Below are 284,326 nucleotides of genomic sequence, written 5' to 3' on the forward strand. Positions count from 1 at the left end.
ATGTTAAAAAGGGGGACAAGTTTCCCTACATGGTCTGATTCTCACATGTGGTTAATTTGTCCTTCTAAAATCTGAGAGCCATTACCCCCAGCCCAGATTCCACATTCTTGGGGAGACAGTCACCAAAAGTAAAGTACTATCCGAATGCTTAGCCACTAGAGGGAGAGAGTGTGCCTCTGGTGATTAGGAAGCCAAGGAAAGTAACTCATGAAAAGGATAGTCTTTCAAAACAGCTAAATTAAGCTCTAGTCAGTCGGGGGAGGAGGATTTTACCCACTGGGGTAGTTTTGAGGAACTTTAGGATGATTCCTTAAGACTTCACAATGATTCTTCTTCTATCAAAGCATTAAACTGCTTACACTATACAGACATTTCATCTTAAATTTCAACTTAATTTCTTTTCTAAGGACCTCCATAACTGTAGAGACTTAAACACTTAGGCTTAGTTTTTAGGAGGGATTTATAACAATTTCGAGAAGTGATGTTACCCTTTATATACTAGGAATCAACATTCCATTTTTCTAATTTAAGATTAAAATATTTGCTATCTATTGGGATGATTAATGTGATTTCTGTAATTCTATGTTGCCTTTCCCAAATATGACTTTTATTTAGCTAATTGACAGCTTAAAGAAAAGTGTTACCAACATGACTCACAAAAAGTGCAATTTTTCTTAAAATTGAGGTGAAGTCATTGCCAGCCTGAGCCCAAATGATCTGCTTTCCAATGAATAATGGATTACCTTGTTTGCAGTATGGCACCAACTATCATTTTTTCATAACTTGATAACAACCTATTGGTTACAATTGTCTAATGAATACGATGTACAAAGTAAACTTAAAAAGTAATTCATTATAAAATGTAAATACAGTATTATACAAGTTACAAGTGCATTAACGTGAATGAATTCCTATCCCATCCCAACATCTAAAGGAAAGACATTATCCAAAATTTCCCAGACATAGAGTGGTACTTGGGATATAGTTGATGATTTTATTGTCAATGATCATTTTCTATCCTCAGCATGGGAAAAAAGAAAAAGAAAAGAAAAAAACCTCAGTAACTATTTCTGGGATTCTTGAAAGGAGGTGTTCAGTGCCTACTTCCAGCATTGATTTTCTCCACAATCTGTGACATGGTTTCTCAGAAATGCTTTTTGTCAGTCCTAATAATTTTTTATGTTTCTTCGTACTTAAGCCACACAGACTCCACAGTTCAGTATTTTCAGTTCCTTTCATTTTCCTTTTCCCTTTAATTACCGAAGTCTCTATTCCCTCTTTTTGTAAACGTGGGGGGGAAAAAGGCTAAATGCTATTTGTAGCAAGAGCACCCATTTAGCTGACGATCTATTTAAGTTCTTCCCAAATAAAAATGCTGCGCGATAACTAATCGATGATATTGATGGGCAACACTTTACTCCAAACAACTTTGGACCCACGCGCGTTCCTTCGACTTTGATGGATGTGGCAGTTGCCTGGGGGGAAAAAAACGCAAACAAATACTCTAATTGCAAACTCGCACTGGAAAGCACTTCCAAAACAGTAAGAGTTGAGCTTCATCTCAGTCGTGAATTTCCTTCTCAATCCATTCCCAGGGATCCTCGTGTGCTGATTCGCGTCCTGGTCTATAGGGTGCCATTCACTGGATTTGCATCGCACAGTTTATTGCGAAGCCTGAGTGGGTGGGTCCACGCGCACACCCCGACTCGGGCCAGGACGCCCAGCCCGGAGCTCCAAGTCGGGCGCTCGGATCGCCGTCAGCTCCCGTCACCGGGCCTCGCCACAAATCCCAGTTGGAAAGAAAACTTCGAGTCCGAAATGAGCCTCCCCTCACCGCTGCAACCCTTCTTTCCCGGCCGGCAGAAAACGTGAGATTTATTATGACTCGCGGGGAGCGGGTTGGGGTGGCGGCGACACTCTCGCAAGCGGGTTACCTGGGCCCCCTCTGGGGGCGGGATTCGGTGTCCGGGGTCTGCCGGGCAGGGGGCGATGCAGCCGGGCGCGCGGGTGGGCGCCAGGGAGTGCGCGCTCGCCACCCGGGCAGCACTTGTCCTGTAATCGATTGCCGAGCGCGCCGAGCGGCCCAGCGCGCTGACACGCGCACACGCTCCCTTGCCCGCCCGCGCGCGCGTGCACCCTCACACACTCACACACGCACAGGCTCCTAGGCCCCGCACACGCGCGCGCGCATGCCCGCCCGAGTCCGGGGCCCCGCCGCCTGCCTCCCGCCACCGCCGCCGCCTTCGCCAGCCCGCCCTCCGCCCGCGGGCTTCTGCGCGAGCCCGGCCGGCGGGGGAGATGTGCTCCGGCTGCGGCGGATCGGTTTCTCGGGGTTTGACCAGCTGTCCCGGGCTAACCCTGCTCCTCGCTGAAGATGGAGGAAGTAAAAACAGGATTACCCTTAGCTACAGATCCACTGCCTTAGTTTCCACCACCAACTGCAGTGCACAAACACACGTTAGGCACAGAAAAGAAAGAAAGAGAGAGGACACACTAACAGTAAACACAAACAAAAGGGTGATGGGATTATTTTACTGCATGCCCTGCTGAGGTAAATCTCCGTTTGGCTTTTGCGTGGTGAAGAACAGCTCTTGTTTTGTCTTCTTATTCATAGATTATATATAAATATATGTGTCTGATTTGCAAAGGGGGGGGAGTGTTTTCAAAGTTAAGTGTAATTATATAGCATCTCGTTTTGCACTGTGATGTGATCAAATGACTTGTTGCTGTTAACCAGTAATAACAATAATGTAGATATTTTTCTCCGGGAGGGATGGCTTGTGGTTATGATTAGGGTAATAATTTCTGTAAAGGACGCTCAGGGAATCGGGATGAGGATGATGTCCTCTGCCTTAATTTATCACCCCCCCCTCGCCCTGTAATCTGTTTCTGGGATGTTAATCGATTAATCAGTTCTCATGTCTATAGCTGTCATGGATTTGGACTTGTTTTGCTTTGTTTTAACTTGAATTCCAAGAAAGATTGGGTAGCTTGGCATGGATTGTAGCTGTCCAGATAGAAGGTAATATCCAGATCATGTTGGAATTAAAAAAGAAAAACACAGGTATGACACATGTGAAAAGGCAGCAGTTAAATCACTTTGACAGATTCTAGTATGGGCGAAAGAGATGGAATTGAGGTTTCTTTCTTTCTTTCTTTCTTTCTTTATTTTGCCAAGGGCGAAAAACAGTCTTATGAAGTTGGCCTATGTTCCTTGCTGGGTTCTGCCTGACTGTGTCTCCCCTCTAACCGCCCCCCCCTTTTCTTTCAGTTTTCTTGTCTTAGCTTTTGGTCGATTCTTAAAGAACCGGTGGATCAAGTTTTTTCTCTTCTTGTTAATCGCATTGCTGTAGCACTGACTGACCTCTCTCTCTCTCTCTCTTTTTTTCCTCTTTCCTGAAAGTACGTGGTGCCATTCCTGAGTGACTTTTCCTACTAGACCATCCCAAAGGGACGAGGGGGAGGGGTGGAAGGAGGAGGAGGAGGTGGAGGAGGAGGAGAAGGGGGGGTGTTCCTTCTCTCTCATTTCTTGGTTTTGTTTATCAGCGGATCTGTTTGCTGGATTTGGGCTCGGAATGACCCACCTGTAAAGTGCTTTTCCTTCCTCCTAGCCTTGAACTCTGCAGGGGGCTTGGCTTGGAGGGGGCAAGGGAGGGAAGGAGAGAAGGGGGAAACACAAAAAACTTCTTTCTTTCTCTCTCCGTTTATCTTCAGCCCGACATTGTCACCTCTTCTTTGAGGGGTTAGAAGAAGCTGAGATCTCCCGACAGAGCTGGAAATGGTGATGAATCTTTTTTAATCAAAGGACAATTTCTTTTGTATGTACATTTCGTTTCTCTTTCTCCTTTTCTTTTCCTTTCTTTCCTTCTCTGAGGGTTAATAACCATTTCATTGATGGGGCAGACTTCTTTCGCTTCTTCCTGACGTTTTTCTTTTTAATATGTGTGTGTTAAATGTGTACATTTTTAAAGAGATAAACTCATTTGTAAAATATCCGAAGAAACTGTGCCCCTTTTAAACTTTACGGATGCCTTTCTTTAAAGCCTTATGTAATCATAATTTGAAAGAATTTGATAACAGTACAGCAGGTTGAAATTTAAGTGCTATGTAGTGGCCGAGTTGGGAATTTGATCTGATTATTCCATAAAGAAAGAAAGAAAAGTTTTTTGGGGGGTAGGGAGGGTGGTGGTGAAGAAGGGGAGGGGAGGGAGAAGGGAAGTGGTTTTGGAGACAAGAAGTGAAGCTGCCTGTTTTCCAGTAAGTAATGGAGAAATTCCAGGAGCCAGGGCTAAATATACTTGGCGATCAATACAGAAATGGCTCATTGTGAATAATTTAGCTGCTGGTGCAGTGAGAGTTTTGAAACTGAAGGCAAAAAGGACCTGGGCCAAAGGAAAAAAAATAAGTAAAAATCTCCTCAGGACATGTCAATTCTTTAAACTTTTTCCTTCAAAGAATACAGTTAGCTTATCGATCTTTTCATTATGTAAAATCAAAGCTAGGGGGTGTCATCTCATACAATTTACTTTTGTTTCTGAGAATTAAGTTCTTGTTTTGCGTCATTCGTACATGAGAATAATTCCCCAAACTTTGAAAAAGTGATTCCCCTCCCAACAGCAAAAAGTTTATGAAATTTTCAAAATCAGAATGTATTAAGTAAACTTGGCGTTTGTATCCAACCATATTCTGGCAGGAAATTGAGGTTACATTGAACAGGTGCTTACACAGAACTTGGGGAAGGCTAAAATGTCAATACAGTTCGGGAGCTGGGCAACTACTGCAGAAATCTTGTAGACACGCTTGGGCACTAAGTTTTTTGTTTTTGTTTTTTTTTTTGTTTGCTTATGTTTGTTTGTTCTCCCCCCTCCCTTTTAGAACATGATGAACCAACTTGCAACAATTGTGAATAGAGCTATCTGTATACTAGGGAAGTCCTCAAACTGCAGTGTGATTGTGGGAAGTAACGATGGTAAAATACTTAAATCCCATTTCAATTGGCACGTGTGAGATGGGACCCCCTCCTATTTTTTTTTGAATCAAGTATATTCTGATGAACAGAGTCATTCCTTTCTTGCTACAGCCCATCTCACAGCACACTTATCTTTCCTATCCTATCTCCAGCAGGAATCAGATCATTTGCAGAAAGAGTTCAGTGACTTGCAAATGAGCACATACAGTACACTGTAGTATGTTTCTTGGGCACAGGTTGCAGCAGCAGCAACATGGGCTAACTGCTTGGAGCTTCAAATAAGTTAAGCATTTAATGGCAGAACTGAAAGGAATCATTGTGTTAAGGGTATAATCTTCTGTGTTTCAGCACTGCACTTTGACTATGGAAACAGAGGCTATCGATGGCTATATAACGTGTAAGTATTCATTTTTGTGAATTTTTCATTGGTAATAAAATTATGCTTTTGTATTACCTGTATTTTATAACTTGTCAGTTATAAGTTTTTATCACAGATTCTATACTCTTATTTTCTATCTGTTCACAATTTCAACTTTTAATGAGTTTGAGAAAATAATAGCAGTCAGTGAAATAGAAGAAAATTTAGAAATATACTTACTATATTAAGGATAGCATGTAAATCAGTGGTATGTTAGAATTTCCACACTTTCCAACTTGATTACTAAGTTTAGAATAGGTCAGGTTAAATATATGTCTGCTAATCTGGAGGGTACTAAATATTTATTACTCAGTAGCCTAATTTTTCAGACACATACTAGGAGAGAGAGTTAGTTTCCTTAAGTTGACATGTTTTTTGCCAGCTCTCCTTTCAAACATCCAACTCTCAGCCAGCATTTTGGAAAATGCTCATTATAAATACTGTATGTTCAATGATTAAATTGGATGTTAAAAGAAACTTATGTTTTCCAACTACAGGATACTTTGGAAATCAGCTACTCCTAATTCCTCTAATTTTACAGTTAAGATGATCGTGATAATGAAATTTTGTATTTTTTTATTGTGGGCTGGCTGTGGTTTTTCTTCATTTCATTCATTCACTGTATATTTCTAAATGATATTTCTTTATAGTTTCTTTTACGGAAAAATGTATTACATTAAAATTTTAAGGCTACTCCTGCCACTGCATGCATGAAACCGAGTTGGTAATTAGATGTTATATGACCATGAACAGAGACTAAACATTTTATTTTGTGAAAGCAGGTGACAATGAGCTTTCCCCTGAAAGGGAGCACTCCAATATGGCAATTGACCTCACCTCAAGCACACCCAATGGACAGCATGCCTCACCGAGTCACATGACAAGCAGTAAGTCTTCTTTTTATGATTTTTTTTCTGTTTCTCTGGCGACAGACTTGAATTTGTTAGGTCTGTGGGGTCCTCTCACATTGTTGTAGCTGCTGCTATAGGTTTTGCTAAAGAAAGAACAACAGAGATTTATTCCTGTTCCTTCTAGTATCATAAAACATGAGTCTGCTTACTAGTCTGAACTATCCCAAGGTGGCATTTGGGAGCTGGTGCTTACCTGTCTCAGGTAAGAAATGTTAGGCTTTGCTGGTTATTGTTTTGACTTGCCAGGTTTATGACTAGATTTATTATTGTTGTTGGATTTTTTTAAAAAGGATGGAAACGTCACTTCCAAAAGACTCTTCACACTAAAAAAATAAAATAATTTTATATTGCATTGGTACAAAGCTAATCCGTTAGTGGCAGAATTGCAGTGTTACTTGCTTTTTTTTTTAAACGTGTGAAAGTTTTTCCTCCAAAGTGTCGGAAGTTAAGTGTAATTGAAAATTCATAGAAGTCACTTACATACATTTCTCTAACAAAGTGAATGCATCTTGTTTAGAACTGTCCAGAAAAGAACTGAGAAAATTTGGAAGGATGTTTTGAACTTTCAGGAGTAGACAGTTTTGGCTACTATTTTTGATCAAGAGTCATTCATTGGTGTAGTAAACTTTTTTGTGTAATAAAAGAGCAGCTTACATGTTGTCAGTGACAGAAGACAACATAATTTAACCCCTAGTTTCTCTTCTCTTGTAATGTTTTCATTAGTTTAGTTATCAAGTACAAATGCTCTATTCCTATTCAAACGAAATTTGAAATCTTGTGTTTCCCTTATAGTTTTAGTATATGTTATATACTTGTATAGAGAGGATGTCTGACTTATATTAACTTAGAAGTTTTCTGTTTGAGTGATATATATAAGAAAGGCATTTTCTTTCCTTTTTTAAATGAAGATTTAATAATTAAAGGAAACTGAATCATCTACTGAATTACAAGCATATCCCTAATTTTCATTTTCTAGAGAGAAAAAATTTTCCTTTCCAATTCCCTTTTATAGTTCTCAAAACTTAAGTTTATTTAAAAGCTACTGGCTTTTTGTAAGTAATAAAGATTACTGAAGGATAAGCAAAAGTATATAGAGTACTATTGAATATATTTTGAAATTTATTAACTTTAAATGATTCTGTCTATTGACTTGAAATTTGATTGAACTATGTGAATTTACTTATTTAATAGTTTTCTTTCTTTTTAATAATGGGAAACACTTTCTAGGAAGATTTCATTCTAGAAGCAGTCATTGAAATTCTTTTATCACATAGAAGGAAAAATTAATAGTGAGTGAATGAATGTATATTAAATTATAGTACTAGTCACTTGTAGTGGATTTTGTAGCATTAACTCATTTTTTGCTAGTTGGTTGTAGATTTGGTAAAAGTTATATTATTACTATAATATAGGTAGTACAAGTTTTACATTTTAACGTTTCAACAATGTCACTAGTTCTTTGGTAGAATAGATTTTTATTTCTCAGATAATTTTTGCATAATTTCCTAAGAGGAAAGATAGCTGAATATGCAATTTCTGTTAGCCAACTGTTTAACTATTGGCTTTAGAAACATGGACTATACAGGGTAGATATTAATGTTGATCATAGACTTTTTGACTGTTACCCCCTAGCCACTCCTAGAATATCAGCAGGAAAATGCTTTCTAATTGGTTAATTGCCTCCTTTATATGCGAATTTGATTCTGGTTTAGCAAGTACCGGCTTCAGAAAGGTAGTTCACCCATTTACTTTAAATATGTAGTGTAGATATAGGCTTGATCCGTTTGGACAAATAAGAGCTGTGCTTCTGACATTTGGGCTTTTCACACCCAATAACGTTAGCATTGTGTTTGGTAAAGAGGTTTTCGTTTTGTTTTTTTCTTTCTTCTTTTTAAACTTACTAGCCTGTGGCAGTTTCATGTTAGTATGGTTTTTGGCTGAGCTGCACACATTTTCATGTTCTCCAAAGAGTTGCAGGTTAAATATTTTGGCTCTTACTTCAGAGCTGTCTTGCATCCTTTATGTAGCCTCTATTTACAGTATCTAGGTTACCCACTTAGGTGTTAGATGCAGAAGATACCCATTTTTCCTTTCTGTTAGATCTAGGAGAATATCAGCATTTGATATTGCCAAAGCAAAAAAGTAGTAGCAGGAGACTCTTGTCTGTTAATTTGAACAGGACACCGAGAATCTGTCACTTGCATTTTCCTGAAACTTGAAATAATTTTTGTGTGTGTGTGACCTGTCAAATCACCTGTGTCTGAGATCACTGGTTTTTGTAAATCCCTTTGCATGCATTCTTGACTTCACTAAAAGCAAAGACCTTAATCTATTTTCTGCATTTTTTATAATATCATATATACTTCCCAAAAGGCCATTGCTTCCAAAAACAGAATTGCAGTTTTGATTGAAAGTATTAAAGCCAAAAGTAACCGTGAAAATCTTTCTGATAGATGGCTTCCAGTAGCAGCTAGGAGAGGACAGGAGTCTCTGTGTAAGAGGGAAAAAGTTATTTTAAAACAATTTAGGAAGAAAATAAAAGAATTACAACCTTTGATTTTTATAAAATAACTAACATTCTGGCAGGAAAGTATTGATAAGATGTGATAGCCCACTTATTTTGGCTTTCAGAAAGTGGTCAGTTTTACTCTACAATCTTAGTCATTTGTTTAGGTTATTTGATGGCTATTCTAAGATGAAGAGTATCTGTACGATGTGCTGCCAGCGATTGTATAATAAATAATGACAGCAGCTATCACTGTTTGACAAGGCTAGAAGAGAGCATCGGCAACAGGGGAGAGAACTAAAAATGTTATCATGCCTGACAGTTTTTGGTTTCAAAATTCAGCATGTAAGATAACCTTAAAAAGAAGTAAGAGGTATTCGTGATCTTAACCTTTTATAATGACTACTTCCTATGTTTTAGAATGAATTTTCTTAGAGGACTTTAGACTTTTTCTTCTGAGATAAAGATGCCTTTGATAAGAAGATGAGCATTGTTGCCTGAGATCATTAGTGCTCACATTGAGTCTGCTGACAGTCTTCGGTGTCAGGGATGGCAGTACACGCCTTGATGGCTACTGGAAATACACAGTGTTAAGTTATTTTAAAAATAGCTCCTGGAAGTTAAGAATCTGAAACAGACAACTCAGACAGAACAATATAAAAATAATCCATATTGTATTTCGGCCCATCAGATGAGGCTTGCTTTGTGATTCCTTCTGTCTCTGGGCTAGTTCATTTCCAATTCTTGCAGTGGCATCAGTATTGGGATCAAACTGGTCTATTCCTGCTGCTGACTATTGTGAAAAGAATTTTAAGGTTCAAAAACTTTTAATTAATTTCATTTTTCTTATCTACCTTTATAATGCCAATGAGTGAATTTTGTCTGGAGATAGTTAAATAGTATGAGAGTACATCCTGAGACAAACTTTGTTTCTGTTACTTTAAAATCTTTACATGGCTCAAGTTCGCAGTCAACACTGTTTGTCAGTTTGATGGCCAGATGGCATGTATAGAATTGAAAGAAGTAGTAATTCTAGTTTCACAAGACTCTGACCAATAATCAGGTCAGGGAATCTAGTTTATCCTTTTCAGAGTGCTTCACATTAATTTTTTTAGCTTAGTTTCCATTTTTAGAACCTAGCGAAGCAGAAATATGTTCTGATTTCCATTTTTCATATGTGGAAATGGAAGTTTAAAAGAAATCAGTTGGCCTTTTAGGTCCCTTAGCGGAAGGAAGAAGTTGTCAGGATTGGGACATAAAGCTGTGATATTACCTTGTGAGTTAGTTGGATTACTTAACTGATATTTCTTTGTAATGTCATTATGTCAGGATGCCCACCATGTCCACTACTGACCCATGTTTTAGTGACAAAAGCAGCATTACAGAAGTAGAAGAGGGTTATTATGAGGGTGCAGTGATATCAGCTAATCTTGCTCCAGTGCACTTATAAAAATAACATATAATGGCACTCACCAGCTCTCTGAGTTGTCTTCTGTAGCTCAGTTTGGCCGTCACCCTTGGTTGGATTTCCAGAGGATACACCCTCATCTAACGTCAGGTGGGCTTGATGTAAAAGCTCACTGTTTTGAATTGTAGTATTGAGGTTTGTGTAGATACTCGACATAGCTTAGTTTTTGCTTGTTAGGAAGTTGTTTTTTTAAAGTTTGATTTGATTTCTTATGCTTTATCAGATGTAAGTGTCATGGCTATGCACCAAAAGAAAAAAAAGAAAGAAGAGGGAATCAAAGGAAGTATGAATGTGCAGAAAATTAACAGCAAAAATGCTGTATTTTTTCTTGTATTTTATTTCTCCCTCTTCCTATTTTTAGGCTTATTCAGAGTAAGAATAAATGTCAGTCTTCAAAAAACAAAACAAATTTATTATAGAAGTGTTATTCTTATTGGCTCTATCTTTTTCCAAATCTGTCTTCCCCACTGGAAATACATTGAAAACAAATGTAACCAGGTTAATTTGGTTCTATAGGGAGTCTTACTTCCTAGTGGATTGAGATCTATGGGTTTCATGGTCTTCTCCCCTAGCTTTGAATATTGATCTATTTTGATCTCCTGATATTTTAAAAGATCAATAGCAAGGTCACAATCCTGAAATGAATAGAATATGTTGTTTTTTGCTTTTATCTGTTGATATCAAATATACTTATTGATCTGGTAGTCTTTTCCTTTTGTGGATTAATCAATAGTGAAAATATTTGTGCTTTGAAGTAGGTAAGGAGTATTTAGGAACTATTTTCTTTATTATAAATGTTTAATCACTACTTGAATGAGAGATGGGAAGGGGGCGTAATTTCTGAGTGTCCATAGGATGCCCCTAGCACTATGCTCTATGTATCCATATTATTCCACTTAGTTTCCACAATAGCTCTGTGAGGTTAGTAGTTACTCTGTTTTATAATAGAGAAAGCTGATGCTCAGTGGTTAAAGTATGGGATTTGGAGTTCTACAGGCCTCTATTAGAATTCTTAATTGGCCACTAACATACTATGTGACCTTAGGCATGTTACTTCATATGTCTCAGTTTATCTGTAGAGCGGGGATAAGCAGTCCCTACCTCAGTGGACTTTTGTGAGGTTGGAATGAGGCAATGTATTCAAAATGCTTAGCACAGTTTCTGGCTCATCCAATAAACAATCACTGCTGCTGTCAGAGCAGCCAGATGACTTTTTCGTGGTCCCATGACTCATAAGGAAAAGAGTTTATTGTCAAATCCAGATGTCTGAAATGCAGGTCTTTTTTTTTCCTTTCTTTTTTACTACATAGGTCTATGGAATAGAGGCAGGCAATGCCAATGATTTAGGGTAAAAGTTGAAGAAAACCCCTCTATTATTTAAAGCATCTATGAAGATTTGGGTTAAGAAAGGAGTAGAGTTTGTCTATACATTAGAAATTCTTTCTATTAGTTTCAGTGTTCCTGAATTTTACATTTTTGGTTATATGTAAAGAAAAATCATTACTTACTATTGGTGTTCCAAAGATACCTGTCATTAAGAATGGAAAATGAAAGAGTCCTCTTAACAGAGTAACCTATCCATATCTAGAACCAATTGTTTCTTAAAACGTCTATATCTAAAACTTGACTTTGCTGAAGCTGCTGATAGTACCATAAATTCTCGATTTGATGCTGCAAATCAGATTATGGGCCTGCTTGTTGCTAATAGTTTAGGTGCTTTGAATTTAAAGTAAGCTTAATTTTCACTTATAGGCATTTCACATACTGCTGAATTGTTCCAGTTGATTGATTCAACAAATACCAATAGACTACCTTTCATGTGTCGGGCATGGTAAGGTGAATCCAAAGGTGAATAGTACACGAGCCTTGTCCTCAGGAGCCTACACACTCTAGTTTGAAAGACAGACCTCTAAACAGGGCATGATGCTGTGGTAAGCTCAGTGTTCTAATTATCGTGAGGAATGGGGCAGGGTGGGTACTAGTTCTGAAAATGTCCTAGAGCTGAGACTTATTAAATAAATAGGACTTAGCAGAGAAGTAGGAGACTTTTTCAGTGAACTCACCTACTGTGGTAGCTGAGAAGTAACAGGTATGTTCTTGGAAATCCACGCAGATTGGGATTTCTAGATTTGAAAAGTTTGAGTCTAGGAACCTAAGGCCAATGACTCTAAAGAATTAATCAGAACAAGATGATGGCATATCTTGTATAAGAGGAATCTTAGATTTCATTTTTAAGGGAGCCAAAGCAGGTGACTTGTCTTTTGATCGACATGGATTACACTGGCTGCAATGTGGGAACAAAGATTTGGATAGGGACCGGTCTAGAGGCAGGGGCTTCTTTAATAGGCTGTTGAAATGATTGAGTGAGAAGTCATGAAAGCTAGTGGTAATGGGGATAATAAGCAAGAGAAGGACTTGGGAAATACGTAATAGCTTCAAGTGGACAGGACTTGAACAGTAGGATAAAGGAGAGTAGTTCACGATGACCCCTAAGTTATTGGATAGATGGCAATAGGTTCCATCAGGGAGACAGGAAATACTGGAGCAGGTTTCGAGGAAAATATTTAGTTTAGTTTTATTCTGGATACAGAGGGCTTGCAGTACCTGTAGAATTTGGGAAAGAATAGCAGTCAGGCAGGTGGATAGGTTAGACTCAACTGTGAATTTTCCAAATTAAGAGAAATCTAATATGTATCTTGTGGTTTGGTTTCTTTCCCTCCTGTATTGCCTTAACAATAGTTTAGTATTTCTAAAAAACTTCCCAAGTAATTCTCAGTATTTGACCAGTGACCTTACTTTTCATGACTTCCTTATTAAATCAAAATTCTATATTGAAATGTATGAGCATAGGTTTTAATGAACTCTCTTTGCTTAATGGAGTCCTTTTATGCTAGTCTCAGAAGTTGGATTAGTTGATGTGATTGACTCACTAAGTTTTAAGCAAAATATGCCAGCCCTTCTTAAAATTGTGTGATATACTTAATATCACCACTTCTGCGGTTCCATGTTTTAAAAAGTCATAAGACTAATGTGTGCCATGTGCTCCAGTGTCTCTACTGTAATGATCAGTCTTTATTCTATAACCTATAGAGATAAGTAAATACATAATTTCACATATACATATAATTTGTTAATTAAATACCGACCAGTTCTGCCGCATTAATATCAAGGGATTTAATAATTTTGTCTAGAACTTTTTTGAAAACTTTAAGATAAATATACATATGTGATATGTATTATTTGAAAACGATGTGGTATATACTTAAATTTTTTAAAAGTTTATAATATCATGCTACCTGGGGTAAAATTACCTAGAGGAAAAAAAGTAATATAAAGAAACATCTTCACTAACATATATATTGCCTCAAAAATATCTATCATGGAACTTCATCTTAAAAACATAAGTTCATAGAAATGTAATTTCCATGATGTACCCAAGGCATCATGGAATTCCAAATGCATGTTAATGATGGAAATACTTCATCTGTGAGTTCCTGTATGTGGAGATGGGGAATTCTCTAGAGCGGTATCTTTCATCTTTTCAGCATTGACCCAGCCAACATTTATTAAGCACTTACTTTGTGTGCTGCACTGCTAATACTGGGGCCTGAGAGATCTGTGTGTTTTGGATGAAGAAGGAAGTTACCTTTCAGGGTTCAAATGAATTCATGTTTTATTTGAGATTTTTTCAGCTGTTTTTTGAAAGACTTATTTGAGGCAATCCTGTTGCAGTTAGAAGCAAGTAAGTGTGACATGCTCATCATGATTTACATCCATTATAGACGAATGGAGTGCTTCTCACCTTTTACCATCGAGAGTTCTTCAAAATTGTATAAATTTGAAAATGTGCAGTGAAACAGACGAAAATAAAACCAGCTTTTAAGATAGGTTTCCACAGGATAACACATCCCTAAGAAATTTTTTATAATGCAAGATTTGGCTCTCTGCCTTGCAAGTTCCAAACTTGACGGGCGTCACATTTAAGTAGACCCACGTCTCAGGGTTGGCTCACATTAAAAAACTCTGAAATTGATCTTTAAAATCATAATGCCAATGTGTGCCTATACTTCGACTAAAAAATAAAACAAAAGAAAACCCTGCAACCACTAACATAGGATCTGGATCATTCCAGTTGGCTTGACCAGATCATGTTGTTACTGTGAGTAGTCAGTGAACATCACTTGGTTAGGAAGGAATCATTACAAAGGAAGTTAGTTATGTAATTCACATATTTAATGGCATCAGACTAAGAGAGCCTAACGTGTTGTGTTCACCATCGCATTAGAGATACTTTGCCATTTGGATCATTATGGTTGAAGTCCTTGGTTGTATTCCTTCTTCCCTAGAGGGATATGGATTTAGATTCCCTAGATATAGATACTCAGCCAAAATTCTTCTTCTTTTTCTTTTTTTTTTCAGCTTCCTTGGCAAATCCCCAAGATTCAGTCTTTAACTTATATTACTATATATAATCAGGTTATAACCAATTCTTGTTCTGGCCTAAGATTCATTTATTTTCTTTAATGTAATTTTACATTTATTAAATGTTGATTTTATAGCTTAATTCTATGAATACAATCTTCTAATGCCTATAAAGAATACCCCAACTATCACCATAACTTCAAACTTCCATTCACAGAAGTGTTGATGGGTGATGTGGTTTAAGAGGTATTAATATCGATTGTAGAAGAAGATAGAAAATAGCACTGCCACTTGAGAAAGGCACCTTCACTTAGCTGGGGATTTAGAAGGGCTTCTAGTTTATAGGTCAGCAGGAGCAAACATCACACCAGTTTCAGGAAACCAAGTACTCTGACTACAGCAAAGAGATTTTATAGAAAATTACAGTATTTTATTTTAGTAAATAAGGAAGGCTATCTTAAATTACTGAGGTGAATTTAAGAATATTTTTCAAAGCATACAGCTTTATTTTGGGGTCACACATTGATTACAAAGAAGTGCATTGGAGATTTTGCGTACGTGAATCTTTGAGGAAAGTTACCATGTCTCATCTCTTTCTTCACCCCTGGTAAATGGTGCCATACTGGGGCATTGTAGAAACCCAAGCATTAGTTATTAAATTAATGCTACTTATGATTAGCATATTGTGCACTTGTGTTTAAATAATGGACTTCTGGCCTATTTGAGGAACTTTGGAAACTTCTTAGATGTTGAAATAACTCTTAAATCCTAATTTACTTATTTTCTCTGTTTGGGTCTGCGTATTTTAATCATGTCTCATTCTAAAAAGGATTTTGTGATCTTCTGATCGGCACCTTCATACACAGCACACAAGAATAAATTCAAAATGGATCAAAAACTTAAATGTTAGACCCGAAGCCATAATAATTCTAGAAGAAAACACAGGCAGCAAAATCTTGGATATTGCTCATAGAATTTTTTATCAGCTATACTCTCCAGGCAAGGGAAACAAAAGGAAAAATAAGCAAATGGGACTACATCAAACCAAAAAGGTTTTATACAGCAAAGGAAAACATCAACAAAATAAAAGGAAGGACAACACACAGAATGGGAGAACATATTCATTGATACACCTGATAAGGAGTTAATATCCAAAATTTATAAAGCACTTATAAAACTCAATGCCAAAAAAACCCCCAAACCAAACAACTCAATTCAAAAATGGGCAAAGGACCTGGATAGACACTTCACCAAAGAGGACATACAGATGGCCAACTGATACACAAAAAGATGCTCAATGTCACTAATTATCAGAGAAATACAAATTTCAGCCACAATGAGACACCATCTCACACCTGTCAGAATGGCTGTCATCAATTAAGCAACAAACAACAAGTGTGCTGGTGAGGATGTGGACAAGGGGGAACCCTTTCGCACCATTGCAGGGAATGCCTGCTGGTGCAGCCACTGTAGAAAGCAGTGTGGAGATGCATCAAAAAATTAAAAATGGGTCTGCCTTTTGACCCAGTGATGCCACTGCTAGGAGTATATCCGAAGGAACCCAAAACACTAATTCAAAAGAACATAAAGCATTTCTAGGTTCATTGCAGCATTATTTACAGTTGCCAAGATATGGAAGCAGCCCAAGTGTCCATCAGTAGATGAGTAAATAAAACAACTATGGGACATTACAAAATGGAATTCTACTCAGCCATAAAAAAGAAGAAATTTTTACCCTTTGCAACAGTATGGGTGGACCTGGAGAACATTATGCTAAGTGAAATAAGCCATTCAGAGAAAGACAAATACCATATGATTTCATTCATATATGGAATCTAATGAACAAAATGACAAGGAAAATGGAGACAGACTCACAGATGCATAGCAGGACGACAGCTAGTGGGGGGTGTTGGAGATTAGGAAGTGGAGGAATTGAGCAAAAAGAAAAAAGGACTCATGGACATGGACCACAATGTGGTGATTCCTGGGGATAGGAGGGTATAAGGGGACTAACTGGAAAGGGGTAAAATGCAATGAAGATTAAACTTTTAAAAAGCTTATGTGAATGAAAATAGAATGTATTCTTTTCTTTCTAGCTTCTTTGACTGAGCATTATGTTTTTGAAATTTGAAGCTGTAGTTTCTTTATTTTACTGATTGAATAATATTTTATTATGTGTTTCTTTCCCAGTTAATTTAGTATGCTGTTCAGGGACATTGTTTCCAATTTGGGGTTATTATACATAGTGCTTTTATGCACATTCTTGTGCATATTTTTGTCACACTCGTATTTGTATTTCATAACTTATATATGTAACAGTAGGTTGGCTGGGCATAGGTTATGTGTTTGTTCAGCTTTGGAAATTACTACCAAACAGATTTAAGATTTCCAAATTATTATAACCACTTACGTTCTCACAAAGAATGTATGATTTATAGGTTTTTTTGGTAATGACAGTCTGCTAATTTTAGCCATTATGAAGTGTGTGGTATCTCATTGTGATTTTTTCATTTTTGAAGTCCCCATTCAAGTCTTTAGGCCACTTTTCTGTTAGGTCACCTGGTTTTTTTTTTAAATGTTGGAATTTCCAAAATATTCTGGATGTGAGTCATTTTCACAATATATGTATTTCAGTTTCTTAAGGAAAGCTTAGAGCAGCTTTCTTTTTGCTTTAAGATTTAATTAATTTATTTTTAGAAAGAGGAGAAGGGAAGGAGAAAGAAAGGGAGAGAAACATCAATGTGCAGTTAGTTGCCTCTCACACGCCCCCTACTGGGGACCTGGCCTGCAACCTAGGCTATGCCCTGACTGCGAATCTAGCCTGCCATCATTTGCTTCCCAGTCCTGCACTCAATCCACTTACCCACACCAGCCAGGGCTGTATTTCCGTTTTTTACAGTGTGTATTGTCAGTCCCTTAAATAGTGTTTTTGATCAACAGAAGTTTTCAATTTAAAATAGAATAACAAAGAATTAACATTTTTGTGTGGTTTGTTTAAGAAATATGTGCCTACCTCAAGGTCACAAGGACTGTCTTGCATGTTAATGTATAGAAACTGTATTTTTTACCTTTCATATTCAGATTTACTAGTTACCTAGGCTTGAGGCTCTTTGTTTTCTGTTTTTGCAATCAGTAAGAATCAAATTATTTTTTCAATATGGATGTTCAGTTATTATTTGTTGAAAAAACTATTTATACTTTATGATCTCTTAGCTTTTTCATGAATCAAGACACTATAATAAATGTGTGGGTCTGTTTGTGGGCTCTTTATTTTTTAAAAAAGGATCTCTAAGATTCTAAACAGCTCTTTAGTTTTCCAATTATATACAATCATGTGCAGTAGAACACAAGTTAATGTAAATGCTGCCGTGAATATTTTATGGTTATCATCATCATCTAAATTACTAATATCTTTATATAGCAGATTTAGAGTATATAGTCCACATGCTTATAATTTTAAAATCAGTTCTCTATCACGTATTTTAAACTTCTTTTAGTAGCATGTACAAAATGTGATGCTTCAATTAACTTACTCAGTGTAGATATTTTGAGGAGCACATAATTAATCAGTATAAAGTCACGTTCTAATAAATTAACATTCTGGGTGTCTGCACCTTTGACATTTTTGTCACTGCTCTCATATAATCATGGAAGCTGTAACTCTTCTTACACCCGATTATGTCAATTCTACCTGCTTCTAAGAAATCAGTATGCAGGGCTTGGTCATATTTTGAAGAGCCAGGCTACCATATTGCTTTGTTTCCTTGAATTAACTTTTTACGAGTTTCTGGTTTAGTTCTAAGGAGGCATCTTTTCTCTACAGCTCTATAAAGCATTTTCTGTTATGGTCATTTTCATGAAGATCATTATTGACTTGTTTTTGTTGTCTAAAACAAACATTAATGAGTACTATTTACATATGAAATTTATTTCTTTCATAAGATATTTTACAAGTCTTTTAATCAGACAGGTTAGTATCTTTATGATCTACATAGACATAGATTACCTTATTTTCAATATATGTTATCTTTTGACTAAAAAAAGGATCATTTTTATCTATCACTTTTAGGCCTGAACATATATGTTTAATTATTGATTAAAATATGTCCATTATTTCTATTAGAAATAATTAGATCATTAGAAATTGTAAGTATTTTTAGGTATTAAAAGTAGGAAATAGTATATAAACATTTTAGGCACTGCTTGAAAATTATAAACATGTTAACACTAATGCTAATATAATATGTTGGAATATAAATTTAATTATGTTTGCACAATATTTGAATGGAGTAATAGATTTTGTTTGGAAATAACAGAGAGCTAGAAAAAGAAATACGAGATATTTTTGTGAGTCTGCTGTTTTTAAACTCTCAAAATATGAATTACGCATTGCCATCTGTCTGAACTATGACAGATTAATGACCTAATGGCAGTTTTGGGATTCAGTTTCTTGAAAACAAAAACAAGCAAAAAGGAAACACAACCCTGTACCCCAACAAACACAATTTAAAACAACTTATTATACATAAAGTGTTATTACAGTAAGGCTGTTTGCATAAAGAGTTTTTGATGAAGTTGAGTAGTCTTAGTTGGTCTCATCCTTTGAGCCCAATATGTGGTAACAAATTAGAAGAGATGTTATTTCTCTAGCAAATCAAAGAAACTATAGTGAGCTAAGTAAGTGCTTTGTTATAACTGGATGTATAGAGAAAGTGCCATTTATGTTTCAAAAGCATTTGTGTGTGTGTGTGTGTGTGTGTACATGTGTAAATGCAAAGAATAAATAGGTATAAGGAGGAAACACTGAACTTTTGATAGAGTTCAGTTTGGGGTATATGAAGGTAAACGGGGTGTTTAATTGTTTATTCTAAAAAGATCTGCATTGTTTGGATTATTTTCAAAAGATCTTTTATTTGTGTAATTGAAAAAAACTAAAACAGTCAACCATCTTCTCAAAGCAATAAAGTATGGAGTTATTCAGTAAGAGAGATAATGACATCTCTGATAATATAGGTCTAACCTTGAAATTTCAGTGATATTACAGACTCACAGAATGGACTGCTGCCATTGGTGATCACTTCCGGTCAGGAGTACTGTCATGTATATACCATTACTGTCTACAGACTTACTAAATATTATTTCAGATTTAGTCTGAATGTAAGGTATTTTCATTACAGAGATAATACAGTGGAATGTGCAAATAAAGTTATATACTCTGTATTTTTTTAGTGATTCATAGCATGAGGTGTAAGTGATGTGCATGTACGTGTACTTCTGCAATGGTAAGGAGGCACTACAAAGTTAGGATGCCAGAAGAGACCTGAGTAAAGCAAGTTAGAACTTATACTTACTTTGTTCCACGTTGTATATTATAATCATGTTTACTTTTTAAAAAGAGATACAGTTGCCTTTTCATGGTTATCAACTTAAAACTTTCTTGAGTATTGCTAATTTTTTACATTGAGACTTGTAAAGATGCATTGTTTTTAGCGAGACAACTGTGATATGTTGCTAGTGGGAATAGGACCGGTGAAAATAACTTAATGAAAGAAAAGTGTAGAGGTGTGAAGTATAGAGAACATAGAGGAGACCTAGCTCAAAAAGAAAAAAAGAGTAAAAAGGATGAATCCAAAAGTGAGGGACAAGTCATAGAATCCACTAGAGTTAGGAGGTGTGCAGGGGCATCCAACTTTTTGGTGTCTCTGGGCCACACTGGAAGAAGAAGTGTTGTCTTGGGCCACACATTAAATATACTATGACATGTAATCACAGAACAAATCACATAAGGTTTTAAGTAAACTTATGATTTTTGTATTGGACCGCATTCATGGCCATCCTGTGGCCATTGGGCTGCAGGTTGGACACCCTTGGACTGTTGGGGGAGGGCAAATGAAATACAAGATCTTTCCCTCCTCCTTTTTCTTCTTCTAGAAAGCATAAATTAAAAAAAAAACTCTGAACTTATAAGTTAATTAAAGAAGTTACCTGCTTGAATGATGAGGGGTGTGGCTGGAGGATAAGAACGGTTTCTGGTAGAAGATGTGATACATACTGGGAGAGAGTCTATAGAAAGAAGTGAATTTCTTCAGGATCTGAAGGCCAGGGAGTGGAAGATGCTGGTGGGTGGTGAGGAAAACTGGAGTCCAGAGATTTCCAGAGTGGGGAGCCTGGAAGATTGAAGCCATGTAAAAAGGTGGTTGTACCAAAACAAACAAGTGAGCAAAATCAAACCAGAGCCGTAGAATAGAGAACAAACTGACAGAGACCAGAGGGAAGGGGAGTGGGGGTTAAGGGAGAAAAAGAGGAAGAGTCAAGTCAAGGACCATGTATAAAGGACCCGAGGACAAAGACAATGGAGGTGGGGGCAGGTAGGGCAAGGGAGAGCAATGGGGAAAATGGGGACAAGTGTAATTGAACAACAATAAAAAAAATTGAAAAAACTTGTTGCACCAAGTGTGCATTGTTTTCTGTTATAAAACAGTGGTGTTAACTGACTGCCTCATTGGACTAATCTATTGCTGTTACATTTTGTGAAGGTGACTGCATAATATATACACTCTGTGAGAGATATCCTAACTGGTTGTGTTCGTAAATTATCACTGATGCAGTAGACTTTGGTCTTGTCTTCATCTGCCTTTTTACTTCAGGTCAGTGGGAAAGAGTGTTGGGGAGTTTGGGAGACCATAAGCCTGCCAAAAACAGTAAGAACTTTCTCTCCTTTCTTTTTTCTTTTTTTTCCTCTTGGGAGGTGGCAGTGAAGAAGGAACTTGATATCGAGCAGATGAGATGGGGTTTTGCACCCAGTTTTTGTTCTCTGATCTGTTGTTTTCCATTTTCCTTCCGAAGTATCTAAGGCAGGAGCCCTGAGTGTTTCAAAAGGCTTTCTTGAGATCCTACTCTATCAGAGATTTAGAATTCCCAGGTTGGCTTTTCCTCACCAGAACACTCTTCAAAATTAACCTCGTGATAATACTGCAGTAAAAATGTATCGTGTAAAACTTACACATGTATTATTTGTTAAAGGAGAGGTTTGCTAAGCCCATAAGTAATAAAAACAAGATCACAGTATGTGTTTAACTTGCTTAAGAAAACACACTTTTTATAAGCCTATTAAAAGTAACAGTTTACTTGTAAGATACTTTATATTATTTGAAATACTTTCACATCTAACATACAATGTGCTCATTAAAACTTAACCTTAACATTTATTTAAATGGCCTCACAGGAATCTACTTTTTTGGCATGACATAGCATTTTATTTGTTACTAGAAAATAATAAACATTTAAAAAAAACAAACAGAATTGAATGAATTTCCTCTTCTTTCTGTGGTATAAAAAAGTGAGCCTTGGTAAATATTAAAAGTGTGACACTTACATACTTTTCTTGGAGTCTCAGTTTGTAAAACAGAGACATTAATATCTGCCTTTTCAGAAGAATGGCAAACATTACAAATAATATACGTAAAGTCTCCAGAATGGTGACAGGTACATGGTGAGTTGATCAGAATGGTAGCTATTATTATTATTATTATTATTATTACTCATTGTTATTTTAGTAGATAAAAAGAATATAAGAAAAACCTTGAATGACATAACTAAGAATCATCCACCAACATGTTATATTAAATAGTCTTTCTTCTCGGAAGGGCATGCTTTTAGCCTGCTTTTTATCAACGAGAATAGAAAAGGGCCAAAGCATTGCCGATAAAACACAAGATATCTACATCACTGCCTGGATATTTCTGCTCCCCCTCTGCCTGTGTGCTGTCAGATAGCTTTGTTTGAAAAGAAATGTGTGTGCAGGGAGGAGACAGTTATTAATTCTGTTGTGTTCAAATCAATTACTAAAGAAACAAAACCAAGATTACCTAATTAAAGCTAATCACGAATAAATCTGCTCTGTGATAGATATAGTTGAAACAGTAGTCCTGTAGTAGTAATGCATTTCACTTCAATATGGCAGTTCCGAAGGTGTGTTTGGTGGCAGGACTAGACTGTGAGTCATGCCCTCCTCCTGACCTGGCCCAGAGTGACCTTCGAGCAGGGGCTTGTTCACTAGATGTGTTGGTGAGGGAATTCCTACTAAGGTTCTGAAATGTCATGAATCTCCATACTCGTGGTGCTGTGTGTCCTACATCATAACGTGTCCCTGTGCTCAATTGTCTGGAATTCTGAGGACTATGTATCATACCCAAGTAATACCCATTATTTTCCCTCTTGTCCCATGAACAATCAAGGAGAAACGTGGATATTTATTTTAAAAGATTTTCCTAGCAGCCTAGCTATAAACAGACTACCCATAGGTCATTGGGTTCAAAGGGGCAAAAATCTTTGTAAATCTCAATGAGATCATCTAGAGATACACATTTCGCTTTACACATGGGAAATTTAACTTTTCTTGGGTCAGGGTTACTATTAGCCTAGAGACAGGGCAGTGAGTCTTTAAAAGTCAATGATCCCTTTTATGTATTACTGGTTTCTTCTGTACAATCTAGGAAACTTTGATCTCTTTCTATACTGTTTTACCTTTGCTTCTTGACTTATCTCCCCTGCGTGACTGGAATTGCCTTGAGGGCAGGGAAATCGACTGTAGTCTGCAGCCTGGGGGTAGCAGACTGGAGAATTGAACAGATTCTGATTTGTATCTTGTCTGTGCTGAGTATGAGTCTGCTTTTCTTCATTTGTAAAGTAGGGGAAGTTGGTGTTGTCTCTTAGGGTTGTTGTGAGGATTAATGAAATAACTTCAGTAAAGTTTCTATCATAGTGCCTAATACATTTCAAGAAATAGTTTAAGAAATGTTGGCTCCTCTCTTCCACATAAGCTAGCTAGAAGTATGCCTTAAACACACTTTTCTTGCAGTTAAGAAGGTTGTCTATTATTCTTAAATATACTCTGAGTTACCGTGCGTTGGTTATCTGACTGGGCACAAGAGAGCTACATCTCATGATTCTATGGATAGTATGTTATTAGTCAGATTAACCCCACAGATTTGATTATCTCAGCACTCTGCGTGCTGAGGACACCAGGGTCCAAATCAGCAGCCAGTCTTTTTACCCACAAAGCAGTTACAAAATAAATGCTCTGAAGTTAGCTCTAGCTTCGACTCTTAACTGTTCATGACATTCATTCACGCAGAATACTTTGTTGGACCAAAAGCTTCAAGTACTTAGAAACTTCACATGGCTTCATAAAATTGGACCTTTTCAGGCCAATGTTACTCTAGAATAGAGAGATTTTACAAAAAAAAAAAGCTTCAAAAGATTGTAGAGAATCTTGACTATATGTGTACATTTAATTAAAATGCACTTTGATCATTTTGGTTATTTGTTGGTAAGAAGTATGAGGTAAAAGGCATTGTCAAGCATATTTAAAGTTTTAAAGTCATTACCACTGGTGTCATTATTATTGAATAGTGAAGGTTTCTAATATCCATGATTGAAGATCTCTCAGGTCATACCCTGGCCAGTCGGCAGACACCCGTGAAAATAGGGCATAACACGGCTGTCGTGTTAGTCGTCTCCTCGAGTTGCTCGCCACCCCAAAGGTCATCCGAAAACCTGTGAATCACATGGCTGCTCCTCGAAACTGCACACATTTCTGTTTATGCTACATTTGGAGACCGCACCTCAATTTTCTTAGAGCGATTGTGATAATTATCACATTTGTTCATGATATGACTATTGTAACATTACCGGGGATCAGATACACAACCCTTACAAAAGGTTTTTTTTTTTCCAATTTTTATCTGAGTCCTTTCCTGAAATAGTGTTTAAATGGGTCCAAGCAGTTTTTGATCAGCAGTCATTATCTAGTTTACAAGTATTTTTTGCAGTCATTCCTTTGGCTGCAGGAAATAAGGCAGTGTACTTAATAGCATTGAGAAGACCAAATCTTCTCATCGTTTATGTTGTGACAGATCATCTTCTGAAGAAGTAGTCCTTTCATTGCTTCTTCACATTGTTTTTCCTTTGTTTTTTAAACGTTACAACAAAATTGTGTGTTATTTAGAAGGTTATGAAATCTAGTTCGCTTAGTGTAAGTTTCTATAAATTAAACTCGTAGTATTTAACTGGCGTGTATAGGAAAGCAGTGTACTTCAATGTTAACTGAACTGAAAGTGCATGTATCTGTAGAGTAGCAATTGAATGATAAAAGATCATCTGCGTTTTTAAGCAGAAAAGAACCCTTTGTGGTAATCTGTAATTTTCTGCTTTCCATTTTTTTCACTATTGTGTGAGTGGTTGGTACTGAATTCCTGTAAAACACTTTTAGCTAATAATAAGGTGTTTTTAATCAATTAAAGTGCATCGTTCCCTATTCTGCTGGTTCATTGTGTTCGTAGGGGTCTTCCACACTCCCCCTGAGGCTGCATTTCAAGTGTAGAGTTCATGGGTATTTTGGATATGACTGCAACTTCAGGATCATGTGTCTGGATGATATAGCTCTGCTGATTGAAGCCTATTAATCATACTTATCACTTTATAATAAAGTATTTTATTGCTTTAAGATTTTCTCATGCTTTGAATTTGTTGTTTTTACTTCTTTGTTGCCTATGAGAGACCCTGGGCTTGGTAATTATTATTTATTTTACGTGTCTCTCTTTACCACGTTTTGAATTTCTAGATTGCTCGCTATTGAGATGAAGGAAATCACGATGTATAGGTTCTTTCCCTCTCTTACTCAGTTTATTTCTTTAGATACTCTGTGAAATCTGTTTAGATACTGTTTTAAATCTGTTTGAAAGTACTCTTTGGTGTCTTTCCTCAAACTCCACATCCAGTCCATAAGATACCCTTGGCTCCACTTCCAATATACCTCTCAAATGTACAACATTTTCACCATGTTCATTTCTACAGCTTTAGTCAGAGCGACTATGGTTTTCTTGTCTCCTAAGCCTAAACTACCATACAGACTTACACCTGGTCTCTCTGCCTTTATTCTTCTTCCTCCATTCCCTATAATCTACCCACTAGACAGAGCTAGACGTTTCTAAAATCCATGTCAGATTGTGACAATCCATTGCCTTAAACACAAAAGGTTAGTATTAAAACTAGAATAAATTTAAGATTCTTTTTAAAGTCTGTAAGATTCTAGAGAATGTGACTACTGCCTCCATGTCTGACCTCTTCCAACATTCTTCGTGTTCACTAAACTCTAAAAGTAGCTTCTATCTCTCTTCTCCTTGGATATGGCAAGTTCATTTCCATTTGATGGTTCTTGTACTTTCTGTTCCTTCCAATAGGAGCACCCTTCCTTCAGAAAATTGCATGAAAGCCTCCTTTTCTTAAACTCAATTGTAGCCCCTCAGATAGGTTTATCCTAAGCACTCCATGGAACTAAGCCCCTCTTAGGCATTCTATTAAATTACCCTACTTTATTTTCTTTGTTATGCTTAACAGTATCTGAAATTCTCACATATTTATTCCTCTCTTCTCCCAATGCACACTTGAAGAACATTTGTCTTGGTCACTGATATAGCCCCAACACCCAGAATAGGGCCAGGAACATAGTAGATAATGAATGCGGACTCAAGGACCTACTAAATCCCTATCCTTTCCCTTCTACTAATAGAATTCTGTGTGTGTATGTCCCTGTATAGTAAACACAATAGTTTATGCTGTAATATCCATTCGAAAGCCTGTACTTTAGAAATCTGTATATTGAGTTTCAAGGACACCTAGAATGTAGTAGAACAATGAATTAAAACCTTGTCTTCTGGCTCTTGGCCTGGTGTAACTTTCCTTACATAATATGCTCATTCCTGCTTTTAATTCATTTGTTTATTTACTTCACTTAACAAAAAATATTGGGTATCTTTGTCTGTACTGGGGCATACCTGTGAGTACAGTTGCTCTCATATTCTGGGGTGAGGTCCAATAAAAGTGGTGAGGAGTACTGACTTCCAAGTTACGTAGACCTGGGGGTACAGTCCTGGGTCTGTTCTTTTACTTTAAGGTTAAATTTTAGGGAATTATTTTTCAACTATGTGTCCTTGGGAATGTAAAAAATCCAAAGTTCCTTCAGCTATAAGTAATAACGCCTATGATAATGTTTTAAGAAATAAATGCAGTAACTGACAAAATACTGAGCTCATTGTCTGGCACAATTAAATGTTATTGTTTGTACATTGTAAATATTCACGTGTATTTTTTATAACTATTAGATATGGTTCCCACTTCAAATATAAATAAAGTCAACTCAGTCTAAAGTCATCTCTTGCCTTCTAGAGAATGTTTCTCTTTCTGTGAGTGCCATACATTTAGAATATTCTTTTCCATTAAACAGACAAACAAAAAAAGTTTGCCATCTGCAAATTTTACTGTTTTTTACAAAATCATTACAGTGTTTCACAACTCTATTTTATTTTATAATTGTAACTTTCTTTTGGCTTTCTATTTAACTTTATAGTATACTTAATAGTATAGTAATGATTATGATTAATTTAATAGTCTTTTAGTACTTAGGAAAGGGAATGCTCTCTAAAAGCCATCAAATCTCATTTCTTTAGTTCCTAGGGTGTTTTGGAAATACGTATTTTTAAGTTAGTTAATTGTGTGGAAAAGTTGTAATTTACAACTTTTTAGAAAAGAAAACTGATGTGTCTAACCCAAAATTCTGACGATAGAATTGAATCTACAGAGAAAAGGGAAAGAAGTATGCTATCGTTTCCAAATTATCTTTATTTGGGTGGACTAACTGTCTTCATTCCATGACTGTGTGGGCATAATGTAAACCTATAAGATGTTCAGAATGGGGTTAACTGTCTGGAAGGAAATGGTATCATCTAAACCCTACAGCTGGAAAGTATAAGAATTAGAAAGTGAATTGGTTAATATTGGATCACATTATTATCCAGTGATTAAAGATTGCTCAGTGGAACTGATATCGCACGATTTTCATTTTTGGAAAATAATATCTTAATTGTAATTATGTTCCACGTGGCTTTTAGTAAAACTGCATTTCACTGAGAACATACATGGGGTTTAAAAAGAGACCTAACCTCTGTAGCTTAGTGGTTTGGCACTTCTGATGCACATTTGGGGAGTGGTTTGAAATTAGACTATAAAGTCAAAACAGCATGACTTCAGGGAATGTGCTGTTTGTCCTTGACCCCTTCTCCACAACCTGCCAGTAAGGATGCATCTCTGACCAGTGTAACTGCCTTATGCCCATTTTATTTACAGTTTCCATAGCTAATGAATAATAAGAAAAAGGTCCACCAGGACATGATTGTTTACCTCTCTAACAGCAATTTACAGATGGTGCATGCTGTGGCTGTTACAAACCATGGCCTATAATAGCATTTGATGTAAGTAGCTGCACACCATTCTGTATTGTGGTTGGAGCTGGAGGAATAGAAAATTGGTCATTTCCCGGCAGATAGCAGTAAGTTTCAATTCAGTCAGAATGCTGTATGTACTGTGATAGGTTTATAATTATTACCCAAAGATTGATGGTTTCTTGGTGAGTGTAAATTTGTGCAGCAGTAATCCATTAAGAAATCAATAATCATTCCATTCTGATGTGTAGTTCCTATTCACTGTTATAAATGTGTACCCAGAGCTGAAACCAATGCCTTTTAAAAAAAATTGCAGTTGACACTATTGGAAATGAAGGGATTTATAACATTTTTTCTTCAATCAGATTCTTTTTCTTTGCCTGTGTTCTGCTCCATATGGCATAGCTGATAAAAGGCTGTGTATTTTCTTAATAATTAAAAAAATTATTTAGACCCCTTTTAATGTCTTCATCTCCTCTTCTTTCTGTTAATTAGTTGTTTAATGGCAAATTACTTATAAGTTTAAAGTACGTCTATCTTTTTTCCTGTAATAGGGAGGTGATTTTCCCCCCTAAATCTACACGATCAGATTAGAGTGCTAGGTTCTTCCTTTTAAAATAAAATTTTAACCTTAAGCCATAATCTCCTCATAAAAAACAAATCTACCATTTATTTATTCCTGGAACCTACTAAGCACTGTGCTAGATGCCATTGGTGGAAGCAGAGATTACGGCAATATTAACCCAGCTCTCAGATGAGCGTACATGTTAGAGGCAGAGAGGCAGAAAAGACAGAAATTAGCACAAGTAACACAAGGATGTGAAGAAAGAAGAAAAGTGGTGGGGGAACCGTCGGCTCCGAAACCGTCCCTTATGTAAGTTCCGAGCTGGAACTTGGGTGTTGCATCCTGGTAGTGCTGGAGGTGATGGGCTGTGGGCAGTGAGCTTCGTCCCACAGGGGATGTGGCTGGTGTTACAAAACTCTGCCATGGTTTGGGGCTGAAGGGCACTCTACGTGAAGATGAGAAATAAAAATGGCGTAGGAGCGCAGTTAAAGTTAAAGCACTAGAGAAAATATAAAATGGATGTTGAATGCACCACTGCCCAAGTAATCCCAGTTCTCAACTTCGCCTGTTACGAATTTCTGAATTACCTTCCCATACTCAGTGTTCACAAGCAGGTTCAGTATAGTGCTAGCCCAGCTGGCATATCGATTACCGTATCTATATACATATTTTTTCTTTTAATACAAGTAGGATTACACTGTGCGCACGGACTTATGGCTTGATTTTTCCATTGGTATTTCTTTTTTCATGTCAGTACTTATAATTCCATTATATATTGAGGATATATCATGCTTTACTTAGCTAGTGCCTCACCGATAAGCATTTACTTTCTAGGTTTCTGCTATTACATAAACAGTGTTTAGCGTGAATGTTCTTGTCCATCCATTTATTTTAGCATATATCCGCAAGATAACCCGGCTGTAGGTTTACTATGTCAATAAATCTGTGCAGTGACCATTCTGGTGGGTAAAGTATTGCTCTTTGAAAAGCTGATTCTACTGATTTCTACTACCAGTAGTTTGGAAGTTCCTGTTCTCTAGCTTTTGACAACACTGACTTGTATCAATTTTGATTAATCTGAGAAAGGAAAACTAGGATCTAGGAATATTTGACATTTTCTTAATTATGGTTACTTCAACATTATTTCATACGTTTATTGGCAGAAATGTCTGTGTTTAATTTCTGTTCCTGAAGCACATTTTTGCTTCATAATTCAGAAGAAATTATCATTAAAAACTGTACTAATAGCTAGGAAAAGGAAGAAAAAAGTTTTACTTGGTGCCTGTCTTTTGAGAATATTAAATGGGAGGATACTGATCATTTGATGTTAAGTAAAAACTTCCAAATGTTACACACTGGACAGCACAAGATGTAGCTTTTATGCCTGTCTCTGCTGTTATTTTCCTGATTCATTTTGATAAATCCCCTAACAAACCTCCCAAGGTATTCAGCATAGCACTTCAATAAAGTTCAAAGGTCAATGGAATCTTAATTTATTTTTATATTATGAAACCCTGCTACCCATGTACCAGCGATCCTTTTAGGAAGGAGAAAAGAATGTATTGAAAGAGTAGAGGTAACAAGCAAAGGATACAGAAATAAAAATAAGGCTTTACTTTAAGCAATTACTTGATGACATTTAAGTTCCAGATGTGAGATACAAGGGATAACTTTTCTCAGGTATAAGGAGCTGCCTGTGTCGGACCCAAGGTCTCTGTCTTTCCTATTTCAAGATCTCTGAGCCTGTCAATCAATAAGCAAGTTGAATTACCTGGAAACTCCCAGGCCAAGCCTGCTCGTTCCTGAGAGAAGCTGACGTCTCGTACTCATTTTGTTTGTTTTCTTGTATACTTTTTCAGGAAAGTACTAGGTACAGACTTGCCCTGTGTTTTACTTACATGGGAAACTGAAAATGGCTTGAGAGCAGAGGAGGTTCTTTGTATGACAAACATGTTTTCCAGGAGAAATTATGCATCTAGATACGTTCTATAGCTTCACAGCTTCCAGTCTGTCCCAAGATCTAGACTGTTGGCCCCTGTTAAAGAGAACACTTGCTGTCACCGAGGACCTGGGATTGTTCTTCCACTCGAAAAGAATTCTGGGGTGGAACGAAAGTGCATCTCTTTTTCTTTCTGGCTCCTCTAAAATGTCAGTTTGAGTAGGTAGCTGATCCATCCTTTGCATTTTGCCTATAAAATCGTACTTAAAGTTTTTCAAGCTTCCAATCTCTCTTTGGGGCTACAAGTGTGTGTGTGTGTGTGTGTGTGTGTGTGTGTGTGTGTGTGTGTGTGTGTTCATGTCAATCATTTCACCACTGAGGGTAACACTGATGAATCAAAACACTGCCTTGGAAGTGACCCCAGGGGTCACTTAGAACGACTTCCTAAACAAAGGCAGCGTGTTTCTGACAGCATGTGTGACAGGTGGTCTCTGGGATTTTCCTTGACCACTTCAGTGCTACAGGAAGGTAGCTCATTGGTGCATTGTTGATCAGCTCTAATTCTTATGCTGAGAGTGTTCTTTATGCTGAGCCCTCATCTGCCCCTCTGGAATGTCACTGCTTTTTGCTGAGACACAAACTAAATGTCTAAGGGGAGCTTTACATTCTTTGTTCTATATTAGTGCTTAGAGTTTAGGATTTCATGTAGGTTTCTAGAGTTTTGTGTTGGCCCTTGTGTTTAAAAGATTATCATCGTTTCTTTTCTTTTCCCTTAAGAATAGTTTTATCCTTTTCTAAATTTTTTTCCATCTTTTTAAAAAAATTGTTGTTCAAGTACAATGTTGTCTTAAGTAAAATTTTGCCTACATTTGTACCACATCACTCCCCCTACCCCAGACATCCCCACCTCCCACCCTCCATCCTGCCCGCCTTTCGCTTTGTCCATGTGTCATTTGTACATGTTTCTGACAACCCCAACAGGGGATAAAATATTATCATGATTCTTTCCCAGAATAATACCCAGGTGTTATGCTGCTTAGCATACATATCCCATCTCTTTACATCTTCACCCAAACAGCAACAAGTAAACCATCTAAGTATGGCTACATAACAAACAAAAACAAACCATAACAAAACATTCTGACTTTTCTCCAGTAATTTACATCTCATTAAGGTTATTTTTAGTTATTTTACCCTCAAATAACTTTACCTTTTCTTTAACAGTTCAGGTTTATTAATTATAGCTAAAATACTAATTGGCCTGGAAACTATGCATGTTTTAAAGGCAGAAATCCATTGATTAAGTTCCATTTCAAACGCAATGCAAACTTTTGGCATTGTGCATAGAATTTTGAGCAGTTACTATGTTACTCCAAAACTTGAGATAAAAGTGGGATTTATAAGTGAGAGGTGTTGAAATTTAAATGAAGGAAATGGAATCATCTTTCAGGGATTCATTTAGCTTAGGATGTGGAAATTTACCACAATTTTCCAGCTGATATTTCTTATGAAAGATTCATAGGTGAAAAAGATAATAAGAAGTCCCCAGGCAAGGGTTCTAGACATCCACATTTGTTCCTCTGAGAAAATTTGACTTGGCTTATGACTTTGTGTTTCTCCCTTGCCTGAGTGGTAGTTTAACTGTGCCTTTATTGGATTTAGTATTGTAATTGGATATGGAATTGTGCCGGGAAGCATACATTTCAATATGTGCACCTAAGCAATCTAAATCATTAGGACGGTGACTCACTCACATTTAACAGGGAAATTAGCAGACTTTTTCTTTGTGTGAACATTTGGGGAGGAGCTGACACATGCTAGCTGCAGAGATATGCCAGTAGTGTTCCAGATCACCTGTGGCAAAACCTAGCCGTGTGGAGGGTGGGGATTTCTCTGGATTTAGCCAGGCTAGGTTTTATCAGACAGGTCTGTGCTCCGTGTTGGAGGACTGTCTGATAAGGGGATTTGCTGGCTAGTAAATGGTTGGATATGTCTGTTAGCCCATTCATTTACGTCACTGCAGACTTGTGAGGGTGCTTCAGCAAGTGCACGTACCATCGTGGCAAGGGACATTATAAAATTCTTAGAAAAGAATCATCTTTACAACCTAAGTATTTAAAAAAATAGTTGTGTCATAGAGCCTTGTTTCCCGAACTTGCTTGTTTATAGGAATTATTCTGGGATGATTATAAAAACAGAGTCCCACCCCTCACCCAAGCTGTGCAGAATCGAAGTCTACAAGGAAGTCTCTGATCTTGACTGAAATACAGGCATAGCTCGTTTTATTGGGTTTCGTTTTAGTGCGCTTCACAGATGTGGCATTTTTTACAAATTGAAGGGAAGCACTCCACCAGCGAAAAGACTGTGACTGTCCCTAATAGGAGACTCACTTTACTGCTGTGGTCTGGACCCAAACCCCCAACATCTCTGACGTGTGCCTGTGGTATATATGCAGGGAATTGGAAAGGACTGCACTGGGAGAGAAGGTGGTGGCTGCTCCCAGGTGCTAGGGCATTACACCACGTCCCATCAAACAGTGAAATGCCCCTTTCTTCTCAGTGATGGCATGTGCAAATGACCGAACTGTGTCTGACGAGTTTGCAGGGGATGGAGGGAAAGTGGGTGTTTCTCTTAAAAGACAAAGCAAAACAAAACCAAAAAAGCCTAAACCAAAACAACTACTCTGTAAACGTATGTTATGTTTTTTTAATTGCACTAGTCAATTGGTCTTTACTCTTCTTCTTTCTTCTTATTTTCCTCTACCCATATCTGGTCATTTTTCTTTTTCTGGGCCTTCCAGGTTATTCCTTTGGGATATTTTAGAAAACCATGTGCAGCATTTTCACACTGCGTTTAATGGGACTGAATATTTTCTCTCCACGTCTTCCTCAGTTGTGTTCCTCAGTCTGTGTACAAAAAATAGACACGCGTTCCTGTTTCAGCCAGGGAGCTCGTGCATCTGTGACACTTCAGAAATAATCAGTTTAGATTTCAGCAGCTGATTAGTGCTCCATTCTAACCAAACTGAGAAGGAACTCTTAAGAATGATAACATATTATTCAACTTAGCTGTCTGTAGAAAAATGTAATAATGGTCATAGTTCAGCAGCCTTGTGGTTATAAAAGGCTTTTGCTATAGTTATGTTTTTCCTTATTGTACTTTATTAAAAAACATTTAGTGACCAGTCTACCAAAAGTAGTTATTCCAAGAGTAATCACAAAAAATTCATTGGGCTCCTTTCACTTATAGCAGGGGTGTCAAACTCATTTTCCCCAGGGGGCCACATCAGCCTCACGGTTGCCTTCAGAGGGTTGAATGTAGAGCTCCTTGCCCCTGGTTAAGGAGTAGTTTACATTTACACAGTCCTAAAATTATGTTCGGCCCTTTGAAGGCAACTGAGAGGCTGATGTGGCCCCTGGGGAAAATGAGTTTGACATCACTGACTTAAAGCAACCTTGAATGTTAGGGAAAAAGTATTGGTGGAATTCTAGGACTATTCTATGTGATCTGCTAAACAATTTTACAGGGACTCTAACTTCCACATTGAATTACTACTGAATGTAAGAAATATAGCTAATGGTGTCAGTGTGGCACCCAAGTACTGATTTGCCTATAAGATAGGAAGCCGTATCCCCATGAGCTGGAGCCAAAAGGAAAGAAGAGATGCACGTTTTAAATGTGCTTGTGCAAACATTTACCTGGTTGACCTTCTATTTCTCCAATAGTCTGTGGAAATAGACTAGAAATAGAATTAGAGAACACAATAGGATCGATAGAAAAAACAGAATAGGTAGAAATAGAATCAGAAAGCATAAATCTGATTTATGGACTAGACACTATAGGATAGTTATCTAAGTCAATTAGTGTATATTTATTGAATACTTTATGGGAAATACTGTGTGTAGGATGAAGAAGAATGTTCTTCCTGTGAAGAGAATGAAGTTTACCATAAAGAAGTCAAATAAATTAAAAATCAAATGGCAGTTGGATATTTTAAATGTGAGGTTGATACATTTAGGCAAATATAACAGAGTTTTCCAGTTATATCCATGTGATGAAGGCAGAGGGTACCCTGATTTCTTAGGAAGAACTGGAGGTCACCTACCTTCTACTTATATTCATAGAATTAATCATTTCTTTTCTGTAATTGGGCCGTGTGTTTCTATAATGTGGCTCTGTCACTCCTCTTCCTGAAAACCTTCGTGACTCCCCTTCCCTCGGGGGAGCGACAAAGAGTTGTATTCGTTAGTTCTATAAAGAACTAACATGCTCTTTAACATTTTATGCTACACCCTTTATTAAACCACACAGTCTATCTTTTTATTTTCATCTCCTGAAATTGCCTTTCACATATATCATGTTTCAACCACAGTCACTTGTCATGTCTTGAACATACATTCTTTGATGCTGCTTTATCTTTGCATAACCCTTTTCCTTGAATTCCTATCCCTTTTTCTTGACCAGGCAAGCTCCCTTCCTTCTCAAAGACCAAATATGACTGCTTCTTTAAAACTGTAGCTGCTCCTCTGTTTTCTAGGAGCACTGGTTGTATACATAACTCTATTATAGTCCTTACCACATTTCTGTCTTGACTGTTCTATGTCTGTCTCCCTTATTATACTTCAAAATCCTCCAGGGTGGAGACTGTCTTGTTCATCTCTGTACCTGTAATCTTGCCACCGTACCTGTCGCAGAGTAGGTATACCCCTCCCCCGTGTTTTATGACCAAATGAACAAGGGAGAGTAAATGGGCTTGGGTGAAGTGGGTAGGAGTAGGGGGCTGCCTGGGAAGAAAGGGAAGTGGAGGTCTCTTTTAATGGGGGTGGGGGCGGGGGAGAGATAGAGAGAGAGAGAGAGAGAGAGAGATCAAGCAGTAAAGGTCAGTTTTGATCTGATTTCACTTGCCCTTATGTGAACAGAATACAGTGGAGCTCCATATAGGATGGCGTCCTGTGAATCCAGATCTGTAGAGATAGTCCTACACCCAGTTCTCAGGCCTTTTCAGGTCTCACTTCGTGGTTATTCTTGTGATTTGGAATCAGCCAAGATAGAATGTCTCTAGCTGGGCCCCATAGTAGGCTAGACTATTAATAAGCAAAATTCCTATGGACTTCCTTATATGTGTCATCTGGAACAGAATAATAACAGTGGTACACCCTTTCTCCTTTGTCCTTCTCATATTTCTTCTCTCCCACACTGTCTTCATTCCTGTTCGTGCTGGCTCATGGATTTAGACTTCTAATGAAACTTCCTCTGGCCAAACCTAGGGAGATTTGTTTCAGCTCAGTCATTTGCCTTTGTCAAGTTGACCTATTTCATTAAAAAAAATGAGGTTGTGGTGGGAAGAGTACTTAGAACGCAGGAAGGGGCATGCCACCGGTGCCCCGGCAAAGGTTATGTAGATAAGGCTAGCTTTAGTGGAGTACATGAATTGTCTTGGGGCCCCTCTTGCTATTCTTCCTTCTTTCTTAACACTCCCCTTTAGAAACCCACTTCCTTTGTGGTAGGTTTTTTTGCTGCTTCGCTGTCCCGCTCAGTCCTGGCTTCCTTTCAGGGTTCTGATATGTCTCCACAATCCCTCTTCATCCAAAGCAATACCTGTCTATGGCTCTAGGACCTTTTTTACATTCTGTCCCATCATAGAACAATTCGAGTAAACTCATTTAAAGCTGAGAATTTAAAGAGTGATGTAGTTTAATAGATTACTGTTGTCTTACAGTAGCATAGATCACATATATGCTTTAGTAGAGGTTTGTCTAGAAATGGAAAAGTCTCAAGTCCTTTTGATAATTGTCTAATAATGAGATTTTCAGGCACCACATCACACTGGAGGGTATGGAGGGGAAATTTGGGACCGTGAACCCTTCATTTTCTATCAGATTAATAACACTGAAGTAACTTCTCTCAGCCCACAGGTGGTACCAAATTGGAGCTGAGACATTTTGTTTCATGAGTACAGAGTATCGGCACTGCCTTTGTGATTAGAAAAGTGTTAGAGAATTTTAGGACCGGGAAATGACTTGCTGGACATTCTTTGACCCTGGGCCACATTTTTCTTTTTGAGGAGGGAGCCTCAGGTGGCATCTATAGTGTGTACAAAGCTTGAGCTAATAAGATTTGAAACCTTTTTTAGTTTGTTGGAGTTCGTATTGTTTATTTTTGTTTTATTTTAATATGAGGAACTTCTGGTTTAGCTGTATAAACACAGGACACATTTCCCGATGTTTTTGAATACCGTATAAATACGGACTTGAAACCCTCGCCCGGAGCCCTCCAGCCAGCCCACGCGTGTGCTCACGGTGCCTGGGCAGTGGGGTGTGGGAAAGGTGTCTCATGTCAGAATGTCCACACTTGTGGAAACCCTGCCACGGAAAGAATTGCAACTGCTTTGATAAAGCCCCTATTAAACCTCAGCTTCTAAATATCTCTAAAGTATAAAATGCCACAGCTATAAAAATATGTTTTGTAAAAATATACCAAGCCTTCCTATTTTGGTATTCAATGCATTTGTCCTAAGAAGGAGGGAAAACCTGATCAGTTGGAAGACACAGAGCAAGAACTATTTATACCAGGGCTTGCCTTCGTTTTTAAGCCTCTTCTCTTTTTTTTTTCTTAAGAGTATATTTTTGTTCTGTATCCTGATTGTGGTGATGGTTATATGAATCCATGTGTGTTGTGGAACTGGACATAAAGGGTGGGTAAAACTCAAATTTTTTGTGTGACAATATTAAAGATAAAGTGGTACAATAAATGGATGCACTTTTTATTAGAAACCATGGTAAAATGGTGGTGAAATTTCCAGAATAACCAGTGAAAAGGCTCAGTAAATATAACACTTACCTGATCGATAGTATTAACAGTGTTATGCACACTAACCTTTAATGAGGAAATACATTTTTTATTTATTTGTTTGTTTATTTATTTATCTTTGAGGAAATACATTTTTAAATCACAAGTGAGAATGTGAAGAAGGCATTTTTCTCTGTACAGTCAGGAGTGGGAGCAGAGCTTTGGCAGTTAGAGTCCTGGTGGTGGTTGTGGTAAGTTTAGTTGCAGCAACTGTGGTTCTCGAGGGAGGGGCTCAGATTGAAAGTTGGAAGAGGATTGACCGGGAGTGGTTGCTGAGAGACCCTGGCCTTCGCACAGTGGGGGTCTTCACTGTAGAGCAGTCATCAGTTCCTTGATGTACGTAGTAGCATTTTGCCGGTAGTGGACGCTCAATGACTGGTGCCTGGAAGCTGGGGCCAAGAATTTGCCTAGGTTCAAATCCTGGCTCCACTCACCAGCTCTGTGACCTTGGATAACTTACTTACCCTCTCTGTTTCATCTCCCTCCGCCTTGAAGATTGGGAAGAACACCTCTCTTATAGGCTGTTGGGAAGATTAAATGAGATGAAGCATGAAGCTCTTAGCAGAGTTTGAGGCACCTAGTAAGTGACCTTCTAAATGTGAAATACTATTATTAAGTAACTGCTTTGTGAACGGCAGTGACTCCTGCTGCTTTCAGGATTAGGGAGACAGTGCAAATAATGATGGCATGTTTGCACACTGGTTTCTTTGTTGGGGTCAGGAGCCCTTGTGAAATTATTTTTTTCTCATAAAAAAAACCCAGAAAACTCAAATGTCTAAACTTTTAATGTTTCTCTCCATTCCTATATACCTTTAATTCTCAGCTTTTCGCATAATCAATTTTACCTTAAGTGCCATAGAGTAAAAATTATTTGGTATACCAGTTATTCGAAACACTTATACTAACATGAGTTAATTTTCCTGAACTGTGATGATTGGATATAAAAATAATGATTTTAATAAAATATATTTTAATTATATATATTTTATTTTAAGTGTTTTTAATGGAATGAATGCAGGTTAATTAAGCCGAAAATAAAAAATGCGTAAGTAAAAAGGAGTACTCAATCTCACAATTAGAGCCAATTACGGTGCAAAGAAATAATAGCAGAAATTCTTCTATAGCATTTACTGTGTATTAGGCATTATTCTAAGTGATTTGCATGTACTGTAATTTATTTAACAGCTCAAAGGATTTCTATACCCAAGTAAACACGAGAACAACTAGGATCTTATTATAAAAATTGTTTTTATGTGATTATTTTGTCACAATAGTTTACATTCTATACACTATTTAATGTCACTAAGTGCATACATAGGTACATGTTATGTTTTTAGCAGCTGCAGAATATTGCTTTCTCTGCTAATGAACCTACTGGCACATCTTTTTGTGCTCCTGTAACCGAGGGAAAGTTTGGCTCTTAAGATGTTGGTAACATGCCTTTGTTTTTCCTACAAATAGTGCTTTTAAAACCAGAAAGTCAACAAAGTATCATCTATGATTATTTCTTATTGGGAGAGGTTCGGGCAGCACTTTGCTCTAATTCTAGAGTTCTACCCTGCTTCTGTGTACTTGCTCTACCAAGTCAGAAAGTTCTGATGTTACACAGCTGTGTTTTCATCATAGACCCAAACAACATGATTCTGAGATAGCTCTTTCTGCTGGAAAATGTTTTAAAGTAAAATAAGATCTAAGTATTTATTATGCTGTGTAAATGATCAGACACTCTTGGTTTACTGACAGTTGGCATGTAAAGAAAATTCTCTTTTAGTTTTGATGGGAAAAACTCGGTCTAATGCCAATTATGAGTATTTCCTGATAGTAATTGGGACATATTTGTTGAGATCTACATGGTTTGAGTCATGCAGTGCCTTCACCTATCCCTTTAATTTATTTTTAAGGCAGGAGATGAGAGTGATGGATTGGTTTCAGGGTGTGAACACAGTCTCTGATTGTAATTCGGGAGATATGTGGATCTGAAGTTGACGGGCAGGCTGCCTGGTTAGCCAGGTGAGCTTCCATTATCTCAAGAACCTGTACCGATTAGTCTGCTATCATTGAGAGACCTCACTATGAGCACAGATATTTTCCCAGGGCGGCTGAGACATAAAAGATAATATTCCATCTGCGGCTTACCATCGTTTCACGCCTATAGAATTTTATTTACCAGCATCTAACAGGGACAGCATGTTTATTCAGGAGGAAAGGGGAAGTCTTATTTTCCTCTCCAGCCACCATTTATTTCCCTTCCTCCTACCTCAAATTGGGGCCAGTTCAGAATGGAGGCATAAAAATAAGTAATTTAATTTTTCTAGTGAGTGTCTTGCAAAAACTAAAAGTCCAGTACACTTATTGAATATTGAGTGGACAAAATTAGATTAAGAACTAATATAAACAACAACATGAAATATGATTTATCATCATGTGTATGATTGTATATATGTATTGTACAGCCTTTTCACAGCTGCTGAGTACAGTATTGTCTAATTTGGCTGTGCTTTTTTGCCTTCTTAGATCATGATTGAAACAGATTTTTTACAGTTTTTAAGAGTTAATAGGAAGCCCTGGCTGGTGTAGCTCAGTGAATTGAGCACGGGCCTATGAAGCAGCCAATCGCGGTTCGATTCCCAGTCAGGGCACATGCCCGGGTTGCAGGCCGGTTCCCTGCAGGCCAGTTCCCAGCAGGGGATGCATGAAAGGCAACCAAACATTGATGTTTCTCTCCCTCTCTCCTTCCCTTCCCCTCTAAAGATAAATAAATAAAATCTTTAAAAAAAAGAATTAAAAAAAAAGAGTTAATAGGCATTGGCTTTAATTCTAGAAAGCTTTCCTTGAATAGGTTTATGTTTCTATTTCTTAACAGGCTTATGCTTTGATCAGAGTCACTAAATTAGATGCCTTGGAGGATCAGATTTTCACACTTTGGGAGGACTTTATGAAGGATTTTTTATTTTTATGAGGAATTTTTTACCTGATTTTCACACACTCTTCCATATAGTTTATATACTGAGTCCATTCAGTTTGTACAATGATGTATATCACATAGTCAAATAATCTGACCATTGATAATTATATTTCTCAGTTCCACCCAGCAATGAATCAATCAGTGGGTAGAACATGAAAGAAAAAAACTTAGCCTTTCTCACTTATATTTTATTTTATGAAAATACTCTTTTAGATTTTTCCATAGCAATTATATTTCGGATCTATCAAAGTAAAACTGTCAGAGAACTTGGTCAGAGTAAAAAACACCTTTGTCCCTGCTTCACACATGGAGACACACACTCATCCCTTATTGTTTTAGAGGAAGATCAGATTTTAGATTTCTCTGAAGAAGCTATTGATAGCGTATTTTTGCAGGAAACCTTATTGTCATCATTAGCAACAACAGGCACTGAAAATATATTTAAAAATTCCAGTCAGCTGTTACTTGAACCTAAACTTTCGACTCGGTTATCAGTGTCAAAGGAATTCAGGAAGTCATTTAAGGGCAGAGAACAAGGCCCCATTAATGCATTAAGGAGAACTGATTGCTCTGGGGTGTGAGGAAGAGGGTGGTGGTGTAGTTTCTGGGAGACAGGTGTTCTGTTAGCCTGCTATCACCTGCCATCCATGTGATTAGCATAAAATTATCCATTTAGCTTTATTTCTATCAAACTTGTGTACCCTGCTCCTCCTTGCTGAATAAGATGCCAAATTTAAGAGTATAGTCCTAATCAGATTTAGGAACATGCAAAAACTAAACAAAACACATGCCTTTCTCCATCTCTCCACTATAATTAGGAAAAAATGTGCCACATGTCAATAGGTGAAATTGGACAGAGAGAGAGAGAAAAAGTAAAATATTGTATATAATAGTAAACAAACTTTCAATCATGACTTTTTTTTTTGAGAAACAGACTCTTGTATCTTCCCGGGGTTTCTTGAGATTATACTTAAAAATTGTTGTAGTATGTTTACTAGAGGGAGCCAAAGTGTTAATGTCATTCGATACGCATAGTGGATAGATTCCAAAAGTTGATGGAACGGTGAAATTAATGTCTGATAAATACTTGTTCTTTATTAGCTCCAAAGTTGGAGAGGCCCAAGCTGGGATACTGGGAGTTAAGGAGGAATGACATTACTCTTTCCTCTAGGGTGGGTTTAAGATGATATATCTAAGTATCATAAAGATGAGGTGCTCTCTGTCCACCGTTTCAGACACATTTAGAGTAGTGCCATCATCTGTCTCCTGGACTGTCCCTTGCTACAGCTGCGTCAGGAGCCAGCGTGGGTGTAGATTAGTCTTGGTGGATAAAATAGACTCAGTTCTTATTGTTGTGGGAATGATCACTGGAAACCAATACCCTTTTGTATGAAAGATTTGTATGAATCTTTATCACATGCCTATCTCCACTTCATTTTAAATGCCCTAAGAATTTGCATATAAAATAAACAAAAGAAATAGAAGCAGACTGAAGATACAGTGAACAGACTGATGGTTGCCAGAGGGGATTAAGAACTACAAATTGGCAGTTACGAACTACTCCCGGCATGTAAAGTACAGCAGAGGGAAAATAATCAGTAATATTGTGATAATTACATATGATGTCAGGGAGGTACTGGAAATATCAGGGGGACCATATGTAAAGTATATGATTGTCTCACCACTATGGTGCACACCTGAAGCTAATACAAAATAATATTGAATGTAAACTGTACTTGAAAAAGAAAATAAAATGAAGAATTTGCACATAGATCTGAAGAAGGAAAGCTCTCTCTATTCCTTAGGAGGATGTTTGTTCACACCAGGTCTCTCCATGTCTCTAGCTTCTCCAGTAATTGTGGGTAGAAGACATTGAACCCCTGGATTCCAGAATGTGGTCACTGAGTTCGTAATGACAAACCTGTAGTTATGGTTGGTGAACTGTTACCTCTTGCACTAGTCAGTCAGAAGCAATAAGAGTAGAGGGCAGGCAATAAGACAGAAAGTTTCACAATTATCTTTAAGAAAGGTGATATGAACATACTTCTTATCCAATTTACAGATTTGAAAATCTGGAGCATAAGACTACATCTGCCAGAGCTATTTTCATGTTACTGTGGAGTAGTTCAAAAGTGTGTAACTCAGAGTCATACACATGGTGACTTCTTTTAATATACTGGTAAATCACAATTTTGTAACATGCTTATTGGTTTCATAAAGTCCTTAAAAGTACTTACTTGCATCATTTCCTTATATAAAGGAAAAATAAAACAGAGGCTTTGATGCATATTTATTGATTATCTCCAAGGCCTTGGAAGGAAACACATGGTCCAGATCAGATGTTTAGATCATATTGGAGTGTTCATAATTATTTCTAATATATGATAGAAAGTTTATATTTTTAATGCTTTTTTCTCTGTTCCTATATTTTAGGGATGCTGGTTTTCTTTTGGCAGCTTTAGGGTCAAGGAAATACTGTATTAAAGCAGTGAAATTTATTATTGAAACATGCATTTACAAGTATTGACTCATTTAATCTTCATAAAACCTATGAGGTGGATACTGTTGCCCTCATCTTATAGATCAGTCATGGATGTACAATTAAAAGCCATTAAGAGGTACAGCTGTGATTGAAACCTAGGTTCTATTGGCTCCAGAACCCTTGTTCTTAGCTAGGATGACAATATTTCTCAGACTACAGATTATAATTTATTATGAGCTGGAAATCAATATGGTGTGCTTCAACTGGCATTTTAGTAAAAATAAATCATTGTGTGTATATATTATGTGTAATAAGTATTGTTTTATGAAACCATCTTTTCTAATCACATGCCTCTATATTTAGACCATATAGATGTAGCTGTATATTGAGTTGCAGTAGAAAATGTGTTCTGATTGTGTACTTAGGTCAAAAAACATTTGCAAGCCCCTGAGCAACACTATAGAGCCATTCAGTGCCTTGAAAATAGGTGTTCAGTAAGTATTAAGTTGAATAAATGTATTATTAAATTAAAAAAAAAAACCTCACATAGTGTTAGGCTAAAAGGCTTCTGCTGACCATATACTTTCCCTGTGGAATAGGACTGAAAATGTTAGTCCCAAGTTCTTAACCAATAGAACGATAACACTCTGATATAATCAATTAGTTTATATCCAGTTCCCAAGCTTAATTCAAGTTGTCTTCCCAAAACTTTCTGGTTGGTAATTTTTTATTACTTTAAGACCATCAAATAATAATCATAGTCCAAAAGAAGACGCAATTCCTAAAAAATTAGTTAATCTGAATTCCATTGAAGTAATGATACATTATCAACAAGTGATGTTTATTTCAGCAATGCAAAGATGGTTCAGTGGTAGGAAATGTGCAAATATTTATCATATTAAGTTAAATATAAAAATCATAGTATTATTTCTATGGACACTGAAAAGACATAGGATAAAAACTAACCATCTTTCACATTTAATAGGATTTAAAGAAGACTTCTTCAATGGGATAAATATATATTTACATCATCCCACAAAGCTCTTATGATTGATGGGAAAACACATGAAGTATACTCACTAGCATCAGGAAGAAAAAGAAATTTGGCTCAGTTCCTTCACTGTTATTTACAATTGTGCTGGAGGAAATTGCCAATGTTATTAGATGAAAGGAAGAAAGTAGGGTATTCAAAGGAGAAAGGAAGCAGTGAGATAATTGTTATTCACAGAAGATAAGATTTTATATCTACAACCCTCAGAGAATCAGTTGAAAGGTGATTGCAAACAACATATTAATTCAATAATAGGAAATTTCAAAATTAATGTATGTTTTTATATAATTGTATAATAGTCATATTAAAGAATATACAGAAGAACACTTAAAATGGGAAGAGATAATGTATTCTTCGATAGGTAGACTCATCATTCATGTCTGATACTGAACATCAGGAATTAGAACAAAGATTTAAATGGGAAAGATGAAGCCATAAAAGTAGTAGAGTTACACCCTGGCTAGATAGCTCAGTTGGTTAGAGCCTCATCCCCATATGCCAGGGTTTCGGGTTTGATCTCTGGTCAGGGCACATGCAAGTAGCAACCAATGAATGCGTAAATAGGTAGAACTTATTTGCACAAATACCTTTCTCTGTCTCTCTCTCTCCTCTCTAAAAATCAATAAATAAAAGTTTTTAAAAGTAGTAGGAGAAAATATGAATTTCTTCTGATCTGAGAATGGAGAAGGCCATTTTAATAAAATTCAAAATTTAGTTTAAAAAGATTAATGTAGTTAGGTTTATAAAACTTTAAAACTTCTACATGGCAAACAAATATGAGCAAAAGCAAAAGATAAATAAGTTGGAAATAAAAATTACAACTCATTACGAGTAAGATCTTATCTCCCTAGTACATAACAACTAGTATTAATTGACTAGACCTAAGGCAAATCTGGTTATATTAACACATAGCTCTCAGAAAAATACCACTGGCTTTTACACATATGAAGAGTTTCTCAACTTCTTTCAAAATAAAAGAAATCTATGACTACACTGACAGCATTTTTAACAAAATGCAGTACATTAGCAAAAATCCAAATGTATAACAGCACACTCTGTTGGCAAGGCTACAAGGAAAACTAGGATCTTCATACATTGTTGACTAGAGGATCAGTTGATATAAATGTAAATTGGAACAAATGCATATGAGCTTTGATTTAGTATTCCTGTTTCTACAAATTTATCTTACAGTGTATTTGTAAAATGTTAAGTGTACAGATTTATCCGTGGCTGCTTTGTTTTTAATAACAAAAGACGTGAAACATTTTACAGTTAATGTCCATCAGTGGAGGGCTGACGAAATAAACTAGGTACATCAATAATGGAATATATGTAGGTATACAAAATAATGAGAAATCTTATGAATATGGATGGATTTCCAAAATATATTGCTAAATTAAAAAATCAAGGGCAGAATAAAATAAGTTACATTTGTGCAAAGAAGAGAAATTACTGGTAGTTATATTAAAAATATGAGAAAACATACAAGAAAGCAATAAGCTGGTTATTTATTTGGGGGGTACATAGAGGATCCATAGCTGAGCAGATAGGGGATTAGGAGAGAGTCAGGACTTTTCACTATATACTTAAACATTTAACCATTCAAATACATGGATATATCTATTCAACAGTAACAACAAAAAAAGAGAAAAGATAAACACTAAAAATAATAAATGAACCATACCACTCAATAAACAATTGAACAAAAATTAGGACTGGATTCATCTGAAAAATTACTGGACGTCATTATGCAACATGCAACTCTGAAAATTACATTTATTAAAATGTCTGTATTATGATTTGCTTATGCTTATCTCCTTGAGACATAAGACTGTCAAATTGCCATGCTATAACATGATGGGAATAATGATAGTGTTAGGAGTTTGTTCTTGTTGCTGTTAAAATTCACTTAATACACATAAATATATAGTACATAAATATAAATGAGAGCATTGAACATCTGTTTGATATAGGATTCAAGAGCTACATCTTAAGTTTTGGTGGGATTGATTTATTCTGTGAATTATTTAATAACCTTTCAGAAAGTTAATTTGTAAGAAAGACAGCAGTACTTACCTTTTAGAATTGAGGCCAAGATTAGAGTGAATGTCTTTATAAAACAACCTAATAAATACTGAATGCAATTATTTATTATGCCTGTGATCATGTTAATTATGATATGCAGCCTTAAAATTCTAAGGTGAATGTTAACAAGGAAAAATGCACAGTTTGCCCTACTTATAATATTTGATTTATTTGAATAGAATAAAGTGGGAGTTTGTTATGGAATGAGTTTGTGTCTACTTACATTTTTTTATTTACTAAGAATCTGATAGGATGAACTGTTCAAATCTATTTTAAAATAATCTCAAGTTGAATATTTGATATGGAAAATTAACTGTTATATTGAAATTGTTTGAAATAGTTTAGATTACAGTTGATTGTTTAAAAATGTTATGCCACTGGATGGAATAAGATATAGTTATTAAAAATTAGATGCATAATGATTATAATGGCATAGGAATTTTTCAAAATAAAGTAATTTAAAGTGCTGCAAAAGTTTATTTACTAGGATTTCAAATTGGTAAATAAAAACCCACTCATGTATTTGAATTTCATAGAAAAAATAGGAGGAATATATGTCAAATTTTATTAGTGTTCATCTTTGAGTGTTGGAATTAGATTTGCTTCTTCTGTATTATTTTCTAGATTTGCAAGTTTTCTGTTGATTGCAATAAAATAATGTTATTACTTTTGTGTAACCGTATGTGAAGAAGCAGTGTGTTTATACTTTGAAAATGGGTAACAGAATCTAAATATATGTACCGATTCAAGAAAAGCAGTTCCAAGCTGCACTGACTTTGTTAGTGGAATCTTATTCTAGAAGAGTAGCAGTTGGCACCTAGAGGGACTCCTGGCCCTTCTGCGCATTGAGGAGGGGTTTATTTTGGTAAAGTAACACTACCACCACGGCCTGGTGTCCACTGCAGTGGGATCAGATCTCAGGTCACGTCAGTTCATTAGCTCAGCATGTGGCTCCGCTCTCTGAAATTGTGGGCCACACTCAGGGCTTTAAAAAGTTTTTTTTTAATTAATTGGGCTGACATTGGTTAATAAAATTATGTAGGTTTTACGTGAACAGTTCTATAATACATCATCTGTAAGTTGAACTGCGCATTCACCACCCCAAGTCAAAACACTCATGGTTTTTAGAAGGTGATCCCTGTGTCTTTGACCATGCATGTACTTGTGCTTATCGAGAACAAATACAGATCACAGATCATCAGGGCTGGTCAAGTAGCTAATATAAGGAAGTAAATGTAAAAGAAATGTGTAAATTTCTTCTGCCCTTCTGTTCACTATTTAGAAATCCTCTAGTTTCCAGTGAAAGAAGTAAGCGTACATCCTAGAATCTTCATGATTCCATTTCTGAGCAGCTGGTGTTATTCTGGTTGACATTAGACATAACACCCATTTCGAATACTTTGGAGAATAGTCCGTGAACTAAACACTGAAAACGATGTCTTGTAGGTTTCTTGTATGCAGTGGTTTCAGTCATTTCTCCTTGATTTGTAGTGACTCCATCATCCTGAAAAGTCAGTGCCCCTATTGTCTTTATGTTACCTTTTGTCTAATTTAGGATCAAGCCCCTCATTTTTTCCATTTGATTTTACCAGAGCTTTTGAGGGATTTTTCAACCCCTTTCGTTTTAGAGGTGTGAAACAGACACAGAAAAGTTAGGGAATTGTCCAAGGCTACACAGGTAGTAAATACATAAAATTCAAGTCTTTTCACTTTCAATTCAGTGTGCATTATGCTTTACTATGTTCCAGTTATTATTTTTGTAATTTTCTAAAATGTTGAGAAAGGGCCAGGATATATCTGTTCTCTCCCATATTGGGACTTGACAGGTGCAATAATAGATACTTTGAATAAAAATGTAAAAAAATCTTTTGGTGAGATGATTTTAGTACCATTGTCCCAATATTAATTACATCTTAAATATATGCATTATTTAATGTTATATATGAACAAGAAACATGAAAGTGAGATTTGAGATATTTTTAGATCTTTCTAAGTGGCAGGGGCTGTTACATATTTGGTATCAGAATGTAAAACCTATAAAAAAATTTATTTTCTTAAAAGTAGTTAGACCATCTTTTCATCTACAATGACAGGGATGGCCTAAGTTAAACAGGAAGAATTTGGTCCCCTCTTTTGTAACTTACTTGTTTAGAAGCCACAAAAAAAACTTAAAAAAAAATAGCATTGATGTCAAAAATATTTAAATACTAAGAATTTGATTTATTATTTTTGGTTATTAGAATAATGTCTTTTTCCCCAGAGGAGTAGCCAATTCTGAAGTTTGACAATTTAAATAAAGTTTAGGAACTTCATATCTTAAAAACTGGAATAATTTTATCACTGGTTATAAAAATACATGGACTGAAAAAATATTATCAAAAAGATCACAAATATATATTTTGCCCCAGAGGTGTTTTATTATCTAAAGAAGGACAAAATTAAATAATGTAAAAGGAGTTTCAAAACTCTTAAATCTTAGTGCAAACATTGCAGTGAAATAGAGTTTGGTTTCATTGAGAGCTTGGCATTCTCACAACAGAGGTTTTGAGCGTGGTGCCATTTGATCAACAGTTTGGCCAAAGTTTCCCCCCACCCAGAATTTCCAGTGTTTGGGGGGGGAAAGGATCTTTACACTCCAGTCTTTTGACTTTGGTTACAATTTTATAAGTTGGTAAGCTTTCTGTAAGTTATGTTGTTTTGCTTTAGATAAAATTATTTCATCAAGGCATTTGGGAAACTTTGAGTCTCTCTGCAGTGATATGATGTAATGTGTATAAAAAACTTTTCAGATAACACAAAAAAAACCAATTCAGAAGTTAAATACCATTCCTTCATCAGGAATTAAATATCATTCCTTCATCATGTGTGTGTGTGCGTGCATGCATGTGTTCCTTTGCTACAGTGGTTTTTGCTCCCCTCCTTCCCAAACCTCGTGTCTGTTCACTAATAGTGATGTCAGGTTCTTTTGGGAACAGCTGGAAAGGAAAACAGCAGGAGAGAAGAGGGTTGGATCTTCAGGGAATGATTGGGAGGGAAGGCAGTGGGGGAATTGGTTTCTATGGGTGGCTCATGGGAGAGAGCGCTGCCATAGGAGAGGAGTCAAACCTTTTGGGAGGTTTAGGGGAATAAAGGGTCAAGAATTGGACATTTCAGGGAGTCATTAGAATTGAAAGAGAAAGAGTAATGAAGGAATTCACTTGGACACTCCTTAAAGGAGACTAGAAAGCACCGAGCTTCTCCCAGAGAATTCTGGTTTTGAAGCAGGGATCTTGGAGGGATGGGCTCGCGCCGCTACTTTTGTTGTTGGATCCACTTAGGTCCCTGGTGTAAGGAAGGGTCCAGAAAGCTGTAGTTACAAATGAGTTGGCTGTGCATCTCTGTTTGTGTGTGTAAGTGCTGTTCTGACTTCCTCTCTTTTGCACTGCCTTATCTGAGTATGGGAATGGCTGAAGGCTTTATTGCTATCTGTGTGCTTTATGCTCTGTGGATCTTTTTGAGGCGTGGCCTTATCAAAGTTGGCATCTAAATGCAAAGGAAAATGCAGGGCAAGCTCGTTCTAGTTGGGGTTCCTGTCACCAGACCATGGCAATGTGGAACAATGGATACATTACCCGAATTCACTGGATGCAAGCAGAGTCCCAGCTTTCACGCTTGCCTTTATCAGCGTTTAAAATAGTGCCCAGTACTAAGAGTACTATCTATAAAGAGAACATCTCCTTCTCCTTCTCTTCTTTTCTCTATCCTTTATGAATATTTTAGGGGGAAGGCTTTTGTTTGAGCAGTTAGAAATGTGGAAAAACAAGATTACAAGGTCGGGGTGAAAGTAGTACAAGATTGGAAGAAAGAAACTATTTTTCTTCACTCAGAGTAAAATGATACTTTTGGCTTGAGGCCAGAGAAGCATAGGAGTTAGGATGGTGCAGACAGGACTGGCAACAAGTTTGTTAAGGAATGGGCTGAGAGCGAATGGGCTCGTCTCTGCTCTGTGGTTTACTGTTGTATTTGAGTTTTAACTCTTTGGGGTTTTTGTCCGTTGGAAGCAGTGGTAAGAGAGATTACACTAAGCTTTAAAACCACAGCAAAACAAAACTTCTTAAAACACTTGTGTGGTAGCCTAAGAGACTAACAGGTTCTGTGTTCACTGTACTAATAATATCTTTCTGACAGTTTGCAGTACCTATGGAATAGTTAACTCTTTTTTCTTTCCATTCTATTTTATAAATAGAATCCAAGGTGTGTGAGCATTAAAGGAAACAATAGATTTTATGCAGAAAATACATACGTCTTCTGAAAGTGCCATTTATATGACATGATAAGCATTTCTTCTATTTAGTACATTTCAAAAATACTGTATTCCTTTCAGAAAATTCAAAGAAAGTTTAACTTTTCTTTATAAAACTATTTGTGATTAATAAATAATTTTATAGTATTTTCAATCTGAATGTATTTCTATAATAATTGTTATACTATAACAATTAAATCTGTAGCAAATATATAGACCTTAAAATATTGTTTTATATATTTATTTTCCCTAATTATCCAAAGTTTACAAAACAAACCTTTATTGAAGATTGAGATGTAATTTTAATGTTAGAACACATTTCCTTTCACAGAATGGAGACATGAATAATAAAGGTTAAAGAGATTTCCCATTCTTTCCTTAAAAAAAAGCCAATATATCCTGTATTACCTTGTATTCAGTCATTCATTCATTCATTTTTTAAACTCAATTATAGTACAGATAGTAAGTGCCCATTAAACTTATAGTGTTTACTTTTTAGTCTGTCGATTCGATAAATGGTAAGATTATCTTTTGTAATCATTAATAAAATACTTTTTGATTAGCCTTTAATACTTTGGAAAAATTATTATTCCAGACTTTGGAGACAGATGTAGATTAAAATCTGACTGCTTGGCTAGCTATGATAAACACGTATATAACTCTAGCTATCATCATTTATTACAATCTACTGTTACCTCCCCCCAAAAATAACTAGATACTGACTGAGTGACCTTGTGTGAATAAATTAACATCTCTGAACCTCAGTTGTCATAATATACAAAAAGGAGGGACAATTCTCATATTTGTTAAGATTGTTATAAATAGATGTATATTTAAGCCCCCTATCTATTTGGAATGTATAGGTGTTTAGTTTTTAAATATTAGAAGTGCTCAGTTACTTAGTATTTATATTCTCGCTCTTGTGACCACTGTATGGATGAAAGCCTTCGACTATTCCTGGCCTCCCTGCCGTTTTCCCTCTCTGTGTTTCCACTACTGCCTACCGTGCTGTGTCCTGGAGTTAAAAAGTGTCAGCTTCCCCACTTGTCACACGTGATTCCTTCCTGAAGCCTCATGCACACTCTGCACAGGGCAGAGCGATGCTAAGGAAGCACTGCCTTTTCCCCCCCTTCCTGTGTAGTTGGGAATGTGGCAGAAAGAGTGAAATATTTCATTAGTAGTTAAGCAACAGTGTATTTTTCTATATATTTAATATAACTGGGACCCCTCCCATTAAATATTATATATAGTCTTATTAAAATCATTTTGTAGTTTGCTGTGGGTTCTTATACATTCTCGTTAATGAATTTCGGATGATGAGTTATTGAAATCTTAAGAGACTGACATCTTGTTTCTTTTTAAAATTCCGTATGGTTTCCATGTTGGAAACAAAGAGAAGGTGCAAAAACAGCTTCAAAACTTGTGTTGGTGAATTGCAAACTGCTCTGGTTTATTTGACTATATTTAATGTTCAAGTACTGTACTACACTTTACATTTTAATTCACCATATAAAATTCAGTCTTGAATTTTTGTCCTATCCCACTTTCTTTTTATGCTTCAAGAGCTTAATACCTTTGCTCCAGCTGGATAAAAGTTGAGCAAACAGATACTTTGACAACTGCTAACAGTACCACACTTTGGCTTTCCTGGGGACAGAGAGTAGTCACTTATTTCCATGGTTAAACAGCTGTCCTGTTTGAAAGATGCCAGTCACAAATTCCAATAAAATAATATCTCATAACTGAAAAAATGAAGCTGTCAGAACTTTAAAAATAGATACGTATTGTATATGCTTCTTTCCCAGTTGTATACCAAAAAAAAGTAAAACAAAAAATGTGCGTGGTAGATTGAGGTCTACAGCTTGGAAATCACTTCCTGTTGGCTTGTGTGGTGGCCTGTTCTTCTCGGTGCCAGTTTTAATACTAGTAACTGGTCATGGATCAGTTATATGAAATGGCAGGTTTATTTGTTAAAGGAGGAAAGACATTATTTCCTGTCCTTTACACAAAGCTAAAGTGAGAATAAAGTGGTAAGAATGTTCCTCTGCACTTTAGGTGTGAATGTACTATCATTTGTGCTACAGATTCGATGGCAACAGCTACCGTCATTAGCATCTTGGACCAAACATGGGACAAGCTGTACTGTATGTATTTCGTGTGTGATGGAATACAGAGACTGTTTAAAGGCACTGGGAAAGGCACTGGATTATTCATTTGATAGCTGGTTGTGTGCCTTATACTTAGGGGGCTTAACGTTATTTTTATTTGTGGCCATTTAACACTTTTAATTGTTGCTTTTTGAAGTGAAATACAAATTTAATTTGGGCCTAGGAAGGGCTTTTCTTCATTTGACACAGATTTGTCATCTCAGAATCATCTCCACAGCAGATAGTGTCAGTAACCAGAAAAACCTCAATGTGAGGAGACCCTGTCTTTTATATCAGGGCCCCTTTTCCTAGTTTCTTTCCTGGGCTACCTTGGGTAAGGATACTTGTAGTTTGACATCTGAAAGAAGAAAAACTCTTTTGGATTGGAGAAATAATGAGTAATGCTGTGTTAGAGACTATCTTTTATCTTCCTCTCCAATTCAGTCACTATATGGTATTATAAATAAGCAACAAAAACATTTCATGGTTTCTGAGATTTCTTTTAAGGCAGGCTTGAAAGGTATGAAGTGATTTACTGATAAACCAAACTTTATCATTATAGGCAGAAGAATGTTTTCGCTCCATCTCGCTTTATTTTATTGTATTCCACTCTTCTTAGGGATGGGGATGTAGGAGATTTGTTTCACCAGTAAGAAGATTATATACATCTTCCTAATAAATTTCAACCGTGTAGGTAGCATCTGTAATGTTTAATAATTTGCATTAATGCCAAAACTGATAAGAGGCTGTGTTGAAACCATAAAAGAAAATACATAATAAGCATTTTTATTCTATAATGAAATCAAACTTATTAATACATTATTTGCTTTGTTGACTTTATACTATTGGTATTTCTCTTTAATAACTCTACGTAGGTACACAGAACCTTTTTCTTCAGTACTACCCAAAGTAGAAAATAGTTTTGTTAAAGTTGCCAAGTGTTCCAAAATAAATTGTTTATTAGTGTGAGGAATTTCGTTGATAATTTAAATGTAAACCTGTGAGGTTACACTTACTGTCTGTTTTACATAGTTTACTTAGGGACTATTCTACAGTATAGAAGTTATTCTACATTGTTCTATACTAAATCAGTTTTAAGTTGAAATCCAATTCAGTAACCTTTTAAGATAGTGTATGAAATATGTGGTTTTTATGAGAGTCAACAGGCTATACTGACTATTTTTCTGTGTATTTTTTAATTAACATGTAAATTGTGCTGAAATCAATGTAAGAGGAACATTATTAGTAAGAGAAGGATTTCTAGTTTTCAAGTTCAGTGTAGCTCATTACACAGAACGCTCTGTTGTCTTCCTAACAGTCTGAAAAACGCATGGAGTCTGGGCAGTGCTTCATTCCCTGCCTGCCTTCAGACAAGTATAGAAATCGAATCAAGTATTTAAAACTCATAACAACGGGACAGCAATAAAATCGGGATCTTGTACTTTCTATTTTTCAAATGTCACTTGTATCATACAAAAAAAGTATTTATCACAAATTGGAAGTTAAATAAATATATTTTTCACAGATTGTTTGACAAGCACTGCATTAGAAGACCTAAGGAGAGTCATCTGTGTCCATTAATTCCCTTAAAGGCTAAACATTATGATATAAACATTTCCTAAAGCAACTTATATTACTAACCTGTTTATATAGATAACCATATAATTTTATACAGGAAACTAAAGTGAAAATGAAAGCCAACTCTTTATTGCCTCTAAAGCAGTGGACTTTTCCTTATATGCCTAATAAGCATCATTTATGAAGTGCTTACAGTGTGCCAGGTACAGTGGGTTTGTTTTATCTCACTGCTATAAAAGTGCATGGGGGGTTCCATCTTAGCTTCATCTTATTTATTTATTTATTTTTCTTTTACTGAATCTAGAGAGAGGAGATGGGAGAGAGGGAGGGAAACATTTATGTGAAAGAGAAACATTGATTGGTTGTCTCTTGCATGTGCTTGCACAGGGGGACTGTACTTCAACCCAGGTGTGTGTCCTGATTGGGGATCAATCTGCAACCTTTGGTTTGCAGGACCAATGCCTGACCAACTGAGCTATACTAGCCAGGGTGCTATTAGCCTCATTTTAAAAATGAGGATGGAGAGGGGTTGTTACATGTGTACATTTTTTAATGTTAGGATAGGAGATGATGTTTTCTAATTTCCATTCTAGACTTTTTAGGACTTCCTTTTTTAGTAGTAGGAGGGAAAGTTTACATTGTATTTTAGTAGATTTTAATAGTTTTATATGTGTGTGTTCTAAAATCAGGAGCTACTTGGGGGAAGAAGAGGAAAAATCAGGTCTTCTCAGATTTTCCTTCAGTGGTGAGTTGGTACATATGTTCAAGATGAGGCTTCATTGCACATGTTGGTTTTGACCACAGAGTCTGTTACTACCGGTTATTGACAAATGCAAACTTTATAGTAGATTCTGTTTGTAAGGTGGAATCCTTCTTTTCAAAAAGATGGTGAGATGGGATATTTTAATGACATCCGGTCTCTTTATGTCATCATAGTTACTTGACTCTCAAGAAACATATATGTAATATTTGTATCTATTTTCCACTTACCTTTGCAAGTGAGAAAATGGAAAAAAGGAAGGAAGGGAGTGAGGAAGTGGAAGGGAGGGAGGAAGAAGGGAGGGAGGGATGGGAGGGAGATGAAGGAAGGGTGACTTTCCGCATGTGGGGTCCACAACCAAATAAGCCTTCAGATCTTCACTGGTTATTGGACAAAGGTGGTTGGTTTGCTAGTTTATTTTTTCTTCTCTAAAATTCTATAATTCAACTAGCTAATACTTCGTCAGATTTGTATTTTGTTTGTCTTCATTTGGTCAGTTCTACCACTTGTCTTTGATGTGTTCATCTGCCTGATAGCCTTTAGACAGTGTTTAAAGATGAAGGATAAAAACTATCCAGGGGAAAACTAGACGAGGTGACTGTGATTCTCTGCTGCCCTTGGAGGCACTGGATAATGGAGAAACAAGTGCCTGCATGTGTTGGATTTTGTTAATTGGATCCAGCTCCAGCAAAGAGACAACTGAGGTCATGTCAACACCTTGGAAGGCTGGGAAGCTGGAACTGGAGCAGCTGAGCCAATCCCCAGACAAACAGGTTTTAACCAGGACAGAGTAACAGAGAAAGCGAGAGGGAGAGGGAGGGAGAGGGGGAGAGAGAGAGAAGGAGAGAGAGAGAGCTCTGCTTTGGAGACTTCGCACATCACCTGAGGCAGTGGTTCTGTTCACACCATTTCCTGTTTCTGTTCATTTATGTATCTAATAGATCTTTTATAAAGACTTATTTGTCTTTATGTAGCAAAAGTAACTACTCATTTTTATGTTAGACTTTGAGGTCTTTTTATTTTCTTCAGAGCGAGAAGCAAAGGAGAGCCTGATTCTGTAATTAGGTGTTATGATGGAAAGACTGCTTGTGGCAATGGCAGGGGCGACCTTTTGTTGATTATCAGCATTCGGCGTAAGGTTCATTGCAGATTAAATGTACTTTTTGCCTCAATATTGTGTTTAAATATTTCCTGGTCATGTACTATCATACACTCAAACCTCTTTTGACTCTGGAGTGAGAGTTTCTTATACTTTCTAAATATGGAGACTTGGATTGTAGTCTCAGCCTTGTCACTGGCTTCTGCCGCAGACCAATTTAATCACAATCTTCAGGGGTGGAGCTCAAGCATCTATAATGATTCTTTAATTCCCCCAGATAATTTTGCTACAGTGGAATCTAGAACACAGTGAAGGTCTAGAACTACGTTCATAGAATGATATATAACTGACCTAACTTCTGGGATTTTCTGAAGTTAATTAATACATACTAAGTGTACTCTTGCAAAAAGTACTATGTGATTTATAGTGTCTTTTATTTTTCAATATTGAATTGGAAAATGGTCCTCTGATATGAACTTGTACTTGGACAGATTACATTTAACCTTAAACAAGGTGTAAAGGTGTTTGGTGATGTATATCATAAATGTATAATTATATCATATTTTATCATATGCTTAATTACCATTAAATACTTGATTTGCCAATAACTATGTACTGATGGGCAGAAGGGTGGGAATGCAATGCGTGAAGAGAGAGGGAACAGCATTTATTGAGCATCTCTGTGTGCTCTTGCCAGGTTCTATAATACAATAACCTCTGATACAGGAATCACTGTTCCCCCTTATACATAAAGAAATCAGGGCTTATGAGGTTGATGATTAAATTTCATTGTATTTCATTAAGTCATAGAATCTCATGGATATGATTGATCTTAAAAGTCATCTAAGTAGGTTATCTACTGCACGTAAGGCTGAAGGTATAGGTTTTGGGGTACTTTAAACATTAAATTAGGAATGAACCTTGGGATTTAAAGTATTGTCTGTCAGCAAAAGTAAACATAGTTAAAAAAAAAAAGTCCTGAGAAAGAGAATCGGTACTATACAGATTATACAGTGCGACTATTTGCTTAACTGTGTAAAGTTATTTTAAAATCTATTTGGTAGTTAGAGCAGAGATGAAATTTTACTTTAATTCCTTAGATATGAATATTCATTATAAGGATGGTTTAAAATATTGTGTATCAATTTATAAATCTGACTATTTAGAACTACAACATATTTTTAGAACCTCCATAGTTAACTTGAATATCTGAAATAATTCCATAGTTGTATACCAATTTTATTTAACAAGAACTTATTCTTGATAATCAGAGAAAAACTATTAAGGTTTACATATAATTTTCAGATGTTTTATTGGGGACAGGGCAAGCTTGATTTGTTATTGTTAGACCTTTCTAGAGTCGATCTTTTAACTATTGTTTGTGAAATTTGTGTCAAGATTAGAATCTGATGCTCTCTTAACCAAGCAACTTACCTTCAGAGAATGGGTTATGGGTTTTGTTTTAGTTTTTATTTTTGAGATTTCAGCTATATATTCTTCTTCAGTACTTCTTCTAGGCTCTTCTGGGACTATTTTCCAGGTTATCGTCTCCACAGAATGTCTGGTATTTAGTAGTCATTGCACCCCAGAGATGAGTTCCTTATGAATATCAACTAGTGCTATGAAAACTGTAAATAGGATTCTTTTAACCCATCATAATATTTACATTTTATGTTAAATATCTACTATTCTCTATTTAGTTAATGGAAACAATATCCTTAGATGAGCTAGACATACCAAATTAAGGATTTTTCCTGAATTTTGCTTCTACTGAAATACATGCAATAGCTTATTATTCTTTAGATTTAGTGAAATAGCAAAATATACTTCTTAGCATAACTTGAAATGTCAGTTTGTTCTTCACCTTTTCATAAACAGGTATTTTCATTATAAGACACTTTGGTGAAACTAGATAGAGAGCAATTTCAATGTTGTATTACTTTTTATAAAAATATTTTAAAGATATAATATTTGAAATATTTACTTACACCTAACAATTAAACATTCATTGTATAATTAAAATAAATAATATATGCATGGTTTAACCTTCTGACTTTTTAATGTTTAAAGTATTTTTACTATCTAGATAAATCTTCATTGAAGAATATGTTTTTTATTTTCTCATCTTGTTATATTTGATTTTATATGTTCTCTGTCAAGATTTTACTCAGTTTCTCACTCGTTCATGTTTGTTCACACATCAAACATTTATAGGGTGTTTTCTGTGTGAGGGACACTTTTCTCCCCAGGTCACAAATCTTCCTAGTAGAATATTTCATTTAAATTAGTTGGGTGACAGAACTGGATATAGTTATTTTTGCAATCTTAGTATATGTTTTGGGCCACTGGTTCTCATTTAATTGCCCAAACCTCCGTATATTAGTCTGTTCAGTCTCCATAACAACATACCTTAGCCTGGGTCACTTTAACAACAGACATTTATTTCCTCAAAACTCTGGAGATGGGAAGTCTGGGTGCCAGCATGGCGAGGTCTGGTGAGCGGTCTTCAGGCTGCACACAGCCACCTTCTCACTGTGTCCTCACAATGGGGGGATGGAGGGAGGGGGAACGAACCTGGGCACAGACACCTGCTGGCGGTGTGTGCAAGCTCTCCTCCGATGCACCTGCTGCAACGGGTCCTTATTCCTCTTATGAGGACCCTGCTTCATGATCTCATCTAATCATAATGATCTTCCACTACAGGCGCCTTCTCCAAAGGCCGTCATGTCGGGAGTTGGGGCTTCAACAAAATAATTTGGGGGGACACAATTTCTGTATTTTATAAAGAAATACCTAAATGAATCTGCTATGCATCTTGGATTGAGGATCACTATTTTAAGTGAATCTTGGGTTTATTGAATAATTTGTACATTACAATATTCTATAACATCCTACTTTGTTTTTTAATTGAATGGTATATTTTGGTCCATTGTAATTTACTTGATCTTAAAAGCTCACTCTACCAATCATTCATTATAATGTTCACTTACTTAAAGAGCTTATTATAGTAATCATATTTATTCTGATTTTTTCCAAAGTCTGCAACTTTGAGTTCTGTTCTGAATTTAAGATTTATGTTTGTAGCTGCCTTTAGAATGTTTGGAAATAACTATAAATACACATTTTAAGCTCAACAGATAGAATTCTCACATGACACTTCACTCAAACTTATTTTCTTTCCAAAATATCTTTGTTATTAATATAACTCTCTACCCCTATGGCTCTTCAGGCTGGAAATCTTGACATCGTTGATTACTTAATATTTTTTTGTTTCTCACATGTGGTCAGTTCTCTGGTTTCTTATTTGCCCCCTCAACATTTCTCTCGGTAGGACCCTGTCCTCTTTCATCCTCAGGCTCCTTGTCTAGGCTTCCTTCACCTGGGGTTGATTTTCAGCACTCAGAGGTATAGCTGTACTGGTTGCTAAATATTTAAAATGCTTTTTTGCTTGGTACAGCTTTGAGAAATAGCCTTTTCCCCAAGTCCCTTGAGTAACTCTTCCTCCCCAGCATATGCCGAGGACCCAGGTGGGCTTCTGAAGCCGTGGGCTTCCCTTGCCACCTCTCGCCTGCTGTTGCTCGTGGGAGCTGGAGCCTCTCTGTAGCTTGTTAACCACATTGAATGTCTCCTGTCTGTACTTCAGGGTTCATAATTATTATGGTAGCTTAGTGTAGTCATCCCTTACTGACCCTTTACCTCTAGCTACTTTTTCCTCTAACGTAACCATCATATCTAGATGACTCTTCCTAATGTCATTTATCCTCTGACCAAGAGATGGGCGTCCGTGCAGACCCTTTATCTACTGACCTTACCTTTGCTGCTTAACTGTTGCTATTCCATGCCTCCCTCAGATGAAGTCAGACTGATCTCACACGAGATGTTCTCTTCCTGCTCTATCTCGTGCCATTCCAAGTCAAACATTTAAGTTCTACGTCAGTTCTATCTCAAATAGTTCCTCATGAAGTGTTTACTAACTTCACAGACTAGAATGATCTTCCCTTCTTAGAATCCAAATAGCAGCCTATCTCTTATAAAGTATTAGTTCTAGAAAGAGAAAGTTAGAGTTTAGGTAGTTGATGTTTCTAATTCAGGAATCCTTTCTGCAAAACCTCAGGCATGCAGTGAAGACTTTATCCAATCCTGTAAAGCTGGTGGTTCTGTTGTCGTGCACTTCTAATTATTATCCAATTATTTAATGAAATATTTCTTGATGTTTACTGTGTGGCAGGCACTGAACTTACTTTCCAATAATAATCAAAGCAGATGCTGACTATGAGCTCTGTAAGTAGCTAACAGTCCTTGTAGAGCTTATAGTCCAGTGTGGGGAAGACATTTAAAATGTAAGCACACACAGGAGTGTATAATGATGATTTATGGTAGGTGCTATGAAGGAAAGGAATAGGGGGCAGTGAAAAAGAACAGTAAGGGCTTTAGTTTATATTGAATATGTAGAAAAGGTAAAGAGTAAGGAAGGAAGGGAAACTCGCAGAGCCATGGTGTATGATTGACTATTGTATGTATGTGTGCAAAGGCCCTAAGGTGGAAGAAAGCTGTCTTTGTTCAATATAGAAATAAAAGGAGGCAGGTGGGCCTAGTATTTAGGAAAAGATGAACATTGGGACATGTGGCTGGAGAGGTAGGAAAGAGCCATGTGATGTATACTTTCTTATAGATCAGAGAATGAAGTTTGAATTTTCATTCTAATGCATTGAGCAGCTATTGGGAAATTTTGAACACTGACTTGACCAGGTTTTTTTTTTGCGGTGGCGGGGAGTGTAGGGTTTTAAATTCAGAAAGGCTGATTTTCTGTATTTCTGAAATGACTTCCTTAGTTACAGAAATGTTGAGCAAGTCCACAGCCATTGTCTTGCAGTAGAAAGTTTTCTGCCTTCATTAATAAAAGGCTGCCACTCCCTGAGAATGCAGGTGTGTTCTGTTCTTTGCAAAGCTGGTTCCTGGGGAGGAGAAGGCCACTTTACATAAGATGCTCAGGGCCTTCTGGGAGAGAAAGAGCTAATATAATAACTGGTCTTTTGGAGGATGGAGCTGTGTGGCCCTGTCCCAAAAAACAAGAAACAAACAAAAAACCCAGTCTTGGGGAAAAATGAGAGTAGTAAAATAAATAAAATTACCTTAAGGAAAGATTTACTTGAGGGCAGAAAAGGGGAACTCAGGGCCAGCAGAACCACCACTCAGAAGAGCTTTGAGCTCATGGGGCTGATGCTGCAAAGTTATACAGATGTCATCAGGGTAGTTTGTACTCGGAGGAAGAGCAGCTGGTAAGGGTAAGTGCAAACAGTAGAATCACAGCACCCAGGACTGAGGTAGGCACCAAGTGAAACCGGATCATCAAGGTTGTATGGCTTAGCAGGGAGCCAGATGGGACAGCATTGGTGGGTGGTAAAAGGCCAGCAGCCTTGGGAGTGGGGAGCAAATTAGTGCTTCCCACTCCTCCTTAAAGTATGGTATACAGAGTGCTCTTCTAGGCCACATAGAGCCCCAAACAATTATATTTAAAGTAAACATCTAGATATGACCATAGTTGCACCTCAAAATGATGGAGCATGTCATTAGGGTTATAGTTTATAAAACATGGCTCAACTTGTTTTTTTTTTCAGATAATAGATTGGGAAATGCACGGGGAAGAATGGGGAAGCTAGTGGACATAAGGAAATCAGTGGTAGTTAAATAAAATATATTGATTAAAGCTGGAGTGATAGTGGTAGAAATAAGGGAAATATAGTTTCATTTATCAAGATCTCAGATTTTCCTGCAAGAACTTTGTTGATTCTATACCTTCCACAGATCTTGCCTTGAGCTTCCATACCTGCTTTCCCTGTTCTTTTTCTCCTGGTTAAACATTTCTGACTCCAGTGATTCCTCAGATGATTTGTGGAATCCAGACTCAGCCATGTAGAGGATCAGGTTCCCTTATCAGCTGTGTGTCATCTGCAGATTTGATGAACATGCCCTGCGTGTTTTTTTCCAATCTGGTTTAAGGAGCCCTGTGGCGTCCAACTTGAGCCCTCTCTTTAAGTTAACATCTTTCATGAATCAACACTTTGGGGAGTGGTTGTTCAACTTGTTATGAATGTACCTAACTCATATTATTTCCTGCATATTTTGCCATTTAGAGCTCAGGAATATCATGAGACATTTCTTCAAATGTGTAATTAGGTTCAGGATGAACAAAGTCCACATTTTCTTTATTACCCCAATCTAACAGTTGAATCAATAATAAACATATTCTCAGCGAACTCATATTTAGGACCTTTTTAAAAGTTGTCACACAAACATTTGCCTACTAATTTAATTGAGTTCATTTTAAGCTTACTTATCTGACATTTGCAGAATTCACATTCTTTATCTTTAAGAATAGTAAAATTAGCCCACGTGTAGTGCTCTGGCACCTTTCCTAGTCTCAGAAGTATTTTGAAAGTTTTAGCAGTAGTTTTTTGATCACCTCTGCATGTCCTCTGAGATCCATGGAATATATGTCACTTGAGATTGAACCATAAAAGTTTATTTCCTCACAGGTCTGGAGGCTGGAAGTCTAAGACCACAGCTCAGCAGGGGTGGGTTCTTCTGAGGGTTGTGCAGGGGGATCTTCCATGCATCTTTGCTACCTGCTGGTGGTTTGCCTGTCATCTTTGGCATTCATTGACTTGTAGATTCACCACCCTGATTCTTTGCCTTCGTATTCACGTGTCTTTCTCCCTGATGCATAACTGTGCTCAAATTTCCCATCTTTGTAAGGATACCAGTCATGCCTTAACTAATTATATCTGTAATTAAGAAAATTACCTTTAATTTTTTAATTAGTTTATTTCTTGGTGTAAATGAAGTATGATACAAAACCATTTTTATTTTATGATTCTCATTATGTATGGCCAAGGCATCAAATAAAAGTGTGACTGCCAAAGTAAATGAGCCTGCAGCTGGTGACACAAAAGATCATGTTTGTTTAGCCTCCATTAGGAAGCTTAGAATGAAAGAAAAATAATCGGACTTCACCTGTAGGCAGAACCTAAATGACTCTATGCGAATCCATGTGCGTTAGTCCTCACCAGCCTGGGACTTCCGCCTAAAGGCACATGCATTCTGAGGTGTGAGCAGCTCCCCGATAGCAGCCCTACTAGCCTGGCATATGGAAATTATCCCTCTTCACAGCTTCCCACTTCCTAGCTGCCTCTGGAAGTCTGCTCTTACTTCATGCATGTCTTGACTTCATTCTCTCAGCTACCACTATCACAGACTGCCTGCCATTCCTTCTCCCTCTTCCAAATTCCCACATCTACAGCTCACGAAGTTCATTGACAAAGACCCTCTGTTGTCATTACCTATAAGGAGGAAGCCAACGCTCATATCAAGGATGCCATGTGGGGCTTCTGAGTTTTTTTGTGGGAGCCTCCCTGCAGCTCTGTGCCATGCCATGTCATCTCTGTCTTAATCAGACCCTGATATTGCCAGAACAATAGGAAGTGCCTCTTGATCAGTTCCTGGCCATAATCTCTTTTCCAGAATTTCATTTCTTATGAAACACAGTTTCATGATATTTTGGCCCTTGTTCCTCTGTTATAAGCATTTAATCTCAGGCAAGGAGTCCCATGGGGAACAGACACTAGGTTGTCCTTCCACCTCCGTACTTACCTGTTACTTTAGTTCAATTTCCTACTTCTCCCCTTTCCAGAATAAAGGTTCTCATGCCCATGAATAGTTACAAACAGATTTAGGGTAGGGAGTGGAAGTTACTTTTTGGGCCCCAGATCGGTTAGCCATAAAAAGCCTGCTATAATAAAGTACTAGATTTACTAAATGAAGGTGGATTAGGATCATTCTTGAGAATTGTACAACTTTGCGTATCCGTTGTATTTGAGGAACAGCAAGACCAGTCTGGTTATAGTGATGTGAATGAGAAGAATAGTGGAGGGAGAGTTATAATCCAGAGAATCCACTCTGAATACTCCAGAGGGTACTGAAGGGAGCAGTAGGGTGATCGCAGTGAGGTTAAGGAGGTGTGTGCAGAAGTGATCTACATGAAAGGTGTTCGTGGATCCAAGCAAAAGCAGGAGCAGTGGAGTTGGCAAGAAGTCCTCAAATGTATTGCGTAGGTAGAACCTGTTGGATTCGCCAATGGATTGGAAGTGGCACGTGAGGGAAAAAGAGATGTCAGGAATGAATGCTGCTTTTTGACCTAAGCAACACAATGAGTAGTCATGTCATTTACTCCCGTGGGGAGGCTTATGGGGAAGATGGACTTGAGGATAGAAGTTGAGAGTTCCATTTTGAACAGGTGAAGTTTGAGATTGTTTTTGACAACATCCAAATAGATACCTTGACTCTTAAAAGGATTGGAGAGCCAGAATGCCCTTAAAAGTGGTGCAGTTTTGAAACTCCTTACAGTATAATCAAGGTCCAAACTGCCAAATATTTGAACACCATGTATGAGCTTCCCTCCTGACATGCATGGCCGATCTTTCATGTGTGCTACACCCTTTCCCCCATCTTCATGTTTTTCTTCTCCCCAAATCTGTCCTCTGCAAGAGTTTGCTACTTAATAATTGTGAGATTGGCTAAGTTACTTAAGACTTGGTGTCTTTCTCTATCAATGGCAATAATGTTACTTATTTCACTGCATTGTTTGCTGATTACATTAGATAATATTTGGGAAACTCCTAGAACAGCATCTGGCATGTAGTTATAACCTATTAAATATCTTCAGTTATTGTTATTATTTTTGTGAAATGAATACTATTCTTAAAGCCAATTTTAAATATTTTGGAATGAAATAAGGTATAAATGAACAAATATTAATGGATCAACATCTTACACACACATACATATTCAATATATAGTGATTTTTCCTTATCTAAATGAGTTGTATTTTTTCACCTCAGAGAACTACAAAATATTAAAATCAGTATCTTGAATTTTATAAGCACATATGGGGATTTCCTGAATTGTAAATATGATTAGTGATGTAAATTAGTATTTGGTACCTCATAAGATCTGCCATAATCTTATGCAAATCAAAATTCACACAGAAATAATGAATCAGAAATGCAGCAACAGGCAGTATTTTGATCACATTTTCTCTCTGCTCTATTGAGCTTAATCTCACCATGTGTTGTGTTCCAAGACTTTTTATTTGCTCAGGTTTTCTGTTGATTTTACTTACCCTACCCTTTCTTTTAAAACCCAAGATTACTACTTTAAGTGTACAGGTATTATGAAAAAATTGTTTTTAGAACGGAGTAAATGTATGCCAGGGAATGTTATGTCGAGAATCTTCCTATTTCATTAATAGACTCATCTTTAAGGAGCAAAGGCCTGATCACTTAATAAAACGAGTCTCTTTCGCCGATCGCGTTGAACCTGGAAGAAAGCCAGACGTGGCCAGTATAAGGTTAAGATTCCATTCCATCAGCATAATAGTTAATAATAGTTGACTGACAGGGATATGAAGGGTGCCCTCTTTTCCTCCCCCCTCCAGCCCCATTCCAGCCTAACCTCTCTAGGGAATATGCCATTCCTTTCCCCATTCCTAAAATTCCTTGCTCGAGCACAGCCATGGGCTGCTGGACTGGGGCCTTATTGTATAAGAGGTGGGGGTGTCTCTCCCAAAGTCGTCAGTCTCTGGTTTCTGCTGAGGGAGTCCAGAAATCTCCGAACATCTGTAGGGATATGGACGAAAGGTGAGCCGCCCCTGCTGTGGCTAGTGTTTATGTGTGAAAAATAACTGGACGCCTGTCAGTCACCTGGTCTAACTTAATACCACATCAAGATCATTTCTGCTTCCCTGCAGTCACAGGTGCCATTTTTGTCTATGGAAATTTAGAGCTATTTCCATCTGTTTTTTTGTGAATCACACTCATGTCACATATTCTGTTGCATTGTTAAAACTATATATATTTGAGGAGCACAGTAGTGGTAAGTTAGTAACATTTGCAGCTTTCTTCCAGCCTTTTTCTTTTTTTTTTTCTGGATGCAGGTATTTGCAGGATAGGAACTATTCAAACAGTTACAGCATTCCAGAGATTCTTTCCCTGGATTCAACATGCTTACGTTTCAGAGTTATATTTAAGCACTGAGAAGTATTTCTGAATACTGAAGCACATACAATTCATTAGAGTAGTGTTTAAGTAAAAATTCAAAAGTTTTTTTAAGTCCAGATAATTCTGTTCTTAGCGGGGTGATGATTCCTGCACAAAGCAGCCTCGAGTTCTGTAATTCGGTGAAGTTAGTATCTGGTGTTCCCTGCAGTTTGGGTTAGCAATTATTCTGTACTTCACATATCACCACTACAGAACCTCTTGCTAACTTTTAATCACCACCTTCTCAAGTTTAAGAACTTGGCCAGCGAGATCCCGGAAAGTCTCAACATTTTCCAGTGAGTGAAGTCCATCTCTTCTGGAGATCTTGATACCGATCATTAACAAGACTGCACCCTCCTTAAGGATATCAAGAATAGAGACCTGCTCTTCTGTATATTTAGCCAAACATAAAGTTCTACATCAGGGTAATTCTTAAATAGGGCACATCGTATTGACTGGCACGTTGACCCAACATCATGTCACCTCCTTCATTCTACAGGTTGTGGTGAGGGTTTCAGATGTTTTTCTCAGGTCAGTTTCCCTATCATTAATGCTGCAACACCTTTGCCGAGTAGATATCCACTCTCTCATTCTTTTATTACACCACAGTGAAACCAGCACGCTGACTCCCATGGGTTGATGAATAAACTCCAGTTCTACAGGCTTTTGTAAATAAGTTTTAAAAAGAGTTTCTGGAATCAACAAATGAAAAAAATTCCTAAACCAGACTTAAAAAAAAAAACCAAAACACAAAGCCCCATTTAAATGATATTCCATTGAAATGTGTTAATGTGCTCCTATGCATGCCATTCATCCTCTAAGGTGTCACCAACCTTACTGGCAAATTGGGCTGGTAACATGAGCATGCGTGCAAAAGCCTCGCTTTTTGATAACACATAATATGGAAACTATTTAGTTGCTCTTCAGTGCCTTTTAATAAAGGAGGAGCTCATATTTTTATTTTTTAAGTGTTTACTAAACATTGCTTTTAATATCACTGCTTCTAAATATTTTATAACAAACTTGAAAGGTGATGTTGGAAAGCATGCCATGTGACTCAGTGGACATTTTCTGAGTATTACTATATGCCCGTGACTGTGTGCCATGTTTGGGATGCAGACATGAGAGAGAATTGTCAGGTCACAGCGCACAGTTTAATAGAAGAGGCAGGGTGTAGATTTACTAATCTGATAGCAGCTGATTTTGCCAAAACTGGTCAGAAAGGGGTATTCTTTCAGGATGTAATGATAGGTTTGGACCTGGAATGATGAAGGCAACGAAATGAGGACAAACATGGATATTCAAGGAAAAGCAGTACTGCATGAGCAGAGTGGGATACCACTGCTTGGCGGGGAGACTGGGAAGAGCTGCAAAGGCTGCAGAATACGGCTGAGCAAAGCTTAACATTGTTTTAAATTAGAGAAGTCATAACGATATTTTTCAGGAATGAAATGCCTTCTAATAATGCTCATCTCAGTGTGATCTTGGGAGTTTGTAGCACCTTAGAAAATAAAGAGTTGTTTGAGGGAGCCTGTTTACTTTAAAATAGTTAAATGGCCAAGGTTGCGAATGAATAACAAAGAGGATGTCCTGAGACTGAAGCCCCTTAATTGTTGATGGGAAACTGAATTATAATGTCAAATGCACATTCACTTCATAATTTCTTTGTTCAAAAGACAGTATTAATGGACCATCTTCTACAAGCCTAACAAGCTGTTAGGAAGACATCAGGTGACTGAGAGAGAAAAACATATTGCCTGCCCTCCTTGAACTTTGAAGTTCGGGAAAAATCATGATTTTTCTCTGTCCAAGTATATTCCTGTTTTAGAGTGACTGAAATGATTTTTTATTCATATATTTTATCATTTTATGATTGTTTCAGAAAATATTTTCCACATATTTTGTTACTTCTGTAAGATCTCATATATGTTCATTTCCTCTTCCCAAGCATAATAATATTAATTACTAAGCACTTTTCTAACACTGACTGTAGGAACTAATGTAATATTGTGTAAGCAGACTGTAGTTCAGGAGAAACCTTTGGAGGGAGAGTGAGGGGTGGAATTAACATTTTTTGAGTACCACTGTGTACTAGACCCTATGTGAGAAAATTTCATAAAGTTTGTATCATTTAATGCTTAAAGTTCCTCTGAGAAACAGCTGTTAGTATCTTGATTTTTTAAACCAAGAAAACATTCTAGAAGAGGGAAACTGAGGCCAACTAATTTGTTCTATGATACATAACAGATAAGTGGCATTTGGATTTGCAGTCAAGATGGTTGGGTTCCAAAGCTTTTTCTCACTTTATTATGGCTTAGACAGGGGTGCCTGAATAAGGGGTACTAGCAAATAATAAATGTCAGTTTGTATATTCAAACCAAGACCTGATAAGCTTCAAAATTTATTTTAGTGTTTCCACTAGACTTTATGCAAGTTATTTAAACTTCAAATATTATAAAAGCAGAATGTTTTTATTACTTAATTTACTATTTTTTTTGCCTTCCATGTTATAGTGTTTAATAGTTTTTACCTATATGGTTCATTTTAACTGAAGTAGAAAATTTCTTTTCTTGTATCAAAGGCATAAAATTACTATTATATAAGCAGACACATGAAGAAAAACATAAAATGCTTTTCTGGGACTTAAATGAATTACTAAAAACCTTGCAAAAACAAAACTAATCTATCCTTTCAAATTGTATTTTGCAATCGTATTTTAGAATGAAGATGGAAAACTTGAATAATCAAAGGTAATGGAAATGTCCCCAGCTTTTACGGATATATTAACTTAATCTGCCTAAAATTCCATTCAAAACAATTTTCACTAAAATTTGTGAGTCCTTTCAGTATTTGTGCAGAGTTTACAGCAGATGTTTTTTATTCACATACTCATCCAACTTTGACGGACATTTTTAACTCTTCATAGTAGGTATATTCAGCTGATCTGAATATTTCTTCACTTCTCATATACTGAGAGCTTTGAGTCATTTGAGTGACACTGGGATATTGATTGTTTATATAAGATCTAGCTCTAAAGTCTTAGAGTTTTAGAATTGACTGGCCAGAGAATTTGCTTCATTGCTATCATGAACAGTGATTCTAGGGCTTTTACTCCTTTTCTCAGCATTCTTTTTTATATATATTTAAATATTTTATTTATTCATTTTTAGAGAGACGTGAAGAGGAGAATGAAAGGGAGAGAATCATCAATGTGTGGTTGCCTCTTGTGTGCCCTACACCAGGGATCTGGCCTGCAACCCAGGCATGTGCCCTGACTAGGAATCGAACCTGCGACCCTTTAGTTCTCAGCCCGTGCTCAGTCCACGGAGCTGCACCAGCCAGGGCTCTCAGCATTATTCTTGTCACAAACCTTAAGACTTGTGGCATGAATACAACATGACAGGATAAGCTAGTGAAAAAGTCCACTGGTGAATGAAAGTCAGTGCTTATCTCACGCTTGTCCTGCATATATATGTATTCATATATTCAGGCAGCTGTTTTAGTTCTTTAATTGGGCCGTAAATTTCTTGAGTGTAAGGATCATTCTTCATCATTTCTTTTATTCTCCAAACTTGGCACATTAATTTTTATACAGCAAGCCTTCAGTCTGTAGTTATTGCTGCTGGAGCTCATGGTAAATCGTTTCAACACACAGTGCACAACAATAGAATACAACTAGGGAAAATTAGTTTTCCCATTTGGCATGTTGCCAGAAAATCCTAGTTTTGTCATAATTACTGGGTAACTTGTAGTCAGCTTTATTTACCTTTATCCTGATCATGTATTGAATCACTGGTTCTTTATAAACCTTTATTACATCTATAGTTTAGTTTCACTCTAGTTCTTTTTACAATGTATTTACCAATCTGCCTGACTCTGTAGCCTGACCTCTACCTCAACAAGCTGAATACCCTTCAGGGACTCAGATTCTGGATCCTCAGCTGAGAGAATTCAGGAGCTGTGTGGTCAGGGCCTGAGTCTGTGGTCTGCTCCGAGGGTTTTGAGCTTGTTGCCCTTGAATCCCACTTTCCCTATGACTAGTTTCTGACCACCACTGCTTGCACTTCCCTTTTTCATACTCGACTGCATTTGTAGGTATTATTCCCTCTGGTTAGATGTCCTCCCACCCAGTTTGACTGGCAAACTCCTTCTGTTGCAGGATGGAGTTCAGTCATCTGCTTTGAGAAGCTTCCTTACACCACTCAAATGTCTTTGGTAATTCCCTCCTTTATACCTCTTTCTCTGTAAAAGTCCATACCTCTATTAATGCACACATCACACCCAAGCCCCAGTATTTGTTGACTTTCTGTCTCTACTGGACTTTGTAGTTTTTACGAATATTTGAAAAGAATGAATGAGTTCTGCTATTTCATTTTGAATCTTTGCAGGTTACCTGTCTTGCATCTGCTTTGAGGGTAGTGTGGATACTAGTTGAATTGAATCTGGTAATGACATACTCATTACCTGTACATTTTCTCTTCTATTCTGGATAATACTATGAACCTTTGGGCCATGCTCCAAGTTGTTGATTGCTTGGATAATCACTGGACAGCTAGCTCCCTGTGTTGGGAGTCTTCCTGAATATGTTTCCTCTTGAGTTTCATGGGCAGTGGTTCCACTTTATTCATTTTTCTAACTTATGGGCTTATGACTCTGTCTAACTTCATGAATGTTGGACAAATCCACAAAAACTCTTAATTGCTTCTTATTAGCTTTAATAGATTTATACTGAAAAATATTCCAGCCTAATACTAAAAGCAAGCTTTATAAAAAAGATTTTTAATGATTGGAACTAATTTAAGAAAGATTCCAGACTGTGCTAACATTCCGTCTCCTCTTTAAATGCATTCTGGAGAGAACTTAGTGAGTGGCCTTTTTCCCCATGTGTGTTGAAGTTATTAAGGCTGTTGTTAAAGTTGTTAGGTTTTGAGTCACTGATATGCTGGCTGTCATGTAGTTTCAGACAATTTCTTTCCATGGCTAGTGCATACATTTCATCTTAAATGTGTCACTGTTTTGAAAATTAATGCTTTTAAAAAAAGTGTTCATTGGATCTATGAAAACTTACTAGATTTAAGAAATTCTTTGAAGGCATTTTATAAACATTTAGTTCTCCTAGATTTTACATATAGTTTTAATCCCTTGAGTTTTACCCCATAAGATTTTTTTTTGCTTCTTAATCACTCATTTCCTATTTCAACAATTTTAAAGGTTTTTTCCAAATTGTACTTGCTGCATTTTTGTAACTTGTCCCTGTGCTGATTAATCAATTGATTGAGTTTCTCTTCCCTTTTCCTTAACTTTCAATACAAAACAATTTAAATATATAGAGAAGTAGATGTTTAAAGAACTCTCATATATTCATCACTCAGATTTAATAGTTATTAATTCTTGCTAGTCTTCTTTTAACTATATACCCCAAGCCACTTTCCCTCACAGATTATTTTAAAGCAGAGCTCCATCTTTTTTAGAATTCACTAACACAATGTTTGTCAGTTACTACATGAGCAAAAGACTTTCTACTCCACATCAGAACTGAACATAACATACATACATACATATATATATATATATATATGTATATATACACACATGTGCTCACACACACATTGAGCATATATACTGGCTTAAGCTTGGTGTTTATTACTCTTTCTCTGAAGAGTATTTTTATGCCCTGACCAGTGTGGCTCAGTTGTCCTGCAAAGCAAAAGGTCACCCTTTCAATTCCTAGACAAGGCACATGCCTGGGTAGCGGGTTTAGACCCCAGTGGAAGTGCATGTGAGAGGCAATCACTCAGTGTTTTTCTCTCACAATGATGTTTCTCTATCCCTTTTTCTCCCTTTTTCCCCCTCTCTCTAAAATAAATCTATAAAGACAATTTTTTAAAGAATATGTTTATCTCTTTTTGTTTCTCTGAACTTTTTATTTGTAAGTATAGGATGTAGAATTGGGGTACACATGATTTTGAGGTGTTAATCGAGTTTTATGCTAGAAATAGCTCATCAGTTTTTCAAAGTAGGTAATTGGTTTCCTAAGAGCTTTTGGAGGGGTTCCAAAGATGAGGGAAAATGATAGGTGAATTTGCAGGTGATAGGGAAACATATGCAGTGTTCCTTTACGAAATGCCGTGGAAGACACAGGTTAGAGAGTGGAAAACAAATGGGTAGTGGTTGGGTGCCTTAAGGGTGTTAGCACTTTGGGTAAAATGGAAGTGGCTGCAAAAGATAAAAATGAAGGAAATGACATACTTTGCCTGTTGTATTCACACTTTATACGGTTTTACTTGGACTGGCAAACATATCCTGCCCAACAGTGGTGAGGCTGTATAAGCTTCCTCTGTGGGTTATGTGCAAGAAATTTATGATGGTGGTTTATGGATGAAGCCTAGTGGTGATAAACACTTTCACTTCAATCCTAAAACTAAGGAAAATCAAAGCAAAAAAACAACCAATAGCAAATGCAGTATTTGCAGTTTTTCAGTAGAGTTAACCTCATGATGATGAGCTAGTCCTTTCATATCATCCTGATTTTTCAGAAGTCAGTACCCATCATGCAGCTGTTGTCTTTCATAGATCTGGAAACAGAAAACTCTTAGGGAAGATTGTTTGGCTCTGAGGTTGACATATGAGTAAGAGAGAAGAATGAACTAGGTGTGTCAGGAAACGACAACAGATTCCACTCTGTTTGGTGCATCATTCATCTGTCCCATGCTAATGAGGCAGGTAATTGAGAATTTAATGGTCAAAATTAGGTAGCCACTCAACTTTATTTCACGGAATTGTAAAATTCCTTTTCTGGCCTTACATTTCAAAGAGAAGAACAAGTACAGCATTTGGATTAAAAACAAAAACAAGCCAATAAAATCAAAGCCCGGCTCTTCAACCAACTTGTTATGATTTTACTCAGGTCAGTTGAGTGCTTTAGTCACTGAAACTTAGTTTTAAGAAAACAAGCTGCGTTGGGTGATCAGTACTCAGTGCCTGTCACTCTGGACTGAGTAAATTAGGCTTAAATTTAGTGAACCTTTAAATACATTTGTCATAATAATTTTCCGTGTCACTGTAGTAAAAAGTTCAAACTTTTGATGAGTAAAATTTTTACAAACTGTATAATGGGATTTTTTTCTAATTGGAATAGTTCCACAAAATTTGTTCTATTTGCCTAGCCAAACTTAATAGATATTGAAATATAGAACATAAGCTAGTTTCCAAATGAAATGTAACGTTAGCTTCTATGCCGTGATTAATGCTACAACAGTCTTTTTAAAAAAAACACAAGTTTTTTTTGTGCTTTTGTCAATTCTAAATAATGTTTAGTCTTGAGTTTTAATCTTTTACATAAATAGTTGTTTATACTTACAAACATGTCAGGATAAATGTATTTCTTTCTATTCAGTTTTATATTGGGTCACGTGAAGAAGCATGAAGAACAAATACTACTGTATTCCCATTTTCAGTTGGAGGTGGATCTGTCTCATTGAAATTCTTTTTTCCCTACTTTTTGCTATTTTATTATACCTTTATTGGTCTGATCAATGCTCTGGACATTTGCAGCACAGTAATAAAAATTATTACTGTATTAAGTTTGAGAGGATGTTAAAATACATACATTGAAGGGGCTGGAGGAATATGGTTACAGAAATTGGGTTGAATACGTGTAAATTTCAGAACCCCAGAGATTAATAAGTGAAACAGAAATTCGCTTTTTCTCAGCCTCTAGGTTTTGTTTGTTTTAGATATAGTTCTTGTCATTCTGAATTTCCTTAATTTACCTTATTTGTAAGTTTTTACAGACCTCTGGTTCTTTAGAAGCTCATGTGGTTTTCACTTCCCTGATTTGAATTTTATATATTTAATATGAGCTTTGCATTTTGGAAAGATAAAAGTGTACATTGATTTTCTGCTGCTTTTATTGTGGTATAAAAAGGTACATTCTTCAAGGGTGTAACATGCTCTCTATCAGTTGCCCATCAAGCGTTGAATAATTTTGTGTCATAACTAAAAAGCACTCTTACGATTATAAGGAAACATTTGTATAATACTTCCCTAGAAGTGTTTTCTGCGTGACTTGTGTGAAGTTCTTCTATGGTAAATATGGAGTTAGTTTATTTCCATTTACTCATTGGAAAACTAAGATACATAATGTTTACCTTCATTTTTACTCATTGAAATCCATTACTAACCAGCAGTAAAATCTAGACATCTTACTTCTATTTCTGTGGTTGGTTTATTGTATATCATTTCCTAGTATTACATAACTACATTCATTTCCTTTATTAACCTTCATGATGTTACTCAAGGAATGGAAAAAATAGGTTACATTTCTCTCTTTCCTCCAATCATGAAGAGTATGGACTTATGACATATTATCATTTAAGGAGGTTTTAAGCTTTTTAAGGAAATTATGTAAATGCAACTCTTTAAACCTTTTGCCTTCTTATAATATTTGAAGAGACCACCTGTGGTAATAGGGAAAAAAAGCAAAGGAAAGGAATCTAAAACTAATCTTTTTTGACCGATTAATGACAGAAGTTTCTGAGTTACCCCTTCTTTCCTTTATTTTTCATCATTAGTTGATTTGATTAGAAAAAGAGGTTTTAATTTTATCTTTGTCATACCTAGCAGGAATTCATTGTTTCAAAATGGAACTGACAAATGAATTTCACTAAGACTAATAATATGGCAGCACAGTGAGAGCTTGCTACTATTATCAGCAGGTAGAAATTTTAAACAAGCTATTACTTTTTGACCAAATATTCCATTATTTGTCAGAGTGATCTTATATGCAATGGTGGCGAAGAGAATGGGTTGAAGAGCTTTCATTTTAGGTTTTCTTTAAAATTGTGTGTGTGTGTGTGTGTGTGTGTGTGTGTGTGTGTGTGTGTGTTTTATTTTAGTTTGGAAGAGTTCGCTCACTTTGTGGGGCTTAATACCTTCATGGTGAAAAAAAGGCAATTAGATAATTTTATCTATGATGGAGACAATGTAGGCATTAGTAAAAAAAATGCCAGCTGATACTTACATGTATATTTTCAACAGTAAGTACTGCTTTGTTTACTTTTTTACATACTAAAACAAAAATTCACATCACTAAAACAGTAATGAAACAAAGTTATGACTGATAAAGAGATTTATGGCAGAGCTACCAGTCCTTAGTTCCAGGAATTTTAGTGAATTGGCTCTGAGCCTTTCTTGTTCCAGATTCCTCCTCCCTCCACAGAGACTCTTGCAGGATTGCTGTCTCCCCATATATATATTCACCTACATGAGCAAGATATGAAAGCAAAGACTATATGATTTGAATGCCACCATAGCTTAGGTACTTAGCAGAGTATGTGATACAGAAAGGGTACCCCATGTGTATTTGCAGTATTAATAAGCACTCACACTTTTTACCTTTTAAAAGTAGGCAGAAAATTTCAGTTTTGGGACCCATTTATTTTATTCAGTTCCTTTTCTCTGCAAATTTTTGGCATTCTTATGTTTATTATGTTGCATTTCATTTTTTTGCATATTACTCAGTAAATTAGCTTATGTTTTGCTTAATGTAGCATATCTGTATTCTGTATTATTCTGAGGTCAGTTACTGATAAAATTTTTTGGTGCCTCATAAAATATGAATGTCATGAGATGGTGCCATCAAAGGAAGATGGACACTGAATTCCCCTGTTTGTGGGAGCTGGGTCCTTGCCTCCATTTGGTGGCCTTTGTATTCAATGATACACATTATGAGGGTCTTCGGCTGGTTCAGAAACACAGTATTACTCAGCATTACAATGAAGAAAAGACTTGGTTTGAAATTAAATGGCTCGTATTGAAGGACATTCCACAAAATGAGCCTTCACTAAATGTTAGTACTTCTCTGTCTTTTTACCTACTCCCTCCATTGCTAGACATTTTAAACCAGCCCATATAATGAATGAAACGCTATGGCCCCATTGGTGCTGGATTTAACCTTTAAGATCCTTAACAACCTTTTCTTTTCAGTGTTACTATCTTGAGAGACCTGGACACAATCATTGGCTCTCCTGTCTTTTTCTTCCTCTCAAACTCTGTATATTTTGTCATTGAGACCTGTGTTCCCCTGCCATTATATTCCTAAGAACTACTAACATTACTGGGATCCTCTCCATCTCAGAACAGACTATAAGCCAGGCTGGTCTTGTTACCCTCTGTATCACCACCACTCAGCACTGTCCAGTGTATAGACTTGTACACTACAAACCCGTATCGAATCAGCAAATAGACTTGCTTACTTATCTACCTGTATTTATGGGAAAGGACGGTGTGAAGGTGGCATCCTGAAAGCCACTGAAGTCCCTGATCTTGGAGTGCAGCCCAGTGTGATCCTGAGCGCACACTGTAGGACATAAGCAGTGACAAGAACGTTAATATCTGATTAAAGAAGCTAAGTTTCCTGTCTTTAAAATGTACTCATTGGAATCCTATACCCTGATTTGTTTTGCTTTGTATGGTTGAAGATACGCAGTTTAAACCTTACTTGATCTGTATACATCTCTTTTTTAAACAATGTATCTCTTTGCCAGAATTGGGGGTAGTTAGAATTGTCAGTCATATGCTCTCTATATTGTCTGAAAAACTGTATGAAGATTTTATTGTATTCTTATTAGCCTTATAAATCTGTAATTGCAGTGTCAGCTAGGACCTTACAACTTAATGAGTTTAAGGTACTGACAACTTTATGAGTTTAAGGTAGTTAAGATTTTGGAGAGGTATTTTATTTTTCCTTCAGAATGTAAAATTTGAACCACACATTTGAAAATAATTTTAATCCTGAAATGCACAAAAAGAATAGAAGTACTGGGCATATAATTTTTAAAATGTTATTGCCCAATTAAAGGAAGGCTTTCTGGCTGTTAGGTGTATTAATCACACAACAGGTTTAAACTACCTGCAAATAGCACTACGAGGAAGAAAATAAAATTAATCTAAATGAGAGTTTCAGATAAAAAGAAATATATGTATGTATATGGCTAACTGTTGCCAGGCACATATTGTTCAGTGTTTTCAAGTGGCAGCCTTTGTGGCCGGTTTTAGTTCCAGCTCGTCCCAGACGGCACCGCTGCCTGTGAAGGTGTTAGGCAGGGCACTGATGGAACCGGAGATTAAATGGAAGGCTCATGAAAATGTCTTATCACTCGGGCCTTCCTGGAGAAACCTCACTTGAATTTCCAAGTGGTCAGCTTGACATTTTTAAAAGGGAGAAGTTGTGTCATTATTTCTAGAGTAGCACAGTGGTTAGAGAAGAGAGATTTGAAGTTCATTGCAGTAATTGCTGACAGCTTCCACAGAATGAGGTGCCTTGAGGAAGCACGTGGTGTCTTGAAGAAAGGCAGCCTCTTAGGAATGTGGACGACCACAGTGAGCTTCAAAAAGATGAACGTGACAAAAATGTAGATTTGGGCATCTTGTGTCCTTAAAGTAATTAAATTAATTTTGAAAGTAGAAAAGAAGTACAACGACTTTTATCAGTTCATGTGTTCACTGTCCTCAAGCAAAGGAAGATTCTAGGCCTCCAAAACTTATAACTCATATAATTTCAGTAACTTAAAGCACACAACTGGGCAGCCAGTTGTCACAGCAGCAAGGTAGCTGGTATCCCTGGGCCTGGAACAGTCCATGTGAAGGGCTGAAGCCATTCCTACTATAGCAGCATCACGGCATCCTCCCTCCCTGGAAACCTGCAATTTGCCTCTTTGTCCAAGATGAGGAGGACACTGGCAAGCAGCCACAAACCATCCATAATGGCAGGGTTCACATGCTCTCAGGGACAAAGCAGAAAAAAGGAAAAATTCAGGAGTCTTCATAACATTGTTTGAGTTAAGGACCTTATGCTTTTGTGATGGTCGTTGTAGCACTTGTTTTGTTCATTTGTTTAAGTCTTGAGGATGTTGTGTTTGCTTTGCCTTGTTTCCCCCTCCTGGATACTGACCAATATTTACTGAACAAAGCACATGGGGACAGCATATTAATCATATGGTACTATCTTCTGCTTAATAAAGAATATTATATGCACATACCACCCAGGTTACTGTGTATGTACAGTGTATAAATGTACATTCATTAAACATGCTTTTATTTATAACCTTCAGAAATACATTGAGACGTAGATTTAGGAATGCTTAGTTAAGTAGCACATCCATCACCTCCCATGTAGTATTATTTCTTCTTCTCTTTCCTCTCCTCCTTCTCCTCCACTTCCTCTTCTTCATCTTCATCTTCATCTTCATCTTTTCTGGTGGGACCATTTAAGTTCTACACTCTCAGCAAAATTTAATTATTCAATACACCATTACCAACTGTAACCACCATATTATACATTAGATCCTCAGTCTTCATGCATTTTATGGCTGAAAGTTTTACCCTTCTACCCTCCTCTCTCTATGTTTCCCATCCTCCAGCCTTTGACAACATATTTTTCTACTCTCTGAAATCGTAAAACCCCTAGAATAAAACGTGGGGGTTGGGGTGGAGGAAGCTCCTTGACATCAGCCATGCCAATGATTTTTTTATTTAAAGAAATTGATATTGTGACACTGAGTAGCTAGTAATTATTACCTGTTACACAAAATATATTTTACATAAAATCTCAAGCATAGCAAGTTACATCTCAGAATGAGATATACTACAAACTAAAGGGACCTCAAGAATCTTGGCTTCAGGCAGGTGGGCTTTTCATTATTTTGCCTGCATAAATAAGTAAAATGATCTCCATTTCACAGATAAGGAAGCTAAGTCTCTTAGAAGTAACTTGCCCCTTTATAGGTGAAAAAATGCAATAATCAGCACAAAACATTAAGTTAATAGAAGGAGAAATAAAACTCAGTTTGTATACATTTAGTCTACTCATGTTACAACCAGCAAGCATCAAGTATTTTTTTAAAGTGTGTTTAAAATGACTAAGGAATTCTCTCACATCTGATAAATATAATCATTTACCTTTACAAGCTTTTTTTAAAAAGCTCTTTGTGTGCCCTTAAACTATATTGGACATGTTTGTTTAATATGCTTTCTATAATATGTAGAACTATGCCATCATTTAAGATTATATTGTCTACTTTAGTTATGAGCTTTAGAAAACATGCCTTCTCCTCACTTCATGCTTTCCCCAATCTTAAGTGCCATCTATCTTCCCTATTACATAAAGCACATCCAACCTGTAAGTGCTGTCTCAGATGCCATTGTCTTTGGGAAGCCTTCTGGATCATCCTGGTACTTCTCTGTAGTGAACGTGCACCCACACTGGTATTCTACACCTCACGATATGCTTCACATAGCAGATCTATAAGAAGTAAAAGAGCTCTAAGAGAGTTATATATTCCATTATACTCAATACTCAGAACAGCCCTGGGATGGAAGTATGATCATTATCTTGATATTCATAGATGAGAAAAATGAGACTAAGAGAGGTTTTTATAAGGTCATGTGACTTATAAATAAAAGAAGCTGGTCTAGAACATCAGGGCATGAATCCAGATCGCTTACTCTTAACCGTGAGCTGTACTCCCTGTTTTATGTGACTTCATGCTTTCTCAGTCTTAGGATTTTTATATAAAGGCTATTACCCTCACTCTACGTAGTGAGAGACAGGGAGATATTAAGTGACTTCTTAATATTCACACTCGTAAAGAATTTAAACACAGGTATTGTAATCCACCATTTCCATTATTTACCTAGTTGCTCTATAATTATTTTTTACCTTTTAACATGTATTTTATATGGCTATCTAAAGTGTCTTATTCATTCCATGTAGGAAAATAGGTATGAGCATTGAAAAAAACAGCTGTTACATTGTTGGCAATAAAAAGTATGCAACCGATCTTTAAAATTTGCTGAGTGGTTGTCCAGATTTATTTTCCTTAATCATCGCTACAGTTTTTTTCTTCTTTGTTACTACTTCATACATTTTACCGGTTTTACACTTTTAACTGACCAGTCCTGCAGCCTGGGGCCAGGTGTTGACTGTTTATTTTGCACAATTGGTGACATGTTCATGGAGAACAGCAGGGAAAGAAAGTCTGTATGTAGCCTTGGTTTTCAGAGAGCATGTTCCACATGTTGGCAACCAGCATTGACATTCTCGAACCCACCATGGTATGGAAGCTATTGAGTTCCCCTGCCACTTCAGCTCAGAGGCTCTGCAAAGCTGCCGAAATGCTTCTCAGGGCTTCAGTTCTTCTCTCGGTTGCTGCCACCCCGTAACAGAAACCCTGCTCCATTCTTATCTCTGTCTCTTTACCACGCCAGCAGCACTGCCTTCTGACCTGGTTTAAGCGTCCTTAGTGACCTCTGGCGATACAATGTGTGGGTCCCTTCGGGAATATGCCTGCTTAGCTGAATTGTATAGCAATGATTTTACTTTTCAGAAGGTTGGTTAAAATGTTTATACTCCCCTTAGTAAACAGATAATTTCACAGTGTAATTTGCATCACAAACCCCCCACAGTTATATTAAGGAGATGGTTGCTGAACGTCAGTTCAAGTAGATTGCTCTTATATGAAATAAAATCCGTACTCGGGAAAACCTGGCAGTATAAGCTGGTCTTCTTCCAAAGCAGACTCTCAGACAGATTTCTCTTTACTCGAAGCTGGCAAACTACTGCACCTGTATTAGACACGTGGGAAAGACATGTCAGATGACACACGCTGGCTCTAAGTTATTTTTCTTTAGCATGCTGACATTTTTTCTTTATCAGTAACTAGTAACTGCTTTGTTTTTGTTGACAAAGGGAGAGTAGCAGGGATTTGTCCGTCAGTTAGTTCTGGGTTCCATCTCAGATCTGGTTCCCAATAGGTGTGTGACATGGACATATAAGTGATGTCACTCATTCTGAGCGTTAGTGTTCTCATCTGTAAAATGAAGATAATATTTGCCTTACACAGTGGCTGTCATGATTATGTCAGGAAGAACATACAATTTGCCTGGTCTTTCTGTCATACAGTAGTCCTGTACTTAATGTTGTGTTGATGACATTTTGTGTTTGAAACCTAACTCTTTATTGCTGTATTCATTTATTACCTGTGGTTAATTTATTCATGATCTCTGTAACTTAAAAAAAGAGAAGGATAATAGAAAATCAGCCCTGGCCACGTGGCTCAGTTGGTTGGGGCATTGTCCCATACACCAGAAAGGTTGTGGGTTTGATCCCTGGTCGGGGCACACAGGGGAGGCAACCTGTTGGTCTTCCTCTTCCACGTTGATGTTTCTCTCCTTGATGTTTCTCTCTGTCTTTCCCTCTCTTCCTTCCTTTTTCTCTAAAATCAATGACTCTATGCCCAGGTGAGGGTTTAAAAAAAGCAGCAACAGCAGCTCAACAAACACAGATTGAGCACCTGGAGTATGTAAAGATGAGATGGCTTTAAAACTGTGAATAAAGACGCTCCCTTTCAAGGATCGTACACTCTAGGGAGGGAGGACCTTCTACTGTCGGGAGTCTAGAGTTAAGGCAAATACTCTGCTAACGTGTCTGTAATGTGTCTGTGCTCGGGAAACTCTTCATGAAACAAGGTAGCAGGTAAGTGAACCTTGAATAGGGGCTAATGGTGATAGAATGGAGGAAGGGTTCCAGTAAATAATACCAGGAGCCAGGGGAGAACATAAGTAGAGCCGTAAGGGATGAATTCCAGGAAGAATGGCTGGAAAGTGGCTGGGAAAGGCATGAATAACTGAGGGACTGATAGGACAGATGGCCGGGGGATTTGAGGGAGCTGTGCTGGGCATGACCTGAAATTCTACACCAAGACCTTTGTGTTTAATTTGTAGATAATGGGCGGTCACTTAAGATATTTTTAAAAAGTAATAGGAGCTTTTCTTTAGAAAGATTAATCTAACAACTTTTCAGGATGAGTTGGGGGAGTAGTGTGGCAAAAGACCAAAGGACCGGTGAGAAAGCTGTTGCAGTTGTTCCAGGTAAAAGGTCACGGGGAATCTTAATGGTCTGTGTTGCTTGTGAAGGTGCGGGAAAGGAATTGGACATGCAAGACATGGCAGATACTGAATCTTTAGGACTTGGCAAATAAAAGCATTCATTTAAAGGATGGAAAAGGGGATAGACTATTGTTTGTCTGTGGCACTTCTATTTAAACCAGGCTTATTTTCTCCACATTGTACATTTCTCAGGAAATAGTAGTCTGCCAAAAAAAATAGAAGCTTCATCCTTGGTCTACAGTGGTGCCACTGTGAAGGCCAGTAAACCTGTGCCATTTTGCTGATGAGCGTGGTATATAAGGTTTCATATTCTGTAGGAGACCATCAGAGAGTCAGGTGTCTTTCCCTCCTTTGTTTTACTTTTATTCAAGGTGGTAGAAAGGACAATTTTTTTTTGTATTTATTTTGTTGTGAAGATCTCTTTCAGTGCAAATGAAATGCTTTATGAGCTGATCATAGGTATGATTTATTTTTATAAAAGTAATTGATACAAGAACATCAAATGACCACAGTGGAAGTCCTAAAATGCCTTCCTCTATAAACTGTTGGTTTAGAGATTAAAGTTGATAATACTGACTTATTTCTCAAAGAGCTGTCTTTACCTACCACTGGTAAGTCATAGTGTGACAAAGGAACATGGAAAAAGTGGGGACAGGTTGCCTATCAGATACAGATTCTTCAGGAACGAGTTGTACTATATGGACCTATCCCTAGACCAAAGCAAATTTTCAAATTAAGAGGTAGTTGTTTTGAGTGGGTATATGCATCCCAGACTTAATAGAAAGGGTTCATTAAGTGGGTGAGTTTATGGGAACTTAAAGAATCTTTATTCTATCTAACCAGTGTGGACTTGAATTTCTGGTATCCTCGTCAACTAATGGACATGGTTGTATAGCATCTGAGAGATCTGTGCACCCAGAAGTGGTATTTGTCCTTCCTTTAACACTAATATTAGTTACTTGTTTAATTGGAGAGCCAGTATCATGTCATAGAAAGATGGCTGGGCGAAGAGGCAGATCTTGAGTTGATACCAGCCTCACATGTACTTACTTTGTGTCCTTGGGAAAGTCTCTTCACAGCCATGGCTCTATTCGTTCATCTGTGCTGCCCTACCTCCAATTCACTGTTGTTTGAGTGTCGCATGAGACAGAAGCTGTCTTTTTAAAATTACAAAAATTGTAATAAGTTCCTTTTTTGAGTATTATTATAAGCATTATTACTATTACTATTATCATTACTAGGGCCCTAAATCCTTAGTCTAAAGAGACCGTTTTGTCCAACCTAACATTTTTAGGAATACTAAGTGTTACTTTGCATATTTCAGATAATGCAGTTGACTAAGTTGAAATGAATTTCCCAAGGTCCGACAATGAGTTAAGTCGTAGAAGGACAGGTAAACACCCTGGTTTCCTTCCTTTGGGTGCAGGGTAACTTTCTACCACACTATTCTCAGAATAACAGTATTACAGAAATCAGCACCATCTTCATCTAGTTTTCCTACTGGGTTTTTAAAATACGTAAGCTAACCATATTGGAAAGAGAAGAGAGTGGAGACGGAAAGAATGAGGGAGGTCACGTGGTGCACTGGTGTAGGAAGCTGTCCGCATGGCCCTGCTGTGTTCGGCAGTCGCCAGTGTCTGGGCTCGTCCGCCGCCCACTTACAGACGGACACTTTGAGGGTGTTCTGGGCAGACCCTTTTCATGATCTGCCCATTTACTTATTCACAGTTAAATAAAGTTTTATATTGTGTGAAATTTTGTTGAGGAAATTTGAAAAAACTGAACATACCTGAGATTATATTTGTTGGGATGCTTTTACTTGAATTATTTAGACTGTCTGGAAATTCTCAGTAAATAATCGTGCTTTACAAAAGTGTTTTGAAGGCAGTTTGTTTTTCTAACACATTATTTAAACAGCTGCTGGGCTGTTAACATGGATCTAATCATATTTATTGTTTCTGTTTCAAACTTCTAAGAGAGAGAAAGATATATGTGCTCGGAAGGAACTTCAGTCGGTAGACATATCGATTCAGTTAGTGTATATAACACCATTCCAGTATCATGGCATAGACAGGGAGAAATTGGTGCTGTGAGTAATAATGATCCTTAGTGTCCCCTTATATTCTTATACAACAGAAGCCAAGCATATAAAAACCCATTTAAACATCATACCCGAATGACTTTCCCCCCAATTTTTAAGTAAAGAATGATATTTTAGCTAGCTTTTATTCAGCAATATGAAACAAATATTTCATTGATTTCCTAGTATTTGCTTCCTTTAAAAATAAAAAAATGAAAAATATATTTTGGAAACTAAACAGAAATAAAACCCTAATTTGATAGTAATTAATCTAGAAAGCATTTTTACATTTCATAAACTCAATCAATATTACATTCTTTCAAATAGTGCAAATAAATCATAATACCTTTGCATTATTTTTCTGGCTAGGAAATGAAATAATTTGTTTAAGGGTTAATAGAATCAGGTTATACTAAACATCAAGTTTTAAATTGTAAAATGTTTAATTTAGATATTAAAATATTTTTTAAATGATATTTTAGGATCAGGTTACTATTATGATCTTTTCAAAACTTAACATTTAAAAATGATAGGGTTATCTGTGAAAACCAAATGCTATGGATGAGGCTAGAATTTATCCGTTCAATTTTGTAACTCAGAATCGATGATCAATTGACTATATTTCATTACGCATATAAAAAATGACCTTTCCTCCAAAATCTTAAAAATAAAGAATTTCATTATTTGAAGGCATCATTTGCTAGACATTGCAAATCTTTGCCATCTTACACAGGTGAGAACTTGGTGAAGGTATGGAGTAAGAGGGGTAAATGCCCAGTTCCTAAGGAAAAGCCTCTTCACATTTAGGTACTGTTCAGGTCAACAAATCTATTACATAACCAAATCATCTACATTAGCGAAATATTTCCTGGACTCTTCTTATTCATGAACTGTGGTAATGACCTGTATCTGTGTATATAATATCCTACTAATGTGAATTTCTTATTTAAGATAATATTTTTCAGCTTTTTGTTTTAAACCTTCATAATAATAGCAGAGTATTAGGCAAATACCATGTACTTTAAAAATCATTGAGTCAACCAATATTTATTAAGCAAATTCAGTTTTGGCGCTTTTTTCTTATCAGTTGAGTGGATGATTTTACAAGTGTGAGGCCTATGAGTATATGAAACACCATTGTACATTTTGTTTTTGAATGGTGTATATTAGGGTTTTTAATTATTTTTTAAATTTTCAAAATGTAATAGTGGCAAAGAAAATGTTCATTAAGATATAGACTAAATTAGGATAATTTATTATTAACAGCTTCACAAAAAAACGTTTTCTCCATTTGTTTTTCTACATTCCCCTCTTTTTTTTGCAGTGATCTATATATGTTTGCCTGTGTAAATGATGCCTATGTTACATTAGCCTTATAAGTGCATAATAGTTCTTTAGAGTGAGAGACAATTACTAAAGTTTACCATTTCTTCTATTTCAGTTCTAGCAAATATGTACTATTTTGAATATTCATTTCAAATGGGGCCAGAAAGCCTATATATCCCTTTTAAACCTCAGAGTCATTTACATCCTGTAAATTAATCAATTTGAATAAAAACCTTATGGAATAGAGCACTATCGGTCCAGAGAAAATAACAGCCAAGCCCGTTTTTTATATTTACTCATTGAATGCTCACAACTCTAGGAAGAGAGGACCACTATCATCCCCATTTGTAACATGCAGAAGGTGACACTGCTTGTACTAAGTGCCATTGCTAGTATTCAAATCCAGGTGACAGGACCCTCAATCTTAATAGCTAAACTATTCTGTTCAAACTTTATTCTGTAGTCTGAATTCATCTCCACTTTGCAAATGAAAGATCTAAGATTCAGAGGTTAAAGAATTAGTCTAAGAGCATATGGCTAGTAAATGTCAAAGCCAGTACTAGAGCCACGTTCTCCTGGCTAATCCTGGGATCTCCTCATTATACACACTGCCTCCAGTTGGTAGGGGCGGTCCAAGGAGGGGACAGAGGAAGCGCCATTTGGGTACCCATCATTAGTACCAATAACAAATCACGGAATGTGTGGTTTCTCTAAGAAAACAATGGCAATGAAAAGAACTTCCTTTTTGTGAAAATGTTTCCTTTAGTCAAGCAATATCAAATAATTTATTTTGCTCAGTAACTTTGATATGATTTCTTAAGAAGTGATCAGGATTACTGGATAAATAGCTGGTATTCATTTAAAACTTGCTTCTGCTTTGTGAAAAGACTTTGTCAGCAATCCAGAACGAGAGCCGTGCTAACCAAATTCCAACTTTTCTGTGGGATGATCCAAAAACAGCAAACAGAAGGTGTTACATTTCTTAACAGTCACAAGTGCATGCATGCATGCCACGCCATTCTTGTCATTCATTGCTTTTTGGTGTGCACATTTTGAAGTTGAAGTCCTTTGATTTGCAGGCTAATATGTTCCATGGAGAACTTTCTACATATAGGGTAAAAAAGCAGGGTAGTTTAAGAGCATGTGAGATTCATGTACTCTACCCTACATTTACACAGATCTTAACTGAATATATGTTTTTAGTATGATTTTAGGATATTTGCCTTGGTGGTGTGCTTTCATTTGTCTAAGACATTTGCTGGATTAAAATCCCAAGTTGTTTCTTTTGCTTCTTTCAGAGACAGGTTTACACATGTACTCTGATGTAAAACACAAACTAAGAAGTGTGTGTGTATATATGTGTAAAATGATTGTTATATTAAGATTAAGAAATATCTAATCTTCTCTATTCCACAGTCCTATCTCAGTCTCAGTAGCCTTAACAACAAACTCAAAAGCCAACACCAGAATTATTGGGTTGGCCAAAAAGTCCATCATGTTTTTTCCATAAAGTAAAAAACACATTTTTCATTTTCACCAGTAACTTTATTGATTTGGATATTTTGAGTATGTCAGCTATCTCCCACTATTGGCTTCTAGCGGGTAGAGGCCAGGGGTGTTGCTAAACATCTCCCAATGCATAAGACAGCCCCACGGGAAAAAATTACTTGGCCAAAATGTCAATAGTATCACAAAACTTTGTAAACCACTTTTGACACATTTGATAAGTCACAGCACTTTTTTTATAAACAGAAATCGATTTTTGTGTTTCAATTGCATTTTTACCTTTCTTGAAATAATAGAACATAATACACCAATAATGTTGCATATCATCTTCCAGCTTCAGTATTTAAATTAAATGGCTGATTTTTTTAATGCACACTGGTTTTCAATTCACCCATTTCGATGTTTCTTTTAAAATGCACACTGATATGACAGCTGTCACAGTAAATGCAACAAAATTGTTTCTAATGAACTTCAAGACAACTAAGCTCTGGTAGAGGCATCATATGGAAAAAAAACAACCAACTTTTCAGCCAACCCAATATTTGGAGACTTGCTTTAAAGTATATAACTGATTTCACTCATTTATGGGATTTAAAACCGAACCAAACAAATGAACAAATAATAAAAACAAACCAATGAAAACTCATAGACACAGACGACAGTATGGTGGCTGTGAGAGGGAAGGGGGCTGAGGCGTGGATAGTGAGGGCCAAGGGGGTCACATATGTCGTGACGGAAGAAGATTTGACTTGGGTGGTGAGCACACAGTGCAATATACATGATGCATCACAGAATCGTACACTTGAAACCTAGACAGTCTTACTTATCAGTGTCACCCCAATGCATTTAATGTAAAAATAAGGAAAAAGAAAGAGAAATGTGTGTAGAAATAAAGGTGGTTCTGTTCACACAGAGCTTTCCTAATCCATCTTCACCTTCAGGCCAACGCTTTTCTAAAATCTCAGAGTACAGTGTGTGTTAACATTGCATTGGTGATGGACCGTGTTTTACTTCATACAGCATTTCCAACCATGTTCATAGAACGGCAGCAGGTGGAAGAGAGGTGTAGGTGACAACATAGCATGCATTAACACGTCTCCTTGCTTCTTTTTAAATTACAGCAAATTCAGTAAAGCTAGAAATGCAGAGTGATGAAGAGTGTGACAGGAAGCCCCTGAGCCGCGAAGATGATATCAGGGGACATGATGAGGGCAGCAGCCTAGAAGAACCCCTAATTGAAAGCAGCGAGGTGGCCGACAACAGGAAAGTCCAGGAGCTTCAAGGCGAGGGAGGAATCCGGCTTCCGAATGGTAAACTGAAATGTGACGTCTGTGGCATGGTTTGCATTGGGCCCAATGTGCTTATGGTACATAAAAGGAGTCACACTGGTAAGCAGCTGAAAGAATAACCTGATGACTGCCTGTGACATCTGATGTTGATATTACCTGACATCTATTCTCTTTCCTTTTTATTCAGGGGTGGCAATGGTGAAATTACCTTTTCAGAATTCTGCTAGTGTTGGATTGCTGAAAAGCAGAGCGTGGCCTGGGTCTTGACTCCCAGCCTTCAAATCTGAATAGCATATCAGGAAAGAAGTTTAGGATTCAGTTTCCACAGTTCTTAATATAGCAATAATAGGATAAGGGTTCAAAAAGGTAGAGGAGAATTGCATTGTGCAACTTAATCTTTTCGTATTACTATACTTATTTTATCATACCCATGGGCAGGTCATACAGTTTTCAGGCTAAGAGTTTATACTCTGAAATGTTACTCATGCATTTATATAGGGGTGGATCATTTTCACCTTTTCTAGTTAATTTCCTGGAATACAATTTCCAATCAATCTTTGCTACCATGGGTCTCTGTACTAGGCAGATACTTATTTTCCCTAGTTGGAGGGTTTTTCCAACTTCCTGTATTTTTTATCATAAATCCTGCAAGGAGATAGGTAGGGCAGGTTCATCCAAGGGTGGTTGGTATGCAGGTAGAACCTGTAATCATGAAATAGGGGGAGGAAAAAGACCTCTGATTAATTTAATGCATACTAAAAGTATATGAAAAGTCTAAAAGACTTCAGACATGTGTGAAACCAGCCAAATAAGAAGGCCTTATTTAAGTCTGTATACATCCTTTGGCAAAAAATTTTAAAATTTTTAAAAAATCAGCAATTTGATTGTGTCAGACAGAGAACTCTCAAAATTTTTTTCTTTTTTTTTTTAATATTTTATTTATTTTCAGAGAGAGAGGAAGGGAAGGAGAAAGAGAAGGAGAGAAACATCAATGTATGGTTGCCTCCAGTGTCCCCCTGGGAACGGCCGCCCCAGGCACCCGCAGGCCCACGCTCAATCCACTGAGCTGCGCCAGCCAGGGCTCAAAAATTTTTTTCAAGTTCATATGAAAATTGCTTTAAAAATAATGCCAGTTTTAACTATAATACAAAGTAGTATTATTTAGCAAAATACTAATAACTAACATACTGAGAGCTTTAAAATTATAAGACTCTTCTGGAAGAGAAATAAACTATAATAAAGACATTGATTTAAAATATTGATTTGTAAATAATCGATTTGATAAGTAGGTACTTACAACATGAGAGATACAAGGCACATTGAAGTTTCCAGTCTAAACTTCCTCACATTTACTCTGGAAGAAACTGAAGCCCAAAAGGGTCAAGTGAGTCATCCATTGTCCCTTGTGGAGGGTGATGTGAGGCTGGAGCTGATTTCATGAGACCCAGCCTGGGTTTCTTCAAATATGCTGTGCTTGGTAACCCACATTTTATGATGAGGTAGTACTATAAGGCTAATAATACCTTAAAAATTATAGTGAGAAGTTACATGTTAAAATCAGTGTTATTTTAATCAAAATCATCAACTTTATAAGGATTAAAGATTATTCCAACCATATAAGCAGTAACATTTTTACTTTTTGTTTTGAATTTTTAAATATTTATATTAAAAATTTCATAGTAATAGTTATACTCTAGTAAAAAATGTTTGTTTAATTTTTTAAAATGTCTCATGGAAGAATGAAAAGATCAAAGATTAGTTACCATATTTGGTAAGATAAAAAAGGAAAGACTGTAAAATAATGTCTATGCCTGTGAAATCATTCTAACCACAGTTCTAAAAGAAGAATTGCACGAAGTTATAATGTATTCATTATCTCCGGCTGATTACACTGAGGAAGATGTTACCCATTCAGATGTCTAACTTCTCCCATCTAAAACACAGAAACTAAACAGAATCAATCTAATGACTTTCCAGTTGAGTTGTCTATAGTATTCATTTTGAGGCTGACAAGTATACTAAAAACAATTTTTGTAAAACTTTAATAAACCTTTTGTGGTCTAAGTTAAGAAAATTCAAAGAACTGGAGGATGCTCTTTTGAAAATTTAGGTTAATCAATGTTTCACTGTCTGCAGTGATTTTCATGAGGATTATTGGCTTGTAAACAGTAATAATTACCTACTCCGCTGTCATTTGGTATTTACTACTGTAGTAGAATTGAATTATTTTGATTCTGAAATCTTTTAATTAACATGGAAAATATTTCTAAATAGTTACCAAGATTTCCATAAGTCCTAGGAGATTCACTCAGCTAGTAAAAGCAAGGAGAATGGACTAAATATACCAAAGTACTCTTGCAACTGTATGAACTTTTTACTGTTAATGAATATTTACCAGAGTATTATAAAAATTCTTACACAATCCTCAAATACGCAAGGTTTTTGTTAAAGTTATAGTCATTCCTAGAGGGGCTTGGAATATCTACCTGTACATTGTTGACCTTGAAATTGTGACATATTTTTAAATTAGGTGTTTTTATACATATTTCTGCTGACCCTGTTTATGCACCTGAGTGGGTCATATTTTCTACTCCATTTTAGTACCAAGATAGAATATCTACTTATACTTCTTTAATTTAAACTAAATGGAAAATATGTAGTCAGAATCCCAGTCACCAGATGTTTTCTCCTTAATACCATGAACTACTGGGTTCACTTTAGAACTTCCACCTCTTACCAATGATTTAGAGCTGGTATAGAAGGCACTGTCTTAAATGTTTATCAAGCCTTTGGGGAACCCATATGTTTCTGTGTTTTTAGCTCAAAAACTATCTAATATAAAATTCATAGTGAAAAAAGATGGACAACCACGCAATTCATTTAATGACATGAAGTATCAGATCAAATTCACTTCTTCTTTTTCACTACACTAAAGTGCCAATTCCAGTACCTTATGAATGGGTTGGTGTTATTCTTTGGTGTTGTTACTTTAGTAGGTAATCAGGTAATATTGTCATCGGGTACTCCGGGCACTCTTTGCTGGGACTACAGGGAGAAGAAAGGAAGTAGGGGCAATAAATTAGCTCATGCATACCTAAACACAGACTGATGTAAACATGATAAATATGGAGTATTCTTAATTTTGTCCCTGTATGGGGAGAGTCCTCTCCTCTTCATAACTCAAGTTTTCAGCACTGTATTTTGTACATTTCAGCTTTGTGGAGCCATTCTCTTGCTCCCAGGCCCTCCCAGGTGCTCAGGATTTTTCACATTCGCAGGCTATTGTTCCCTTCCACACAGGGGCACCCTCTGTTGTGATTCAGCAGAGCAAATTGATGCATGTATGCCTGCATTCCAGTGTTTATGAAAGTACCTAAAATACTGAAATATAATTTATTTATTCCATTATAAGCATAATGGATAACTTCATCCAGTGAATAACTAAAAAGGGTCTTTGAGGATATTAATAGATAAATTTATTTAAAGAAACAGGATGAGAATGGATTCGGAGTGGTTAATCCAGACTTTTGTACCCACTTACAGGAGGATTAGTCACAGATGCAATAGCCTTCTTTGATTTTTTAAATTTAATTACTCCATAGTGTCAATAATGTGTTTCATAAATTTGTGAGATTTTCCTGAAATTGGCTTTTATTTTCATCTGAAGAACATTATTAGGTTTCTCAGACAATGTCTAAACTGACTTAAAAAGGACCCATTGACTCAGTCTGTTTACTAAAGAAAAACATATTATTAAAAAAGAAATCATTGAGGTGTGTTATTTCAAGTTACATAGACAATACGGATAGCTAACTGAACTTTGTACTTAATTTTCAAATAATTTTACATACATCTGTAATGCCTCGGACAGAGAAACTCCAAATCATTTAATAAATGGATTACTCACATTTTATAGGAATGGCTTTTTAGAAAAAAATTAGTCAATCTACTTATTTTTGATTTGCTATTGAACAGATTTGGATATGACTCCTGTATTTGGATTATTCCTAGAGTATAATGACATATACTAAAAAGAAATCTTATAAGTTAAACTCCACTTTCACCTTTGTCTCTGGTAGTAGTCTCACTGAGGGTTTTCAGTGTAACTCCAACTAGATTTAGTATGGAACAGATGCAAAAAATAGAGGATTGTGGGAAAAAATTGTCATTTACATAATCAAGAAATTAAGAGTAGTTAAGCATATTTCAGCCCAGAATGAGTAAAGCTATAGAATTATTATCCAAGTATTTTAAAAAATCTAGACAATTCACGTAAAGTGGGTCTGTATTCCTCAAAGATCCATCTGATTGAAATCAAAGTGCGTTATTAACATCGCCTCTCCCCTGTATCCCAAATGGGAGCACGCCTCTTCACCCTCAGCATGCTTCTTTCTGTCCTTCCAAGGCCAGGGGAGCATAGGAAATGCCTCCACACTAACTCTGTGCACTCAGTCAAGACTTCCTGACACACCTAGACCCCTTTTTGTTTCTCCCATTCCTTTCAGGATGGTTATATAAATTCAAAAGCAATTCTTATTTTAATAGTATTTGAAGGTATCTGGAATATTTTGCAAATGTAAAAAAGTAAATCACCCTGTCATTAGTCCCATAAATTCAATTAGACAAATTTAAAGATTATTTTAAAAGATCATTCTTATTCTTTTTTATTTTAGCATTATATTGAATAATAAAATCAGTTCTCTAACTCGGGGATCTTAAAATATTTCAGTTGTAGGAGTTGATAAAAGAAAATCTGATTATTGACATGCTAGGGGAGTGTTTTCCAAAAGCAAACATGATTTAAAATGTTTTTGTTCACTACCCTAATTTAATTCATTTTAAAGTTCTTGCACACTGATTTCTTACTTGTCTCGGAAATCCTGCATAGACAAATTTTAGAAGTAAAATAAAAGTAAAAAATAAAATATTTGGAGTGAAAATTCTAATTTAAATTTGCTATTTTTCTACTATTTAAAAAGTTAATTCCATGAAGAAAGTTCCTCCTTCTTCCTTTTTATTACTTTTTCTATGGCAAGTGTGGGTAGTGGAAAACCCAGATTTTAAAGTTGCAGAATGCTATTCCATTGGGGAAAAAGTCAAAGACTTAAGTTTATATGTGTGTCACATGTGTGTTCATGTGTGTGTGCATATGTATGTGTAAAATTTAAAAAGTTTACCAAATTAGATTTATTTTAAATTGTTGACTATTTTTAAGACTTTATGAGCGGTTTTAGGTCAAGTATCTTTTTAAAACTTACTTAGTGTTGATTTAATTTGTCAGTTTTTGTATTTTTTTAAACTTAGTGTTGATTTTTAATTTGTCAGTTTTAGCAAATGAATCAAAAAAGTTAATTAAGATTAAATATAAGGCAACTTTAACGTGACAAATAATTTTTTCAACCTAATACATCATTGTAGAACATTTTGTAAACTTAGTTCATGAGCTCTCCAGATTTCTTAAGAAAAAACCTTAACTTCTGCTACATGCAGAGAGATCACAATTTTTTGGTGTGTATCTTATTAAATTTCAAAATGAGCAAGTGTGGCAAAATTTGAGATACACCTGATTTATCAATTTTTAATTTCTTTAGCACTTATATCAAATCTGTATGATAGAATATGCAGTGGCAGCTGTTAGAAAGGGGCCAGTTTATTTTCTTTATGAATTTCAGATTTCTTTTTTTAAATGAGTTTGCATTCAAATGGGACAACTGTAATAGCATAATCAACAAACTATATTTTAAAAAGTCCCACCAAAATACAGTGGTTTTATTACTCACTATTATTGTGAATGTTTCAGTTAGATATATAAAACATGACAATTCAGTTAAAAAAATGTTTAAACTATTAAAAGTGTAATAATTATTTAACTTCAAGTACAAAAATAGTCCAGTTCAGTCAAAATTGAATTGTTCTTAAAATTTTATTTTGATTCTCAACTTTGAGCTTTAATATGATATATTTATACTATTTATTAATTTACAATATGTTGCATGTCTGTCTTTAGAAATAGACAAACTTAAGTAATAGCGTTTTCTTCATGGTTTGATTAGCTGAGTTGGGTCCACATGCCCATTTTACTGCTTCGTGAACATTATTGATAATTATGGCTAAACAGTTTTGAAGCAATATCAGTAATAGGAGGGGAAATGCCTATCAAGCAAATGATTTTCACAACCAAGAGAAATGCCTGAATGAATCATTTTCTTGGGTATGCCCTGCTTATATAAGGACGTTTTGCTGAAGCCCTCACTGAGACTAGGAGAACTGAGGCCTGAGCTGTATGGAGGTGTTGTGGTAACGGGCTTTGCAACCTGGTTCGTTCACTGAACCTCTTGTCCACCTGACAAGAAAATTATCAGCTAAAAGAGAGAATTAGATAAAAGGTGCCTTTCAACTCAAAATTTATATGATTATTAGGAGAGCATGATTCAGTTAAGGAGAGCAATATGTAGTCAATCTGACCAAGAATTAATTATTTGCTTGGGTACTTCTTAATTCCGTGACTACCATCAGATACTTTAATACTTGAACTTCAGTTCTTTCATTTATAAATTAAAACTATAGATACCTGATTAGATATATCATTATGAGGACTGAAATATTATATGTAAAGCAACTGATAACATCAATAAAGCGATGGCACCTAATTCAATCAATTGTCAATTCTATTACTGTTATTCTTTTGAGTCAGTGACAGGAATTCTGTAAAATTTATATAAAGGCAGAAAACAACACTTGACCTAAAGCTTGAGACTTTAGATTTGAAAAGCAAATTCTAGGAAGGTAAAAGTTTAGAAGACCTAGAAGGAAGGTGAATATTCTTAGCACCAAGGACTGGCTCTAGTTAGCAGTGAAGGGCGACTTGGTCCCTTGCGTATGACCTACTTGGCCTTTCTCATCTCTTTTCCTTTCCTCAGGTGAACGTCCCTTCCACTGTAACCAGTGTGGAGCTTCTTTTACTCAGAAGGGCAATCTTCTGCGACACATAAAATTACACTCTGGAGAGAAGCCGTTCAAATGTCCTTTCTGTAGCTATGCGTGTAGAAGAAGGGATGCCCTCACAGGACACCTCAGGACCCACTCTGGTAAGTGTCAGCAACGCTTCCAGAGGAAGGCTAAAATGTGAGAGTCTCGGAGAGTGATGTAGATAAGACAGAGTCACTTACAGCTTTGGTACATGGCTAGGCATGACCTGGACAGTGTTTTTATTTGTGTACTTTGAAAAACCGAAAAACGTTGTGAGGTGCATGTGGGCCTTATGGATTCGGCAGAAGGAGCACTGTCAACTGAAGTCTCTTATTTCAAGCCATTGAAGTAAGCAAACAGCCGTTATACAAGTTTTCTCTGATTTGTTAATTTTATAATTATTAACCCAATAATTGTGATTAATTCAGGATAATGGGAAATATCTTTACATACTGATGTTACCTTTCATTGAGATGAAAGCTATCATCATTTTTATTATTGTTTTTTGACTGATTACAGCACCCAGGCTGGGACTTCAGTGGGCAGTCAAATATTACTATTTTTAAACTTGAAAATATTATGCTCATTTGCAAATTGGCTATTGGAATATACTATTTTCCCCTTTACCTCTTGTTCTTTTTTTAACTCTCAAACAGTAGTCACTGGATGCTTTCTGCAGTTATTCTCCATATCATAAATCATCATTAAAAATCTGGAATAGGTCTGATTTTTTAAATGCCAGGATATAGTACCTAAAAGAGAAGGAATGATAAGAAATTTGAATGATTCTCATTTGACTTTTAGCATGAATTGCCATAACCAAGAACTTAAGGGGGGAAATTAATATAGAATGCTCTCAATCTAGTTTTATATGCTTCTTCTATTTCTAGTGACATTAACATTTAATTTTGTTATAAAGTTATGTGTTCACCTACACTGACAAATGTTTTAGAGAGTCCTGTGGAGGTGATGCTTGCATTATCTTTCTTTATATTTTTCTTATTAAATCTTAAAGTTTTACCTTGTCTTTTAACATGAATGTGAAATATGTAAAACTATTTAGATATTAACTCAAATTTGGGGCAGTTACAGAAAAATGAAATTAATGCTGGCATTAAAACAAAATACTTTATATATTTTACTTTCCTTTCTGGCTCAAAATAATTCACTTATTTCCAACTATGACATTTTATATTATATGTTGAAATTAGGCTATGAAAACTATATCTGAAAGTGGTGTTTTGTTATAAAATCATTATTTTAAGATTTTTAAGACATGACAATTTTTGGGGGGCTAGCCATGTACACTGGCTTATTAACATGTTGTCAAATTGCCCAAGAATTATACAAAACATAGCTTTTCATGAACATACCTATTACATGAAGTTGAGGCAAAAATAACTTTAAATATCTATTATATATTTTTTCAAAATTGTGCTGCTGTTAATAATATGGTCTAGTGTACACATGTTTCTTTACCTGGTCATCGCCATCTTCCTAGAAGGTTCGATGCCTGGTGACACCTCAGGAAGGCATTTGATATTCATCTTGATTTCTCTTTCCTTTCATTTCCTTTTTGTTCTCTTCACAGATTTTTCCCTGTGGGTGGTGTCTCACAAGTGAAGACACCTTGGTTTTTGTGTTAGATTGAGCTGGGCAGCTTCAATTAGCTTCTGTATGCAAATTAGGTGTGGCCCATTGGAGGCACCTGATTGGTGGGTGATAAAGTGAGGGGAGGGAAAGATGTCCCTCCAAAAGTAGGTCACTCTCATTAGCTTTGGCCAGGCCAGACCCTTAACACTGTTTACATGGTTCTGTGTAATTGTAATGTTTGTGTGTATAAATTGAAGCTGCTTCTGTGGAATGTTATATTTTATAAATAAATATATTGCTACTTTAAGGTTCCAAAAAGAATCATGGCCCCTCTAAATACAGTCATGCTGATTTTGCAATTTGGTATATCAGGGCATGATTTTTGCTAATATAAACAGCAAACTCAAACTGGCTAATTGAAGAGAGTTTAATGGAGTAAGAGGGAGAGAAGGTTGTCATTCTGCTACTGCATCATCAAGGGATGATATGAATTCAGTCATCCTTCCAACTGGAATCTAAAATATTAGCCATCACCAGTGCTTTTCATAATAGATGAAACATGAAACAAAACTGCTAAAGTCTGCACTTCTGTAATTGGTCAGGAAAGTCAAACTGATCGTCACAGCATTCTTCTTCCACTCCCCATCCTAGCTTGCCCTTAACCCCTTTTTCAGCACCTGGGCTGGACAGGTTTCTTTATCTGATGGGTAACCCAAACCTTAATTCCTACAAGTACTGTGGTCCTGCCTTTGTTTTACAATAACCAGGATTATTGAGCAAATTTATTTTAAATAAGTGCCCCAGTGAATCTCCCGAATTCTAAACACAGTTGTCCTTGCCCCTATTGTACAGAAACCACCCCAAATCCCGTAGTATCTGGAAAAAACAACCAATAGCCCACTTCTCTCCCTATAGTTTGGCAGCTCGAGATGCCCCAGACAGCTGGGAAGTAGTCTCTGCTTCCAAAACAACAGTACCTGAACTCTACTCCATGGTGAAAACATTCTTCCCATGGGCACTGAGGTCTCCAAAACCGCCAATCCTGAGATTTCAGCACAGGGAGAAAAATCCTGTAAATGAGTTACTGGATATATTTATGTCGTAGCCACTCCTACCTTAACCTCTTTGTCATCAGACTCCACTGTGGCTGTGGAGGAGACACCGTCAGGCATAGACCATATCCCATAGAACACACCCAAACTTCTCCCAGCAGGAAGCCATACATGGACTGCTCCACTGGCGGTCTTACCCCTCTGTTTAGCCAGGTGATTCTGGATCACAGAACATAAGGCGTGAACAGTGGAATATGTAGGTTTGAGCCCATTGCTGTATTTCCTTTCCCATAAAACCTGTTCCTGGTTGAAAGGAATATTCTAAGAAATACCACGGTACTTAATTAAGACATTCTGTGAAATCCAGGTGCAGGGGAGCTTGCAGAAGTATTAAAGGAAAAGAACATACATCTATATCTGGAATATCTGTTACATCCTACGAGGATAAATTTCTCCCTCCCTCATATTACAAGCTGCCCAATGTAACCTGCGTGCTACCAACTGATGGGTTAATCTTCCTGGGTTAGTTGGGGTCTCTACTTTAGAAAGCTGGAAGCCAGCACTGGTGGTAGTAAATGAGTCATAGAGCAGGGAAAACTCTGTGTTGTTGAATCCGTAACATAGCTTCCCCCTTCTCACTTTGTACGTGGGCCACTTCCTTGAGCAGGCACAATGGTAGCTAAGTGAAGGCTCTGACTGACATTTGTAAAATAGATGGTCTGATTGGTTTGGGTCACACCACAGATGCTCTTGTCCAGGCTACTGAGAGCCCTCTCCATGTGGATACCTTCTAGGGGGCGTTCACATGGGACATGTCATCACGCTCTGTCCCAATTCTGTGAGGCCCCTTCCATAACTCTCATTTAGACCTTCAGCACCAATTTTCTAGTCTTGTTCTTCCAAGTCCTTCACCATATGGCCATGCCATGTGTCATTACCTTAGATAGCTCTCCTTCCCTGTAGGGTGTAGAGTCTGGAATTCTGCTGGGGATGTCCTTTCACTGCTGTATTTCGGGGCCGGCGCCCCTCTGTGGGCCTGAAACACAGTGGTTACAGCTCATACCAAATACCATGCCCTCTGTTTGCAGCTAGGTCCACACAGCCTCATTCTCCATGTATTAGTCACTGAGAACACCCCATAGGGCCATGCACGTGGTTGGAGGAGGGATTGTAGAGCAGTGGTAGTAGGTATCAGGGACACCTGAGCTACTTGTTCATGAAGTTAGCGTGGGCTTCCAAAACCTGCACAGTCCCAGTTTCATTTACAATGAAATGCTCTTGTGCACATCTTACCCCATATTATACTGAGTCAGAAAACACCAACTTCATTTTGTGTCATTTGGGCCACATAGTCATGGGAGTTTAGTGGCAAAGTACTCTCAGTGTTAAACAGAGTCCAATATGAATTAGGACAGACTTTTAAAAGGGAGAATAGTTAGCCCTGGCCGATATGGTTCAGTCGGTTGAAGTGTTGTCCCGTAAACCGAAAGGTCATGGGGTGCAATTCCCAGTGAGGGCACGTACCTAGGTTGTGGATTTGGTCTCCAATCCGGGCCCATGCAAGAGGCAACTGATTGATGTTTCTCACATTGATGTTTCTCTTCTCCTCTCTCTCTTTCCCTCCCTTCTTCTCTCTCTAAAATAAATAAGCATGTCCTCGGGTGGGGATTGAAAAAGCGGGGGAGAATAGCTATTGGCACAAGATCTCATGTGTTTTCTTAAAAAAAAAAACAACAGTCCTGCACTCCGATGCCTCTGTTGACAGAGATGTTGTACAGCCACAAACATTTCCAAAGGTCACTGCATTGCTGGATCTTAGAGCCGAAGGCATAGGGCAGCTTTCATCATAGCAGAGGTATGTGCTGCAGATCCTTTCCTCTCCCCAGCCCTCTCTCAGCACTGACAGCCTGTGGAATACCTGGTACGTGCATCAGAGCAGCGTACCCAGGGTGCAGTGTCTTTTTCCAAAGTCCAAAGAATGCACCGCATCTGTGCCTTCTTCACGAGATGTGCAAAGGACAACAGCATGCCATTTGCTACAGAGGATCAATTTCAACATGCCCGGGCCACTGGGCCCATAACATTGCACCAGTGCTGCAAGTCTCTGAACTTTCCAGGGAGATTATCTCCTGTCCTCCAGCCCATATCTTCCTGAGGTATCTTAGGTATTTACCACTTCCTGCTCATCAAGTCCAATCAGTATACCATGTTCCAGCTAGATGTTCTGTGAGATGTCAAGATGAACAAGATTTCTTTGGGCTATATTATGACAAAGAGAGGAGAGTTGACCTAACCCTAAGGTAAGATAGTGAAAGTATGCTGTCCCTGCAATGTGAAAGCAAACTGCTTCTGATTATCTTTGTTGATAAGGCACTGTTTTAAAAAGAAATGGTTAATACCTTCATACCTGGTGTCAGGGGCTATTTTAATGTGATCCAGTGAAGATGCTGGAGTGAGACATGCATTTGCAGTTGGCATTATGAGGTTGTTAGGTCGGCACTCATCCACAGAACTGTCTAGGTCTTACATTAGCCCCCACCCAGCCAAATAAAACAGTTTAAACGGGTATGTTTTAGGAATCGTCACTTCAGCACCTTTCAGTTTTAGTTACTGTCTTGGGAGAGCTGATAGTCCGAGGGCTGTGCTCACCAGTGTGGCAGCCACTAGCCACGTATGGCTGTTAATCACCTAAATACGCTAGTGCACATGTTGCAATATTTTGGATGAAATAAAATACAGGGGGGCCAAAAGTAGGTTTACAGTTGGGAGTATGGGAAACAGCTAATTAAGCTGTTGTAATAACCAGAACCTGCATGCCTTTCTCCATATGAATAACTGTAAACCCACTGTTGCCCACCCCTGTCCATTTAAATCAGGGGGCCCGGATCTGTTTGCACGTCTATCATTGTTCTCTCCAGCCTAGCGAGGACAGTTACCATAAAGATCTTTCTAGCACTCTGGTCCTTTCCTCACCATGTAATTATTTGGTTAAGGGTGTATCCCACAGGCCCTTCCAGGGGTACAGTAAGGGATAGGTTGAACAGGATGATTCATAATATATACTTTCCAATATCCTTACTTACTTGAGCTTTTGGACTTACTACACTTCCATCTGCCAGGAAATTTTTGGCCTTTCAACTTCTCACTGAATCAAGGATGCAATTAATCAGTCACCCCCACTCACTCTAGGCAATATGCTAAATCTCAAATCCCAGATGAATGCACATATATTGATACATGTGGCCCGATCTAGCATTTTAGTTAATTTTTTAGTCTAAAAACCTTAGAAACAATCTATTATATTCCCCTACGTGCTAGCTAGACTCCTGCTGGTACAAACTGACAAAGTTTTGTAAATCTTTCAGTGACTAGGATATCATTTCCTAGATCAGGCCTTGGTTTTTGACTCCGTTAAGATGTAACTTATTATGAGCCTGAGGTCAATGAGAAGTAATAGGAGTAAGTCCTGAAAAGAACTGCCATGTCTGTGTGGTTTCTGCCTTAACTGAAACAATTGGGAGTCTTCTTATTACATGGAAATGATGTTGATTTCCTTAGATGGAAGAGGTCGGGGTGAGGATGACTGTGTCTTCTAGTAAGGATGGCTCAGGAAGGTTTGGGGATTCAAAATTCTGAGCCTTCCCAGTGTTTGATCAGATAGTACCGGCCCCTGTTTAACTCTTCCCTGGTCAGGACCCCATTACCAAGACCAGCAGTACGGGCACTGCCGTTTTATTTAGCACAGCAATGCTCTAAGTCTTCAAACCAGATTCAGGAGTTGTCTTTAGCCTTACCTGCCCTGAGGCTTAAGTAAATAAGGACTCTTTTAAAGCTGCCTGAGAAACCTGATCCCTTACCTCTGTTCTAATTTGGCCATTCAAAGCCTTCAATTTGTTTTTTCTCCTTGGTATTTGTCTTAAGGCCATCTTAGCTATCCCTCACCACCACCACTTTGGCTTTAGCAAGTAAAGGCCGCAGCACCTAAAACCTGGCTGTGCATGTGCACTTTACTCCATGCTACCTCCAGGGGTAATTTGAGTAATCATGTTGCCAACACATGCCTAGAATTACCAGTATTTTATTAACTCCCTGGTAAGGTGGCCACCCTGTTCTCTTTAAATATGAGCAACCCAATGGCAGAATGTCATTCTGATGGACTTTGGCCTTGGGCCACTACTGCTACTCATAACTATCAATCAGGGTCTTGACAGGAAGGCACTGAGACCCTGAAATGGGGAATATTTGGAGATGCCCTGTGAAAGGACTAATATTTGCAAAAGAATGATTAGGTATAAAGGAAACCAATGAAGGGTGGTTGAAACGCTCTGAATTAGCCCCAGGTCTAAGGGGCCAGAGGATGGAGAGGCCCCTGGAATTAAGAGAGGTAGGAGACTGACTTTCTGGAGAACGCACACCTGTTAGACATGTGACTGAAGAGTAAACACCTTGACTGCGCTCTTTCCACCCTCCAGTCTCTGGCTGATGCCTCACTTTAACTGACCCTCAGAGAAGCCTGTTGAGGACTCCAATAAGAATTAGCTTTTTTTAGGAAAAGAGTGAAAATGGCTATGGAGGCAAACAGAGAATGTGCCGCAGACTGACCAAAATTTAAGAACTAGTGCTTAAAATAACAGTATAAGGTATTAAATGTACTGTAATGATTTTAATTTTTATGATTATTAATATTATTATTAGAAAGTATTCTGCTCCCACGCCACTCTTTGGGTAATGTCTGTTCATTGTTTTGTTTTAGTTACTGTGTTCTATAGTAGTAGTATTGCATCTCTATGTCCTGTATTTTAGATTTAAAAAATTTTCCATCTAGTAGGTTGATAACAATGAGCCCAGAGCTGATGTGCACTGATGTTTCTGTGAGATTATACATATATGAAAGACACCATTTCAAATGGAATTATCTTTTGGAGGGTAGGCCGCTTGAAATACAGGCTTCTCCCACTAGGTGCAAGTTCTAGGAACCCATCTGTACCAGTGTACCAGCTGATGATACTTTGAGAAGCAGTGTTTGGCTTCAGTGAATTTCTTTTGAAGACTCTTTCAGCATGTCTGTCCATTGCATGATGGGTGATTTAGGAGCGCACCTGCCCACACTGCACTAAGTGTTCAGCAGTTTTTGACCAAAACCAGCATGGCCCCTGTGGCTCACCTGTTCTGCTTACCAGATCTTGCCCTGAGAAAACTTTTTTTCTGTTTCACTGCATGAAAAAAGTCCTCAAAGGGAAACATTTTGCCAATGTGGAAGAGGTGAAGCGAAAAAGAGCAAAAGCACTAAAAGGCATCACAATCAATGAGTTCAAAAACTGTTTTGAGCAGTGGGAAAAAGTCTTGGTAGGTATAGTGCGTCAAATGGAGAATACTTTGAAGGGGGCTCAAGTTTAAACATGTAAGACTAAATATACAATTTTTCATAAATAAATTCTGTTTTTGGGGTCCCCCTTCATATATATGTTTAAAAAATGAAAAAGACATTTAGGAAAATATACAGCATATAATATACATTCTTTGATTATCTTTGCCCACGTCCAATTCTGTCACATTTGTTTTTATCAGCCCACCTTTATCAAATCTTTCTAAAGTGATGAATTAGTTTTGATAGAAAGAACTTTCTTTCATACTTACTTTATTGGAAAATGGATGTTTTAATAATTTACATGATTACAATAACATACAGCTGGCATTAACAGATGTGGCTAGAATCATAACTGAATCTTAGTGAATACCCAGTTCAGCTGCTGGAATTATTGATATTTATGTGGGCATACCTAAGAGAGGCCTATGTGTGTCAGGAATTGAGCATTTCAGGTCACCCGTTGGTGTGTTTTTCAAAGGGAATGCAGAGACAGTCAAGAAAGATTCTTGCTATGACTCTGCCTTTTGCACAGGCAAGGATACAGAGACACAGAGGGGTCATATGGGCAGAACCTGGATTCACATTCCAAATTCTGTATTTTATGCTGCATATAAAGGATGACAGCTTATTCTACAAAACTTTAACCTGACGAAATCAACTCATGATAAAGAAAAGAGTATACTATCTGGAAGTTAAGATGTTAACGTTAAGGTTCTAGAATGGGCTCACTGCAAATTAGCTATGTAATAATGACAAGTCAATTTAATCTTCAAGTCTTCCGACCCTACTAATACTGTACGATGCTAACTACAGTGTTATCTTTCCTACCATTACTTTGCTGAGCAGTTTCTGTGACCAGACTTTAAAGAGTAGTCCCCACTCCCCAGTTATTTTTACTGTTTTAACTGTTAAAATAGATTTGCAGAACATGGAATAGATTTTAAGTTGGGGGTTTTCAAATGATCTTCACAGGGCCGATATTACTTCTCTGTTACTGGCTGCTAACTTAAGTCTAAGCAGTATCCTCAATATAGTTACTGGTTTTCCATTTGTGGTTCCAGTCATAGTTGGTTCACTCAAAATACATGCACTTTTAATAAATGTTTGGAAAAGCTCCCTTTGTCTTCTGAAAACCAGAAGTATAAAAAATGTTGAATTCCCCCTCCTTCCCACTGTAGTAGAAAATGGGATTCAGTGTACAAATTCTGACTAGTAGATTTGCTTGCATGTTTTAAATTTTCATTATAGTCATTGATAACATTTTTAAATTTTGAAAGGTTGTTTGGTTTTACCAAAAATAAATCAGATCCCTTTAAAGAGCAAAAATACTTCCGTAGTATTTACCAGTATTTGCCATGGAAAAGTTTGTTTTCCAGCAATAATATTTTTTATCCTCATCTGATGATATGCTTAGAGAGAAAGGGAGGGAGACAAAGAGGGGGAAGAATCATCATGTGAAAGAAACATCATTTGGTTGTCTCTCCCACACGCCCTGACTGGGACTCAACCTGCAACCCAGGCAAGTGCCCTGACCAATAATGAAACCCAGTCTTTCGGTTTATGGGGCAACGCTCCAACCAACTGAGCCACTCTGGCCAGGGCAGCAATAATTTTTTTGAGTATAATTTTATTATTTCTGGAAATATATCAAACCAAGAGCAGATGATTTTTTTTCAGTGGCAGATAATTTTCGTCAACAACTCCTGTACTTTATTCCCTACTTCATAGGATAATGACGAAAGAAATCATAACCTTTCCAACTTTGGTTACAAAGGTGCTGTACCTTAATTTTGGAATGTTTTCCATTTAGGAACTAAAAAAATGAAATGATACAATCTAAGTTTTATTTGTACAGTGATCACCAGTGTTTGCTTTTTTAAAAATTATTTTCACTTAATGGGTTATTTAGATTTATTCTATTTACAGTGATACTGGGCACATTATCAGAATTCCTTTATCTTAATGCATTATTTTGGCTAAATTTATGTATTACTAGAAAGTGCAGCCCTTTTTCTACTTTTGCTCCTTTGAAATAATCAGAACAAAATGAATGGCTGAAAAGGGGGTAATAAAGATCTTTTTACATGTGAAAATTAAATGATATTTTAAGAGAATGGAAAGAGAAGGAGAGAGAAATAAAAAATTGGAATGTGTCTTCAACAGTATATCAGCTGAAAATTCTTAGCCCAGTGAGAAAATAAAATACACTTTTATAAACAGATCCCAACCTTAGGCATGTAGTTGTGAGAAAGTAAAAGATACTGGCTTCTATTTCAAACTCTCTATTCTTTAATCATAAGATTTACCACACAAGTCATCTAATTTGCTTTACATAAATTTATAACATACCATAGTATTTTTGAGATTTTAATGACAAATCAGTGCGGATGCTAAAAAAGTCAAATGATTTTTAAATTAGTTTTGGTTCTTAGATTTTTTTAGTTTGACAAGTGATTATAGTTATTTCATTCCTAGAAATTTGATTAGTTTGCCTCATACATTACATGTATCACTCCTTTTGTCTTTATTATACCCGATACACTGGGGAAATTGTGTTTCAATGAAATCCTGGGCCCCCTGTTAATCAAAGTAATATTTAACATACTTGTTCTCTTTTAAGTCTAGGAGGAACTAGAATTGCATATTTTTTCTAATTAGCATTTCAGGTATATTTCTCACATACTCTAATGCTGTGCCCAAGTTAAATATTTAAAACAGGATAGAAGAGTATGTATTTTGATATATGGAAACATATTATACATGTGTTATAAATTCATTTGTATAAATTATAAAGAGAGACAGTAAGTATGCTTCTCACACAATCTGCAAAGTTTTCATTCCATATCCAAAATTCAGTTTTGGTAATTAGATTGTACTGGACTCAGATTATCATAAAAATTCTGTGTTGCATAAAAATGGAATTTTGGGGAAACATTTGAAAATGAAAACTCCTAATATTTCAAGGAAATTTACTCATCTCTTGTATTCCACAAAAGTCAAATGTTCCTTAACACTAGCATATTTTTAAGATACTTATTTTAACACTAACATATTGTGCCAAGATATGTAAATAAAATATCCTTGAATAAATGGATCAGTGCAGAAATTTTACAGATTTTTTACTCATCTCGTTACAAGAAAATGAGAATTACTTTGTTTTTTACATAAGACCTGTTATAAAGTTTTAAGTAAAACCTTTGCTTTCAATTAACCCAGTATTTAGTATATGATATAACATTTTATTTGAATATAGCCCCTGAAAATAAATACTTAGTAAAAATAGGTTACCTTATACAGTCTTGTGCCACTTAACAGTGGGGGATATATTCTGAGAAATGTGTCATGAGGCAATTCTGTTATTATGAGGACAGCATAGAGTATACTTTCATAAACCTAGAAGGTGTAGCCAACCTCCGTAATTTTTGGTGCAGTCCTTTTAAGGCACACATTCATTACCAGCATCATCACAGACACGTGAGAAATGCATTGCACTGAAAAATTCCGATGGCTACAACATCATATCCGATGGTACAAACTCTCCTAGTGGTAGGAGTTCTTCAGCTCCATGTAGTCGTACGGGACCACGTCGTACATCTTTGCTGAAGTGCCATCATGTGGTGTGTGGCCACGTAGCTGTATCAGGTGGCCCCGGAGTAATAGCTCTTTGAGGAAATTTCCAGTGCGAAAGTCCTCTTCTGACTTAGGATCAGTAAGTCTACATTTGTGAAAAAGTATTATTTCCAAATGCCACCAAGGAATGTTGAATTTTACAACAATACTTTATAACTTTTTCGATGGTTGACAGTTTTCAGCTTAAGAAGTTTGTTCTTTGTGTCTAATTGTCAGTTTAAAGCTATTTGGTCTTATAAAAAGGAGCTGGACCAAATGTACCACCTAAATATCTACCTGTTAAAACAGCAATAACTGCCTCCTCATTGCACATTTTTAGTTATTTTTTATAAGGACTCTTTTTATTTTGCATGACTCTGTTAATTCCAAGGAGTTTGTTTTATCCATTAAGTACCTCAGAACTGTGCTTGTATTCATTCCTAGTATTGATTTTTTAAACTGTATCACTTGAATAGTACTACATTGCTGCAAACTCACTTAAAAGTTTGCCTTTTATTTTAAACTCTAGTTTGTCATGTTCAGTTATGCCCTTAACTATAAAATAAAACATTATGATTCACCTGCTCTGGAATATATTTGGATGTTCACCTTTAGTAGAATGTTCAACCCACCAACAGTAATTTTAAAGGTGTAAACTACACAGCCTCAAGGAAGCCAGTAAGAAGAGATAGCTTTCTCCTCATATTCAAATCTCTTAAAAATAAAATACAAAAGTAGCATCTGGCTTGGATTGAGATAGGGGTAACCTTTGACCATATTGTTAAAGAAACAACTTAATGTCAAATGTTCTAGTGATATGTCTCATATGGGCGATCTGTTCATTCGTCATGAAAATGCTACGCCCTCAAATGTATTGTCACTTCCTACTAAAAGGTCCACCCCCTCAGCCACATCATTTCCTTAAACTGCTGACTGCTATTGGTCAGGAATTCTATTAGACTGAAAGGTATTCTCAAGTACTTGTAGCACTGCAGTCACTCACTCTCTTTTCCAGTACATTCTCTTTCCATCTTATTTTGTTTAAATTCTCTTCCTCTCTTGTCTCTGCTTTTGCCTTCTACTCTTTCTTTTGCTTTTCTCATAGATTTTCCCCCAATCCCTCAGTGTTTTCTTTAATATTACTTTACTTTGTTTGTTGAGGAGACTGCCAGGAAAAGTGCCTAAGTAAGTACCTTTAGTTTATATTACACCAAAATGATTTGTATAACATGGAGTTACTACAGGTTATAAACTTTCAGGTATTAATAATACTGATTATTTTGTGAAGTGACTGGAGAGTAGAAAATATCTAAAAATTAAGTACTTGGCCAAAAGATTATCATCATCAGTTATATTCATATTGATACTATTTTAAAACCTGATCACCATGACTTCTCTACCAGAATTGCCAAAGAGAACCACTTCAAAAATACCAGTCCATGGGCCAATATATAATAATAGACATACTGAATAAAACCATGCAGGTTCAGAAATGGAATCTAGTGCAACTTATTCATAATAATGATGGTGCATTAAGTGTAGTATAATTTGTCCTGCAGGTTTCCCATGAGAAGGATCTGTTCTCACCTGATTGTAGGTAGACTGGGCACCTGGCCCACTTTCTGGATGATCTCCCAAGTGTGAACTTTCCCCACCCTCCACCCCCTCCTTTGCTTCCTGGAGGTGGTTGGTAGAGGTGGATCGCACTGACAATTACACAAGCTGTGTCAGTTGCACACATAATCTACATAACTGTGCTGTACTGATTTTGTCCACCAAGTCCCATACTGATGCCCTTGGTGCCTTCTCTGTATACTTGGCAATAAATACAGAAAAGAAGGGATGGGATTAGTATCTTCATTCCTGAATCTTAAAACATACACTTAAGGCCTTGCCTATTGAAATTTGATCAGAAGGGAAAAGCCATTTTCACTTAGGTCAGTTTCAGAAATAATCCATGTGATTTTTACAAAGTAGAACACCTTTTTTATTATTTTTCCACCAAACAAATAATCCTTTTATAGTTTACCCTATGTTCCTTAATGAAAAAAAAAGTTTAAATAACATATGATAGTATATTTTAAGTGAAATTTTTTCAGGTGCTTAGCAGTAATCAATCTTCTTTAAATTTCAGTCACTTAGTTCACTAAAGAGTTAGTGAAGAGAAGAGAAGTCATTCTTCTGCAGCACATACTTGTCTGATGTTGCCCTCCACTTTGGCGCAAAAACAACAATTAGGTCAGTTTATTGCTAAAAACCTTCCTCCTTACCTTTTTCTATTGTCAGAAATTCTAAAGAAATAGGCAAAAATCAAGGTCCTATTTCTTATTCTTCTTACTCTTCTACAGACATAGTCCTCATTCCCAAGTATACCATCAGCGTTTTATGCCCTACATAGGTGTTGGTGTGGACAATCTGAACTTGGGGCCAGTACATACTTTCTCTTTGACGTCCCTGAGCCTGCAGGCCAGCATCTTTGGAACTCCAGGGCAGAAGTGGGAAAGCTGCATGCTAACTTCATTGCTCCCTCAGTGTCCAAAAGGGCGCATCATACTTTTTCTGGAGAGGAGGGGAGTGAGCTAACCTCCACCCTCTCCTTTTATTTTCCTACTTGATCCCTGTATGCGAGTCAAAGAAACCTGTTTATACACAGCCTGTACTATCTTGCCAGATCTTGTAAGTAAACTCCCAAATGGTAGAAAATCATGCAAATGAGGTAAATAAAAACCAATGTCATTCATCATAAGAATACAAAATATAAGTGAAAAAACTAAATTTGTATTTAAGGGATCACATGTCATCTGTCAGAGTGTTACCCCCTTACACTGTACAGAAATATGATGATGTAAGCCTGTGGATCAGAATGAAAGACCCGCACTTCAGCAACTTGAAACAAGAGATCTTGTCATATTCTGTTTCACATCTGCATCCCTTATACTGTATCGGATTGGATGAATGAATGAATCTATGGACGCTTTCAGTTCAACATTCTCACATTAAGTAGAAAGTTCATTTTTTAATACTAGTGGAGGTCTGTGGTGGTTATATCTATTTTTTAGTAGATGATAAATCTCAACTCATTATAAAAACAAAAGTTAATGGCTAATATTTAGTAGTCTCTTATATTGTGACAAGCACTATTTTAAAGCCCTTAATTTCCTTAATATAAGGAAAGTCAAATTTTAAGAGAGAGATGCTACCTAATATCCCCACAATGTATGGTCCCATATGTAAAGCTTTATTTTATTAAGGTTATTACAATTTTACCTTATTTTTGTTTATATTTTTCCAACAGTGTATTATTTGGATTAGATTTTACATACACACACACAAGTGCTGAGCATAATAAAACTAAAGATCATATCATGCTCAAATAAACAAAACATGCTCCATAATGCTTGATGACATAGAGAAATTTAGAATAAAATTAAAAATCTAAGAGTAGTATGGATTACCCTTGTGAGAGTAGTTTTTAAAAGTTATGCTATTCATAGCAGCACAATTTACAATAGCCAAGAGCTGGAAGCAACCTAGGTGCTCGTCAGTAAATGAATGGATCAAAAAATTGTGGTACATATACACAATGGAATTCTATGCAGCAGAGAAAGAAGGAGCTATTACCCTTTGCAACAACATGGATGGAACTGGAAAGCATTATGCTGAGTGAAATAGGCCAGGCATTGAAGACAAATACCATATGATCTCACCTTTAACAGGAAGCTAAACAACAAAACAAACAAACAAACAGAATAAAAACAAAGACACTGAAATAGAGAACAAGTGGGCAGTGACCAGAGGGGAGAGGGAAGGGAATTTAAGGGGGAAAAAGGGGAGGGATTTTGAGGAGCAAGTGTGAAAGACACAGGGATGAGGACTGGGGGGGAGGAAGTGGGAGGGAGGTGGGGAGACAGGGCAGGGGGGGCTGGGATGGGAGAAATAGACAAAAAACTGTACTTGAAAAATAACTAATAAAAATTTTTAAAAAGAAAAGAAAAAAATAAATGTAAATAATACTAAAAATAAATAAAAGTTATGCTATTCTATAGTAAAAATGTTTCTATCATTACCATATGTGCATATTGTATGCTACTTCCAATATACTCAGGGGAAAGTGTGATATAAACTCTTCTTTGCCTGATTCTGGAGCCCATGCTGCCAGTCACCACACTCTTACTGACCAACCTATTCTCCGTACAGCAGCCACAGTGTTGTTTTAAAACCCATTTTAAATCAGGTCATCCCTCTGCTTAAGATAATGACTTTCCATTGTTCTCAGGATAAAATCAGACTGCTTATCATGGCCCAGAGAAGCTCTGCCCACTCCACTCTCACTCTGCTTTTTTTGCCAACCCAGGTTCCTTTATTCTTTGCTACCTGTGGGATATTGCACTGGTGATCCTAGAAGTCTTTACCTTCAGCTCTTTCCTCAGTTCTTGGCATGATTGCCTCATCATGCTTTCAGACAGTTGGCTTCTATAAGCACCCTACCTAACGCATCCTCCTAGTTACTATCTTCCCAGCTCTATCTTAAAGTCCAGTAAAGCTTCTTCCATCAGGATCTTTGGTTATCTTGGCCTTTTATTCATGGGTCTGTTTCCTGTCTGTGCCCCTCCCCCTGCCATTCTAATGTAACCTCTGAGAGGTTATGGACCTCCTCTGCCTTACTGACGTATTACCCAACTCTTTGAATGGTGCTTGGCATACAATAGGTAATAAAAAAATTGTTGATTCGTTGAATAAGGAGAGTCTTATGGTATATACTTAATCTAAGAAGAAATTCCGTAAGGGAAAAGGAAGAAAAACACTAAGCTGTTCTAATTTCCAGAAGGTCAGCAAATGTAAGTTTGTGAATCACAAATATAAATCATACATTTAGATAATTTTGTCTTGTGAAATTAGATGTAACTCAAGAGTGCTCTTCTCACTCATTCCTGGATAATAGACACGCAGGGCATCCTCCAGTTGAAAATTCTTGGTACCAGGTGAAAAAGCCTAAGAAAGCTCCACTAATGAAATGATACTTATTTATTCAACACGTTTTCTTGAGTATCTTTATGTCAGACATTTTCCTAGGCACTTGAGATACGAAAGGGAAGGAAAAAAGATCTGACTGTGTGGAACTTACATTCTAATGAAAGGAGATGGGCATGAACAGTGAACACAATAAATGAGTTCATTGGATAGCATGTTAGAAGGTGATGAATGCTCAGGGGTGGGGAAGAGATGCCATTTATTGAACACTTACTGTGTGCCAAGGACCTCGTACGTTTTCCATATGCATATTTTTGTATTTTTCACAAAAGTGCTGTGAGTTAGGCACAATTTTTTACTCATTTAACTTAACCCAGGGTTCACACACAGCTAGTAAGTGTTAGGGCTACAAGTTGGAAACCAAGTAAATCCACATGATGGATATACATGCACCCACATTATTTAAATTAAATTAATTCATTAATTAAAACAAATTGTCCGCTTCAAAATTGATTGGACCTATTTAATATCCAAATTTCTTGCTTACTTGGGTTAGTATAATATTTGAAAGCCTTGCTACTTACCTGAATTACATGGGAAAATCAGATAATAAAAACTGTTTAGAGAAAGAACAGAAATCATATCTAAAAAATTTCATGTGATTTCGTTATTACTTTATTCTATATGCCTCAGAAGTTCTTACTTGGCTTTCTATTTACTTTCTATTCCTCATGATAGATGTTTTTTTACCTTTGTAATAACAAGACAGTTTCAAATATATCTGTCCTATGTCTTAGATTTCCATTTTATCATCTCTTTGCTGCATTATAACTCTTTATATGCTTACAATTTCTGTGGTTCCTTTTCTTACATTCACTAATCAATCAAACGAATTTGAGAATTAATGTTATTACATTATAAAATAAATGGACATATTTGAATGGTCAAGTAATGCATGACTGGACCTGGAGAGTATGCTAAGTGGAATAAGGCAATCTGAGAAAGACAACTACTACATGATTTCACCTATATGTGGAATCTAATGAACAGAGTAAAGTAACAAAATAGAAATAGACCAGATACAGAGAATAGACTGACAGCTGTTAGAGGGGAGGGCGATATGGGGTTAGGCAAAAAAGATGAAGGGATTAAGCAAAGAAAAAGGAAAACTCATAAACACAGACAATAGTATGGTTATTACCAGAGAGACAGGGGTAGCTGGCTACTTTTTCAATATTTTTTTAAAAGAAATGTGATGTAAGGTTGAAATTGTGAGCGAGCAGTCCACATGGTGTCTGAGGGGTGTTAAAAATGATTTCCTTCAAACATTTGAAATATCCTGTGCTTCTTTTACTTTAAAATATCTGTCCTAAGAGTTTGCTTCAGTGACCCCAAAGCACCTTGCTACAATTTGAGGATCGCTGGCTTAGCAAGGTAGTAGAGAATTTATTATTTTAATAACAATACTTGTTCACAGTATGGTGCAATGGCTCTCTCATACCCCAGCAGTGTGAATATGAATTGGCAAATCCTTTTCTGAGGCAGCAGTATAACAATAGTGATCAAGAACATTAGAATTTCTTGTATAGGCGGTTCATACAATAAAAGAGACCACTAATTCAGACAAAGTATAACTTATGGGTACTAAAAACAGGAAATAATTGTCATTTGTACATTTCAGGGTTCATCTTTCTTCAGATTAATTTATAACTCTGTAAGCAACCACCAAATAAAATCAGACATCAAGTTCCCACTTTTTTCATTATAAGTATATAAAGTGACTGCATTTAATTTGTTAAAGGAAAAAGAATGTGATATATGCATAATACTGTTGCTGATTTTACGTGATGACAAATGATCATTATATTTTCTGTACATAGATGTGTTTGCATGGTTCTCCATGTGTAAACATATACATCTCTATAAAGAATGATACATATACCATGTATGTTAGTTCTATTGTAATTTGTTCCATAGGTTTCACTAAGACAACTCTTGAAGTAACATATTCCAAGAAACTATAAGTGAACAAAACTTGGTTGTACTATTTGTCTTTATAACTCCCAATGAATTTATGGTGAACATCACTACTTTAACATTCTTTATGGTTATTTGATTGTCCTTTCGGGTACATATATGGGATTCTTAGGAGTGTAGAAAGGGACAGGCCTTTTTTATTTTTAACTCCTTGTAGTGATAGATGGAGATAATCTCAGTAAGTGCTATCAGTTTTTTTAATTGAATAGTTTTCAAGATTGTCAAATTTTCTTTACTGAATCTTCAAATACAATGAATTGCCCAGGTCAGTAATCTGTATCTATAGCTCTGACAGATTTATACTGAATGTCCTTTACTGTGAGGTACAAGGGTAGGATTTCTATGAGGTACCGTATGTCAAGGAAGAGACTGTACGTTAACTTTTGAGAGAGTTGGGCTCTGTCATGTTCTGTGTCTTAGAATCCTTAGATTATATATTCTTAGAATTATATTTTTAAGAAACTTTATTTCACTTACATGAATTGCATTGATATTTAAGCGTGTCAAGTTAGTGTTCAGTCCATTGAAAAATAAGCTTTTGCATCCAATCATGATGAAATATTTGGGATCAGATAACCTTGCTGCCTTGAACAACTAGAATATCAGACAATGTACGTTAAATGACATTTAGATGTTTAACAATAGCCACTGCAGGACTGTGACCCCTGAGAGAAGAAAACAAAGGCAGTGAGTTCTACCATTACCCTGGCTTACTTCTGGGAGGCAGTTTCCAGGCTGCCGCCGAGGACCAGCAAACCCAAACGGAGCAGACAGTCTTGGTGAACTGAGGAGTCCAGGGAGACCTACATGCCTAGAGGGTGAAAGGCAAAGGATCAGACAGGAAGAAGCTGTGCTGAAAAGGCTCTAGGGTTCTGGAGGGCGCCCCTTAAATCTTTCCCAAAATAGTTTGTACTTATGGTCTGAGGAAACTGTGGAAAGATTTTGGAACATGCAGGGCATTGAGTGAAGTCTTCAGAAGGTTATAGTGCTGGGCTAAATTAGCCTTTCTATCAAAGCATGATCTGTATCTACCTTAAAGCAGAAAAGCCATATCAAAAGGATAAATCGATTGCAAGAAATGTAACGGCAGAACCCAAAAATACATTTTAAAGAAATTTAGAACCCATTAATACAAAATTTACAATATCCAACATCCCACTAAAAAATTAATAAATATGCAAAGAAGATAGAAAATATTACCCATAATCAGTAGAAAAATCAATCTGTAGAAACAGACCCAGAAATAACCAAGTGATAGAAATAGGAGACATGAATGATAAAACAACTGTTTTAATATACTCCATATGTTTAAAACTATAGAGGAAAACATGAACATAAGAAGTTGTACTTGGATGGAAATGTGTAGCATTAAGTGCTTATATTAGAAAAATAAAATGGTCTCAGCCTAATTAACAAAGCTTCTTTCTTAAGAAATTACAAAAGGAGAGCAAATTAAGTCTAGAGCATGTAAAGGAAATAATATAATAAAGGCAGAGATCAATGAAAGAGAAGACAGAAAAATAATAGAGAAAACCCAATAAAATCAAAGGCTGATTCTGTGAAAGGATCAATAAAATGGATAAACTTCTAGCCAAGATCAATCAGTACTAAGAGAGAGTGCTCAATTTACCAACATCAGAGATGAAAACAGGACATCACTAAAACTATAACCGCTGCAAATACAACACAGAAATATTATGAACAAGTTTATGTCAATAGATTTAATCAGATAAAATTAATAAATTCACTAAAACATGGAAATCATTGAAGCTCACTAAAAAGAAATATTCTGAATAGCCTTATATTTATCAAAGGAATTGAAATGATAGTAAAAATACCTTCCCAGAAAGAAAGAATTTAAGGAAACATTTAAGTAGCAAGTTCTTCTAGAAAATGGAAGTGGGAAGAAATGTGTCCTAATGAACTATGAGTTCAGCATTACCATGACACTAGAACAAAAACATTATAATAAAACTACATAGCAATGTCCTTCATGAACATAGGTGCAAAAATTCTTAACAAAATTTTAGCAAGTAGAATCCAGAAATAATATGAAAAAAGAATAATGCATCATGGCCAAGAGGGTTATCTCAAGAATTCAGTTGATTAAATACTGGAAAAAATCAATCAGTGTAATTCTGTAGATTAACAGACTAAAATAGGAAAACCATATAATCCTTTTCATAAATGCTAAAAAAGCATTTGATATAATTTGGTATTTATTCATGATAAAAATTTGCAGCAATAAAAAAGAACTTCTATGACATGGTGATGGCCATCCTTGGAAAAGTAATACTAATAATAAATGAATGAAAGTGTACCCTTAAGAGCAGAAACAAGACAAGATGGCTTTCTCCACTTATATTCAGTGTCATACCAGGAGTCTTGTCAATGGAGCAAGGAAACAGAAAGAAATAAAAGACAAATTGGAAAAGTAAAAGTAAGATTGTATTTAATTTTAGTTCATATGGTTCTCTATTTAGAAAATACCAAGGAATCAGCCGAAAAAATAAAACTTAATGAGTGACTTTATTAAGATTGCAAGATTCAAGGTGAATATTAAGAAAGCAAGTGTATTTCTGTATGATAGCAATGGACAGTTGAAAACTGGAATTTAGAAGGCAATAGCATTAATATTACATACAAAAAGATATGAAATACATTGAGATGCATCCAATACTATATACATCACTTAGAGATAAATTGAAATTATTATGTTCAAGAAAAATTATAAAATATTACTGAGAGAAATTAAAGATCTAAATAAATGGTAGGACAATAACATGACCATGGTACAAACAATACTGTTAAGATGTCCTTGTAAATTTTATTTTTGGTTTACAGGCCAGCTCTCAGTCCATGGAGCCACACCAGCCAGGGCGTCCTTGTAAATTTTAGCCTATCAGTTCAATGCAATCCAGATCAAAATTCTAGCAGATTTTTTTTGTAGAAATTGATAAAGTGATTCCAGATTTTTTCTTTGGAAATACAAAAGACCTAAAATAGCAAAAATAATTTTGAAAACGAGAAAAGTTGGATAACTTACACTACTTACAAAGACTAACTCTATTAGTAAGACCTACTCTTTGGGTTTAAGGACACACATAGAGATTAATGGAATGGAATAGAGAGTCCAGAAATATATGCAAAAATACATGATCAATGCTTTTCAACAAAGATACTGAAATAATTGAGGAAACAAGAATACTTTCTATAAAAGGAGCTAAAACAATCCAATATCCACGTTTTTTTAAAAGAATGGTACAGGCTTTATCTTACACCACATACAAAAACTAAGTTGAAATTAATCAGAGACCTAAATATAAGAGCTAATACATACAACTTCTAGAAGAAAACAAAGGAGATAATGATTCTGACATTTGTTTAGTCAAAGATTTCTTGTATAGAAGACACACACATACACAAAACACAAAGCACAGATGAAACTATTGATAAATTGGAGTTATTCAAAATTGAAAACTTATTTCTTCAACAGAAATTCAAAAATAAAAAAGCAAGACACATCTATAGAAAATATTTGCAAACCATATACCTCATGAAAGACTTCATCCAGAATAACAAAAATTCTTTCATCTCAATAATAAAATTAGAGATAACACATTCAAAAAATAGCAAGAGGTTGAACAGCTAATTCACCAAAGAAAATAATGTGAATGGCAAAAGATTAGTCTCCTGACACATTAGAAAAACACAAGACACAGTGAAATACCACTGCATACCTACCTGAATGAGTAAACTGATAAAAGGACTGACAATACCATGTTCACACAGATGTGGAACAGCTGTTAACTTTAATATATTCAGTGCCGTGGAAATGCACAGTGATCCATTTTGGAAAACAGGAAGTTTCTTATAAAGCTATTCTCAGATCCCTACCACATGAACCAGCAATTCCACTTCTAGGTATTTACCTAAGAGAAATGAAAACAAAGGCTTGCTTGCAAATGTTTGTAGAAGCTGTGTTTCTAATAGCCATAACCTAGAAACATCCCAAATGAATGAACACATGGTGGTATATTCACGTAACGAAATGGAGCTGAGCAGTAAAATGCAATCAACTACCAATACATGTACCAACATGGATGAATATCAGAATCACTATGCTGAGTGAAAGAAGCTAGATGCAAAAGACTACACAGTGCATGATTCAGTGCATATAAAATCCTTAAAAAGGCAAAACTGTCATTACAGAAGCAGATCAGTGGTTGCCATGGAGTGACTGTGGGGAAGAGAGTTGTTGCAAAAGAGCAAGAGAGAATTTTTTAGGGGTGGAGATGTTCTATATTTTCGTTGTGGTGGTGGTTACAAACTAGACACTTTTAAACTCCTTGAAAATAAACTCAAAGTGGGTGGATTTTATTTTATGTAAATTATACCTCAATAAAGCCAATTTTGAAATGGTTATGTTGAATTTTAGATTTCGGAGGAATATGCATGAGGCAGTACTTAGAAAGTATTTGGAAGTATGAAATTCAAGTGCAGTCATTCAGCAACTATCTATCGAGCATCTCGTGTGTTTAATGACTTCTGTATGCACTGTCAATTCAAAACTGGGTAAAACGTGACCTCTGTCCCTAGCACAGGGCTCGTTGTTTGGATTAGGGCAATAAATTAACACCAAACGGATAACTACAATGCAGTTGTCATGTGTATCACGCATGTGGGCAGAGCACTGTGAAAGCACAGAGGAGAAAGCCCTGTGCTCACCAAGATCATTTATAAAAAGGTTTAAGTGACAAGTCAGAGCTTACACATATGGGCAATTTTCCAGGCATAATTTGGATGTTTCATAGAAACGAGGGCTTAATCTAGGGGGAAAAGAGAGACTACTGTACTGAGAACACAATCTGGATGTACCTGTGTATTCGCCACAAAGCGAGAGGTAGAGAAGACAGTGGGGAGGACATAGCACCTGATTCCAGACACTAAATCAGGGATTCAAGACCCATGAGAGCTTGGTAATAACCAAGAAATAAGGAAGATTCAGGATTGATTAAAGTCCACTGTGTACAGTGGTTCAGAGACTATAGATGACTTTTAAAATGTTTCAGTAATATCAGAATGAAGTTGTTTCAAATAGTGAGGAGGTATAATAATCAATAAAAAGTGAAATTAGCAAAATATGTGTCCTCTTTATGAATATATATGTGATACATTTTAACTTGTAAGTTTATAAGTATTATACAGATAAACTCATATAGAGAGAGTAAATGTAAACCACGTTTTTATGTACATGATTTTGAAGAAATGTCAAAGAAATGGCAGGAAATAGTCTTACGGAGACAGTAGAGCCACTAGATTTGGCAGAGGTTGTTAATGATGTGCAAAAATGATTTTCTACAGACTAGTAAGGGCATGATCTAGACTTTGAAGGAGCTAAGGACGTGAGAGCAAACAGACAGAGTTGATGGCAGTTCCCAGAACCTCTGACACACTGCCTCTCCTCCACTCCACCCCCCGAGTCCCAAGATCTGACTAACTTCTACTTTTCCTTCGGTTATCAGCCTAAACGTTCCTCCCTCAGAAAGACCTTCCTGTTCTTCAGCCTTCTCCAGCTAAATTAGGTTCCCCACATTATCCCAGCACAGCATTCATTGGCTTTGCAGAAGCTAACACACTTTGTGAAACAAATATTTGTTCATTGCCTGCCTTCCTCGGCCGACTGTCAGTTTCATGAGAATAGGCACCGTGAGATTTGTTCTCCATTTGACAATCCAGCTTCATCACAGTGTTGGTATGTAGTAGGCTCTTTATCAGTCTGTATTAAGTGAGAAGGAATAGGTGGAGCATTTCCAGAGCAAACTTCTTGGAGGTAGTTATGTGATGCCAAAGTCCAACATGTCACCAGTACGTGGATTGCTGAAGTGGGTGCAGATGAACAATTAGGAAACTTGGGGTTACACTTTTAGAAAATGCTACTCTAATTCCTTGGACTCACTGGGAACAAGGATGAGATGAAGAGGAAAGAGTGATGTTTTGAAGCAGATGACAAAGTGGGAGAAGGGGAAGTGAATGTAGCAAATGGGTAGATTTCAAAAATGAAGGGAGTAAAAACAATGAGTCTTGAAAGCAATAAAACATATACTGTCCTTTTCTCCTTGTCAAGTGAATTGAGAGTTTATAAAGGATTGTGAGCCAAGGGGAATAAAAGAGAACTACATTTAAATAAGTTGAGAAGGTATCAAGTTTGCTTATATAAATTAGGGGAAGAAAGTGTAGGAGGTTATGTTTACAGTAAAACAGGTTTCATAGGACACAATGTGACAGGAATAATAGAGGAAGATGATGAAACTAGTTTATAGTGGGCAATTAATGTCAGTGCATGTGCTTTATAAGTATTGATTGTTTAATAGACTTGTTCAGTGCAAATTCCTTACTTATTACTAGAGAACCAGCACTAAAGAACCCAAAATGGGGTGGTGGTTATAGGGAATACTGGCTTTTTCTTCTGTGTAGCCTCTTATCATGGCATATAACTATACGTAAATATATTGTTTGCACTAAACGTTTCTGACTAAAAGTATTTGCTTGTATTTTTCAATGCTCTTATAGAGTGATACACATTCTTCACAATATACACAGCTGCCTGGTTTTGACTTCTCAGAAATCCTTGGTTCTGAATAATAGAAGTAACTTTGCCTAGTATTTTTGGAAATGAGTAATCATGCCTTAGAAGCTTTTGTTTAAGATAATTTACCAAAAAAACTATAATAATGAAACAACTTATTTTAGTTCATGTGAACCTCAAACATAAACGCAAGGTTTTGTTTTAAAACAAAAACCAGCGTGGGAAATGTTTATGTAGCTGTGAAGACCTTGCCTTGTTACAGTATTTCAGTCCCATTTGTCCCCAGTGTCGTAGCATGGAAGGTGACTGGTCAGGAACGCCACGTTTAGCCGGGAAAAGGAGTCGGCCACTTGTCCTCTGGGCGAAGCACAGCGATGCCTCTGGGAGTGGAGTGAGAGCCACTCCCCGGGTTCGCTCTGTGCTTCACCACCGAGCGCTTTGGCCCAGACCCCCTGGTGTCCTGTGTTTCTCCTCCTCCCATTCAAAACCAGGAGTCAGAGCGCTCTTGTGAATAGTTGCACACTGAAACAGGCTTCTTTCCATAACTGTTTTTTCCTTCTTAATCAATTTTGTAAAGTTTTTTTTTCTTTTTAATGTGATCATGACAGTATTGTACCAGGTATACTTAGATATGTCTCTCTGGCTATTAGGAACGAATTTATTTTCTGAGTGTGAAATACGTTGGGAAATGCCATGATCATTGTATAACTAAATATACTAGGGCTTCAGTGGTTATTGTTAATAATCCTGACTCAAACCACCCAGGAGCTTAATTCTTGGTAATGTAAGAACAGGGCTCATGTGGGAGAACACACTTTGCTGCGAAGTTTTGCATGTGTGAATAGTTATTACCAAGGTGGAAAAAAAAGAGAAACTCTGCTTTTATCTGTACTTTTTCTCATCACTTGAATTCCTTTTAGTCTTCTTGGTACCCATGAATAATTTTTTCATTAAACAATGACATTTCAAGCTGTCGCATTTTGGTTTCCTTCAGTGTGATTCTCTGTCCTTACCACCACCACCCCCGAAAAAATAAGTAAAAAATAATTCTCGTCATGTATCTACTGAGAGAACCATGCTGAGAGTAACTGTTAGTGTTAAGAGTCAGATAATCTGAAGACTGATCATCTAGGATACAGTCAGAGCATGAATGGGATTCAGTGTTTCCCCTGTCACCAAAGGTACCGTCTGCCTTATCATTCTTTCTGTCTTTCAGCCTCGGTAGAGATTTATTGTCTAAATCGGAGTGTGGAGGAGGAAGAGATTTAAGTCTGAAAAGCATGTAAAAGCTTCCTCCAGACCATCAGAAGTTACTGTTAATTTTGCTCTGGGTGAGATTGGCCGCACACTAATCCTGAATTCTCTTCTCAGTGGGTAAACCTCACAAGTGCAACTACTGTGGACGAAGCTACAAGCAGCGCAGTTCCCTGGAGGAGCACAAGGAGCGCTGCCACAACTATCTCCAGAACGTCAGCATGGAGGCCGCGGGCCAGGTCATGAGTCACCACGGTGGGTAGAAACCGCCTTCACGGTCTTCCTCCTCCTCTCCACTGCTCTTGTCATTTTTAATGGGGGTAAATAGTTCTGTCTACCCTTCATCATGGAGATAGAGTCTTACTTTGTTTAAAGCAGTTTTAAGCCACATTAACTTCGCCTGGGATTACCTTGAGCATTTGAAATGAGTTGAGCTTTGGGACACTTTGCAAAAAAACTGTGCTGAGTTTTTGTGATAATCACAGATTATTTCTCCTAAGATGTAGTGGCATAAACATAATAGTAGCAGGCACCCTTGAGTACACCGAACAAAGGTACTGTGTATTCTTCTAACAATTAGAGGCAGTTCCACGTAAGCCTCCAGGTTTCCTAACAGATTTGACTGGTTATTTGTGCCTTTGCTTTTCTCTTAGGTAAGTGATCAGTGATGTAATTGGAATTTTCTCCAGTCTGTCTTGTGATTTATCTTGGAAATTACTCATTTTGCTTTCTATAAGGGTAGGACACAAACTAGGTCAAAATTAGGCACCACTTCCCTCCACAAAAATCAAAAACCAAGCAAAACATCCTGATCTCCACAACACACAGTAGCAGGTAGAAAGACAATCTGTAAGATTTATCAGTTAATAATTCTCTATTATTCTCTATCAGTTAATAATTCTCTATTCTCTATTAGTGATAAATTAATGTTAGTAATCAGCCTCACATGGAAAATTACTAATTTCAGTTATTTATGTTTGGAGCCATCTTCACTTGTCTTATCCTACAAATTATATGTTTTTTATTTTATTCATACAAATACATATAAAAATCTCAACTTATTGGTATTTTTATCTGTTACATAAAAAAGATTTGGCAATATTAAATAGTGTAATTGGAGAATTCTATACTGACTTTTAAAGTATAAATATCTATTGAGTGATTTATAGGCAGATCTAAGATTCTTTGTGGGGCTTTTATTTGTTTTATATAGTGTCCACTGTGGAACTGTGTTTATTAGCAGCTAATGATTATATGTTGTTGGAAATTCCTTTTAATTAAAATATTTTATTATTGTGAATAATTGAAGCATTTCTTTGTATTGAGGGTATACAATCAGATTTAATTCCATTTATCATTGCGAGTCTATTTGTTTATATTATTATGAACTAAAAAATGATACAAACCTTTCTGTTTTAAGTCTTAGTAAATTTGATATTGTAAGTTTGTATTACCTGGGCTTATGCGGGTAGCACAGGTTTCATAGCATAGAGGTCAAAGTGGTGAGCCTGGGAGTTCAGCAAACCTGGTCTAGCTGTGCAGCGTCTGAGTATGTTACTCATAGGCTTGGCATGATAATTAAATGTTATTAGGTGTGCAATAAACACCCAGTAAATGGTTCTTTGTAGTGTTACATTTCTGGGCATTAAATATTAAGAAGTTGTAAATGTTCCATCCCCTTTACAGTTGTATTACTTCCTGGCATTAATTTAGGCATTGGAGGTTTCATTTGCCTATGAGGCACACTATTTTTGTTTAAATAGTTGGTTTTAGAGGTGGCTTGAGGAGAGTAGGGACATAGAGGCCTAGGGACATGCCCAAGATTTCCAAACACAACTCATGGCACTGCTACTTTTTCCATATAATGATCTCTTATTGCAGTTTTACATTTGATTGGATTATTCTATGCATTCATTTTTCTATTCATATAGGGAAATAGGTGTACATAAATAATTATAGTCAATGTTTAACTATCTGTTGGCAGATTAACTAGTTATAGATGAAGTGCTGACAAGCAATTTAAACAGGTATATTTTGGGAGAGAAAAATACTTTCTTCTGAAGTGCTGCAGCCTCAGCATCAACCCCATTTTCAGCTTGCTTAGTTCTTCCCAGCAAAGGCCCTTTACAGGTGGCTATGAACTTGGACTAGTGAAGAGGGAGTGAGGAAAGTGGGAGAGACACTCAGCTCCTGGGGAGAGCATGGGTGAAGCCAAGGAGGCGGGGGGTGGAGGGTGAGTTTCCATATCATTTAGGGACCCAAATATTTGTCCCTCAGTATGGGATATTGATTTAACCACCTAAGGTTATGTTAATGCCATTTAATACTGTAATTTTTCTAGGTATTTTGTAATAGCAATTTGAAATTATCCTTGCTTTCCTTTTCCCTTTTTTAACATACTTAGTGGGGATGAATGTCTGGGGTAGGGATTGATAAGAAATACCATAAGAAAGAAAAATATAGGTAAGTGTTGCCAGAGTTCATTTTAACCTTATGTCATATACGTTACTTGGCGTGTGTCTCCTTTTAAACAGAGCCACAGTGAAATCATTTTTATCCCCTCCCCTCTCTTACTATTATGTTCCATGCAGTCTATTTTTTTGGTCTTCTACTGGTATGTGTGGGGGGTGCTATCATTTCGGTGGCCAAATGATAATTTGGCTGCTTGAAATTAACTACTGTTCTTTTATTTTTATATCTGACATAGTTATATTTCATAGCCTCTCTTTCCCAAAACACGTTATTCCCCACGTTAGCTCTTAGAGTGAGACAGGGTCTGAAGTGGCATTCTTTTACTCACTCGGGAGACATTAATCAAGGGCTTACGTGCTAAATTCTGCGGAGCATTCTGGGGATAGAAAGGTAAATGGAATAGATGCAATGTCTTTCTTACATTTATAGTCCAGTAGGAAACACATACTTAAAAAATAAAATGAAATGAAGCAAATGCAGTCATGAAGGGGTATATATGCTCCTCCAGGGGCACAGATGCGGAACGACCTCACTCTGTCTGGAGAAGGCAAGAAAAGCTTCCTAGTTCAGTATTTTACCCATGGGTGAGGGTGAGACAAACCGTACAGTTTGGACAGATTCACGGAAAATGTACTGTCCGGGCAGGCAGTTGCCACAGGCTAACACTCAGAGGTATAAAAAGAACATTAGCAAATTCCTGGAGGTCGAACATAGTTGGAACTCAAGGAGTGGTAGGAAATGAGATTGAAATAGTAAATTGTGAAGTAAAGATAAAGCCTTTTGTGCTAATCCAGCGTTTGGATTTCATTGGGGTAATCAAACTTGTATCACCTAAAGAAAAATGTCACCAACCTAGAATGCAAAGTCGATGGCTGACAGGCATGCCCAGGGAGATGGGGAGTGAGAATGCCAAGGAGGAGGAGGAGGAGGAGGAGGAGAAAACGGGGAAATGCTGAACACAGACTCAGCAGGTGGCGTAAAAGGGTCTTCAGTTGGATGGGAAGGGGAAAATAACAACTTGTACTTTTGCAAATAAAGATAATAATGCATTTGGTTTTTATGGCAGATTACTTTATTTGAAATTATTTTATGCTTATTTTCAAGTATATTCAACTTGAAAAAGCTTTAAAAATCAAAGTACATAATTAACATCTCCCTCCTTCCCTAAAGACAAAAATGGAAGTGTGAACTGGAAAGAGAGCACACTTTTAAAGAAAACTGTGTATTTTTAGATTTATGTTTTGATTATTTGGTAAAGGGGATTTCTTTATTGCAAGTATGGAGACATAACTGGGAATGTATAAACTTTCTAGTAAGCTTTCTCCACCTATATCCATTGGGTGACATTTCTTTCATTAAGTCATTTAGAAAACATCCCCTGGATAGTATATTCATCTCACATCCTAAAAGATACTACAGATACAAAGTCAAATAAGATGCAGTCTCTACCCTAAGGTTATTTACCAACATTTGGAAGAAATGGACCAGTAAACCAACAGTTAGAACACGGTGTCTTGTATGATAAGCATTCCGGGGACACAGAGGAGAGATCACACTGGATATCCAAGAGAAATTTCTAGGGAAGGTTATGTTTTAGTGGAGTTTTGAAAGGCAAGATGGCTAGCTAAGTAAGTGGAAAAGGGTGTTTCATGCAGAGAGAACAGCATGTGTGAAGAAACAGAGGTCTAAAAGCATTATGGGTTCAGAGTCTAGTAGCAGCTCTGTATAATTAGAGCCCAGTTTGTAATGGGAAGAAAAATTGGTGGTGGTAAGGCTAGAGGTATAGGCTGTAACAGAGGATCAAGGGCTTATTGTGCTAAGTGAAGAATTTGTCATTTATGCTCCCAAACATTATTACATTGTCATTTTATTGCTAGAAATGTGGGAGATATATCAGAAGAGTCAAGATTAGAGGCAGGTAGACCATTGCAACAATCTACTGATTGATTGAGTCGGGCCTAGTGGCCTGCAGTATGCAGAAAAGTTAGTTAATTGGGAACACCTGTAGGTGTAGAATCTAAAACACTTGGGAACTCCATGTATACTTAAGGAGAGGTGGTAAGGAAGAGGAGGGGCCTCAGACTGGGTGAAAGGAAGAAATCTAGGAGCTGCCACCTAGCATGGATGAGCAGGTAGGTCATAGCGCCTTTCACTGAGATGGAAATCAGAGAAATAGAAAGTCTGGGCTAGGGAAATGGAGATTGCAGGTTTTGAACATACTATCTTTTAAGCACCTGTGAGAGTTAGCCAAGTTAGCCAAGTGAAACTAAAAAGAAGTTGAATATATATATAAAATCAAGCTCTCAAGAGAGATGTGTAGGAGATAAACTTTGGGGAGACACCATTATATAGACAGTAGCTGGAGGTAACAGGCTTTATAAAGTTATATGGGTAAATATAGACTGAGCTATCTAGAAGTCCAAGAATATACCAGGAAGGGAAAAACAAATAAACAACAAAAAAAGAGCCATGCAGATGAGTAAGAGCAGAAGGCTTGAAAGTGGAAAGAGTGATTTTACAGAAGCCAAAGCGAGTATCAGCACTGTTGAATGTTCTCAAGGAAATAACTAAGATAACTGAAAAGTTTCTTTTAGATTCAGCAACATGGAGAAAATGTGTGACAATATAGAAGACATCTGTTGTTTTTGCCTGCCTCACATACCTTCCTTCTCCTTTCGGTAACAAGACTTTCACTTCCCTTTAGAGAACTGTCTCCCGTTGCGTGAGCCATGGCGGGTCTGTCGGCCTATGTGGCTGCCCCTCTGGCCGCGGAATGGCCATATGACCTAATCTGGGTCTCTCTGTGTTGGGAACCCTATGGTTCTGTCTGTATGATTTATCAGTGTGATGAGATAATGAAATAATGCAAGTATAAATCCATTTTTCCTGGTTATAACTTCAAATATAACTTCAAGGAAGGTATCTGGTTATGGAACTTGCTCCAGCAAGTGAAGTTAGCAAGCTGGTATGTTCTTAGGCCAGATGAATGCCTCACTGTGGGAGCAAACCTCCCTGAGTGAACTAGAGAGCTTGTTTTATGTTTCTGGTGACGTACAGCAGTGGGCACAAGTAGGTTCACAGTTGTGAGTGGGCAAAGCACAGAGTTTATTCTTGTTTTACTATTTATTGTCATTATTTTCCATGCAAACAACTGTAAGCCTGCTTTTGCCCATCCTCTGTATATCCAGAAACATTTTGATGAGTTGCACCCAGATTCATGAAAGTAAGACATTTAGATTAGTTATGTAATTGGGAACTATATCAAATATTTTCCCAATGGCAGACCTTAAAAATATATCAAACTTGTTTATATAAAATCAAAATTCAAATGAATTCTACAAATAATACCATAACGTAGTGGCCCAGAGCCCAGCCACCTGGGTTCATCCATGTATCCATTTTTAGCTAGGTGAGAACCCTGAGGAAACAGCATCTCTGGGTCTTTGTGTTCCCGTCTGTAACATGGAGATGGTAATGGTACTTATCTCAGGGGCCCAGGGAGAGTGAAGCACTAAATGAATTATTAAATGCAAGTCGTTAGAACAGCACTTTAACATGTGTGTCCGCTGTTGTTGTTGTTGTTGTTGTTGGTTATTATTGATCATTGTCGGTGTGGTAGACACAAGATCTCCACTTGATATGTAAAGGACGATGGTAAAGAAGAATTCAGACCCGAGCTCTGCCGAAGTCATATTTTCTGTTCACATAAGCTTCATTGAACTTGGGACAAGTCATCTGAATTGAGGTGGATGTGGTGTAGGCCAGTTCCCACACCCAGGTTTCGTTCTGAATGTTAAATGTGTGCAAATATGAAAATTCAAGGTGAGACTTAGAGCAAAACTGCTAAGGTTTAAGACTACTCATTTCAAAACTAATTAGTATATTCAATTTGGGGGCAAACCCTGTTAACCAGTTTTGCTGTTTTTTAGCAAAATTTACAACAACAAACTTTTTTTTCTTTCCTTCTTTCATTTTGGATCTTGGTCCGTGACATATTTTTCATCTTTGTCTATAGTTATTTGGTCTATAATTACTTTTTTAATAACTTAATAAATGCCTGTAATCCACCACCCAAAACAAAAATTAAGATTTTGATAATAATCTATGTAATTACATCGTTCCCCACCATGTCACTGCTATTTCATCCTCCTGTACTCTCTTTATTTGATTTTAGGGTTTTCCTTTTTTTGCTTTACTTTCTTAGTTTTTTTAAATTTTAGTTTGTAAGATAAGACATAATGTTTTATGTAATGTAGGTGGTCAGACTTTTTCTACTTGACAAATATTATTGTATATCAATACAGAAAATGAGTTGTGTTTCCTTGTTTCTGAATCTCATTCTTGGAATTTTTTTGCCAAATTGACACCCAGTAATTACAGAATCTCTTGCCATTCATATCCAGAGAACCTGTTATAAAACAGGGATTTAAGATTAAATTTTTCTGGTATATCTACTACACCAGAAAGTTTTGGTTAACCCAAAACTCAAATTGAATATCAATCTGATTAAACATGTCCAATTTAAGAAAACAATTTCCTGTTAATGTTTTTAATTTTTTTAATTTTAAACCTGTATTGTTTATTAAATAGGCCATCTGAATTGTGCACTGGATTTTCTTAACTTTCATTTCTTGCTTTTTCACTTTATTTTAGCATCTACTCATAAATGAGAATGCATTGTGTTTTGCGATGCAACTATCCTTTATAAATTCAAAGAGGAGAATAAATCATTTTACAGTGCATGTTGAACAAGTAAAGACATCCTACGATATGAAACCTTTATGTTTTCGAGCAGTGATGACACAGGACCCCCTGGAGAAAGCAACAGCAATCGAGAAGCAATGTGTTATGGTCTTTCCTGTGAGCACTGGTTTTAATCTGCTGACCTCACTCTGTCTCAGATGTTACTCTGTCCTTAGTTAAATGTTCTGTGACAGTATTTGCATTCAAAGAGAAATTTTGTAAGTTCTTTGTCTACACTACGAATGCCAGTATCTAACCTATGACCTAGTATATCAGCCTGTAGCAACTGAAATGGGATGAAGAGGGAGCATCATGGAAAGTGTACGTCAGTGAATCAGAGCAGTTCAGTGAGGAAAATATGCCTATTTGGAAATAGACTCTTTTCTCTTGCTGAAGAGCTCTTCTTAAAGTAAATGACAACTAGAGAGCTGCCACACTTTGCCACCCCTGTTCAGAACGGGATCTCCTTCACCAAGGCTGCCTTGTGCAGGTGTTTAGCGTCTGCCTGCAGGGCCACCAGCTCACTCAGCTCATCACATAGAAAATCTGTTACAAGAAAATACATGGCTGGGGAAAAAAAAACCTAGTTAAATACTGTATTGTTATTCTGTGTGTCTGTTGAAGCTTTCCTCCAAACTAGTTGACTTACTTAAATTGTTTTACAAAAATAAACTCCAAGAGCCTTGAGAATAGTGCAGTCTTAAAGTAGTATTGATTTTAGTCAATGTCAAAAACACTTTCAGAGGAATAAGATGAGAAACAAGATGAACATGTTTGCCACCAATAGTGGCAACAGTTTATGTCATTGATCTGAGAGAGGCTCAGATAAAAACAAATCCTCTGTGTGTTGGAGTAAAATTACCGGGTACTTGAACACTAGAGGTTATCTTTCTACTTGCTTTTATTTAAGCATACTAGCTTATGTTTGTCTAACACATATTGAGAGGGCAAATCCAGCTTTGTATTTTTACAATGTTGAAGAAATTATCAGATTGCATTTTTTGTATGGTTTTATATAGTACCTCCTATAGAAGATTGTAAGGAACAAGAGCCTATTATGGACAACAATATTTCTCTGGTGCCTTTTGAGAGACCTGCTGTCATAGAGAAGCTCACGGGGAATATGGGAAAACGTAAAAGCTCCACTCCACAAAAGTTTGTGGGTAAGCATTGCAAATGCTTTTATTTCTTTAAAAAGGTGATTTTTAATAGGCAAAGACATGTTCCCATGTATTAGAAATATATACAGTGTATTTCAGTTCATGAAATAAATGTCAGTCTGTTTTCTTCAGTATTATTTTCTACTTTATGCCACTCCATGTATATCATCCCTAAATACACATACAGACACTTAAGTCTATGGGCTTAAAAAAAGAAATACAGGAAAGACCGATAGTAGTAAGTTGCTGTCTCAAAATGAAATGACATGTAAAGTAAAAAAGTATATAAAAGCAAAATGTTGATTTATTAAAAAAATAATAACCCTTAAGGGAAAGACTGTAGTCTGTTAGCCAGTTTGGGGTTGTGTTTTTATATTTGCATTGGCACTTGGTTTCTAAACTGTTTTCTTTACATGACATTAATGTTTTTAGTATTTGATCTCTTTAAAATTCTACATTAGAAAAATAATGCAGCAACCTACATTCAAGACATTTCATATTGGCTCTGTATTTCATATTTTAATCTTTGTTTTCATCCAGTCTATTATTTCAAACTGAAAAGATTAAATGTGATGTACTAGACTTTCCTTTTTCACTTGCAAGCCCTTGGATATCTTTGATGTGCTCACAGTTGGCATCATGCTGCATACTGTTAAGTCATAAAGTATCTGAGGATACAAAATGCATCCAAGTTCTAAAAAGACTGTGAATAATAGAGATTCCATATAGACAATTGTCATTAATTGCATCTGTAATATCTATTTTTATAGACCTTGTGAAGGGTAGAAATTATAAGAAATAAAAATATTAAAATAGATTCTTACATTATATTGTAAAAATCATTGTGGAACATCTACCTGGGGGAAGATGTTTAGTTATTTCAGGGAGGAACAGGTAATAAAATTCTAGTACTCCAGTGAACACTTAGAGAAGGTTTCCTCTCAATCTAAAATTGAAGAACTAACAAACTACCAAAATATCACTTGAAGAGAAGCTGGAGAGGTGAATGGACAGAGCTAATTGAAGGAAAGCTGGTTGCAGCCCCAGGGCCCCCGGTTTGCCGTAGTTCAGTGTGAGCCCCGGAGAGTGCACTCAAAGGCTGGCCAGGAGCCCTCAGGAACTTCCCTCTCTCTCTTTGTACAAATAACTTTTAAAAAGTGCCAGTTCATCTGTTTTTAAAATTGGTTAATTGGATGGATGTCCATTAAATGCCTATATCTCAACTAGACACTAGTATAGTTAGGAAAATACGAAGTTTATGTCTGTTTTTTTCTGTCTTCTGAATTTATTTAGTTCTGCTTCTGAAACATTTTCACTTTTTTGTATGAGTTAGGGATGCTACTCTCAATTTGATTTTATTACATTTCTTAGAAAAGAGGGACAGATTTTTAAATTTACATTTTGATTCTAACGTAATGACATTGCATTTTCACTAGGAATTTGAAGGGTTTTTTTTTTAATTTGGATTCTGCCCTAGCAGTAATATATTATATAACAATTGCATAGTAACTCCTTCTGTGTCGGAAATGAAAAACATTGTATTATTTCACAGTTACTATAAATTCCTTTCTTCTGCGTCTCTCAGTTAAATACTATTCTCTGACCTTATTAAGGTCTCTCAGCCAGTGACCCCTGAGCTTCCTTCCTATTTGTCTCTTCTTTTCTTGGCTAGCTGTGATCCTGTGACCACTTTTTCTATTCTTTTGCCAATATTTTTGACTCTCCTGATTTGTTGTCCATCACCTTCTCCTGGGGAAACCTCACTCCTTAGTGAAGGCATCTGAGCCTCTTATCCATATCGACACAGCGGCCAGTACTTCTGGAGGAAATCTCACTGCCTCACAATTTGGTGTCACTATAAATAAATGAAGAACTGATCTCAAACACCCGTTGTTCCACCCATGCTATGTAGCAGCCCGCCTGTGGTTTATTCCTGAATAGCCTCTCTCCTACTCACCACTGTGGCCATTTCAACTTTTCTCTCAGTAAATATGGTACCTCAGGCCTTGATGGCATTATATCCAGATTCACAGGGAATGAAATCAGTTGAAGTGATTTCAGTATAGTATCACTAATCTCATAGGATGATGTGCATCAATCTGAATACTTTCTTCTTGTTTCAAAGGATGAGTATCTCTCTTTCTGATTAAGCTTAATTCCTCTAACTGTGCTCTGGAATTCTCCTATCCCAGCCCCCCAACTAACTTACACTATTATTTTTCCTTTTCTTCACTTGTATTTCAACTTCTCACATCCACTGGCATTTGTATTTTAGCATTTGATGTGATAAACTCTCATAATTTAAAAAAAAATCTTTCCTCAGACCCAGTCTCCTTCCAGGTCCTATCTATGTTCTCCTTCTCTTCAAAGACAGAGTTCTTGAAAGAGTTCTCTTTGCTTGTTTTCTGTAATTTCTTTCTTTCTACTCACACCCTGGCTTGCTTCCCTATGCTCCACTGAAATTATTCTCATTGACATCACCACTAGCTTCCATTGTGCCAAGTTCAGTGGATCTTTATTAGGCCATCTCACACAACTCCTACAGAACATCTGCCACTATTGATTAATTCCATTTGAAGTACCTCTTTCCCTGGTTTCAATGACATTGACCATTTTTTGCATTTCTTCCACCTTTGGGACTACTCCACTCAGCATCCTTTATGGATTTACCCCTAATAGTGATACAAATGGGGCCAAAAGTACTAATGGAGGCCTCCATTCATATGCCTAAATATTTTAATATAAATCAAAGTGAAAAACTGTTATGGTTTTCCATTCCAACTTAGAAGACTGAGTTCTAAATGTGGAATTCTCAGGTACCTTGGAGTTCCATCCCAGACCTTGGCTGCATGAGCTGAGCCCCCTCCTTGCCTGGAGCCAAGCCCCTGTCTTAGACACGTCCTTGGTCTCTCAGTTCTGTTCAATTTCAAAAGGAGCCTTGGGCACACGTGTGTACAAAGCTCAGCCTGCACATCCAAGTTCTTTTCACATTGTACCCACATGTAGCACATGAGGAGTGGAGGGTGGGCCATTCCTCAAGCTGAAAAGCATGCATTCCAGCAGCACACGGTATGGAGAGGACTTCTAACCCACTGCTCACCCCGGGAGCAACTGCAGAGCCATTTGGGTGAGGAATTCTGGGGTCAGAGTATGGTGTATGGAGTAAGCTTGAGGTGGTCATGTTTCCTTGGCCCTGCATACTCCTCATTCCTTGAGGAGCACAGTGTGGTCACTTTAAATATGGGACTCAGCACAGGAATCCCATTTGCATGGGTCTGTGGGCAGACATTGAAATCTTGGTGTGTCAGTTTCTATCGATGAATTTCCCTTCTTTATACTTTCCATGCCGTGGGTGATATTGTTATTCCCATGGCTTTAGAAGCTACTTTCCATAAACCTGTGACTCTCATTTCTACATCTCAAAACCAGACGTCTCTCACATGAGTCTGAGATTGTATCTCTGTACCTACTGGACATGACTGTTATTCATAGTGTACCCTGACCTGAATTCATCATGTTTTCTATCTTGTTGACATCCACTAAGTTTCCTAGGTCAGAAATGTAGGCGTCATGATTAACTTTCTTCGTAATCTCTATGTCTAGATGTCTAGATGATTTCCAAGCCCTAGCAACTGTGTTTTCTAAGTTTTTCTCCATTTCATCGACTTTTCTCCATTTCCAATGCTACTCCACTGGCTCAGGCCACCATGGTCTCTATAGCAACTTCCTAAACCATCTTGTTAAATGGCTGTCCAGTCAAATCATTTCCCTGTTTAAGCCTTTCAATGCTTATTGCCTTCAGGATAAAATTCAAATTTCTTAGCTGTTGAATGAGCCTTAAATTGTATAACTCCGTCTTTCCCATCTATTTGTCCCTGAGCCTTCCTAACTTCAGCTCCACCCACACATTCCTTTACCTGGCTAATATTTGCCATCATGTTCATATCTCTGATACCACTTCTTTCGAGAAGTCTTCTTTTACTCCCCCAGTATAAGATATAAATTCCTCTTATATGATTGCATAACACTGTGTTATAAATGATCCCTAAATTACTATCACTGACTCTAAACTGTAGACTCTTTGAGAATATAAAGTTTGTGTGGCTTAACTTTTAGAACTTTGACATTGCAGTCTCTTAAATTGGATACCATGAGATAATTTCTCATTTTATCCTTCTATTTTCATCGCTCTGATCATTACCCTGACCATACTTTGGGGACCTTTCTTCGAACCTGAGATAATACTAGCTACTAGGAAGTGATTTTCCAGAATGCAGTTCTGTGGATTGATATGTTCTATCAACATTACAAGTTAAAGGTCCATCTACAACACACTCAACATTTATAAGAGTTCACAGATATTTTTAAGAAACAATTATCTGTAAGATTTACCTATCAGAGTAATTAGGTAATTAGTAGAAGACCACATTATTTTAGTGTCAGAAATTTAAAAAAGATAAAATATTCTATCCAAATTTGGTAATGTTTAAAGGAGAAAAATTAAAGTTACTTCTCATATTCTGTGCACCAGACTCTTTATAGTTAATGCTTAGCTATTATATTGAAATAAAATTAAATCGATGGCAGTTAATATTAAAGGGAGAACTACAAACACACTTCAGCCAGGAAAAAGTATAGAAAATGGACAACGATCATAGCAGAACCCTTTTCATACATGCCCGAAGAAAGGGGTAATATAAAAATAAGTAATTATTTTTTTGAGATGCAAAGCAACAAAACAAACGATTTTCCAAGTTAATAAGTACTTTTGGAAGTTAACTCGTATTTTAAAGAGCCCCAAATTGTGTTTATCAGACAGTACAACTTTATAAGTATTTTAATTGGGACTTTTGAACTCTCCAGAATGACATATGTGTATTCTGTAATTGTTTTCTTAACAGAGCAGCTAAATCAACCAAATTAACCCTACACAAAAGTGAGGTGACTAATTTTCTAACCAGATCACAAATTCTTTTTATGTGGCTTGGTCACTGCTATTTAAAATGTACAAAAGCAAGCATAGTCCCTGACTTATTTTCACGTGGCATCTGTTCTTTCTCCTATAGTTGCTGACTTAGTTTCATAGTCTCTGACTATTTTCACCTGGTATTTTTCTTTCTCATATAGTTCCTGAGCTCTAGACAAGTGGAAATTTTAATAGTGAATAAAGATAAGATAAACACAGTCAATCATACTTTTCAGGCTGGGTGTATTTTCCCAATGGTATTAGAACAAGTGCAAATGGCTTGTGAAATTTTTACTACTAATCCCCTTTGCAGGTTTAGAATGTTTGTGAGCCTCAGCAGAATTAAAGAGCCTAAATATGTGATCTGAAGAATAAGATATACCATATTATGGAAAATGGATTTGATTAGGTGTCTTTGTACTTTTGTATTTTTAATCCAACCACTAACTTTGTTGTATCTTTTTTTGTTTCCTTTTTTTCTTTTCTCCCCCTCTCCCTTTCAGGGGAAAAGCTCATGAGATTCAGCTACCCAGACATTCACTTTGATATGAACTTAACGTACGAGAAGGAGGCTGAGCTGATGCAGTCTCACATGATGGACCAAGCCATCAACAATGCAATCACCTACCTTGGAGCTGAGGCCCTTCACCCTCTGATGCAGCACCCGCCAAGCACAATCGCTGAGGTGGCCCCAGTGATAAGCTCAGCTTATTCTCAGGTCTATCATCCAAATCGGATAGAAAGACCCATTAGCAGGGAAACCTCCGATAGTCATGAAAACAACATGGATGGCCCTATCTCTCTCATCAGACCAAAGAGTCGACCCCAGGAAAGAGAGGCCTCTCCCAGCAATAGCTGCCTGGATTCTACTGACTCAGAAAGCAGCCATGATGACCACCAGTCCTACCAAGGAAACCCTGCCTTAAATCCCAAGAGGAAACAAAGCCCAGCTTATATGAAGGAGGATGTCAAGGCTTTGGATACCGCCAAGGCTCCTAAGGGCTCTCTGAAGGACATCTACAAAGTCTTCAATGGAGAAGGAGAACAGATTAGGGCCTTTAAGTGTGAGCACTGCCGAGTCCTTTTCCTAGACCATGTCATGTACACCATTCACATGGGTTGCCATGGCTACCGGGACCCACTGGAATGCAACATCTGTGGCTACAGAAGCCAGGACCGTTATGAGTTTTCATCACACATTGTTCGAGGGGAGCACACATTCCACTAGGCCTTTTCATTCCAAAGGGGACCCCTATGAAGTAACGAACTGCACATGAAGAAATACTGCACTTACAATCCCACCTTCCCTACAATGTTGACATACCTTTTTAAAAAAAATATTATCACTGTCATGAATTCTTATTTTGTGGACACGGTGTCCTCGCTCTGCCTAATTACAGTTAGGAAGAAACAGAAGAGAGAAAGGACAGGGACAGGGGATGTTGTTTCTTGATAACTTGGCTTCTTTATGTTGTGGGAATCTTGAGAGCAGTTCATTTCTGCCGTACATAGATGTAAGGCGTATCATACTCTGAAAAACAAGTCACTTGATTCATGCAGGTTCCCCTAAAAGATCCTGATTTGCCACTGATGCTCAGAATTATGACTAAAGGCAGGAAAGTTTCATTTTCTGGGTAGGACTTTCTGTTTAAAATGGGATAAGTAATTTAATGCTTCAAAAAATTTATTTCAAAATGTCAACCGTTGTGTTTTTTTCCCCCTCCAGAGGACATGGAGCAGAAACACATTGTTCTTTTCAGCGATAACTCCTTGGATGGGTGGTTGTTGTGGGTTCTCTGTTTACTTCCCCTCTGGAGTTTGTGATACGGTATGTCACACACTGTACCATAGAGCAGAACTTTTAAACTACAGGTAGTTAAGGACACCTACAATGCAGCTGAGGTCCTGCGGTCTTATTTTTCTAGACTTCAGCACTGTTTTTCCATAGTTTTGATGACTGGCATTTTATAGACACCCCGGCAGCCTTACTTTTAACACCGTTAATGAAGAGTATTTTTAACTGACTTTCAGAATAACATATGGTCTAACAGAGGCTAACAGGCAGTCGGTAGTTTCCAGAAGGGACCTCTACTTTTCATAAATTTGTTTGGGACGTTTTCTTTTAACAATGTAATGTGATGGCCGCATAGTATACGTGTTTGTTTCTAAAAGTATGCTTACGATTGTCACTTTATCAGCATTGAATCAGTGTTAACCAGTCAGCAGAAAAATATAATTAGGCTAACAGTAGGGGGAAAAAACCCACTCAGAAATCTCTTTCCTGGTATATTTCTCTTTTCTCTTGTGTTTTTCAAGCTGTGACCACCCAGTGTTCTGTCCATAGTCCATTCATCTTCTACCCTTCCAGCAGAAGGCCCTACATACCTTACTATAGGCTATTTCTTTCCAACTCTCCTCCAAGCAATTGCTAATTTGATCTGAATGTGTAACCTGAACCATGTAAGGTTATGGAACTTGGGCTATTTATTCTAGCATTTCTTCAGTAATAACATCTGCCACTTTCGGTGCAAGGAAAGGAGAATTCTTGGTTATCTTTATGTGTACTGCAGATAAAACAAACAAACAAAGGCTTATTTTCACCAATCTGGAGTATAGAATGGGACCGAACCTCCAAGTGAAAGCGACTGTGCCTGCAAATTTTTCCGTCTCAGAAACACTGAACTATTTGTAAGTCCTTGTCAGAAATGAATCTCAAATCCATAGCACAGAATTTCTCTTCTCTTAATCCATACATGTTATCATAGTTCATGTGCACATTTGAATGTCATTTATATGGGTGCTCTATCTGTTCTTTGCAGTCCTACAGCATTAGAGGGAAGCAACCCAGGGCATTTGATTCAGGTTGTTGGGGGAGGGGCACAAACCTGGAAGCAGAACCCACTGTTTGTGTGTAGAGAGGGCAACACTGACCATGACTGGATGATCTGATACCCGAGTATGAACACTGCAATTCTCTTAGCAGGGACTGATAGCTGCTCTAAAGAATTACTAAATAGGATGCAGAAACTGTGTTTCTTAAGGCAGAATAATGCAAGAATTAGCCAGACTGGAGAACTATGGACAGATCAGCAACTCTGGCCTCAGCACTGCTCTTCCCTCGTTTACTGGTTTCCCATCTGCTCATGTAAGTGATGCCTAAGCTCTGGCCCAGCCCGAGCTCAGCAAAGATGGGCGCAGCCCAGCTCTCTTCCACTAGCCCCTGTCGTCATTATTCTTGGAGAAATATCCAAACTGTCTCCTTAAATCTAAGAGCAGCACCAAAAGAGAGATGTGAAATGTTTTAATTAGAATGTCAACTGTCTTTTCCCCACCCCTGCGTGCTTTGGTCCTTTGGTACATTATGAACATATAATTTATTCAGAGATAAAGCATGTCTGTGAGACTTCCTCGCCCCACTCACCCTGACCACTCATAAGTAATTGAAATTTTATTTTATTTTCCTTTTGGTGGTAGCTAAATAATTTAAGTTAGTGATTTTGTGTTTTACTGTAATTTAAAGAAACATTTGGATGGCAGTCAATATGTTCATAACTTTGGCTGTGTGTGAATTTCTGCTGGCATTATCTATGAATTTTCTTTCTGCTTATGATTTTCTCAGTATGTGAACAAGTATGTACCTGCCCTGGGATAAACTGAATTTAGGTGGGTCTAGGGAGTTGTGCAGTACCCCATGAGGACAGTACCCAGGCATGCTCCTTCTCTGGGTTCATCTTTTTAGGAGTCTGTTTTACTGAAGGGACTTTGTATTTATGAGTGCATTTGCCACGAGTGTGTGCTTGTACTAGCTTAGCCTTATGATATAAGGGACAGAAAGAGCTAAGGATGGCTCAGGGTGTGACAGGGACAAATGAGGACAAGGTCAATCCCAACGTGTAGGGAGAATTTTTGTGGACACAGTGCTTTCTGGGAAAGTCTGGATGGCCGTTTTTGCACGCCTCTCCTTCACAAGAGGAAAGAAGAAACGTGGTAGCACCTAAAAATAAGTATGAGCTTTGGACACCAAATAAATCAAGTTTTATAGAACAGTTCTATGCCCAGTTTATTCAGGTGAGATTTCACAATGCAGAGTATTTGAGGGGCATAAAAATGGGTTAGTCTCTGTGTTCTCCACTTTGGCTGCTTTGCCCGGATTTTGTCCAGGAGTGTATCTCCAGCTCTTGGAGAAGTGTGTGGCCTTTCTCTAACAGTGGTCCATCACTTAAAACCCATTCTCATCTGGCTTTGAAAACAGTGGAAGTGACCAATAAGCAGGCTGGAAGAAATTTCAAGTTGTTGAAACATTCCGTGGAGGATTTTCTGGAGGGATGAAATGGAAGGAGGAGAGACCAGGATTCAGAATTGGCTACAAAGTAGGGAGTATCTTTTCTATATACATACAAGCACATACATTCTTTTATAGAAAATTCATGAAAAGAAGCAATTACAGTGATCAGATGTGTTGCAAAAACATCGAGTTAACAACTGTTAACACCAGAGCAATTTAGTAGGCTTACTTTTTACCAGATTGTATTAAGAAAAGGAAGTCACTAGTGTGTCGTTAGGACCATTTGCAACAGTGAAAAAAGCAGAGATTTTAACCTGATTTGATATAACCTCCAAAGTGAAAGAAACAAATTACCCTTCCATAGGAAGCTACAGAAAAAATTGTCAATGTTATTTATTGACAAATGGAGGAAGACAAGAATATTTTAGTAAGCTTGATATTGTTTTGTGTCTCAGCTATATACCTCACAAAACCACCGCAAAGTCTTTATGGTAGTTTATATAAATGTTTGACAAAATTCACATCAGTGGAGGCATTTTGATGAAAATTGGTCTGTTTTCCCATGTTCATTTATTGGCTCTCCAGAATGATTCCCTAACGTTAGAAAAAGAAAAGGCTGCAAAAATACAAACAACAACAACAACAAAAAACGCATGCCCTTAGTTTCAAGACACAACTTAGATTATGAGATACCGGCGATGTTATTTTGAAACTTTAAATTGTTCACTTTGCAGGAATGAATGTTACCTTTGTGATCCTCTTTCGTTGTGTCTTATGTATTGTTTTAGAAAATACTATCTTATGAAGACTGTTGTACAACAGAAATTCTCCAAAGGCACAGGAAAAGAAGAGTAGTGGTGAAATTGTAGTTTGTATATATGAAAGTAATCCTAGAAATGTTCTGAAACCTCCAGTTTCTGCAAATTAGTTAAAATACACAGTAACTGGTCTCTTAAGACCCCGAACTTAATGTATTAAATACTTAGAAAATTTCCTTCTCTCAGTGCCTTTTTAAAATGCAGTGAGTGTTGCTTAGCTGTTGCAACACTACCACACTGTTATTGTGTATTTTTTAAAAAATCACTTAAAATCTAGTGCTATATAATTTATCTTCATGTTTTTAGGGCAACACTGTTAGAAGAATTTTCAGTACAGAGACATAGAGCTCACCTGTGTAAAGCAAAAGGAAATTTTGAAACCATTTTAATATCTTTCTAGTTAGGTAGCATTTCTGAGCACTGTTACAAGGGTATGCAGGTGAAATAGAAGGTAGATGGAAATTTTAGCTGTGGGTTGCATTATGGTATGCGTTTTATTTTGTTTCTAAGGAAAAATACGTTCTAATATCGTGCGAGGCTTTATGAGTGAGGTCTTTGCTCAATAAAACAAAGTATTGTTTTGGAACTTCCTTAAATGACTAGCATTGTACTAGTCTTAGAACTTCTGTCCCCTAATTGGTTAATGTTTTATAGTAATGTAAAGAAGCAGGTAATTAATTCTCCTTGAACAAAACAAAACTGAACAGTCATATCACATTGCTATTCTCCAAAGCGTAATTCAGATGTTGCCTGCCGTGGTTGTGTATTACTTGCAATGAATGTGTTAGGATATGACAGCTTTTTAAAAAAAAGTAATAATAATAAGCTGCTTGTTATATGAAGCAAATGTCATATGACCAAGAAGCTGTGATATGCTATTGTTTCTTTATATCATAGTGTATTGCTAGGCCAAATAATGGCACCTTAAAATTTTTACATTTACTGCAGAAACCTAAAATTTTGAAATTTCCATAAAATTTTTATGTAACATTCTATTTTGAGCTTTTTAGTTTTCTCTTGCTGTACTGTAAGTTTGTGAATATTTTTCAAATGCACTCTTAGAAGTAAGTTCTTAATTCTGTTTATGGGGTTTTCTTCCCATAATATTGCATTTGTATATTTTCTGTATACATTTTTTGTGGATTAACCTTTATCCCATATAGAGAATGGTATGTGAATGGCTAGTTTTCTAAGATGTCCTTTTATTGTGAATAAAACATAAAATTTAGAGGCCCTCTGCTAAACCACATAAAGTATAGCATATAACTTCGTACAGGTACAGATAAAGCCAGTTTGCAGTTAACTGGGCCCTCAAATTACCTCAAGAGACAGGTAGGAAGGAGAGCTTCTTGGGTGGGCGGAGGTCGCTGAATCCCCTACTATGCACTTACCAGGATTCTACTTAATTTAATTTACTGGAAATGAATTTAAAAAATCGAATACACTGTAATAAGGGAAGGACTCTGGGTTTTGTCTTCGTTGTTGTTTTATGCTTTTATGTTTATTTGTTAACTAGTTCAATTACTGAAACTGTGATTAAAAAAAATTGACTGTCAAGCACGCTCAGATTATCAACAGAAATCATTTCCCCTTCTGTGTGGCAAAAAAAGTTCTCCTTGTTATCTCTCAAACTTGGTCTACCCTCTTCCACTTCTTCCTCTTCTCTGTCCATATCTCTTCCATCATTGTCTTTGGGTCCGTCTGCCACTCTTTTCCCCCTACTAGTTTGAACATTATTAGGTCAACTCTTATTTCTGATTCATGGGTCCCTTAAGTCTTAATTTTGTGTGTGTGATTTTTGTTGGCTGTATAATCTGCTGACATATTTTTATATTCAAGTGTAGTTTTATATTTAAAAAAAAGTAGTTGGATTAAAAATGGTAAGGTATGTAACCTTTGTATTACTTTCACTTTCAAATCCTGGGCACCTAAAATATGACCTCAGAGATTATGTCATCATAATATGGTATGTTTGCCTTCCTTTTTTCATTGAATTTTGTGTTCTAATTTGGTTTGCCTCCTCAAGTGTATATAATGAGAGATTAAACAATTTTTGCAAGTGTTTAGGGAGATGTTAAAAGTGTAAAGCGAAAAGTCTTAACTGACTCCCAGTTGGGAGAACATGCTTTAACAGGACTCTAATATTATTCCAGGTTTAGAGGGGTCTCTTGAGGCTCCACATTTGCTCTTACTAGTTGGACCTTTTAGACCATGTGTTATTTGCAGTTCCAGAACAATTGCTTCTATTTAGTTAAAAAGATCTTTTTCTTTATTCTCTGTACAAGTGCAATACTTTCCTTGAAGTCTTAAAAACTATGGTTATTTTGTTTTTGTTTTTTGACCTGTTCCTTCTGTAGTTAATGAAAAAAGAAACCCCTGAAAATCACGGTATGTTAATTAAAGGACGAAGCAAGCAAAGAGAAAAACAGTCCACAAAGAACCAGAGAATGTGGAAACCGTTGATCCCGTCTGGTGGTACCTTTAATTAGGCTGAATTTTCATTAAAATTAGTAAATCTTTTGCCTGAGAAGTGTGTCCAGAAGTTGAAATTCTTAAAGACGGAATTTTTTTCTTAGGTTCTTGCCCAATGTTTTAAATCAAGAACAGGTATTTTTATTTCAGTTTTTTTCTTTTGAAAATGAACTTTTAAAATGAAAGCAAAGCACTTAGCTCAATTTTAAACACCTATCACTTATTGGAGAAAATGTTTAAGAAATATTTGGAGCACTCCTGTCTTCGTACAGATTTAAGTAAGAAGTATTTTTCGTATCATGCATATTTATATGCAGTTTGTTGGTTTTCTTTTTTTATACCCGTGTCCCTGTAGTAAAACTGCTGTAATGTAAATACATATTTTGTTAAAAGATAACATTTCTTTGGCATTTCTCTTAAAGGCAGTTACTGCATTTGTACAGTATATGTCTTGGCCATTTTAGATTTTTTTTTTCCTTTAACAATACCAAAGGTAATTAGACTACTTTAAAAACTAATTGCTTGACAGTGTCTAGGATATTTTGAGTTTTAGAAGCAAAAAATAAAAATAAAAATAAATAGGTCAAACCAGTAAACCTCATATTTTTTTTCAAACTAATAATTTGGGAAAATAAAAACTATTGTTTTAAAAAGAAATATATATATAAATATATATGTAAAATTGAAATTCCAGACCTTGTATGTCAGGTTTGCTCAGTGTAACGTAGTTTTTTTTTTAAGGCTCAAATACCATACCTCAGAAAATGAGGTTTACTATGGAAATACTGAAACCGTCTTTGCAGCTGCGTGACAAGTCACTCTGCTATGTACCAATTTGGAGACCTCCAATATCACTGCAGACTAAATTACGGGACTTGTATTTTCTCTGTTTTTAATGCACACACATACATGTTCTGTGCATGTATGTGGGTACTGTGTATACGTGTGTGAGTGTTGTATATGCATGTGTGAGTGTGCGTCTGTGTGTGTGTACCACTAAAAAGCTGCAGAAACTTTGTAATACTTTGTGAAAGGATTATATTATAAAGGTTTGTACTGTCTGAGTGCACAGCTACTGGAATAAATTTAGGGAATCTCAGGAACAAGCATATAATTTGTCCAAGGTTTATTTCTTCTCAGAAGTGTAAGTGCAGTTTTTAATTCTGTATATTATTTAATATTTTACCAATAAAATAAACTTCTGACATAAAAGTTTGCTATAAAAACTTTCTGGTGCACATTCTGTACACGAACATCTTGCGAAGCAGAAGATGAAACTTAGTCGTGGCCGTGCGTGTGTGCCACACTCCTGACCTGCAGACGGGGGCGCGGGCAGTCTCAGCAATCCCCATCCCGACTGCGTGGCCCACCAGAGCAGATTGCCAAGCCCTCCACGGCTTGTTAAGCATGGCATCTCTTTTCTCTTCAGAAACATTACATCTTAATCTACCCCTGAAATAAAACTAAGAGGCCTGTATTTAAGAGCCTAGCCCCTATTTACAGAAGAAAAAAGTGAGACCTGGGGGAAGAAGAGTTGAGACTTGCCCCACAGGTCCAAGTAGCGTTCACTAGCCGCATTAGAAACCAGCTTTTCTTAGGAGTCAGACCAAGATTAAATTAAGGTGTAAGGCGTAGAGATTGTTCGATCACAACAGCAAAAATGTGGTGGTCTGTTCTGCTTCAGGTTATACTACAACTGTGTGAGTCAACGTTCCCTCAGATTTTACAGAGGAAGTTTGTTTTAACACTAGAAGTTTTCTCTGTTACAAATACCTTTCTGACCGGATTGCCAAAAGGCACTATGATTTGCAGACTTGTTTTACCTTTTTTCTTTTTTTTGAGATTTATTTATTGCTGTTCAGTGGCAGTTGTCCCTCCTATTTCCCCGTTGCTCAGTCCTACCCTGACACCTCACTCCTGCAGTCAATCCCCCACGTCCGTGCCAACCTCAAGTCCACCATCACATCTGGGAAGCCGTTAGAGTTTTTCTTCATCAATAATAAGTACTCACAGAGTCTCATGGATCTTTATCACATTTCCAATTTTACTCCCACAAGCCACACGAAATAAAAATACTACAAATTCAAATGAGATTTTATTTCCTTGACCAAGTTTAATTCAAATTCTAATGTGGGGGGGAAGTACAAACAAAGAGACTAACAGGATGAAAAAAGATGAGGTTAATCAATTACTTTCTAGTAGTAAGTGTATGACGGATCCCTTCAAGATCTGCATGGGATATTTACCAAATTGTCTTGGTTTATGGTGTTGATAGGAGCAAAATGAAAAACCTTGGGGTGTGAGCCACCTGGTGAAGGCAGTTCACTTAGAATTTTAGCAACTCTCCCCCCTTACTGTAAGGGTTTCTAAGGTGGACCCAGTAAACTCCCAACAAACCCTCATGTTTTGTTAATAGCCCTACCAACTGTTCCCGGTGTGGTGATTTTTTTAACGTCTCACTAGAGGCACCAATTAGGATACAACTGTTGAAACTGAATTTTGCTGCTTTTCTCTGACTGGACACAAAAATGGAAGGAGGTTCTTCCTTTAAAAAGCCTGACAGGCAGATGTAGACGAACTGGGCAAGAAGATTAAGTGTCTGTAATCCCATACAAAATGGGCAAAAGTAGGGGGAGATCCTGGAACATAAATATGCCCAGTCTGAGAAAAAGAAACATCCGCCTTTTTCTTTTCATCCTCATTACTTTTTCATAATCCTAGAATATTTTTGGATCAGACCAACTGCCTCTAACTTGAAATTTTGTCAGGCATGGGACAGATCCCTCAAAACAGTAAAAACAGATACTGCCCAGATTGGTGTTGAGTTGTTTGTTCTAGAAACCCTTAAAAGAGCTGTATGAACCTCACCATCTGACCAACCGGAACATATGCAAAGAAGCAAGATTTTCAGTGCTCCAGGAAGAACTAAAGACACAAAAGAAGGAAGGTAAGGGGGTGTGTGTCGGGCTCTACTGGCCTTAGGTAAGCTTATGACCTGAGTCATTCAGTGTTGTCATTTTGCCTCAGCTGATGGCCACTGGGACCAGAAGCTGTCTCCACTGGGTGTGCTTTATAAAATACCGTGATGGCGAAGTAGGAGAATTTAAGATAAAATGGGAATTAATTCAATAGTATGTCAATGCCCTGGGTCCATGTATTGGTTCTAGTTGGTGAATTTAAAAACTTAAAAAGATGATGGCCAACACAGCTTTTCTAAATGATGGAGGAGTTCCCAACTCTGACAGTCCACATTCAAAAGTAGGGACTCAGAACCTAAGGCAGTTAACAGAGCAGGAAAAGTGAGTGCGTATTTTGGAAGTGAAATATGCCCATCTAGGCCTTCTTTTCTTCCCTATTTTTTTCTTGTCTTTTTCTCATCATGTCATGTAAGTCATCCACATTTATTTCCTGGCCCTTTCTCACCCCCTCCTGATCTGTCTACATCAACCTTTTTATTCTCCTCCATCTCTTCTGTACACAACCTGTTCCTGCTCTCTATTCTTTGCCTTGTCACAACTTCGATGAACTAACTTGAAATACAGTCTCTTTCAATATAAGTAACTTAATGCAACCAAAATATATATATGAGTTATTTTTATTGATCAAGCACAGTTGTCTCTATTTCCCCCCACCCTAACCCTAACCCACACCCCAGCCATCCCTACCTCCCACCCTCAATTCTACCCCATTTGGCTGTGTCCGTGTGTGTCCTTTTTATTCTTGTTCCTTATGACCCTTCCCCCTCCAACTATCCCCTCTCACCTCCCCTCTGTTTACTGTCGGTTTGTTCTTAACTTGTTATATTTTGCTTGCTTGTTTGTTTTGTTGATTAGATTCCACTTACAGGTGAAATCCTATTTGTCTTTCACTGCCTGGCTTACTTCACTTAGCATGTGAATGAATGCTCTCCAGTTCCATCCATGCTGTTGCAAAAGGTAGGACCTCCTTTCTTTCTGCTGTGTGGTATTGCATAGTATGCCCTTTTTTACAAGTACTTTACAAATCAGCACAATTGTTATTGGCTTTATCTGATTCACTTGCAAAATTCTCATGTATGTGTGAGGTATCTGATCATCTATTTTACTGATAAGGAAACAGGTTCAAGTTGGTTATGATTTTCTTCATAAACACCACAAATAAGTGAAAAAGCTAGAACTGGTATCTAATTCTGAATATACTTAGTCTGGTGTTTTATTTTCTAAAGATGTTGATTCAGCATTTGATTGATGAGCTCCATTAATACAGAGAATAGCAAACCTATTATTATCTGAATCCCACCCCCAAATTCATGTGTTGATATCTTTTTTTAATTTAATTATTGTTCAGGTACAGTTTTCTGTCTTTCACTCCTATCCCACCCCACCCACCCAGTGCTCCCCACCTCCCTCCCATTTCCACCCCTGTTAGTTTTTATCCATGTGTCCTTTATACTTGTTCCTGTGAATCCTTCCCCTTTTCCCTTGAAATTCCCTCCCCTCTCCCCTCTGGTCCCTGTCTGTCAGCTTGTTCTCTATTTCATGTCTTTGGTTGTATTTGGCTTGTTTGTTTGTTTTGTTGTTTAGGTTCCTGTGTTGATATATTAATGCCAATTTGATAACTTTAGAAGGTGGGGGCTTTGGGGCCAACTAGATCATAAGGGTGGAGCCCTCATGAATCGAATTAATGCCCTTCCTAAACAGAACCTACAGAGTTCCCCAATCCCTTCTACCTTGCGACATCAAGAGGACTCCAGCTGTGGACCAGGAAGAGGGCCTTCACCAGAGCATGAGCATGCTGGCATCTTGATCTTGGACTTCCAGCCTCTAGAACTGTGAGAAATAAATTTCTGTTTTATATAAGCTACCTGGCATTTTGTTATAGTAACCCAAACAGACTAAGACAGCAAAATACAGGGTCCAGCACAAATAACTCCCCTTTTTATTATAAAATCTTTTATTACAAAATCACAAGCATGTAATTATGTAATATAAGAATATCACACTTAAGCACACCATATGCCATTTTAGGTGAAATGTTCAAATTAAAACTATAAATTATTATATTATTACCCTACAAACTACACTCAAGCAGGTGTTACTTCTGCTGGATCCTGTATTATGTACTGGGAAAAAATTACATCTCAGACACATATCTGATGAGTAATGTTTTGCTTATTCTAATTTTCAAACAGAATATTCCCAACTGAATTAACTGCTTTACACAATCAGGAAGGATGAGAAATATAGCCTTATGTAGTAGGGTGAAAACAACCTGTAATTAAAGTTGTTCTACAGAAACTTTAAGAAATGGATAAATTATTGCAAGTAGGTCTTTTAAAGACTACTTTTTATACTTGATTTAAATAAGTGTGGAATTTAAATTATTCACTAAATTTCCTACATAATTGATGAAATTCTTTGCCCATTTCTAAAATACTCTATCTGTATCTCCGTACACATTTCTTTTCTTATTGTAAAATGTGATTTCCAATCTTTATAGTTTGTTTTCTGACTCCTTGTCACTGAAAAACCTTGAGCTGGCCCATCATAAGTCATAAGGAGTCATCAGTACTGGAAGCTCTGGGCACCATTTCCAAATATTTGTCATTTTATTATATCTCCGAAATTCAGTGAGCAGCCTGGGCATTATGCTTATTTTTCTTGGATGCTAAACCCAGTACTAACTTAGCCCTTTACTGTTAATTCTATGGCATAAGGGCATTTCCAAGATCCTCCCAGAGTTCCCACTGTATCCATTGTGAAGTGATACACTTACAATAAAATCCAATCTCATGTTGTCTACCCTTAGGAATGAGACATGTACAACTACTTGGAATTTTTGGCCTTGACCTGACAAGTTTCCCCAGTCTTCAGGGATGGTTGCTGTAGTTACGCCTGCCATCATATACTCCTTGTCTTATTTGGACAATGTAAGTAACCTGATATTTTGGCCTTCAGACAGTCTGTTCTTTGTCTTTCCACCCTGCCTCCCTTCACTGTTTTGTTTATTTATTTATTTATTTGCATCAGATTGTAACATGCATATGTATTACCATCATTTGATAACAGTCAAGGGGAAAAATAAAACTGGGACAGCAAATGACTCATGTTTTTCCAAACTCTTAGCCAAATTGCTTTGTAGTCATCCTAAGGAATGGTAGTTTGACAGTATCGTAACACTGATACATTTCCCAGGCTACCAGAGTCTTGTGCTTTCTCTTCAGAGTTTTGACAAGTCTGATTACAGCTAAGATCTATGATTACTTGATCACATAAAGAGCACGTAGACAACTCTGCTTTGGGCATGACTTAAAGGAACAAAATCACTTTATTCGCAAGAAAAGTTCTAGTAGCTTTCTTGGGTCTTTGAGATACGAAGTGGGTCATTGCTTTATTGTTTTGAAATAAAGATGAGTTCTAGGGTATAATATCTCATAATAGAAATTCTAATATGGACATATAGTATTATCTATTTAAATTATAGTATGCTTAAGAACATTTTCTGCCTTAATTATAACAATGTGTTTGGCTTTTTAAAAAATTATCACTAATCATTATCTTGAGAGACCAGCCACCATATTCAGTATCATATCTCTGCTTTAATAAAGTGCTGATTTGTGCTCATGTACTTTGAATTTTTCTTAGAGCAACGATTTTCACCCAGGGTGCCACAAGAATGTTTAAAATATGCAATACCTGACTATTTAAGATTAGGGGCACTGACCTCTTTCCCTTAGATTGTCAAATAAAAAACTGACAACTGCCAATACAGTAGCTATCTGGTGTGAATGAATCAAATTATACTATTTTTTTGGTCAGATTGGCAAAATACATTCTTTGGTGTGCCACAGAATTTTAGTAATTAGTTTCTGAGTTCCATGAGATGAAAAAGGTCGAAGGTCAAGCCTTAGAGTGATCCATCGTGGTTCTAAGTTTCTGATCTACAGAAAATTTAACACTGTAGACCTCATTATGGTCTGCGACTTTGGGGTATATATAAGTTTACTAACATGTCATTCCATCAATATAAACTATTATAATGATGTGTTTTTGAAAGATGACCTATGTTACAATATGTTTGGGTTACTTATGTTAGTCTCCTGTGTCGGACTCAGAAAACATGGCAGATGAGCGCAGTTCAACAAAAATAGCCTGCAAAAGTGACCAAGATAATGCAGCGTATGTCTTTTCCTTTCCCCGAGCCCATTGCTTGTTAACATCAGTAGGCCTCGCCAGTCCCATTTCCAATGTGTGCACAACCCAACTACAGTCATTAGTCACATAGATGTTCACACACGAGCAGCTGTGTGTGGTGCTGATGGCCCATGGAAACCCAGCACATCGGAGCCATCTCATGGCAGTCCGTCAGCCTGCTATTGGACAGTGAGTGTCACCTACACCAGCATGAGGTTCAAGTACAACTCATAGAATTTATTCTCGTGTGACCTCTTAAATCTGTAGACTGCAGCTTCTGCTTATCTGCTATCTGTTCTGTAGTTCTCTGGTGGATGAGTTATAAATAACGCTCGTATTTCTCACACACAAAGACTTTTCCTACTTTTCTTATTTTTAACTAGGACTTATTTTCATTATTCGAAACTGTGTAAATGACCAATGCAATAGTCTGAGAAGAGAAAAGAGCTTTAGCTCCTAACTTTGCTTTGGCCTACGAGATGTGAATGCATCCCATTTGTCCAGCTATTATGGCAGGACTCCATAATGAACCTCATGGGGAGAAACCAGGACAGCTACATCAGCGGCCCTCTGAATGACAGGGACAGGGAATGACTTGCCCCACCCCATCTATCACAGTGTAGGAAGCAGGTCTGATTTATACGTAAGTAACCCCTAACTTATGACACCGCAAGGCCTTCTGATGTTTTACTGTAACTAAAGTAAGCTGACAAATGAGTCTAAGCATGAAAAATATCCTCTATCCTTTTATTGAATAATATTAAACAGAGTATTTAGGAGATATGGTTATGGAAGAACATACACATTTTAAAACCTAAATTTAAATCTGATTCTGTCAAGGTACATGGAGTCAATCATTAAATCATTATCATTTGAAGATAGAAGGGTGTGTGTTTTTTTTTAAGAACCCTGAAAACATTACTTGGTAAGTAGTACTAGAAGAACAAAAAATAAGTATGAAGCAACATCAAGTTTTCATTACCATTTTGGCCCAGTGAACAGTTTATTCTGGGCTTCTTCTATGTCACTTCTTCCTCTTCCATATCACTTTGTATCCTTGGAGAGCTTAAGCAAATGTCTACAGAATGAGCCTATAGGATGAGACTTTGGGAGGATAGAATGTACAGCTTATTTAGTTTCCAAAATTAAAATTAAGTTCATTTGGAAAGTCCAAGGAAAACATAAGCTTTTCCCCTTTTCTTTCTATGCTCTTTCTGCAGTATTTCTTCGTTCACTGGTAAAATAGCCTAAAATTTAAGTGATTACAATGCCTAGTACATGCAACCACTTTGCTAAGTACTATAGTGAGTTCATTCATTAATTTAGTACTTCCAGTGTGCCAGACTGGGTGCTTAGAACATAATATTGAATAAGACACAGTCCCTGTTCCCAGGAAATGACCTTACACTGAGGAGCAAACAAAAAAATAGGAATAAAATATTATAGTTCTCATTATAAGTGTAAAAATAAAATGCTACGGAAACAATGGCAGGTGACCCTAACTTAGCCTTGGAGTGAGGAAATGGATCGTGATAGAAGTGACATCTAAGCAGAGTCTAAAGCAATAAATGTAAGTGCATTTGATGACAATGGAAAGGTGAAAGAGGAAGAGAGAAAGTTTGTTCTGAGCAGAGGAAACACATCTACAAAGTCCTGGAGGGGACAGTGGAGAGAGAGAGAGAGAGAGACAGACAGACAGACAGACATGGGGGAGAGGACAGACAAGAGGCTGAAAGATAAGAAAACGGAAGAGAGAGAGAACAAGTACCAACAGTTCCCTGCAGGGGGTTGCATGTTCGGTGTGGCTGGAACGAAGAAGTGGAACGAGAACAAGCCATAGCAAGAAATAAAACTGGAGTGATGGGTAGAGTCAGTTTTTAGGGCTCCATTTTCCTAACTCAAGGAATTTGAAATCATAGCATGGGAAACAAAGACCCATACCAGTTGTACTAGGTGTGACGTGATTAGATTTGCAGAATTGTTTGGACTTGAATACGAGGTTAGTTTGGAGGGATGCCAGACTGGGAGTTGAAACTGCTGTGGTGAATCCCAGGGAAAATAATGGCGAGTTGTGCTGTGGCGTGGGTCTGATGTGGGGAGATGTGGTTGAATCCCCAAAGGCTACCTTTAAAAGGTAGGATATACTGGACCATTGATGGATTGCAGGTAGGCAGTGAGGAAGAGAGATATATAAAGATGATACCCTAGTTTCCGAGCTGGAAAAGTAGATGCACGATGGTGCCATTTACCTCGGGGAGAAACAGATTTGAGAGGTACAGAGGTGAGGAGTATTTGAACATGCTGAGTCTGAAATACCAGTGTGACGTTTGAGTGGAGACGTCTGGTAGGACATCAGGAGAGGCATCTGAGCTTAATTTTTTTATTTAAAAAAGTATGGATATATATATGTATATATACACACATATATATGCATACACATTCAAACATAGGGGATTAAAGTATAAAGTATGAAAAGCACTCTACTGAGAAAAGCACAAAACATTAGAAAGAATACAACTGTGTAGAAATGACAATAAAGAAAAGCTGTCACCAAGGGTCAAAACAATGGCACAGAAAACCCAGGAGCTCATAGTGGGAGAAGGTTTACGCACTGAGAATGGCCTCATAGTAAAGGTATTTATGAGAGTTTTTGGAAATGTTTTTGGGAAGTTTTCAAAAGGCAACTACAAAGTTAGGTTGAAATTGTGTGACAGGAACTTCAAGAGAAATGCACTTCAATTTTCAGTTCCTCTCAATTTGAATGTGTCTAAGAAAGAGAAAGAGAAGAACCAGGGAACCCAAACCTGCATGAATGTAGAGCACTGCTTGGCCAGGGAGGGAGGCCCCATGTACCCACCGCTGACCTGGGAGATGGCAGGTCTAGTTAATATTTAGGATTATTCTTTAAACATTCCAGCATATATAAATATACAAAGTAGGTATCTGTTTACACCCATTTAAATATGCCAAGTAGAATCATCTTACTTTGAGCTAGAGGTTATTGGAGATCATCTCAATTCACAGAGACAGAAATTGAGGCCCTTATTACAAGTCTTTTTGTGTATTTATTTATTCAAGTATTTTTTTTCACAACTAGTTAATCATACAACTGGGGGCTGGGGTTTCCTCATAGTCAGATGATGCTCAAGGTCATACTAAGAGGCAGGATGTACAGTCATAGAAAGGCCCTCTATGGGTACATATCTTTTTTACTTTCCTAAACTTCTCTGGGACCACATTTTAACCACAAGTTATTACTGATCTCCTGGTAACCTACATGCCATGTAACAAAATCGACTGTTTTCCCATTTATTATCATGTGCTCATCCACAATTAATTGAGTACCTAAATATATGATGAGTCCCTAAATATTCAAGTAAATCTTAAATATTATTTTCATAGGCTATATAAGGAGAATATTTTTATGAAGGAAACTTATTATAATGAGAGTATTTGATAAGTGATATCAAAAGAATTTTAAATTATAATATATTGATCAGTTATTTCAAATCTATCATCATAAGAGATAACCTTCTATATATCTTATAACAAAAGGCTTCAAAATGTTTTATATGTGCATATAAGAATAATGCAAGTTTGTTGTGAGTAACATTTCTGAGATGGAAAGGCTATGACAGGACTTTTGAGTAAAATTAAACCCACTCATGAGTTTGTGATTGTCACTATGGATAGCAGTCCATATAATAGAAATGTCATATGTGCTACAAATACAAGCCACATAATGCAATTAATTTTTTCTGGTAATCTCCTTAAAAAATTGGTCAAATTAATTTTAATGTATTTTATTTAGTCCAGTATATCCAAAATATCATTTCAAAATATAAGCATATACAATTTATGAAATAGTTTCCCGTCTTAGATTTTCATCAACTTTTTGAAATCCAGCCTGTATTTTACATTTATAGTACATCTCAGTTTGGACTAGTTCACATTTCGAGAGTTTAGTAGCAGATCTGTGACCTATCCTAGTAATTGAAGTCAACTATCTAAATGCTTCTGTGTAAAAATAATGACCCCTGCTGCCATTTAAGTCCTTATCATGTGATAGTCACTGTGGTGATTTCCATGTTTTTTGTATTCATTCTCTAAATAGTCATATGATGTAGATGCCATTGTCAAACTCAGTTACTAAAATGAGCAACAAGAGACTCAGAAGAACATAATGGCTTTGCCTAAATCTACAGCATTAACAAGTGACAGGCCAGGGATTCAAATATGAAAATTTTAAAAGTATATTGAAATACTATTTATATTGTATGCTTTTCGATGATCTTATATTTTGATTTTTAAGTGAAGATAGCCAATTTGATTTTAGGGGAAGTAAATTTGTGGTAAAGTGATTTCAATGAATTGATAGTTGGTGAAGTGAGAGACCACTGACCTACCTTGCTTGTTAAGGGAATTTATCAGTAGTAAAGAAAAATAAAAGAGAGGATGTTACAGATGACATTGAACAAAGTGACAACAGGGACATATATCTATGCTAAATAAAACTAAAAATGAGCCCTGGCTAGTGTAGCTCAGTGGATTAAGTGTAAACCTGCAAACCAAAGGGTCGCCAGTTTGGTTCCCAGTCAGGACACATGTCTGGGTTGCAGGCCAGGTCCCCAGCTGGGGGGCACAGGAGAGGCAACCACACATTGATGTTTCTCTCCCTCTCTTTCTCCCTCCCTTTCTTTCTCTCTGAAAATAAATAAATAAAGAAACAAATAAATAAATAAATAAAATCATTTTTTTAAAAACTAAAAATGAGTAGACCTAAGAAGGATAGTAGTATATCCTGGATATGCTTTAATCAGATGATACCAAACAGAACTAATTTGTGGTGAAACCCAAAAAGATGAATGTCTACATTATTAAGCATATGAAAAAAACAGTTATGGAAGTGTTAAGAAAATTGGAAAATTGATTTTAGGTCTAAATTTTCTAAAATATAAAGTTACTCATCTGAGTTCAAAGGGATTTGCATGGGATATGGCATTTGAAGAATTAAATATGAGTGTTAAGCAAGTCTAATTTGGATAAACTCAAAGACAAATGCACAGGTCAATGGTATGGTGTTGGAGGTAAAGGAAAATCATTAATAAAAAAATATTCCGTTTTCCTTCTCTTGACCCTATGGAGATTCTCCACTGATCACTGTAACATTTCGATGGCTATTTCTTCACTCTGTTTATCATCACAATTTATCTTTTTTTAAAAATTTGTGTCAGTTCCTTGAATATCACTGGCCTTTCAGCCTGCATATTAAATTCCTTTTTCCAAATGCTAAGCTGTATTTTTCTCCATAATTCAAGATACCACTTGGAAACAGTCTACTCCAGGAAGCATTTCCAAACCACAGATGGGAACTAATGTACCCTCGTGGAAGGGAGCAATGGCATGGATGATTCATACACATGTTCTCATTCTATGAGCGAATATTGCCGTAGGGTAAATCTGTATTCTTGTGTCCAATATGCTTTATCTAATTTCTGTCCTGCCTCAACCTCCTCATTCCCCTAATTCAAACCAGATACTCTTCCTTATTGCTCAGGTCTGTACTCTTTTCACTAAGCATTCTTCATCTGCCCTTCCTCCTCGCTGTTACCAGAGAGTCTATAAAACATCAAACAAAGAAAATATTAATATTTGCAAATGGCTGTCAAGTAACAATTGATTGGGGTCAGGAAATGCTTTAGTTCGATTAATAAAAGAGGTTTTGCCTTAACTAGGTGGTGGACGGGCACGTAACAGAGTTGAAAGACAGCAGAAGCATTAGTGTCCAAACACCCAGGAGACCCCCAGACTTACTGCTTTGTGATATTATTTAAGATATTTAAACTTACTGGTCTCAGTTTTCTCATCTAAAGTTGTGATGAGAATACATGGCAGAGCTATTTTATTTATTCATGTATTTCCTTGGACAAATAGCATGTACCATTCACATATTAAACACCAGATACTAAAAATAAAAACAATGTCCTGCCTTTGTTAATTCACACGCAATGGATCAGAGAGAAATAGAAACCAATGCCAGTAGGAGTACTCCAAAGCGGCAGGCCGGGAGCAGGTGTAGGATGCCCTAGGGCAGAAAAAGGGAAGTTACTTTGGAGAATGAAGAGATCAGTCAGGAAAGTCAGGTGTTTAAAGTAGTTGACTTAAGCTGTCATGGAGGAGGGATAGAGTAGGAGGGGTAGGTGGTCTAACTGTTCAGTAATACATTTGATTCTTCAGGAAAGATTGATTGTGTGCCCAGCACGTGGTGGAGGACGTGGCCATTAATAAAAAGGGAGATGGCCCTTTTCTAAGATGCATGTGCTTCTCCGGTCCTCACAGTGCTTCCTGTGAGTGTGGAAGAGAGAGAACAGTATAAACAGGCCTCACTTGACTGACCCGGCAAATTCACCAATACTTCCACATGCCTCTGTGAAACACACTGACTAATATTCAAAGCTCAGGGAAACCTCACAGCCAATGGAATACACTTCAGTAGCTTACACCCTTCTCTCATTGATTGAATTGCAAGTTTGCCAAGAATTAGTTGTATTTGTGCCCAAACTATTTATGACAGTTGACTTAATGTAATAATTAAACATTGCTTACATAATTTAATAAAACAAAGTGTAAAATGAGAGACTTGTTTCTTTGAAAATTAAATTGAATATTTTAGAAAGACTAAGTAGATTCTTTAAAAACATTTCTATGAAAATTAGATATAGGAGATACAACCATAAAAGACTCCGAAAAAATTTTTAATGATTTAAACAAGTCTCTTTTCAGATTGATTTGCAAATGTCTTTAAGTTTTCACTCCACTCTAAATAAAGTGAAAATAGAACTTAGACACGGTGCACTGTGGTAAAGAAAGACTAAACACATTTTCAGTGTACCCCTCTCCAAATTTAAGGCCATAGCCCTACATTTTAAAAAAAAAAAGAATGGTTGTACATTTAAACATATTGGGTTACATATTTGAGGGGTGTAGATAACATTTTCATACTTCTCCTATTTGAACCTACTTTAATTATTAGTGATCATATTGGTGAGAGCTTCCAATAAGGAAACATGATACAATGATATGGACAGCACTGGGATCTCAGTAGGGAAGCAAAATCAGTCCTAGAGAATAGGAACTCAGAAGTAGGAGTAAGTGGGGAAAGGGAAGGGAGTGGGGAGAGGAGAGCATCCCAGGCAGGGAAAACAGGAACAAACAGAGACGTGAAGACCTGAATAAGTTCAGTGTCGCCGGACCATACGGTGGTGAGAATGTACATGGCAAAGAGTTTGGACTGGTAGGTGGGGCCAAACCCGGGTCCTGGAAAGCCTTATACATCATGTTCAGTCTAAACTACCTTGTGAAAGGTTTTAAACTAGGGGCTATATTAACAGATTGGATTCAAGTAAAATAACTAGTTGAGTGTGCACAATGAGTTATGAGGAGCAAAGTGAGAGGAAGGAGATGAATTATTCTAAGATAGTGGCAACGTGGGTTCAGACAGTAGTCCTAGATTTGGAGACAGGCGGCAGATTTTAGACCTGTTTGTGAGGTGTCATAAACCAGGTATGCTAACTGGTTGGAATTTAGGGCTCAAAACCCAGTGGAAGGAGTGAAATACAGATACTCCTAGATTTTTGGCTTAAGGAATCAGGTGGGCGGTGCCATTTATAGCAACTTTAATAAGAGAAAGTTGTTTGGGGAGTGTGGGGGTCGATGAAGCCCCTTCTGGGAGCACTGTGCTTCTCTCACAAGCCATGTGGTGGGAAAGTCCTGTGGGCCATTGGCTATAAAGGGCGCAGGAAAAGGGTAAGGCTTAGACATAGAGGATTTGCTGGGATTTGCGTAAACAAACTGTAATTGAAACCATGAAGAGTAGCGATAATCTCCCAAAGACAGTATAATATGAAAAAATAAGAACAGAGAAGAAAAGAAAACTGCATAGCAGAGTACTGGCAGAAGAACATCGAAGTACAGGTAGGAAACAAGAAGCCAAAAGCATGATTAATGAAGATGCAGCTGAGGAATTAGGAGGAAGGGCAGTGTTGGAGGTATCCAAGGCTGCTGAGTGAAGAACACACAATAGCTTTAGCACTTTATAGGTCACGGGGGCTCTGATGGGGGAAGGGAACATTCAAGGAGCACCTGAAGCCTAAAAGGAAACCGAGTGGGGTGAAGAGTGAGGAGCGGTCTATGCATTGTTCTGCTGTTCTGAGAGTCATGTGCTGTTTTAAGGTGAAGAATAGAAAGAAAAAAGCCCGAAGAAGCTGAAAGGGGCCAGGACTGGAAGGGCTTGGATACCAAACTAAAGAGGGTTGGACTTTTTATCCCATAATAAATGTTGGGGACCTAGTAAAATCTGCAAACTAATAGAAACCAGCTCCCTTCGATAAGGAGGAGACTAACGTGGGGTGAGAGAATGGGTAAAGGAAGCCGGTTAGCACAAAGCTTTCCACCTTGAGGCAGGGACACCCAGATGTGCTCCAAGCAGTTTGTTACTAAAAATATGGTACCCAAGTTAACCTCTTTAATGATGTCATTCTTACTTTTATTCCAGTAGGTTTTCTAGCAGCATGGGAAAGAAAGGGGTGGAGTTACTAAACTTCTAGAATTATACTTAACATTAACTGTGCCTGAGGGAGTGACTCACAAGTGAGCCTCATCCATCCTTTGTGTTGATGTCAGGAAAAAAGTTAAGGATCATTAAGTTCCAGAAAATTGCAACCATTGGAGCAGAGAGGACTCGATCCTAATTAGGCATCGTCGGTAGGGATGGTGAAGAGAGAAAGGACTGTCGGAGCAGAGTTGCACAGAGGGAAGCAACAGGGTTCAGAAGCTGATTGGATGGGAGACATTATCCCCCCGAATCGCAATGTGCTTTATTACATGCCTTTAGCATATCAGGAACTCCAGTAGGAACTGTACATCATCGCACTTCATCTTCTCAACAACCTTACAAAGCAGGTATTTCTGTGCTCATTTTATAAATAATAAAACTGGAGTTTAGAGCATTCAAGCAGCTTTCCCAAAGTCATCCAGATTTGAAGGTGCCTAGACAAGGTTCAAACCAATATTTACCTGATTCAGAATCACTCCCATTCATCATCGTCACCTTCTACTGTGCCCCAAGTCTAGGATGCTTGTCATGTTAGTTGCTGGGCTGTATACAATGGTAACATCAGATTATGATGGTAAATACAAGTGAGCAAGTTTAGAGGGAAATAGTGAGTTCAATTTTAAACATGTTCTGTTTTAAAAAACCTGGGGAAAATTCCTGGTGATGTCTAATATTTCTGGGAGTGGGTAATGGGCGGGAGAGAGGGAGCAAAAAGGAAAAGGGACTCATGGTCATGGACAACAGCGTGGTAATTGTGGGGGTGGGGAATAAGGAGGACAAATGGGGATGGGAAAAATACAATAAAGATAATTTTTTAAAAGCCTGGAGAATATCCCTGGTGAGGGCATCTAATACTTACATATATGTCTAGAATTTAGGGGAGATGTCTGGGAGGAAATAAAATTTTAGGTATTAGCACTTAAATCATTAAAGTCATGGGAACAGACGAGACTGGAAGGTGAGACGGAAATCAAGTGGAGAGCTAAGAAATACTAAAACTAAAAAGGAGGTCGGAGAGAAGTTTCAGGGAAGGAGACAGAGAAGAAAGGTTAACACGAGTTAGACAGGAGTGGCGAAGGGTGAATTCCGCTGACACAGCGGAGAGCCGGGAAGCGGAAGGAAGCGATCAAATAGTATCACATGCTATGGAGTACTCAAGAAAGATAGCTGAAAAAGTCCACTAGACTAAGAAGGTCGTGAATGAGAAACGAGTTAAAACAGCATGAGATTCGTAAATGTTAATTTTGAATGGTAACACCCAGTATTGTCTATGGTCTGGAAATACACAGATTGTGGGAAAGAAGAGTATCAACCCTTGGAAGGCCAAATGCCAATGCCTTTGAAAAGCCAGCATTCTCATTCTAGGACTATTTTGAAGTAAACATAAGGAATGGGGGCATTCACAGCAGCACTGCTCCTGAGGGCCACCGTGTCACTGTCGTGAAGAGCCCTCACTCCAGAGCCAGGCGGTTCAGCTGCCAGCGGCCGGTCACCAGCTCTGTGACTGCGGGCAAGTTACTTCAACGTTCTGTGCCTTACGTTCTCTATCTGTAAAATAGCAAAAAGACGACTGTATTCAATCATGTTATTACAGCCTAATTTTGTGTCATAGGAATTAAGTGAGCAAATGCTATAAGGTATTTATGTTGAGTATTTGTTAAATAAATCCAAAAAATCCCAATATTCCATGGGGAGATTGAGTTTGAAATCTTATCTATGACTTGCAATGGCATGCAACTAAGAAAAATGATATACTTAACTATCTAGCATTATGGAGAGGTACTAACAGGTTGTCATTAGAAGAAAGTCATGAGCCAACTGGATGGAATGACCTCATTAGTGAATAAACAATGTGCAAATGCATTGTGTATGATGAATATTGTTAGAAAACCATATATCCAAGTGCTCATGTTTGGATGGTTGGATTATCAATTTATTTTATTGTGCTTTTTTAATTTTTACATATTTCTAAATTACTTATATAATTCATTTATATAAATGTGTATGTACAGAGAGAGAATGATTTTTAAGATAAAAAAAAACATTAAAACCATCCTGGAGGTCAGGATAGAATAGCAACTGATGATTATTCTTTGGCAAAACTCATCTGTGAAAGTAAGCAGAGCAGGGGGTTGGTAGCTAGAGGAGATTTGTAACCAGTAGAGACGCAGCATATATAAAATGCTTAACAGAGTCCTGCCATCTCGGAGGCTTCCTATAAATGAGGGCTGTTATTATTTCTACTACTATTATTTTTATCGTCATCAAAGTTTTTTCAGGCCTCACTCAGACTTTCACTACCAGCTGAACTACTGTGTAGCCAAGGGCAAGAACTAAAAGAAAAAAATTAAGTAGGGAGCATTCTAGGAAAAAAGATCACTTAGAACATTCTGGACACTGTTCCTGCTGGTCAGAGCAGTGTCCAGGAACTAATTATCCATAGGAAGAGCCTCAGGACCAGAGGAGATAAGACTCAGGTTGCCAGACCATCTGGAAAGTAGCTAAGATAAGAAAGAATAAATTGCTTTAAGATCTTTCTTCCCACCTACCATTTATACAAACTGGTTTCTGTACCTAACCATTTAGGCTACAAATGTACTGCTTTATCTCTCAGACAGATTATGAACCCCAACAGGTCTATAAATGTTATCCATCCTATAGCGCATCCTCCCATGCCAATCTTTTACATATTCAGAAAACTCGTCTTAAGCAATTAATGGCATGAGCAGAATAAACAGAACCATAATTAAAATAATTTCAATTAGCCCCTGAAATAATTTTAAGGGCCTACTTTAAAAGATGTCCTGTAATTTTGAATTTCTGTCTTCTTGGTTCTATGATGGACTGAGACACTAAAAGTAATGACAGGATCTCAACAAAACCCGTGGCTGGGGCTGTCATCCGGGAAAACCAAGAACGAAACTTGGTGACCTTAGAACTTTGTCCGTTTTAGTAATTATATTTTAGAAACCACGTCTGAACCAGTTGTATCACCAAATTAGAGCAGTATGAAAATGGAAGCTCCTGTAATTGTAATCTGTTAAAGCAAAGGAGTTGAAATGAACTGAAAATGACTTTAAAAAGAAACTCAGAATATACTGTGCTTCGGAGTAAAGATAAACATACCATTTAAAGAGGAGTTAAGTTCACCTGTCATTTCCTTCAAGTTTTGAATCAGTGGCCCAACCAGTTAGCCACTGTCTTAAAATTTTAGACTAGGATAACAAGCCTTTCCAAGTCACCTAAATGCTTTAGATATTTAAGTCTCCATATCAGAGAGAAACACAGCCAGGCTATCTAAACAGACAAGTCTCACAATTTCAAAGTTCAGGTAGAGGCATACACACAAACGAAGGACTTCTCACGACATTCGTGGTTTGCCACAACTCCCTAAGTACGCTCCCGTCCCCTTTCTTCAGCCTGGCCTCCCCATCCTAGTCTATAGACAAACAAGCTCTCCAATCGGATTCTTATCAAGATGGAAACAGGGCCAGACCTGCTCTTCTAGATAAAATGCTTTGGCTTCTAACCGCCCGGCTGCTTATCTTTCATCTTGCAGAGTTAACCATAACCCCTTTCCTGACCTGCTCTACTTCTTGTTTCCAGATGAGCACCAGGGACTAGGGGGAAACATGCTTAAATGGACGAGTTCCCTCTCTTCTGTCCTTCTCCATTCCTTTTGCATTCTGTTCAAACCTTTTCATCTTCCAATTCTCTTTCTAAAATTATCAGAAGTCTCATTGCACATACAGCATGTAATTTGATTTATTGCTAAGTCTCTCTTTATCAACTTTTACTCTTCCTATTCTACATCATCACGCATATATTTTTAGTTAAAATTTCTGGTTGACTTTTTTGGGGGGGAGAGGAATTGGGTTGTCAGAGGAATAGCAAATGTGTTTTTGGTTTTTTTCTCTACTTTCCTTTTTTTCCCCCCATTTGCCTGCCCAAGTCCTAATAAGCTGAATCATCTTGGCTAAGCTGTTTGGTTTGGCTTGCCTGAATTCCTGTGTTTTCAGCCAAACAAAGCATTGCACTTCTCTTTCCTGAGCAGGTGAAAGTTAATGCACTGTAGATCTTGAGTAGTCAGGCAGAGTGCTTGCTACCCTGCTTCTCGAGGTTAACTGTGGCACTGCCCCTCCTCAACCCTCATTTCCCATACCTGAAGTGGGAAGAACCACTAAGTTAGTCTCCTATGCAGGAGAATTCTAGGAAAGTCAATTCTTCTGTAATTTGAAACAACTGTGAAGTTGTACTGCGTGAGATTGCACAGGACTCCAGTGGTGTTGTAAACATCATGTTCTGGTTATGACACCTTTATCCCACACAAACTTCTGTACCTGAACCTGCCTGTCCTTGAAAATATGGGAGTCTTTCCAAAAGAACTTGCACTCCTTGGGGGAAAATCATTGTATTACAACATGCTGATGAGGTTTTTGTCCCTTAATTTTTACCTTCTAGTATTTATAAATAAATCTACATTAGATATCAGAAAATTATCTCACAGGTGTCTGCTCTGCTGTACGTCTTTCATTCTATTTTCTTAGCTTAGAAAAGATTGAACCTGGAAATACTCTGCCTCTTTTCATTTTCTTCAACCAATTTAGGAAACTCATTGATCCTTTGAAGCCAGTTTTTTTAAAACCACATCAGTATTATTAATATTGTGGGGAAAGTATCATTGAATTCAATTTTTAAATTATATATTACATGCTTCCCATATATAAGGTATTTTGTTAGGTGCTAATGGGAAGACATAAATACCTGCCTTTAAAGAATTAATAATTTTAATTATTAATTAAAATAGTAACCAACCATTAATTAATGCCAGAATAACCAACTCTGATATTTTTTTCTGATATGGCATTTTGATAACATTAATGATTCCATGGTCAGGATACATATTCTTAAAAACCAGAAAAAGATATATTTCTTAGTTCATGTCCCTTTGTGTCCACAAACAAGGTTCTGATTCTTCTTTTATTCTCAAAATAATTGATATCAAACATCACTTTTCTTAAAGAAGTCTCATACTTACTAGTAAATATTTTATTCCTCATCTCTTCTGCAAAATCTCATAAGGAAGTAAACTTTTAAACCTTGTTTCCATTATGATAAATGTTCCTTTCCCATGAGTTTCAGCTAGGGCTGGGAAGTCAAAAGAGTAATTGGGCACTTACCTAAGTCAAGCTTAACCTGAACTTTTGTCGAAGTTCATTTATTGAACTTTTAATTGTAAATACCATATGATCTCACCTATAAGTGTAACCTAATCAACAAAACAAACAAATGAGCAAAGTAGAACTGGAGACTTGGAAATAAAGAACAGCTGACAGTGACCAGAGGGGAGGGAGGGGGGATAATGGGGGAGGGGAAGAAGGGGCAGGAGCAAGCAAAGGAACATGAATAAAGGACTCATGGACGTGGACAGTGTGGGGGATTGAATGTGGGGAGGGTGGGTTAGGGGTGAGCAATGGGGAACAAGATGGAAAAACTGCAACTGAAAAACAATAAATGAAAAATAAAATTAAAAAGAAGAGTAATTGGGCATTCACCTAAGTTAGGCTTAACTACATTTGTTGAACTTTTCCTGGAAGCAAGGGGGTCTTTAGCAACCTGTTCCTTCTGCAAAACCTCCTTCAGTTGCCTGTGAGCAACTTATACGTAGAATTTCACTTGTACGTAGACTCGAAAGAGCAAAATAAATGAACAAACAAAACAGAAACAGACTCATAGGTACAGAGATCAGACTGATGGCCATAACAGGGAAAGGGTTTGGGGACTGGGTGGGAGAGGTGTCCTCTTTACTACAGAATGAGTCACCCGTGGTCTACTTCTGTCTTAAGAGACACAAGATCATTTTTACTAGACCTTTTCGGTTATTTTTGTAACCTATAGGACATTCTCATATAACTAGAGGGCAAGGGGCAAGTTAAAAAATTTTATCCATTGTCAAATGATCAAATGTCTTTCGATCTAAAGAAAACTGTAAAAATACAGTTTAAATAGAGTAGCAGGACTAGGCACCAAATTCTGTGATAGCTCCTGGATTTCACAGAATTTCTATAAAGTCTTTAAATGAACATAACTTAAAGTCCCCTCTACTTAGAAAATACTTTCTTAAAAAAACTAGCCAGTTTCATGTGTAAACCAGAGTAAAAAAAGAAAAAAAGAAACAACCAGACAGGAGCAAGTTAGAAGTGGAAAGTTAAAGGGGAAGAAAGCTGGAAAGGCAAACTTCTGGGCAGGGGTGTGACTTGAAAACGCATTTGCTTTAGGAAGATAAATCTGAGAGAATGGCTCGGGGCAGGAGGAGTCTGGAAGTGGGATGGTCAGCTTTCCCTCAGTCATTCAGGTATGAGAAAATGGGACTGTGAATTGACTGTGAGAATGGAGAAGAGAAGCCATACATGAAATTATATATATATATAAGGAAATCATCAACTATATATATATATATGACATTTTATGTTTATAAATTGAGTCTTTAAAATATTCTATTTTTTTACTTTATTTTTCAATGCAGTGCATATTCAATATTATTTTGCATTATCTTTAGGTATACAACATGGTAGTTAAACAGCCGTATACTTTACAATGGGGTCCCCTCAATATTTCAAGTACCCACCTGGAGCCATGCATAATTATTATAATATTACTGACTGTTTTCCCAATGCTATATTTACATCACCACCACTGTTTTATAATTACCAATTTGTACTTCTTAATCCCTTCCCCTCTCCCACCTAGCCCCCAACCCCCTTCCCTGTTATGACCCTCAGTCTGATCCCTGTACCTATGAGTCTGTTTCTGTTTTGCTTGTCCATTTATTTTGCTCTTTTGGTTCTACATATAAGTGAAATCTTATGGTATTTTTCTTTCTCTGATTTATTTCATCTAGCATAATATCCTCTAGATCCATCCATGCTGTAGCAAATGGTAAGATTTCATTCTGTTTTATGGCCAAGTATTATTCCACTATATTTATGAGTATGTACCCCTACTTTTCTATCCACTCATCAATAGATGGACACTTAGGTTGCCCCTGCAGCCTGGCTACTGTAACTAATGCTGCCGTGAACACAAGGGGGCTGTATTCTTTGGATCGACTGTTTTGGGTTTCTTCGCATACGTGTCCAGAAGTGAAGCCACTGGGTCATGAGGCAGTTTCATTTTTAATTTGTTGGGGAAACCCCATACTGTTTTCCACAGTGGCTGCACCAGTCTGCACTCCCACCCACAGCGCAAGAGGCTCCCCTTCTCTCCGCATCTTCGCCAGCACTCATCTGTTGATTCGTTGATAATAGCCATTCTGACAGATGTGAGGAGATATCTTACATGAATTTAATTTGCATTTCTCTAATGGCTAGTAAAATGGAGTAGTCTTTCTTATCTATTTGTCATATGTACAACCTCTTTGGAGAAGTGTCTAATCAGGTCATCTGCCCATTTTTTAATTGGATTATTTGGGGGGTTGGTATTGATTGGGTATGATTTCTTTATAAATTTTGGATATTAACCCCTTTTTGGATGTATCATGGCAAATGTCTTCGTTCATTCAATAGGCAGTCTTTTTATATTGCTGATGATTTCCTTTGCTGTGAAAAAGTTTTTAGTTTGATGTATTCCCATTTGTTTATTTTTTTAATCTTGTTATAATGTATTTTTATTATATTTTATTATTTATGCTGTTACTGTTGTCCTAGTTTTTTCCTCTTTTGGGGACTTATCTTCCTGGCACTGGAACCCTGGGCTGGGGAGCCCAGTCTGGGGCTGGGACCCCTTGCTCCTGAGATGTCCCCCCTGATTTTTACCTGCTGCACATAGATGTGGTACCAGCTGGTTCCGTGGCTCCACCACTTTGTTTCCTCTGAGTGAGGAGACGCATCAGAAAAAAATGTCGCTAAGAGAAATGGCAGAGATTTTACTGCTTATGTTTTCTTCTAAGATATTTATGCTTTCAAGCCTAATGGTTAAGTCTTTAATCCATTTTGAGTTTATTCTTATATGGGGTATAAGAAGGTGATCTAGTTTCATTTTTTTTTACATATATCTGTCCAGTTTTCTTAAGACTATTTATTGAATAGACTGTTTTTACCCTATTGTATGTTCTTGCCCCCTTTGTTTATGTTCACTGATCATATAGGAATGTGTTTATTTCTGGGCTCTCTGTTCTGTTCCTTTAATCTATATGTCTATTTTTATGCCAATACCATGTTGTTTAATTCCTGTAGGCCTTTAATATAATTTGATATCAGGTAGTGTGATTTCTCCAACTTTGTTCTTCTTTCGCAAGATGGCTATGTTTATTTCAGATCTTTTGCAGTTCCATATAAATTTTTGAAATATTTATTTTAGTTCTGTGAAATGTGCCATTGGTATTTTAATAGGAATTGTATTAAGTCTATAGATTGCTTTGGGTAGTATGGACATTTCAATGATGTTAATTCTTCCTATTGATGAGCACAATATATGCTTCCATTTATTTGCATTTTTTCTTAAATGTCCTATAATTTTCTGAGTATAAATTCTTTTACCTTCTTCATTAAATTTATTTCTGTTTTTTATGTAACTGTAAATGGTGTTGTTTTATTAGTTTTCCTTTCTGAGAGTTCATTATTGTTGTATAAAAATGCAACTAATTTCTGAATATTTCTTTTATAGCCTGCTACTTTACTAAATTTGTGTATTGTCCCTAGCAGTTTTTGTCTTGTTTTGTTTTTGGTGGAATCTTTAGGGCTCTGTATAGACGGTAACATGTCATCTGCAAATAATAAGAACTTTACATCTTCCTTTCAAATTTGGATGCTTTTTATTTCTTCTTCTTGTCTGGTTTCTGCGACTAGGACTTCCAATACTGTGTTGAGTAAGTATGGTGAATGCGGACGTCTCTGTCTTGTTTCTGATCTTAAAGGAAACATTTTCCTTTTTCCCTGTTGAGTTGAGTATATTGTTAGCTGTGGACTTGTCATATATGGCCTTCATTATACTAAGGTCTGTTTCCTCTATTCCCACTCTGCTGGAGTTTATCAAATCCTTTTTTGCATCTATCGATATGATCATATAATTTTTATACTTCACTTGGCTTATGTGGCGTATGACGTAAATTGATTTGTGCATATTGTTCCAACCTTGCATCCCAGGAACAAATTTTATTTGATCATGGTGTATGATCTTTTTAATGTATTACTATATTTGGCCTGCCAATATTTTATTGAGGATTATTCCATCTGGTTCATCAGGGATATTGGTCTCTAATTTACTTTCTTTGTAGTGTCTTTCTCTGGTTTTGGAATTAGGATAATACTGGCCTTGTAAAATATGCATGGGAGTTTTTGCTTCTCTTGAGTTTTTGGAATAGTTTGAGAAGGATAGGTGTTCATTCCTTTTTGAATGTTTGGTAAAATTCACCTGTGAAGCTATGCGGTTCAGGACTTTGTTGGGAGTTGGGAGTTTTTTTGGTTTTTGTTTTAATTCTTGCTTCTATTTCATTAGTTATAATCTGCTGCTGAGTTTCCTGTTCCTTTTCGATTCAGTTTTGAAAGATTGTATGTTTCTAGGAATTTATCTATTTCTTCCAGATTACCCAGTTTGTTCACATACAGTTGCTCATAATATTTTCTTAAACCCTTTGCTTTTCTGTGGTGTCAGTTGTTACTTCTCCTTCATTTCAGATTTTATTTATTTGGGCCCTCTCTCCTTTTTTCTTGATGGGTCTTAAAAGTTTATCAATTTTGTTTATGTTTTCAGAGAACCAGTTCTTGGTTTCATTGATCTTTTTTGTTGATTTTTTTAGACTCTATTTTTTTTTTGTACTCTGATCTTTATTATCTTTTTCCTTCTACTTAGTCTGGGCTTTTTTGTTGTTGTTGTTCTTTTTCTAGTTCATTCAAGTGTAAGTTTAGATTGTTTATATGAGATCTTTCTTGTTTCTTGTGGCAGGCTATGAATTTCCCTCTTAGGGCTGCTTTCACTGTGTCTCATAGATTTTGTGTTGTTGTATTTATGTTTTCATCTGTCTTAAGTTATCTTTTGATTCTTTCCCTTGATCTCACTGTTAAGCCATGTATTGTTTAGTAATATGCTATTTAGCCTCCATGTATTTGTGTGTTTTTTAGGTTCTTTCTTGTCCTTGATTTTTAGTTTTGCACCATTGTGGTCTGAGAAAATGCTTGTTGTGATTCATGGAATATATTTTGAATAAAAAAATGGCCAGCATTGGGTGACTTATTGGATTAGGGGAAGTAGGAAATAGCTACGTCAAAGATGAAGTTTCAAGTCTGAGTGACAGAGACAACCAGGTGGGGCAACCAGGAGAGAGAACTCATGGGGAGTGTCAGATGAGAATTCCAGGAACTTTTGAAGCTTGAAAAAATCAAATTTCCACTATAGGTTTTTGTGTATTGGAAGAGCTATAGGCCTAGCAGTTCTGCTAGGGTTTATGGACATTGTGAGAAAGTTTCCAGAATTCACTAATGCCAGTCACATTTAGAGAGAAAAGTTCAAGTCAACAATAGTACAACAGGAATAGCCACAGTTGCAGGGTTTAAAAAGGAAGAGGAAGAAGAGGAAAGTTGGAGGCTAATGATACCTAATCAAGATCTATTGTAAAGATTCAGTAGTGAAGATGTGACATTGGTACAGTAATAGACAAACCAGTGTCATTAAATGGAAAGAAATCTGTACACATACAGGGAACTGATTTTTGGCATAGTTGTGAGGCCAATGTCATGATGAAAGGATAGTGTTTTTGACAAATGATACCTGAACCGTTGGACATCCATATGCCATGAGATGACCAAAAATTTATACCCCACATGGTACATAAAAATAATAACTAAAAATTAGAACAAAGACCTAAATGGAACACAATAATTAAAATTTCTAAAGCAAAGCACACATTTTATATTGATTTGGGGTTAGGCAAAGATTTCTTAGATATAAGACCAAAACATGACACATCAAAGAAAAAAATTGATAAAGCGAATATCATTAAAATTAAAATGTTTTTGAAATATACAGTTAAGAAGAAAGTCACAAACTGGAAGAAAATTATTTTAAAATTATATATCTAATAAAGGATTTGTACCCAGAATAAATAAAGAATTCTGAAACTCAACATAAGAAAACAGAACAATTAAAAATAAACTGGTAAAAAGTTGAAAAAGTCATAGCACCAAAGTAGATAGATATCCAGATAGCAAACACATGAGAAAATGTTCAGCATCAGTTAGTCATTAGAAAAATACCAATGAAAACTACAATGAGATACTAATGCATATATAATAGTTCGCATTAAAATGTCGACCTTACAAGTTCAGGGAGGATTTGGAGGAGCTGAAATGCAGACACTGCTGCTGGGAATGGGAATGTGCAGCCCTTGGGAGCTCAGTTCACTAGTTTTTTAAAAGGCAAATCTACTGCCATGTGATTTATTCATTTCACTCTCAGTTATGTGTTTATCCAATAGAAATGAAAGCATATGTTCAACAGGAACTCTGCACACAAACATTCATAGAAGCTTTGTGTGTAGTAACCCCAAACTGGAAATAATCAAAAAAATTCATCAAAGAGTAGATAAAACCGGAATTAGTAGACAAATTCCAGTATATTTTTACAATAAATTCAAACTTAACAATAAAGAACCAACTAGTAATACATACAACAGGAATTCAAAACCTTTGTGCTCAGTGAAAAAAGCCAGACCAAATAAAGAGCGGGAAAGCTGTTTCATTCTGGGTATGAAAAGTCTGGAAGACGAAAACACATGTGTAGTGGCAGAGACCAGCTTGGTGGTTGCTTAGGGATGAAATGGGTAGCAGCTGAGGAGAGAGCAATCACAGAAGGTCATGAGCGATCTTTGGGGGGTGATGGATATGTTTACTCTCTTTATTGCAATGGTAGTGTCATGGGTGTATAAATATATCAAAACATCAATTTGAACACTTTATATATGTTCAGTTTACTGTACATCAATTTTATCTCAATAAAGCCACGAAAAAGATTAATAAACTCATTAACCACTACATAGAATCTCTGGAATAGATGAACATAATTAAAAAAAAAAAAGAAAAGAATACAGAGAGCTACTGGAAGTAATAGGAGATGAGGAAACCAAGAAAGGCCAGTGTTTCAGAGAGGAGTGAGCGGTTAAAATAACATGACACAGCTAGAATAGGAATGATGGTCATACAGCATGTTCGGCAGAGAGAAAACCACTAACATCCACCGAGGGCAGTGGGGTGGGAGCCAGAAAGTCAGAGGGTGAAGGGAGGCTGCCTGAACCAAAGATGACTGACTGGCATATTGAAACCATTTGTTTTAAAAGCTGGCAAATGCAAAGGAGAAAAATAAGATGGTAGCCAGAGGGGACAGCAAAACAAATTAGACTTACTGTTGGGTGCAGTTTGAAGGCAGAAAACAATAATAGGGGGATGAAGAAGAACACTGAAGATCCTGGAGATGAAGGCAGAACGTGTCGAAACAAGTTCCTAGAGGAATTTGGAAGTGATGGGATCCGAGGCGCAGGTGCCAGAGGGAACCTTGGAAACAAGCCTGTCATTGTTAACTCCTGACAGTCCTCCTAAAGTGCTGGGCTACAGAGCACCTAAGTGGATGATTCCAAACTCCGAGGGAAAAAAAAGTTCCTTTGCTGGCAGATTTCTTAGAAAACATGAATGACTGGACATTTTGACATTTCTTAAAACTGATCATCTTGATAAAAGAAGCCATTATATTAATCATCAACTCTGACCCCAAAAATGTGACCTTTTCAGGCTGTAATCTACTGACCACAAGCCTTAGGTCACTGTCCCAAGTGACATAATATACTTCTACTTTATTCATCTCAGTGTCGTGCCGCTTCAGGAAGATTACTCTGAGTTAGGTGTTTTAGAAGGGACAGAGGGCAGGAGAACAGTCTGGGATAGACTGTGTTTATGTGTGCAAAGTAAATGGGAAAACCTCCGTGGAGGAAAAACACAACCACTACTGGATGTCTGCAAGGCATTGCTAAGGCTTACAGAATAGTGGGAAGGACATGAACTTCAGAACCAGGCAGACTTAGTCTTGAATCTAGGCTCTGCCTCCTAGATATGCTATGACCACGGGGACATTTTTTTGCTTCCGTTAATCTTGTTGTCACATCTATGTAGTGTGTATACTGTCTATCTTACACAGTTATTCAAAGAATTAAATAACTTGCTGGATTTAAGTATTTAGTAGAATATAGGCAAGCAATACAAGGTAGCCATATTTCTTATACTATCACATAGTAAGTGTTCTTAACCCATAAAAATTACCCCAAGCTGCTTTATGTCCATCGTTTGTCTCCATGGAAGGTTAATTGCTGCCTGTTGACGTTCAAGTGATTATTTAGCCATCCTCCTTGTGAAAGAGTGGCACACTGTCTAAAGTTTAGACAACACGTCGGCATGCAAGGATGAAGTGCAAATGCAAACAATTGCCCTTTCTCTGGGTCACCACGGTGCTTCCTTTCTCAGTGCATACTAACACTCAGCACAACCATCTCCCTCGTTATTACAAGTGAACCCCTGGAAGGAGACAACAGCAACTGGGAGGGGGTTCTGTGTCACCGGAAGTTGAATCCCTCAGGAGGAGTGGAATCCCTCAAGTTCTTGATATTTTGTAAGGCTGTGAAATATGGTTCATGTACCAGCGTATGCTCACACTTTTAAATTTGTCAGTATAGATTCTTATCCAGAAGTGAGGGTTCGGAACTCAACTATTCACTGGGAACCTCTCTTTAAAGTAAATTATCCTTTAAATGCATATCACATAGTACCTTGAGCCTACTTTAATTATAGTATTAGGCCCACTGCTGAATTAATGGTTTTTTTGATGTAATTGAACTGTGCCTTTTTAGAACGACTTGAAGTGTATTTCAGGCATTCCTTGTCTGGCAATTTAAAGGACCTAGAATTTGTGGACTGTATCTCTTCTCAGTTTATCAAGGTAAAAGAATAATGTTTATGATAAATCCTTAGAGTAAATGCACAAACTCAGTAATAAGATCTCTGAATCATTCCTGGAAATGCAAATAACACATCATGATAACCTTAATCATTGGTGTGTGAGGGTAGATCAGCTCGTCTCCAGTTTTACGCGACCGTCAAGAATTAGTTCAAGCACAAAAGGGAACGTGGTCTTAGTGATCAGGATACATTTGCTAAAGATAGTACACCCCTTGCCCATCTGATCCTCCTGATGGCAGTTCACTGCATACTGAGTCCTATGACTTCAGAGCTATAAAGGGTCTGGCATGAACCTTTCCCTGCTCTATATCATGGCTAGAGTTAGTTGATAGCCCAATCCTGGGCTTTGGTTTGGCTCCGGGCGCTAATAAATTAAGTATATTACTGCTTGAGGGTCTGCCACAAAAAAATGTATTTATTTTCTAGAATTCTAGAGACTATGTATAGTCTAGAGACTATTGGGCAGAATATCATTGAAGCAAATATTTTCTTTGAGTTAAAAGGGAGGAAAATATCTTACATGAGTCAAAACCTAGCAAAAACTGTCCAAACTTGAACTGAGCTAATTGTGTAAATCTTGTAAAATGAGTATTGTAAAGTTAATGGGACACATGCTTAATGATACGCATTATTGTGCTACGTGGTAATTAGGCATAAGTGGTAAGCAATTAATATATATGGCTGAAATTAGAAGTTTTACACAGCCAGACCAAGTTCCAATTGATCTTTTTCTTCTTGCTTCATTAATTCCCCATTTTTTTATGAATAGCATCAGCATTGACAGCTTCTCTGACACCTTGCCTTTGGAATCTCAGTAGAATACTATTGTGCTGTTTTTAAAATGTCCTCACATCCCTTGTTCAGGGGTTTACACCGCTCACCAACCCATACAAGCTGCATAGATACTTAATGATAAAGCATTCTTTAATGTAAATGTTATTTTCAACCACAGTTAGTATTCAATATTACTGGTATTAGTTTCAGGTAGCACAGTGGTTAGACAATGATATGGTCACACTTTACCAAGGGATCCCTCTGACATTTCTAGTGCGTACCTGGCACCATGCAGAGTTATTACAGTACTATTGACTGTATTCCCTATGTACAGCATGGGGAATACACGTGACTGTTCTGTAACTACCAGTCTGTACTTCCTAGTTTTTTCAAGTTAAGTGCTGAATAACCTCGGGGTCTCTGCTCCATTCTCAATGCTGTCTGTGACCTGGGGGGCTGCAGTGCACTGCCCCACCCTCATCTCTGACTTCTAGACTCTTGGATGAGGGAATGTTGACAGTGAGGGCACACTCCAGGTCTCAGGGCCCAGCACCCCAGGGTTTCTGAGGTTTCAGCTCCCTCCTGCTGCCTCTCCACAACACCCTGTTTGTCTCCAGGTTTCAAACTGCCCTCTGTCCTCTTCCCCAGCATGCCCTGTGGCTGTGCAGAGCCTGGCTCACGGCGCTGGCCCTGCAGTCTCCTCCTTCTCAGCTCATAAATGAGACGTGACACTCTTCTCAAACTCTCCTAATTCGAATATGCCCCCAGCTTCATGCTTGGACCCTGACTAATGCAAAAATCTGTTTTTTTACCTATAAGCATTTAGTTTGTCCTGGTTAACAAAAAACCAAGTTCGCATTATATTCCACTATTTGTTTTGCTTCTGCTGCATTTTATCTGCCTTGGTGTGTGGAATGTGGTAGGTACTGAGTGTCTACTTGTTGATTGATTGCTAGGTAGTATAATATTTCCTGAATTACAGTTTCTAACATCAGTATAATTCCAGTAAGGCAATTCATGATCAAACTGTATGTTGTGTAGAGAGTAGCAAAGACAAAGAATGATTATTTTGCCATGGTTGTTGAGAGAGTTGAATAAAAAAGCACGCTCTAGTTTGCAGTCATACTCATGAATTTAGCAACAACCTGCATAACTCATACTAAAACCTTGTTTTCCAAATTATGTTTCTTAAACTTTAAATTGTCAAGCTTGACCTTCTCACTTATAGCATAACATTGATAGAATCATTGGAGTCACCAAGGTACCTGTCTTCTTTTGCGAAAATATGTGCTTAGTAAATTCAGTGAAACAGCCAGTTACTAAGTGCCTAGCACAGGTAAAATCATTTGAACAGTCATGTGGAGAATGAATTGGATAGGGCAGAGTGGAGGTAAAGAGATTAGGAATCTACTGCAATATTCCAAGACAAGCTAAATATTTACCGAGCTTTGTTATGGCCAAGCTTCTGCTGTTTCGGTCCTGCTTAGTTTTGGGGTGGGGCTTGTGGAGCAAGGCTGGTATTTGAGTTGTTCTGGCAAATTCTTCTGAGTGACAGTGTTTACTTTGTTTTTCTGCATTACCTTTCCTCTTCTTTCTTTGGTTAACTAATTCAACAAGAAAAACTTGAAATGACTTACAGTCTAGTTGGGAAACAAAATACTGACACGGGGAAAGTCATAGCAAACTATTAAAGCAGAAGAGGAGTTATCATAATGTGACTTGAGATTAATATCCAAATGAATGGAATGGCAACTAATGCCAGGATTTCATGAGACTAAGAGGCAGCTGTGGGCTGGGTACATTGGGAAATTTCCATGGAGAGCTTGGTGCTGAATTATAGGCAGAGAGCTAGAAAGAGAAAGAAAGACATTCATGAAAAGACGAATTCCAAGAAAGGCAGGGTTGCAAAAAAATGTCTTATTTTTCTTATCTTTCATTTTATCCCTTGTCCTCTTGTCTTCAAAGTGCAGAGCTGTCAGAGTTACAAGCGGGGTGAAGAGGTGTTATCTCTGAACGGGGGAAGCTATTTCACTTCCTTTTCCCCATTCCTCAAGGCTTAGCCAGATATGAAATGCTTGTCCAGCATGCGGAGTTACTTCATGTGTCCAAGCCTGGCCTAAGTTCATGGTAAAGACCCACTTAAGTTGCAAACAGGAGCTATCATTAACTTTATTTTACATTTTAATTCTAAAATTCATAGGAATGCTATCTCTTTCAGGAATGTTGTATCGGTGGAAGATATCTGTATATTCTTTAAATTGCTCTAAAAGTCATGAGGAAAAATTAAAATGCATTACAACAAAGAAGAGTTGCAGAAAGAAGCTTGCATTTACTAAGTGCAGATCAGTTAGCAGTACTGATTGGAGTGATATACATGTATATTCATTCATTATGTATAATATTATATTCAAATAAATGAATATAGCAATCCAAATAAATGAATATATATATAATTCACTTATATATCCACTTATTATATATTCATATATACATTCATTTATATATAAGTATATATATTGATCAACAGTATATTTTCATTTATTCCTTGCAGCAAATCATCTCAATTCTGTAGACAGAAGACTATGGCAAAGAGAGGTAAACATGCTCAATGCCCCACCAGTGGAAAGTGCTGAAGCCAGTAATCAAATCAAGGTCATCTGACTCCCAGCCTTTCACCATAAAATTCCTTGAGAAGTGATATAATTGATTTGGTTCCTTGTCTGTAAAATCTGAGAGGTTGACTTAGATAATCTTGACATCTGCCCTCCTGTTACAAATTAAATGTTGGGTTCACAGCCTCAATTTCTACTTTTCGTACAGGACTCAAGTTTGCAGCCCTCTGCGCTCACTTCTAAAGGGATTCGCTCTCCCTTCAAAGAAGCACTGATATGGATTGTTCGGGGCTTTTGAATGACTTCAAGAGGATCAGATTGCAGGTCAGTGATGAGCAACTCCTGACTTGGATTTTCAATCTTCCCGAGTTTCCCATGGAATAGAGCACCCATTTTCAGTGTACAAGGAGAAAATCGCTTTGCATGATTGCAAAGGTTAACATGTTAGAAACCAAAGAATCTGAGTTGAGTGAATATACCAGCTGCCATGAAGACCAAATTAACTGTTCTCACATTGAATTTTTTAAGTGGCCTATACACGGTTTTTTTCTGAATAGGTCCAGAGGAAAAAGATACTTTCTGTCCTTTGCACTAGTTCATGACCTATGTGTTACAAGCCTTGTAGGATACATGTAGTATGTTTCCAGCTACTTCAGAATCTGAGTGACCCTGGGCACCAGAACAGGAAGCAAAGAGGCCTGGGGTGGGGGAGCTTAAAGAAGGTAAAGGTAAATAAATGGTTGACAGGAGACTTGACTTTAAGTGGTGAATACACAATACAGTGTACAGACGATGTGTTATAGAACTGTACACGTGAAGCCTGTATAATTTTGGTAACCAATCTCACCCCAGTAAATTCAATACAATTTTTAAAAAGAAAGAGAGGTAGCCCTGGCCAGTTTGGCTCAGTTGGTTGGAACATCATCCCAAGGACCAAAAGCATCACAGTTTTGATACCTACACAGGGCACATACCCCAACTGCTGATTCAATCCCTGGTGAGGGAACATAGGGGAGGCTGCCAATCGATGTGTGTCTCACGTTGATGTGTGTGTGTGTGTGTCTCTCTCTTTCTCCCCCTTCCTCTCTCTCTAAAAGCAATGAAAAAATCTCCCTGGAAGATAAAAAATGTTTTTAATTAACAAGTTAAAGGAAGAGAGATAAGGCCTGGTTTTAGAAGCAGAATGAAACCCTACTTGTTTCTCAGGATTTCCCTGTCTCAGTTCTGCTCAGAAGAATTTCAAAGGAGCCTCAAGTTCCATTGTGATTTCTGTCTCCTGCAAATGGGTGCACAGCAGCTGTCTGGGGAGCAGCCTCTTGCACTGCCTCCAGTGCAAAAGAGAACGTGGGGATGAGAGCACAAATCACCCTCCACTACCACTTCCTCTATTTGAAACTCAGTGAAGGAGGTTCACTCTCAGAGCCCTTTTGTTAAGTCAACATGATGCAATAACTGAAATATCTTAGGGACCAATGCGGAACTGGATGCAAGGGTTAAAAGGCAGAGTCCCCTGAAGGAGGTGGTACACTGCTAGGACTTGAGGAAAACGTAAATGAGAGAGGAGAGGGCAGAGAGTTTTCTAGCTGAGATCCCAAAAGGAGGAAAGAGGACAGAATTGGGGCAGAGGTCTAAAGACAAATGTTGTGTACATAACTCTTTTGGTTTCCTAAACTAAAAAGATTCCATGTATTTAGTTATTTTCTTTCTTGAATAACAATAAAGAGGCAGCCAAAGGAGTCACTGATTGGATCTGTAAATAAGTCTAGATTGAGTCTTCACTTCATTGTCCAAGTTCCCACAATAAGTAGGAAACATCTACATTTAGAAAAAAAGAACACAGTATGTTCCCCCTTTTTACAGCACACATGAATCACAGGGAAACCGTCTATAGGGAAGAACACTGGAGGTGGGGTTTGGTGTTTGGGGATAGGGGGTCTACTTTCAGGATTTAGCCCCTGATTTTGTTTTGGCAACAGAGGAATAAGAGGAGAACGCTCAGAACTATGGCCTTGGAATTCAGGGACATGTTGCTGAGTGTGAGAAGCAGGAGCCAAGGCACAGGACGGTCTCCCCTGGAGGCAGGTAAAATGGAGTGTGGATGAAGTCCCGAAGTTAGAAGCTTCACAGTGTCTTGGTGTTTTCTACATTAGGCCTTGTCTTTCTTCCTAGTTTCCTTTTTATTTATTTTGCCTTAGTAACCTACACAAAGTCTAATGCATTTCCATCACCTTGACACTTCTTTTTTTTTCTGTTCTGTGTATGTTAGCCTTTAATATTTAAAGATATTTAAAGGTAGTTCCTTCCTTCCATTATATTAGCTCTGGAAAACATTTTTTTGCCCTCCCAACTCTCCTTCCCTTACCCCTGAATGGTTCCTCCGGGCGTGCTAGGGGAGACATTCTGCTTGCAGTTGTTTTTTGCTTCTTTCTCTCTTTTTTTCTCTCTCTCTTTATCTGAATGGCAGGGTCTTTCTGTTAGTCTGAAACACTGATGGTTATTAAATTAAATAGAGAGAGTTTGGATCTGGGAGATTTCTAGGCCATGGATGAACATACCACATTTCACAGTAGTTTTTGACTTCAGTCAAAAGCTAAGCAACAAAGTGAAAATATTGGTAAAACATAAATTCATGCTAAATACCACATATAGAGATAGGATAATGGTTATACATGGCACTGATAATTCAATAAAAGGGAGAGAAGCAAAGACACACTTAAATTAGTCTTGAAAAATGTAACTGTTGGAGGAGAATTCAAGTTTCAACATGATTCATGAACAATGGCTGGATTTAGTTGTCGTACCTCCATACATCATTCTAAATATATTACTTGCAGCTAGACTACTACAGAACTTTGAGGAATTAAAAACAAAATAAAAATACATAGGAGCCCACCTGCATATTTGGTCTTTTGGCTAATATGTTACATCATCAATCTCTTTCTGTTCACCTGTTAGCATTCAGGAATATTCCACAGGAGTCTAGTCTTCAGAAGCTTACCTTATGAACATAAAAGATGAATAGATGTCATATTGGCTTTATTTAGCTTTTCACTGTATTTTGAAATAGAGGACACATATCTATAATTATCTAAATTTCTAATAGTTTCATCTTAGCTGAAAGTGCTAACAAGGCTCAAACAGATCATTGAATATGGGTTTCTGTTTCAGAGTGAATAGATCACTGAAGAGTTTATCTTGTCTCCTCTGCTAAGACAGGAAAATATGAGGGTCTCGATATACCACTTGCCAAGCAAAGAGAAACATATTCTCAGTGGTAATGTAAAGACCAAAGAAACTCAGATGTAAATTTCAGTGTTATACAAATTAGGACAAACGTGAGGACTCAGAACAATTCCACGTTCTTTCACAGAGAGAGAAGAGATGCCCGCCCTATAATCTCGAAGTTAGTTTCAGTGAATCTATGTGGTGCTGTACTGACGTGAATCACCTTTTTCTAAACCTTGAGTAATGAGGAAAATGAACAAGTTGGGTGGAGCTCAGAAATAAACAGAAAATACTTCACATGTACAGGCGTGATTTAGACTGGTATCAGCTTTGAGGGAGGAGGGGACCTATTTGTAAACATTTTGCAAACAAAGCAGAATAAATAGTGTACTGTAAGTCTACAAATCAGTTGTGTGGAATTAACATTTTCATTTTAAAAGAAATAGAAAGCAGAATTGCTTGATTTCTCGTGCCCTTGAAGTTCTTCATTATCTCTGGAAGTCAAGTTATCCATCTATCTGGGAATTCCGTACACTAGGGTGGAGTGTAGACTTTGTGCTTTGTAGAGTATTCTGAGAAGCTGTCTTCTGGACATGATACTCTGACTCCGTATGAGTCCTGGCGAATTGCTCAGCACCTCTAGGCCCTGGTTTTCCCCAGCAGCATAGTAAGTGCTTGCTTGCAAAAATGTCCACGCACAAAAATTTGTGTGAAACAACCACTTAGAGATAATTCATAAGCATGTTTTAGAATTATAAGGATTCTTTGTACTAAGAAATACATGTAAAAGTTTCGGTTTTCACATGGACTATTAAAGTGTCTCCATAACCCCCCCAGCCTTGGGTGCCTCCTCTTCTTCCTTGGAGGTAAATTTATGATAAGTACCTGTAGGGTTGCCTTCAGAATTTGAATAAATTCCTTCAGACTGTCTAATGGTTCCTGCAGGGTAGGCTGAACTTCCTTTCACATACAGCATATGATATTTTCACTGATCTGTTTGGTGATTCCAGGTTTATTACCCTAATTATGAGCTAATGAGCAAGGAAATTTGCATTACTTGCTTAAGTAGGACAAATTATCGGCTTAACCAAGATAAAACACCTCTTATTGTTTGAGACCCTTTAACTCACCAGAAGAGATGCCTATTGTTTAGCCAAGTTAAATCAGCCTGCTCACTGCTACCTTGAAAACAATAAGTACTGCAATTTTAAGGAGTTTGCTGAACAGGGTCCAAACAACCCCTTTCAATTCCTATATTCTTTTAGCACCTCTATCCCCATCCCCTCCTACTGAAGTAAAAGAAGTGGCCAGTCTCCTTGCAACCAAAAAGGAGTGCAGGAGTGATCTCGCACACGAAAATAGAGCACAAGTGCAGACTTCTTACATCAAATGTTAAGTTCTCTTCTCTTCACAAAGCACCAATTGTTGCATTTTAGTGTGTTTTGCTCTTGGAGCCAGAAAAAAATAGAGCTGTGCATTTTATTTTCATGTCTCTTTCCTTCACATTTTCATACACAGAGAAACAACTCTGGGATGTGTTTTGGAGTTAGCTAATCCTGACTTTAATAAATAAGTTAAAGGCCTTCATTTGAACATTCCTTTCCCCTTTGCAAGGGCATCCTTCTTATATTAAGTATTATTTTGAGAATTTTCTGAGAAATGATGCAAGTTCTAATATAAGGGGACTGGCAGGATGGCCCTAAGAGATAGAGTAGAACAGGTGAGTGGGCAAATCAGTCGACTAAATTAACTAGTTGTTTCAGAAGACGTGGGCTCCTCACTGCCATCCCATTATGCCTCGTTAGCTCCATTAGGTGCTTGACATTGTCATTATTCTACCTACTTCTCTCTGTGCAGTTTTACCGTGTCAGCTTTGATTTCCCCTGTACTTATTTTTTTCCAACTTAAAGCTATTATATCACCTTCCAGGAGCATTGATTTTTCGTCAGGTGTCACCAATTTCCCACTCATCATTTCCTTGCAAGCATAAAACTGACGACTGCTGCTAATGCTGCAGCCTTTCATTATTTCCGAGTTAATCACTTATTCCTATCAGCCAGTTCTAGCGCCCTCCTCCCCTATTAAACTCGGTGTGTAATTGCCAAATGTGTTCATTGACAAACATTTAAATAACGTCCCATCACTGTGCTTTGATACAAATAAAGCACTAAGAGGGCAAGGAAGAGGTAGATGATAGAAGCATTTGTTTAACACAGTCAGACGTTTGTAGGCCATCTAGTATTTGTCCAGATTGTAATAGATGAGGTTGGAGGGGTGACAGAAATCTAAAATGTCATCCCTCCTAACCCCCATAGTACTTAAAATCTTGCTGTGTGAAGCAATTTTGAAAGGTTTAGAACCTGGACTCTGAAGTTCACAGTCTTCGTGCTTAGCTTAGTTTTAACTTCGCTGATTACTTTCATAATTTAGAAAACGCCAGTAACCAGTGAAGGAGTTCTATTTTTGTTTTATGTGTGTGTGTTTTCACAATGAAAATAGCAATGATTTTTAGAATTTCAAACAACTTATTGACATTTTAGATGCAAACAATAAAAAGTGTTGCAAGTTGAAATTTTAGTACAGTTCTCACTAGAGAAGCTTACAGGCCCATACAAAAATATAGCACATCTCTTAAAATTGGTGTATACACCACTGCCTCATTAATTTATTTGGATTGAATAAATTTTTTGGTGAAAATTTTTTTACTTCTCTAGAGAAATAAAAGCTGAAATTAGCAATGTTTCTTAGTAAACCACTCTTTCTCAACAGTATCTGTCTTAATGGGCATACACACCATCGCTTTTTAAGATGATGTGAATTCACAGAACACGGCCACACAGAGCACATGATATATGTAGACAGATTTCTAAGAAGGGCATAGATATTATAAATAATCACTTCATTTTGTCAAGTGTTATACATCAACAGGTTGGAAATGGTAACAATGTCGATTTAAGGGAAAAAGAGTGAGGATCATGGCCAGGAGGAATTTCTCTCACAATCCATTAAAATTCAGATATTTTAAGCTTCCTTTTGAGAAGCTTGAAGTGATAAAGAATACTCTTCAAGGATGTAACATATGTAAAAAATACCATAAGAGAAACTGCTATTTCTCCACAGCATTAAGAGGTTGGATTACAAATGCTGACCAGACCAACCCAAAGAATCATAAAACTGCATGATTCTTCAACTGGCAAGCCACCTGTCTGTCTCTTTAAAATAATTTCTTCTGTACAGGGTCATTTCCAACTTTGTAATGATGTTCATCCTGCTTCTCCTTTTAAAAGGCTGATGATCAGCTTTTATAGAGAGAGCATCAAGGTGGTAGAGTTGTGGTCTGAATACAAACCCCCTATTTACCTCCCTGGGCAGGTAGCAGGCTCATTTTCCACAGTGAAACTTGAATAATTCTAAAGGCCAAATTTACCCATATCATAAGAATGTTGTTAAAATAAAACAGGGTAATAGGTTTGAAAGTACACTGAGGAAAAACACTTTTATCCAAATGCCAAGTGATATTCTATTCTGTCTACAGTTTGTGAACTTCTGCTTCTCTACATTTTTAAGTCATGGGTTCTGCGCTTCCATATGGTATATTTAAGCTCAATTAAACTTGAAAGCACTGTGGGAAATATCATTGAAACGGTAGTGGGATGCATTACAGAAAGAAAAACTTGAGGAAAGGACTTTACACCTGACTGCTAACCTTTAGTGATGTTTGAGTGGCTTTTCAGTGGTTTTCTCGAAGGGCATTGCTGTTTCAGATGCCATTCAGAGTTCGGAGTATCCTGAGTTCAGCGTTTGACTGAGTTATATTGGTTTTCATATTTTTATTTGTAACCGAATTATATTGAATGTTATAAATATGCCCCATAACTTTCAACACAATATATGATTTGATGTTATCAGAAATAATGACGAAGTCCCCTTGTTGTTTGTTCTGTTGATTCTAATACACTGTGGGGCGTACTTTGTTAAACACCTGACCCTCTGCAGTCTTTCCTGAGGGGAATTTCCTGCTTATACACCTATTACCATTTTATATATTCTGTTCAATGGGCAGCATAGAAAACCCGCTATACAAATAGTAATACAATAGCAGGGTATCACACACCTTAGATAGATGATTTTTTTCTTTTGCTATTTTTTGTATGATTACACTTAGCAATTTTAGAAACTCCGATTTAGTTCGCTCTATGACTGAAAAGACAGATCAAAATGTAATACTAGGTAGAAATGGATATATTTAGTATATATATATTTTACCTGCAATACCTGACAGTGCTTGGCAACTGTGATTCTATTATTTAATTGAAAGACAACAAACATTTCTTACTTGTTTAATGTGCTTGGAGTTTCTATTTTTTCTAATCCCATGTATTACACTGAAAGAGCCATGACCCTCAAAAAGAGCTAGAGAACATGGAGTAATTGACACTTTGGCATATCTCTTCTGGAGTAACTAGTACTTTCAGAAGACTAGTTAATGGGAAGCATTATGGGAAAAAATGCATCTTCAGAGCTTTGAACTTGATGCTTTTGGGGAATGTGCACCATGACCTACATATCTGTGTATTCTATATGTGTTTGTGGACTCAAAATATGATTCCTTTAGAACTCATGAATCTTCTAACCCAGATGTCTTAAGATAAAGGCTTTTCCAGTGATATACAGAAATATGAGTGTAACAAGATTATCTTGCATCTATGCTAATACTGCTCAAAATTTCCATCATACAAAAATTTACTCATCACCTCCATGGAAACAGGTATATTAAAATTATTTCAATAATGCCTAAGAACTACAGAAAATGATTCAAAATACTAACTTGTCAGCCCTAGTATTTCTAAAATCCAACCATGCATGTTTATATAACTTCCTAGTTCTAACATCATGAGACTCTTTCTTTTCTGAATCCTTTTCTTTTCTTTTTGAAATAAAATTGCTATCTAGATAATTGCCAATGTAGTTTAAGGTCAAATTTGTCTAGCAAATCCTCCAATTCCATATTTGTTTTCCTTCTCATGTGGCTGCCATTTCACACTAGTTTTTGTCTCCAATCATTCATACTTTCAAACAGTTACATTGATGAACAATATCAAATATAATGTGCAGTAAAGCTTTTTAAAATTTAAAACAGAAAGATGTGAACTAGAATATCTATAAAGAACAATAATTCAATATATAGAAAAACATGGAAAGCCCCTTGCATAGTACTCAACTTTGAAGATATCTAATAATTGTTAAACATTATTATTTGGCACTCTCCCTATATATCCCTCTCAATAGTTTAAATAATAAATATAAGCATTATAAGAAATGGAAGTTCCTCTTGAGTCAGAGAACTATAGGATTAGATAACATATAATTCAGTTTTGTATGTCATACTTTGCTTATTTAAATTAGAATGAAATCCACTATCAAAGGCATAGGGAGAAGGGGAAGAAAAGGGGAAGAACACTTTGTTTCATTAACTATGGGTAGAGTCAGCCTTTGACCCACAACGGTGGTCTTTTCTGTTCCCGGATTATTCGGCCATGGCAGGCCCCAGTGAATTCCATCCCTAACAATGTCTGAGTTTATCACACATGTTATATTTTGCTATTTTATATTGTTATAGTCGTATTTCTCACCTGGGTTTTGATTATCTTTCGTATAAGCTACTGTTTCTTGGTTCACCATTTATATTTAAGACCCTTTTTGCTACAGATATATTCATCTAAATGCTAACTGGTTCCCATCGCTGGGATCACATAATTCTTTCTTGAAAATCCCTTAAGTGCCTGAATTGGGTTTTGAGGTCATCTAGCAACATTCCCATTGTTATACCTGCCTGGCTATTGCTCTATTTTCCTACCTGTTTTTCCATGACCTGGACTTTAGGTACACCTTTGGGGGGAAAATGATTTTATTTAATTATTTTTAGAGAGAGGAGGAGGGGGGAGAGAGGGAGTGAAACATCAGTGTGTGGTTGCCTCTCGCACACCGCCTACTGGGGACCTGGCCCGCAACCCACTCATCTGCCTTGACTGGGCATTGAACTGGTGATCCTTTTGTTCACAGGCCAGCACTAAATCCACTGAGCCACACCACCCAGGGCTAGGCACACTCTTATCTATATTCATTTCTAACATTTTCTCAACACTCAGCTCAAAATCCACTTTATTCATACAGCCTTTCTCAGTTTTTGAAAAGGCAAATGGAGCCCTTAGGCTGTTTTCAGAGATTTCCAACTTGACCACTGCTCTCTCATGAGTTCAGAGATAGGTTACGTACAGTCACGTGTGTTTAACTGACTTTTCTTTATCAGATTATCCCAAATGTAGAGACTGCCCTGTAGTAAACATGTTAGGCTTTCTCACCACAGCTCAGATGCATTGACAGAAGCATCAAGCTTGCCCTTAAACATATTTTTCTTGGCTTATAAGTAAAACCTATGTTGACCTGTGATCAGGTGCATAGATCCAAAGTTAGGATGGCAAACATTAACCTTCCCCCATTTGTCTGTAGTTCCCTAATCGCCACTGCACTTCACATCGATTCTGTCTCCTTTCTAAAGAATAGACAGGATTCTCAGGTGCTTGGCAATAGGATTCATCGTATTGGCAGGTGGGGCAGTGGAAATACAATCTTTGGGTCAACTATTTTTCCATGTTCTTTTGTAAGGGTCAAAATGTTCTCAGTAGTAATGTTACAGGTTGCAGTGTCCGATTGACATTTTTTCCATACTCTTCCTAACCTTTGATAGCTAAGTCACATCTGCTTGATCACCAGTTTATTAGCTTAGCCAAAGGCATACAGGCCCTAAAGCCCAACTTAGGCTACATCCACAAGTCTCAAGTCTTATTGGAAGATATCACTTGATTCACAGAGAGGCATGCTGGTCACAAGCTGCTAATGCAAACATCTCGTTACCCTTTTGTCTTTGCACAAGAAACAGCCTCAATACCCTTTGCACACCACAACATGAGTGTTTTGAATCCCTGGTTAGTTTATCCAGATAGGAAATAATATCAAGTAAGTAACCTCAAGTGTTCATGTAAACAGCCAACCAAGATGACTGTGGAATTGGGAAACAGGTTGCGAAGTGGAGTCATTTAAAACGGCATGAAGTCCCTGGATAAGATCAAAGAAAGTTCCCTTTTTGGTTGACACCACTTCTGGGATGGGAAATGGCATCTCGCTGTGGTCAGTACTCACTGTCTGCGCAAGCCTGAGACAGCTCTTATCTCTGAGTCCACAGTGTGAAAGCCTTTGAAGTCGACCTGGGTTACCCAAGAGAGTGCTAGGGCAGAAGAGATGGCGGGCACCGCGGCCCAAGCTCTGCTTGGGAGAATTTCAGGATTATCTACAGACGGCATTATACATAGTGGAAAAGTTGTTTCTGGCTCATGCTTCTGCACTGGAAAACTATTTCTAACATTTTATTCCTAAGTTTATGTCCAGAGATGGGTTTATTTTTAAAAAACAAAACTGATATACCATTGCTTAACAGCAGTTTAAAGTCTCCTTCACAAATACAGCCCTGAACTTCAGGTGTACAAACTTATTTCCTCCTTTAGTCAGTTGGAATTACTAAAAATAGAATTCCTTTACGTTGGAGATTTTTACACGCAGTGTCCTAACTCAGATCCCCTCCTCCTCCTTCCTTCACATGGGTCTGTTGTGTGCTTGGCAGACTTTCCGCGAAACTCACTCCGTAAATTCATTCCCTATACTTATGTGTTTATTCCTTAGAAATAGACACTGAGCAAACAAATTGACACTGAAAACATCTTAAGACAGCAATTGTACCTCTCATCTATAGAGATAAAGGGCTACGGGCAAGAAACAGGAGACCTGGAGCTTTAACGCTCATAAACAGAGAAGATAATGCCCTCCTGAAAGAAATCCTTTCTATACGTCCATCAAGAACGCAGAGAAAAACATCAGCAACAAATACAGGTGATATCTGTGTCACGGGTTTGGATTTTATAGAAACCCAATATCTCTTAGATTTTTAGAACTAGAGGGAACTAGAACTTAGGTTTTAGAACAAAAGGTTGGCCTGTATCACATAGACGAACTTTTTCCCTTTACAGAGGAGAGAACTGAGGTGCAGAGGACAGGGGTTCACCACCAGGCCCCGCAGCTGGGGAGAGCACCTCCCCATTTGTCTCTCTCTCATTGTATTTCTCTTTTTAACCAACCACAGTGTCTCTGATAGAAGAGTGAGAGAATGAAAAGAAATGGTTGTGCCATAAAGGCAGGTATATGCCTAAGCACTCATTGGGAAATGAAAAAGACAGAATAAAAACTGTTAAAAAAAAGAGGCAGATGAAGATATATTTAATAATTAAACCAAGATTGTAGTTATCCCAATCATATTGCTTTTTTTTAAAGTCTGTTTTAAAAGCAATAGAACAAGCCCGTATTGGGATTCATCACACACAATCATACACAATCAGTGAACACCTCCCAGGAAGGTACTAGGGGTTAGAAACTACTTAACCAGTTTTCCAGAAGGTTCTTTTGCTCACGTTGAATTGCTCTCCAATGATTATTTTTCAGTGCTCATTGCCTACTTTAATTTTATGGCTTCATTCTTTTCTTTGGAAATAACATTTCAATGTCATTTGTCTTGAGAATCAAGCTAGGATACTTGGGGAACCAGCACGCCCCACAGAAAACCTTTGGCATGGCATCTGGTAAGGGGGCCACCAATTGCTATCTTCAGATGTGAAATCGCCTGGGAGTCTCCCAACATCACTTAACAAGAGACATATAACCAGGGCAAGGAACGTCGCTGCATTTCTCATGAAGCAGCCGGGACCCTTTTGTAATCGGAATATCATCTGGAAGGGACAAGCACCCAGGACGCCTGAATTGTAAAGTGTGTTGAGGCCCGGACGAACCCCCAGGGGAAGGAAGTATATAGTACAGCTACTTAGATGCCTTCTGAAGAGTCACTAGCCAGCTGAGCCTCGTGGGTGACATTTGGTTGCCGTGGGGTGTGGGCACATGACGCCAGGCAATCTGGCTTTTTCTCTCGTATTTATTTGGCAAACCCAGCCATTGCTCCTCACGACTCCCCATATCTGAAGTAGTCCTCCTGGGGGGAGATGACGTGTTAGGAATTTCACATAGCATTGCTTCCAGAGCTTTCCAGGGGAAGCAGATCAGTCTGTAAAACACCACCAGGTCCAAGAGGAATGGATGGCAGCCCCACTCCGGCTTGGCCTGACTGACCTCCGTCCTGGCTTCCTTGTGTTCCTGGGACCTTTGTATTTTCACATGAGCCCTAATCAAGTTGCAGCCTCTTTAGACAGGGGAGGGAGAACACACCAGGAGACAGAAGTTTCATTTTCCCCAAGAAGCTGAGAAGCTTTGAGGCTTAGAAGGAAGAAAGACATTCAGTCATCTTCTTTGTTCACTGCTTCTATTTAGGGTAAGGTCAGGGTTTCCTCGTCCTGAGAAAGGGTGGCAAGGAGAGAGTGCGTATTCCCAGGAGACTTCTCGGTTTTTAGGTTTCTTTGTTCCTCCCGTGTCTGACCTGCTTAATTCAGGTCAGACTCGGGGAATCAGCTGGAAGGGATTCTCTGGTGCAACAGAGGTCAGAGGAGGGAAGACACATGCGTGCAAGCACCCATCCACACACACAAGAGTGGGGGCTGTTTGTTCCCCGGTGTCACAGTCAGCCTTTCGATTTCCTTTGCACTTGGACCATAAGTAGGGCATGTGACTAGGACAAGGAGGTTACCGTTTGAAGGTGGTAATGGAATGGGTTACATTTGTTCCATTTCCTATGCCCTTTACATTCACGAGATCATTATCACGAAAACGGATTTGTGCTGTGCCATTTCCTGTTCTTGCTACAATCTTTATCACGACAAGAAGGTGCCAGGTTTTAACGCCCAGCGTTATGGTTAACTGTTTTCAATGACTGCCGTGGAGTGTGACTTTTCCTCCCATATTGTGTTGTCTCCTCCAGGGGAAACGTGGGTGCTGTCTGGGTGTCTGCCTGGTGGTAAACTGAGTCTCTAAAATATCCGGGTAGGGAAGCACACCTGCGACCTAACCAATGGGAGGACTTTCACAAGAGGCTCTACTTGCTACTGTAGTCTCCACGTTGACTTCAGATGCCCACTCTTCTTATCCCCGGCTCTTCGTAGCCCGAATGACACCCCAGTGACAGTCAGATTGTATAAGTTAAGGGGCATGACAGTGAAGTTTCCAATTATCATCAAAGAATTTCCCCAGCATTACCATGCTGAGACTTCAGGCTGTTGATATGGATTAGATCAAAAATAGAACATGGTATAATAAGAGCCTTTGCTTCCTGGCATGGACTAGAATCAGAATAGCTAATAGTACAACACTTTCAAGCTCTTTCTCTCTCTCTCTTTAAAGTAGGTTTAGTTCTTGTGCAAGCTGCTGAATTGACAGCTCAGAATACTACGGATAGAAAAATGATAAGCTTTTTCTCTTCCTTTTTCCCAGTATACCTTTGGCCTGCCCTGGAGGAAATGTCTCAAGAAGACAGAGGTTAGTTCTTTCTCCAGATACTTTTAATCTTTGAATTCAGGAGTAGGAGTATTATCCAAGCTGCTTATTATGAAGAATGTATCAAGATGTGGCTCTGTGTTTCCTAAGATCAAAGCTAAAATTGACTAATCATTTCATATAGGCAACTGCAAAACCGCCGAGCTAGAGCCAGTTTTGAAATCACGTGCGTCTTTCTCATAAGTGGATTCCTGAGTGCTGCACATGAGTTGCGATGAATTGTTTGTGGTTAAAGTTTTCAGAACTCAACTTTTAGGAGGATAGGGTAGAGCATTCACTTCATAATCAACACTTATGAAGAATCCAGTTGTTGCTACTGAGGACCAGCTTGTATTTCTTGATGGCAGCGCTCAGAGCAATAGGGCTGACTAGGAAAGCCTAGACTTCAGCTGCAGGCTGAGGGATAGTGAGGCATGCAAAGTCTTCCAAATCTTGGTAGAGGTAAACATCTCTGCCTTTCATGACACAGGACTTATCTAATATTCAGTAACTTTCAGAGGAGGGAGCATTGCACATGTCAGGGGTTCTGAAATTCCTGAGATCCTATGTAATATTTTTTGTGAGCATATAAACGTTTTTTTTTTTTTTGGTCCAGTGTGCCTTCCTAGTTATTATCAAATTTTTGAGGAAATCTGTGACATCTCACAACCTTCAACTCTCCTCCCCTTTCCTGCCCAACAGATTTAAACAGAGAAACCTACTTCAGGAAGAACTAAAGATGCCACCTTAGCCTAATTCGAATTAAGTGTGATAATAAGAGGGCTTCAAGCAGATGCCCCTGACAAGGTGCACTGTGTCTCATTGTTTCTGAGTGGCCTAGCCAGGATTTCCCTGCCGTGAGTGAGTGTTCTGTGTTCGCAACTACCTATAAATCAGCCCATTCTGACTTCTGACATCTAGTGCCCCACCCCCTCCCCTTTCTCCACTGTCCCCAAATGCCTTATATACCCAGTGCTGCCTCACTGTCTTTGCACTTTTCATAGAATTATCATGCCTATGTAAATTGCTATGCACATGTATTCAACTTGAATTTTCTCCTATTAAAAAAAGAATCCCACATTTTAAGAGCCACTGCTTGAGACTCTAACGTCTTATCCCTCACTTTTCTCCACTCAGAAAACACTTAGAGAAACAAGGGAGTGGACCACCAAGAACACAATGGGGTCCTCTTAAAAGTAAACTATCAGAGTGCATCTGCAGTAATGGATGTGTTCATCTATCAGCACCACCCCTGTAAGGAAAAAAAGATTTCCTGTAAGGAACACTACCATTTTTAAAAAGGGAAACAAAAAAAAATCCAGTCTATAAGGGATTAATGTCCATAATAAAATATAACAATTCCAACCAAGAGATACTCTGTGAGTGCCAATATAAACATAACCACATTGCCTGCTCTGCTCTAATTTGAGAAAGAGAGAGAGAGCGAGTTAAGGGGAACAGCTCCTGCGTTTCCATCTAATATTGTTCTGGGGAGTTCATAAGGTCGGGAACTTGACACTGGTTTCGAGTGGAAGCCAGTCAAGCAGGATTTCTTTGCCCTCTGGACAAATGGTTGGCCTACTTCAGGAATTTTGAATAATTATTGCTGTTCTCTTCAGTCAGGAGAAGTTTACCTTTCACAAAGAGAAGAGTTTGTGGCATGCATTTCATCCCATTTCCTGAGCACACAAAATCAGTTTTGCTCTCAAAGGGATAGTTTTTGGTTTATGAGTCTGCGACCTCTTTCACCTTCCTTTTTGGGGTCCTCATGAAAACGAAGCAGTCGCATCGCTGCTTAGAGACCGACATGATGCCCAGCCCCCTCACTCCCCACAAGGAAATTCCTTCACAAACACAAGGTGGTAAGAGGAGCGTGCTGCTCTTCCTGCTACGTGCAATGTCCTTTTTCTCTAAGGGGGTGGAGCAGCAACTTTGCTCCTGCAACCATGACACTCAGGAGTTGTCATCCTTGCTCTTTTCCCACTAGAACGACTCCGCATAATTCCCTTACAGATCATCTTGCAGCAGCTGAACAATCTGTAGCACCAGAGAGTAAGAAGTCAGTGGCCTGTACTGAGATCATTATTGTGATGAAACAAGTGGTTGAATAAACTAAAATTTTCCATAGTCAGGTTCTTGAACAAAAATAGCATCTCAGATTGTTTGAAGAGGATATAGTTCTGGTAACCACTGGCCAAAACTGTGGGCAGCTCTCTTTTTGCCAGAAAAGCAAGGTTCCCTTCCTTTTTAACTCCCTCTCACTATTCCTTGGTGATTTGTATTGTTTTGGAATCATTTTCTATCATGCATAACAAGTACTTTAACCATATGGGATTACCCATCTAAATTCCCAGGGAACAGAAAGTAGCTGTGAATATTTTTGTATGCTTGCTATATTATTGCCTTAATGCTGCCTCAGATTGCTAGAATAATTTTCACTAAGAATCCTCAAACAATTGATGTCTCAGGAATTATTCTCCTAATGAGAAGCCCACTAGCTCTGAGGAAGAATATATTATTGTTTCACAGGTGCTATGTTGACTTAAATATATATATACATACACACACACACATATATATATATACACATATATATATATACTTTGATATAGCATAGAAAAATCTTGTATTGATAATCTGTGTGGGTTTTTAAATTTATGTGTGTGTGTATGTTTCATAACATCAGTCAATTCAAAGAACTTAGTCTTTCAGCCCAGTAAAAACAGACACAGCACAAATCCCCCAAAATGTTTTTTGCAACCTATGCAACTAACCCTGTGACCGACCGAACAGGCAAGAAGACCAGTGTTTTGCACAGTTAATTTCTCAAAACTGTTGACTCGTGTTTGCTCAGTGCTTTATCATCATTTCAGTACCATAAAGGGTTTCTAGATTTCTTAAAATATAGCTTAGCTCAGTGAACTCTTATGCAGTTTGCTTTGGTGTCTTCCAACTGGAGACTTTCATGTGTGTCTTTATATCACCATTTCACAGACACAGTAAGCAACCAGCAAAGGTTAATGGCATTTACTTACTTACCAAGTATTTTGAATTCCTTAGATAAAATTAAATATTCACAAAGATCATCAAATGAGTATTTGATTATGTAAGTAGGCCTAACTTTTGACGTGGGGCAGAGTTAAGTTGGTGGGAGAGCTGTGATTCAGATTCTGTTTCTTATAGCATATATGCTAGGCCATGTAAACTCAGGTGGTCTTGAACTGAGAAATCCTGATTTAGAAGCCTTCACTTTTTTTGCTCAAGAGAACCCAGATTTTTTAAACAAATTTTTAAAACCTGTGGTAACACGAGATCTACTCTGTTAACAAAGTTTTAACTGTACAATACAGCATTGTTGACTTAGCTATTATGCTGTACAGATCTCCAGAACTTGTATTACTGACACTTTATCCCCTTTGACTAACAACTCGTTATCTCTCCTTCCTCCAGACTCTGGTAACCAGCACTCTACTCCCTGCTTCTATGAGTCTGATTATTTTATAATATTCATATAAGTGCAATATTTGTCATGAAGCATTTGTCCTTCTGTGACTGGCTTATTTTGCTTAGCGTAATGTCCTTAAAGCTTATCTGTGTTCTCCCATATGGCAGGATTACTTTCTTTAAGGCTGAATAATATTCTATTTTATGGATATACCACATTTCCTTTGTCCACTCATCTCTAGATGGACACTCAGGTTGTTACCACATCTTGGATACTGTAAAAATGATGCAATGAACATAGAACTGCCACTATCCCATGGAGACCCTTCTTTCAATTATTTAAGGTAACTACCCAGAAGAGGGATTACTAGATCACCTGCCTACTCCTGCTCCTGCTCCATTATATTTCAAAGGCATCATACCAATACATATCTTGTACTTCTATCTTCACTTTAAGGTCTGCTTCCCAGACGACCTATCTAACACACTCCTCTTGAGTCCCAAATCAATCCCTCTCTTGCTCTAACACCATTTCTTTGTTCTGCTCTGTAATCTGTGCACAAGAGTCATCTAAGGCTGTGGTTTCCCCTTCCTTCTTCCTGCACACTTGATAACCCCCATCCCTCTGTCTTCTGTTACCATCATTACCCTGAAAAAGCTATCTCCACTGAAACAGCCTATCTTCATGTGACAAGTACAATGAATGCTATCTTGTCATCTGATTTTGTCTCTCAGTGAAATTTGACACATTTTTTGAAGGGGATGAAAAAGCTACTTTTCCTTTGCAAATCAGAGAGTAGTGTTGCATTCTAGTTAAGAATATGTCCTTTGGAATTACATTGAGTCCGAGATTTGCCCCTTATGAGCTGGGTGAACTTGGGCAAAATGGTTAATGCGCCGTTCCTCAATTTCTATCTGTAAAATTCTGTAATTATGACACCTAGCTCTTGAAATTTTAAAAAATAAAGTAGTTGAAGGCAATTAAAGCAGCACTTGGGCAGGACTTGCCAGGAATCATGGTTATTACTCAATGACACCTTCTTTGGTTTTTCTCCTACTTCTCACAATCTGCTGGTTCCTTCTTATACATAAGACCTCTCAATGTTGGAGGCTGTGCTTTCTCCTAACCTAGAGAATTTATATTTCACCTCGATGCCATTAGCCCCTAAATGGCAGTATCTTTGACCTATAGCCAACAATGTATTTGACATTTCTACTTGTATAGCATAGACATATCAAGTTTAACATATCGAATATAGTACTCTTGATAAGGCTTCATCTTGTCAAAACCTATACTAAGCTTCCCCCCCTTCACCAATTTGTTTTTACTTGTTCAAGTTGACTATCTAAGGGTTTATGTTTCCTCTCCTTCTCTTCATCTCTACTACCACCACCTTCATCTAAACCCTGTTCTCTCTAGCCTGGATTATGAAAATAGCCACCAACCTAGACTTCTAAATTTTTGTCCCCCTCTGCGGCAGATTAAGCGCACAGTTGCCAAGTTTATTGTTTGAATATGTAGTAAAATTATGTCATTCTCCTCCTTAAACTCTTCTTTGGTTACTGATTGAATTTCAAATAAAATGTAAACATTCTCCTTTGGACTACATAACACGAGACTACCCAGTGCCTGCCCACCTCCCCCGTCCCCTTCCAGACTGGTTTATTCAGCATGCTCCCAGCCCTGCTAGTCTGCTTGGGGCTCTCTGAACATGCTAAACTCTTATCTGTCTCTGGTATCGGGTTTGCTCTTCCCTCTCAACGTCCTCTCCTGGTTCTTTTACCTGGCTACAAATTTCAGGCTTTTGCTCAGAGGGAACCCCCTTTAGAGGCCCCCCACCCTGGACCAGCAATGGAAAGGAATAGATACCACCCTGCAAGGATTATTTGTTGGCATTTTCTAGCACTTTTGAAAATCTGAAATTGTTTTGATTGTTTGTTTGCTTGTTTATTTTCTGTCATTCTGCACTGGAATTTAACCTTCTTCAAGGGATCGACCTTATCTGTCTTGTTCACGTCTGTAGCCCCCCCCACCACCTAGGACCAGTGCCTGGTACACAGCAGACACTTAATAAATACTGGCTCAATTAATAAGTAACCGAATCTCTGCAGACAGTGAACATTACAGCAGAAGAGTGACAGAAGAATGATCAACAGCTTCAAGGGCCACCCGGATAGTACAATATAGGGACCCACCCCTTACTGTCTGCACTAGAAATTGGAGAGGTCAGGCAGTAGAACAAAATGATCATCTTAAAAACCTAAACTAATATCTAAAAATTAAAATGTTAAAGTTTTTGTCATGAACTTCTATATAACAATTTAGATTATGCTGAAGTTTACCTAGATATTAGGGTGAGAGGAAGTTACCATTTATTAAACATATTTTCTGTGCCTAACACTAAGCCGTATTTTCATATAAGTAAAAATACCCCATATTTTGCTGTGTATAATGCACACCCACATTTTTGTGAGCATTATCCACAGGACTGTTATGCCCCTCAATATACCCATGGTGTGTAATCATGATGCCCATGTATAATGTGCATCCTTATTTCTCCCTCAAAAATGTGGGCAACAAAGTGCACACTACACATGGCAAAATACAGTCATTTGTATCTGTCAGAAAATGTTCTCTTTCGACTTTCATATTAGATTAAAAATAAGCTATAGTATTTGTGTGTAAGTTTACAGTAGGATTTTTACAATCTAATACTTTATGTCTTTTTTATGTATAGAATAATATTTGATAAATTTTCTAAATAATGTGAAAATTGGCATCTTACAATAACAGCTTAGGAACCTACAGAGCCATTTTCCATTTGGGGGGTAATCCATTTTATATTTTAATATATTATACATCAGAAATAAAATGATGCCATATTTCATTTTAAGTAGCATTCCTTCCAGAACATTTTTAGTGATTACATAAGGTAAAGGGAGGCATCTAGAAGACAAAAATGACAGCTACCATCTAAAAAATTTGCTCTACAGAGATGATTTGCTAGGTACTTTACCAATAAGACTTCAGTGAGGTAGCTGACAGTCCATTTTCTAGTTTTTAAAAAACAGAGGCTTAGAAAAGTTGAGTAACTTGCCTAACTATACTCAGTAATGAACTTAACCAAGTGTGAATCTGCATCACTCTGACTTCAAAGCTCTTAACCATGGTTAAGGACTGAATGTTCCTGTGTCCCCTGCTTCCAAAAAATTAATATATTAAAGCCCTGATGCCTCATGTGATGTATTCGGAAGTAGGGACTTTGGGAAATAAAAATTTAGTTTGAGATTTATTCATGAATGTGGGACCCTCATGATGAGATTAGCGGCTTTATAGCAAGAAGACAGCCCCCTTGTCTCTCTCTTCCTGTGCATGCACTGAGGAAACGCCCTATCAGCACACAAGTGAAGGCGGCTATCTGTCTACCTGCCAGGAATCAGATTTTCTCCAAAACCTAATCTGTGAGTTCCTTGACCTTGGACTACCCAGCCTCCAGAACGGTGAGAACTGCATTTCTCTTGTGTATACCACCAGGCTGTAGTAGGATTGTGTCATTACAGCCCAAGCAGACCAAGGCCACCACATTGCTAGGCAGTAATTATGTTGATTCCCCTGAATGAAAAGTCACCTTAATGAGAAAAGGTTGATTTCTTCATTGCTCCAGCTCTAACAATAAAACCCACCAGGGATTTTTCTCTTGGTTCAAATGACATTTTATTAGAAATTAAGTTATAAGAGTGTATGATGAGCTTCGTCACCAGAGAGACCTAGATCTCTCTCTGCAGGGTTGAGGTTGAAGCTCTGTGGAGATCCTTTAGTGCATTAGACTGCAGCTAACTCTCTGGGGTACCTTGCTTTCATGAGCACTAAAAATCAGCATGAGTATTGAAGGGGAGACTTGAAAGGCCCTCTGAGCTGACCCAGAGTCTGAGTGTTCCTTGTCTACACTCCCTAGTAGGAGATTTTCTGATTTTCACTCATAGCCAGCAGCAACTGTACATGCTACAGAGGCAGCATTTTAAGCTCCCGGAGGGATGAAATGCTTCATCATCACTCAGCAACCACTTCGGCAGACTAAAGGGTGACATTGATTGGCTCTGAACTAGTGAGTAAGAGAAAGAGTATCCAAATCTCAGGAGGAAAATATGATAGGGGGGGAAAAAGCAAGCCTCTCTTAGCCCAATCTTTAAATGTTTCAGACCCATAAAATAAATGCAAATGCATTTGTGGTGGGAAAGCCAGTCACTCAAATGAGGATTCCAACAAAGTCATCCTTAGAAAGTGACACATTGGTTCTTTTATTTATTTATTCAATATTTATCAAGCCCCTCTTGTGTACCAGGATACTTGTTCTAGGCCCTAGGGATACATCCTGAACAAGATGTCCCTCATCTCAAGGAGGAAGACAAATAAATAGATATATTAAGTGGTGATAAGTGCAAGGAAGAAAAGTAAAGTGAGGTAAGAAACACAGTGTACTGTTAGGAGGGAAATGGATGCTGTTTCCTCATCATGGTCAGGGAAGGAAGGTTGAATTGATAAGAGACCTGAAGAAAAGGAAGAGGCCAGCCCCCCTGGTGTTTGTGGAAAGACACACTAGCAAAAGCAAGGTGGTACATGAGCCTTTTGAAGACATCAGAGTGGCTGGGGAAGAGTGAAGGGAAGAGGCGATGTAAGGGGTAGTGTGGGGCCAGGTCAGGCCCCACAAAGTGGGTTGGGCTAGGTCTTAAGCTGTACTCTGAAGGAGATGGAGAATGATTGCAGGGTCTTGAGCACAGGAGTAACATGTCAATGGGTCACAGTTTCAAGAGACTGCTCTGGATAAAATAATTTAGGAAGCAAAATGGAAGGAGGCTAAGAAATTGGTAGGAAGCTACTCCAGTTCAAGAAAGAGTTGATAGTTTGAATGCTTGTAAGTGCAGGGGAGGTAATGAAAAATGGTCAAATTTGGATGTATTTTGAAAGTAGAACTGACAGCTATTTTGAAAATAGCTTGGATATGGGGTGTGAGAGACCAGCAGGGTGATCTAAGGATGATCAGGGGCCATCTAAGGAGATCAGGAGAATTGGAGGAGAAATAATTTGATGGTCGAGAAATAATTTGATGGTCAAGAGATTGAGAGTTGTTCTGTAGTCCTGTTCATTTTGAGCTAACATGAGATTTTTCTGGTGGAGAAAATAATTGAGTATAAACATCTAAAGTTCAGGGGAAAGGCCCATGCTGAAGATATGGTTTGGGGAGTTGTCCCAAATAAGGGACATGGTTAAGCACATGGGCCTAGAGAGATCACTAAGGAAGTGAGGCACAGTGGTAACAGAGGCCTGGCATTACTGTAGGGGCTCTACTGTATCAAAATCACCCAGTTCCCATAATTCTGTGAGGTAGACACCATTATCCACCCCTTGAAGAAACTGAGCCATGAGGTGGTGCAAGCAGTCTGTCCCAGCTCACACAGCTAGGCAAGCGGCAGGCACAGGTGGGTGTTTCAGGCTTCTACAGAGAAAGCTTGAGTTACACATCCCCGTTCTCAGACACTGTTTCTGCTTCGGTGCCTACACTCTTCAGGGATGGTCCAAACAAGGAACAAAAACAAAGGTCAGAGTTTTGCATCATTTAAATTCTAGGTTCGTACAATCATTAACTCTGGGACATGGGAGACTGCTACACAGGTTCTTAAACACAAAGTTGGACACACATAGACACAAAAAACCTTCTCTGAAAAGAGACCAACAACTCCAAGGAAGAAATAATGATACTTTATATGTTATTTTATTTACCCAGCTTTAGAGTGTAAGATGCATTCCAATTTTAGAGATCTAAAAGGAGGAAAAAGTGTGTGTCTTAGAATTAGTGAAATGTGGTGTTTTAACTTTTTATGGCAATCTGGCTTCTTCTGTTGACTCAGTTCTTAGCATTATTTTTCCAGAAATGCACTGGTCTTAATCTACTTTCCATTATATTAAATCACAGCTCTTCCCCTTTAATAGGCATAACTTCCTTCCCTAGGAATAATATTCATTGAAGACACCAGTAAAACCTTTATTTTTAACCTTTTAGTTATCATATATAGTACATTTCAGAGTGGTTTTCATAGTAATAGCGGAGAATGGGCCTAAGAAATACAATTTCCACACTGTGTTTATCGAGGACAGGATCTTTAGCTCATTCTCTTGATATCTCTAGTATAGTAGGGGCTTGGTAAATCTTCACTAGAATAGAAATTTAACTTTAATACTCATTCCTAGTGTTAAAATGTTACCATGTACATAACCAAAGTGCATATATAAAGCTTTCCTTTTGTCACTTTGAATTTTGTTGATCTGCTTGTGAAAGCAAATGTTTACTTGGTGAATCTGTGCATTTATGAAGTTTCTCCATCTCAGTCCACACCGGGCTTTTCATGCTAAAGAAGTTGTTGCCACTGTCCAGCCACAGCAAAGAGAAGCTACATTTAGTAGCTTAAACAAAACAGTAGGGCAGCCCTGGCCTGTATGGCTGTATGGCTCAGTGGGGTGGAGTGTTCCCTCATTACCAAAAGATTGCTGGTTTGAATCCTGGTCATAGCTAACATAGTGAGGTTGTAGGTTCCATCACCTGTCCCAGTGCATATAATCCCTGGTCTGGACATGTACAGGGCATGACAAAATGATGCTTCTCTCTCTAAAAAGCAACAAAAAAATGTCCTCAGGTGAGGATAAAAACAAACAAACAAACAAAAGAGAAAGCAGGGCAGGCATTAGACCAGGGCAGACATTGGAGCCATTATGCTAAGTGAAACAAGCCTAACATCAAGAGACAAATATTGTGTGATTCCACATACATGAGTTATCTGGAATAGTCTAATTCATAGAGACAGAAAGTAGCATAGAGGAAACACCCTGGCCAAGTAGCTCAGTGGGTTAGAATATCATCCCAATATACTAAGGCTGCAGGTTCAACCCTGAGTCAGGGCACATACAAGTACCAATGAATACATTAATGAGTGGAACAGCAAATTAATGTCTCTGTCTCTCAAGAAATGTTTAAAAAATAACAATAATAAAGCAAGTAGCATAGTGGCATAGTGGTTGTTACCAGGGCTGAAAGGTGGGAGGAGAAGTGACTCACTGTTTAATGGAGTTCCAGTTTGGGATGATGAGGAAGTCCTGGATAGACAGCGGTGATGGCTGTACAACAGTGTGAATATACATAAGGCTACAGAATTGTACATTTAAAACAGACCTTTTACATCATTTTCATGTTATATCTATTTATCCAACAAACACAGACACACACTTACACAAACAGTAGGCCAGAGACAATGCTAAATTTCTCCGTTCTTGCTTAACTGGTTTTCTAAAAGCAGGGCCCCCAGAATGGGAAGGTCTGTATCACTTACAGACAGGTGCACGTGTGCCCTCATTCACCGCCACATTGCACCTCTTGTCTCCAAGCAAATGATGCTCTCACCTCCTCCAAACCTGTCATCAATCTGGAAATTTAGTGTTCCAGGTATTTCAATATGCAATTTGCCAGTCCAGTTTAGGCTTCTCTCTTAACTCCGGACCTGCTTATTGACCCCTGAAATGAAGGCCTGAACTTGCTCCAGCCTGGGACAAGGGAGGGCTCCTTGGGACTCATCAGGCTCTTTCCTCCTGGGCGGTTCACCATGAGACCTAAACACCTGCTGGGAGAATGTGAGAGGCTGTTTGACAGCCACAGAAACAAAGTTCCCCAGGGTTGAGGGTTAAATACTGGAAAATGTAGTAGCTCTCTGCCATCCGTGGTTTTGTTTGCCGTACTTTGAGTTACCCACGGTCCACTGAGATCTGGAAATATGAAATGGAAAATTCCAGAAAGAAACGATTCGATAAATAATTCGTAAGTTTGAAAGTGTGTGCCTTTCTGAGTAGCATGATGAAATCTTGCTCTGTCCCGCCCAGCATGCGCATCCTCCCTCCGACCCGCCTATCTACACTATGTATGCTACCCACTTAGTAGCTGATTCAGTGATCAGCTCAAATGTCACAGGGTCACAGTGCTTGTATTCAAGCAATCCTTATTTTATTTAATAATGGTCTCAAAGCACAAGACTAATGATGCTGGGTCCTGGCTCGGTAGCTCAGTTGGTTAGAATGTTGTCCCAGGATGCCAGGGTTGGGGGTTCGATCTCCAGTCAGGGCATAGACAGGAATTAGCCAATGAATGCATGAATAAGTAGAACAACAAAATGAATGTCTCTCTCTCTTTCTCTCTCCCTTCTTTTCTTTCACCTTTTCTCTCTCTCTCTACAATCAATTAAAAAAACACAACTAATGACGATGGAAATTTAGGTATGCCAAAGAGAAGCCATAGAGTACTACCTTTAAGTGAAAAGGTAAAATTCTCAACTTAATAAAAAAATGTGTATGCCAAGGTTGCTAAAATTAGTAGTAAAATCCTCCATGGAATTGTACATAAGTATAGAGACATTTATGGCAGTTTGCTGCTGTACCTCCAACAGCAGAAGTGACAGCCACGGTGTGTGGTAAGGACTTAGTTAAGATGGGAAGGCATTACATTTGTGGTGGGAAAACATCAACAAAAAAGTTTGTTCAAATCAATGGCAGTGCATGGAGTCAGAAAGCACTGAGTCTACAGGAAGATGTCAGCGAGGGTCACCCTGAAAGACAGGCCCACATGCACATAACTTTCATTACAGGACATTGTTATAATTGTTTTATTTTATTATTGTTGTTGCTAATTTCTTACTGTGCTTAATTTACAAATGAAGCTTGCTCATAGTTATGTATGTATAAGAAAAAACAGTGCATATAGGGCTCAGTACTGTCCACAGTTTCAGGCATCCACAGAGGTTCGGAGAACATATGCCCCATGAATAAGGGGGACTACAGTACAGTTTCATGTCTTTTTCTTCTAGTGCTGGGTTGTATGAAAGGCACATAATCTTGAAGATCTGGGTATAGTTCCCGGCCCAGCCCCCAATAACCTCGTGATTATATGCAAGTTATTAACCTATATTCTAAGTTATTTCTCTTAGAATATAGATTAGGAAGGATCACAGCCCACTAATCTGTAACACTGGAAACACTAACACTTATCTTTCTCACTGTTGTGAACATAGACCTACCATGCTGGACTCAGAGCAGATACTCAAGAAATTCTAAATTTCTTTCCCTTCATTACAATATCTTGCCATCATTAATAGGAGTTTGCACTTTGAGATCGTAAGTATGGGCAACCCATAGGTGGTCCAGAAGCCAGCCTGTGTGGAGAGGGCTTTGCCTGTGATCCTGTGGCAGAAAAAAATAAAAGAAATGCTGAGGACTGTCTATTATAACGGGAAAAAAAGCAAACAGTTATTAAAAACCCAAATGTATAACTAACTCGGCTCATATGGGGAATAATAAAACACAGCAGTACAAATCAATCAGTTATGTTCCTGCCCCTAAAGAATCTGATGGCCCAGGGCTGGGGGGATAGCCAGAGTAGAGCAAAGTCTGGAACATCAGTGCCTCTGGGTGCTACTGCTACAAGGAATGAGCTGGTGCATACAGCCCCTTGTTTAGGCTGCCTTATTGAGGTGTCTTTTGCTCTGCAAGGGTGGAGAGCATAACTGTTCTGGACAAAGTGAGGGCAACAGAAACATTTGGAGGAGCTTTGAAGAAGAGGCATCATGAGGCTAACTATGCAAATTTCCTTGTTATCTCTAAAACTTTAATTAAGAAGTTCTAAACATTCACAGGACTTATGTGAATGATGTTTTGGGGGAAATCAAGGAGGAACTTCTATATTCTGTCTCAGAGGTGACAGGGTGGAATTCAGACATAGCTCCTGGAGAGGCCAGTATAATTCATAACAAATTTTAGCAATTCAGAGCCAGAATCGACCAGCAAAAAGCACACACCATCCCTATTCTCTCCTTATTTCCTCTTCCAAAATTCTGGAAAAATGATGAGGGATATTGAATTCCCATCATCTATGGGACAAAGTTCAAGTCCATTTTATTTGAATTCCAAAGGACAGCACAGCTCAACGGATGCTTTGGTTACTCTAGTAGTAATGGGCTGGGCTGGAGGTAGGAAGGGTGCCCAGGCGAGCTCAGGCACCATTGTATTTGCTGGAGCACAGCTCGGGGATGGCAAAGCAGGGGTAGAGATCACGCTACAGCCCTCTTCTTGCACAGGAAACATCAAGTCATCTCTGGGAAGAGAGTTATTTATTTTTTCTATTGAGTTTTTGTTATATACTTACACATAAAACATAATTCCAGTTTTTTAAAGGGAACTGGTTTTAAAAGAGAAAATTCATCAACATTTCCTCTCAAAGTATTTGTCAGTTGCCAAGATGGGTATTTGAGGCCTGAGCTCGCAGTTTGGATAGGCATAGAAATTCATAACTTCATTAGAGACCCCATCTTACTTCTTGGAGACAGAGAAGAGGTATGCAAACACACAGGCTTGCTTTTAGGTGTAGTTCCAATGTAAAAATAGGTAAATTACCCTTATTCACTATGTTTTCCTTCACAATTATTTTCCTTTTTACTGCCTAGAAGCTGTTTCCTGTGCTACAATTTCATCACTAACTGTTAATTTAAGACTAATAGACCCCTAGGTAGATATCTAATTTTGATAATATTTTTGTTTCAGCACTGAGGGTTTTATTCCCTTCTGATTTATTTCTATAACTTATCATTTTGCTATTAGTAAACTCAGGTGTATCTGAGTTATTTCCTCTATAGACTTACAGTAACTCATTTTCCATTATGGTAGCTTTTTGAAGGAGAATAGTTGTGCCAGAGGCACTGCTTGAAATACGGTAGGTTAACAGGAAATACTTCGAAGGAAATACACATTGAATCCATCAGTGAATGAACTAGAAAACATATTGAGAGTTGGCCATGTTTCAAAGGAATTGGTCAAATGCTTCCAGCTAATAATACTGTACAGGTAACAGTTCCACTCAAGTTGTGTCAGCAAGAGCAATGCACCTGCACACACAGACATGTATGCAGGCAGCTATGTGTTTACATGAATGTTTACCTAGGGACATGGGTACTTACACATTAGAGATCTAGTCTTAGAACTAAAGGTTGAGGTCTAAGAAAGGGAAAGGAAACTTTTCCTGTTCAAGTGCCTTCCCCTATTTAGTGAATAGTTATTTATTGATGAATGAATGAATGAATAAATGCTCAGCTCAGGCCACTGAGCTCTCTTGACTATCTGAAAGGAATTATGTAAATGAGTATAAAATTGAGATTGATTTTTAATGGCACATTCTTTTTATCATTACCGTTTACTCACAAAAGTGATGTTCAAGATTATGTTTATGCAACTTTATTGGAAACCAAATGGGAGTTCTCTTTTCTCTCCCTCATTCCTTCCTTTCTCTCAGCAAACTATTTCCCTTATGAACCTGTGTATTTGTGATTAAATAATTACAGCACCCTATCTAAATTTTGAACTCCTATTGTATTGTAAATGTGTAATGTTTCTTCATTTTTTCAGTTAGAAAAAGGTATTACTCATAACACTGAAGGAACTATAATGGTTATTATTTATTATATTACCTCAATGAAATGTTAAGGTTATTAATACCTAGAGATTACTGAGATTTCTATTAAAGTTTGTACTTTAAACCCTAAGTCGGTTTGGCCTTTTCTTGATACCATGGAAATAGACACAATGAGACCATTTGCCGTCAACAAGAACAGGTACGTAACAGCAGGTACGTAACACTCACGCTGTGATGTGGAGGACTCTGACGTACAGGGTCTGGCGCTCCCCATTTATTACAAAACCTTTTATTACAAAATCATAAGCATGTAATTCTGTAACATCACAATACCACCCTGAAGCACACCATTTTGGGTGAAATACTCAAATTGAAACTATAAATATACACCCATTATTACACCCATAGCGTTATCCTACCAACCACACTGAAATAGGCATTACTTCGGCTGGACCCTCTTTACAAGAAATATAGGCTAGAATTCAGTAACCAAATTAAACAAAAATCCTAAATACTTGCATTTATTTAAAGAGGATCAATCTCTGTTCAAAGTATTGGTGCAGATTAATGTATTTTTTTAAAGGATGACAAAAGAAAAGGTGTTGGCATTTGCAGGTCGGATTGAGCAAGTTCCAAGGACTGGCAACTGAGGGTGAACTCTGATTTGTTCCTGGCTTCTTCACAGTTTGGGGAATTAAAACATTGACTAAATACCATGAGTAATATGGAAGTTCTCTGGAGGGTAAGTTAGTGGTCTGATTAACACGTATTTTCAGCTCATTCAACTGGAGACATGGTTGAGAAACGTTGCTGGGGCAGTTTCTTGGGAATGGGAGTGATCTGCAGAGTCATTCTGCTTGGAACTTCATCCGCTTATTCCTAAATTCTGGCAGAGCAAATCCTACACTTGCCTGGTCACTGCTGCTGCCTCTCCACACTTGAGACACCAGGCCTGGTCCTTAAATAGCCCCTCTTGCCCTCAGTAACTCCACCATACACGTTCTTCTTTTTATATGCTCCCCATGTCAAATTCCGAATGTTTTACTCACAATATTTCTTTTAAAAAAGGTGATATAGTATGTTATGCTGTTCTCTGAAAATACTCCTAAAGCTTTGAGCTTATAGCTTATAAAGATTTCATTGATACTTTTTACATTCAATTCCTTGTAAAGACAGTGTTTGGATAAGGTTATATCCTATGGGCTTGGGTGATTAATAATCACACAAATGATGCTGGTATAACACTTGCTATTTATCATATTCCTCATCAGAGGAATTGAAAATACTTTAGACATTTTTCTTTGTGTCAAAATGCTTTTTGGGTACTAACATTGGCTTATTTTCAACTAGTTTGTTTTTATTATTGAATACTTAAATAGCCGTGTAAAATTAAATTTCCCTTATAAAAAGAACATTATGAACATGAAAAAGACAGGGTTCACTTCTTTCGTGTATTCTTTTTGGAGTCACCTAGGAGAGTGCTGTATTTTGGGCTCCAGCAAATCCTACCAGGGCCCTACACTATCACATTGGAGGGGCAAATGTACACTGTGTTTTAATCCAAGGCCAAGAAAAATGACTTGTAGATAAAGAACATTTGAAACTACAGATTAACAAAAAAAAGCACCACATTTTAAGCGTGTTTTAGAACTAATTTTATGGTTCTTTAGCTTTCTCGTGAGTTAGGATCCATATTTTTTAAAACTACATCTTAGTCACTCTTTCTATATCCAGAGCACCAAAAACAATAGTTAGAGTGATGAGGTTTTATTACTACAAAGTAATTTCAAGAAAATTACTTCTGAGATAGTGTTTTAAGGTAAATTTGGCATGTATACAACAGAGACTTTTGGTCAATTTTTCCTGAGTCAATACTATAGTAATAATAATAAAAAATTTCAAGTGATAAAGTTTCTTTATAAACCACAGAAAACTACCTAAAAATCCTTTCCCTGCTATTGTGTGATATATTAGAAAGCTTTGGAAATGGTTCTAGTAGTTTTTATAAACTATTAACAATACAGTCAAGGCATCCTTCTTTTTTTTCCCCACGTTTTTAGACCTTCAGCTCCTTAAATTTCACAGGGATATTAGAATCTAATAATGCTACCAAGCTTAAAATGTGTTCTAAGTTCATACATAGAAATCATTAGAAGTCTTCATTTTAAATCATTCACGATATGGAGAAATCATTGAATAATGTTTCTAAGAATTTTCTATTTAAATAAGAGAGACAATAGAGATCATGTCGTGTTCTTGATATTTATGGTGATAAAACTCCTTCACTATAATGATTGTTTTTTAAATTTTCTCTAGGCATGGCTACAGAAGAGGTAGTTAGAATGCAGTTTTGCAAAAATAAGTTTCCTAATCCCCCCAAAGTTTCAAAGAACTATGAAAAAAACCACTATATTTTATTTTAAATTATACTGACACCTGGCTACAGTTGCTGTCTTCTCACTAATCTGTAGCTTCAGTTGTTAATCAGCAGCTGGTTTTCCATCATCCTACCTCTCGAGCCTATCAGCTTAGCCACTAAACACAGGACCTTAGGGAAGTCATACACCTGCATGGGGCTCCATGAAGCCCCTCATATGTAAAATGTGAGAGTCAGGGTGGACTAAATGATATTGCACATGCCTCTTCCTCAAAATTTCTTCATACGATATTCCAGTTCAGGCTCCTCTCACCTTATACCAGGAACCTGCCTGCAATGATCTGTCTACCTTCTTTGAGCTCTGGCATTTAAGGTGGTTTCTAGCAACTTAATCACTTTGGACTTTGGGAAAACTTTTCTATTTTCTTTTGCCAGGGATAGTCAAAAGCGTCACCTGACTTTTCAGACATCTCCACCTGTTTGCAAACTTGAGTAAAACCACCGTGAAAGCTGGAACTATTCTTACGCTTCCTGGCAGACTTCTATGCAGGCAACTGGTCCTTTGGCCCCAGGTCTCTTAGTCACAGCCACAGGTAATCCGCTTCCTTCTTGGCTGTTAGGGAAGGGCCTGGTTAGCCAACCCAACAAATTCCACACCCCACCCCCTGCTCCCGGGTTAGCTCTCTGCTCCTGCCTCAGGCTTCTTGCCAGGTTGAGCTGAGAGGATCAAATTAAACGATTAAATTACCTTTGCCTCTTAGCCAGCAAGGGCACAATGCTGTTTATCGGCCATCCACTCCATGATTGTATTCTCTACATCGACAGTTCTGCTTCCTTTGACTCCTGGTGGCTCTTTTTCTTCCTCAGGAAACCTACCACTTCTCCCATTTGTTTATCATTAATTGATGACCATATCATTATAATTTAGTTCTGTAAGATTTCAGCAGTGAATGAAAATTTAAAAAAAAATAAATGTTTCACCTGCCTAAAGAGTCATGTGGTAAACATATTAGAATAACACAGATGGGATGGTTCAGAAAAATTAGACGTTTACGATTGTCACAAATGTGGAAACAATTTATTTCATTTTAGTCCTAGGGGTTCACTTAAAATTGATGTTTTCTCATAACTGTCTGATTTGTATATGAAAAGACCTCATGAAGAAGTACAGTCTATACGATGTCAAGGTCCATTTGGCAAGGAGAATGACTCATCTTCGTGAGTTCTGTGTGTCTTACAGAATTTGGCTGCGGAGACAGGTGATCGGTAGGAGTGGGCTATTTACCTGGGAGGACCTGGGAAGCTCTTTACGCAGTGTCAACAGAATTGTTGTTAAGCAGCAAGTTGGCAAACATGGGAAGGTTGTCATTAAACAATGTTGGGATTCAGAACTGTTGACGTGTATTTGCTCTTCAAGCCTTCAACAGCTCATGGAGCAATCCGAGCTATCTAAAAAGAAAAGGCACATGCATCATTGCATTCTCTCTCTCTCTCTTTCTAAAGCTCTTGGCAACCCTAAAACAAGGTGAAACAATCCTTTAGGGCAAGGACTTTTTCACATGGGCTTCTGTAAATGGCCTTTGAGGGGGTCGTGAACTCCTGTAAATATATGGTGCTTGCTGTACAACCACGTGAATGCATACAGTGTTCTGTTTGGGTGGTGTGGGGAGGGTCGTACATCTTTTATTAAATTTTTCAATGAGCCCATGAAATGATACAGTTTATAAACTACGACTTTGGGGCCTCCATTGAGCTGCTTTCATAATGTGGGTGGAGAAAAGGGGGAGGGCAGCGGCGTGGTGTATGCTCCTAATGTACACAATTTTTAAAAGCAGAGCCAGCTAGGTAGACGTGGAAGGAAGAGAAGGAGAACTCTGGTCACTGCTGCAAAGTGAGAATAGTATGTTGGGAGCAACTGAGCGGAGTCAGAGAAAATTCACGGAGCCCTTCCAAGAGTGGGCATCTGGAGGCCCTCGTCGACTCTCCTAGCCAGGAGTTTCTAGTTCTTGGTACTCCCCGAAAAGCTGACAGCCATTTCTGCTCTTCGGAGGATCTCCCACACCAACCCCACCTCAGGTGCAGAGGGGTTCCTATTTGTTCTCATGCTTGGTTCATCACAGTCCTGAGACCCATATGCAGAGACCCCCGACACATGTCTCTGTCTGTTAAACAAAGAGAAACAAAGAGATCAGGAGATGTGTTGCCCCATCCCTAAATCTGGATAGTTTCCCCAAATCTCGACAAGGTAGCAGACTTCAGAAATGGCCTTGTAACATCTAAGATCTCACCTCATTCCTGCTTATTTCACAGCAAGCGAGTGTTAGAGATGCCTGTCTGTAAGCTCGTTTGCCACGTTTGAGTAGTCCTCATTCCCCCAGGTGGGTCCACGTTCATCCACCACGTGAACGCAAGAACGACGAGCTTTGCTCCGGGAGGCTGGCTCTGGCTCCTTCCTCTCTGAGGTAGGCCTCTTCCTCACTGAACTCTACATGTGTGTGTGTGTGTGTGTGTGTGTGTGTGTGTGTTTTCCTTGTCTTATGATTTCTTGAGTCAGGGAAAAGTTAGTTAAAACCTATATTGTTCTTTGGGTTTCTGGCTTGTTTGTGAGATTGTGCCTCATTTGCATTGTTTCACGGGGACCCTGCTCTGCCAGTGTCTGGTCATTTTCACTCGTCCCAGCTTACAAACCAGAGATTGCTGGGCTGTTCCCTCCCTATGCACCTTCCCACCACCCCTTTTTTTGGAGGGGGGGGTGGGCATCAATCAAACTTTGACTTATCTTGTAGTCTTAATATCATTTTTAAAACGGGAACTTTTGCTTCCCACAATCCTTCCAGCTAAATGCACTCACCCACAAACAAACTCCATTTCCACAGAAGGTGAGATTTTACTCATCACAGAGTCAAGTTATTATGATTAACTGGCGACTTACCTCCATTGGCAGTGCTGACTCTGTGTTCGTGTTTTAAATGTATCTATGTCTACTGGTGCTGTCAATATATTTTCCCTTAACTCTCAAAATCATCCTTCAGTATTCAAGTAAAAAAAGGTGTTGCTGAAACACAAAACCCTGGGTAGTCATTTGCATATAATTGTGACAGCGATAATGTATGATGAAACATGATCTCTGATTTCATGAACTTCAGATACAGTTACTTCCATATAAATTGAACAGATTTTTAACTTTTGCTTTGTAAATATATTCATTTCCTCCTGTTGCTGTAATGAATAGTTGTTGAAAACCATCCAGATTTATTCTCCTACAGTTCTAGAAATCTGAACTTCGCAAGGGCTCTCTCTGGGCTGAAAGCAAGGTGTTGGCAGGGCTGCCTTCTTCCAAGGGGCTCTGCAGGAGGACACACTTCCTTGCCTTCTGCCCTTTGCAGAGGCTGCCTGTCCTCTGTGGCTCCAGGCCCTGGTCTATGTGCACAGACAGCATCACAGTATTTCAAACTCTCCAACCTGCCTCTCTCCTACTTAAGAACACTTGTGATTGCATTGGGCCCACCTGGCTAATCCAGAGCACTCCCCATTTTAAGAGCCTTCATTTAGTCATCTCCCCAAAACCCCTGCAGTCACATAACACCACATCATTCTGGAGATCTGGATGTGGTGGACAGTTTGATGGGTCATTATGAAGCCTACCACAGTAATTTAAAAGGCATCTACCATGTAATGCTTCCTTTAAATAAGATGTTTATTTTTTAAAACTTCATTAGACATCTAAATGTTTACTTTTTATTAGACACATTTAACAGGACATTCGAATGAGAAACTTTCCAATCCACCTTCACAAAAGTGTTTTTGGAGCAAGTATAGACTAGAATGCCGAGAAAATACAACAGCACTCTGGGTAGAAGAAGCTGTCAATGTAATTTCCTTCTAGTCTGTGGTTTTTCTGCACAGATGTTGCAGATAAATCAGAACTCAGAGGAGCCATGGCACGTGTGTTCAGTATTCTCCAAAGTGGGCCGAGAGCTGACAAACTGTAAAACCTGTCTTCTGTCCTTGTTCCCAGGAAAGCAGTGACGTACTGCGTTTGCCCCGCCGTTCTGGCTTTTCCAAGTTTTGTAATTCTCTGCCCTCACACTTCTCGAACAGCCCAGGCTGTGCCTGGTGACCATCCCTGCCCCACTCAGTGCCTTTCCTTCCCATTGACAAAGGTGGGGCGGCTACACGGTGTCTGCCCTCGGCGTGTTGAAGCATGACTCGAGGGAGGAAACTTGCTTTTTTTTTTATTTCTCACAGAAGAAGGGAACTGAAGGAATGACAGACTCCCATGGGAAGTGCACACACACCTGTTTTTTTTGGATTGGGTGCTTTAGACATTTTCTGAAAACAAACCCCCAGAGTAAAAGCATCAACGTAAGAATGGCTTTGTGCCGGTCAAAAGTTATTCTCATAAGCTACATAGCACTTTCTGACCAGGTGCAGAAGTATAGTTTTTCCCCCTTTTTCTTAAACAAAGGACTAATTTTTATCACATTCCTAAGCAATAAGTGATTGTTTTAAAATCATATTTAGAGAAAATAATCTGGGAGCAAACACTGATAACTTTTAAATACTGATATTTCTCACTTAGACTTTAAATTTTGCTTTCAAAGGTTATGAGCAAGAAATATCAGTGTTTGAAAATTGAGGTGCAAGTATATAAATTATGCTTGCATGTGTAATGAGTATGTAGTCCACTCAGAAATGAGCATCATTAAGAGAGAGATCTGATACTTGTTCCCCCTTTCGGTCCTGGTGCACTTGTGTGCTGGTAAAGTCATTTTAAAAAGATGTCCCAGGGAAAAAAAGCCCTGATGTGCCATGTTCATCCCTTGCAACTGCGTGAAAAGTCACTCCCACTCCAGTTCCAAGGCCAGTTTGAAGTAACCATCTGAAGTCGCTGGCATCAGGGATGAGAAGAGAAGGGCACAACGGGCTCTCCTGAGCTGCTGTAAGTACCTACAGCTAGTACAACTTAGAAGACCCGCAGAGATCACAGAGGGAAACATTCAGCATGATTGAATCCTGACTCTGAAAAGGGAACTATGAATGACTTTTCCCTTCAGTAAACCGCAAGGATGGGTGACAGTGTCTGTAACCAAGAACATAATTTCTGACTTTGGATGGTCTGGATTTTTCTTTTTCTAAATCCTGGCAGTCCTTTATCCCATGTTCTATCCTGGACATTCTGAGTCTGCACCTTGTTTCAGGGGTCTTAGTAAAAAAAAAAGAAAATCAAGGGAAGGCCTGCCTGAATTCTTTTTTTATACATTTGACACTCAATACACTTTTTATATATGGAGTTTTTCCCAGTCACTCTGTGCGAAGGACTTGAGTTCCTTCTAATATCAGCTGAAATTTCCCAAGACTGCAGCTTTTAACTCTGTGACCTGGGTAGTGTGCATGCGAATTTTCCACTGGGCTGTATTTTCTGCATGTCCTCTGCTGTGCTGTGGCAAATTCTTCTACAAATGTGCAGGAGCCCCGGTCCGCCTCCCACTTCAGTCCCCGTGCTGCCTGCCCTCAGACCTGGGGAAGACAGTTCCTTCCTGTGTGACTCTAGTTACCTGGTGCCTATGTCCCTGCCCACTGAGTTTATGACCCACTCTGAGACCACCGTGTGGATGCCAGAGACACCGAGCCTCCTGGGCCTGCATCAGCCAATTTTGTCTTGTCCGCCGTCCCAAGAGGAGACCGTTCTGTCACCCAAGGTTTTGGTTAAGGGTGGGTAGCTAGGTTTCTTTGTATGTGGGGCAGAGGATATAAGTAGGGACCTATAAAATGTTGGTTTCAGGCTTTGTGGTTTGATAGCTGAGATAGCTGGGGTTTTGTGAGTTTGTTTGTTTTGTGTTGTGTTGCTTTCGGACAGAAGTATACCTAAGAGCTATGATGACTCCTAAATTTGAACCTGGCTTTTTAGGCACGCACGTAGGTTGGAACCTATTTCATTAAATGTGTGTTGGTATAAACTTTTAAGTATTTAGACATATAGTATATGGACCTTCACTGTACCTTTGATCCAGACCCAATGAATATTAGGGCAAGTGTCCCCAAATAACTGGTTAAAAAGTGTTCCCTTTTTTTCTTTAATGTATAGACAATTTAGGTCAGAAAGGTGGAGGTTTATAAAGGGGAAAATGTACCAGGGAAAGAGGCATGGGCATTAACTTATCAAGAATAAAAAGCTAACACTGGTGACTATCCTGGGGGAGGTGTTACAGATGCCTCAGTGCTGTGGACTTTCGGGTCCCCCTACTCTCATCTTTTTACCATGGGCAGCCTGTGATTAGCTGAAGTGAACCAGCCATGAGCATTTTTAACTCCTTTGGGTGGGAAGAGTCATATTCTGCATGGGCTCTGGGCTGAGTCGTTTTGACTGTGCAACACCATGGTCCTTCCCGTCTCAGGTCACCACCCTCCTTCTCCCAACTGCCCAGCTGTAGTGGCGCTAGGACATTTCAATATAATTGCTCCCCATTCAGCATCATGTAGGTTACATATATGAACACACTATTTCCTGAGGCCTTTTCAGCAAAACCTATGTAAGGGTGAGAATCCAAATTAAAATGAACTCTAAATCGGTGTCATTTTACACACTCAAAAAATGGTGCTACGAGAATTCAACATCATGGCTCTCGTGAAGAAGCTGTTGGTTAGTGCATACGAGACAATAATGCTCTTCAGTGACGAGTGCTCCTTGTAGGAGGGATATTCTAGCATTTTCCAACTAGCAATAGTGCCAAGGTTAAAAAAATTATGAATTTAACTGGGAACATAAGTTAAAAAATCAAGTCAATTATCCAGGATTTGGAGGAGTATCTGAGTACCGTGAGGTTTGCAGTGAACTATGAAAATGCGCCTGTGTTTATGATGCAACCACAACCAAGAGTAGAAAAGGAGCGACAGTAAATATTCTTAGACTAACATGTGGTATTGGCTCCAGATAGGCAGTTGAGATAAAGAGGAAATCCACGAAGAGAAGTTAGGAAAAGCTTCTTGGAAAACGCAGGCCTTGATCTGAGCTTTGAAGATGTGTGGTGGAAGGGGGAGAGTTCTAGGAAATGGGAACAAGGTCAGTGTGGGAGTTCATTGTATGTCTCAATGTCACTGGGCCAAGGGGTGCCCAGATTTTTGGGCAAACATCCTTCTGGGTGTTTCTAGATAAGACTAACATTGAAGTCAATATGTTGAAGAAGGAAATTTGCCCTCCCTAGTGTAGGTGGGCCCCATCCAGTCAGTTAAAGGCCTAACAAGCACAAAAAAGGCTGACCTCCTGAGAAAGAGAGAATTCTTCCTGCCTGCCTGCCGTCAAACTGCGACATAATATTTGTTCTTCCTATAACTCAAGCTGAAACATCTTTCTGAGTCTTGAGCCCTCCGACCTGGACTGGAGTTTACACCATCAGTTCTCCTGGTTTCTGGGCCTGCAGACTCAGACTGGAGCTAAACGAATGGGTCTCCAGTGGCCGACCCACCCTGCAGATCTTAGGAGGCAAGCCAGCCTCCATAATTACATGAGCCAATTGCATTCAAAAGGACAATGAAAAGTTTGGCTTGATCACATTAGGGAGTAGAAAGTGTGTGTGTGGAAACACTCCTGATCAAGTTGATCCGATAGAGGATGAAGAAGAGTTAACCAGAAGGGTTTGATCAGCAATGCAAGGGGCATGCCTCCCTCTGAAGTTAATCAAACTCTCATTGGTCAGTTTTGTCACTCCTTCCACTGAGCCCAAATTGGAATGAGTATTTCATATCAATACTATATCTCCAAACACACACCACTAATCATTTGTAGTGGGCACTTTAGATACAACCTTTTAAAATCACCCCAGGGATCTGGTTAAAACACAGATTCTGATTCAGCAGGTGCAGGGTGGAGCTGAGTTCTGCCTTCCCAAGTGGAGAAGATGATGCTGTGAGGACTTGCCTTGAGTGGGGATCATCGTTGTTTAATTAATGTTGCTTGAATCAAGGAGCCATTGAGGAAATACTTCCTAGCCTCTGAAGAAAGAAGGCCTGGCCTGGAAAAAAGGGTCCACGACATTCTGAAGTTGTTTTTGAATTGTTCCATGCATATTGCCTCCTAATTGTTGTTCTGGAAATTTTTAAAACCATAGAACAAAAATGAAGAGGAAATCAATGTTCATCCAGACAATGTCATTTGAGGTAAGCATCATGAGTTTGTTGGGGATGATGTGAACACCATGTTGCTAATATTAAAAGAGATGGCATTTTAAAACTTGAACTCTGAGAAGTTCTATGTACATTCTATACACTTATTTATACAATGCTAATATTAGTTGCACTGGCCTAGGTAAAAGCTTGCTGGGAAGAGGTCAAGGGATTTTGGTAATTCAACCAGAACCTTTGAACTGTTTTTTTTTTCCTGGAAAAGTTAACATGGTGATAGAAATTCCAGGGAAGCCAGGTGGCAAACCTTCTCAAATCAAGAGCTGTGGTTTTCTATCAAGATACTGGGCAGAGACTGGGAGCTTAGTTGGCTAGAGCATCAACCCAATATGCCAAGTTTGTACATTCGGTTTTTGGCCACAGCACAGGTGAGAAGCAACTGATGAAATGCATAAATAAGCAGAACAAATTGATGTTTCTCTCTCTCTCTCTCTTACTCTCCCTAAAATCAATTAATAAGATTTGTTTTAAAAAAGATATTGGATAGGTATCTCTCCATACCATTTGTAGAAAGAAAATATTGTAAGATACAAAGTTGAAATCATATGTGAAAAAATAAAAAATGAGGCAAAATTTCAGCATAGGCTCATATTAAAATACTCAGAACATCATAATAAAAATATATAGATACTGTAATTCCAAAAATAAGTGGAAGCCAAGAAGAATCTGGATGATTAGTAGGAATTTGCAGTAAACAACTCACGTGCACACTCAACAGGCACGTGTTCGTCTCACTGTGGGTTTTGGTGCCGTGGCTCAGTGTTGAGCTACACTAAAGAAGGGCTGATGGAGTACGACCGTGCCTGTGTGTACGAGGTAAATTATTTCAGGTAGGTATAATGGGAACAGGGTATTAACTTGAATTTCAGTGTTACAACTTACTAGATCAGAGCCATTCCGTCCTGATTTAGTTAAAAGACACTCTACTACAACACTTTTGAATGTCTAAAATATACCAACACTGTGCCACCTGCTTCAGAAATAACACATCAGAGAGGAAGATTCAGTCCTAGTCCCTGGAGGTTAATTATTTAAGAGCTCCGACTTGGATTTCAGACTGCCTTGGATTTACCTATTGTATCCATCACACCTACTTGCTGTATGGCCTTGAGGGACTTATTTAATCTTCCTAAATCTTGGTAAAATGAGATTACTAACAGCATCTCCCTGCATTGTAATGCAAGCAACAGAAAAGGACCAACTGAAAAGTGGAATTTAGTGGAAGAATGTGAGGTAGCTAAAAAATGGGAGCACAAAGACAGCTCCAGAGAAACAGAAGCAGGAGGGGCAGAGATCTGGGCGAAGAAATAGGGACACTTTCTTTGAGGAGTTGTAATCAACTTAGCTCCAACCAAGTTCTGTCCTTGGGCCAAGTTTCTGGGATTTTTATCTGACTGGTCTTGGCAAGTAAGAGTAGGGACAAGGGAGAAGTGCCAACCCACCCCTCAGCCCTTTGATCCATAGTTCGGTGGTCCCACCTGGCTGGTACATGATGGGAATGGGCAGATTCCCAGGAAATCAGAGGGGTGTTATCAAGGGGAAGAGATAGAGGTTGGACTGACAAAAACAACAGCTGTTCACTACAGGCACTTTTGTTTTCATTACGGGAAAAGAATGGGGCTCTTTCTAAGTTAGTTTATCTCATTCAGCACTGCTGACATCTTTCTGCACACCTACATCAGGGGTTCAAATACTGACAACCATTTTTAATTAAAGGCCAGAGCACATTTTATTACACAAACGTTAGTGACAATTTTAGAAGCCTTAGCTGTTCATTGTAAGGTGTTTGGCAGTGCCGTGAGGGTTTAGAAAGGCAGCTAATTTTAAGTAAAGGCTTTCTTGCTGATCATTTCACTTCCTAGAATGATCACATGAAAATCTTTTTTATTTAATCAAAAAAGTATACAATTGGTATCATAAAATTTATGGACAAAATAAACATCAAACATTAAGAAAAAGTACTTAGTGTTCTTTTTTTTTTAACCTTATAAAATATAAGATTTTTTTTTTACTTCATGGGATGTTGACATTACTCAATTTTCACTTGAAATCACTAATAATCAATTATTACTTTACCCATAACCTGGGTATGGCTTGTCTTAGTTTCTCCCTAGTATTAAGTGGAGAAGGGGTAAATAAAGTGTCAGATGTTAAATATAATTAATGTTAAAAACAGAGCTGATGAATCAGGTTGTTATTTCTGAAGAGAATGACTCAGCATAGGCTTGCAGGTCATAATTACTAAAAAATTAGTCATTCTCTGAGATCCTTTCGCTGATACTAATGGCTGAAACACCTCTGAGGGAAAAATCCTTTAGAAAGGGCTGCAGTGTGACCTCAGGGAAACATGCCTTTCCAGACGCAAAACTTGTTATCAGTTCATCCAAGAGGATGTGAGCAACAATTTCTTTACATTGAAGTATCACTGAAAAAGTCATCTGTGAACGGATCTCTTTCCTTAGCTCAGTTCCCAGTAAGTGATTTTTGCTCTGTGCTTTGTATTCCATAGCGTTTCTGAAGACTAGGGACTTCTGTAAAGGTCAACTTCTCAAACTGTTTACTGAAGACGCTATTGGTGCCTCCTTCTTAGGGGTACAATAGGAACTGAAGGAACACGTGCGTAGCATAGTACTGGATACATACCAAACACTTAATAAGCATTTGTTAGTAAAAAATATTATAAAATGATTTTGAAATCTAAAGATCCTAGTAATTTGAGCATTCTCAAACACCCAATGTGTTTGAGAAGTCTCTTTAATTTTATCACACCAGTGAAGTTTATCTTCCTTTTCATTGATGTTGCAACTCCTCTTTCCTAAGCCTACAGAGTTCCTTTTCCAAATCACCTTTGGTGAGCAATCAGCTGGATCTTTCCCCCTTGGCTTCTCAGGAGACAACGTCCTGGCATGTCCTCTTCATCTGCAGGCCTGAGGGTGCTAAGATGAGAAATCGATTTCCTTGACATTTGTTCCTGTTCCTCAGGGGCATCTGCTTTCCCTTTTTACCTCCTCACCTTCAGAAAAACCTCCTTTTGTTCTCACAATTGCCAACTAACCCTGTTCTCACAGTTCCCCAGAAGATGTATGGGCATGCCCAGTGATGACGAGTTCCTAAGAAAGAGCTAAGAGTCCTCAAAATGACATTTATACTGATCTGGAAAGGGATGGTTCAAAAAAAAAAAAAAGAAGATGGTTTGTAATAGAAATTTTGAAAACTTTCAGACAATCATGAATTCTTTGCACACAATACATCTCATATGAAAGCATGCTGAGAGACATTCCTGTAGACATTTTCTTCACCATTACTTGAACTATAATATTTTTTACAGTAGTTCTTTTTTCGAGCTCTTAAAAATATACCTAGGTTTGCAGGGGAGCAATCCTGTCTGAAAGGAAATGTCCTTAAATTAACACATTATTTTGCTACATATATCAGTTGTCACAACTAAACCCCCACCTTACACTCATTATAGCCAAAGAGTTACGGGAGCAAGATGTGGTTGAAAGACTGGTTCATTTTTAGGTATAAAAGAGATTTATATTCAGGAAGAAAGAAAAAATTCCATTCTTTGAAATATTTGAAGCTAGTTATATGTTGAATTCCTACACCTTATTAAAACAGTTCAACATTCTTTCATTTACATTTAAAAACTAAAGCCTATCCCTTAGGTATTATTTTTATCTCCCATTTTACAGAATAGGAAACTGAGATGTAAAGAGCATCATTTGCCCAGTTCGCAGGCTACTTTGTCCCTGGGGTAGGAATTTAATCACACTGTTTTTAAACCCAATTCAAGGTACCTAATTCCCAGGCCACGCCTTCACATCTCTGCTCCATGAAGCTGTTCCCTTTCCACATAGGTGGTTCCACTGATTTTATTTGTGAGTTTTGTGTCCCTGTCATGACTTGCCACAGATCAGCATTCTCCCACTGTGAATGACTTACCTTCAGATGACCCTCCTCCAGACGGAGGGCGTGGACAGACCTCAGGCTAAATGTGGTGTTGGAATGTCAAAGCCTCAGCTGCCGCAGGGTCCAGAGCACCTCCCTCCCAAGCAGGTCATGACCTTGGGGTTTCTTTCCAGGATCAGCCTGCCTACAGGATTTGATTGCTCCTTCTTGCCCAGTTCTCCATGGGAAGTTTTTGTTTTGGACCCTGTTCACAAGAACAGTGGACTTCTACACAGTGGACTTGAAAATTGGGTATTTCCTTGCTTCCTGGTTCTTCCTGCGCCTGGAAAAGAATTGGAATTCTTCTATTCTGCTCTTCATTCAGCAAAAGGACAGTCCTGCCAGTTATCACCCCTTGGTTCAGCTCTTGGAACCCAGCTGGGCCAACAGTTAGAACCCTTGAGAAAAGTTTAACTCCCTCAACCTGTTTCCTTCCTCAAGAGATTGAAGAACTGAATAGAGAAAAGCTTCTCAATATCCAGGGCGGAATAAAAGTAGGCTTACTGTGGTTCATATGGAAATAATACAATAATTAATAATAATACAAGAAAAAACTCTGTTTTGTATACTCACAACTGTAAATCTACTTTTGCCACACTTGGTATACCATGCAATTCTGAAATTTTCTCTTTTTTATTTTAAAAAATATGTATTTATTTATTTTTAGAACGAGGGGAGGGGAAGAAGAAAGAGAGGGAGAGAAGCATCCATGTGTGGTTGCCTCTCATGTGTCCCCTACTGGGGACCTGGCCTGCAACCCAGGCATGTGCCCTGACTGGGGATCAAACTGGTGACCCTTTGCTTCACAGGCCTATGCTCAATCCACTGAGCTACACCAGCCAGGGCTTAAAATTTTCTTAATAAAACATCTGCATTGCCATCATTTGAGGCAATTTATATAAGCTAATATATAGGATAATTATAATAAGAGATATAGTTTATTTCTATTTCTTCTTCCTTACTGAATTAGGCATAAACAGATGCTTGTGTAGAATGAGTCCTTACTGTTCATTTGTGTGAATGCTTGTGACAAAGCTAAAGTCCCATGATCATCACTTATGTGGTCATGTTTAATTTTTCTGACACAGAACTTTGGATAGTGCATGCGGCAAAGACTGCCAGCTGTTCACCAAAGTCCCTTCTCTTCTTCCTGAGTACACAGCTGCACTGTATTTCCCAGTCTCCCCTGCAGTTTGGGTGTGGCCAGGTGCTACTGTGTACTTGGGTGCTCTTACGTGCCCGTCTACATTCTGGCTTTCTGATTGGGAGCCAACCACAGCTATCTTGAAAGGACCATAGAGCCCTTCTCATACTGGTGCTCTGAGTGACTGCATAGAACTCAGCACTGCTGACCTAGAACTTCCACCCTGGCTTGTTATGTGAGAGGGAAGAAGTTAATGTCCTGTTCCCTGAGATGCTCAATTTGGAGGTCTGTTCATTATCATGGCATAGCCTGTACTCACTGAAATGATGTGTGTGTGGTCTTGAGGATATGTGTCTTGGCTAGCGAGAATGCTTTGTGGAAGTGAAGTGCTTGCCCTTCACCATGACTTGCTGTCTCCTACACGTCCAGTGTAAGCAATGAGTCTTGCTGAGTGGCAAATCTTTGAATATTCATGGAACGTGACAACGCGAAGTAAACCGCTAAATGTTGGTGGGAAAAGTAAAAGGAAATTGAATGTGCGTAAGAAGGCAATGGTTCTTAGCTAAAAGGTGAATTTTTTCTATAATTTAATAGTAAAATGCAATTTTCATAGCAGTCTGTGAATAATACCATCATATGCTCTATGTACATGAAGAACAAAAGATTCAATTATTTTTTTAATTCTCATCCAAGGATATGCTCATTGATCCCAGAGGGAGAGGAAGATGGGGAGAGAGAGTGAGACACTGATGTGAGAGAAATATCTATGAGTTGCCTGCCGTACGTGCCGAGATGGGGGGATTGAACCTGTACACAACACCTGGGTGTACAGGTAGATGCTCCAACCCACTGAGACACCCAGCCAGGGCCAAACATTACATTCTCAATTCTTGAACTGTTTCAGTAAATGCTTCAACCAGGATTTTCAAGATAGTGTAAGGATCATTTACGTATTTAAATGTATACTTTGCCACAGATCAGGTAAATGTTTTATATGTACTTGAAAATTTATTAAGTCACACATGTGTATAGAAAGGTGGTCACTTTTGATATATTCCTTCTCAATATAATTTGGTTGTTTCAAGTTTAGGATTAATTTATCTTCTCAATTCTCTAAGACTGTGTTATTAGACCACATATTTTGGTATCTTAGATAGTAGAATTCCAGCATATAGAGGAAGGAGCAAAAGAAATAAATGATACTTATTTGTGACTACTAAATTTGTGTGGTAGGCTGGAAAATTGCTCCCAAAGATATTAAGTCCTAATGCTTAGAAACTGTAGATGTTACTTTAAATAGAGAAATGGTCTTTGTAGATGTGATTAAGTTAAGGATTTTGAGGTACGATTACCTGGGACTCTCAGAGTGGGCCCTAAATGCAGTCACAAAGATCCTTTTAAGAGAGAGGCAGGGGGAGATCTGACACAAAAAGAAGAGCAGAGATGTGATCAGGGGGGCAAATTGGAGAGATGCAGCCACAAGCCAAGAAAAGCTGATTCACTAGAAGCAAGGACCAGATTCTCCCTGTGAGCCTTCAGAGGGAGAATGACCCTGCCCAGTCTCTGTTTAGGCCCAGTGAAACTGATTTTGGACTTCTGTCTTCTACAAGTATGAGAGAATAAATTTTCATAGTTCTAAGTCACTGAGTTTATGGTGATCTGTTAGAGCAGGTGCAGGAAAACACTCAAGTACATTTTCTAATGCCTAAGTTTAACTTTGAGAGTTTATATCTGTGATACTTTATCCCAAGCCTTTAGAGACCTAGGTGTGTCTTCCTTTCCTTTGGCCTAGAAGAGCCAGGCATACCTTCCATTGCATTTGGGGATGTTGGGACCTTTAGGGGACTCAAGGCACAAGGCACTGCCCTTCCCCAGCTGAGTTTGAACCACTGAAAAATAAGAGAAGTACAGTAGACAAAGAACAAAGGATCAGTTTTTCCACTGATAAAGCTGACTTTGCAAATGGGTTTTCTAATAATGAGCTTCAGATTTAGGGAGGCTTACCTGCTATCTTCTGAGCATTCGAGAACATAGTCCTCTTCCAAAACTTGGTGTCTGAAATAGGTAAGTGGAATGTATGCTTTCTATAGGCACTTAGCTCCCAGGAGAATTGAGAGATAAAGGGGCTCAATAAAATTAAATGACTCCTTCTTCCACTGAGGACAGAAATGTCAGGACTGCTATGCTAGTGAGAAACCTCTACATGGTAGGAAATACTAGGAGTGGGGAGGAGACATTTCTGATGGCCCCAACCCAAGATAATTAACTATCTATGGGCTGGAAACGTAGCATTCTGCTTTTGGAAGCTGACTGAAGACCTCTTAAAGGCAGATGATAATGTCACAGATGTTCTCAGTTCAGAGAGTGTCCAGCCATGTCATATGAAAAATAGACACATTTATCAAAGAAGGTACAAGATACAAGAAAAATTGTACATGGAACAATGATACCTCAGTCTCATTCAGAGTTATGACCTTCTTGAGAAAATCTGGTTCATTGGTAGCAGTTTGAATCAAGTCATTAGCAACTGCAGCACAATGTTCCTTCTGGTCTACTAACAGAAGCCACAGAACAAATTTTGCCACAAGAAATTTCATGCCAAGATCCTGCACCAAAATCTCAGCCACAGTAGTTTTTGGAATCCCCAGATCAGCTTCTAGTTCTCCCACTGTCAGTAGCCAATCTTGGTGGATTGCAGCTGGTACACATTCAGCATTCTCAGGTGTTCTGCTTATCACAGGCCTTCCAGAATGGGGATCCCTTTCAACACATTCTCGGCCATCTTTGAAGCATTCATGCCACACATTTATTTATGCCACACTCATTGCATTGTCCCTGAATGCCTTCTGAATGATCTGAATAGTTTCTGTAGAGGAATGTTCAAGCTTAATGCAAAATTTGCTGTACTTTGCTCTGCTTAGTGCAGAGTTGTTGCTGTACTTTCTCAGTCATTGTGAATGCAACGGCCACACAGTACACATGCTTACTCAACAGTGTCTACTGCCCCTACTGACTAGTACTATGAAGTCATCTTTGTTCATGCATGTGCATTTCAGTCCACTCTCCTTGGCTGCCAGGTTACCTCCATGTTGTGCAAACTGTTCTTGTTATATTAATAATCACTCGATTTTTTTCTGGACAGACTTTGCATGTATATTTCAGGTTTAATAATCACAAATTTTAATAAAATATTCAATAAATTGAATATGATATGTAATCTTTCTGAAGTTTGTGTCTAAGATCCTAAATGAATCTAAAGTTAAGTCCTGCTTATTGCCTGAGTTTACACACGCACCTTTCATTACATGTCCTTTTCTGAAAAAATCTGCCAAAGAAGATTTCTGTTTAGTGCAGTCTTTCAATAGGGACTGTCTTTTTTAATGTATTTGTTAATATGTACCTAGAAATGTCACTCTTTTACAGACAGATACTGATCAGTTGTGTACTTTTCTTCACCAGATGTTTGTTCCTTGAAAATTAAAACAACATTGGGCGGAGTGCAATAAGCTTCCAGCCTCAGCCTGAAGTAGTGGTAATCCAGCTGATAGCTCTTTGTCATTGTAGGTGCATTTATTCTTTCTTTCTTAAGGTTATTTCATCAACTTGTGTTATGTGTAGTAGATGTTGCTTTTGTTTCCACGTTGGGCCAGAAGAGATTGAGTAATAACATTGACAAATACCTTGAACTCACATAACACCTTTCACCCTAAATCCTTTTCAAATTCTAACTTATTGTCTCTTCAACATTCCAGTGACTCAGTGACAAGGGCATTATTCCCATTTTCAGAGGGAAAAAGGAAAACACCAAAAAGGCAGAGCACACATGTATCTAGAAATCAAAGCCTCTGATATTACTGTCATATTTTTTTCTTCTAAGGGAGTAGGTTGTTTGTTTAGTATCTCTCCCGGTCATTCTGAATGGTTTTGCTGAATGTAGCCTCAGACTTCGGTGAGGTAAGTATTAGCTGGACTCCTACAGTTGGCTTTTCAGCTGTCAAAGTGTGACACAAACAAACATTGAAATGCCTACTGTGTGCGGGGCTCAGTGCACTTCTACTCTGGATCCTTGCCAGTTTGAATGAGGGTCAGAGTGGTGATATTACTTACTTCCTCTCCTCTCCTTAAAATTTTGCTGAGGTAAAGAAGTATTTTATGGCCCAGAAAAACATGACCATGCCATTTTCAGGTAAACTGAGGACACCAGGCCCAGCACCAAGGAATGGTGATCATTTCCAAACAGTTAGAAGATATCTGGTGGAATGTTTCCAGATCTCAATGGAATGCATTCTGTTCTTCCTAGAGTTTTCCTAAGACTGGGCTTTTCTCTTGATGAGAAGACCAAAATTAAGAGGCATTTTCACTGTCTTCAAGAACAACGAGTGTGAACTAGAGGGACTGTCACCCAGTGGTACCAACCAGCAAAACACATCAATTCGATGATGCACAACACAGGATTGTGCACAAAGTCTTACTGAACAGAACCAGTGATTAAAGTTCTATCTTAAATCCATATTCCAATACAGTGGAATTTCTTATAAGGAAGAAATATTTACTCACTTCTCCATTTTTAAGCAATTCCTGTCATAATATTCAGCAGGAAATATACTGTGAGTCAAAGTTATTGATGTGCCCCTTTAAAATTGACCTTAGTAGACAAATAAGAACCCACTGATGATCTGGTAACATAACATTGTCACTTGACTTTATTTTTCCTCTGCCTTTATAGGCAACATGTTTTACAGATACAAGTTCTCACGATGAGTTCCAAAGCTATGTCACTTTTTTTTAGTGGAAAACTTTGCTTTTTAAATGAATAGAAACTTTTTAAAGTTTGTATTTGTTGCACTTGATAAAAGAACATACTGCAGTTCCAAACCCCTAATGACCTAAAACATCAGGACTGATCATCTACATCCTGGGAATTGACGGACCCGCACTCTCACTTGCTAATGTGTTGTAGAATGCATCTTCTTATGCAATATTAATTAAATCAATAGGATTTCGGGAGACTCTTCTGTGTGTCCAGTCCATCCTAAAAGTGATAAAAATCTGTGAAACGTAAGCTTCCTAACTTTAGAGAGCAGGAAATGTAGTTGGGAAATTAGGGAACAAAAGAGCCCCTAAGAGAACAGTAAAGAAATAGAGAAAAATAAACCTTAAATTAAGTGCTTAGAGGACTTCACTGGGAGGGGAGAAAGACCTTTCTCCCTGGATGAGTGCCTAACCCGGGAAGCCTTGGTAAAGGACGTGAATCCGGAAGATAGACTGGGAGACAGGCGGCCTGAGAAGGGTTCTCTGCAGAGGGAGTCCTGTGAGCCCAGAGCATGGGGGGGGGGGGAGTAGTAACTTAAGCAAGTAACAGATATAAGTTAAAAAAAAAAAAATCAGTGGTTTCCCAGAATTCTCTTATTGTACCTGGTACATATAAAAACTTGAGCTTTTTTTTTAAGATTTTATTTTTATGAATTAAAAGATATGTCATTAACGCATAGACATTGTAGCACATTTGTTTCTACAGAAAAACATGAGGAAGAAAATAAAAAAGTACCTACCTAAAGATGCCTATTTCAAATTTTCCTTCTTTTTTCCCAGTATTTTTCCTCTGCACAAGTAGCAAATACCTATACAATACACTTACATATTGAAAGCGCACCATACAAGATCGGGCAAAAGTAGGTTTATAGTTGTTCACATGGAAAATAATGCAATAATTAATACATAATAATATAAATAAAGTCTGTAAACCTACCTTTGCCCCACACTGTATAACACTACATATTTTTAAGAATTAAATGTCTAAAAATCACCTCTCTCTATTGTTCAAGCCCGAATCTCCAAGACTGACCTCTTGGGGAATGAGTATCTTAACAAGTTTTCTGCCATTGTGCAGAATTTCCCTTAAAAAATGAAACATTCTGTGTAAGCCACGTGTTCCTTTCCTATTAGAGTAGCGAGCGGTGCACAGCAAAGAACCAGGAAGCACGTATCTTTCTCTTGGCTACCTGAAGCCAAGTAACTGGCCAGATGGAAATCAGAGACTACATGTTCATTTGTTTGTCTACTGTGGCTTATTTAGTGATTGCATAGTATGTGCCAGGCATGTTGCTAGGCTAGGGTGAGATTACAAGACAGACACAATCCACCTCTCAGTGAATTCACTGTGTAAGAAAGATACGGACACCTGACTAGGAAATCCTAAAATAATGTGATGAGTACTATGACGGAAGAAATGCAGGATGTTTCGGTAACTCATAATCTAGGCTAGTTCAGGAAGTTTATTGCAGGCGTCAAATGTAGCAGTGACTAAATGCAGCCAGGAGGTGACTAGGAGTTAGCTGTAGGCCAAGGAAGGGATGCATGAGTTTCATGGAAGAGCATGCGTGAGCTTTCTCAGTGCATGATACCAAAACCACAACAATGACATTAGTATGGTTGGGGCATAGAGTTCAATGAAAGGTGTCGGGCCTGTAACATAACTGGAGAGGTCAGAATGAGAGCAGGAAGGATATTGTAAGCTATTTGAAGAAGACTGGAATGTTTAGAACAAGAGGGACTCATTAAAATTTTAATGTAGAAAGCAACCTGATCAGATTATATGTTCACCCAAAAAATCCTGTAGAAGATGGTTACATTCTTAATCCCAGCTAGAATTAATTAGTTTATTTATTGACTGCCATTGTGATGCTAAATACTTCACTTAATTAAATTAATGATTAATCACAATAAACTGGCAAAGTACAGGCTATTACTCTAGTTGCATGGAGGGGAAACAGCTAGAAAACGCAAGTAATCTGTACATTTACTTAACCATTAAATAATAGAGAACTCAAAGGAAGATCTATTTTACTACAAAACTCTTCCCAGTGGACCAGGCTGCCTTCCAATTATGCTCAGTACTAACTGTTGGATGAAAATGCCAAAATTTATTTGAAACTTAACTGGAACTGGAGGAGCTTCAAAAAAAGATGAAAAGGTGTGGCAAGCGTAGGAGGCGAACTGGGCGGGGGGTGAAAGAGTTGAGTGAATCAATTCCTTTTAGCAACAGTCTCCACTCTATTTAGGTCTGCCTAAGTGGGTTTTTATGCTCAAGAACTTGTCAGCCAACTGATATAATCCTTTTAGAATAAGCAAGTTTTCTTTTACAAAGGGGAGTTTAATTACATTGGCAACTCCAAGTAGTCCCCATTTCTTAGATTGTTTGAGTTTCTGGGCTTATCTTACTAGAGGAAATAAAAGTGTTCTACTGGAAATAAATGATGATTGTGATCTTTTTACGGGTAGTCTGTAATTTATACAAGAACTTCTAAAGGATAAATAGCCATTAAGAAAGTTCTAGTAAAGCAGATAGGCAACAGAGGAGAACACCACCAAAAGTCTGGTTATCTATTTTGCATTGCCCATATATTGTTGCATTTGAAATCCCTGATTTGTGCATTCTTCCATGAATCAAGGATAGGTTGTCAAAGCAGCTTTAGTAAACTATAAATAATACTAATCAATTGCTTTTGTTCACAGTGACCTTAATTTATATATTTATGAATTAAGGACTACCCCAGATACAGAGTTTTCAGCACAATAATTGTTCTTAGAGATAATTTAGTTCAGTCTCCTATTTTTGTAATTAGGGACTGAGACTCATCTTGGCTTAGAATCTATTCAGTATCATTGCCTAATTTCCTAAACATGTGTTTTCCACCAAATATGTGATAGTTGGCTCTATATCACCAATGCTTCTTAAACCAATCTGATTTTAAGAAACTAAAAGCTCATTTGCATTACTTCTTTATTAGACCAAGCTGCAAATCTCGAACTCATTCAAGTACTGATAATGTACAATGAATTCTCTCTTTTATAAGCACCATAAAATATTATTCTATTTCTTTGCCATTTTCCTTTCTCAGAGATGTTTTGACTACTGCCATCCTCCTATATTTGGCAGTAGCAAAGAATGTTCCAGTCAGGGAATGAGAATTGTTGAGGAAGTGTTTGATAAAATGTATCAGCTCCACGGAGAAGCATATCCAGTTATTTGAGCTCACCTGGTTTGACTGCTGAGCCTTACTTCCCAGTGAGGAAGTGGAGCATTTAATGTCTTGCTCACCTTCTACGTGACCCCTTGATGCCACGCCTCAGCTGGGAGACAAAAACAAACGACAGAACCAAGAATTCCCAAGGGTTGAGGGCCAGCTAATCCGCTCAGAACCAATCCCTCCTGATGCTCTTTGACTAAGGTGGGACTTTGTTAGTCTTTGAAAAAAACTGAAACATGCCCTCCTTTATTTCTTTGGTTTCCCTATTTTTTTTTGCTTAAAAATTACATAATCCAAAATACTTTATGATTAGCACTGTCACCTACTTTCTATTGGAAATTGTTCTCTTCCAAGAAAAACAAATGGCAATGAAAGATTTTGTAGTGGGACAGAGTTGCTGATCTGGGAATAATCAAATGCCTGTTAAGTGGAATGACTGCCTTTCATTCACAAGGAAGCATCCAAATGAGGAGCTCAAAGCACCCAACAACCGTGGTTATTTTTTTCTAACGGGGACACATGGGAAATGAGACAAGGAGTATGATGGCTTAAAATTATACCAGGGTGCGAATGAGGCTTCCTGATAGAATCTGAAGCCATCTGGTCCCTCCTACCTGGAAAAGACCATACATACTTTGGCTCACTTTTGTGTGTATGTGCTGGAGACATGAGGTTCTCCAATTCTTAAGAGCATTCCCAACTCTCAGCACTTAAATAGAAAGACTTAATGGCTCTGGGTAGAATACAACTATCATGAACAGCCCGGATAGTTCATCCCTGATTTAACATCCAAGTTTTCAGAATTTATTCAGTGAGTGGCTATTTGGAGACTCTGTTGTGGTCAGACAGCTCCATGGTCTTTGGTGACGAGATGTTTCTTGCATATGTTCTCCAAAGTTCTAAACAAAAAAGCTCATGCTCAGTCTACCCAACCAGGAAATGTTGGCATCGATCACAATGGCCATGAATACCATGGTGCCTTAGCATGCACTATGGCCTAAAAAAATCTGGTAGCAGAGTAGAACGTCAGATCCCCAGAACCTGACCACATGTACAAGGTCTGTCTGGAAAAAGCCCAGCCATTGTCAATATATCAAGAGCAGTCTGAGTGACATCAGTGTAACTTGGCACCAAAGGAGAGTGGACTGGAATGCTGCATGAGTGAATAATAACCACTTCATTGCACTAGTCAGTGGGGGTGGTAGACACCATTGAGTGAGCATGTGTACTGTGTGGCTGTCGCATTCAAAATGACTGAGTGAGTAGAACAACAAATGTACATCAAATTTTGCGTTAAACTTAAGCATTGCTCTGCAGAAACTGTTCAGATGATTCAGAAGGCCGCACCTATGGACCACTGGTGATTGGCAGCTTCATGATGATGTGCCCACTCGTGCATCACATCTCGTGCAGTGTTTTTATGAAATATCAAACCTCCCAGCTATCTCAGCCCTTCTATAGCCCAGATTTGGCATTCTGCGACTTCTGGCTTTTCCCAAAATGAAAATCACCTTTAAAAGGGAAGAGATTTCAGACTGTTGATTCGACTCAGAAAAATATGACAGGGCAGTTGATGGCAATTGGGAGAAATATCTGAGGTCCCAAGGTGCCTACCTTGAAGGGGACTGAGGTGTCATTGTCCTCTGTACAATGGTTCTTGTATCTTCCTCAATAAATATCTCTATTTTTCATATTCATGGCTAGGTACTTTCTGGACAGACCTTTTTTTTTTAACCCTTGCTCCACTACTTATTAGCTGTATAACTGGGTGAGTTGCTTTTCTGACTTTAGTTTTCTCATCTGTACAATGGGCATAAGACTACCTGCCTCATGGGTTTTTGTAAAAATCAAATAAATTAATATGTATAAACTTAGACTAGTGCAGGGTATACTGTAAGTACTCAAAAAAATATCGATTCTTATTTTATATGTGCTCAACGCAGGTGAACACTGAGGCATAGAAAAATGAATGAATTATCTGTGACCACAAAGCAAGTCACTTAAAATTTTAAACACTGAAAGTGTTTTTCAAGACTATCTTTCAAACAATCCCAGGGCACAGTTCACAGGTGCCAATGGTGCTCCTGGAATTGTGCAGCTGGATTCTGCTTCGACTTTATCCCTGTGTTTCCCCCACATCATGTTTTTAAAAAAATTTTGTTTGTTTTTTTCTGTTATTTCTCCTTCACAAATAATATTTTTACTGTTATGGTTTGTATTGATTTCGTTTGGCACCAGTGAACAGAACACAATTTATCCTAGGACAATTGAAAATGAGAACAAGTGTATTCTCTCCTCACTGGTTCATTGCAGATCTAAGACTCCTATGTGGTTAGAAGTGCAGCAAATTAACATACAAGCCCAAGTGATTAAGTGAATCCCTCCAGAATTGGGTGGAAAAGTTACCTAAATTGCTGTTGTTGCTGCTGCTCCTGAACGTGTGTGGATGTTGCCAGTCTTTTAAAATAGTTCTTTCATTGCCTTTTTTTTTAATGAAAATCAAATCAACTGGTAATTATTGAGCATGTACTATATGCAAGCACCATAGGAACATGAGATTACAAGAGAGGCATTCTTCAGAGAGATAGCGAGCAAGCCCTGTGTTAATCATATAAGTGGATGGGTTTGATTTTTTCCTCAGAAATTTTTAAGTGCACTGTGCTCAGAAAATGAAGGGCTATTACATAAGGAGAATGGAAATCTATTTCAATTGAAATTAAAATCAATTTCTATGAAAATATCCAAATTCACCCATAAATTAAAGGCCTATTTATTTAAAAAGAAGAAGAAAGCCCAGACGTTAAAAACTGGGGCTGGAGAGACCCCTAGCTTTCCGCCAGGATTTCAGCCTACAGAAGCTTACAGCCAGAAAGCCTGCCAAAGGGATTAATTCCTGAGTGGAGTTTTCCAAGCTCTTACAATAGCAACTTCAACCATCTCTTCTACCTCCCTTGGGGAAATGCCGTGCCAAACATGCTCTGTTGCTGTCCGTCTGTGCTCTGTCCGGCCCTTCCCTAGCCTTTTGTCGTTTGGCCAAGTGAAAACAAAGCCAGCTCATACTGATAGGTACCAGGCACTTTCAAAATGCTCCATACATATTGACTTAGTTGGTCGGTAGACCAAGGTGGGCCCTACTATATTACAGAGGGGGAAACTGTGATGAGGATTAAAGAGCTGCCTCAAGTGACACAGGGGGAAGAGCAGAGCCAGAATTCGGACTTGGACCACGCACCGCTGAGCTCCTGGTCCCTTTAACCCCACCACGCCGGCCTGGCTACAACGCCACACCTCGTGAGCGGTCTCAGCGGCCGTAATGGCTGCACCCACGGGGCAAGTGTTTGTATTCTCCCATAGAATTTAATACAGTTTCAGAATTTTAGGAGATTATAAAAAGACCAAAAATTGAGCGCCTGAATTTGATTAAGAACTTTTCACGAAGTAGGTCCTCCAAGTGGTATCGTCCCTTCACAAGAAGCCCTGAGCGGCCCTGGACAAAATCGTGACACGAGGGAGATTCCATCTGGGAAGGGGTAGCCCCAGCGTCCCCGTTTGCGGAAACCTATTGCTGGCTGCTTGGGATGGAAAGTGAGACCCCGAGGGCACGGCGCCTGTGAACACGCTCTACCCTCGGCCTGAGAAAATGAGAAGTAGCTGTCGCTAATGAGAGGAGAGGTGAGAGTGGTCAGAAAGGAGAACGGTATCATGGTCATGCCGGGAACTACATGGCTGACGGGGCAAGTGAAGATGCCCCCAGATTTCTGGGGTACGGTAGGGTGTAGGGGAGGAGGCTGTGTAAAAGAATATTTGAGTACCTAAGAGTTGGGCTTCTTAGCATTTCATTTGAAGGTGTTTGCATTGTTTCAGTATGAATGCCATTAAGACCCATCTCCCTGCTCACAGCCCTACCAATTCACTGGGTCCCATCCACACATCCCTGATGACGTGAGGTAGTGTTGGGTGGAGATCTGGGAAGGGCAGAGTATCATCTCTGTGCTTATCAGGGACCTTGGTAGACAGCGCAGAAGCAGAGGAGTTTGTGGGAGACCTTGCCCTGTGGAAACTTGCAGAAATACAGGGGCAGCCCTGTATGTACACAAGCCTTGGGGGAGTGCACAAGTATCATCCAAATTTTAAGGGACAGGGTGGCCCCAGCTGTTGTGGAGATGGTAGGTCTCCTAATCTGGGTGCACTTCCTCTCCCTAAACACCCAGAGTTCTCATGAAGTCGATTATTCAGTGCACTCTAAATTTAGCTTTAACAGTTTCTTGACTGCATGGAAAATTGATTCATTGCCTATTTTTGATATTTCCTATTCCCTTGACCCTTTATCAGAGTTGCTTTTTCCTTTGTCACAAGATAGAAAAAGAGATAGAGATACAGAGAGCCAGAGACAGAGAGAGAGAGAGAGGGAAAAGGAGAAAGAAAGAGAGTGCAGTCATTTTTGTTGGTGGAGCTCTCCTGAGAATCTTTCATGTTTTCCTGGAAATGACCTGGGGCTCCTTGTACACAAACACCGAAACCTAATAGTCATATATATTATCACGGTGTTTCTAACCCTGGAGACTCTTAGCATGGGTGTGGGTTTATATAACAAGGGAACCTGCAATGACCTGGTACAAATGCTAATTAATTGTTTAAAAAATTTTAAGGATAATGCTGTGGTGATGCAAAGGTGTATGTGTGTCTGTGTGTGTGTTTCTGGAAATCATCTAGGTATGTTTAACAATGGATACAAAGTTCAAGGCAAAAATGGCATGGGGTGGGGGGAAGTTTGCATGGATGGATAGAGAAAATGGTTCCCTTTTCCAGGGGAATTGGTGACTCACTCTGTCACCTGGTCTCTGCGTTCTCTCCTCCACTTCTAAAATGGGGGCTGGACCACTGAAGGATGTCACTACTCAACTAACAGTACCTCTAAGATACATGAGCATCATACAATAACGTGCATGCATTCATCCTTGGAAGGAAGGATTTGAGGTTGGGGGTGATTTATGTGAAAATAGACTTTCAAGACTTTCTCTCACTGAATCTGTAATCACCTTTGAAAAAACAAAAGCAAAATCATGTTAAATAACAAGACTAAAAAAGAGACTCAAGATATAGTGAAAAGGGAAGAGAAAGAATGAGGACAAGGGTAGGAAAAAGAAAAACCACTGGTATTCAACAAGGAAAGCATGTATGAACTTTATGTACTTTTCTTTTTATTTTTTAAAAAGAATTGCTAGACCACGTTCTGCTTTGGCTGCCTAAGATTCACTTTTAAGTTCATCTCCAGAGACACCTGTATAGTTGGGGCCGTTCAGCATTCAAAGCAAAAGGACTTGCAGATAAACAGATAAGAAGCCTCACTGTTTTTGCCTTTAAAAAAAAATCTTTGGCAGATGCTCTTTAAATAGAGTATGTCAAATTGAAGGAAAACTAATCTAACCCACTTTTTTCTTCTCCCCTTTGGAATAGTTTTATTGTAGAAAATAGAAGTTTCTGATACATTCACTTCTGATTCAATTAAACAAATATTTTCTGCTTGCTCACCATCAAAAGGAGGAAGCTGCTTGCCCACAAATTCTCTAAAGGAAGATTCCGAAGAAAAGGGAATTGTACTTAATCCTTTCCCAGGTCACACCTTCAATAGGTCTCAGCTAATAGGGAAGTTTTTTGTATTTAAAATATAAATGCACATTTCAGAACATGTTGAAGGAATTAAAGCTGAAGGAGTAGAGTCAGAAGTTCAATCCCACATTGAAGGGATTGAAAAATTAACTACGGAATATTATCTTCCAAACTATGTAAGGGGGTCTGAGAGATTCTATTAGATGCTCCCAGAAAAACAAACAGTAACAAACAATAGAGGTTTCCCTCAGTTAAGTAATTCTGGAGAAGCTGAGTGAAAGTCACTACCTTCTTCAACACTGTGGAGTAATTACTAGGCTAATATATATTATGCATTTCCAAGAGAGGGTTGCATAGAGCAGGTGGCACTTTTTAAACATGAAACTTTCTGGCAGCACAAAATACTATCTCATATAGTTAAGAAAAGCAGGTTGGAAAATACTAGCATAGAGCAGAATTGCTCTTGAAGCTTGGTCTATGTTTTTCTGTGTAGCTTATATCATGTTGTTAATATTTTGAATATCTTGCTAGTATCCCCGATATACACTGGCCATCCAATTTTATTTATATATAGTCATATGTGGGTTTAATGTTTGTGTTCAGATGTCCATACTTCTTGACACAAAGTGTGATCCTTAATGACCCTGGTCTGATGTGCGGTGAACAGTGAAGCTAGAAAAAAAATCCAAGTTCATTTTGGCATAGGAGGCCAGGCACTGTGTACTAAAAGTGGGGCATTCAGTCACAGCTAGAAACAAAGTGTGAAAAATGTTTTTTTGTGGCCCTGGCTGGTGTAGGTCAGTGGATTGAGCATGGGCCTGTGAAGCAAAGGGCTGCCAGTTCAACTCCCAGTCGGGCACATGCCTGGGCTGCAGGCCAGGTCCCCAGTAGGGGACACATGAGGGGCAACCACACATGGATGTTTCTCTCCCACTCTTTCTTCTTCCCTTCCCCTCTCTCTAAAATAAATAAAATATTTTTTAACAGAAAAATGTTCTTTTGTGTTTACAATGGGCACACAGTATTTGAAAAAAGTCATGATGTGTTTCCCTCTCAAGGTATATACTTTGGGGGAAAAATCTGCTTTGATTTCAGAAAGGAAATGTTGATTATTTCTAAATAGCCGTGCTGCTCAATTTGGAGCCCTGGGTCTGCCCAGCTGTGTGTGACAAGCCCAGTGGGTTTTTTAATGCCAATCCCATACCTGTTCTGGTGATAGGAGGCCTGTGGCCAAAGTGGGGAGTCACGCAGTTGATGCCGCCTGCTCATTCTCTCTTTGTGGTAATGCCATTCCGACCCTGTCTAGTTAAGGTATATTGGGATTGAGCACTTAAAGCTAAAGTTCCATATTAGCAGTAGATGATTTGGAAGCAAGCCATTTGAAGTGACACAGAGATTTTAGTTTAATGAACTGTAATTGTTGCCCCCTGGGAATAAGAGGGAGCAATATTGATATGTCAAGCAACAAGTACTGAAAGATCCTGAGTTAACTATATCACAACTAACTAGTCTTTAAAAACAAAACGAAACCAAACTTATTAGGAAGGGAAGAAGATATTAAGCAGAGTAAAAGAGGGAACTACTTGTACACTATTTCCCTAAATTATGGCATCCGGAATATGAGGGAAACAGAACAGCTGTATATTGTGGCAGGAAGACCACAAATGAAATGGGCTCATTCATAATTTTAGTCATATTTTCCAGAATCAAAATTCAAGGAGGAAGTTTATTCCCACCGTGTGGATTTTTTTTTCTTCTATTGAGTTTTGTCTTCCTTGACAACCACACAGAAATCGCTCTGGCATAGGTGAGTGATACGGGCTTTGTGATGCACCTCATCAGTCATATGGGACACACCCCATGGCGATTATCATTCTGATTCAGGGCAGGATAAAAAGGTCAGTGCACAGTGTGGTATTTTGGGAGGTGATCTGGGAGCATTAGCCATACAACTTGGGCAGGAACTGTTTGGAGAATGTGTCAGTGATATCTCAAGTACATGAAAAACCAGCTTTGCTGTCCCTTGATATGAGATTAATTTTTTTTATTTCCAGAACATTTACTATTGTAAAGTGGACAAATATTATCCCTGTTTTTCAGCTGTAGAAACTCAAATGCTAAAAGGTTAGGCAACGTTCGTAAAGTTACATGGTGAGTCATTTTCTGAATCAGGAAATACACCAGTGGCTCTGATTCCCTCTTCCCTGATTCTACCAGTCGGCAGGAGTCATTTGACATTGTTTACAGGAGTGTTTTTTATTGTCTTGCAATGGACACTGAACAGGTTTTTTCAGACTTAACAATTACAAAATGTGCCATACGTTAGGAAGCAGACATCAACCAACAACATTAAGTCATGCAACAAGTTTTATTGAGTATTGATAGTGTGTAGGAGCCAGAAGTTTTCCATTTTAATTTACACTCTACTCATGTTTCAAAAATATGCACGTAGTATCTTTTGGCTCTGGTGAAATATGAATAATCATTCCTAGCATAGATTTTATAGAAATATATGATGATGTTGCATGTATGTTTTGAGTTCAATGGATAGAAGGACAATACAATTTTTTAAAAAATGACCATACCATTTTCCCCTTTGCTGGTAGAACTTTGGTAAGTTTCTTATGAACAGTTCTATACAATAGTATCTAAGGTCAGCATATGTGTGTGTACTTGTAAAGAAGGATGTGCCATGTTACTATGCTAAAGACTCACATATATTGTCGTATTTAGTTCCTGTGACGCCACTTTCATATTCTTCCTGGTAGGGGACTACATCTAACCAAATAACTCAGCTCTTTTTTAAAAATTTATTTTAATTGTTGTTCAAGTACAGTTTTCTTTTTTTTATATAATAAATTTTATTTAGTTACTTTTCAAGTACATTTTTTTATCTATTTCTCCCATCCCACCCCCCCGCCCCATCTCCCCCCTCCCTCCCTCCAACTTCCCCCCCCATCCCTGTGTCTTTCATACTTGCTCCTCAAAATCCCTCCCCCTTTTTCCCCTTAAATTCCCTTCCCTCTCCCCTCTGGTCACTGCCCACTTGTTCTCCATTTCAGTGTCTTTGTTTTTATTCTGTTTGCTTGTTTGTTTTATTCTTTAGCTTCCCGTCAAAGGTGAGATCATATGGTATTTGTCCCTCAATGCCTGACCTATTTCACTCAGCATAATGCTTTCCAGTTCCATCCATGTTGTTGCAAAGGGTAGTAGCTCCTTCTTTCTCTCTGCTGCATAGAATTCCATTGTGTATATGTACCACAATTTTTTGATCCATTCGTTTACTGATGGGCACCTAGGTTGCTTCCAACTCTTGACTATTGTAAATTGTGCTGCTATGAACATTGTGATGCATAGGTTCTTTGAAATTGATGTTTTAGGATTCTTGGGGTACATACAGAATATCCAGAGACACATGAAGAGATGCTCAATATCGTTAGCTATCAGAGAGATGCAAATTAAAACCACAATGAGATACCACTTTACACCAGTCAGGATGGCTATAATAAACAAAGCAACAAACAACAAATGTTGGAGAGGTTGTGGGGAAAAGGGGACCTTAGTTCACTGTTGGTGGGATTGCAGACTGGTACAAACATTATGGAAAACAGTACGGAATTTTCTCAGAAAAATAAAAATCGACCTGCCTTTTGACCCAGCAATTCTACTGCTAGGATTATACCCCAAGAATCCTAAAACATCAATTTCAAGTACAGTTTTCTGTCTTTTACTCCCATCCCAGCCCCCTCCCCCAGTGCTCCCCACCTCCCTCCCATTTCCACCTCCTCTTAGTTGTTGTCCATGTGTCCTTTATACTTGTTCCTGTAAACCCTTCCCCTTTACCCCTGAAATTCCCTCCCCTCTCCCCTCTGGTCAAGTAACTCTACTCTTTCCCCTAGATTTTCTTGATGATCTCTCATTAATATTGTTGTCTTTAACACTATGTTTATCTTCCTTCTCCAGTATAGCCCTTTACATGGTCAGAAATCCAAAGCTGGGTCCACAGTTGGAACACTTTTCCCAAGGCTGCTCATTTTAAAGGGACTTTACCAAATAACAAAGACAAAATAAAAAGCACATACATATAGAAAAGACAAAAAAATTACAGAAGCCTCGTTACACACCGGTGACTTCTGATTCAATTACCACTAACTAGAACTCAGCCCTGATGAGACTCCAAATGCCATTTTGAAGAATCCACAGTATAGGTCTCCTATGCTTATTCTATGTCCCTGGATTTTTTATATTCTAGTTTCAGGCCTTGCTCTATACGGGAGAAGCCATTACATGAGCCACCAGAGAAGCTCCCACCTACATGTCCTAGCTTTTTGTTTCTCTTGATAGTTAGTAAAGCCTCTTGGTAGATTTCCACCTGCCTCAGTTGTCCTAAAAGGAAATGAGAGACTGTAACCACCTTCAGATCAGTCAAGGACAGCCAACCTCTGAGGGCCCTTTACCACACTAGTAGTGAAAATAAGACAACCTCGGGGATAAACTGGGGCAGATGCCAGAGCAGCTTGGTGCCCCACCCATCTGACCACCATACTACTTCTTCCATGACTGTGGGTTTCTAGACTTGGTTTTAGTCAAGAAAAAGGTTTCCTTTGTAAGCTGTTGTTAGTCTCTTCATTTAACAAATGAGAAGAGAAAGAGTAAGTCAGAAAGGGGAGTAACTTGCATATAAAAGCTTGAATTTGGTCCATTGATGTTGAATGGGAAGGCCCTTCTTTGTGCTGCAGATAGGCCTGCTCTTGTCAAATATGTATGTGGCCACTTGGAAGACTGCAGAATGGTCAGGCCTGGGTGGTCCAGTGGGCACCACCAGCAGCTAACTTCCAGAAAGCTCTGAACAAGCCACTCTTTGGTGAGCTTTAGCTTAAAAGAGATCTTCAATCAAGATCTATCAAGAGTAAGGGAAAATTAATGACAATCTGGCTTTAAAATTTTAAAATTATAATTAAAAAGAATATGATGAGTATGAGACAAGTGGTAAAACATAGCATCTCACTTTCAAAAGCCCTACATACTCACATCCTACTCTAAGTCTTCATCTGACCTTTTCTGAAAATGATAAAAATGTCATATGTATCATCAGTTCTCCTTATTTACTACTGTTCTGTTCTATAAAATTTCCTGGAATACTTAAACCATTGCTCGAAATACAGAGTTAGGTTCCTACAAGCCCATCGCATTTTCATCAACCAACTAATACCTAACCTTGTTTTGTGGCTGTTTGGTGTAAAAGCACTTAGTTAATATTACTGTCGATTGATTATTATTGAGCTCAAAGCCACCGCCCCAATAAATCTTGTTTAAACAAACCTTGCCTAACACATATTTTCTGCAGAAAGCCCATCAGAATTATCTTGCACTTGGAAACAGTAGGATGCTCTTCCTCTAGGTGCTTGGGGTTTTCTTTTAAACACTGAATCCCCAGCAAAGAGCACAAAATGCAAAAAATGTGGCACCAAACACACCACAGAAGAGACACTTATTGGTAGTGTGAGAACTGATAGGAGAAAGCAAAGCAATATGCTGTTCTGTCTCAGCTGGGGATGCTTTTTTTGGGTGACTCTAATTTGTTGCTACTCTGTGTAGGTCCACCAATGACTGCAAAACAGTTGAGTATTGATTTTTGGCTTACAAATACATCTTAGTGAGTGAGGGGATTTACAAACACAGCATCTGCCAACCGTGAGAATCAACTATAAATGCAAACGAAGAACACAAAACCAGTTTTAATCCTGTGGCCAGATTCGTTCCTAACCAAATTGAGAAATCAAGGGGTTTAATCTTTACCCTGGGAACTTTGGTGATCAGTGACTAGTATAATGATTAACCTGGCTGCAGTCTGTACCATTTCAAATTTGATGAAGTGTTCTCTGCTCAAGTTCTAGGGAGAAAACAATGGGAACATAATGAATTTTAAAATGGTTGTATCAGGAAGTTAAGTCACTCCGAAGAGTAATGACAGAAATGTCAGTGACATGATAGTGGAGCCACAGTTGGAGAAGGGGGAGAACTGGGAGATGGATTTGCACGTGTGCCAGACTTTCGTCTCCACATCTCTGCTGCCACTGTCAGGTCCTCCCACTGGCTGTTCCATACCCAGTGCTGGAATCCCACGCAGCTGGCACGGTGATCAGCGCTATTAAGTGACGTGACAGAAAAATAAGTGAGAGAGCAGCAGGGTTATATCATCTCCAAGTGACTTGAAATTCATACTTGAAAAACTAGTAAAAATCGTGGAACAAGGGAGTTCAGAGCACAGTGAGCACTGGTGAGTTGATGAATGGTAGCCTTCACAATATAACTTTATTATCAACTGGGCGTTTTTTTCACCATCCAAACTCCATGTAAAATGAGCATTGCCAGAAATTATACATTGTGATCTCTTTGACAGTCTGTGGACTGTAGCATGCTTGATTTACCTTGCAGAGGTTTGGTAGCAGTTTAGAGGGTACTACAACTGTAGGGTAAAGGGTTGGTAGGGGAAGGGCAGCGATAAAGTGAAATATGTTGTGTGATACAAACTGAAACACTAATACTTGACACCATTCGGATTAGCCCTGGGGTTGTCCACTTTGGGTTGCTCGGGGTCTAAGAGGAGATCTGTCTCCCTTCAAGTCCATGAGCTTTGAAGTTCAAGAAAATTGAATGCATGTATAGCAAAGCCATTCTTCTTACAATTTTTTAGCCAACAAATATTGTGTGGGAAATCAATCCATATGTTTTCAAGTCATTTATGCAAGTTGAGTAATTAACATGTTCGTTGGTAAGCGCTGCCTCATGTCGTTAAAGTCAGGAAACTATCTTGTGCCAGAAGCAGACAGACTTAAATACCAAAAGGTCAAACTAAGTATGAAATTTTGCAACATCCCCAAATGTAATTATTCTAAAAACACTTAAATGGTTATAACCACCCCCTGCTGATTATCATATGGTAGAAAAATAAGGAATTCTTTTGTTCCCTTTTATTTTTGAAAAATCTTTGCCTATGTGTCTTCCTAAACTTGCCTCCAAATTACATTGGACAAGAGCCTAGATTATTGACATTTGCAATAAAATCTTGTCAGCTCATAAAAAAATAAATTAACAAATGCTTGTGGTTTTTTTCTAATTAAAAATAAAGCCTAATGATGAAGATACATTTTTGCTTCGATCATATCTAATTAACTGTAAGGGTTGTAACTATCATTCCCATTTTGTAGATTTAGAAATCAAGGTCCAGACCGACTCAGTAGCCTGTGAAAGCACATCCTAAATGACTTAAGTTACACTTTGCAGATACTTGCTGGAAAATAGGTATAAAGGAGATAGCTAATAAATTTAGCCCTCATAAAATTCTAACCCAGTGTTAATTTGTTTACCTTTTTGTGTATGGTAGTAAGAGAATGGGACCTTGGGGAAAAATATGAAAATGAGGAACACTAAAAAATTCACAGTGTTTGTACCATAAAGATGACTAAATTCGAAGCTAGAAGTCCTACATTCAAATTCTATCTTCTGCTTATTATTAGCCCTATGAGCTTGGGCAAGTCATTTGATCTCCCTTAGTAAGTGGGAATAATGAGACCTCAGAGGTTTGTAAAGATAAAGTGTCATTAAAGAGTGTTTTGTTAATTAAAATGACCCTATGCATGTAAAATAATAACAATCATTATAAAAATATACAAATAATAGGGAGCCCTACCTATAATGACACTGAACATCATTGAATTTGAAGTTGCTATTTGTTTATTGTACTTGTTTAATATTACAGTTTAATTTTTCCTCATTCTTTTTGTGGATGTACATGATTCAATCAATTATTTTTGAAAAGGATAAAACTCTTCACCTATGTCTCCGCCTTCCATCATTTTTTCAAAAAGATGCTTTACCTTGTTTGCTTTACAGTGAATACTTCCTTCATACCTTAGAAAAGTAGTAATGAATTTAATAAGATGGACAGTGGCCTTTCAAAGAAAAAAATTTCTTCGGGAAAAAAAAGGGTGGGAGTGAGACAGGAAGAAAATAAGTTATTCAGTTGGAAACAAGCTGCTACCTGCCGGAACAATCCATGGAGCTCTCCCCATTGTTGGTGCATTGTGTTTCTGCTGTAATTAAAAACGGATTAAAAAGAACTAGAGCATAGCACCTTGATTGCTGTTTGCCTTCACACTCAAGAACAAGAAAGCCACCTTGTTACATTTAGCCGGTGGCATTCAACTAAGCCCCAGCCATATAGCCTGGCCTCTGGGCTAGGAGTGCTTCGGCAAAAGGTGGACAGTTAGTTTCCTTCTGTGAGACAGTTCCAATAAAATAGAGGGGGCAAATTAATTTTTAAAGCCAGAAATACCATGTGTAAGGAAGGAACTTGAGACACTTTGTCCTCCTTCCTTCTGTTAATATGATGGCTTGAGCTTTAGGATTGGTAATTCTCAATATATTGTTTTTTTTTATATGCCCTTACTGAGGCCTCAGATACGATATTTTTATTCTCTCAAAGAATATGACACTGTGTGAGAGCCCTGTTAAACTTTAAGTCCTAGGAATTCAAAACATTTTTCCCAGCTGACAAAGTGCGAGTTAACTACCATTTTCCCTAAATAGGAAGGTTACTTCTCTGTTCTTTGTCCTCTCCCTGCTTCTTCTTTCAAAATGAGTCCTGTCATGTTTAGCCAGAAATGGGGCTTTGTGGCTATTAGAAGATTCCAAGGTGGCGGAGCTAATGCACCAGCTGAGCAGGATTCCGGCTTTCCATAGTAACACCCAACTTCCCTTCTCCACTACCTCCTTCTCATCCACCCAGACAACTCTAATCCTGCCTCTGTGGTTCCTCTGAGAAAGCCACCATTTCGGCTATCAGACAGAATCTTTCTTAAACAAGTATTTAGCAACATCTGTTTTACTCTTTATCGGGGTGAGCAAAGGAAGGGCTTGAGTCTCTTAATCCCCTGGAGCCCCCCCCCCATTGTTAGATGCTGATGGACTGTAGTTGAGGCTTCCCCTGCTGGGGCCCAACCTGCGTGGGGGCTAACACTCCATGATCTCAAAACTTAGGTGGCTTGATTGGCTGTTCCTCCCATGGGTGACTTTGACTCCTCATTGCCACCCATGGCAAGTCTCTTCCTCTGTGTGGCAGCAATCCAAGAACATTCCATGAGGGTTACGACATTTTCCTTTTACAATAATGGGCTTTACCTTTCTCTTGTTTCCATGAACTCTTTAAATGTCAACGTGACTCACATGGGAGGAACTTGTCCTACACTCTTCAGTGAAAAGCCTGAAGATATATAAGAGCTTTTCTCCCGTGAAATGGTGCAATGCTTATCTTTTTAAAAATAATGGACTCCATGCTTATCATCACATTATCAGTTCGCGTAGCCAAACAGTCTGTGGGTAAAAAGGCACAACACATGTACAACATTTGGAGAAATTATTGTCTATAGCTCTTGCTTTTTTTACCTGCCTTAGAATCTCCTGAACTATTGTGAAGAACACCCCAAGAAAGAGTTAGTTCTCTGTGTCTGTATATCGAGGGAAAGTTCACCAACCATGTCTTAATTTGAGGATAGTTTGCAGCAGTATCAGACCAACTTGCCTTTCACATAGTCTGACTATATTTCCCATAAACATTAATCTGTAAAAGGTCATCTGTTTGAGATGCCTATATACCCCACCTGGAGTCTGAAATACATTTTAAATGACAAAAGGACAAATCAGAATAGATACACACATAGAAAAAAGAATAATGAGATAGTAACACCTTGAGAAACAACTGTACTAAACAATGTAATATCCATTCCCAACTCTTTACTGAGAGTTTTATCTCCTAATACTACCTTGTCTCCAGCAGGGGCAAACTCCCCCACTTAGGATTTAGCTCCTATCTACCTGTCTACTTAGGGATATCATTCAGCAGTTTTTCTCTCTCTTGCTTATGTCATCAATAGTCCCATGTCTCCTGGATCTTTCTCATCTTTGCACAAACATGCTATTATTCTTCTCCCATCATAAAAAAAGTCCTCTTTAGACTTATGGTACTCCAGCTAATGCCCCATTCCTCTTCCCTTTTTAGACAAAGTCCTTGGAAACGTTGAGAACATTTGCAGCCTCTAACTTCTCCCACTCTCTTTTTAACTTAATGCAACCGGTCTTTTGTCCCACCCCCTGACCCTCCCCCATGCCAAAAATGACTGCTCTTGTCAAAGTCACAAAAAAATCCTCATGTTGCTAAATCCAAAGGCCATTCTCAATCCATATTTCACTTAGGCTATTAGTAGCGTTTAACACTATTGCACCTAAAATGTGTGAGTTGCAATTAGGATGCACCCTTTCTAGGATCCGCAGCTTCTACTACCACTTGTTGGTTGATGACCCCAGACCTGCAGTCCAGACCTGATACTTGTTGGAAGTGTGGATGGGTGAATGAGTGACTTTTCTGTTCTACACTTCATCTTAGGTCTTCTAATAATAGCGTCATTAATGGTGAAGGAAAAGTAGAGCATAGAGTTATGCCTTTGCTCATTTAACTACCTTCAGAATTACACCCTTGTCACAACTTCATTGGTAAGATTCTGAAAGGCAGTTTTTTTCCAAGTGAATTTCCCTTATTTGCAAAATTAAACACTACAATTTTATTCTCATGCTTCAGAAAGTGAAAGTTGTACTGTATAGTCAGTTGTGCAATTCCGTAAAATTGTAATCTATGAAAGAATGACTTCAATGCCAATAATCAACAATACATTTACAGTGCATGCCTAAAGATGTCTAATTAATTTGAATTATTGGTCTAAGCAATTTAATACACAGTGGTTGGAATTAATCAGGTTTATGACCTTTTTGTATCTGAGGCCTCATGAGACAATCACGAATAAAATGTTTTCTTCTGCATTTGTTTTCCAGCTTGGCCCCTGCCTCTCCCACCCAGCATCTTGCTCTGGTCCTGGCACTAAGCCCATGTGATTGACCTGTATCCTCACAACCAGGAAGCATGATGCCCAGCGGGTTCCTAGCCTGCCCTGCCCTGCCCCAATGCTTGGTAACCAAGTACTGCTTTACTGACTGTGGTCTATTTTACTCTACGCTTCCTGGTTCCTGATCCTGGCTACAAACTGGTTTTTAAAATATTCCTAAACTTTTGGTCTAGGAAGTGAACTTTCCATAATAAGAGAACTCTGACAATACGATTTTAATTTAATTATTAATATAGAAATGCAACTGTTGACCGGAGTTGTCATATAAATTATTTCTGTGGCTATGGATGTATACATCAGTAACACAGTATTCTATATCTTTTATCATAATAAAGGCCCTCTTGTTATTACCTGGAATTTACGCTGGGCTAGAGTGACTTAGATTGGCAATGATAATCCCTGCATTACAGGAGATTATTACCTGTGACACAATGTACTTGTTTCCTGGTTAAGAATGAGTCAGCAGGAAGAGTAAGAGTAGGGGTGTGAGGAAAAGAATCTATATTTCTGTGTACAGAGTAATTGATTGTTACGTGGTAGTTTGATATAAGCACCATTTAATAAATGTAAGATTTCTTTTCTCATTAAACAGCAAGACTAACAAGAAGGGGGAGGAGGAGAAAAAGAAGTAGATAAGAAAGGAGGAAGGGAGACAGGGGAAGGAGGGAGGAAAGAAAGAGGGAAAACAGGAGGGACTGATGGAGGAAGAAAAAGAGAGAAATTATTTTCTTTTCATAAGACCCATTAATAAAATATTACAGACAATTTGAGAATTTATTTAAAGAATGTAGTATTCTCCCTGTAGAGATTGTTTAACTCCAGTGATTTCTGATGAAGTAGCAACTAAAAATTAACTTGAACTTGTTGCACAGAGAGGCATAAACTGAAAGAAATTGATTAAGCTCCTGAGAACTCATAATATGATAAAGAAATCACATTAGGCTTTGAGTACAAGCCCTGCTTTAGGAAGGTTTTCAAAAGGGATTGACTTTTGTGGTCAGAATAAAATAATATTGTAGACACTGTTTTCTTACTGCTCCTGGTTGCTGGTAAACTGTATGACCTTAGCTATCCATCAGTGCTCTTATTCCTCCGTGTGAAACACACAAGTCTTATAACTTATTTTATATAAATTTGGGGTACTTTTGAAGCACCACATTTATGATAACATAACTATTAATGGCAGTAATGCCAGAGAAGTTCTTCATTTAAAGAAAAAAGTCTTTACTAACATCTACTGATAATACATATGTGTAGCAAAATCTAAGATCATATATGGCACGTGTTGATGTGCATGTATCAGAATTCTCAGAAGAGAAGCCAGCATTTGACTCAGCAGAAAGACTGATCCCTAGTATTGGGTCCTCCCATTTGGAATAATGTTCCAGACAGTTTGTGCTACCACTCCCTATGCTGAATAAATACATGAATTCTGTTTTAATTATGTGTCATTCTTTCCTTAATGCAAAATTCCCAGATGTGTAGGATAGGAAGTCTTTGAGAGTTATTTTAGGGGAGTCGAGGATTAGACACAATGGCTGATTTCTTGGAAAACCAGCCACGTGCTTAATTTTTCTCGTGGTAGACCCATCATGGTGTCTATAATAGACAGCTGATGCTGTAAAAAAAAAAGTTAGTCCAAGGAAATACTTGCTCAAAATAGGCCTAAACTATACATTTATTTCAGGCATCAAGCGTCTGCTTGCCAGGATTAAGTTACGCCTGGGGATGGGGAGGAAATGCTAGCTTGGTAGTGGTTAAGTGAAGTCATTGTTTCTAGTTCTATGAAATGTGGAAAGATCAAGGATCAATCAAAACATTATGTTACTGAATGCTTGTGTGTGTTTGTGTGTGTGTGCGCGCATGTGCAAATCTTGATAAAACTTGAAGCTGAATTAGCAGATTTTCCTGTCAGTATTTAAAACAGTATATTCCATGAGCTATATTTATACTGGTTCTCCCTTCTCAATCTTGGAATAATTGCTCAAATTTCATACCCAGTGAAGAAGATATATCTAGATTCCTGGTGATGATGTAATAACTTCTTGATTGCTCCAGAATGTGGTGGCCCTTGTTTGAATAGGCTCAAGTATGCACTGCACAGATTTTCAGGCGTTTATTGTGTTTCACGGTGTTTTGGATGCCTTCCTGAGAAGAATCTGTGCCTCCAAAACAGAGCTTCAAGAATAATGTGCCTAGATTATTCTGTCATCACTGCATCAACACTCTGTGCAGCAAAAAGTTCAGAAATTCAGTTTTCCTGGCTTCTGAACAACCCCATGGATACAGAACAGAAAGGCAGCCTAGCTGAGGTCCCTAGGTCACATATTGCTAAAAAGAAACACAAGTGTATCAGACAAACTAAAATAAAAGAAAATGAGCATTATTCTGAACGAAACACATCTTGGAGAGTTTCTGTAAGAATAACACAGAGCTCTGTCATCAACAAGGTGTAAGTCATTCATAATTAGGGTTCTGTGCGAGATGACTCATGTCTCTTGGATAAATGAACATAAAAGCAATTAGCAGGGTGTGAGTTATTTGGTTTCTAAATGCCCTGACAGTTATGAAAACCAAAGTTATATTTTTATCTGTCCAATGCTGGTTTAATGTATTCAGCATTTAATTAACCCTTTTTTTACTTAGAGTCAGTCAGAAACTTTTTTTAAACCTCTTAAATACTTATGATTACACTTTCTGTTTAAGGAAAGAGAACATAACAAAATGATGTGATTCCAATAAGAAGCCACCAAATTGGATGTACCATCCCAGTGAGCATGCCCAGTATAATGTGGAACTTCCCGTCTCATGATGGACAGCCAAACACCTGCTCAGCATACACGGCACACATGAGGGGCTGAGAGCTGGTAAATTTAATTACTCTGAATTCTTCAAAGGACACTTCACACACTCAAGGCTGTATGATTCCCTTGCTCAAGTGAAATTTATAGCCTAAGATGCACACACTGACACAGGCAGAGAGAACTGAGGACCATGAAGAGATTAAGAAATTAATCATATCCCAGTGATTTATTCCTTGAGTTTATCTGAGTGTTTACGTAACAGCATAGGAGGCAGCTAGACCACTGTGTAAAAGGAAAGTCTTCACAATATGACTAAACAAGGTCCAAATACCAGCCCCGGAAATTTCTAGTTGGAGAACCTCAAGCAATTTGACACTTCCCTCCCATGCCTCAGTTTCTTACCTAGCAGAGCTATTGTGAGGATTAAATGCAACAATGCTTCCTAGATCTAAAACTTCTTGAAGAGCATCCCTGTTCAACAGTCTCATTCACTGGGAAATCTCTGGTGTCCAGCATAGTGTCTGACACATAGTAGATGTGAGGTCGATAAATGTGTAAAATGGTTACCATAGTCCCTGGCCAAAAGTAAGTAAATATGATGATAGTGATGATGATTGCATTTTTATTAAGAACCCCTTTCATTGTTTCCCAATGCAATTATGACCCTATATAGTTTGACTCATTCCTATGAAACTTCACCTTGAGTTAATCTGCTATGCTTGAACCTCTAGTGACACTTTTCTTCTTCACAATCTTAAGTAGACCAAACTGTTTCCTACATCAGGACATTTTTGCATACTCCTGTCACTGTGTTCTTGCCTTTCCCATTCTGCAGCCAGTATTTCCCAGCATTTGTTGCTTCTGATCAAGAGCTCTGTGGGGCCAGCCACCAGATGCTGTGCTGTGAAACCACAGAAGCCATACCCAGGAAGGACCACCAACCTCCCATGGATTTCTACCTTAGCCCACGTCATGGTACACACCGGCCCATGTTTGCACTTGGCTACCTGAAAACTCAACTGGTTTACTCACACCAAGGCTGGGCAGAGACTTCTTTCTGATAATTTTCAGAATTTTATCACCTCAGGTTCTTCCATAATTGTATAATGTGTAATTCTATAGCAAGTTCTTTATTCTATAATATTGTAGTTACTCTGCAACCCTGATTAAATACTAATTGCTGAAGTCATTTGTAACGAAGGCTTTAACAATCCAGCACAGAAGAAAACTAAAGATGAGTATCTGGAATTGGTTCTCTGCTCTTACTAGATTTGAAGGTCAGTGATGGAAGGGACACCAGTGACATACTGACAGATATTTACATGTTTACTTTTGATACCTGTATCAAGTACCTATGTGAGACAAAACTTTAGGGAGATCAAGTGTTTGCTATGGAACATGTACAATGGAATAGATAGCTTGCCTTCAAATGTACTAAACAACTTGGGGAAAATAATTATATGGTTGGAGTTCTAAATTCTCAGCTAAGCAAGTTGGGTGAGGCTGGAAGGAAATAACGTTGACTCCAGTTGCATTTGTGACAAATGGTGCACTATGTAGAGACGCTGGGTTCATGGAGACCCCTTGAGCAGTAAAGAAAGAGTCTAACAATTTGGCTGGCTGATTGGAACCTAGACCCAAAATTAACCACATTAAATAAAATTATAATGCTAGAGCTTTCTCAGTGTCCTGTAGACAAGGTGTCCAAAGGCTTGGAGAGAATTGCAAGCTAGAGTGGATTTATTATCTAAGACCTGCTCACATGCCTCTTAACCTTGGAAAGGGCCACAGGACATTCCCTATCATCCCCTGGCTGTGCAAGGCTGCATGAAATACATTCATGAGGAGAGTCCTGGCATCTCTGCAGAGCTATATGGTGGATATTCTCTATGGGGCAGGAACGATAGGGAAATGCTTGCTATAAAAACAAACTCCTGGGACTCAGTGGGGATGATGGGAGTTACTGGATGGCAACAGATAAGTGGCCACATGTAATTACCGAAGACAATGTGGGTATGAGGAGCACACGGGCAGTAGAGACAAGGTACTAGTTAGGGTGACTTAACCAACATAGATCTTTGATATTAACCAGATATAATGATGACCCTTAAACCTGAACTGGATTCATAGCTACTAAAGTTTTTATTTAAGAAAGTAGGGAAGCTCTAGATCTTGTGAAGAGAAGTCTTATTTGAGTCACAACAACAGAGCGTTATGATCAGTCCTTCAACAAATTCCCAGACTTAAGCCAGTTAATAGACTTTGTTTCTTGAACAAAGGGGAGTCCAGATTCCTTTGAGGAAGAACTTTGCTCTATAGCCTAAAATGTATAGGGTATTCTCCTTTCTAGCATTCTTCAGCGGAAACTGAGGATACTCACCAGCATGAATATTCATTGGGAAAGGGTAAATAATCAGATCGTTTAGGGATTACTAGACACTGTCCCTGAAATGACATTAATTCCTGGAAACTCAAACATTACTATGGTTCACCACTCAGAAGAGGAGCTTAGGGAGGTCAGGTAATTGACAGAATGTTGGCTTGGGTCTAGAGTGTCCCCAAATGCAATAGGCTCAGCATGCCCACAAACACTCCCTGTGAAGTTCGCCCCCATCCCTGTTCAGGATTTATAGTTAGAATGGTTGTACTCAGCACATATTGGAATCCTCACATTGGCTGTTATGGCAGGAAAGGCCATGTGGAGGCCACTGCGACTGGCTCTGCATACAAACGTATTAAACCATGAGCAACACTGCATTCTCGAAGGGACTGCAGAGATTAATGCCACCACCAAGTACTTGACATACACGGAGGTGCTGATTCCTACCATATTCCCATTCAATGTGCCTATTTGTTCTGTGCAGAAGACAGATGAATCTTGATGAGTTACAGGAGATGATAATGAATGTAATTAGCTGGTGACTGCAATTGTGGCTGCAGATGTGATGTTTGTTGCTGTAGTAAATGTGCAGGAGCCCTGGGCTCCTGTATATACAGATATCAACCTGGCAAATGCTGTGCTCTCTGATGATACATTCTGTTGAAGCAGCTGATTTGACAGAATGCTGAAGTGGCCCTTCGATGGCTCAGTTACACCACCAGCAGGGACACACTGCCAGGCTGTGGAAATGTCTTTGATGATGTAGTAGAGGCCCTAGGTCACCAACAAATGTTGCTCTTTCTCCCATAGGCAGGATTCTGGGCTCTGGAGCCAAAGCCTGGAAATGTGAATGATTCCTCTTACTTAAGAGCAAACTTTTGGTTCCATCTCCACAACTTTGGGCCTTGCTTGGCCTAGAGATCTTTTTGTTCCCAGGGGAGAGATGCTTCCACTAGGGAGAAGAACAATGGTTTCATGAAACTAGAAGTTAAAAATGCCACTTTTTCACCTTGGCCTCCTAAAGCCAGTAAACAAAGAGGCATAAAATAGGGTTATGCTATACTGGCTGGAGTGACTGGTCAGAAACAGCAAGGAAAATTGGGGGTCTGCCCCCAAAGTGGATAAAGATGTATCTGGAATTCAGAAGATCCCTTGCAAATACCCTAGTACTTCTGTCTTATGACAACAATTGATGACAAAATATGACAATCTAATACAGAAAAGACTGTCTATAGTCCAGACCTCTCCTCCCATTTTCCCCAAATAAAATGTATTAATGGTAGTTAACCTTGTATATCAGTTTATGAATTTAAATTGGAAGATATCAATACGGGACTCAGAAGACAAATGGATATAATCTAACTGAGGACAAAGTGATTTTGTATTCTCTTTGGGAGGGAGGTTTAGTATGTTTTCAATTGGAAGAGATGGTTGCATTATCTTAGATGGAAGCATGCTTTTACTGTTATATTTACTTAGGAATTAAATGGTTAAAAGACAATTATATACATACTTAATTGACAAATAATAGATCACGGTAATTTTATACTGTCAACTCTGCTCATTTGAAAGTATATTTCTGTATGTTTTAAGTTGGATTGGCTACTAGGGACATTTTATGCATAACTTGGGAGGCAGAAGTGAAATAGCTACTATATTCTATAGGTTGTTGCTTGAAGGCAATAAAGAACCGATGAAGGTGCCAAGAGGTTCCAGTGTGTCCCTATCTTACCCACTCTGAGTCTCTTCTTCCTAAATGCCTAATCTCTTCCTAGGCACAAGTTGACATTAGGGTAGGCTCCTTCAAGGCAAGATCTAGGTGTTCTTCATTGCTAAGTCACAGGGCCAGGCAGTCAATATGTGCTTATTGATTTTCCTCAAAATGATTACCTTTATATATTTTTCTTTCTATTGTCATCTATTAATGTGCTAAGAATTCAACTAATTGTGGACTGGAAAGAATCAGAGATTTTAATTCTCTTCTTTTACAGATAAACAGAGGTTTAGTATTTACTGAAATTTAAACAACTAGTTTATGAAAGAAAAAAGAAATTGAATTCAGATCTCTTGGCCCCTAGACCCTTGTGCTGTCTTCCCCACTGTGTGGCTCAACTGCAAAAGAAATAACTTGCCTTTGTAAGGTAATTATACATTTCAACATGTCACATATGTTATCTTACTTAATCCTTTCAACAACTCTCTGAGGTTAGTGGAACAATGATTTCACTTTTCAAATAAAGTAGCAGAGAAAAAATAACTCAAGTTACTTATCCAAGGTGTATATTTTTCATATAAAAATAAAACAATTGTTTTTATGTTTTTGAAAGGATATCATGAAACTGATTTGTGTTTTTTTGTCGTGCATGTGGCTGAACTTGTAGAATGTGTGAATGAGTGCATTTGCAAACAATAGACTAAGAATTGCTGAATTTACTAGATTCACGATGCATATGTCTCATCAAAGAACCCACCTGACTCTGATGGCCAGCATAGATGGCAAGGGCAGCGACAGTCATTTATCGTGAAAGACTTTCGTAATGAGCAGTTACAAGATTATTGAGTATCCTGTTGGACTGAACATTGTCTGGAGGGTAGACGATCCCTGGGGCTTGTCTGATCCTACGAAGGTGTGAACATTTGACCGTCTTTGGTGTGTTTACTTAGCAATTCTGCAGAGATGCAAGTGTTCCATGTCCACACTGAAGCAAATACCATATTTTGTCATATACAATGCACACTTTTTTGCCCAAATTTTTGAGGGAAAATTCAGGATGTGCATTATACATGGGTAGTACTAATTCTGTATCTACACAAATGTTTTTAATTCTCTTATTATGCTTATGCATTAAACGTGTAGCTTTATAAAGCAATAACAATATCCATACATTAAAAAATAAATGCTAAAATTCTTTTATAATACAAAAAACAAGTATCTAAGTATAAATAAACAAAAAAATTGAGTTAAAAAATTAAAACAAAAGATTTTTTTCCTGGAAGTTTGGGCCAAAAACATGAGTGTGCTTTTTATAGGGCAAAACATGATAAATCCTCCTTTGCAAGTAGGAAGACTTCTATACTCAAATTGTCCTTATTTTTAGGTTGGAAAGGGCTGGGTAAGTTTGAGTGAGTGTCCTAAGCATACAAACCTGTGTTATAAGAAGTGATGTTTCTGCTGGAGGCTGTTGTTTTGTGGGACATCCAGTAAAATTGACAACTTCCTCAAATATTTCACTTTCAAAAATGGCTGCATTAAAATGACAGACAGTGTGATACGAGGAAAAGAATGTTCATAAAAAGACCTGAACACTACTTCTGGCCCTGTGTTCCACTAGCTGCTTGACCTTGTGACACACACTTCACCTCAGAGCCTCCAGTCCTTCATTGGTGCTATGAAATTAATAACCACTCTCTCTTCCTCACAGGCCTGTCCTTTGGACTTAATGCAATTTCACATGTAGAAGCATTTCACAAACTGTATGACAATGAAAGATGTTCCCACATCAGGACCTGCTTTATATACTTTCATCTCACCCAGTACTTTTCCTACTTAGACCTTAAACCAATGTAGAAATCATAAACTTTGCAATATTTGTGCCATGTTTAATGTTTGCCTCAGTCTCTGTGTGATAGACACTGTGGTAGCAGAGACCATGTTTGTCTTTTTCCCTCCCTGCTTCCTTCTTTTCTTCCTCTCTCTTTCCCTCGCTCCCTTTTTCCCTTCCTTCCTTCTTTTTCATTAGTTTTCTATTACCTAGCAAAGCACCTAGCATTTAGTATCTATTCAATAAATAATTGAAAGAAAGAATAACTTTCTATACGATAAAGAAAGTTAGTGAGTCAATAAATGAATGAATGATTGAATAGAATCAGGTTGCTTTTACCTCTGTGTCTCTGTCCTCCTACCCCCTCACCCCCACCCCACAATGCCTTTCTGAGTAGTGATGTACAAGTCAACTGAAACAGGTGAGACAGTTTCTTTAGGAGCACAAAAATCATCACATTTCCCAGACTGATTTCTTGGGGGTTGAGACTCTTCCCCCCACCCCATTGGGATCAGAGGAATTCCATTAGGGCAGCAAGACCATAATCCACTAAAGCCACCATGCCTTGGCTAGGCAGGAAAACATGGGATTTGCTCAGTCTTGCAGCCTAATGGATTTCTGGAGAGTCAGGGGCATCTTCCTTTAGAACTTCTTTTCTTTAGGGCCCGTCAGAAAATTTAGAAAAGCTATCATCTTTCAGAATGTCAAACAGACAGCCTCATTTGAAGCACAGACTTCATTGTTCTTTTATTATAACAACAAACATTTAAGTACCAATAGGATAAGGGGATCATTTGCATTAACAAATCAAACCCAACCAAACCAAAAACCCAAAATGTTTTTCTTTCCCTGGGTTCATTTTGATGGAATGGATTTTGTGGTGAACTAGTCTGTACTCTACTTGGCATCTTTGAAAACAAGTTTGATCCTTAGTTACCTTTTCTCTGACATCCTTTCATTTCATTCCTGTGCCTATACAAGCATCTTTCTCTGTACTTCACATTAAGCGTATATAGTCAATTCTACAATTAAATAATAAAGAGGCTACAAGCCAAGGTCTAGCTCTAGGTGGTTAAATCTTAAAAATATTACATTTTTTATATTTTTAAAAAGAGGAAGTAATGACTTTGTGAGTTCTGAGACACAGTGAGGACATCTTGAGAAGTGTTCCAAGCTTCAAATTTTGTTTAAAATGCATCTCTTTCTCTCACGAAAGGAAAGTGCACCTGATTTTTCTTCAGTTGGATAGGCCATCAATCTGGTGGTAGGAAGAAAGTTAATTGGGAGAGGTTGTTGGAATGAAATCTTAGAGAGTGCCAGACAAAGAAATGTGAGGGCATGTAATCACCCTTACCTGAATTCCCTGCTTCTTACTCTCCTTCCTTCAGCTGTAGGATTCAGGCAGATTTAATCAGCCCTATCTGTGGTTTTCATTCATTCTGTCACCAGATGGTGCCACTCTTATGATGGTTCTGTGTGTAGCCCTCCTCTCCTGGCGATTCAGGAGCTGTGGTCTTTCTAGAACTCACCGTTAAGAGCATGCCAGAGCTACCAAGTAGAAGCTGGGTTTTGATTTCCCATCAGCCTGTCTTTATGTATGCCTCTCTTTGAAATATAGTATTGTTTTTTTTTATGTTCAATTCTTGAAGGCAGTTTCCTTTTATTTTCTTCCATTGCAGTGTTAAGTATTGCTTTATCATGAAAAGATGTTTAAGAATTTTTTTCAAACTATAATGTCTTCTTTAATTTTTGCATCCTGATCAGATATAGTTTAATAGAAAATGTCAAACTGAAATTTATGTCATATTGAATGTGTCACAGAAATTTTGATAATCTCTACCTCCAGAGTTATTAAGGACAAATGTGGGAAAATATAAAACTTACATAAGGTAAATGGCATGTGGGAGTTTATTAAGACTATCAAAGCTTCTTCTAAGGAGTCATATTAGTTTTTGCTGACATCATAGAATATCGAGTATGCTCATTAGGAGAAATATAATTTCTAAAATAAATAAAATTAAATAAAACAATCCAAACTGCAAAGAGAACAGTCTACTCAAAATAAATTATGTGATTTTGATATAATGCACATAAGGAAAAGTACTACATCAAGGAGCACTTCGTTCTCTGGATTTCACGGTCTAATATTCTGATTCCTTTGTCAAAGCTATAAACCATAAGCAGTGACCACCAGTCCCAAATGTTTTAGGCCAATTCTTATTTCAGACACTGGGCCCCACAGTCTCTTAGGCATATACACTTATAATCCGAAAGCCACCTATCACCATTCTATTTTTCACCCAAAAGCCTCTCAACAAGGCATTTTTCTTCACTGCTTTACATTTTCTCTTGTTTTTTCCCACTTTTTTCTCAGCAAGGATCATGTGTACCTGCTACAGCACAGCTCTTTCATTTCTATTCAGTATAACTGATTTTTCCAACTATACAGCATTTTCCCTTTGTATTTCATGGCCATAAAGAACTCTAAAGAAAAGCATGCATAGCAATAGCTTAGGCTGTGTTGGAACTTCCCTTTCTTAACAGAGAATATCGCCTGTTTTTCTTCCTATATTCCAGCCACTGAACACTCAATCCTAAATAAAAACACCCTGTTGCAGTAGCTACATTTTGATTTCATTTTTATGTGTAGTAATCCAAATTTCAGTGAATTATGAATTGGAAAGAGATAGGAAATATCCACTGAGCCACTTCTTTTTGTGAAAATTTTCATCACATTGAGTCCATATAGAGAAGGTGGGTACAATGCAAGACATGGTAACTTCTCCTTAATTTTACTCCTTTGGGAGGAGGGTGGTTCCTGTGAGCAAGCATTCTCTCTAAGGTCACGAGCTATTCTATGATAACCTGTATAACAATTTGCAGTATGGGAACTTCCCTTCCATAACACAGATTAAGCTACAGCAATGGCTAGTGAAGGAAACATCATACCTTGAGTGCATTTTAAATGTGTATTAGCTGTGATGATTACATTACCAAGTTCCCATTTAAGGGTAAGAAAAAAAATGAACAACAAATTTTAAAATCTCTTTCCAGACACATTATTTTTCATCTTCTTCAATTAAATAAAAAAGCAAAAGAAAGCTTGATATAGCTGTCTATGGATTAATTCAAAAGTAACAAGAGTGAATGTGCGTTTGGTAGAATTAAATAATGTACAAAAATTATTCATGTGGGAAATTATTGCAACACATCATTGAACATGGCTTAAGGCATTAGACAGTTTTAGAAGCGTTAATGAAATAGGTGACCTGTCGATAGAGGCAAGAAAAAAGTTATAGAGCATGTAAGCCCCTTTATGACTTTTTGTCATCTTGACGTATTATTCTAAGTGGTGTGTGTGGGGGGATGTCCTTCTGACACTGGAAAAATTTTTGAGAATCTAAGTATTATTAAATAGTAGCTTCTCTTGCGGGCTCCTTAATGAAGGCCCACTTAGGCCAGTAAGGAGGTTACATGAGATCATACCATCGGGAGAGGCACAGAAGAATGACATAAGTTCAACTAATCTATTCCAAAACTATCAGTTACAAGTTGGACAAATAGTGAATAAGGCCATAGTCCTACAGCCCTGGCCTGGTAGCTCAGTTGGTTAGACCATCGTGATACAGCAAGGTTGAGGGTTCAATCCCAGGCCAGTGTGCATATACAAAATAACCCATGAATGCATAAAACAAATGCAATAACAAATTGATGTTTCTCTCTCTCTCTCTGAAATCAATCAACACAAATAAATAAATTTCTTTAAAGACAGGTCCTATAATAAGTATAAATTAAATCATCACTGTAGAAAAAATGGCAGGTTCTAACCTCCGTTAAATTTCACCAAAGAAGATTATTGGGAAACAGAAGAGGGATGAGTTGAGACTGCTACTACTGTAATTTAAAACCTGGTTTTATGATGCTCTAGTTATTCATACATTATCTGATATTTTTAAAAATAAAGGTAGATACTTGCTGATCTAACTTTGTGTGATCATTTTATTTAAAAAGTATATATTTCTCTTCCTGACTTGAAGCTATATGATGGGAATGTTCGCCAATGTTTTACATGCAAAGATCAAGTTTCTCTAGCACAGTTTTAGGTTTGACCTTGCTTCCATAGATGTATGGAAATTTGTTAACAGTAAGTATACATGCTAGAAGAGATTATGTATATATATATCCATATATATATATATATATACACACACATATATATGTTTTAAACATCAAATAATACTACTGAACTTATAATAAAAAGCAGCAGAACCCTGACACATCCAATTTCATTTCACTTCTTTGAACCCTATGGCAATCATCTGCAAAATAAAATGTATAAAATGACTTCAAGCTATACATTCTGGTATTTAATTCTATATTTCCAAGGAGCATGCTTTATTAGTATTTCTGGATTCTTTAACTTTAAATATTATCTATTAGTTTCCTGTTATTAAAGGTGAGAATTTAGCTCTGTACACCTGTCTCCTGTCACATTGCCTCAAAATGCGCTCATATGCTTTCTACTGCTGCCTCCTCTGCCAATAGAGGTATCTATTGTTTGGAGTTAAATAAATATTCATATCTTATATTATTGATATTATATCAGGCAAATATTATTCAGAGATGATCAATATAGTGATATTTGCATTTTGCTTCTTATACAGCTTTTTGTTTTTCCTCGAGTCTACATTTGCCTTTATTTTTGTTTGGTTTCATACATACCAACAGTTAATCAATCTCCTGACTTTCTGTCAAAGCTAAAATGATCTATTTAATCTATTTCTGAAAATTAAGTTTTATTTTATTATTTGAGCGATGCCTTTTAGAATATTGTTTTATCTGGTTATAATCTGCAGTTTTCATTTCCAGGCCTTCAATGACACTGTCATCTTAAGGCTCCTTTTAATTAATATCCCAAAACTTTTCTTTACCTTTTCTTGATTTCTTTCTTATAGTGGTAGAAAATATGTTCAAATAACTTTCTGAGAAATATTGATAAGAGAGTAATGTCTGAAAATGCTTCTATTCTACTCTCACTCTTGATTGATAGTTGATTTGAGTATAGACTTATAGATTGGAAATAATTTTTATTCAAAACTTTGAATGAATTGTGGCACTGTCTTCTAGCCTCCACTGCTTTGCTAAGAAGTTTTTCAGGTGCTGAACGTTTCTTCTGCCTCTGAAAGCTTTTAGGATTTTCTCTTGCTATATTGTGTTCTGGAATTTTACAGGAATTCTCTTTTTATAGATCTTTTTCAAGTTCTTGTATAAGATATTGGGAGTCATATCAATGTGGGAATTATCATTATTTACTTCTGGTAAATTTTCTAGTTTTACCTTCTTCTCTTTCTTTAAACTCCAATTTTTGAAATTTACATCTCTTAGACTTTTAATCTAATTTTATTACATTTTCTTCTAACTTTGTTTCTATGAACTTTTAATTTTTGAAGTCAGGTTTTTCATTTTCTAATATTTCTTTCATATGTGACTGCTGCATTTAAAAATGTAGGATCTTGGTCTAATTTCATAAATATAATGGCTAATAATTGTGTATGTTTTTAAATCCTATTTCATCTATGTTTTTTCATTTTGTTTTGAATTTTTCTTTTTCACATGTGAGACTTTTCTCAATGTTTAATGATCCTTTGATGTTTGTTCGTGTTGATTAACAATAAATTGTAATTTTTATGGGTTAAAAATGGTTGAGTACTGAAATTTCATATAGTTTAGTTTATTGTAAGTTTTTTTTTAAGCTGAATCACGAGATGCAGACTGGAGGGTATTGAAAGTTTGATCATTTAGCATGGACATTCTTAATGCTCTTGGCACCTTTCTTTTCCCCTCCCTTATGCCTGATTCCTTAAACACAAAGTGTGTTTTGTGAAACTTCTGCAGAATGCACATCTCCATTCCACTGCTGGAATAAAAAATGAGTTAGTCATCTAAGAAACCAATAAGGAAAGAGGATACAAATATATAATTTTTTATTTAAAAACTCAACTTATTTCCCACTGTGCACCGCAGTTTTAGAAGTACCTGAAGTGGGTCATTCCTAAGCTTTTAAAACATCATCTTGCTTCTTCTTCCCCTTGTCTGCCCCCATCCTTGGATTTTGATAAGTCAGTTATTATTCATCAATTCACTTGCCAAAATTTTGATTTCTATTGTTTTCTTCTGTCTCTTCACCTTTTTTGTTTTTTTTTGGTGGGCTGATGCCCGTTTTAGGTTGTTAACCTTGGGGAAGGGGCAGAAATAAATGCATGTGCTCAATCTCCAAAGTTTGGTGTTAAAAATTGAGATCATTCATTTTCACCACTCACTTTGTAGAAACACAAAAATCTCAGCAAAAGGGCTTGGCCAGGTCATTGAGCCTTCAGTAACAGAGCCAGTACTAGACTCTAGATCCCTGATTCTAAGTATAATTTCTGCTACAACAATGTGTCTCATTATAGACCTATGTCTTTTCTCTTCATTATACAAATGTTTAGATGTTTTTCAAGAACCTTACCTCTACTTGCTAAAATAATTCAATAGCTACAAGGCTATAGCAATTTTATTCCTTGGATCAATCTATAAAGTGCTTTTTCTGTCCCAGTGTGTATGTGTTCCCCACTAGTGAATGAAGAGGTATTTAAATTTTCACAAGTTGTGCAGTTAAATGTAGACAGTTATTATATTTATATATTGTGCTAACATCTATAACATAGAGCAGAGGTTTGTTCTGGGTTGGAAATGACTAGTGCTTTCCATTTTAAACAATTGTAAGAGCAGAACACATGATCTTCTCACCCCTATCTCATTCCACCATATTTTTATTATAATAATGACTTTATAGTTTATTGAAAGAACACGTATTCCATAATTTAAAATCAATCAATACAGAAAAATATAAAGAAAACTAGCAGCAAATTATTGGAAACACCAAAATCCAAGCATAACCACTGTTACCATTTTGTAAACCTAATCCCAGGTGTCCTTCCTACTTACATGTTGAGAGGAAGGGTATTGGTCAAAATAATATTATAAAAATGGAATATTTAAATAATATACATTTGATTTCATTGTGCTTGGAAGAAATTTAATAGAAAAAAGGAAGTCAGATTAAAACTGTAGGTTATTGAACTTCAGGTAAACAGAGCTTCATCATATAGAGAAAGCATTAATCAAGATGGAGCTCTTTTAACTTCAATTTCTTTTAACTTTCTTTAACTTTAACTTTTAGCTTTCAATTTCACTCAGTGTAAAATGACTGCCTGTTATAAAAGATACTCATCCTGTTTAGAAACTAAACCTTTGGAAATGGTTAAAAATGGTGGACTTTGATAGCAAAATGCTTTATTCAAATTCTATCTCCGTCACTCAGTAGCTGTGTAAATTTTAGTATATTTCTTTTTTTAAATGATTTTATTTATTATTTTTAGAGAGGGGAAAGGAGGGAGAAAGAGAGGGAGGGAAAAGTCCATGTGTGGTTGCCTATTTCGCCTCCTCCTGGAGGACCTGGCCTGCAACCCAGGCATGTGCCCCAGACCAGGAATTGAACAGGTGACCCTTCGATTTGCAGGCTGGCGCTCAACCACTGAGCCACACCAGCCAGGGCTCAGGCATATTCCTAAGCTGTCCATGATGCATTTTCCTCAACTGTGTTATAGCAATCACAGCAAGTACCTCAAAAGTATGGTGAGGCTTGAATTGTTAGATCACTTAAGGAAAACCAAAGAGCACTTTGCAAGTGTTAGATATTATTGTTCACTCTTGCCTTTCAAACTCTTTTAGTCTAATTCTTTATGGTTATATTATTTTTCATTTATCATACGTATATAATATTTATATTCTATTTTGTAACATTCATTTTGCCAGTTTTTAGTTTGGAGATCTATGTGTAAATTAATTAAATATGTATAAGCAATTTTTTTGCTGCAGCTTCCTCATTTCTGAGGTTTTTAAATATATTTTGTAGAAGGCTAGATGCTTTAAATCCCTATATGGCTTATTATCCCTCTCCAACCTAATAAATCAAAATCAGTCTCAATAATCTAGCTCTTGGCAATGTCTGCAGCCCTGTCTGTCAACCCGCCCTGTCCTCACTCCATACTTCCCATGTCCTCCATTTCAAATGTGTTATACTTCCATGCCAGACTCATTAAAACCTTTACACCTTGGCATATGTCACCTTTGTTCGGAATACCATTTATCTCCAGCCTGCTTGGAATGTATCTACTTCATTTGCAATACAAACTTTCTCCACTTCAATGAGTGGTATCACAGTCCTTCCAATCACTTGGCCCCTACAATGCAGGAGTTCTCCCCGATTTGTCTTTCTACCTCATACCGCATAATTAATCCATCCATGAGTTCTATCACCTCACCTTAATACTACAGATTAAATCTAACTACTTTTCTTATGATTCACTCCTATGATTCTGGTACTAGCCATCATGTTTTGGATTGATACCCCCCAGAGATCCCTCAATTACCTCCAGTCCTCTAACCTTGCCCCTTGCAGAGTCCTCTTTACACAACAAAAACAAGTCTCATTTTGCCTCTTTTGCAAAGTTGTGTTGGTTTAATGAGAATTCTGAGGTTTTTCAGTGTTATTTTTATTAGATGGTGTATAAAGTATTTTTAACCTCATAATATGTATATATAGGAAGTGCAGTAAAGGTTGAGATAATCTTAGAGAGTTTCTTTATTATCTAGCAAAAATCTTTGTTTTCTAATTAAGTAATATTATTGCCCATTTTGATACTAGAAATCAACTTCTTTACCTTTATTTCTAAAATGCAGGGTATGTTTTAAACACAAATTTTTATTTACTCATGAAACTTTGAAAATTTGCAGCCGATGAATCAATGAATGTGCATTGGGAGATATACTTTAGATTCTTAGATGTGGGAGTCATTTTACATCACTACATTTCTGAGGTTCATTTGCATTTAACATTGTGTTGTCTTTGTCCTTTGTGAAATGAAGACTGCCTTTTTTATTACACCTAAGATTTCTCCTAGAGTAGTTTCTTCTGATATTTTGAAATGATGAGATAGGAAGGTAGAAAAATAAAGAAAAGAATGAAGAAAGAAAAAAGAAGTAAAGAGAAGAAAAGTGAGGGAAAGAAAAAAATATCAATACAAAAATTCTCACCACTGAAACTAAAGAAATAGGTTATACTCTACTAACAGTAATATTTTCCTAGCATTACTACCAATAACAATTGCAACAGCAGCCATTTGTTGAACATTCTGTATGTGCCAGCTTCAGAAAAAAAATTTTTTTACAAGAACTTTGCTTTTTAACATCCATCCTACAAGATGTGAAGTAATTTGCACTGGGTCACCCAACTAGCAGGTGACATTGCCAAAGCATTAACCCTGGTCTCCAAACCTGACATTCTGACACTGACACTTTTTCACAGTATCTCTCATCATTAAATAATGAATAAAAATGCAAAAACACCCTTCAAAGTTGAGTTAAGCAACTGGAAATATTTGTGGTTATAGTGTTTGTTTCCTTCATTGAAAAATAGATTGTGTTTCACAGTTTTAAATCACAACAATTCCATTAGCATTCAACTTGTGCTGTGAAAGGGTTTGGATCTTTGCCATAAAATACCCTTTAAAGTGAAATTTGGCCAAGCTGTAGCCTAGGAGCAATAGTGGGGCAGAATTGATCCACTAAAATGAAATTGCCAGACTGGAGTGGTCTAGCAACCATAATGCATTATGCTGACTACACAGATTCCAACGTTCTTTTTAATACCACTAAAGCACTGATTTTTTATGCTCAGAGATATTCACAAACAGTTTACCTAATTTCTTTCACTTATTTTGGAAGTATGCAACAATAGCAGCTTATAAACTACAGCCAGAAGAAGATGCTTACTTCACATCCCCCACCCTGCACCCAATCTAAATTTACAGGAAGTTTAACTAGTCAATATGTAGCTTGAACTGTAGTTTTCAGAATTAATGCCTTACTTGGCAAGTTAGGACTCTTGGTAGTAAGTGATAAAAGTGAAAAAGAGCTTGGGTGCAAAATCAATTTGCCTTGGGTCAGGCCTGCATCTCAATAATCTAATGACGTTGTTAGGGACCAGAGTCAGTTTAGCTCTCAGCTTTATTTCCTTAGTTCCTACGCAGGCAATATTCAAATGGTGGCAAAGGGAGCAAGTATTCTGCATTTATCTTAGTGATATCATAAGAAAAAAAGTTCTTCTGCCCTTGTCATTTCGGCCAGTGTTCTTGAAATGACTACCATTAGCTCTTTTTGTGATATGTACCCATCCTTGAGTAGCTACCAGGGACGGGGGATGGAATGCCCAGAGCAATCTCATTTGAACACATCATTTATGCTCCACCATTGCTCCCAGGCTATATCTCGGTCAAATTCCACCTTAAAGGGCATCCACCCACTGCTGAGGCTGCGGACTTGAGTCAGCCCCACGCAGACCTCATGGGAGGGAAGTGGAAGAGGTTTCCCTGTTATTAGAGGGGAGACAAAACAAAAGAAACCTAGTACACCTGGACATTTTTTTCAAGTGACAGAGAAATACGGTAATCTGTTATTGACATCTCACTTTACTGGCATGAAGTCTACTTTATTCTAATTTATTTCAGTGCAACTTTTCCATATTTGGGCATATTTAGGTCCTAACCCAAGCCTGGATTTCATATTGTTTCCCTTGGCAATAATTAGAAAGGGAACTTAAACGTCAAAATAAAAAAGGGAGATAAAGTTAGCTATAAAACAAGAATTGAACTGTTGAGGATAAACCTAGGAAACATGAAAAGCTGTATCTCATGTTAAAGATCTTCCAGCTTTAGTTCTAAGTGGCATGTCAAGAGGACTGTTTACGTCTGCTTTGGAGTAACTTCATAGCAGATAAAACAATCATTTTGTGCCTCCTTGTTAAAATGGACTTAAAAAAATTCAGAACTCAGTGATGTTTTTTCCATCACAAGTATCAAAGTCATTCTCTGCCTCTGGGACTGTGGTGAAATATAGGAGGTGAGGGTAAATAACTGTAAATCATAAAATCAGACTAGGCTCAGAGAAAGTCTGCAATAATTGTTAGGTATTATATAAAATGTAAATGTCCTTCCATTAACTCTCATTTTAATTATAGTAAAAAAATTGATAATAGCTTTCATAAGTTCACTTATGACCTTGGTTCCTGGCCTTGATTGTTCCAGAAGGTATTGATTTTTTTGAACCATAAGTTTTCCAAGCAAGTAGTTTTCATGCGCCAAGTCAGTAAAGCCAATGTGGACAGTGCATTCAGTGTATTCCATGGACTCCGAGGGAAAACTGTAGGTGAGTTTAGACTGTGAGGGCCTCAGAGGAAACTGACCCTCGGTGCAGCCACAGGACTTTGGAACAGTGAAAGGTGTAATGCTGAGTTCTGCTCAGATTCCAGTGTGCAGCCTAGAAGAGCCAGTATGCCAGCCCCTGGGAGGCTTAAACCCATTGACAGAGCTGCAGTGGGTACCTAGGGAAGCCTCTATATTTATGGAAAGCACAGTTATTCTCTCAGCCTGCACTCCGGTCTTTTCTTAATTTTGTCTCCTAATCTCTTTAAGATGCATTTTCTGCTAGTCCTGATTGATGGACTGCTTAGGCAAGAAGAGGTGGTCTGGGTTTTCCACTCTCCTCATTTCTCTCCTTCCATATCCCATCAAACCTGTTCATTCTTCCCCCTGCATATTCTAAACATCCCTTGCTTCCCATCCCCACTTTTATGACCAAGTTGTAGACACTATCAACTCTGGAGACTATTGCAGGGACATTTATTGTCTCTCTACTTCTTCACTCTTTTCAAAGGTTTCCAGAACGCAGAGGAACCAGAGGTAAAGTTGGCATTTCATTTCTCTGTTCAGTGTTCCTCAGGGGCCACCCCTTCACCTACAGGACAAAATTTACAATCCTTCTTGTGGCCTTCAAGGATCTCAGTGATGTCTCCCGCCAACTGGCCCTCCCAGGAGGATGGATCTTTAACTTCCATCCATGTAAATTATGTGTAATTCCCCGAATTGTTCACGCACTTTACCTCTGAATTTACATCTGACTTCCACCTTTTTAAGACCTTCTCCTCCTTCTGCATTCCCATAAAACTCTTTGCTATTCTCAAGTTTCACTTTATGTGTGTGTGTGAGAGAGAGAAAGAAACCTTCCTGACACTGATGGTCTTTAATTAATTTACTCCTTTATGCTTTTGTTCAATATTGACTGAGTCCTTAACATGTGCTGAGCCCTTAAATGATCTTTCTGTTGCTCCCATTGAAAGCTTTTACGTATTTATAGCAGCTCCTCCAATGGTGCCATACTTTTTTTTGTTTTATACCTCTTTTAAAATGTACTTGAAGACACAAAAGATGAGAGGTATGTCTTTTAACCTAATTCCTGCAGCATGGAAGAGTACCTGGCACATACCAGGTACCCACTCAAATAACTGTTGGATGAAGGAACTTGGAAGAGTAGAAAAACTAAAGAGGCAATTGGGTTATGATAAGAAAAAATGGGGATCATCTTAGCAGAAGTTACCTATACTACGATCCTGCCTAAAACCAACCCACATTCTCCTTGCCTGTCCCAATTCTGAGGAGCCCTGGGCAGTCACACTGGGTGGTGGTCGTCTTGGACTGGCCCCTTTTGTTTCTCTGCCTGCTGCTGTGTGCCATAGCTACTTGCTCCAGTTGACGGTACTGCCCACTTAATACTCAGAAGAGTGTATGGGGAATAATCCTTATTAGTAAACAGAAATTTGCAATAAAATAATGTCAGAAGACATTGAGTAATAGTGTGCAGACCCACAGGAATTTCGAGCCATATATCTCTTTCTATTCTAGGAAACGCAGTTCTTAAGCCACTTTTTGCACCATTACTTTGCCTTCCCACAGCTAATGAGTAGGCAACTGGTTACCACAAAGAGTAATTCTTTTCCTGATAAACTGGATACATTAGAAATAGGCGTGGTGACGTGCAATGAAAATTGTGAAATATATTACATAGGCTTGTTTCCAAAACATTCGCTTGGTTGACTTTATTTTGAAGGAATTTTGTGGAATTCTGAAGCAGATGTGAAATTTTACATGGTAATTTCATTCATTTCACAGCCATGGTTATGCACTTTTGTTTTCCTGGTAATATTTGTATAGTTCTGAAACATAATTACTATACCAGATTTTGGTTGACTGCAGAATGAATTTTAAAATAACTGTAGTATTTTATGCTGTTTATATAAAACACTAATGTGCTTTTATTATGGCATTATGGACAATAAAAAGATCGAATTCATGAATAAAGTGGATAAAGAAACAAAATTATTTTTTTACTATCATGCTACCATGCTAACCACCATGCCAGATACAGCATAGGCTGTCTCTTTTAATGCTTTCTATGTTAAAGTATAATGACATTATATTGGTTTTAGGTATATAACACAACATGATGATTTGATATGTGTATATATTGTGAAATGATTACCACAATAAATCTAGTTAACGTGTGTCATCATATGTAGTTGCAAATTTTTTTCTTGTAACAAGAACTGTTAAGATCTACTTTCCTAGGAACTTTCAAATATGTAACAGAGTGTGCTTTGCATTAGGTCTCATGACATTTATTTTTAACTGGAAATCTGTACCTCTTGACACCTTTGCACATTTCACTCATCCCCCTTGTCCCTCATTCAACCCTGACAATTGCTGGCATTCCTCCATTTTACATAATAAATGGTTATATCTCTATTACAAACAATGAAGAAACTGGTCTTTCTGAGGGTTGAGAAGATAAGTAGGACCTAATTCTTTCTCTCGAAGGCCTTCTAATTCTACATTCAGAAACACCAACCTTAGGGGATCCTTAGAAGACCTTCTAACCATCCTCATTCTCCTCTTCTGGGTCCAATGAAGGCTGAGGCCCCACAGGCACGGATGGCCTTCTGAGTGCCAGCAACATGCTGGGACAAAAAAAAACTAGTGCTGTGCTTCCATTCCTGGCGGCCAGACAGGGGCTTGGAGATTGGCTGGGGGAGTGCACTGTTTTCTCAGGAGAAGGTGGGTGGTGAGGTTCTGAGAACCCCCAAGATGGAGGCTGGTATCAACCTGCCTAAGTGAGTGTGGTCTTTTAGGCCCTCATGGAAACAGGGACCCGCTGAACAAGTGACTGAGGTCACATTCTGCTGGAGCCTGGAGGGCACATGAGGAGAATTGGGGAGCTGAGCATCTTCCCCCAGGTAGCCCCGTGGCTGACCACTGTGAACCTGTGGGGGCAGTGAGAGTTGTGCTTTACATAATAGTGGGACTGCCGCAACTTCAAGTACTTCGAAGCTCGAGTCCTAATGAGTAGACGTATGAAAATAACAAGACACCAACAGGGACCCAGCTTCCAGAGATAAGAATAAGGAAAACTCAGGACAGGTGTCCTGCTGAAACCCAGTGGGATAAAGATGACAGACAGACAAATAGCAACTTGAACAACTATCAAACACCTAATAGCATTTAAGGAGACTTACTACAGTACAAAAAGGCTTTCTACTTTAAAATATGATTGGCAAACTGTTTATATATAATCAGTGGTTGACACAAAGATGAAGAATATTGAGATCTAAATCTGAATTAGTGACTTTCAAGACTGGAGGAAGAAATGCTATAAAGCACAGAGCAAATAATACAGGAGATTAAAATCATAAGGAAAAAAGATTGGGGCCAGGGTGGTGAGTAAAAAGCAAAGTAATTTGTAGAATTGATACTAGGGTTCCCTCTGTGAATAATGGAAATTATGGAAGAAGAGAAGATGCAGGCAGGTTGGAGAAGGTGGCAGCGGTCCCAGGTAGGGGAGAGAAGACAGGTGGAGTGCAGTAAATGGTAAAAAGTGACTTCCCTGGAAAGTGGCATGAAATAATCGTATTTACAGATAACTTTATATGTGAGTGTATTTGAAGGTATACAACTTTGTATTTATCTATTATTTATTGGAAAAGTTCATTTCTAAAGATTTTTGAGTGGCCATATATAATGTTAGCTTGAAAAAAAGGCCCAGAATAATATGTAGAATATGGCACTATTTTGATTTTAAAAAATCAAATTGAAGTGTTTGTGTGTGTGCAGATGTGTTTGTGTGTCAGTGTTATGTATGGGAGTGTATGTGTGAGAGTGTGTGTATGTATATATAGAAGAGAAAATTTGAGAAGAGAGAAATTGCTTTTGTAGTCTTCATGTTGCTTAACTTGTTACCAGTCATGTATTGCTTTTGTAATTTGGAAGACCTCAAAGGAATAGAATAGAATAAGACAGTTCAGTGTGCTCGTATCTGGGGTAATCTAACAGTAGGAACGAGACCCAATGTGTCACAGAGATAACATTTTGGGGTGTATTAACTCAGTGCATTTTTATCCTCAGAAACTGCTAACTGCAGTTATGCAACAAGCTCCCGGGTGAAGAGTTGCACCAGAAAATGCAGGTCGAGGGTGGTCATCCTCACTGTGAGAGATGCAGGTGTCCCCTCCACGGTGACAGCTGCGCCGTGCGCCTCATGCAGGGAGGAAGGAGAAATGATGCAGAGAAGTAAGTCCTGCAGTAGGCTGAAAGTCGCCCTGTAGGGAGCATTTTGGAAAACTGTGGGGCTCTTTTGTTATTGTTGTCACACAATACTCTGAGGCCATGTTTTGTATTTAATGAGGAGAGCCCAGGGATTCCAGACAGCCAGAATGAGTGACCCAGTTCACTGAAACAAAGGAGAACCCTAAACCACAGGCAGGTACACAACTTATTTAAAGTTAACTGAGCCTGGAACCTGACTCCATCTGACATAAAAACAGAAAGTATTTTTTGCCTGGTTTACTATGCACTGAATTTTCCATGCGTATACTACAGTATAAATTGTAAGAAAATCATGTGTTATTTCACTTGCAAGTTCACTGAGATTCGGCCACTCTTTCAGAATGCCATCAACAAGCACTCAAGGAGTTGGTTCAAGTCTTCAGTATTGCATTTATAAGTCACATTCAGGTGATTCTGTGTGCAGACTCAACCATCAGGCCAATTCAGGATGTCTTTCCTTATAGTTATAAACACGCATTTGTTTTCATTTTGAGATTCAGAAAGAATAAATTACTTTGCTTTTTTCCTTTTTATTACAGTTAGAATATTATATAGACTTTTTGAAGTTATGTGAGAAGAGTTATATTAGCCAGGATTTTCATTTCAGAATAGCTAAAACAGTGACAAAAATTATTAAAAGGGTATATAGAGTCTGACAGGAGAAGAATGGTGGCAGGCCGCAGAGTGTAGGAATGAGAAGCAAGCAGAGAGAAAGGCAAGAAGGTGCCCAAGTCCTGAACTTCCTCCACATCGGGGCTCACACACTCTATGAGACAGGTGGGGGGCCCTGGCTCACCATGTCAGCGGCAGGTGTCCCTGGGTGTACAGAGGGGGAGCTGCCACTGTCTAGGAGAACCCTCACATCCAGCATGGCCCAGGATCTAGGGAGCAGTGATAGGAGGTGGATAGAGAAGACTGAGGTAGCACTTTGGCTTCTCTGTTTCCTACACGGGGAATCCAGAAGTTTCTATACTCCAGACTGAGGGAAAAGGAGCCACTGAGAGGAGCCATTAACATTCAGAGGGCCAATTTTAGAGCAAAGAGGAGCAGCAGGCCAGGAAGCTGAGACAGAGTCTAGCAGTGGGTACCACCTGTCAGCCCCAGCAAAAGGCAGGTGGCTCTACAAAAGTCATTCACCAATCCAAGAAGTAGAACAAATGAGCTACTCTGAAGCCGGCATCTGTGAAAATGCAAAGGCAAACACTAGGATCAGGCACCCCTTCTCCCCTTCTGCCATGGGTCACGTGCATCTAAATGCCAAGAGGAGGAGAATGTGAGACTAGGCATTTTATCTGGAGACACTAAATATTTACATGAAAACACTGCTTTAAGATACTGGGCTGAATTGAGCTGCCCAGAGGATTAGGTCTATTTTTGCCATTCTGCCTTGTGCAAAAGAAGATCGGCTGTTATCAAAATTCAAAATCTACATGGATTTGACTATGGAAATGTAGTAAAACTGAAATTACGACCTAGCTATAAGACTTCTAAGGCTTTCTTTTTATTATGACACAAGGAAGATTTTTGAAGGAGGCAGGTCCTGGCACTGGTGGCGAGGGGCAGGCTCTCCAGGTCGGGAGGGAGCAGAGGAAGGGGAATTTCCAGGCGTGAGCCCAGTTTTCCACTTGACAGTTTTGCCCTGGGCTTCTCCTGTCTATCTTTATCTGGGCTCAGAGAACTAGAAACTCACGTTAGAGTCTACCGCAGAGGAAGGGGAAGGGAGAGGATACCATTTTTGGGGAGGTGTTTTCTTCCCAAATTCTTCTGCATGAGCTTTGCTTCCCAAATATAGCTCTAAGATGTTTATGAATTTCTTTAAAATCTCCTTTTATATATCTTTAATATTTTCTGATTTTATTATCTCTTGTTTTCTCCTTTCCCGCTCTAAGCATTCTTATCTTCATTGATTTTGAGATTTAGCCACTCTGCATTTTGTGGGAGATGGGAAGAGTGTTAAGAGTGAGTCAATAAATTCAGTGCTGGGGCAGAAGAAGACATTTAACAGAGGGTTACGGCCGAGCTGTTTGCCCAGATTCTCAATGTATACCATGCATGAGATTTGGTTGAGGTTGTGAATAAAGATGTTTAACGATTTTAGGAAAGCTTGTGTCTGCCGAGGTGTGTACACATTCAAAGGAAGGGTTTCATTTAGACATTCAACAATACTTGTTCACAATTAACACTGTCAGCTGCTGGTGGCATAGCAGTGGAAAAAAGCCATACTGTCCTGGTCTCACGAGGCTTTCATTTTACATGCAGATGAGAAACAATAAACAAACAAATGAATACAAAAGAAAGTAAATAATATGTTATATATTAGGTGGCATTAAGCACAATGAAGAAAAGCAAAATAGGTTAACAGATTAAATAGTGACTACCAAGGAAAGCAAGGGGGTAGAATTTTTTAAAGAAGTTCTCTTCTAGAAGGCGACATAAATAAAGTGGGGACAAAATGGTTCTGATACCCATCTGTCTGTCTGTCTATCTATCTATCTACCTATCTTTGATACTCACCTGAGGATATGTTTATTGATTTTAGAGGGAGAGAAAGGGGGAGAGAGACAGATATCTCTCTCTCTCTCTCTATATATATATATATATACATATATATATATATATCCTATATATAGAGAGATATATATATACCTCTCTATATATATCTCTCTCTATATATATATCATATATATATCCTATATATAGAGAGAGATATATATACCTATATATCTCTCTATATATATCTATATATCTATATATCTATCTATGTATATATATATATATATAGAGAGAGAGAGAGAGAGAGAAAGAAACATCAATCAGTTGCCTCCTATCCCCACGCAGACCAGGGATCACACCCCTAAACTGGGTGTGTACTATCACTGGGGATGGAACCTGCAAGCTTGTGGTGTGTAGGATGATGCTCCCACCAACTGAGCCCCCCGGTCAGGGCTAACTACTCTGATATTTAGGGGAGTGCGTTTTCAGAAAGAGCAGCAAGTACAAAGGCCCTGAGGCAGAAAAGAGTATACCTGGCATATTCTAGAAGATCAAAGAGTCTATGTAGCTGAAGCAGAGGGACCAAAGAGGGCAGTAGTGACTAAGTTAGTCAGCAACAGTCAAGTCAGAACCCTAAAAAACACTGAAAGGCCTTTCTATTTCTCTGTAATATAGGATAATCCAAGAGTTTTGTTGAATAGAGCAGTGAAATAACCTAATGGTTTTACCAATCAGTGTGGCTGCTGTGTTGAAAATACATTAAGAAAACATCTAGAAGTTAGGAGGACATTGAGATGGGAGCAGAATGGGGATAGATATTTTAGAAGCTGAGAGTATAAACTATTTCAAGCAGGAAGTGGTGGTTAAATATGTCAAATGCTGCCCCGATGGCGTGGGAGCTTGTCCACTGGGTCTGCAGAAGTGAAGATGACGGTATTTGACCAGAGCAGCTTCTCGGAGCTGGGGGCTGAAAGACTGGAGCACTTTCAGGAAAGTAAAGAAAGTGGAGCCATTAGGATAGACAGAATTTTTAAAGCAGTTTGTGTAGAAGAACAGAAATGGAAAAGTGAAAAGAGATATAAAGGATGGCAATGTTAAATCAAAGGAAGTTTGTTTTGATTTGTTTGTTTTAATGGGAGTTTACAGCATAACTGGATATTGATTATACCATAGATAAGGGATAAGTGGTGGTTCAAGACAAGCTGAGACATTTACAGAGGCAAAGACCTTGAGTAAGTTGAGTGGGAATGGGGTCCAGTGAATAGTCCCTAAAAAAGTTATATAAAAGAGTTTATTTTCTTTTTGGCTTTCTTGGGGTATGATTGACAAATAAGATTTGTATATATTTAAGTTGTACAACTTGATGTTTTGACATATGTACACATTGTGGAATGATCTCCACATTCAAGCTAGTTAGCACACCTACCAACTCATAGAGTCACTGTTTTCTGTGTGTAATGAGAACACAAGTTCTACCCTCTTAGCAAATTTCAAGGACGCCATACTGTGTCATTAACTATAGTCGCCATACTGTGCATTAGGTCTCCAGAACTTAATATCATGCATAACTGAAACTTTGTGCCCTTTAACTATCATCTCCCCATTTCTCCCAGCTCCTGGCAATCCTCATTCTACTCCATGATTCTATGAGTTTAACTATTTTAAATTCCACATATAAGTGAGGTCATGTAGTATTTGTCTTCGTGTGTCTGGCTTATTTCCTTCAGTATAAGGTTCATCCATGTTGTCACAAATGGTGACATCTCCTTCCTTTTTATGGCTGAATGATATTCCTTTATATGTATGTGTATACACATATATGTACACACATATATGTAAATGCATATGTGTACATATATATGATATTCCTTTATGTGTAGGCAGATGCTTACATAGTTTCTCTAGCTTTGCTATTGTCTATAATGCTACAACAAACATGGGAATGCAAGTATCTCCTTGAGATAAACAATTGCATTTCCTTTGCATATACACCTAGAAGTGAGATTGCTGGACCACGTGGTAGTACTATTTTTAATACTTGGAGGAACCTCCACACTGTTTTCCACCAATAGTGTATAAGTGTTCCCTTTCTCCACGTCATTTCCAACAGTTGTTATCACTTTATCTTTTTGATAATAGCCATTCTAAACCAGTGTGAGGTGCTGGGTTGACTTAGGTATGAGTACAACCATCGCAAGAGGAAGGAAAGCAAAGCACTTGGTAGAGATAGGGTGAAGTATGCACTGGGTGGTGAGAACATATGGATGTACTTTTCTGATTTCTGCTACTCCAGTAGCAATAAAATAACGGCATCAGCTGAAGTACAGAAGAGCAGAAAGTATACTGGAGATTTTGAGGAGAAATGATAAATAACAAAACAGTCATGTTGGACGGTGGCAAGGTAGCCTCAACTGGGACAGGCATTGGGACTGGTGAGGGCACCGGGGGGCTCACTGCAGGTGTTGTCAGAGGTGTTAAGTGAGGCAGGTCGGTGTGGCCATGTGTTTTGTCAAATCATGTCCAGCTTCTCAGAGTTAAGCACAGAATAGGCAAAAGTTGGATACAACCAAGGTGGAGTTTTTTTCAGGAGTAAAGGAGCAGAGGGAGCAATGTTGTCAGGGGATTGTGTGAGGAGCGATTATAAGATGGACCATCTCTTTTACGCTAAGTTAGGAGGGAAGTGACTGTGTGAAGAGGACGGAAGGCAAAAAGTGAGAGGATCCGTCTCTGGCTGATTTTATGGATTTTAGACTGAAGTCTTTGGATGGTATGTGACGAGGATTAACTGGAAATAAATAAAAAGAGGAGATCACAAAGTGGGGCATTGCAAATAGAAGTTGATATCTGTGATTGATGGTACAATAAGGTCTAGAATATGACCTGGGAGCAGGTGGTGAGCGAGGTGAGGAAAAGAGTGCTGAGCATGAGGTCAAAGCACTGAGCACTAGGATGTATTGAGAGGATTCTGCACATTGTGAGTTCCATGAATATCAGAATCACTCAGGATGACTGGAGAGTGTTAGTGGTGGAGAGCCAATAAGCTACTGGATATTTTTTTCCCTGAATGTCTGTACATGCTGACACAAGGTTGTGGGTTTGGTGGAGTGCTGCGATAGAGGTCACCTATGGCCTGAACTTCAAAGAAGCTGGGTTTGTTTCATTAAAGGATGGAGGTAGTACTGGTTTTGGAAGTACCAACAGAAACATAGGAGATCATTTGCTCCTTCGTGCCCACTGTAGATTCATGGGATATAAGAGAAATGATACCACCTTTTGGGAGGATACAGGGGATGCGGTATTCACAAGGGCACAGTTTTTAATTAGAGCAGGAAGCTGAAGGAAGCATTTTAAAGAAGCATTTGAGAATTCCAAGAATTATGTTGAGGAGTTATCAGGAATTTCAGAGGGCTTGCTGCATGGACTTGAGGGAGAAGAGGAGGGTGGAAGGTTGCTCATGATCAGGGGATGAGTGTTTGGGTAATGACAGATGACTGTGCACTTGGGGGTGACTGAGGTAGACAGAAATGTTGGGCATGACAGGATTAGTCCAGAAACAAGATTGTGTTATCTGCAGAAAGGAATACTCATTCTCCTCATCAGTTCAGGAAATATCCAAGAAAGAATAAAAGGTGAGAAGAGGGATCTCTAAGAGTAGGTGATAGAAATGCTAAAAAAAGAGAAAGGTTTGGATTTACTTCACAGGCCCAGCTACTTCAGAGAGCCTCATTTTTAGCACTGCAATTTTCCACCAGTACCCTGTATTTCAAAACAAAACAAAACAAAACAGAAAACTCTGACAGAATTATGATGAGCACCGCATTATCAGCAATTATTGAGTGCTTATTGTGCAAAGGCATTCACATACATTATGTCATTTAACTTCATAAACAGCACTGCATATACTTCTAATCTTTATTTCATAGTTAAAAAACAAAACAGGGTCGGAAAGATTTGAACTTCGAGTTCTCTTTCTAATCCAAAGTTAACAGTGAATGATAATGAGAGTGGGGCGTCTCGGAAGATTTGAGGGTAAAGAGGGAAAGTCTACTTCCAGGTGTAATTCAATTCCACAAATATCAAGTGTATGTACTTCAGCATTGCACTAAGCCCTGGGATAGGAAAGATTATTAAAACTTGACCTTTGCCCTAGAGGAACTCCAACTGTACTGGATAGAACTTGTAAACCAAGATAGGGAAAAATATAAAAGCGTGTGTCCAGAGAGAGGTAGTATAGAAGAAGAAAGACTAAGGCTGCATATCATTAGGGCTGTAAGAGACTAAAGTTTTCCAGGCAAAGATTGTACCTCCTTCTATATAAAAGGGGCCAACATGATTAAAGGCACAGGTGGATTATCTTGAATTAAGACATAACCAACATTTTGTAAGATTGTGGGGGGGAAATATAAGAATTAATGAAGGTATAATCAATGTAACAGAGCAGGGCCAATGATAAAATTAACTAAATAAAGATTGTCCCTTGGATTTTAATCTTTCATAGTTTTTCTCATGCAAACAGATACTATACTAACAAAAAAATCAAAGTTTCTAGCAATAGCTTGCCTTATCTCTAATAATCACATCTATGTCTTATCCCCATTATACAAATGAGAAGAAAAGAGACAGAAATCCAAATGTATTTGACCCCAGAGTTCATGTGCTCTATGGCTCCCACAAAAGAAGATTCCAAAGTTATCCTATAAAAAGTGGGTCATGTGGCCAAGTTAGAACCAGTGCCAAGAAAAAAGAACCTGGAAAATAAAAACCAAAACATATAAATCACATGATAAGACAGAGGATTTTATAGGTAAAAATGCCAATTGCAGAAAAATTTTCATTCAGCATTTGTGTAAGTACAAAGAATATAAAAGGTTTGAACATCATCTACATTTTGAGTTAGAAAGACTATATATAAAAAATAACTTGCCTGTTCATTATTTCACAAATGTATATATTTTTAGATGTTAACATGGACTAGACAAAACAAATGTGTCAGTCCTCCCTTCCCCAAAAACTTTTAATACACATTAGAAAAATACATCCTAGACAATGTGCTGGTTTACATAAAATTCACACAAAAATGAGCAAGACAGGATTCCTGCCCTGCAGGAATTCACAGTCAAGTAAAGGAGACACAATGAAATGAGTAACTGGTGTTTGGGAAGTGCTCTGAGCTTGCACAGGAAAAAGCCCTTAGCTTGAGGGCCACGGGTAACAGAAGATAAATGTGTTGCCCAGAGCAGAGCAGATGCTCAAAAACTTGATCGCTGTTAAGTGTTGCCCAACAGATGTCAGTGGAAGGGAGATTCCCTGGTTATTTTTTGGTTTCAGACTTTTGGCCAAAGTCAAGGAGGCGAGACATGGGTATATTTATGTTCTCCCACTGCTCTGGGTGATTCGTCTGAAGAGACACCTTTGGGAGGAATGAGTTAAGGCAGTAGTTTTTAACCACAGACGCACATTAGACTCATCTGGGAAACCTGAACTAGAGTGCTACCCGGACTCCATTCCTGTTCCTTTGGACGAGGATCTCTGGAGGTGGGTTTCATGCATTACTGTTTATAAAATGCTGCCCAGGGGATGCTGATGGTCTGCCAGGATGGAAAGCCACTGACATAAGGAATCTGCATGTGGGGCTGCCTGTAAAGGAGGCGAGGAAAGCGTGCAAGTGAGAAGAGATGCAAGGGTGCACCACACTGTCATTACAGTGGCCTCTCGAAAAGGAGCAAGTTTGTGTTGCCTTAAATCTCACAGCTACATCAACACAGTCACTGGATTTCAGTATTATAAGGTGGCTGGCGGTGCTGAAGAGAGGGGATTTAGAAGATGGTGGGACAGAAATCTGGTTATAAATGGATTGAGGGTTGAGTGGAGAGAAAGTGGAGAGAGGGAGAGAGTACAGATTGTTTCAAGAAACTTGCTTTAAAAGGAAGAGCTGGAAGGGTGAAAGTTTGAGAAGAAATTAGAATTGGTGAAGAAGGGAGAGTTGTTACAAAGAAAATAGTTCCTGCTGACTAAGCTGGGGAAGGGGGCTGAGATGAATGAAGGGTGTTGAAAAACAAAGGGGTGATTTCTAGAAGCTGGCGAGGGTGGGGCTGAGGTACCAAAGAGGTACAAAGGCCTGCTCAGGGCATGAAGGTCACTGCCTTGGCAGGAGACTTGAACATGAACCAAAGTGTGAGTTTGTTCATGAAGTCTGGGTATAGAAGCCAACACTGGACAAATGAATTGTTTTCACTGGCGAATTTTGGGACATAAAGAGCAGACAGATGTTAGTACTATCAGCATCCTTTTCCGTGTAATATTAAGTACCACAGGAATGACATCGGAAGTGGTCTTTCCAGAGCCAGTGCAAGAAGAAATGGGAAATATTACAGGAAGGGAGGGGCAGTTATGAAATATTAGGCCTAAGGAAGAGAATAAAGTGTGTGAAAATGAAGTTGAATGGCAATTGAGTGCTAAGACCACAAACATGTCTGTTAAGGGGCAACAGTGACCAGTTTAACTGGAGTAGAAGATTTGAGTGTAGAAGAGAAGAAGCAGGCGAGACCTGATGGGGAAGGGCTTTTGGCTGCTGGGATAAGAAAACACAGACTGAATCCTGTGAGTGGAGAAGAGCCGCTGTTTGCTTTTCATCGTGGAAAACGGTGTGCAAAGTTGCATTTTAAAGAGTCTCCTTTCACAGCCACCTATACAGTGTGCCTGGATTTTAGATGCTGAGCTTCTGTAGTCATTTACTCTCCCATTCCCCACAATCCTTGTTACTCAGCATCTTGTGTTCCTGCTTTTACCACTGTCATCACAAATTTTTCTCAAACCTCCTCTTTGCCCTCTACCTCACTCCGTAACTGTGGGAATTTCCTCGTCCCTCATGCCTCTCCTGCTTCCATTCTTATTGATCAAGATCTTCTTTTTCTTTGCTCTTTAAACTCTTCCTTTATCCATCCCTCTAATGTGGGCATCAGTCTGGGCCTCTTGCTCTTCTTCATCTTCTTCCAAGGACACTTCCGTTTTATGAACCAACCATCACCTTTGTAGCTGGCACAAAGCTACACCTCTACCCATGACTGCTATGCTGAGTTCCAGACCCAGAATTCCAATTTCCCTCTATAAATCTTCACCTGGGTCCCTCCTGCACCTCAAACTCAGTGTTTTTAAGACAGACTATCACATTTCCTACGAATGAAGATTTTCTTCCCATGCCCACAAAACTTGTGCTGTTTGCTTCTACCCCCCTAATAACACTGTGTAGGAGTTGTTGCCATAGTTTGTTAACTAGCTTGCTAGATTCTGGGTTTTGTTTGCTTTGTTTTTGTTGTTATTCCTTTGACTGGAGTTATGTACCTTGACAGAGAGAAATCTTGAAAAGGGATATTATCCATATTCTCCAGTTGGCTCCATTCCTTGGCTTTCCTAGCCCTGCAAGGAAGTTTAATGAACCCTCCATCATTGAATGAACAATCATCAATCAACAATTGATCATCAACAATCATCAATTGATGATCAACAATCATCAATCAACAACGTTGCTTGAACCATCCATTTTGGATTGAAATCCAAAAGCTGAAATTTCTTAGCTTCTGCTATCTGTCCCCATCACTCAAATCATTTTCTCTTTAGTAACCATAATATTACTGTCAAACTTTATGGTATTTCTGTACTGTTTCCTTTTCTTAAATTAAGCCCTCCATTTTGTTTGTTTGATAACCAAATAAGTCAGCATTTTCCAATGTCTCCTGTATTCGGACAGGAGTTGTGTTACACTCGATAATTATCTGTTCGGCATCTTCCTCTCTGCCCCAAACGAGGTGTTCCACACGCAACTCCCCAATGTGTTTCCTGAAGGTAACTGTGACCTTGCTAATGAAAAATACACCTCTTCCTACTTATATTAAGATTGTTATATGAAAATATATCCTACTAGTACCTTTTGGCCACTGGGTGTTTCTCGCCCTTTCTTTAAAGTAGTCATCTCTGAGGCAGACATCCATCCTCATCACTACCTCTCACACAAATGATTGAACACATGGCGAATGACACACTCCGGGGCCTTGCATGAGCCATTAGCCTTTCCAGTTGCACCATAGTTCAGTCTCTATTTCCTTACAGGACGTCTTTATGTGTACATCCATTTGGTACCTGAGGTCCTATTCTTTAGCTGGAATTTCAAAGCTGGCCCATGCTTCTGTGTTATGTGAAAAGATGGGTTAGGGTGCACTCATGGGGTTTTTGTACTCTGCGGGGTCGAGAGGGAAAGGAGCTATCCAGTCGAAGCCCTCCTAGTTCTGGACAGCTTTCCTTGTATCAAGGCTGCTTTTCTCTAGGTGGAGTATTGTGTTGAACTTTCTTTTATTCAGCTCCCTCAGTTGCTTTTCTAATCCTCTGAGAAGTCACATGTTGCTCCTTGAGGATTTTAACAAAGAATATGAGCATAGGAAATATGGACATCTAGTTGGTATTGTAACTTTTTTATATAATATTATTTTCTTTTTAACATGATTATAAGTTTCATGAGGATAATAATCATATTGTGGAGTTCTTTGTGTCCATCACGAGCACCTAAGAGAACCATGTTGATAGTAAATACTCAGGATATATTTGTTAGTTCTGGGTTCAGAAACACAATCTACCAGTGTTGAAAAGGGACTTAGAGTTTAACCACACCTCAATTTTAAAAAATTGTTTCCTAGAACAGCCTGTTTTGTTTCTCTTCACCTCCTGCAGCATTTAAGGAATTCTGATCTTGATTGCTATCTGGATCTGTACATGTTAATAGGGATGAAGTGTTGACTTGTCCTGCTTATTATTAATAATGATTTCATCTAGTATCACATAGCAATAAAATCAAGAATGGTCTTGTTCCTGGCATGTATGAGTAGATTAAGACAATTTGGTTCCAAATATCCATGATTTTTAGAGAATAGATTAAAGCTGTAGGCTCTTTGGGGGGTGTGTATAGTTTAAAATGTTTCAATTAGAAAACCTACTAAAAACAACTTACCCTTTGCTAATAAATGAAAGTGTAATAATGGACCTTAGGAAGGAAAGCTGAAACTTTATTAGAATACTGTATTTAAATATGCACTTAAACTTTTAAGTTAATAATTTAGGTAATATTATGAAAAAACACTTGGAAAATTTACATGATTTTTAGAAAACAGACAACAGTGTGGCAAGGGCCAAGGTTGGGGCAGGGGCTGGATGAAGGGGCTCAGCAGGGGGAAAATGGGAAGCATCTCTAATAGTGTCCACAGTAAAAAAAAAAGTTAAAAAGAAAGAATTGTTACAAAAGAATAAAAGAATACAGAAACATTTATCAATATACACAATTCTACAGAATTTGAAGATGATTTTTAAAAAGCTAAAAGAAAAGCATCTATATATTGATTAATTTAGAAATCATTTTATATTAAAATTTTTCTTAATGGAATTTTGAATTCAATATGGGAAAGTATTAGTTGCAAGTAAATTATCAAATCATAAATATTTTAAAGCCTTTGTTTGCCCTGTGCTTCCTGCCATGGAGTGTGCATGGAAAAAAGGAAAAAAAAAAGAAATCCTTGTTCTCATAGTTTATTCCCATTAGAGAAAAAATTAATAGGATATAAAGCTAAATAATAAAAGACTTACAAATCACATTGAGATTAAAAAGAGAGAGATAGCCCAGGGAAATACATAGTCAATAACACATTCTTTGGTCTAGTCCTGTGCTTAAACATGTGTCTTTTTTTCCTCTTCTACCTCCCCCAACCTCCCTGAGCACACCGCACACCCCCTGCATGTCAGGCTCCATGCTGGGTATAGGGTTACAAAGAAGAGTGGAGCACAGTTACTGACCTTGAATGAGAGGCATAACTGGAATCTTCAAGAATCATCATTTGACAGCTCAGCCATCAGAGATGGGGTGAAGGGAGGAGTGTCTCTGTTACACCCTCAATTTGGGGGTTCTTAGAGGCTTTTAGCCCCACCCAGGTATCTCCCAGTCTCCCAGTCATAAGAGCTGTTGCTGAGTGGAAGTTGGAGCCTGCCTTATACAACTGTACAGGAGCACTTCACGGAACTCAGCCAAATTTTCTGATTCAGTCTAAGCTGCAGAATGGGGACAAGATCGAAGTTAAATGAACTATTTAAGAGGCCACAGCAAACCTGCAATTATTAATAAATAAGACTGGAATGTGAAATTAGAACTCGAACTCTGGACTATGTTGTCTCTCCAAGTTATTTGCGTTTGAGTCAGACATATTCTGAACTTTCTGATCTCTTACTATTGTTTCTCCTAAATATCCAAAGAACAATGTGGATAAGCAGAGGTTTAGAATTAGGTGACCAAAATTCTACTATGGATTAGTAATGTATATGTTAAGGGAAACAAAGGCACTCCTTAAAGTTTCCATGACTTCTATATAAAGACATCATATAGTCCTTGGGACATAAGTGGCCAATAAAAATTATTTTTAAGGGACTATCTATGTTAACATGATGTATAGATGTCAGAGGACAGCTTTGGAGACTATTTTCAAAGGTAGTCCTGTGCCAAGGTCTATGACTCCTTACGAGGAGGATGTAAGGTGTCCCCGTATTCTCACGAACTGCTCCAAGTGTACATATGGGAGGGTGGCAGTAGATTGTTGTGCTTCCATTTGCTGACTTTTATTTCAGGAATGGTTATGCCTGGCTGCCTGGCTTCTCTTGGCTCTTCTGATGTTGGTTCCATGGAAAGGGTGTAAGGACTCTGCCACAGAAAGATTTACTGATTTCCTCACTAATCAGTAAAGATTTACTGATTTCCTGCCTGTCCCCGGGCAGCCGAAACTGCTTCGCTCGTCTCCTTCATTCACAGTGTTTTTAACTGTCTCATCAGATCCAGGTGTTTGGACCAGGTCTGTGGGAAGCTGGGCATGGATACCGGACACTAAGGCGTTTCCAGTATTCTAGTTCCAGTTCTGCAAATCGTACAGGATAGATGACTTTATGGAGTGTTTTCTGAGCCTCTCCCTGGAGACACTCCTAGAGCTTCAGCAAATCCTATGCTCAAATTATTAAGGATTCAATGCAAATAATGTTAGTCTGGTTCAGTGCGTAAATAAGAAGCTCACATTAGAAATTCTTCAGAAAGGTGAGTAACCTTAGTGTTGGTGACTTTGCTTTCTGAGGATGCCCATGAGGAGTGTGGAAGTCTGGTTGAACCTGACCATTTATTAATCCCTTATGAAAACACTGGAGGTCAGGACAGTGGCTCAAAGGACATGACTCTTACATATTCCTTTAAGTGGGGACAAGAGAGATAGGCTGCTTCCTTTCATACTGTATTAGGAACAAGCCTAAAGGTTTCTGGGAAGTAGAAAGGTGTTGTTCAGAACACAGAGGAATCTCAGCTGTGCAAAGGTATGAATTTGAGGGAGAAACAGCTGGGAGAAAAATGTAAACCTTCAAGTTTAAAATAAACCTTCCTTCCCAGTTGGGAAAGGCTTTGGGGAAAAGGGCAGGGCACTTGACCTAGGAGTGGGACTCAGCAGATGAGTGGGGCGTTGGCAGGACAGAGTCAGGATTTTAGGCTGGAGAAGTGGATGGCTTGGTAGTTTTAGGATCCAAGTTTGGAGAACGACCTTGTCTTCCCACTCTGGAATGTTTGTCCCTGACAACCCTTGGGCAGCTGCTGGCCTCCTTTAGCAAACTGTGTTAATTCTGAATTTGTGAGGTGGGACTTCAATGACTCACAGTTCCAGTAGAGCATCTAAGCAGACATCTCTCCTGATTCAAAGTTCTTATTCAAGTAATGTAGCTTGTTCTTTCAGGGACAACAAAACCTGGGGCTATGTCCTAGGTTTTTATTTCTTCCATTCCTCTTCGTTCATGTCGTTATTTCTAGTCCAACAATTTGGTTTTATTTAGGTCTCAATACTTTCAATGACTTAGACACCTCTTAGGAAGTGAGAAGTAATTAGAGGGGTGGACAAAAGTAGGTTTGCAGTTGTTCCTATGGAGGATAATACAATAATTAATACATAATGAGAGTAAACATTTTTTGTGTACTCCCAACTGTAAACCTCCTTTTTCCCACCTCGGTATAATTAAGGAAGAATTACTTTTCTTTTATTGTATGCACTAATAAGTTGTGTGGTACCAGCATGACCCTGCAAGTTTCATAGATTATTCAGGGCTGTCAAACTCACTTTCACCAGGGGCCACAGCAGCCTTGCAGTTGCCTTCAAGGGACTGAATGTAATTTTAGGACTGTATAGATGTAACTACTCCTTAACTACAGGCAAGGAGCTTGGCACTGCTGCTGGGTAGAAACAAGATGCTGGGCAAGACAGAACAAGGTGGAGGGCCAGACTCAGCCCATGGGCATTGTGTTTGCCACTTGTGGATTATGTTGAGGAAAGAGAACTGATGTTAATACTATAATTGCTTAGTTAATATTCTGGTTGCTTGTGCAAAAATCTTGAGTGATTTTTGCCTCATTCCTTTTACTCCCACCTTGCATCCCATCTAGCAGCAAAGCCCCAGGCTTTAACTCCCCAAAACGTACCAAATCAGTCTTTCCTCACCACCTCCATCAAACTCATCCTTGCCCAAACTGTGAGAAGTTGCAGTCGTCTCCTCATTGGCATCCTGCTTCCTCCCTATTCTCAACCCAGCCACAGAATGGCCCTTTGAATGGCATCGTATCATTTCCCCATGTTTTTCATCTCACTTTTAATGAAAACCGAAGTCCTTACTATGGCCTACAAAGCTAGGCCTGTAACTCCAAGTTCTAGGGAGCTAACCAGCTACCGATTCTCCAACTCAATACTTCTACTGACTACTACTCATTGAATATGACCATATATGTTGACCTTCATACTTGAGTATTTTGCATTTTTCCCAAGTACCTGTATGGCTTGGTCCTTTCCTTTCTTCAACTCTATGATAAATATAATTTCTACAATGCTTTCCATGATCAGCTGCTATAACCATACTTCACCCTCTTTTGCTAAGCCCCTTAGCCTACATTTTTCCATAGCACTTACCAATGCTTCATATGTATTTGTTAGT

At 37.9% G+C, this 284,326-nt stretch overlaps 1 protein-coding gene across 16 annotated transcripts; it reads left to right on the top strand.

Moving 5' to 3' along the window:
* The first annotated feature begins 1,632 nt into the window (after window positions 1-1,632).
* IKZF2 (IKAROS family zinc finger 2) lies at window positions 1,633-143,650 on the top strand. Of its 16 annotated transcripts, none has more exons than XM_037131607.2 (9): window positions 1,803-1,868; window positions 3,715-3,781; window positions 5,318-5,366; window positions 6,167-6,274; window positions 87,852-88,118; window positions 94,940-95,107; window positions 121,579-121,716; window positions 129,696-129,839; window positions 135,306-143,649. In XM_037131607.2, the coding sequence occupies exons 2-9, from the start codon at window positions 3,779-3,781 to the stop codon at window positions 136,028-136,030; spliced, it is 1,602 nt and encodes a 533-aa protein (XP_036987502.2). In that variant the 5' UTR covers window positions 1,803-1,868; window positions 3,715-3,778; the 3' UTR covers window positions 136,031-143,649. The 16 variants fall into 16 exon arrangements, with proteins under 16 accessions (XP_036987511.2, XP_036987514.2, XP_036987502.2 ...); XM_037131609.2 differs by lacking the exon at window positions 1,803-1,868 and adding an exon at window positions 2,373-2,551; XM_037131614.2 differs by lacking the exon at window positions 1,803-1,868 and adding an exon at window positions 3,340-3,402 and having other exon boundaries at window positions 3,715-3,818.
* Window positions 143,651-284,326: the final 140,676 nt, after the last annotated feature.

This window comes from Artibeus jamaicensis, unplaced genomic scaffold (assembly GCF_021234435.1).
Source record: "Artibeus jamaicensis isolate MK-2021 breed Jamaican fruit bat unplaced genomic scaffold, CSHL_Jam_final contig_1015, whole genome shotgun sequence".
In the NCBI taxonomy this organism is placed as follows: domain Eukaryota; kingdom Metazoa; phylum Chordata; class Mammalia; order Chiroptera; family Phyllostomidae; genus Artibeus; species Artibeus jamaicensis.

What these genes read in the sequence shown, in the direction of transcription:
- IKZF2 (XM_037131607.2), top strand. An exon ending in ACACCTCAGGACCCACTCTG is followed by an intron (nt 95,108 to 121,578) that starts GTAAGTGTCAGC and finishes TTCTCTTCTCAG; the next exon opens with TGGGTAAACCTCACAAGTGC. An exon ending in CACTCCACAAAAGTTTGTGG is followed by an intron (nt 129,840 to 135,305) that starts GTAAGCATTGCA and finishes TCTCCCTTTCAG; the next exon opens with GGGAAAAGCTCATGAGATTC.